At 38.6% G+C, this 263,529-nt stretch overlaps 18 protein-coding genes, 1 long non-coding RNA gene, 7 other non-coding genes and 1 pseudogene across 38 annotated transcripts; 15 read left to right on the forward strand and 12 right to left on the reverse strand.

Moving 5' to 3' along the window:
- Window positions 1-24,163: 24,163 nt before the first annotated feature.
- Window positions 24,164-35,810, forward strand: rab4a (RAB4a, member RAS oncogene family). The gene is made up of 8 exons (XM_017696589.2): window positions 24,164-24,302; window positions 25,996-26,076; window positions 26,171-26,285; window positions 27,745-27,807; window positions 27,909-28,063; window positions 28,668-28,763; window positions 28,847-28,991; window positions 35,129-35,810. The coding sequence occupies exons 1-7, from the start codon at window positions 24,287-24,289 to the stop codon at window positions 28,960-28,962; spliced, it is 642 nt and encodes a 213-aa protein (XP_017552078.1). The 5' UTR covers window positions 24,164-24,286; the 3' UTR covers window positions 28,963-28,991; window positions 35,129-35,810.
- A 2,439-nt stretch (window positions 35,811-38,249) lies between these two features.
- Window positions 38,250-42,689, reverse strand: ccsapb (centriole, cilia and spindle-associated protein b). Its single transcript, XM_017696591.2, has 4 exons — window positions 42,610-42,689; window positions 41,609-41,960; window positions 41,139-41,449; window positions 38,250-40,496 (listed from the first exon to the last, which is right to left on the reverse strand). Exons 2-4 carry the CDS (start codon window positions 41,940-41,942, stop codon window positions 40,317-40,319), a joined length of 825 nt encoding a protein of 274 aa, XP_017552080.1. The 5' UTR covers window positions 41,943-41,960; window positions 42,610-42,689; the 3' UTR covers window positions 38,250-40,316.
- On the forward strand, window positions 42,244-43,608 carry LOC119263478. Its single transcript, XR_005130302.1, has 2 exons — window positions 42,244-42,522; window positions 42,626-43,608. It is a non-coding gene; the product is annotated as an uncharacterized LOC119263478 (long non-coding RNA).
- acta1b (actin alpha 1, skeletal muscle b) lies at window positions 43,473-46,416 on the reverse strand. The gene is made up of 7 exons (XM_017696590.2): window positions 46,312-46,416; window positions 45,498-45,637; window positions 45,046-45,370; window positions 44,524-44,685; window positions 44,211-44,402; window positions 43,946-44,127; window positions 43,473-43,855 (listed from the first exon to the last, which is right to left on the reverse strand). The coding sequence occupies exons 2-7, from the start codon at window positions 45,624-45,626 to the stop codon at window positions 43,712-43,714; spliced, it is 1,134 nt and encodes a 377-aa protein (XP_017552079.1). The 5' UTR covers window positions 45,627-45,637; window positions 46,312-46,416; the 3' UTR covers window positions 43,473-43,711.
- Window positions 46,417-49,566: 3,150 nt separating this feature from the next.
- Window positions 49,567-59,490, reverse strand: abcb10 (ATP-binding cassette, sub-family B (MDR/TAP), member 10). Its single transcript, XM_017696600.2, has 13 exons — window positions 58,380-59,490; window positions 55,948-56,148; window positions 55,549-55,751; window positions 55,041-55,175; window positions 54,669-54,815; window positions 54,359-54,494; window positions 53,956-54,051; window positions 53,600-53,809; window positions 53,056-53,135; window positions 52,760-52,940; window positions 51,726-51,769; window positions 51,605-51,639; window positions 49,567-51,045 (listed from the first exon to the last, which is right to left on the reverse strand). Exons 1-13 carry the CDS (start codon window positions 58,801-58,803, stop codon window positions 50,790-50,792), a joined length of 2,148 nt encoding a protein of 715 aa, XP_017552089.1. The 5' UTR covers window positions 58,804-59,490; the 3' UTR covers window positions 49,567-50,789.
- Window positions 58,370-71,917, forward strand: urb2 (URB2 ribosome biogenesis homolog). 6 transcript variants are annotated; one of them, XM_037538580.1, is made up of 13 exons: window positions 58,370-58,451; window positions 59,710-59,795; window positions 59,917-60,005; window positions 61,022-61,422; window positions 62,392-62,536; window positions 62,808-62,984; window positions 63,535-66,811; window positions 66,900-67,060; window positions 67,558-67,668; window positions 67,910-68,152; window positions 68,814-68,910; window positions 70,014-70,147; window positions 71,110-71,917. In XM_037538580.1, exons 5-13 carry the CDS (start codon window positions 62,411-62,413, stop codon window positions 71,305-71,307), a joined length of 4,524 nt encoding a protein of 1,507 aa, XP_037394477.1. In that variant the 5' UTR covers window positions 58,370-58,451; window positions 59,710-59,795; window positions 59,917-60,005; window positions 61,022-61,422; window positions 62,392-62,410; the 3' UTR covers window positions 71,308-71,917. The 6 variants fall into 6 exon arrangements, with proteins under 6 accessions (XP_037394477.1, XP_037394479.1, XP_017552084.2 ...); XM_037538582.1 differs by having other exon boundaries at window positions 61,022-61,261; XM_037538581.1 differs by lacking the exon at window positions 58,370-58,451 and adding an exon at window positions 58,495-58,631.
- Window positions 71,918-72,895: 978 nt separating this feature from the next.
- On the forward strand, window positions 72,896-77,691 carry LOC108426765. 2 transcript variants are annotated; one of them, XM_017696486.2, is made up of 5 exons: window positions 72,896-72,978; window positions 74,851-75,142; window positions 75,713-75,815; window positions 75,993-76,288; window positions 76,439-77,691. In XM_017696486.2, the coding sequence occupies exons 2-5, from the start codon at window positions 74,906-74,908 to the stop codon at window positions 77,534-77,536; spliced, it is 1,734 nt and encodes a 577-aa protein (XP_017551975.1). In that variant the 5' UTR covers window positions 72,896-72,978; window positions 74,851-74,905; the 3' UTR covers window positions 77,537-77,691. The 2 variants fall into 2 exon arrangements, with proteins under 2 accessions (XP_017551975.1, XP_017551974.1); XM_017696485.2 differs by having other exon boundaries at window positions 74,851-75,157; window positions 76,439-77,677.
- Window positions 77,692-82,757: 5,066 nt separating this feature from the next.
- On the forward strand, window positions 82,758-93,746 carry zgc:66472 (uncharacterized protein LOC327494 homolog). The gene is made up of 7 exons (XM_017696601.2): window positions 82,758-82,853; window positions 86,946-87,267; window positions 89,200-89,299; window positions 89,422-90,651; window positions 90,836-90,903; window positions 91,949-91,992; window positions 92,244-93,746. The coding sequence occupies exons 2-7, from the start codon at window positions 86,947-86,949 to the stop codon at window positions 92,323-92,325; spliced, it is 1,845 nt and encodes a 614-aa protein (XP_017552090.1). The 5' UTR covers window positions 82,758-82,853; window position 86,946; the 3' UTR covers window positions 92,326-93,746.
- Window positions 93,747-95,047: 1,301 nt separating this feature from the next.
- On the forward strand, window positions 95,048-98,206 carry LOC108426766. Of its 3 annotated transcripts, none has more exons than XM_037538847.1 (4): window positions 95,048-96,093; window positions 97,070-97,417; window positions 97,506-97,565; window positions 97,775-98,206. In XM_037538847.1, the coding sequence occupies exons 2-4, from the start codon at window positions 97,114-97,116 to the stop codon at window positions 97,936-97,938; spliced, it is 528 nt and encodes a 175-aa protein (XP_037394744.1). In that variant the 5' UTR covers window positions 95,048-96,093; window positions 97,070-97,113; the 3' UTR covers window positions 97,939-98,206. The 3 variants fall into 3 exon arrangements, with proteins under 3 accessions (XP_037394744.1, XP_017551977.1, XP_037394745.1); XM_017696488.2 differs by lacking the exon at window positions 95,048-96,093 and adding an exon at window positions 96,115-96,513; XM_037538848.1 differs by lacking the exon at window positions 95,048-96,093 and adding an exon at window positions 96,115-96,513 and having other exon boundaries at window positions 97,177-97,417.
- A 2,247-nt stretch (window positions 98,207-100,453) lies between these two features.
- On the reverse strand, window positions 100,454-104,211 carry LOC108426767. 2 transcript variants are annotated; one of them, XM_037538253.1, is made up of 3 exons: window positions 104,104-104,211; window positions 101,551-101,725; window positions 100,454-101,386 (listed from the first exon to the last, which is right to left on the reverse strand). In XM_037538253.1, the coding sequence occupies exons 2-3, from the start codon at window positions 101,723-101,725 to the stop codon at window positions 100,542-100,544; spliced, it is 1,020 nt and encodes a 339-aa protein (XP_037394150.1). In that variant the 5' UTR covers window positions 104,104-104,211; the 3' UTR covers window positions 100,454-100,541. The 2 variants fall into 2 exon arrangements, 1 of the variants encoding a protein (XP_037394150.1); XR_001857800.1 differs by lacking the exon at window positions 101,551-101,725.
- A 456-nt stretch (window positions 104,212-104,667) lies between these two features.
- On the forward strand, window positions 104,668-104,739 carry trnae-cuc. Its single transcript has one exon. It is a non-coding gene; the product is annotated as a tRNA-Glu (tRNA).
- Window positions 104,740-105,221: 482 nt separating this feature from the next.
- Window positions 105,222-105,294, forward strand: trnak-cuu. The gene has a single exon. It is a non-coding gene; the product is annotated as a tRNA-Lys (tRNA).
- A 305-nt stretch (window positions 105,295-105,599) lies between these two features.
- On the reverse strand, window positions 105,600-105,672 carry trnak-uuu. The gene has a single exon. It is a non-coding gene; the product is annotated as a tRNA-Lys (tRNA).
- Window positions 105,673-106,277: 605 nt separating this feature from the next.
- trnat-ugu lies at window positions 106,278-106,350 on the reverse strand. Its single transcript has one exon. It is a non-coding gene; the product is annotated as a tRNA-Thr (tRNA).
- Window positions 106,351-110,777: 4,427 nt separating this feature from the next.
- Window positions 110,778-130,691, forward strand: dtx4b (deltex 4, E3 ubiquitin ligase b). Its single transcript, XM_017696603.2, has 9 exons — window positions 110,778-111,186; window positions 111,378-111,592; window positions 119,160-120,225; window positions 125,663-125,724; window positions 125,956-126,117; window positions 126,291-126,352; window positions 126,674-126,994; window positions 127,116-127,205; window positions 127,978-130,691. Coding segments are annotated over exons 1-9 (2,208 nt in total). The 5' UTR covers window positions 110,778-111,184; the 3' UTR covers window positions 128,206-130,691.
- A 105-nt stretch (window positions 130,692-130,796) lies between these two features.
- Window positions 130,797-130,869, forward strand: trnak-cuu. Its single transcript has one exon. It is a non-coding gene; the product is annotated as a tRNA-Lys (tRNA).
- Window positions 130,870-131,210: 341 nt separating this feature from the next.
- Window positions 131,211-131,282, forward strand: trnae-cuc. Its single transcript has one exon. It is a non-coding gene; the product is annotated as a tRNA-Glu (tRNA).
- Window positions 131,283-132,280: 998 nt separating this feature from the next.
- Window positions 132,281-132,369, reverse strand: trnay-gua. Its single transcript is given in 2 exon segments — window positions 132,281-132,316; window positions 132,333-132,369. It is a non-coding gene; the product is annotated as a tRNA-Tyr (tRNA).
- Window positions 132,370-133,039: 670 nt separating this feature from the next.
- Window positions 133,040-136,415, reverse strand: LOC119263510 (ladderlectin-like). The gene is made up of 9 exons (XM_037538860.1): window positions 136,381-136,415; window positions 135,434-135,499; window positions 134,973-135,020; window positions 134,842-134,883; window positions 134,377-134,421; window positions 134,164-134,255; window positions 133,678-133,803; window positions 133,268-133,367; window positions 133,040-133,175 (listed from the first exon to the last, which is right to left on the reverse strand). Exons 2-9 carry the CDS (start codon window positions 135,489-135,491, stop codon window positions 133,105-133,107), a joined length of 582 nt encoding a protein of 193 aa, XP_037394757.1. The 5' UTR covers window positions 135,492-135,499; window positions 136,381-136,415; the 3' UTR covers window positions 133,040-133,104.
- Window positions 136,416-139,952: 3,537 nt separating this feature from the next.
- Window positions 139,953-142,891, reverse strand: LOC119263470 (ladderlectin-like). Its single transcript, XM_037538461.1, has 8 exons — window positions 142,802-142,891; window positions 142,326-142,442; window positions 142,099-142,146; window positions 141,628-141,675; window positions 141,440-141,531; window positions 141,149-141,274; window positions 140,968-141,067; window positions 139,953-140,439 (listed from the first exon to the last, which is right to left on the reverse strand). Exons 2-8 carry the CDS (start codon window positions 142,384-142,386, stop codon window positions 140,372-140,374), a joined length of 543 nt encoding a protein of 180 aa, XP_037394358.1. The 5' UTR covers window positions 142,387-142,442; window positions 142,802-142,891; the 3' UTR covers window positions 139,953-140,371.
- A 6,414-nt stretch (window positions 142,892-149,305) lies between these two features.
- LOC108426747 (ladderlectin-like) lies at window positions 149,306-152,174 on the reverse strand. The gene is made up of 8 exons (XM_037538462.1): window positions 152,117-152,174; window positions 151,749-151,850; window positions 151,522-151,569; window positions 151,044-151,091; window positions 150,856-150,947; window positions 150,503-150,628; window positions 150,322-150,421; window positions 149,306-149,803 (listed from the first exon to the last, which is right to left on the reverse strand). Exons 2-8 carry the CDS (start codon window positions 151,807-151,809, stop codon window positions 149,736-149,738), a joined length of 543 nt encoding a protein of 180 aa, XP_037394359.1. The 5' UTR covers window positions 151,810-151,850; window positions 152,117-152,174; the 3' UTR covers window positions 149,306-149,735.
- A 2,590-nt stretch (window positions 152,175-154,764) lies between these two features.
- Window positions 154,765-159,551, forward strand: LOC119263500 (ladderlectin-like). The gene is made up of 8 exons (XM_037538668.1): window positions 154,765-154,801; window positions 156,610-156,663; window positions 158,027-158,074; window positions 158,466-158,513; window positions 158,610-158,701; window positions 158,875-159,000; window positions 159,082-159,181; window positions 159,461-159,551. The coding sequence occupies exons 1-8, from the start codon at window positions 154,765-154,767 to the stop codon at window positions 159,526-159,528; spliced, it is 573 nt and encodes a 190-aa protein (XP_037394565.1). The 3' UTR covers window positions 159,529-159,551.
- Window positions 159,552-160,013: 462 nt separating this feature from the next.
- On the reverse strand, window positions 160,014-185,727 carry frmd6 (FERM domain containing 6). Its single transcript, XM_017696604.2, has 14 exons — window positions 185,375-185,727; window positions 170,428-170,699; window positions 169,476-169,566; window positions 169,288-169,367; window positions 168,292-168,368; window positions 167,873-168,059; window positions 165,942-166,097; window positions 165,789-165,854; window positions 165,574-165,642; window positions 165,132-165,306; window positions 164,427-164,735; window positions 163,631-163,762; window positions 163,371-163,462; window positions 160,014-162,860 (listed from the first exon to the last, which is right to left on the reverse strand). Exons 2-14 carry the CDS (start codon window positions 170,524-170,526, stop codon window positions 162,564-162,566), a joined length of 1,830 nt encoding a protein of 609 aa, XP_017552093.1. The 5' UTR covers window positions 170,527-170,699; window positions 185,375-185,727; the 3' UTR covers window positions 160,014-162,563.
- A 33,432-nt stretch (window positions 185,728-219,159) lies between these two features.
- Window positions 219,160-220,512, forward strand: LOC108426837 (annotated as a pseudogene).
- An 8,461-nt stretch (window positions 220,513-228,973) lies between these two features.
- Window positions 228,974-234,313, forward strand: LOC108426836 (interferon-inducible GTPase 5-like). The gene is made up of 3 exons (XM_017696608.2): window positions 228,974-229,102; window positions 230,724-231,672; window positions 232,108-234,313. Exons 2-3 carry the CDS (start codon window positions 230,740-230,742, stop codon window positions 232,375-232,377), a joined length of 1,203 nt encoding a protein of 400 aa, XP_017552097.1. The 5' UTR covers window positions 228,974-229,102; window positions 230,724-230,739; the 3' UTR covers window positions 232,378-234,313.
- Window positions 234,314-234,812: 499 nt separating this feature from the next.
- Window positions 234,813-241,389, forward strand: LOC108426835 (interferon-inducible GTPase 5-like). Of its 4 annotated transcripts, none has more exons than XM_017696605.2 (4): window positions 234,813-234,961; window positions 236,130-236,257; window positions 239,589-240,159; window positions 240,319-241,389. In XM_017696605.2, exons 2-4 carry the CDS (start codon window positions 236,219-236,221, stop codon window positions 240,957-240,959), a joined length of 1,251 nt encoding a protein of 416 aa, XP_017552094.2. In that variant the 5' UTR covers window positions 234,813-234,961; window positions 236,130-236,218; the 3' UTR covers window positions 240,960-241,389. The 4 variants fall into 4 exon arrangements, with proteins under 4 accessions (XP_017552094.2, XP_017552096.2, XP_037394600.1 ...); XM_017696607.2 differs by having other exon boundaries at window positions 234,822-234,961; window positions 236,216-236,257; XM_037538703.1 differs by having other exon boundaries at window positions 234,823-234,961; window positions 236,141-236,257.
- A 102-nt stretch (window positions 241,390-241,491) lies between these two features.
- On the reverse strand, window positions 241,492-248,400 carry tmx1 (thioredoxin-related transmembrane protein 1). The gene is made up of 8 exons (XM_017696609.2): window positions 248,194-248,400; window positions 247,003-247,118; window positions 246,866-246,911; window positions 246,392-246,520; window positions 243,957-244,002; window positions 243,588-243,689; window positions 243,404-243,470; window positions 241,492-242,664 (listed from the first exon to the last, which is right to left on the reverse strand). The coding sequence occupies exons 1-8, from the start codon at window positions 248,385-248,387 to the stop codon at window positions 242,480-242,482; spliced, it is 885 nt and encodes a 294-aa protein (XP_017552098.1). The 5' UTR covers window positions 248,388-248,400; the 3' UTR covers window positions 241,492-242,479.
- Window positions 248,401-263,529: the final 15,129 nt, after the last annotated feature.

Raw genomic sequence — 263,529 nt, forward strand, 5'->3', positions numbered from 1 at the left:
TCTGCCTGTTACAAACATTTATCATCCATATAAAGTAGTTAGATACTTTGCTTTTGTGACATGAAGAACTCTGCACGCTTTGTAGCTGTGTTGAAGGTCGGTAGGCACGCACTAATTAGCCAGCTAGCATTAGCAAGCCAGACAGCTTTTCTGAAGTCTGTTATAGACCATATAATAACCATTACAAACCTTTTTTATGACCTATATAGCTAAGTATTTTGTTTTTGTGACATAAATAACTCTGTGCTGAATGTTAATAGGCATGAACTACGAAAAGGGGAGAGAGAAAGAGTGAGCGCTGGGCAAATTAGCTAGCTAGCCAGCCACCTAGTGTTAGCTTTTCAGGCATGGACGGAGATATCAACAGGTGTTATATATTGAGTAAAAAGGGATAATTTTAAGGCTAAAAATAGTTGTATTTGCATTGGCATTTAATTTCTGTCTTGTCTACCCTGCAATGTTTGTGTAGCAAAAGACATGATGAAGATTCCCATCATTGTGGTTGAGGGAACCAAAATCCTGGAGGGTTTGATGTTGCCAGATCCTGTGCTTTGCTGATGAGGGATAATACACGCATTTATATTGTTTCATTCTCAATAGAATCAAACAGAGACTTATATGTGTATTGTAACGAAATACAGTAGGCCAAATACTTCAGTGTCTTTCTTTTTTATGCTTTGAGTACAATGTGATGTGAAATCACTGTACAGAGTAAAAGTAGCCGTATTGTCTAATATTTGCTTTTTTTTTTACTTCATTCAGAAAGACTGACATTAGTGAGAAAGAAGCATGAGTTGGGTGAGAAAAGGTGCAGGGCAATGCAAGGAGCTAGTCAACAAACATTTAAATGAATCTTTAGCTATATTGGGCTACAGTTATATTTTTAAATAATTATAACTTTAATTATATAATTTATAATTACAGTTTTTACATGGATAACTTTATTTTTTGTATTCATTCAACTTAATATCTGTTAATGTTGACAATTACTAAGTTCATGTTACTTTAAAATGTTTTTTTCTATGACTGAAAAGCTAATCCACCAACTAGCAATGGCTTTGTAATCCTTTACAAACTAGTAGATTTCATTGACTTTGTTTCACATCTGTGTTTGAATCTCTTTAGAACATGACATTATGTGCTGAGACCTTCTATCCTGCTTCACGTTGCCAGACAGGTTCTATTTAAGTGACTGGTATTAATTATGCCTGGGTGTGGCTTTTGAAATTAAATGCATTAGTCAATTGAATTTGGTTAACCGATTGATTTTGTTGCTAAGGTGGCTGTGACTCTTTCACATAGGGCCAGGTAGAGCTGAACAGCATTTTTCCTTGAATAAACTAAATCATTGTTAAAAACAGCATTTTGTGTTTACTTGGGTCTTTGTCTAAAATGAAAAGTAGTTTGCTGATCCGAAACAATCAAGTGTGACAAACATACAAAAATAGAGGGAATTGTAAAGGGTCAAATACTTTTTCACTGTAGTTTATGCATGACCCCAGTGTCCTGATATTGTATGGTGTGTGTACAAGGAGGTGTTCTGAGTGAGACTGGCAACAGATCTCTTGTAATGGCCTTGGCAAAATGCCAGCCCTTTTAATCATCACTAATATAATTGGGTCCTGGCCTTTCAACTGTGTGGAACAGTGTCTACTTGAAACCATTAAAAGAAAAGAGCAAAGTGAACTCTCGCCTTTTGTTCACTTTATTTGACATCTCATCAAAAGAACTTTTCACCTTTTTATGTACTTTGTGCAATAATGCAACGTTTATGAGCAATTCTCTTTAATAACGAACTTCATCTAAGCTCTAATCCATCAAAACTGATTTAAAAAAAACCTTTTCATATGTTCATACATTTTTATAAGTTATCATGCATTTGAAGTTGAACTACAACTACAGGCTGGATGCTACTCCATGGGCAGGCCTTTACCTCTGTGTGAGTGTGTCTGGAACAAATTAAGCTAATAGAATTATTTGCACCCTGAGAGCTGATTTCTATGTGCTATAAACATTCGCTATACTGTGTCTGGAGATCCATTTGTAGAAAGGTTGGTTGTGTAACACATGTACAGTGTAGCTGCTCACACACATAACTACAGCACATAATGCAGGTCTCAGGCTAATGACAACATCTTGATGTGAATGTAGCAATATTAGCTATATAAATAAATACCTAATTATAAATACCTAAAATCTTTTTTGGCCATCATTGTAATTTGATGACCACTTTTAAAATATGAGATATGTTAGATTTTAATGTCATTAGGACTTAATGTTTTATGTAATATAGCTTTCTCAATCATTACAGAATCATCTACTGCTCTGTTAATCCTTCTGGAGACATCTAAAATATCTTAATCATTTACATTGTCCTATTATATAGCTTGTTAGTATATGTTGCTTGGGTATTAGTGGATCAGACACAGCAGTGCTGCTGGAGTTTTAAAACACTGTGTCCACTCACTGTCCGCTCTATTAGACACTCCTACCTTGTCAGTTCACCTTGCTCATCTGCTGTTGCACAGTTTGTGTTGGTCACCCTCTAGGCATTCATCAGTGGTCACAGGACGCTGTTTGCTTGATATTTTTAGTTGTTGGACTAATCTTAGTCCAGTAGTGATACTGAGGCATTTAAAAACTCCAGCCACTCTGCTGTGTTTGATCCATTCGTATAAGTGCAACACACCTCCACCAGGACAGTGTCACTGTAGTGCTGAGAATGATCCACCACCCAAATAAGACCTGCTCTGTAGAGGTCAGTTAGAGAGTTAGAGTCCATACCTTTGAAGAACAGGGTAAAGGGAGGCTAAACAGGCTTTTCCACTTTGATTTTGTGTGTGACTCCAAATCCAGGCCTCCATTGGTTAATAAATTTGATTTCCATTGATGATTTTTGTGATTTTGTTGTCAGCACATTCAACTTTGTACATAACAAAGTATTCAAAGTATTCAGAACAAAGTAAAGCAGTGAGCAGTGTGTGTGTGTGTGTGTGTGTGTCTGTGTATGTATATATATATATATATATATATATATACGCACACACATCTATATATATATATATATATATATATATATATATGTGTGTGTGTGTGTGTGTGTGTGTGTGTGTGTGTGTGTGTGTGTGTGTGTGTGTTGCTGTCCATAAAAAAAACACATAATAACTTACACTGCAAGTGAGTAAATTTCACTGAATGTAAATTTTAGAGTATTCAAATCTTTGGTCCATTCTTTCACACTATGTAAAAAACAGCTGTTGTGTTCAGGTTATTTAGAAAAATAAATGAAAAAATCAAGTGTGTTTATTTTTGGACAGCCATGATACAAGATATATACAAGTCCTCACATCCTGACACTGTATAAAAACAAACGTGTGTGTGTGTGTCTGAAGGAGTGTTTAAAGTTCAGACCAGACTGCCAAAGTAGGAAGAGCTGGTCTTAACAAACCATTTGCATCCAAACCCACAGCTGTTTGCAAATCTACCTCCAGTTTGTCGTATTGAGCGCTGGAAGCCTTTTGTAGAGCATGTTGATCTCTACTGACCTCTGCTTCTATTTGTGTTTCTGTCTTTGTTCAGCTACAGACAACAGATCCTAATTCAGAAAATTATCCCCCTGCTCACTTCCCCCATCACTTTCACTCATGCTAAACTACACTGCAGGTTGGGGCAAACCTCTTTCTGGAGAGGGGTCATAGATAGCAGCTGTAACTTCAGCACTTCTGCAGGTGTATCAGGTGTTTGTGAGACAAATCTGTTTTATATTGTAATTATAAATGATCAGGTTGAATAAAATAGCTTCTATTGTTCCTTCTATCTTTCCTTTGCTAAATGTGTTTGATTTGGTACACTTTGCTTTGCTTTATTCTATGAGTGAAATCTCTGCTCTCCCTCTGCTCATGGTTGGCTCAGCTCCAGGCAACTTCTGGCATCACTCCATACACTCTGTCTTGTTTTCAGCCATTCTTTGCTGACACAATGTGAAAGCAGCAAGTGTTTTTCTGGGAATGGTGATTCACTTTCCTCCACATGAGGCCTGACACACATTTTGGTGGGGCTTGCTTTACACTCATCATGACCCTTTATTAAGTTTAATGTTGTTTAACATCAAGTTTGTACAGTTTTTGTTGCTGAGATGACATTTACTGAAGAAGCACTGTTTGTGAATGATTAATCAAGTACATTATCTCTAGAATGTATACTTTCACGCTTGGAACAAAACTGTTTATTTTCAAAATGGTAACTTACAAGAGAAGAAAAAAACACCTCTTAATTTTTAATGGAAGTGAATATAATATTTTTTCCAAGTAATTTTGGACCACTTCTAATGGTCCATTCATTGTAACACAATGTAAAGGGCATAGAGGTTTCAAACTATGCAAAAAAAAAAAAAATCCAAAAATGTTGACACAAGTCACATCACTGCCAATATACACCAATGAGTCAAAACATTATGACCACTTACCGATGCAGTGAATAATAATTGATTTTCTCAAAACAGTGGAGCATGTAAAAGTCTGAGATATATTAGACCAAGCATGCCAAACTGGGGACTTTCTGGGCTGAAGTGCTGTGGAGATTAGCATTTATCCTCATTCAGTTCATGAAGGTCTTGTTACCTAGCTGAGGACGGACGGACGGACGGACGGACGGACAGCTAGATAGATCTTTATTGTCATCACAACCAGGCAGGGAGAAGACAAGCGCAGATAGATGCATGAGGATTTATTAAAAAGGGCAAAACCAAATCCAAAGTACTCAAAAATAGGCCAGGGTCTCAATGTTAAGTAAACAAGCAAAATACAAAACATACCAGAGTGGATGAACAGTCCAGGGTTTGAAGCCTAGCAGATCAATATCAGATGCAAGGCAATAATCATACACAGAGAACACACAATCATAACAAAAATGCTTTGAATAGTTGGGAAGTAACTGCAAACAATACACAGTGAGTAAAAAACGGAACAAAGGGGTATATATACTAGTGGAACCATGTGAAGGCGATCTAGAACTCAGGTGACTGAGACCTGGTTAGAGTCATGTGATCCTTGGGACGTGTGATACAAGAGTCCAGGGCATTACGGGAGTTTTAGTCTGTGGGCATGTTCTCAGCATCTGGCAGAAGTGCCAGAAACAACTTGTGTGACAATTGTCATTGTTTAAAAACAATAAAAACCATGTAGCAGCTCTAGAATTGACAGCAAGGACATAAATAAAAAAAGAAAAGAAAGATAAATAATCTGAACCCCTTCCTGGATTGGGGCCTTGTTTTGACGGAAGGGCTTGTGTGGTCTAGGGATCTTCAGAGCTAAGTTGTCGGGAGCAATATGCTCCTGGTAGGGTCTCCCAGGGCGAACAGGTCTGGAGTGAAGACCCAGAATGACGCGATCCAAAACCCCACCATGCACAACAGACACAGAAAATCATGTACCCTGTCCAGGAGAGGGTCACCGGGACCTATCCCTGGAGCCAGGCCTGGGGGTAGCATTCCTCAACAAGCACCTGGTGGCTGGCAGCCCATGTATCCCGGCTGGGTTCAGCCCGAAGAGGCAACATGGGGAGACCACCACCCGCAAGGTCCAGCTTGGGGGAGCGGTGCAGTGCCTTATAGGCAGTGGGAGATTGCAGGGAAGCCCTTGGTGGCCTGGGCCCCTGCAGCAGAAACTGGCTCTTGGTACGTGGAATGTAACCTCACTTGGGGGGAAGGAGCCAGAGCTCGTGCAGGAGGTTGAGATGTACCAACTAGATATAGTTGGGCTCACCTCCACTCACAGTGTTGGCTCTGGAACCAAACTCCTGAATAGGGGTTGGTCCCTCTCCTACTCAGGGGTTGCACAGGGTGAGAGGTGTGGGGATACTTACGAGTCTCTGGCTGGACACCCTGAAGTTGGATTTTGTCCCGGTGGACGAGAGGGTCACCTCAATGCAAATTAAAATTGCAGAGAGGAAAACTCTGACTGTTGTCTGTGCTTATGCACCAAACAACATGTCAGAGTATTCGGCCTTCTTGGAGCAAGTGGGCAGGGTTCTGGATAGAGTCCGGCCTACAGACTCCATAGTCTTACTGGGACCCTTCAATACTCACATTGGCAATGACTGGGAGACCTGGAGAGGCATGATTGGGAAGAACGGCCTGCCAGATCTAAACCCAAATGGTGAATTGTTATTGGACTTCTGTGCCAGGCATGGATTGTCCACAATGAACACCAAGTTCACACACAGGGATGTTCATAAGGGTACATGGTACCAGTGCTTCTTGGGTCAAAGGTCGATGATTGATTTTGTTGTCATTTCATCTGACTTGGGACCATATGTTCTGGTCACTTGGGTGAATAGAGGTGCTGAGCTGTCAACTGATCACCCTCTGGTGGTGAGTTGGATCAGATGGCAGGGAAGACTGATGGTCAGACCCAGTAGGTGCAAGCGAACAGTGAAAGTGTGCTGGGAGTGTTTGTTGGAGGCACCTGTTCAGAATGATTTCAACCTAAGAATCTCCTGGTGGACACCGGTGGTGAGGGAGGCCGTCAAGCTGCAGAAAGAGGCCTTTAGAGACTGGTTGGCCCGAAGGACTCGCAATTCAGCAGATAGGTACCGGCAGGCAAAAAAGGAGGCAGCCGGAACAGTGGCAGAAGCAAACTCCAGGGCATGGGAGGAGTTTGGTGAGGCCATGGAAAAAGATATTCGTTTGGCTTCAAGGAGGTTCTGGACAACTGCCCAGTGATGCAGGAGCAGTCAGGGTGGCTGCACCCAAGCTGTATTCAGCAAAGGTGGAGAAACTCTGACTTCAAATGAGGATATTGTCGGTTGGTGGAAGGAGCACTTTGAGGAACTCCTTAATCCAGGAGATATGCCTCCCTCACAGGAGTCAGGGCAGGAGGCTTCTGATATGTCAAGTTTCATTTCCCTGGTGGATGTCACTGAGGTAGTTGGTAAGCTCCTCAGTGGCAAGGCACCAGGGGTGGATGAGATTCATCCAGACATGCTTAAGGCTCTGGATACTGTGAGGCTGTTGTGGCTGACACGCTTCGGCAATATTGCTTGGACCTCAGGAACAGTCCTTGGACTGGCAGACCAGGGGTGGTGGTCCCCATTTTTAAAAAAGGGGGGACCAGAGGGTGTGTGCCAACTATCAGGGTATCACACTGCTCAGCTTCCCTGGGAAAGTCTATGCCAAGGTGCTGGAAAGGAGACTCCAACCGATAGTTGAACCTCAGATTGAGGAGGAATAATGTGGATTCCGTCCCGGCCGTAGAACAACGGACCAGCTTTTCTCCCTCTCACAGATTGTTGAGGGGGCATGGGAGTTTGCCAACCCAGTCTACATGTGTTTTGTAGACTTGGACAAGGCTTATGATCGTGTTGCCCAAGATATCTTGTTTCCTTCGTCCTAGGACCCGCTGGAGGGATTATATCTCCAAGTTGGCCTGGGAGTGGCTTGGGGTCCCCAGAAATGAGCTGGAGACCCTATCTGGACTAGCGACCCTATCTGGACTAGCAGTTAACGATGATGATGATGATAATCTGAACCTCACCCCTAATGGCAGTGGCCTCTTTCAGCAGGATACTGTGCTCTGCCACACATTGTACACATTGTTCACTAATGGTTTACTAAAGGAACATTCCCCAGATATGTTAATCCAATCCATTGAATTCATGGAATTCATGGAATTAACTAATTTTGTCATTGTAGCTTCTTTACATGGTCCACCTAGTATTGTAGACACATTCATCTACACTTTAGGAGAATGTCTCTGTACTCCTGGAGTGAGGGCTGTGTTTGTATACTCTGCATTAAGTTAGACTCTTTCTGTGTTAGTGTTGGACTCCGCCATGGTTGTGCCCTGTTTCCACTCCTGTTCGTGATATTCATGGACAGAGTGTCAGGGTGTAGCCGGGGTCAGGAGAGCATTATGTGTGGAGGCCGGATGGTGGCGTCTCTGCTATTTGCAGATGATGTTGTTCTTTTGGTTGAATCACATGGATGCCTCCAGCGGTCGCTGGAGTGGTTTGCAGTTAAGTGTGAAGCGGTTGGAATGCAGGTCAGCACCTCTAAGTCTGAGTCCATGGTCTTAGCCCAGAAAAGGATGGCATGCCCACTCCAGGTAAGGGGAAAGGACCTGCCCCAGGTGGAGGAGTTTATGTATCTTGAGGTCTTGTTCATGAGTGATGGGAAGAGGGATTGTGAGATTGGCTGCAGGCTGGGACAGGCGGCAGCAATAATGCGGTCACTGTACCAAACTGCAGCGGAGAAGAGGGAGCTGAGCTAAAAGGAGAAGCTCTCTGTTTACCGGTCGGTCTACATCCTGACCCTCACCTATGGTCATGAGCTGTGAGTAATGACCGTAAGAATGAGATCGCGAATACAAGCAGCAGAAATTAGCTTCGCAGGGTGGCAGACTACACTCTATTTGATAGAGTGAGGAGCTTGGTCATCCGGGAGGAGCTTAGAGTAGAGCCGCTACTCCTCCGCATTGAGAGGAGCCAGCTAAGGTAGTTCGGGCATCTGATCCGAATGCCCCCGGGATGCCTCCTGGGGTTGTACCAGGCACGGCCTACTGGGACAAGACCCCGGGGTCATCCTAGGACCCGCTGGAGGGATTATATCTTCAAATTGGCCTGGGAGTGGTTTGGGGTCCCCAGAAATGAGCTGGAGACCCTATCTGGACTAGCGACCCTATCTGGACTAGCAGTTAATGATGATGGTGATGATAATCTGAACCTCACCCCTAATGGCAGTGGCCTCTTTCAGCAGGATACTGTGCTCTGCCACACATTGTACACATTGTTCACTAATGGTTCACTAAAGGAACGTTCCCCAGATATATGAATGCAATCTGTGGCAGCTCCACTTCCCATATTACAGGATTTATTACAGAAATCAAAAGATCTGCTGCTAACATCTTGGTGAGAGATACTAAAGAGCATCTTCAGACATCTTATACATGCCTCAGTAGGTCACAGCTGTTTTGGTGGCACAATACCAACAGCATATTAGGCTCAGTGGTGTATTTGCTACTTGACTTGTATAGAGTAGGCCAAACTCATACTTGAGTAAATGTATTGTTATTTCACTTAAATAATGACAGAAACAAAAGTAAAAAAAATACTTTTAAATAACAGTTTGAGTGGAAGTAGAGTACTGCAGTAGAAATTCCATCCATCAGCATAGATTTTGAAGTGTTCTTTTTAAGCACATTTGGTCTAACATAAAAAGATAAACTTCAAATGTCAGGTGTGAGCATTCACAAAGTAGGACGGATATTTTCACCACTAGAACAGACTAAAATGCAAAAACACAATAAGTAACTAATGTTCATGACTAAAACAGAATTGAATAACAAGGAGATTACTTTCTTCATAAATACAGCAAAAGTGAATGTTTTTGATATGTTTTGATTGAATACTGAGGAAAGTATAAATCCATTAAACCTATACTTAAGTGCATGTGGTTGAGTAAATGTGAGTAATTACTACCCATCTCTGTTAGCTACTAGCTGGTTCCTGCGCTTTCTGGAAATGCCTTCTAAGATTATAATTAAATTTGGAAAATATGGAGCACTGTACAACTTTTACTCATTGAGTGAACTGACATGTGAGAATTTGTGCTGATGAATGCAGAAAATTAGAGTGCTGAACAGAGAGAGAGATGAGAGTCAGAATAGGCTGTGATCTTATCTTCTGCTGTCATGTCCTAGTCACTGAGCAACATGGTTTAAAACTTTGCTCATTAGAGCAACACTAGTTTTAATCTGATTTGTTTTCTCCTTTTTAGCCATATTGCAAGTTTGTCATCCTTTTCCAATTTACAGTACTTAAAAAACTGTACACTGGCAGATCATTCGTTGACATCATTGTTGATATGTTCAAAAGTAACTTTAAGGACAGCAGTCTTTTTAAATGAATTAATTTTGTCATTGTAGCTTCTTTACATGGTCCCCTAGTATTGTAGACACATTCATCTACACTTTAGGAGAATGACTTTGACTTATTAAACCACATGCTCTAGTGGTTGTGACTCAAAGGGCTCACATTGTTTAGGTAACAGACGCCTGGTGTATATTGTTAAATGTTTATTTGCTTGCTCAAAATGGTAGTATGTGACTAATTCTAAACCTATGTGTAAATCTACTTTTTGGATTTGTCTGGCAAGAGATTGCATTTTGTGATTGCAATACTTTAAAAAAAGTAAGTTAAAGTATACAGCTATAAAGCTATAACTCTCCTGTTATCTCCATCTGCCTCTCTCAGGAGGGCTGTGTGATGTCATGATGATGAAATGCAGGCTCTGGTCAACGTTAGGTCATGACTCCCCCTCAGCAAGCTAGAATTCTACAGCTTCTGCTGATACAGTGTTTGTTTGGCTTTTGGGCGTGGGGGCTTGTTTTATCATACGAAGATCAACACAGCTGAAGGTTTTGATCAGTACAGCTGCTGAACTAAGATGACTTTCAGTTACTACTAAGACACTTTTGCAACCATTACTATTAAAAACACCATGCATTACTGTAGATTTTGTATAATTTCCTGGGAATAATATGCTGCTATCTAGACAAGGTCATTGTTTATTAAGACCAGTTCCCTTTTTTTCGAGCATTTCAAAAGGACCAAATGTCTGTATAGGAAAGCTGCATTACTACATATGTCAACATTTAAAGCTTTGATTATCAATCAAATCATCCATCAATCAATGGAAAAAAACTTCTAATAGAACGCATAGCAATGGAAAAAATCTCAGCATCTCTCAAAAACAACTTCCATCAGCTTTTAGACCTACCTGTGCTGCCTCTACCCAAATGTTCCTGGTCTCTCTCTCTCTCTCACACACACACACACACACACACACACACACACACAAATAAATTTAAATGGCAGGTATAATAAATAGTTAAAGCTCATTTAATTCTCTGAGGTACAAATATAATAATTGTTTTTTGTTGTTTTTTCTCTTTTCCTTGTTTTCTATTTTTTGTTGTTGTTTTACATGTTCTGTATGTTTCTTTTATTTATTTATTTTTTTTTTTCTCCTCACTTTACCATTTTTTTTCCTACTTTATTCCCCCTTGTAATTTTTGTCTGCTTGTATGTTTGCAATTTGTTGTTTTCCCTCTACATGATGGCAGCATATACTAAAAGAATTTTGCTATACCAGTAATAAAGAAAAACTTGTCCTCCGAAGAGGGGTGCTGGTGGCGGGTTTTAAAAAAAAAAAACAAACAAAAAAACCCCACAACAACAACAAAATAAATAAATAAATAAAAGCTTTGATTATGCATCCATTTTCGAGAAGCAGCTCTCCTCAATCCATTAAGAGCACATTTCAGACAGCCCAAAACAAACTACTTTGGATTATATTAAATATCTTCCTGTGCGCTTTTGAATGCAAATAATTTCAGAAAACGTAATTTTCTTCCCAAGAAGGTCTCAAACCTCTCTTCAGCTCAGACACTACCAGAAACAAAAGCCAGTGTTGATACCTAGAATGAAAGATGAAGAATTATAACTTAACATAAGTGCAATACAATGCATAATACAATATAGTATGTGTTAAAACAATACTTTGCAAAGAGAGAAGGGTCTTCATTTTACATTACATTCTGCAAGGGATTCTGTTTGCTGTTTGGACAGCCAGTGGAAGTTAATTCCACTCATTCATTCTGCCATAGGGTAAGGAGGGGCTGGTCAATTTTTGGCTTTGCAGGCAAACAGGGTTTTAAATCTAGAGGTACAGGAAACCAGTGAAGGGAATGCAGGAGTGAGTGACATGAGTTAACTAAGGTAGATGAAAGACGAGCTGTGCTGCGTCATTCTGAATCAGTTGCAATGGCCCAATGGCCCAAATATGAAGACCAGATACGGGCAATGTGCAGTAGTCAAGCCTTGAGATGACAAGAGACTGAACAAGTACCTGGAGGCCTCCCCAGGGAGAAAGGGTAAAATCCTCTGGATATTGAGAATAAACCTGCATGACCTTAAACAAACCTGCATCTTAAATTATCTACCTACCTAATTTACTCTTAGTTAATATATATCTTAATCCAATGAGACAGGATTATGTTTTAACAAGTGTGTTTTCTAGTTATCACAGCTTTTGTACTGTGTGTCATGGAATTTGAATCCACCAGCTTTTTTCCACACTCCTCTCCTCTTATCCTATTTGTCACATGTTCTGTGGAATTGTGTTCCCTCGGTGTGGCCATGCCCAAATCCGGTATTTATACAGCATATTTTTGTGAGGGAAAGAGAGAGGCAGCTGTTATCTGCACTGATAATAGAGCTGTGACATAAGCAGAGAAGCCAGTATGGGGCCAGCAGTGTTGTGAAATGAAGAGCAGTCAGTTAAATTCAGAGTTGGCAGGAGTTCTGGAGGCTCACATTCATTGCACGGTTTGGATAAACTGCTAGTTGCAAATATTTTGGCAGAGTAGCTATAAATCTGCAGGAGGCTGTTGTATGACTTTCATGCTAGTAGTCTACTTGACATGCCACACACATTTCTCTCTCTCTCTCTCTCTCTCTCTCTCTCTCTCTCTTTCTTTCTTTCTCTCTCAATGACTCTAACTCTGCTCCCCTCTTTGCCTCTCTCTCTCTTTGTCTCTCTCTCTCTCCCTCTCTTTCTCTCTCACTGTCTCTCTTTTTCTCTGTCTGTATCCATGCCCCTCTATCTCTCTGACTTCATATCTGCCTGTCTCTATCTTTCTTTCTCTGTCTTTCTTTGCTGTCTCTCTCTCTGCAACCCCTTAGTTTCAAACAGATATAATATGAGATCTGAATATGAATAATATGATATGAATAATATTAACCTGCACAGACAAAACAACCTACTTTGTTTGACATTTTTGCTCACTATATGGCCCAAAGGCAACTTTCAGTCATTTCACTTTTAATATTTTATTTTCATTTTCAGATTTATTTTCTTTAATGTAGGATTGCTAACATACAAATTCTGATAAATTATATTCATCCTACTGCCAAAACTGTTGCTGAGGCAAGACAAAAACATCTAGGCTATCTGTAACTACAGTATGCTGAGAAACCTGTTATGCAATGCTTTGACATGCAGCCAGTGAGAATATGTGAGCATATGGAAATCTCAGCTAAAAGCCACCCAGGGCCACTGCATTAAATTTTCCACAAATCAATCTGACAGGCTGAGATCATCCCGTGTTTGGTTTAACTGCACATAATCAGTTGCATTCAACATTTATTTTACATATTTTTGATTATCTGTCTTTCTCAAGGAAAGCGCACCATGTTAATGTTTTTTTCTAAAAATCGTGAATTCTGCAGAGTACAAATTATACACTGATGTTTGGTAGGTGCATCAGCACCCTACATGGGTCATACAGGAACAATATAACACATGTGAAATAGAAATACAAGATGTGGAAAACATTTGCACTCAAGGGTCAAAGAAGTAGTCCTGTAATTTATATCATGTTCTCATGTGTAAATATTCCTTAAAAAAAAAGATTTATAATTGAACTTGTCCTGTAAATTCATGAATTTGCCAGCACAGATTTGGTTCCATCTTTAATGAATGTAGCAGAAAGAAAGTATGATGTAGACTAAACAAATCAAATCGCATTTGTGCACGCGTCTTTCCTTCAGCCTTCCTCTGACTGTGTGAGTCCAGAGAGCTGAAGATCAGTCAGCTGGGAGCAGGACGATGGAGCCAAGCACGTCCTCTGTGAGATAAGGAGCGTGTTTAAGTTTCCATAAGCCTTATCTGCTGGATCCTTTCCTCCTTCCTGTCGGTTCGTGCCTTCACAGAATTCATTTTTTGGTTAGGCCTAAAATGACATCTACTGTTTTCTTTTAAACATCAGCTCACACATCTCACACTGCTTGAAAAATCAGAGTCGGCTTGAAAAACACCATGACTTGCGTGGCAGGCTTGTTCAAGGCCTGTGGACCAGGCAGAACTGATTATTGGTATTCTACAACTCCTTTTATTTGCCAAAATGTGAAGACACTCTGTATGTTATTGATTACTGCTGTAATCAGAAAAATCAGGTACATTGTGTTACTGAACCAGGTTTGTAGGTGTAAAGTAATGAATATACTCTGTTGTGAAGAATCGTGTCACACAATAAAAAAAGAGTTCAATCATTCCTTTTTACAGATGAATAAACCTGTTGTGAGGAACGATGGTAAACAATTATAGCAAGAATTTAAAAATACTATTGCTTTTATTTGAAAATATTACAGTGGAATAAAATTGAATGTCTTAAAAGTTCAATGACATTCAATTTGCAAGTTCCTGAGTCTGTACTTATGCTGAGAAGAGCAATAATAAATATTTTTCATAAAAAGGAATAAAATAATGAGCTAAAAATATGTACAGGAACATGTTCAAATGACAGGTTTTGTTGATTTTCTAAGTTAGTATACACTCTACATGGAACCACTGGCTCAAGTGGGCTCAATAGGAGACTTGTCTGTGGAAGGAGAGCTGTAGTAGGAAAGCTGGATAGAATGAAAGGTGTGAGTGTGAGTAATCTCTAATCCTGTAAAATCCCTGTTGCCTCACAGGCAGTGTTTCCATCTCCCATACCACATGCTCTTTTGCTCCACTGGACACTTGCCACCTTATATTTAATTACAACTGACTGTGTTAGTCCATCACAGAAGCTCTGGGGGCTTTGTAACTGATTGGAACAGATTCATCTACCTTTTTTAACAGAGATGTCAAACATTCTTTGAGTGGAGTTTTCAGAGCTAATGACTATGATTTACAGAGACAGTTGTTGCTGTTTTTGTTCACTCATGTGCAGGCATTTTGAGTCACAAAGAAATTGAGAATTTTGATTGTTTTGGACAGTGTTTTTAGTTTCTGAAGACTTCATGCAACTTGCGAATAGGTTCACTGGTCCAGCTCAAACTAATTGTTTTAAAATGCATTTGAAGGTTTATTGTTTCTGGTCCCTCAAAACGTAAACTTCCTTTGTTGAGCAAAAACTGCTTCATAATGCTCCATAACCTAAAGCTAGCTCTGAAAAAGGAATCGAAGGATACAAACATCTGGATGCAAACATAACACAAAAAATGTTGTTTGCCTCCTGAATGATATGATAGGGCTTTTATTTTAATAAAATTAAGAATTATAACAGCATAGTAAGGATAGCAATATACAAATGGAGTAACATAGGTATGATCGTTTTGATATGGCACTGGTGGCAATGCAATGATGGCAGTGTAGAAATATAGCAATACAGCAAGGACTACTTTGCTATGGTAATGACACCAAAGTGTCTGATGCCAGAGTATTGGAGGTTCAAATCCCCAAAGTTACACACAGAAAAAATATTAAATAAGAGTGCTTTGTTGGTATTAATACTTCATTTTAATATTAAAATGGCTCATGGATCCATTTCTTGATAGTGATGGTTCTTTCTGACTTTCCACATGCTTCATTCTTTTAATTAAACACTGGATTACACCAACCCAAAGCATGCAGAATCAGTATTGTAAAAGAAGTCTACCCTATTTCTTTGCTGTGTGCTCTGTTGAAAAACAGTAGTTTATAATATAACACCTATACTGATACCATGCTCATTCACTACAAGCACTCATAAAAATTCATAGATACCAACACTCCTGTACTATCTGTGACGTAAACTGAGTATACACTGCCACTAATGAACAAAGACAGTGAAAGACACTCAACTTACACAGAGAAGTGTTACTGACTCTGTCACAGTCGCACACAAAGTTGTGGTTCACTTTAAACATTCCACCTTATATTCCTACCAGGAATAGACTGTATAATTTTAGCACGTTTTGAACACACAAAAACACAATCCCAGCCAGTTCCCCAGTACAGTTGGAGTCAGATAGGCCAGCTTAACGCTGACTTAAAAAGTCGACATTTGCTACCAAAGTCCATCTGTGCTGATGTTACTCTGTTTGACTGGACGAAATAGCAAGTTATAAATATTAATATAGTGATTTGTTTTATAATATAGGCTGCAGAGAGACTTTTGCCCTACTGTGTACATTACTGCATGCTTTTAGCTTCAGTGCAAAGTGTAAGCAGACTTTGCACTGACAGGGCTGTCTGTATAGCTTGTGTTTTCATACACCGTGAATACATAAATCATAGGCATTGTCTTGTCAAATGTACAATTTTTGATGCACAAAAATGATGCACCTCTATTTCTAATAGTGTAGCTACAATAATGTCCCTAACTTTTATTTTGTAGACAATCAATAACTCCACACACACACACACACACACACACACACACACATTTTCTAAGCCACTTCTCCCTCAGGGTCGTGGAGGGTGCTGTAGCCAATCCCAGCAGTCATCGGGCGGAAGGCAGGATATACCCTGGACAGGTTGCCAGTCCATGGCAGGGCTCAATAACTTCAATTCAGTAATAGTATTTGTGCTAATATAGTGATGCAAATGAATATGCTAAAGCTGTCACTGCACAATATGTCTAAGAATGATAAATGTGCAGCTATGATGTCCTCCCTTTGCATTGCATTCCATAATTAATCGGGTTAAAACCCATGCAATTTATTTCAGGGACCTGAGCACACAAAACAACAACAAACAGAAACACAAATACATTTAAAAAGTAACACGTTTTCCATATGACAGTGCAACTATGGAAATTTGAAATTTGTGAGTTCTTAATATCTCAAGGTTAAGGTCGAGGAATAAGCAATTTCTTCAATCCTTACCTCACTGCATTCTAGACTGCATGTAGAGTCATTACAAAGTATGCCCATGTGACAAGAATGTTGTGATGAACCATATATTTTTTAATGTATAGTACTGTGCGAAATGCACCCAAGACTCATTTTCAAAATCTATTTATTTGTGTAGTATGTGTTTATTTTTATTTATAGAATATTAATTAATAATGATCATGTATGTATGTATATATATATATATATATATATATATATATATATATATATATATATATATATATATTATCACCTCATTGGCTGCCTGTTAAATTCTGTATTGATTATAAAATTCTTTTATTGACGTATAAAGCCCTATATAGGCTCGCTCCTTAGAACCTGCAAGACGTTATTACGAGCCATCACGACTACTCAGATCCCAGTGTGCTGGCTTATTAATAATTCCTAGAATTCATAAGGCTGCAGCTGAGGGACGAGCTTTTTCTTATAAAGCCCCCAAACTCTGGAATGATCTTCCAGAAAATGTTCGGGGCTCAGACACAGTCTCAATCTTTAAAACTAGGCTGAAAACTCACTTGTTCCATTTAGCTTTTGGTAGTTAATTGTTCCCCCTTAGATAAAGGCAGCAGATCCAGGGGTCCATGGACACAGGGAATTATAGTAAACTGAGACACTGGTGCTGTCGTCCTGCTGCTCGCATGCGGTCACTCAGGTTTGTGGACTGTGGAGCGGAGGGATGCCAAACTATTTCAGAGTGCTCTCATGTCTGTGTGTCCTTCTGGTTCTCTCCTTTTAGGTAAGCTGTCATAGTCAGATCTGCTGGAGTCATTAGCCACACTCTGGAAATGTTCACATTCCCTGTTTTACATACAAACAGACAGAATAAAACTAAGTCCCTCTGTCTGCCTTTTTTCAGAGTATACGACTGTCCACATGTCTGGCCGGACACTGAAGGACAACTGACTGTCAAGCCCTCCTGCTACCCACTTCAGACCAGCTGCCGACGCCCCAGCTACCGCCACGTACCTTGGACTAGCTGCCCACCCTACACTGATGTTTTCATGGACTCCTAGCTATTACTACTACTAATACTACTGCTATTAATATTAGTAGTATAATCACTTGTAGGTAGTTTGACCAGAGGAGGATGGGTCCCGCCCCTGGTGAGCCTGGTTCCTCCCAAGGTTTCTTCCTCAGTTCTGAGGGAGTTTTTCCTTGCCACTGTCACCCCTGGCTTGCTCACCTGGGGTACTGTATTGTTACAGTACTGGTACAGTACTGTTCATATGTGTAATAATAATTGTGTGCAATAACTGAGAGGTACAATAATTTAGAACTGCTTTATACTAGATGTTTAATATTTATTATCACAGTCACCACCACTTTACTATATTCATAAGAACTTAAATCTTGTGTACAATATTGCAAATTTCTCTTTATCTTTGTTTTAAATTATTAAAGTGTTTACTCTTTTACACGAATGGTTGCAACTGTAACACCTGCAATTTCCCTCTGGGATCAATAAAGGATTCTGATTCTGATTTTACATTCTTGTTAAAACTTTGTCTTTTCTGGAATTCTGTGAAGCTGCTTTGTGACAACATCCATTGTAAAAAGTGCTGTACAAATAAATTTGATTTGATTTGATTTATATGTAGTTAAAAAGCAACTCCTGGTTTGACCAATCAGTGCTTCAGTAAATTGAGCTCATGATGTAATTGATTGTTGATTAACAAGTCTCTGTGGTGGCTGTGAAGGTGTCAAGGAAAAATACAGGCCCAAGAAATTCTTGTTACTTTTTATTGTTTTAATGTTTATTTGAATTATGAATATGACTTAATTCTAATGTATATTGTGATAAACTCACTGCTGAGGTAAATTGTATAAAATTTGCTTAGATGCCTAAAACTTTCACACAGTACTGTATTTACAGGCTTACTGTGTCACTCTGTCTATTTAAGAAAAGAGAGGAATGCTAACTCAGCAACTTTTTTCTATTACCAAGTGTTAGATGAGAGAAATCTTGTGATCTTTAGTATGCTGATGAAGATGATAAAATGGCTGCTGTGTATGTGAGAATCTTTTCAGCACAGAGACCTGCCATCAGAATAAGGTCCCCGTGGAGGCGTAGTGGGGTCATCACTGACACAATTGACTTCTGGATCTCCCTCTGACAGCTGCACTCACCCCATTAGCATTCAATCCACAGCCACTTGAATACTGCCACTTTTCTGGAGGGATGTGTATTCAGCTCGTGCATATTGTCACAGGCCGAGTCCATTTATCATGGTGTCTTTGGTCCTGAACAAGACCAGCCAGCAAGTTTAAAAGCACTGCCCTATTTGAGTGAAAGTGTGAGAGGCATGGGACCCAGAGAACATGCCTGGGCCAAAACAGATCTGACCTGGAGAACAGGGAGGTTTTCTTCAATATTAGACCAGTTCTTACTTTAGGCTTAAGTTACCAGGATAATTGAGACATGCTCATTCTCTTTGTAAAATACCCCAAGACACTATTTAAAAGGTGCATTCGCTCCATTGGAGGTTCATAAGGTGTGAGTAAAGCCCTCACGCTGGATTAGTTTTACCTGGGAATGTACTTTAATCTAAATTATTTTCATGTAGATCAGTGATTTTAATCCAGTGCCCTCAAAAATAGTAGTCCTGACAGTAATGGAATACCTGGTAATACAGAGAACCACACACTGTGTTATTTCTGTTACTGAAGGTGTCACCATTTCAATCTCAGCTAGCTTTGGCAATTTGGGGACATTACACAGATATTTCATCTGAACCAGCCAGTTAAACAAATTACTGTATTTATTTTCTTAAGCTTATTCTTTATTCATAGGAAAAAAAGACATTACAACCAATCTTGAACTAGGTTTTGACATAAGCATGTTTTAATGAATGCATGCATGAATAAATAATTTAATAGGTCGATCTAATAAGTGACTGATGTCTGTTCAATGCCTTGGTAAGTCCTCCTTCTCTTCAGATCCAGAGTTGAGCGTTTGAGGCTCAGCAGTGTTGGAGTTCCCATAGGACCCATGAATGCTCGCAGTGACCCACAGCAGACATGCAGAGAGATCGTGGCTCGCCTTTTGTGCATGTTTAGTGAACGCTGGAGTGATCAAAAAAGAGCCAAGTTCCTCCCCCTCTGTTCTTCTCTCTTGAAGCTTCCCTCCCTCACTCCTGTTGCTCTGCACACTGCCTCCCAGGCTGTCTGTCTCCAATAGTGATGGGCTGGGAACAATGGTGAACTCTGTGTACCATGAAGTGTTGTGGAGGCGATGTGGCCTGAAAGAAAGCTTTCAGCTTGGGCTTTATACACACTCTGAGGGTTACTCCCTGGCGTAAAAGAAATTCTGATGGCATGTATCAAGGGCAATACTTGTAACTAACATGACCCCATTTTGAAATAGCTTTACATACAACAAACAATTCTCAATTTTAAGAGTGCAAGAAACACATATAACATTTTAAATGTTCTGATAATGCATTAACATGCCATCTAAACTGACCAAAAATCTCTTTTGATCTGTATCATATATTTTCTGCATGATTATTAAATGAGTTCTGGCTCATGACTGGTTGACTGGTAAATTTATCAGACACAATTTCAAAGGCAGGCCTACCAATGGAATCAGTTAATATATTGCATGTCTTGCCACCCAGGCAGTGTATGAACAGAGTTTAATTGAGGCCAAATGTCAGAGCTGTCAGTGAAAGTTTATGTGTAACACTAACTGAAAATCTAGAAATACAGGGAATGTACAGAATGATGGAATCACCACAAGAAACATTTGCTTTCTTTGGACATTTCATGTGTTACACTTACCATTTAGTTGCATATATATATATATGCAACTAAATGGTAAGTGTATATATATATATATATATATATATACTACAATATTGTAACTACAGATAAAATACAAAAACAACCTGTTTGCCCCAGTAGCCTTAAAAAGTAGGCTACATACTGTGCATGTTGTTTGCTTACTTAGTGTACAAGTTTTTTTATACACTGTACACTGCCCCCCACCCTCCCTTTCCCTTCTGGACTATCTCTCTCTCTCAGCTCTGGCCTTTCCTGGCCTCAGCACAAGGACAGCATTCAGGGTGTTTGCTGCTGATGTTTGTCAATGGGCCTGTGAGCTGGGCTTCCAGTCTCTCTGAGCCAGCAGAGAGGAAACTGTCTATAGGATAAAGAAGCCTGCTGTGTTCGGAAGGGAGAGACACACTGTGGCACTGATTCTGCCTTTTGCAGGCCAGCCCAGAAGCCTGTACTGTTAACATACAGCCTCCCAAGGCCTCCATGCACTTTAAACTAACAAACCATATGTTGGTTAGAGCTTTTCAGAGCAGTGGAAAAGCTGGATGTTGTTCTCCTGTTGTTGCCATTACTTGCATAAGAAGGGCTTTTTATGGCCTATGTTAGGTCTCAGAATCAAACAACTTGCCAAAAGTGCTCTCATTAAATGAAGGCTGTTCACTTAAACTGCTACTGCTGTGAAAAGAGCATAATCCAAACGAGTGTGTCCAAATGAGTTTCCAAACATAATTTCCAGTTCTTTAAGTTGTTAAGAGTCTATTGCATTTCTGCACTCATTCCTATATGAGGAAAACTGTAAGTATCAGTATGCCTCTGTTTAGACATATCACAAGAAATAGGAAGAACATTTTAGACAACAGAATTTCATCTCCTGTTGTGACAGCCTTTGACATGTTTTTGTGTCCTGTTGCATGCCCCAATCTTAACCTGGCACAGATGCAAGCTCTTCTGGTTACTGGATTGAGCTGAAATAAAAAGAACTCTCAATTTTTAGAATAACATCCTGGTTCAGTCAATGTGATGACATTTTTAGATTGCAAGGACAGTTAACTTCCCTTCTTCCTGGTTACCATTGTGCTCGAGTGATAGCAAATCTCTCAAGTGAAGGCTGAAGCACCCCTGGGTTCATATATAAGCCCCTCACAATGGCAGAGGAAATTATATTTTTATTGCATGCATGCAAGTGTATCTAAGGTTTGTTGACTTTTGCTGTTTAGTTTGCTATAAAATTAAATAGTATCTGGCCTGCAAACAACAGCAACTGAGCAAATGAAGAAAAAAGGGCCCCAATCTAAAAGAACAAGAAGGTTTTGTCAGCCAAAGATGAGGTCAGTTGTTGCTAACTTCCAGCTACAGTGTGTAGTTTGAATGTGAATTAAGCTGAAGCAAAGATAATTCAATTCAATTAATTTGACACGCATTGATATATTACTTTGCCCTGTTTGGTCACTTGCTCATGACATTTTAGACTAAAATGCGTCAATGTCATCAACTCCTTCAGTCACTTAAACAAACCAATTGATTAAGTGCATGTTTATCTGAGAGTCTATGCTAAAGCAGGGATTCTTGATCCCAGTCCTGGGGACACCAAGCTCTTCACATCAATCTGTTGCTGCAATAATACACCTAATTAGCTAATTATCTAGCTTAGAACTCCTTTAACCATCAGAAGACATCTTGAACATACACTATGTCACACACCCAGTAAGGAAGGATACCAGCTAAACAGGAAATATCAGAAGAAAGGACAGTAATTTCTACACATCCTCAGGAGCTATATCTATATATAGGAGCTAACATATATATATATATATATATATATATATATATATATATATATATATATATATATGTGTGTGTGTGTGTGTGTGTGTGTGTATATATATATATATATATATATATATATATATATATATATATATATATATATATAAAGAAACACTAGCACTGGTGCACAGCCATCTGGAAAGCAATGTGGTGACTCATTCTATCAGAGGTCCTCTTGGGTGGGTGTTGACATCATTTCAGGGATTCTACAATGACTTCAAATGCCTCACTCTGATTGGCTTGAACTCATGACCGTTGGCTGTGGGATTGTGTTTTTAACCTCAGTGTGAGTTACTAAATTGCCAGTGAGTTCATCATTGGAAAGTGAGGGCATAAAAATATTATACAATGCACCCACACTGATTGTTAGCAGTTTACTCTGGCTTTGTCTCATATGCTCTTCATTACATATACATTTAATGACATCCAAAAGTCATTCATGGATGTGACAATGCCTAAAATTTATAGTAGGCAATTTACATCTACAATCTGCAATCAATTACTCTTAATTGCTGTTGTCTATAGCAAATCCTTTGAGGGAAAGAATCTTGATTTAATTAAAACATTTCAGGATCTTTTATTTTACTCAACAGTACTGTTGCATAATAACTTTAATGATCAAACACAAGAATAGCATCCAAGAGGAATACTGTAGTCACTGCACAATTACTATACAGAGAGGTGACAAAATGAGCAACTGCTCCTCAGGTGAGAACATCACTGCAGGATGTGACAGCAGGAACAGTTTGTCCACAACTACATAGAAAAAGGTATTATAGAAGGGTTGCAATGCATAAACCTCCCGTTTAAGAGACATGCACATTTGAGATTAGTGGTGCAGAAACCATTAGCAAAAGTTTACAGAGATGTGGAAAAAGCGGTATGGATGAATGAGTCATTCGTCACCATATTCTGGGCGAGTGCGTGTGTGATGAACACTGAGACACCCAATTTTGATTGGTGTCAATTTCTATTCTTCGAGGGGTCACTGCGAATCAATACAAAGTTATTTTGACTGATCACCTTTATCCTATGATGAAACATTTCTGATGGCTGCGATCTCATCCAAGATGACAATGAAGGGGTCACTGGAAGGGTCACTGAATGGTTTGATGAGCATGGAAATTCTTCAAAGTGACCAAATCTCAACTTGAAAGACCTATGGAACACTTCTGACATGATCAACAGCTTTCCGCCACCATCAAAACACCATCCCTCCAGCACAGTTCCAGAGAAGAATGTATGCTAATTTTAGGCTCATTAAAAGTGTCCTGGCAGCTCGTGGTGACCTAGCTCCATACTGAGAAACTTTGCAAACCTGGCTGCAAGAGTGTTGCGAGTTTTTTTTTTGACCAGTCCGTAATGAACTACTACCCCCATGTGGTCACAAATGTTTACGCTACTATTTTTCAGTAGGGCTCCAGGACCAGGTTTAGGAAACATTAAAAACTCACCTAGTTCATAAAAAACAGACTGACAGACAAACAAAACAACAAAAATATGTCTAAGCCTCCCCGTATATAAACAAATTTAATAAAGTTCAATTTAAAAAGGTGGTCATGAAAAAAAGATCATGTATAAATTTATAACCTGGAAAATATAAATCAATGGCCTATAATGCACACTTGAATGCCATCACTGTCCATGTCTTAATGTAATGTAACGTAATGTAAAACCAGTTACAGCCTATTTAGAAACAGCAAATATTAAAATTGGACTGTATATCGTTTTAATGAGTCTCGAATTTTAAATACCGCGTGGACCAGCCTTACAGGTTTTCGGTTGGTATTTCTTCAGTAGTGGCCTATGACTTTTACTCTGAAAATCTCTACAGGAAGTTCACAGCCTGGGAAGTCCGACAGGATGCGCGGATCCCTCTGAGGGATTTTCCTGCATTTAATATCCTCTCCGATTGAACTGACACACAAAATAACATATCTGAAATAACACAGCGCCTGCCATGTCTGAGACGTACGGTACGGAAGCTTATTCTGTGCATTTGTCTGTTGTCACGGATCTCGAAGCCAGGCTGTGTGGGTTTAGCAGGTGTTCAGTTCTCATCCGTCGCTGTAAGCAGGCTAATCGCTCAGATGTACCGTTAGCACTCAGGGCCGGAGGGAGGAGACGCGTACAAACACAGGCTGTTTACTGGGTGGATGGATGCGGAGTTTCACCAGCAGGCACCTCGAGCTTGGCGTGTTGATGTTAGGACAGGACAGGACAGGACCGATCTGTTTGTCCTGCTTATCGCTGGTTTGATACAAGAGGATTGTCTGCTGACTACTGATAACACTATTTTGTGTCATTCCACAATGCTGTATTCGGCTTAGTAGAAAAATACACTGACAATCTGTGCCCGACTTAAGCCAAATCTAGCCATATTTGATCGGATAGTGTTTATTTACTATTACTTTTTTGGGTTAATAAATATATCTAAAATGTCAGACTTGTATACCCTTTATATTGCATAGTCTGTGTGTTGTCCATTGTACTATAGAAACACTGCTATATTTGTTAAGCAGGGTACTGTGTTATTATCTTAGAATACTATTATACTGTGCTTTATTAGAGCAAACACCGCTTTGAACACTGTAGTTGGTGTAATTACTGCTTAGTTTGGGGGTTTTGTGGCTGTTTAAACTATTAGTAAGCTCAGTAGTTTGACTTGTTGGTTAAGTCACTTGTGTTAAAGCAATTTAAAAAGGGAAAAAGCTGAACTAAGCAGTGTGGTGGTCTTTCAGGGCTAGTTTTCCAGACGCAGGTTAAAATGCCAGGGAACGCAATGCAAAATATTAAAAATGTTTGTATGATTCTAATGATGAGCATTATATTAAACATCTGACAAAGTTTACATGAAAATCCAACATTTCTACTGCTTAAAAAACACTTCATCATAACTATTTGAGAATGGTCCTCATATTCTCATGACCACGCATGATTGCCACCCCCCAGTCCAACACCTCCAGCCTGCCTCACCACTGAAGCAGAACTAAACAAATCAGCGCAAAAAGGGAAAAAAAGAGCGAGGCTGCTCCGTACATTTTGGTGTTTTTCTATACTCACAACAAACCTGATTCAACTAATTGGCTAATTAACAACCCTGTGCTGAGTTGAAGTCTGGTGGGAGGAAAGTACTAAAATGTGCAGGGCAGGATACCCCCTGGACCAGGGTTGGGCAAACACTTTTGTAGACTACCCTCCTGTGTTTATGGCTCACAAACATATTATCCAGATGTGGCTGGTGAATGAACAAACAGATAGGTGGAGAGACAGATGAGCTGGCTTAATAGCACGATTATGCTTGCTAGGCTAGCTTTTCTCACCATTAGATTTCTCATGTTAAGTTTCTCTGGCTGAAGAGGTCATAAGGGAACATAGTTTTGTAACCACATAAAGCCACTTTAGCTTTGTGTTTGGTGATGGTGGTCCTGCTTAAGTAAGCACTGACCTAGACTAAAACTACCCAGTTTGCAAGGAAAGAGGATGTTTGCAAAATACACCAGCCACTTATTGGGAATTGAAAATTATTGTAAATTGTGTATAGTCTGTGTCTACAAAAACAACATTAATGTGCCCAAGAACCCAAGTTTCCCTTGATAGTTTAAGAGTAATCATTGAGCAAGCAATATGTTTATGTTAATGAGATGTTCTTATTTTTCTTGTCTTCAGATTTCCTGTTCAAGTTCCTAGTGATTGGGAATGCAGGAACTGGAAAATCATGTCTCCTTCACCAGTTCATAGAGAAGAAATGTATGTCCATCTAAAGTATATCTAAAAGCCAAAAAACATCATCACACTTGTTTACATGCATATCAAAAGACATTATTCTTTCCTGTTCCTGCAGTTAAAGATGACTCAAACCATACGATTGGTGTCGAGTTTGGCTCGAAGATCATCAATGTGGTTAACAAGTTTGTCAAACTTCAAATTTGGGACACAGCAGGACAGGAACGATTCAGGTGCGTTCAAAGAGGTCTGGGTGGAAGACAAACTAGGCCACTCAGCAATATGCAGCGTTACATAGGACCACTTGTACTTTGACATAACTTACTTTGATAAAATGGTTGTTGCTCAGGGTTTTAAAGAAGAAAAAAGGTTATTTGCATTTTAGTACAGTTAAGAACATGTAAGGTTGTAATATGAATGTATCATTCAGCCGTTGGTTTTGACTAGGAGAATGAGGCTCTGTTATTTATTCAGTTTAACATGAAGCTGTAGAATGTTTGATCACTGCTATGTTCATGTTGATACATGAAGGGACACTAGCAAAGTGCCATTATCTTGAACCAGACTTAGCAGTTATGTTGTGGTCCACTGGAGACACTTTAAAGAGCAGAATTCAAGAACAGCAGAAGAAAATAGCTTGCTTTCAAAATTACAGCTGCACAATATGCAGTTTGTAATCACTGGCTTTTGCAATACTGATATTGGAAAATGCTGCAATATGCTAACAGGCCTTTTAATAAATCACCCTGTTTAAAGTGTGTGCAGTTGGCATCCTGAATATCATTAGATCTTCCTCATGAGTTTCTGTGATGCGAATCTAAAATTAGCACATGTTCATTTAGACAAATCAGAACTCCTTTGGAACAATATGTTCTAGTCAGGGTCAAGAAAAATATAACTCTTTGGCAGTAATTCAGCCTGTCATATATGGAGAAAGAACAGATGTGCATATGATCCCATGAACAGCATAACCAATATCCTGACTTGAGTCTTTGAAATTTTATTGGGCATTCTGAAATTTTAAATTTCAGGCCTATCAGGGGGATGCTCGTAATCTTGGGGAATTGAAGACTGTTTGCTGAAAGGAATGAGCAAAAAGTTTAACCACAGTTCTGTAAAAAGCTATTTACGTCTTGCAGTACATCTCTCAAAGCTGTAACTGCCAACAGCAGCCTAACAGCAAAGTATTGATGTTATTAGATGGTGATCTGTCAATAATTTTTCCTTTATAAATTTCTCTTTTTCTGACTATGCATGTGAATACATTTTTGGTTTTTCGTTTTTGTTTCATTTTACATTTTTTTTTATTCATAATTATAAGTACAAGAGCAAAAGACTTGAAGTGGATTATGTGCATTGGAAGTATAAAGAATAACTAAAACAAAAGAGTTTGAATGCTTGTTTGCCCTCACTGTAAAAAATTGTTGGAAATGATACAGACTAGTTTTTAACCTTCTTAAAAATTAAAGATCAAATGTTGCGATGTATAAGGCACATCTTAATTACAATAAAAAACTAATATGGTGTTTTGTCCATATCGCAGTCTTAATGAATTCTGTCATAACATTAAATATATTAGTTGCATTATAACTTTTTCCCAATGTTATGAATAACTTCCAACGCTGTGTTTCAAAATAATTAACCAATGCAATGAGTATTTCTGTCCTATAATTAATTATTTTCTCTCATCAGATCTGTAACAAGAAGCTATTATAGAGGTGCAGCAGGAGCTCTACTTGTGTACGACATTACCAGGTATGTTATCAAAGTAAAGTAGTGTTGGAGTTAGATTACACCCCATACCTCTGCTATAATAAGTTTTTACTGCAATAGTTTAATCTATATGTCTTTATCAGCCGGGAGACGTACAATGCTCTGACCAACTGGCTGACAGATGCCAGGATGTTGGCCAGCCAGAACATTGTCATAATATTGTGCGGCAATAAGAAAGACCTGGACGCTGATCGTGAGGTCACTTTTCTGGAGGCATCCCGCTTCGCTCAAGAGAATGGTATGTCTGTCTGGCAAGAAACATGTATGTCCCTGTTTCCAGCACAGGGAGACAGCTTAATAAATCCATGTGTTTTCTGTAAGAGAGAATACTGGGCACTGTAAAATACAGTTCTCATTATATTTTCTTAATATTAATGTTAAAATGTAATTGAAACTATTAATGTTTATTAGGATGAAGTTTTTTGTGTATTCTGTGTTGCTACTATTACAATCATATACCTAAAATATTTAGAATTTTGAAACCCCCTTTTACTGTTTTAAAAGACAGGTGACATTTAAGGTTTTTACTGTGATTGTACCACAAGAGGCCACTGTAGACTTGAAATTAGACACAACCTTACTGAGTGGAACATTGCCAGAGATTCTCTTCTGGTCCAGATGTAAGTTGAGCCTAGTGACATACTGTAATCAATAGCAACATATATTAGTTCTTATGTACATCTACTGCTGTTGAATATACATCTATGAATATGTTTAATGACTAGCTGTAATTGTGTGCTAATGTATTAATGTAATGTAATGTCAGTCAAGACAGTAATGGACTAAACTGATAATAAATAATGAATAAAATGTTCTTGAACATAACTCTGCTGGCATTTCAGAACTCATGTTTCTGGAGACCAGTGCTTTAACAGGGGAAAATGTGGAGGAGGCGTTTGTTCAGTGTGCCCGCAAAATCCTCAACAAAATAGAATCAGGTACTACTGCAGAGTTTGAACTGTCTACAGAATGCACTGTGTTGTGATGTAGCATGTTGTGAAGGGTTTTTGCTGTTGGATAGGTGAGCTGGATCCGGAGCGGATGGGTTCAGGGATTCAGTATGGTGATGCAGCACTGCGGCAGCTACGCTCCCCAAGACGAGCTCAGGCTGAGAGTGTGCAGGAGTGTGGCTGTTAGCGCCAGCGCCGCTATAGCCAAACAGCCAGGTGAGAGAAGACTTTTTACTTTTGATTATTTGCAGAATCAAAAGTAAGGGGTATAATATCTGGCCTCAAGATGACCAAATTCATTCACAGTTCTCATCATTCCATGATGAAGCCTGAAATTTCACCTTCAGTATTTTTCTACAGTATAGTATGCTTTGCAAACTGTTTTTTAAAATGCATTAAGTACATAAATGTGACTGCAGGAGCTACATTATATGGCCAAAAATATGAGGACACCTGACTGTCAGACCTAAAAGAGCTTGTTGGACATCCCAATCAAAAATCATTGGCATTAATATAGTGTTGGCCCACTCTGTGTAGCTATGACTGCCTCCTTTCTACTGGAAAGGATTTCCACAAGATTCTGGGGTGTGTCTGTAGACATTTGTGTCCATGCAGTCAAAATAGTGTTTGTGAGGTCAAGCACTAATGTTGGACAAGAAGACTTGGCTCACAGTTGTTGTCCCAAGTCATCCCAAAAGTGTTCAGTAAGGTTGAGGTCAGAGCTCTGTGCAGGCCACTGGGATTTCAGACTAATGCTGCATCCTAAACCAAAAACTGCCATACTAATTAGTATGTAAAAATTAGTATGCCACCATTAGAAGCTAGTATAGTACATATAGTATAGTAGTATGTGGTTTTTGACACAGCTAATGTTGTTATGGACTTATCTTTGTGCCCAGTTGTGCTGGAACAGGAAAGGGCCTTCTACAAACTGTTGCCAAAGTTGGAAACATATAATTATCTAAAAAATCTTTGTATGCTATAACATTAACATTACCCTTCACTGGACCTAAGTGGCCCAAACCTTCAAAAACATCCCCATACCATTATTCCTACCCCAACCAATCTTTACTGTTGGCACTGTGCATTCTGGTGGATAGCGTTTTACTGGCATCCGTCAAAGCCAGATTCCTCCATCAGACTTCCAGATAGTGAAGTGTGATTCATCACTCCAGAGAACCCATTTGCACAGTTCCAGAGTCCAGTGGCAGCATGCTTTACACCACTCCAGCTGACTCTTGACATCCCACATTATAATCGTGTGCAACTTTTCAGCCAAGAAAACTTATTTCATGATACTCTTGATGCACAGTTCTTGTGCTGATGTTGCTTCCAGAGATAATTTAAGACTCTGTAGTAAGTAGTGCAACAGAAGATAGTGTGTCAAACTGCCTATGTGCTTCAGCACTTGGTGGCCACACTCTGTGAGTCTACCTGATCTACAGCTTTATGGTTGACATGTTGTTGCTTCTAAATGCTGCCATATCACAATAATAGTGCTTACCATTGACTGAGACAGATCTATTAGGGCAGAAATTTCACAAAATGCTTTGTGGAAAGGAAGGCATCCACCTTGACAGTACGTTGTTGAAAGTCACTGAGTTCTTCAGTTCAACCTTTTCTGCTGCCACTGTTTGTCTCTGGCGATTGCATAGCTATGTGCTTGATTTTATACACCTTTTGTCAATGGGTATAACAAACACCTGAACTCAATAATTAGAGGTGGTGTCCGCATATTTTTTGCCATATAATGTATTTGTATCAGGAATACAGACAATAAAAACAAAATCTATCAACCAGTCAATCAATCAGTCACCATTTTTGAATCCTCTGAGAACATTGAGAGTGACCCTCATTTACAATATTATCGAGTTAATAAAGTGAAAAGGGATTGATAATGAACATATCAAATATTAAAAATAAATTTAGAAAAACATTGGAAAAACATTGGCTGGTAAGTATAAAAAAATTAAACAATAATAAAATATGTTTAAAAACTGTAGTAAATGTAAAACAATAATTAAAGTTTCACTAAAATGCTAAAAATTAACTAACTTTTAACTAAAATTTAAAATTACTGAAATAATAAAATAATTATAATTAAAGCAAGAATAATAATAATAAATAAACAAACAATAATAAAATAAAATAGCTAAAACAATGAAAATAAGACAATAATAGTAAAAATCAGGTAAAGCAGTTGTAGGCAGAGTGGAGGTGGTTAGAAACTAGAAGTTTAAAATGACTGATTGACACCAGCGAGTCGAGCTTTAGTGTTTCCTGTAGTACCAGCTCACTTGTGCACTGTGACTGAAGACAGATTTTCCCAGTTTAGTAAAAACTTTCAGTACCTGGCATGTGACCCACCTGCTGGAGTGAATCTGATAATTACCATTATTTATAGATGTCAGTGAAGTAATATATGCTGGCATATGGCCAGAGAGTGTTTTATAAATAAAAATAAACCAATGTGTTTCCTGCCATGCTGCTAGTGAGAGCCAACCAACAGTTTGCAGTGATGAGTGTTATACAAATCTTTTTTTGTATTTTACATTTGCAACATACTTTATTGAATTATCATAATAAATTATAATAAAGTCTAACATTCCAAAATGTTTGCAGTTCACCTTCAGATTGAGGCAGTGCATTTTATATCCCTTGTACATTAAATGTGTACATTTGAGTAGAATTAGTTTGAACTGTTTTGTTACTGGTATGGTGTATGACAGCATCGTCCATTTATTAGCTGTTTTGTCTGAATTAAATGAGACAAAATATGAAAAACTGTCAGCCTGATGCATATGTATCAGGCATTTTGGACACATGTACTTTTATTACCTTCTCACTGTTTAGGTGGCAAAATCCACTACCTCTCCTGTGCTTTTAAATGTTAAAATGTTTAACATTTAAACTTTTAAAATGTTAAATTCTCTAAAAACAGCAAAATTGCATTCTAGCAAGAGCAGATTTGATGAGGGATGCTGTTATCCATATTGCTCTATACATTATAATCTGCATCTGAGGTCTAAGGTACTTACTTTAATAGTAGAGTTTAGATGATTGCAGGCTACGTTGTAATTGGTACAACCCCAATTCCAACTAAGTTAGGATGTTGTGTAAACCATAAATAAAAACAGAATACGATGATTTTCAAATCCTTTTCAACCTATATTCAATTGAATACACTAAAAAGACAAGATATTTAATGTTAAAACGGATAAACTTTATTGTTTTTTGCAAATATTCACTCATTTTGAATTTGATGCCTGCAACACGTTCCAAAGAAGTTGGGACAGGAGTAACAAAAGACTGGGAAAGTTGAGGAATGCTTCAAAAAACATCTGTTTGGAACATTCCACAGCTGAGCAGGTTAATTGGAAACAGTTGAGTATCATGATTGGGTATAAATGAGCATCCCTGAAAGGCTCAGTCGTTCACAAGCAAGGATGGGGTGAGGTTCACCACTTTGTGAACACCTGCATGAGCAAATAGTCCAACAGTTTAAGAACAAGGTTTCTCAACATGCAATTGCAAGGAATTTATGGATTTCATCATCACAGTCCATAATATCAAAAGATTCAGAGAATCTGGAGAAATCTCTACAAGTAAGCGGCAAGGCAGAAAACCAACACTGAATGCCTGTGACCTTTGATCCCTCAGGCAGCGCTGCATTAAAAACCGACATCATTCTGTAACGGATATTACCACATGGGCTCAGGAACACTTCAGAAAACCACTGTCAGTGAACGCAGTTTGTTGCTCCACCTACAAGTGCAAGTTAAAACTCTGCCATGCAAAGCGAAAGCCATATATCAACAACACCCAGAAACGCCACAGGCTTCTCTGGGCCCGAGCTCATCTGAGATGGACTGACGCAAAGTGGAAAAGTGTCCTGTGGTCTGACGAGTCAACATTTCATATTGCTTTTGGAAATCATGGACATCCGGGCCAAATAGGAAAGAACTGTCCGGATTGTTATCAGCGCAAAGTTCAAAAGTCAGCATCTCTGATGGTATGGGGGTGTGTTAGTGCCCATTGAAAATGTTTGGCACATTATGAAGTGCAAAATATGACAACGGAGACCCAGGACTGTTGAGCAACTGAAATTGTACATCAAGCAAGAATGTGAAAAAATTTCACCTACAAAGCTTCAACAGTTAGTGTCCTCAATTCCCAAATGCTTATTGAGCGTTATTAAAAGGAAACGTGATGTAACACAGTGGTAAACATGCTCCTGTCCCAACTTCTTTGGAACGTGTTGCAGGCATCAAATTCAAAATGAGTGAATATTTTCAAAAAACAATAAAGTTCATCCGTTTGAAGATTAATGTCTTGTCTTTGTAGTGTATTCAATTGAATATAGGTTGAAAAGTATTTGCAAATCATCGTATTCTGTTTTAATTTATGTTTTACACAACGTCCCAACTTCATTGGAATTGGGGTTGTAAATCCAGGATTCAGGACTGGAACTTCATACAATAATGAGGAAAATGTATTTTTTTTAAAAGTATGATATACTGTGTCCTTTCAGTTTATTTAGACTACATAGTGTACATTAAGTATTTTCATATTTTTGCAAAGCAGCAAAGCAATATGCACTACTTTGCCTGTACACCAAATAGCAAATGTATACTAAACATCATTTCTGGCTATGTGTTCACATCATCAGTAATGAGTAGGTCAATGATAGTCTCTTATTACATCACCTATAACTGCTAGTTCTGTGTAATGTCCCCTTCCTTTCCCTCTTGTCTGTAAAAGGATGTTTGTCGCAGCTCAACAGCATCTGTACTCTATTTGGCATGCTCTAGGAAGGAGGAGTCCTCTTTGATATTGGGGACTATTTTGGTCATTAACCAACCCCCTCCCCGAGCTCTGCTCAAGTTAGCTTCTGCGTGCGCAAGTGACGATGACACAGCAATGCCGAGCCATGCTAAGCATGTCCCCCTCCCAAACCCCCCCAAACAAGCACAGATACTCCCACAGGTTCACCCTCTTTCCTAACTAGAGAATGAGCAACTGCCTAAACTTGTTGCCACCCCCAGAACTTATCAGTTGGACTGCACACACATACAAAAAACATTGCAGGGCAGTAGTTATATTTAACTGCAGACACCCTGCGTCCTTCCCAGACCCTTAGCCAGGCAGGTTTCTAAGGACCCTTATTTGGCTACTTTGGATTGCTAACCAGAAATAGAGATCCAAGGTGGATCCAAGGTATCTGTGGAAGGAGAAGACTAATTAACAGGCAGCTACTCATGGACAACTTAATACTCCATACACAGATATGAATAAGAAGGTCTTAGTTAGGAATGGTGTGAATTTCTATTTCATTTTTTAAATTCTTTTCAAAATGCAGCTGTAGTGCAAAATATGAAATTGCATGCAAGACAAGACCTGAAATATCATCCCAAGTGATTAATACTATTTGCAACACTCGTTACAGCTCCGGGTTGAAATATTTTTCTTGTACTTGTTGAAGACGTGTGCAGCTCCAGTCACTGAGAGATGCAACCCTGTTTAGTGCTTTCTTTCCTTGAGTATGTGTGATTCAGCTCATGAAGGTTATGATAATTAGCCAATTAGGGCCATTACCCCACAAGACTGGGATTTGATACCCCTGCCAGTTGGGGCCCCTGTGTCATATAGAACCCTTTTATAGAAGTTCTATAACTGTAGACTCGATGCGTCTTAGGCCCTGGGTTCTCAAAGCCAGGAGTGCCCATCCTGTTCTAGGGATATCCAACCCTAAATGAACATATATAGAGCTAATTGAGGTCTTCAAAAACACAGACAGCAGTGAAAAATTTTTTGAACTTTGTGGAATTATCTGGATTTCTGCATGATTAGTTCAATATAAATAAATAAATATATTAAGGTTGTCTTACAGAACAACACCAAAAAAATGTCAAGTCAGATGTTTTAATCAGTCCAGAAGTGAGATGACCTACATTACCATAATATTAAAAATAACACCAATAAAACAAATGGCTTTAGAAGTTTGTTCAAATGCAAATCAAAAGAGAGGAATTAATGAGAAATATTACTAAAGCTCCTCAGACTGTGCAGCAAAAGGTTTTAAAGGCTTAGGGTGTATTCAGGCAGTTGGCTTAAAAATGCAAGATGATCAGCATTCACATTGAGGATAGCAGTCATTCAGCCAGTATTTAATGCTAGCATGAATAACGTGAATGGTAATGTTGGTTTTTGCGTGCATTCTTTAATTATTATGCTGGTGTGGTTCTTCAGTCATTGTTTTTATTTATTTTATTATTTTGATTTTTTTAATATCCTTGCACAAATCTTTGTTTGTTGATATGGTTCAAATGAATGTTCCACCATTTGGTCTTCAGGCAGGTTTTGTGAAGATAAGGAGGATATCAGTGGGGAATGGGGTGAAAAGCCCAAGAAAGTGGAGCAACTCTTCCCTCACCTTCCTTTTACTTCGGTTCAGACGTGGCAGAGATCCTGGGACGTCTCTGCGCTCCAGAAGTCTGGAAACCGTTAACTGCCCCCTGGGCCTAGGCAAAGATACCCGCTGTGTTCAATACCCTGAGGATGATGAAACTAGGCCCTTGCTGAAAGTTCTGCACTGAGCTATCCTAACCTTCTGTGTCCTATTCTACTCCCATTAACATATGTAGATCTTGTGTAGAGAAGAGCTTATCATCATTACCTTGGAGCATGTTTTATGGACTTCATTACCAGGACTTCAACGATTAGGTTTTATCAGATCGGGAGAAGGCCAGTGTTTACTTGGAGGGTCTCATCAGTGACATCTGTTACGTGCACTGGTTTTATCATGACACGATACATTTTTATTCATTTTTTCTCTCTTGCTCTGCAGATAAGTATTCCCTTTGGTCTGGTAGGGCAATATAATGGAATATACAATGTTTTATAAAAGAGATTGCTGTCTTTTGCAAGAATGCACTGTTCTTCTGTTCTGATGTTTTCGGTGCACAACATGTATAAGAGAAGTTATGTTGCTGTAAAAACCTGGAATGTCAAAATACAGTATATATAAACAAACATTATCTTCTCATATACATATATCATAATGAAGGAAGTTTAAAATGTAGATTGAAAAGTCACTAATACACAGAGTATTATCTTCCACAGCATATTTACATGCTGTTGTCCTGTTTGAAAATGTTCATTGGATTGACTTATACAAAGTGTTGTTAAACTAGTGTCTCATCTTCAAATGTAATAGATATAAATGTGCAGTCAACTACAGTGTTTTGGAAAATGTATGTTGAGTGCTACATTCTACTTATTCTTGGACCCTCACTTCAAACCTATCCAAAATTTTCATACATTTGACACATGACCATCATTTATTGATAAGATCCTATTATAAATTGATGTTATTTAACATATATAACAGTAAAAGTATCGAGGCTAAACAAATGACCCTTACACTGCGCTTTCTATAGCTTTTGTTTATTAAAAGCCTTGAACCATTGATTTCTCTCATCACATAAACAAGCTAAAGTAAAAAAAATCATCTTGTTTATGTTAAACATTACAGATCTTTTCTGGGGAACAGACTAAGAATTTGAATTGGGCATTAGTAACAGAAGGCATGTTTATTGCACTGGTGGCAGAAGCTCTTAATTTAAATGAATATTTTACTTAACCTAGGTTTGCTTCTGATTCATTTCCCAACGAGTTTGACTTAAGACATTAATAAAAATGCTAAGTTCCTTCTTACGGTGCTGATAAACAGAGGCAAAGATAGAAAGCTTAGTTCAGCAATGATATTCAAATAAATACTAGTATATCACATGTACACTATATTGCCAAAAGCATTTGCTTGTCTGCCTTCACACACATAGGAACTTGGATGACATCCCATTCTTAATCCATAGGGTTTAATATGATGTCAGCCCACCCTGTGCAGCTATAACAGCTTTGACTCTTCTTGGAAGGCTTTCCGCAAGGTTTAGGAGTATGTTTATGGGAATTTTTGACCATTCTTCCAGGAGCACATTTGATGTCAGACACTGACGTTGGACGAGAAGGCCTGGCTCGCAGTCTCTGCTCTAATTCATCCCAAAGGTGTTCTATCGGGTTCAGGTCAGGACTCTGTGCAGGCCAGTCAAGTTCTTCCACACCAAACTCGCTCATCCATGTCTTTATGGACCTTGCTTTGTGCACTGGTGGGCAGTCAGGTTGGAACAGTCCCCAAACTGTTCCCACAAAGTTGGGAGCATGAAATTTTCCAAAATCTCTTGGTCTGCTGAAGCATTAAGAGTTCCTTTTACTGGGACTAAGGGGCCAAGCCCAACTCCTGAAAAACAACCCCACACCATAATCCCCCCTCCACCAAACTTTACACTTGGCACAATGCAGTCAGACAAGTACCGTTTTCCTGGCAACTGCCAAACCCATACTCGTCCATCAGATTGCCAGACAGAGAAGCGTGATTCATCACTCCAGAGAATATGCCTCCACTGATCTAAAGTCCAGTGGTGACGCTTTACACCACTGCATTCAACACTTTGCATTGCACTTGGTGATGTAAGGCTTGGATACAGCTGTTCAGCCATGGAAACCCATTCCATGAAGCTCTCTTCACTGTTCTTGAGCTAATCTGAAGGCCACATGAAGTTTAGAGGTCTGTAGCGATTGACTCTGCAGAAAGTTGGCGACCTCTCCACACTATGCGCCTCAGCATCCACTGACCCCACTCTGTCATTTTACAGTTGCTGTCGTTCCCAATCGCTTCCACTTTATAATACCACTGTCATTTGACTGTGGAATATTTAGTAGTGAGGAAATTTCATGACTAGAAGCAATCTGCATGCGTAGGTGTTTACTTTTATACAGCTGTGGCCATGGAAGTGATTGGAACACCTGAATTCAATGATTTGGATGGGTGACTGAATACATTTGGCAATATAGTGTATATCCAAGAAGGAAAGTTTACATTAGAAGGTGAAAACATTCTTTTATTTTTGATGTAAGTTAATGTAAAAAGATTTATTCCAAGCAGTTTTGCAGCATTTCTATTGATAATTAGAATTTTCACACAATGTGAAGGGCAGCCGCTGTGTTCAAATGATGTAGAAAATAAAACACTGAAAAAATGTATATATATGTACAATATGTACATGTATATTTAATGCTTCTAAAGACTTACATGCAATTAAGGAGCTAAGAGAGACCAAGCAAGCTTCTCTGCTTCCCAGATTGAGACTATTTCTTGGTATCAGCACATCATAAAACTAAGGGACAAATGCTGTTCAGAACTAGGAGTTGATAATATTGTCTATAGATCTCAGAATAGCAGTATGTATCCAAGTACAAGCAGCACACATATGGAGCTAAAAGTCTTTTCTGTAAATTTATTATTATACCATGATGCAATATACAAAGATATTAGCATCATGTTGCTCATATTAAAAATCTGTTATAACAATAAGTAACAAAAATGACTAGCATCACATATGTACACAGTGTGGTAAAACTATAAAAAGTTTTATTAATACATTAAATAAGCACATTTTAATTGCATGTACATAACAGATGCCTGAGGCCTAGAAGCAATAAATTAATCCAAGTACACTGAGTAAAAACAACAGATAAATTTTTTTTATCTTCACAACTATTAGTCACACCCTTTAAAAATCACCATTTAAAATAGCTGTTGTGCTAAAATACTCTGGAAAGATCTAGAAATTTTCTCTGTGAAAGAAAAGAGTTTAAGAAGACTACATCACCACATCGGTCTGCAGTAGTAATGCAGGATCCAATTAACGCTAGTCTGCTGTTACTGTTACACATTCACAAATACTAACTCGCAAATCTCAAATATAGGCAACCATCCAAGCACTCAAGTCTTTTGTAAACACCCTTCTAACCAGCTTTCTTAACTCTTTACACAGACAGCGAGGTATACATCATCCTTGTACTTCAGTGGCTCAGGAGCAATATTATGGCTTCATTATCATCATCACCATAGAAAATTACTACTATACAAAAAATATATGCAGTATATAAACTGTCATCTAGGACAGAGTACAATTATTTGACATTTTGACTTTCAGTTTAGCATTTACATTTGTATGCGAAAGTTTTGGCGCCGCAGGTCAAATTACATTTTGTTGATTTTCTCAGTAAAAATGAGTTAACACATCCACCACAAAGAAAACACTTCTGCACATTTTAATGTACAGTTACTGATTACTTGCTGAATTTAAGATATTGACAAAACAAAACATAAAATGTGGTCTGTGTAACAGATATGGTATGTTTTTCTTCCATTATATTAAACTCAGCAAATAAATATTAATAAATAAATGCATTAAATGTCACATGTAAGTGTGTTCTCTCTATAGGAGTTCCCAAAATGTCATTTGTCTGGTTTATTCAAAACTTTGCTTACAACTAGATCACTTTTGAACCTGATTGTTTACCTAGAAACCTATAGAACCACATTGTTAAATGAGCTTTTCAAGTTTCATAGTCATGTTCTTTGAGCTACCTTAAATATTTCATCAGAGTTGCCATTCTTTGGCCAGATTTGAAAGCAACATCTAATATTTTACTGACAGGTGTATACTGACAGGATTCAAGGTGACAAGCTTGGCTAAATATTTTAGTGGGTGTCAGCTGTCATGACATATTTTAAACTGTAAGCAGCATCAAGCTTACATGGGTAAACATGTAAAAAGATCATAGTTCTCACAGGCTTGTTGGCTTCTGAGCTTCGGTTTCAAGTTAGGTTCGGGTGATAAGCACTGAAACAGCTCACTAGGCTGCAAGAAAAACCTCCAATGGCTGAAGCCAGAGAGGCCAAAACAGTAAAAATGACAATCTACTGATACAATGCACTGTTTGGCAGGATGTTCAGAACAGGAACAATACAGTCCTCTACACAAAAGATTAAAAAAAAAACCTCATGTGCAGGACATAACTGCATTGCATAACCTGGTGAATAGAATTCAGGCCATTTAAAGTTTATATTCTAAAAAAAAATAAAAAAAAATCGCCCTCTATGACGCATTTGTCACAGACCAAAGCTTCTGGGTTTGATATTCAGTTGAGCTAAATCAGCTGTATTAAAACTTTAAACTGTAATTTGGCCTGCAAATTAACCACCCCTGAAACAAACACTGTGCACCTTTTGTTGAAAAACAATACTATGCAATACATCTTCACATAAAATAACAGACACTGTTGATAAAGACAAGCAAACATTAGATCAATGAACTTATGGCAACTCGACCCAATTCAGATTAGCAGTACCCTGTGGATCACATGGAATGAATGGATAAGTGTAAACTTATGAACAACCTCAATAGACAAAGAACAAAACAATATATAATTTACCAGTGCAAATTTAAACCATACGCAATTCTTAGAAAACACAAAAACATTTACAGTCTAGATTCATTAAGCCACTTAGGAAGATGGCTGAGGTGGTCATACATTTTCCACTAGTGTCCATATGGAATGTTGCTGGAAGCCTGAGGTTTGCCAAGTCAGTCATTTCAGTTGATTTTCTTTTCATATAGTAATGTGTGTTTGATTTTACTGTGACCTAGCAGAGAAGCAGCGCATGTACTCCGTCAGCCAGGGATTGTAGTCTGGGATGATTTTGCTTTTGCTCATCTTCTCCAAGTCAGCAGACTTTGCCCTCCGTTTGTCATCTCTTTTCATATGCTTCTCCACCTCTCGTCTGTTTTTTGCTCGTAGTGCTGACTCATAGATCTAGGCAGAGGAACAGACAACTTGAACCAGCACATCTAATAAATCAATTTAAGTAAAAAAAAAATGTTCTCTTTGATATTTAACCCAGAGGACTCCAGGTACACCACTGAGAGTAAACACTAGACAGATACAAGGTAACACAATGTATTGCTGGCACTCCTTATTTTTGGAACATTTTAAAAGTGTAGAACCTAAACCTCACCCCATCATATTGAACGAAACTATTAACTGTGTAAATGGTTACACCTCTAACACATGGATGGACAGATAGATGGATCAGACAGATAGAGAGATGATACAGTGATACAGCAATGTCTCAATCTGATACATTATTTGATACAGCAAAAATGAAGAGTGCCCAAAAATCTGTCTTATGTTCATATGTTAAAGTTTCCATTTTTAGTTTATGCGTGCATTCAACATAATAAAAGTGCATTTTTTTTATATATATAATGTGCTACACACAAGTTAATATGTTGGACCCGGGCTAATACACGCCTGCAAATAGTGTACTATACTAACCCCTTTGTGAACTTGAATTGTTAATCATGATCAAATGATTTTCTATTGCAATACAGCTTTTTGTCCATAGAAGAACCCTTGAAGGCAGAATGCACACTCGCTGGTTGAGAAGCAGCTCACCTCCTTCGTTGAAGCAGCAGGACCCACATTATGAGTTTTTTTGGAGGCCACCTCTGCCTGTCTCTCTCCTGATCCATACATAGCAAAAGGGTGCCTGATTTCTTTGTCGGTGTCTTTGGTTGTTCCCATGTCTTTGGTTATTTGAGGCTTGGTTTTAGACTTGCTTGGCTTGTGTGACTGGCGGGGTTTGCTCTTGGTCTTGCCCTGGGCCCAGGTATCTGACTCTGGTTGGAACACAGAGGTGACAGGTGAAGCTTCTCTGCTTTTCTCTTCCTCCTTCTCCTGAACTTCAATATCTCCTGTGACGTGTTCTGTGACGGAGAAGAGATTTATTGAGTTCATAAATTTTATAGTCATAATACGGTTATTGTGATGAAGGTTAAACTTTGATGAGGCCCACTGCATTATTATAAAGCTACACCCTGTGGTAATTACAGTGTTAAAGAGTTAGAGTTTCACAAAGTGCCTACCTATAATAGGGGACTGTATGATCTCTCTGTCGTGCACTGGTTCAGGCTGGTCAGGAGCAGCTGCCTCTTGTGTTTCCTTCGCAGATCGAGGTGCTGGTGAAGTTTCCTCCTTCAACTGCAGTGGCTCAACTTTACTTTTGCTCAAAGGTGTAGATTTACCACTAGACTCAGTGTCACTTCCCCATTCCCCCCAAAACCAAGGGTTATGAGCTTGCTCCAGGAGTCGCCTGGATAGCCTGTACTTCACCAGGTCCTCATAACATTTTGCATACGTTTCCCATTTCGGATCCTTGAATTTCTTCATATATTCCGATCTTATCCGCTTTGTCACCATATTCCTCCACTCTTAACGCTGTAAAGGAAGATGGTTCAAAATCAGCCACTTTCCGGCAAGGCGACACGGCAACACATCATGTATATAAGGACGCTGTGTACACCAGCTCCTAGTGCTCGCCTGCGCCGTGTTGTTTTTTTTTCTGCCCAGCGCCTCCCGCCCCGACATTTAAATAAAAACACTTCTGAAGGCGAAGCGTTTTCCTGAGAGGAAGCCAATGGCTGACCAGCTTCTTCTACTCCTATGACACACCCCTTCACGGACCCGCCTGCTTAAGCTATGGCGCCTTTACTCTTTGAGTCACCCATTTAATCTAGTTAACTACAGGTCTAAACAACAAAGCAAAATACGACGCGATAATCCTATCAGCTTTTTATGGTTCAAACTGCAATAATCGAGGCATAGTCCGTGTGACTGGTACACATTAGCTTAAATAAGGCGTCGTCGTAGCTGGCTAGCCCCGTGTTTACAATGTTGTGGAGTTCGTTAATGAAGGATCCGTGAACAGCCTGTAGACGATAACGGCCTAAAATAACTATAGCAGTTTGTGTCAACAGTCCACGGATACAACAGGATATCGGTAAACGTATTTTTGATTAATCAACATAACCCCAGTTCATTCTAATGTGAAGGAAGTAGGAACCGCTAAAATAGGGCTTTTACTTACTGTTTTTGCTTGTCAGCGAAGACGAACTGAAGCAGGTGGTGTTTGTAGCCGTGCTGGTGGTGCTGCTGCTTTGGGCTGCTCGGGTTTGTCTCCGCCAGGTGGTGAAAGACGGGGTTGAATACAGCAAGAGGGTCGGGGAGTGAGTGGAGTGTAATATAAGTAATATATTATGTACATACAAATACTTTGTTTTTGGTCATGTCTAAAATGCTCGTCGTTTTCTGTTCTTTGGTCATATATCTTATCGTTCAGTTTTCTGCGTTTGGGGAGCCTTCAGCAAAAGTGGGAAAACACCTTTCAACCTAGTCGTTTTTCACCTTTTTTTTAAAAAAGAGAGATACAAACAATGGACTGACTCAAGCTTATCCCTGCTCTAAGCCTTGTAGGAACAGCTTTCACCGTTTCTCATATCCATATATTAAGGGAATCACTGAGTGTCATATGTCAGCTATGTCTGGCTCTGACATTCTTCTCGAGTCAAGCTGGAGTCAGCTTTCAAGGCAAAAGCCACACAAGTGTGAAGTGTGATAAAGATAGAAATGAACTCAGTAACATCTATTTCTGCCTCATGGACAGTCTTTGAGCACCAGATTGTTGTCAGTTTTATGGTTGGTGTAGCTGGGTGAGGTTTGGCCTGTTTAACTGAATTAGATGAACATTACTGGACACTTTTTAAATACACATTATTTCTATGAAATGAGGGGATAAATATGTGCTGAACACAGTTGTGATTTTGCTGCTTTTTTCTTTTTCGTGTTAAAATGCATGTCTAGTCAAAAACTGAAATATCAAGACATTCCCCCAAAAAACATATGCAGGGTGTGTTACGCAATTAAGGTATAAATGCACAAAGACACATCTCAAAAAATACCAAATGATGGAATTTAATAAATTAAAATGTATGTACATTTTACATTGTGTTGTTTGACGATGCACAATGATCTTCTTTTCTTGATTTTACCCATTCTGCACTGAAGCATATTCATTGCGTAACATGGGGTTACGACATAAATCTCCAATAGATCTGTCCCATATCAACACAGTGCTCCACTACTGTGTGATTCATGGCGAGCAGACGAAGATGATAACCATGGTAATGAATTTAGAAGCATTTGCGGTGGACAATGCTGGGTCCTGCCTCATCATACTCCTGCTTGGTGATCCACATCTGCTGGAAGGTGGACAGGGAGGCCAGGATAGAGCCACCGATCCACACAGAGTACTTACGCTCAGGTGGAGCAATGATCTAGGATAAGAAAGATAATGTGTTTCAGAGATCTGCATGTATTTAGGATGGGGATACATTAGAGCAAAGACTATTTATATAGTATATTACCTTGATCTTCATTGTGCTGGGAGCCAGGGCAGTGATTTCCTTCTGCATACGGTCAGCAATACCAGGGTACATGGTGGTACCACCGGACAAGACGTTGTTGGCATACAGGTCCTTCCTGATGTCAATGTCACACTTCATGATGCTGTTGTAGGCAGTCTCATGGATTCCAGCAGACTCCATACCTGTTCAGAAGAAGTGAAATGTCATCAGCTGATGTGACAAAAGTTGTGACATAATGTTATAGAGGGAGTGGATAACTACGCACCAATGAAGGAAGGCTGGAAGAGGGTCTCTGGGCAGCGGAAACGCTCGTTACCAATGGTGATGACCTGGCCATCAGGCAACTCGTAGCTCTTCTCCAGGGAGGAGGAGGAGGCAGCAGTGGCCATCTCGTTCTCAAAGTCCAGAGCCACATAGCACAGCTTCTCCTTGATGTCACGCACAATCTCACGCTCAGCTGTGACAGAGCATTGTATGAATTAGCAAAATGTGCAGATTACACAGAGACACCCCTTTTGAGGGGAGAAATTGGTCACAAATTAACAGTAATTTTCAGTTAATAGAATTATGCAGAGTACCGGTTGTGACGAAAGAGTAGCCACGCTCAGTCAGGATCTTCATGAGGTAGTCAGTCAGATCGCGACCAGCCAGATCCAGACGCATGATGGCATGGGGCAGAGCGTAACCCTCATAGATGGGCACATTGTGGGTGACACCATCACCGGAGTCCAGCACAATACCTGAAATGCAGCAAATGAAGGTATGAAATTAACCCATTCTGGTTTTGTACTTTGGCATAGAGTAGATTGTAAAGATTAGGGTGGATTCAGGTTTTGCGGGACATCAGGTAATATAGATCATGCATGTCATAGGCCTTCAATGATAATGCCATTCCTTTATTTGAATATTACTACAAAAATATTTTTATGTATTTTTAAATGTAATTAGTAACATTTCCACACTCATTTAATAATAACTTATTACACTATACTAGGATCAGCTAAACATCAAAGTGCCTCTTTTTATGTTCTATAATATCTGAATCCACCCTAAATTATTGCAGTAGTGCAGATTCTGTGCATTGGTGTTGTGTTCCTCACCAGTGGTACGGCCAGAGGCGTAGAGGGACAGCACAGCCTGGATGGCCACATACATGGCGGGGACGTTGAAGGTCTCAAACATGATCTGGGTCATCTTCTCACGATTGGCCTTGGGGTTCAGGGGAGCCTCAGTGAGCAGGGTGGGGTGCTCCTCGGGGGCCACGCGGAGCTCGTTGTAGAAGGTGTGGTGCCAGATCTTCTCCATATCGTCCCAGTTGGTGATGATGCCATGCTCAATGGGGTACTTCAGAGTCAGGATACCCCTCTTGCTCTGAGCTTCATCTCCTACATAGGAGTCTTTCTGACCCATACCCACCATGACACCCTGACAGAAAGAAAAGAGTGATTTAATATTAGATTACAGCTTTATTTGCTGTTGGCTAGACTTGATTATTACAAAAGCTGTCTAAAGAGTCACAGTGTCATGTTTTACAAGGTCATGGTAAACATACCTGATGACGGGGGCGACCAACAATGGAAGGGAAGACAGCCCTGGGGGCGTCATCACCGGCGAAGCCAGCCTTCACAAGGCCAGAGCCGTTGTCGCACACCAAGGCGGTAGTCTCCTCGTCGTCACACATATTGGTAGGTTCTAAGTGTCAACATAATGATAGATCATTGAGCGGGTTGGTTGAGGCACATACAGTACAGAACAAAACAAAGCATAACAGTTTTACACTGCATTTTTGAAGATCATTAGCGTACATTACGTTAATGTGCATATCTAAGATTAATCTGAGATTAATCAAAATTGAAATATTTGAGTTGAATAAAGCCAGTAAAATTGCTTGTTACCACACTAAGTATTTTTTAGTTTGAACTGACAAACCATTTTTATTAATCACAACGTCCTAAGGCATAGTGTGCATGGCTCTTATCCAGGTTGAATATAAGTTTGCTTTTTTCATATGTACAATGTAAAAAGGATATAAATATTTAACTGGCTTCTGTCTGAACACGACAAGGATGTTTATATTCGAACTTCTGAAAGTCTACACATGATGCATGGTGAAAACTACAATGTTTAAAATTTCAGTACACAATTCTGGTTGAAGCTTAAATATTAAGATCTATCTACAAAGAAAATGCTGTATGCTTTCCTTTCTCTCTTTTAAATCATTTGAATGAACCAGTTGAATCTATCATTTTGCCTATATGACTACAGTTAATTAGCTTAATTAGGTTAACTGCATTCGCATATATAAAACAAGCAAACATTATTTTTCAGTCAGTCAGTTCAGATCGGTTTTTTTCCATCTTCCTTACCTTTGGTGGTACCTTTCCTAGATGAAGCTCAGTGCAGAATGCAACCACTGCTGGTTCCAGCTACGAAGGACTCCCTCTCCAATGGGTCCTTTTATACCAACGATTTTATTACCCCCCATGCACACCATTGAAGACGTCGGTGTGTTCGGTTGGGTTTTTGCCCGGCCTGCACCCATATTAGGTTCTTGGACGGGACTTCGTAGAGTAGCTGCCTGCCTCCCTCTGTTACAAGTGCATTACTGTCCTAATAAGGCATCGTAGTCATGATTCGAAGCCAGGGCGCCCGAACCGTATATGGGGAGTAGTAGGATGCACATGGTGCTCCTTTACTACGATGGCATGCTGGATCTACTGCAAGTGGGCTGGAGCATTAGAATGGAAGCCTTTGGCTATGGATAGCAACAGATAGTCCAGGATTTATGAAAACTGCGGCTCAAAGTTCTCTCATCGTGGCCAGAATGAACGGGGTGCTACACCGAAACCTGCTACTTTTCTTATCTTTTCCCTTTTACGGCGCTGTTGAGGAAAGTTTTGCGACTTTTGTCTCGCTCGTCACATCGCAGGAGTTCGTTTTAAAGCGAGTATTGCAAATTAGTCACTAAGAAATAAAGTGCTGAGTTTTAGTGTTTATAAACGGGATTTTTCCCATTGCTTGTCCAATAGAGTGGGTTGGTGTGCATTAACGTTTTGTAGTTTTGTGTCTTATGAGTTGTATTTTCCAGAGGACATAAATCTCGTTTTTCTGCTTTCTCGTTTATTTCATGTCCACAACCGTTTGTGTGAGAGACCAAACTTGTCAGACATGTTAAGACTATTAAACCGCTGATGTTGAAGTTTATGCCTCTTGAAAGAAAAAAAAAGACTATATAGTATGTCATAATGTTAAAAAAAAGTTATGAAATGCCAAGTCATAGTTATGACAGAGTCATAATTATGAGACAGTAAGTCATTTGTGATTCTTAATCATAATCATGAAAAGGTAAGTCATAATTATGAGATTCTAAGTCTCAGTTGTGACACAGTAGTTCAAAAGTATGGGATTTAAAGTCAGATTAATTATGAGGCAATAAATCAATTGAGATTATGAGATGCTATATCATAATGATGAGATTCCAAGTCATAATTATAGAAACTTTCTCATTATTATGCCTTACAAATTGGCTATGTATTTTTTCCAGTGGTGAAATAGGCTTCCATGCCAAACGTCTTCACAGTAGAGGAAAAATATCACACACGTTCCTTGTATCAATTTCCTAGTACTGTGGCCTGCTTACACTGAATAATAGCCACTGTTCTGACTGAAGTTTAAAAATGAATGTATCTGCTGTTTTCTTTCTCATTTTGCAGTTATACCATTGAATGAATTGATGTTTTGACCATGTAAAGTCTGTGATAAACAACAGCAGTGATCATTTTAAACTCTGTGCTGTTTCTTTCAAAGTCAGTGATGTCAAGTATGAGTGAGTCTGTCTGATGTTCTCATGCAGGCTCACGCAGATTTCAGTGTAACTGAATACAATCTCAATTGTAATGTGATCTTCAAGCAAGATGATGGTGCCTTTTTTCAGTGTTTCTGCTTTACAATAAAAGTTTCAGCATATAACATTACTATTTAAGTCCAGTGTCACAGAAATGCTGTACCTGATTTCTAACTGTATGATTTTCAGTTAGCTTTGTTACTAATCGTCCAGTCAAACAGCCGGAGCAGAAACGACGAGCAGTGGCACATTAGTGTTTAACTAAAGACATATACTTTAATGTGCAGAGAATTGTAGCCACACTTCACTTTTTTGGAGAGAACACAGAAAACAAATAAGCTATCTATTCCACATGTTTCAAGTTTATAGTTAAAGGTACCGTTTGTAAAACTTAAAATAAATATTTGTATATAATAAAAATGTCTTTATGGTTGATTAATTCAGTGTCACACTGAAAATATAAGAGACACATGACAATATTAAATAGTTCTAGTCTAATGTTTTGTGCAGCCTCCCTTTTCCAGCATAACAGCAATGAGTCTTCTCCTTTAGCACTTATTGAAACTGGAGAATACAGAGCATGAGCTCTCCAGATCCTCCAGGGTCCTAAGTCCTCTCATTTGGACTCCCCTCTTTAGCTCACCCCACAGGTTTTCAGTAGGATTTAGGAGAGGGGACTGGCATGGGCTTGTCAAAAGTCGAGTCTGTAGTCATTGAACCAATTTTGTCTTGTTTTGGATATGTTTTGGGTGTATATTTTGGATCCATTCAGAAAACCTTTTGATCTGGCAAACTTTCTGAATAGTTGGCATGGCCCCCAAAACAGTACTATTTTATGCAAATATCTTATGATACTTGGAGAAATCTTTGCCTCTCTAACTGTCCTCCTCTTTACATGGGGGGAAATACACTTGCATCTGCCTCCAGGCAGATCCACTACAGCTCTGGTTGTTTACGAATTATTGCCCTAAGAGTGAACATGGCCTTTATCGGGCATGTCAATATTTTTTGTACAGGCACTGCTTGATTTATGATCTTCCTCATATCACCTAAGAGAATCTGCCGTCTATGTAATTTTTATGATCCAGTGAAATAGGAGATCATGGGTGACCATATGAGTCATATTTTGTTCATAAGAATTTCTAGGGGTCTCAATAATTGTGGAGTGGTTTTGTTAAAATCATTTTTGATGAGATTTTTCTCTTAAACTAAATTTACTTAAATATAAGGTTAGAGGTCTCTCATATGTTCAGTGTAAAACTGAAGTAAAGGACTACATAGACATTTTTAATTAACTTTTTAAAAAATCATCTTTACCAATTATGGAGCTGACCGTATGCAATAATTCCAGTCTGATAACATGGGTACATAATCAGCGTAGCTTTACACCTAAAAAATGGGAACTGAGGTAGCTGCTGCCATATAACTGAGCTGATGTCCCTCCACAGACCACTACAGCTACGCAGGTCACTTTTATTGGAGTCTATTTGCTTGTCAAGGCCAGACAGTCAGAGCAACTGCCACAGGCCGTGCGTCACCAAGGGAACTAAGCAGCTTAGTCGCTTGGCTAAACAGGAGAGCACTCTGAAGAGCCTTAATTTGGTAGGTTCTTTCTGCTTGGACTTTAATCTGGTCAGGAGATACAGTGTAATAAAATCACATCCCTTGGTCTTGGCAGAGACCTGAGAAAGTTTTTAATCAATATATGGAATCACTGAAAATGTAATGGCATGGAAATAGTCTATGTAAATAATGATTTAAGTAAGGAATTGTCATGTCATAGGATACATCATTTTAATTTAGAGACAGGTTAGACAGATAGGTCAGGGAAAAAAGTTACAAAATGAGTTACAGATAAGGTGACATGACTCATGCAAATCTTTTTAAAGGGCAACAGTGCCCTCTTTTGGTGGTAAGTGCTTGGTCAATTTCAACTGAATCCATTAAAGACTTGTTGATTGGGACGGAGAAAAGATAGTTGCCCATTCCTCTGGTTAAATTGATATGAAATGCTGTGAATAAAATCAAAACCTCAATGTCTATATAAGTAGTTTATTATATATAAACAATTCTGATAAATCATCACGCCAAACATTAAAATATTCCCAACGATAAAACACATTCTGATTGAGGAGTGAAAAAGCAACATATATGTTAAAAATTCTAATAGTGTATGCTTGTAAATACCAAGGTGACAATAATCATCTCTCAGTTTAAAATATACAAGTGATTTCCTGTTACAGCAGCGAGTGATTCTTCTTTAAACTACTTTAACATGAATACACAAGACAAAGCAGAAAGAATTTTGTTGCAATAACTGTGATTAGTGATTCACAGACTGAACTTTCATGTTAACATGATCAAATTATTTCTTGATGTTGTACAAAAGGAAGTTATGTGCTAAAGAACTACGTAGATTTATAGTGTCTAATAATGTACATTGATTAATGTTGTGGTGGAGAGTATGACTTTTTTTAAACACAATTTATGAGCTCATTAGGTTTGTCAACTGGAATATCAGAGGCAGGATCTCCATGTTATATAGTGCTACTGAACAGGAACCACAATAATAAACTTTCTTTCTGTCTTTCCCATATGTTCTCAGTTTTTATATACATTTTGTCTCTTATTAGCAAAAATACTGCACATCCATGTTGACATGTTTATGTGCATACTGTATTAGTACAAATTCTTATTATATGATGTTAAATATTCAATGACAGCTATTTAAACTGATATCACAGTAGCACCCTGTCTTTATCAATGATAATGTAAAAACTCTAGTTACATGTAAAGTGGCAGTGTTTTAAACTGGCTTACACATCAGTCCCTTTTAAATATAAAGTCTTTGTACTTCCCTTATATTGGTGAACATAGGCACTCAGACACAGAAGCAAATAGAATTCCAGCTGCAGCATCAACATCAGTTTGTTTTCAAGCTGTACTCCGGGGTTTATATATGTCTACTTCTATCAGTGCTTTCATAACATAAACTTTCTTCTACTTGGAGAGAGCCTCTCTCTGCTCAGATTGTGGAAAGGCCTGCTTCTCCATGAGTTTGCGGAAGAGGCCATCTTGGTTCGCAAGAAGCTGAGCATGTCGGCCACATTCCACCACACGACGCTGGTCCAGCACTGCCACAGCGTCTGCACTTTGGATGGTGGACAGCCGGTGGGCGATGATGAGCACGGTGCGGCCCTCCATCAGCCGATCGAGAGCCTCTTGCACCAGGAACTCATTCTCTGCATCCAAAGCACTGGGGTACAGTGGCAAAAAAGTAGACATCACTTGAAAAATTACAATATGGATGTGAGTTTTTGTACAAAAACAAAAGATCATGCTGCATTACAACCAAACATCCCACTCTTTTACAGCTGATTAACAATGAAACTACTATTTATAATTTAGTTAACATAGCTCTTGTAATATAGGAAAAATAAAAAACATGTTATAAACATCCAAACTTGCAGCTCTACTGCTTTGGCTTACAGTGCTGTTAAATGTTACCTCTACATTTTAAAATCAGTATTATATTATTTGAGAAACATAGTGATGGAAATATTGAGTATACAATAAATCTGATGTAAACAAAAGCAGTTCTACAAATATTTCATGGCAATAAAGAACTGTAACTTTACAGCATCAAAGTTGTGCCTTTTCCTCTCTATCCAATTTTCTATAAAGGTCATTTATAGAGATCACTGTAGATGCTAAAGCAAAGGTCCCACTCCTGATTGATGTCACAAAGGAGTGATTAATATAAACATGTCAAAATTTATAATTGTTAATTTATCTATTGCAAATCATTATCTTACCTCGTGGCTTCATCTAATAGGAGTATTTTTGGATCCTGTCAGAGACGAGAGATTATTTTAGTTTGTTGAATAGAAAGAAATGTGTTACGAAATATTTTGAGGGAGAAGCATAATAAACTACCTTCAGCAAAGCTCTTGCAATAGCAATTCTTTGTTTCTGTCCACCTGTAGTGCAATGACATTGTGAAGCTCGGTTTACATAAAGAGATTTAACTCTGCATCAAAACATTGCTGATATTGCAATGCAAAAACATGACCACTTGCACCTTATAGACATGACAATGCATCGTGAAGAACGGATATTCAATTAATTAAGCCATCTAAAGTCACTGCATTATTTGAGCACTGATGTTTTTGCTAACACCAACACCAATCAGCAGCCCACTCCTGCACATTTATTTCATGCGCCACAGTCCTCCATCCTGACAGCTCTAGTCTCATTAATACATTTTATCACTCATCATTGTCATTCAAATTTTCTCTAAACATCCAGTATCTCAAATCAAATTGAATCGTGGGCTGCTGTGTATTGTTCTCCTTCTGTACTAAACAAAGTAAAGCATCAGCAAGAGAGTGTTAATGTGAAGTACAGTAATTCCATCTCAACATGTACACGTTCAAAACAAAAGAGAGAAAATACAAACTTGAAATACTGTCACGCAAATGACGAACTAAAAAACTTAACACAGCAGAGACCTCACACACAGTGACTACAAACGTAGGTCTATATGTGGGAGGAAATGAGTGCAGAGAATAGGCTGCAGGTGTGTGTAATGATGGAGGCATGGAGCCAGGTACAAGCAAGAGCCAATATGAGCCATTCTGCACTGGGCAGGTTCAAATAGAGTCTCTCAGAGGGAGGACACATTGTAACAGGTTTAAAATGTATGCACATTTACATTCACTTAAAACTTTCATCTATTATATTTATTTCACTGTGAAAAATGAATAGTTAAAATTATAAGGCAACATACTTGACTGCTTTCCCCTGGTGCCCTAAAATTGAGTTAGCTCAAAAAATACATGAAAGAATAATGCCACATCATTTTAAATACAAGTGACTTTCAAATTTGAAAAAAGAGCGACATATTTTAAAATACAAAAATTACATTTAAGTGGGCTAAAGTTACATAAAGATATATTTATTTTTAGTACCTGAGAGTAGGACACCTTTCTCGCCAACCACAGTGTCGAAACCTTGAGGGAAACCACGAATGAAGCCATGTGCATTAGCTATCTGCGCTGCACGGATGATGTCCTGTGGTGTGACCCTACTGGGGTCTGTTGCCCCATAAGCAATGTTCTCAGCAATAGAGCAGGAGAAAAGTACAGGCTCCTACACAAAAAACACAATTTTAAACCAGAGTTCAGGTATAGATCTCATGTAATAATCTTAAGTAACAGTTTAAGTACTAAATTTCTTGCTCCAGGTGCTGGTGTGCTCTGCCTACCTGGCTTACTGTTCCAATATGACTGCGCAGCCAGTAAGGATTCAAATCTCGAATGTCATGACCGTCTACAGTTACCATGCCTAAAAGCAGAGTAAGGAATTAAATAGGGCTATGAGAGCAAAACTAAAGACATGGCACATTCTCATTATAATAAGGCATATTAAGGCTTTATAGCCACACTAGAGGAATAATCCAGCATTTTCAACTTTAATTTGCTGCATCTGGAGAATGACAGTTACGACCATAGACAAACTTTTTGACATGTTTCCCTGTACTTAGCAAAGCAAATGTATAATGGCTTCCGTTGTAAGTATGTTTGAATCAAAGTTTTTAGTACACATAGGGATATACGTCAAAATTATTGCCCATAATAATCCACCATATGAGACAAAAGCAGAGATTAGGATTAAAAAAAAAAAAAAAAAAAAAAACACTGGTTCATGTAATGTAGTGTTCATGTAATACTGAAATATATCTCCTAAATCTGATATTGTTTGTAAAACAACTACCAGAAGAAGAGATCCCAAAAAGATTCAGTCCTCACCTGAGTCTGGATCATAAAGGCGGAGCAGAAGGGACACCAGAGTAGATTTTCCTGAGCCACTGGGCCCCACCACAGCCATCACTGAGCCAGCTGGAACAGACAGGCTGAGGTCCTCAAAAATAGGAGCATCCTTTCTCGTTGGGTAAGCAAAGGACACATTATGGAATTCTAGAGCTCCTTTGAGGTGCTCTGGTTTTAATACGAGTCCCTCTGGAACATAAATGTGACATATAAGGGTATGCACTTCTTCCTGATGTATGACAAAAAGTAATGTTTTGGGAGCATTTGTGTCATACCGACACTGATAAAGATAAAATAATCTGAAAGAATATGATGTATGGAATTACGATATATACCATTGAGAGGAAATTCAGGCTTTCGTTCCACTAGCTCCCACAGACGAGTTCCAGCACCAAACCCCTTCATCAGCTCAGAGTAGAATGAGCTGAAGCCTTTCAATGAACAGTACACAAAGATCACTATTCTGTGGAACATCATAGTGTCAAATAGTACTAGCAATTTAACACATACACTGGATGATGAACTGTTATCCAATATTTTCACTCAGCTGAATTCACTGAGCATCATTAACCCCTTAAACTCTAATGTCCACACTTCAGTTCCTCACTCTGGTAACAACAGTCTTTACAAAGCAGTTTTATATTAGTTATTACATAAAACCATTATATAATAAACCTGGAGTTTATTATTTACTACTCAAACTACCATAACATATTTAGACTGTATATTTATCCTCACCAGCGATGCTGATGCCCACCCAAAAGGCATACATGAGAAAGGAGGTGAGCTCTCCTACAGTCATGTGCTCACTGGCCATCAGCAGCCCGCCCTTGTACAGAACACTCAGAACGATGATGTTTCCGCTCAGACCCGACTACACAGTTCAAATACACAGTTCAAAGACTTTTTTTAAAATCAGCTGTTCAAGTAATCAACAATTAAGAATATAGAACAGTTTGTTTAGATAATGTATAATAAAAAGTATTTTTTTACATTTCACATTTCTACCATAAAGTCCAAAGAAAAAAATACAAAACAACAAACATACAGCTCCAAAGAACCCAGCACGAAGCACAGCTTCTTTCTTAGCCAGGTGGAGGACGTGGTCAACCTTCCCTGCATACTTCTGCACCTCTGACAGCTCTTTGCCGAAAGCCCGAACTGTGCGCAAGTTACTGATCCTCTCCTCTGCCAGCTATCAAATACACAGTAAAGAGTAAAGATATAGTTAGTTATTTAATGCTTTAATTAGTCAACAGTGATCTGATGCATTCAAGCTGGTACAACACTCTGAAATCTTTATGGCTACATTAAAACTTTCTTCCAAAAACAGGCTTTGGTAGAGCTCACCTTTATGCTGCAGAAATAGTGCTTTAATTAATGCAGCTAAATTAAAAATACACAAAGAGCTGGCTCTAACCTGTGTAGCCTGTGCCAGAGAATCCTGTGTTCGTTTGGATATGGAGCGCAAATATCTTCCGTAGATAACAGCCAGGCCAGCCATAGGAGGCACAATCATTAGGACAAAAGTAGCCAGACTGGGAGACACATAGAACTGAAGAAAAGGAAAGTGAGAGCTGAAAAACTCTAATCATCTAAAACAGTCAGAAATCACCAAGAGCTTTTATCTCAATAGAGTTGTACTGCTTTAGTGGTATAATGTCAAGGTAGTTAATCTTTTCAAGCACAAATATAGAGTATTGTGGAATCCAGACACATGCTAAAGCACAGCATCAGTCATGTTCCAAATTACTTGTCCATCTTATTCAACCTTACCAAGATGAATAGCTACAAGAGCAAGCAGAAAACTTAAACACTACCTCATTTCAGAACAAACAGATTAAGTTTGAAATTAAGTTAATTATCATTAAATTAGTCTCAAATTCCAGTTGACAGTGTTAAGAGGCAGCAATTAGAATACTGCTCACCATCATGCTGACTCCAGCTGCAGCCTGGGCAACCGACCGAAGGCCATCAGACAAGTTGTCAGTGAGCGCATGTCCGACCAGAGCCGTATCGGCTGAAAGGCGGTTAATGAGCTCACCAGTGCGAGTTTTATCAAAGAATCCCACCTCCTGCCTCAAAATCGAGGAAAAAAGGGATTCACGTAAGTTTCTCACAATCTGCTGCCCTGTAAAAACCATCACAGACAAGACATCTTTAGATTCAAGTCAAACGTGAATGAATTCAAATCTCACTGAGTGACACAGGTTCATGTAAAAACAATACCCTGTTACACATTCTTCTTCAATGTGAAAATAAAAAGAAGCAAAATATCCTATAGAACTATTCTTCAGGTGACCGCATGGTCCATGTTGAACTCTCACCTGAAACTTGCATGAGGTAGACACGAACAGCATTTGCAGCACCTCCACACAGGAATATTCCTGCTAGCATGATACAAAGCGACGTCAGGGAGGAGCTGAAGTCTGCAGATGAGCTTGTGTAGATGGTGTCGATCACCTGACCCAGGAAAAACGGAGCAGACATGGTGACGGCACTGGAGACAACCAGGAAGCCCACCGCAGCTGTGAGGAGAGGTAGACAGCAGCACAAACTTGGGACACAATCCCATAACAATTTGGAAACATTGTGACACAGTCAGCTATGCGTTTGTGAATCTGACGATGTGAATTTATATATATATATATATATATATATATATATATATATATATATATATATATGTGTGTGTGTGTGTGTGTGTGTGTGTGTGTATATGATTATATATATATAATCATATACACACGTGTGTGTGTGTGTGTGTGTGTGTGTGTGTGTGATTATATATATATATATATATATATATATATATATATATATATATATCACACACACACACACACACACACACACACACACACACACACACACAGCTCAAAAAAATTAAGGGAACACTCAAATAACACATCCTAGATCTGAATGTATGAAATACTCATTGAATACTTTGTTCTGTACAAAGTTGAATGTGCTGACAACTAAATCACACAAAAATCAATGGAAATCAAATTTATTAACCAATGGAGGGCTGGATTTGGAGTCACACACAAAATTAAAGTGGAAAACACACTACAGGCTGATCCAACTTTGATGTAATGTCCTTAAAACAAGTCAAAATGAGGCTCAGTATTGTGTGTGGCCTCCACGTGCCTGTATGAGCTCCCTACAACGCCTGGACACGCTCCTGATGAGGTGGTGGATGGTCTCCTGAGGGATCTCCTCCCAGACCTGGACTAAAGCATCCGCAAACTCCTGGACAGTCTGTGGTGCAACGTGGCATTGGTGGATGGAGTGAGACATGATGTCCCAGATGTGCACAATCGGATTCAGGTCTGGGGAACGGGCGGGCCAGTCCATAGCTTCAATGCTTTCATCTTGCAGGAACTGCTGACACACTCCAGCCACATGAGGTCTAGCATTTTCCTGCATTAGGAGGAGCCCAGAGCCAACTGCACCAGCATATTGACTCACAAGGGGTCTGAGGATCTCATCTTGGTACCTAATGGCAGTCAGGCTACCTCTGGCGAGCACATGGAGGGCTGTGCGGCCCTCCAAAGAAATGCCTCCCCACACCCACTGCCCACTGACCCACTGCCAAACCGGTCATGCTGAAGGATGTTGCAGGCAGCAGATCACTCACCACAGCGTCTCCAGACTCTGTCATGTGTGTCACATGTGCTCAGTCTGAACTTGCTTTCATCTGTGAAGAGCACAGGGCGCCAGTGGCGAATTTGCCAATTCTGGTGTTCTCTGGCAAAAGCCAAGCGTCCTGCATGGTGTTGGGCTGTGAGCACAATCCCCATCTGTGGACGTAGGGTCCTCATACCATCCTCATGGAGTCGGTTTCTAACCATTTGTGCAGACACATGCACATTTGTGGCCTGCTGGAGATCATCTGGCAGTGCTCCTCCTGTTCCTCCTTGCACAAAGGCGGAGGTAGCGGTCCTGCTGCTGGGTTGTTGCCCTCCTACAGCCTCCTCCACGTCTCCTGGTGTACTGGCCTGTCTCCTGGTAGCGCCTCCAGCCTCTGGACACTACACTGACAGACACAGCAAACCTTCTTGCCACAGCTCGCATTGATGTGCCATCCTGGATGAGCTGCACTACCTGAGCCACTTGTGTGGGTTGTAGAGTCCGTCTCATGCTACCACGAGTGTGAAAGCACTACCAACATTCAAAAGTGACCAAAACATCAGCCAGAAAGCAGAAAGGTACTGAGAATTGGTCTGTGGTCCCCACCTGCAGAACCACTCCTTTACTGAGTGTGTCTTGCTGATTGCCAATAATTTCCACCTGTTGTCTATTCCATTTGCACAACAACATGTGAAATTGATTGTCAATCAGTGTTGCTAAGTGGACAGTTTGATTTCATAGAAGTTTGATTTACTTGGAGTTATATTGTGTTGTTTAAGTGTTCCCTTTATTTTTTGAGCAGTGTATATTTACATAAATCTAGTCATAATCATCTAATCAGAACAGAGGTTATTTACATGTACCAGTGTTAGACAAATCAACGACAGACTGGGTTCATACTGGTTTCATTCTAAATGTAATATTTAAATGAGAAACTGGGAAACTGTCAAGAAAATGAAAGAATTTTTGGTACATAAACCCAAAAAACGTCACAAGTGGACCTCAGGATAATATGGTATGTGGGTCCTTTAAGGCTGGCATAACATGTAACACACCTGAAATGACACTGAATGCAAAGCTAGAAACTGAGATAAAAATCTGTAATGAGTAAATAGCTGGGCGTTACCCGTCAGTCTCCAGCGTTCCGGCTGGGCAAGCTGCAACAATTTTTTGAGGTCATTTGAGGGTATCCGAGCAGGTATGTCGTTGGTCTTGATCTGACTTTCCTCGTTTCCCGCATGCTCTGCTCGCTTCGAGTCCGCTGAGGTGCTGTACAGAGCAACAGCCCGCATGGAGTGTGGCCAAACACCGCGGGGAACAAAACCCACTCCCAGGCGGATACACGCATGTTGGGACGGGACATTCCTCACGTACAGAGGTACAAAAGAGAGCCCACAGTGTTCAGCTCCCCGCTCTGAAACCGGCCTGTTCCGCGACCTTCTCAAAGTCCGACAAGGCAGCTGGTAAAGTCTTTCAGGACGGGAGCAGGAAATGCTCCACTTTTGTGATAGCAGTTTTCCTGCAGCGGTGAATCTTGTAATTCGCAGCATAATTAGTGCATAAAGTTACAGATAATATGGATAAAAAGTCGTCCTGCATTTGCAGATTAAGTTAGCTGTGATCCAGGTAACTTCATGAAGCCTGAAACATTATCACTCTCACTGCCATTATCAAATGCTATGAAAAAGAGCAGAAAGTACGAAACACGCGCCCTAATAAATATAACTAACAGTCGAGGTTAACAGCTATGACTAAACGCATCACTGAATTTACCAGTCAGAGTAACTCGCACTGCTGTTTTCAAATGCAGCTTCATTCAGCACTGCAGCAGCATTTCGGCTCCTGGTCTCTTCAGAAAACCCAAGCCCAATGTGGGCCAAGTTATTGTTCGTGTCCGACGGTTGTTGAACAGCATTATCTGTCAGTGACAGCTCCACACAGCCGTGTTTTAACTCGTTATCTCCTCTCCACCCAGGCCGGTCATCGGCAGCGCCCCACTGTCACCAAAACCTGACACATCCACCTTAACGTGCTCGCCCCTGCAGTTTACAACCAAGATGGACGTGATGCGTTTGCCAGCAAATCCTGTCAACAATAGCGTTAAAAAGCCTCAGCTCAAAAGCTGACCCCAGTGGATATCTTACAGCGTGAAGCACTGAAACTAACAGACACTGCACTACTGTAGTCCAATGGCTGCTCTCTAGACAGTAATAGCATAGCCGGTTTATGAGGAGCCTGCCCTCTTCCTATTCCGCCCCCCCCCCCGGTTTACCGCCAGATGGCGCCCGCGAGCGAGTCCCCAATGAATGGGGGTGGATGGAGCTAAACGGCTGAAAACGAAAAGCTAAAATAGCTTTTAATCTCTTGTCCTAAAATTTACTTTAATTTTAGAAAGTAAAAGGATATAGTTCACAAAAAGCAGGAAAATTTTCTTAAATGTTTCAATTTTTCTACAGCAAACAGGTTTTGGGCTGCAGATTGGTTGGCAAGCGGAGTAGCTCAGTGGCTGTTCATCCTCACTGACGTCATGAAAGTACACGAGGTGCCGTTTTAAACACTATAACTGGGAACGGAAAAGATTTTTTTTTATATATAAAAATTTTGATCATTTATAAATTTGCCCAAATGTTCCATTTAAACCCATTCATTTTTGTCTCTCTCAGGAGCGCCATCTAGTGTGTGAGAAACCCGGAAGTCATTACAGAGTGGTACCAGAGAACTTGTAGAGACAAACCAGATAATGTGCAGTGAGGTGAGCTGGCAGTCTGTGATGTTTGTTGAACACAGTAGATGAAGAGTGAATGGGTAAATATAGAGCATTGGTCATAGTTTGTAAGTGTTTAAACATTTTATATAGAAGAGTGCATTCATTTCCTGAGCACAGCACAGCATTAAACAATTTACTATCTCTGTTACACTTCTGAGTTCTTTTGAATTTCAAATACAGGACTATGTACATTCATGACGTCAACTCCACTCGCCAACCAATCAGCACTTTGTAGTAGTAATGCTAACCAATCAGCACTCAGTAACAGTAATGCTAACCAATCAGCGCTCAGTAACAGTAAAGCCATTCAATCAGCACTCAGTAACAGTAATGCTAACCAAACAGCACTCAGTAACAGTAAAGCCATTCAATCAGCACTCAGTAAGAGTAAAGCCATTCAATCAGCACTCAGTAACAGTAATGCTAACCAATCAGCACTCAGTAACAGTAATGCTAACCAATCAGCACTTAATAGCAGTAAAGCCATTCAATCAGCAGTCGGTAACAGTAATGCTAACCAATCAGCACTCAATAGCAGCAAAGCCATTCAATCAGCACTCAATAGCAGTAAAGCCATTCAATCAGCACACATTAGCAATAAAGCCATCCAATCAATACTCAGTAGCTGTGCAAAACCCATGTGCTGCAGAGAAAATCAGGTAATATACAGATAAACAAAAACACAAGTTTGTTTGTTTAGCCGTTTAGCCATTCATCCATCCATCCATCCATTTTCTAAGCCGCTTCTCCGTCAGGGTCGCGGTGTTTAGCCATTCATCCCCAACTCATTTAGGACTCGCTCGTGGGCGCCCTCTAGCATTTTGCAGTCATATCTCTTCTATACCAAGAGAAATGGGCCCCAAGTATTTCAGACATGTCCAAGATCACTCGATTCATCGATTCCAGCGGCATCGCGGATTCGTCGATCTCTATACCGTTATGTCATGTATATAGTGCTTGTATATGATATGTAGATCACTGAATCTTTGCCCCGTCTACAGACTTGGAACTTCATAATGAACTGATGTGAGCTTATAGATGCCGCCCTCTTGTGACACAGTTATGGCACTAATGAGTCCTGTCTCTCATCTGATTTACTGCAAAGATCAATACATCGACAGAGTTATGCCGAACAAGTTAAGTAAAGAGCACTTTCACACACAGAACATATGTGATGCAGAAACATTTCGGATGTCTGAAGTACATGAACCCTAAGACATGATTCAAATGAACACATAAAGGTATGTAAAGATCAAGGGACTACGACTAAATCGCGCAGTTCGAAAAAACGAGATAAAACAAGAATCTCTCCGTCGAATCGTCTATCGATTATTACTGCCTGTGAGGAAGTACAGGGGTCAGAGTTAACTCGCAACTCGAGGACCACGTGTGTGATGTGACTGTAAGTGTTTCGATAGAAATAAATAGCTGTTTGTGACTAACGATTTAACATGTATTCACAGAATAGCACCAATTCAGTGTTTGCTATCACTACAGTAAAAGCTAGCCAACGTTTTGGAGCCTCAAAACATAACAGATCTCAAGAATTATCCAGTTTAACCGAATTCATTTAGGAGTATTTATCCAGATAAAGCAGCAAACTGTTTGCATTTGTATTTTTGATTTATCTTGCAGTAGGTTAGATTGCCTGTGTGTATGCTATCGCACAGATTTTATTTAAACGTTTTTTTGAGCCCCAATATTGACAATCATGGTTAATGGAAACGATATTGCGACTGTGATTCGTAACTATGAACTATGAAGCAGTGACTGGTTATAAAAGTTATTGAAGGAGTTTGGATGGATTTGTGTCTGTTTGATCATTGTTTTGAATTGTATTGGAAAGAGTCCCTTCAGCACAGTCTTTTGCAGTCTCATTTTATGTGTTTGCAGTATTCAAACTACTTGGCTTCTTATATGTATGATGTGTGTACAAGACAATTTGTGCATTTTGTTTTACATATACATTTTTTAACCCATTTATGCCAGCAATATGTGTGTTTATGCCGGTATTAACATCATACAACATCAAATCTGTTGACGCTGTAGCCATTTTGCCATTACACCTAATTTATTTTATAGAAGGATTGATTAACCACAGTACTGGACAATAACTACAAATAACTGTGCCGTCATAATAAAGAAAGTAAATGTTTAATTGTTTCAATGAACACATTGGCATACATAAAATAGCTGCTTATTGTGTTCATTTTTATTTATTATAATATTATGTTGAATCAACACTTCATGCCCAGATAATAGATTTGTAAATGTTTTTTTTTTTTTTCTTTTCAGGTGCCTAGAACTTTTGCACTCTACTGTATTTGTATTCTCAGTAATGGTTTCTTTATGCTCCTCTTTTTCTCCTCAGCCACAAAGTGCTTTTGGACATGGCTGCCATATACACTGGTATTCATCAAAAGCTGAAAAGCTCTCAAACTCCGTGGTCAGATAAGCTGAAGCTTGCTCAGTTTGCATGGGCATCCAGTCAGTGCATTCTCCCAAATAAGGAGCAGGTTAATATTCCTCTTTCTGGTGCCATGTAATGTAATTGAAGTAATAGTCTTTCAAAAGATTTTAGTAATGCATTAGTGTGTTACATGTCTTTTGGTTCACTAGGCAAAGATTCAAGTCTTTCAAGGATTGTAACTGCACATACTTACTGTTATGTCCTTCAAAAACTGTGCAAAACACACCATACATGTATCACAGCTAGATGTACTGATGTATTCATAAGGAATACACTATACACATCTCTCAGATTGCCTTTCTCTTTTGTCTTTGCAGGTTTTGCTTGACTGGACCGTGCATGCTCTTTCTTGTTACTACAGTAAGAAAGTAAAGGTGCCGCTTGAAGTCGTGGAACGATTATGGACCTACTTGGATGATGTTCTTAACAGCAAGAAGCTTAGTAATGTCCTGAGCCAGGGAAAGAATATTACCCTGAATCCAGCAGTTTCTCAGGTAGCTCATAATCAACACATCACTTTATGCTTTGTAGATTTTTTAAAAATATTATTTCAAGAAGCAGCGTGTAAGATTTAGGGGGATCTGTTTGCAGAAATTGAATATTTTATACAGCACCATAGTTTCATTGTTGTATAATGACCTGTAACTATGAATCTTTGTGAATTTGTTAGCTGAGACTGAGCCCTGTAACAGCAGAAAACCTGATGTCCACTGTAGGTTCTACTACACGTTCAGAAAGTATGGGGTAGTGAGGGAGGGACATTCAGTTGCTTGCAGTCTCTTGCATGCTACTAAATATTATGCACTGCCCTTTTTTAGGTGTATGTGTTGCTTGTACATATTATGTCATTTTAATACATTTATAAACAAGTTAATATGGATAATTACTTAAATAATTATTTTGTCATCAGAACTATGTTTTGTCTGGACTAGTGGAATAGTTTTTAAATAAATCTGTAGGTAAATAATACATTTTACTTTAACCAAATTTCTGTTTAAATTTATATTTACTTAATGTTTTCTGTTTTTGTTTTGATTTCAATAGATAATCAATGAAAGGATCCTAGAAGGCACCACAGGGATGCTGTCCATTAGCCTGTCCACTGTTTTAAGCTGCTGCCATGGGATTTTGACCTCTCCTGTCCTCTCTGTGAGCTACACTGCCAGATATGATCTGCTCGTGGACCTGCTAGTGAGGATCTGTGGTTTGGCCTGCTTCCAGCTTAGCCAACATGAATCATCGGGGCCTCTTAGACTTAAGGTGTTTGAAGTTCTGTTTCTTGTTCTCAGTACCTACCTGACTGTACAAAAACAGCAGGGCAACACCAACAGGGTTTTTACCCAGGTCACTGAACACCTTTTACAACCACTTTGTCTGCTGAGACACTTGTTGACCACAAGGGCATGGGCTGAGGAAGATGACTTGAGTATCCGGCAGCATCTGAACAAAGACATTCGGTGTAAAGTGGACCTGATTCTTCAGTCAGCTCTTTTTTTCCATGATCGCCTACCATACTACAAAGAAGAAGTTCTGCCATCAGAACGAGGATCAGGTCCTAAAAAGGGATCTGCAAGCAATACATACGTCTGCCCTGTTGCAACAATTCTGTCGAAACTTGTCCATGGACATGGAGATGACAAAGAAGCTTTGTTTTATGCTGTCAGGTGCAATTCTCTCCAATTACTCTTTAAATTTGCTTTAGATTCATTTTGCAAGGAAGAAGAGAACAAGCTACTTTGCTTTCACATAATGACAAAGTTTGTTACTACCCTAGATTTTACAGAGGATCTGAGCATCAAGGAAACATTTAATACAGAAAACTGGAGCCTTGTTTTGCTTTCGCTAGAGAACATTTTGAACTCCTGCTTGGCGGGAGATATCTATAATGTAGCTGCAGACAGAATACATCACAAAGAGGTACAGTTACGTTACTATAGGAAAGTGGCACGGCTTTTGTTTAATAATGCACAGACAGACGTACCAGCCTGGTACCGCTGCCTGAAAACCCTGCTTGCATTGAACCACCAAATCCTGGAGCCTGATCTTGATGAGCTTATCTCATCGGCTTGGGTGGATGCAGACAACTTTGAGTTACGGGTGAAAAAAGCCCGTGAAACACTCATGTGTGCGGTCATTCAGACTTATGCTAAACTACGACAGCTGCCGAGACTCTTTGAGGAACTGCTAGTCGTAATCTGTCGACCAGCTGCTGATGAACTGAGGCAAGAGCTATTGCCTGAGGCTGTGCAGAAGAGTTTGAGTCAATGTCTTTTGGACAATCCTCCCAGCCAGAATCTTGAAATCTGCAGACTTATTCTGAAGAATATGCCAAATGTTAGGGAAATGAGAAACGAGTCTGCACTGAAGTTGTTCTTTCTGAGCATTCTCCTTCATGCAGTTATTTTTAATCTGAAGACCCTAGATGACAGCACCCCAGTCCCTACTGTCAGGCAAACTCAGAGTTTAATGGAGGAGATGTTCAAGTTTGTTAGGTCCCTATTACAGTACCTTGAGGGGGTTTTAATTGCAGACATTCCCTGGGGAGAGAAAATTCAAGAGACTGCTCTTCTTCTTACTCACACTTGGCATGAGGCTGATGCCCTCTTTCAAATTCACTGCAGTAAATACCAATCCCCAGCAGGTGCAAACCATGAGATGAGCCCTGTTTGTGATACAATAGAGAAAGTTTTGGCACAAACAGGTTCAGCAGGCGAGGTCAGTAGTGCTCTAAGTAGACTTCTGCAGAAGCTTCTAGCTCTCCAAAGGATGAAGAAACACTTGCTTGTTTCACCCAGTGCAGAAACAAAAAACATTCTTTGTGAAATTGCTCAGTATGTTGTAAATAGACAAGAACCTTTAATACATATGAGCAGTGACCAAACCTGGGATCTTCAGCTTTGCAGTGTGAATAGTGACACCTATTCTGTGGCCTACTGGTTTGTTGTAACCACCAATCTGCCTTTAATTGCCCCGTACCTCTCACAGGAAGATGCATCTTATATAGCAGACACAATGTTGAACTCCCTACTTCAGAGTGACTTCAGAAGCAGTTTGGAGAAGATGGATCAGTCAATCTTCCTGATTTCAAAACAGCTACTTGAGAGTATGGTTCTTTGTGAATTACCACAGTTACATTCAGCCGTGGTGACCTCTATAACAAAGAGGATTTTTGAGGTGCTCTGTGCTTCTGATGTACCCTCATTTTTAAAATCTTCAGCAGAATTTGGTGTTGAATCCGTAGACAAGGAGGAGCATATGGCTGATTTCTCACCTTCTTTGAGGAGACTGAAATCTATAGCCCGAGAAGTCATGAACTGTGTTGAAACTGGTGTTTCCATACTTGTATCTGAAGCACAAGTAAGTCATCTTCTGAAGTTAGTCAAGATCACAAGTGTCCTGAATCCACATGCAATGTCTCCTGAAGATTACCTAGAGCTTTTTCTGTGTTCATTCTTGATGAACATTTGTGTTCAGCGTGATGGAAATGAAGCACTGTCAGTACCCATCAGCCTCTCAGAAGAGCTCTTCAAACTCATGGCATTGCTGCTGATGAGGCAGAACTCTTATATAGTCCTCAAGGTTGTACATGGTAGTACACTGTTAGAGGCAGCCATGACCTCTGTTTCCTCATGTTTTAGTAAGGGCCTTTCATTTAGTGTGGACAACCCGGCCTGGTTTCCTTTTCTTCAGTCAGTCCAAGGCTTCATCCAGTGCCTAATCCAGCTCATAATCATCAAAAAGAATAGTACACGAATTAATCTTGAAAAGTTTGCAAATTTCATGATTGAGAGAGTTCCTCTAGATGGCACGTCTTCTGGTGATTCTGGAGAATACGAAGAGGCTCTGTATGTGCAACTTCATCTAGCAACAATGAGCACACTTTGTAAAGAATTGATACCAATCCTTGGAAAGACTAAGCAGCTGGATCAGACTGTCATTCCTTTGCTGGAGAAAATTGTCTCCATAATGGGGCCTGCCATCCAGGCTGTGTTGACTGGAAAGGCAGGCAGCATGCTCAGGCAGTCATTCTTTGTCGATGTGGTAACGGTGATGATTAAGAGTGAACTAGCAAAGGCTTCTCATCAGACTGAACACATTGTTGAAGGGAATGGAAAAGACAAAATCTCCCACATTGGATTTTACAAGAGCTTTGGCCAGCAGATCCTGAGGGAATTATGCCCAGCAGCTCGACCCATGGATTTTCTTAATTCATCCATCCATTATCTTTCAGCATTTTATTTGGCTGCAGAGGCAAATAAGGAGTTGGATCTTAAAGATCTCCGTTTTACGATTCTGCAGCATGTCCATACATTGTTATCAGGTAGGCATACATTTGAGGTGTTGTTGGTGAAATGGAATAAAGACTGTCAAATGGGTCACTTCACAAACATGTTATCCATTTATGTCAGGTGCGTGGATGTCTGTATCAGAAGTGAAGGAACTTGAGGCACCAGTTAAGGACATGCTTGCTCAGCTGATGGGCAGCTGTTCTAAAGAGCAGTTCCATTTGCTGTTTCTTTTGCTTCGGGATGGACTTGGTGCTTCAAAGGTTGGAGGAGGCTGCCATACAGTGAGTTTCCCTTTGTTTCATTAAATGTTAAATTATTAAATTTGAAGTATTTGAATTTGCATCTTAAAAAGTAATAAAGTTTTGTTCATTGTAATTATGTATGTTACCTGGATTGGTGTGTGTTACTTTAGAAGTGGGTGATATGGCAAACATGTAATATCACAATACTTAAAGAAATGTTCTCTATGCACAATATGTCACAGTTTTTTTGCCATATGATTAGTCTAACAGGCAAAGTAATGCAACATTTTAAAATAAAATCTATGAATCCAGTTATTAGTATTCAGAATTTCACATACTCCACTAAATCCAGTTAAACCCTTTGTAATGAAACATGACATTGGGAAGTTCTTTTTTAAGTACTCATGAAATGCACAGCATATTGTGACATAATTGATCATATTAACGATAAACGCTGCCATTGTTCCCAGACCTAGATTATGTTTGTTCCTCCTTTTTACTCATAGTTAAAATATGTCCTATATCACATTTTATAGGAAGTCCTTGCCAGTCTGACTCTAATAAAGCTGCTGGCCTGCTGTTCATTGCCAGACACCTGCTCAAAGGCATTCTGGCTTACAGTTCCACAAATCTTATCTTCTCTTGTTGTGAGTATTTCGTTCTATTTTAGTTGTGTATTCTTAATCATTTGATTCTGTCTATATACAGTAATTTAAATTAAAAAGCTAAAAGACTGCATTATGGTTGTGTATTTTCTACTGATGTTAATCTCCATGCTTTGCTGTTTTTGCCAGCTTTGGCTTTGGTACAGAAAAATACAATAAATGCCAGAATTTGGAATTTTAAAATCATGTTAACATTCAATATCAGTAAATGTCTCTATTTCAGTTTGTAATTAGAGAGTCTAGTGAAGTGGCTTCCCTCACCAGTGCCCTGACTGTGCCAGCAGTAGAAACCCTGACCACACTGCTTCGACAGGGGGAGTCTTGGCTCTCTAACCCACATCATGTTATCATTGGACTGGGAGCTCTCCATTTTGTTCCTCTGGACAGCCACTCCATGGATGACTACTATTCTGCCTTCCTGGCCATCCATGAAGCTCTGTTTGCCATCATCCTGTGCTACCCTAAGGTGAATGGTAACTGCAGTGTGGGCCTGAGTTCAGTGACAACATTTGTGTCGGTACATTTTGGGGAAATTGGGAAGTATTGAAGAATTTACTGAAGTTTAATGAAGAATTAGGAATGTACTAACCAGATGTTTGCTGCATTTAATGACAGACTTCACAATAGGATGACTTTTCTTTATGTGCCAATACTTGAAAACAGACAGTTTCCTCAGTGACGAATCTAATAAAAAGAAAATATCTAAAGAATAGCTATCAGTTTTGTTTTAACTTGATCTCTTTGCCTTTAACAAGGGAATATATGCCTGTTTTGGTATATTGGAAACGAAGATGAACTAGTGTCAATTGTAAATGCAGAGACTTTTCTTAGCAGCTAATGATTTTGGTAGCAACCACTTCACTGCTTGTTGAATGATTATTCATTCCAATAGCTAAAAAGCTGGGATCGGACCTTTATTTCCTAAATTAATAGCACTTTGAATTGTACCAGAACAAATGCAAAACCTTTTTGAATAGTGACTTTGTTGTCCAAAATTTTGGCTCAACGTATTTGGCCTCACTCAGATCTATAGGAGATTGTGTAATAGTTATATCAGGTTTATTCCTGTAGGAAATGTTTTTGACTGGATGTTCTTATATACGATTGTTTTTTTTTTGTTTTTGTAGGTAATGCTGAAGGCTGCTCCAACCTTCCTGAACTGTTTTTATCGTCTAGTGACCTCAATCATGCATGAGGGCAGGCAAAAGGGCGAGAAGGAGAGAGGTAGGCTGGAAACTTTGGAAAACCTTTAGTAACATATTCATTAACCCAGATTCATTGATACCTGTGACAGGACACAGCTTCCTCAGTGCAGTTAAATGCAGCAGAACCAGTTGGATAGGATGGTTTAATAAAGTAGTATTCACTGATTCACCTCAGCTGACATCATTTCAAAACCAAAAAACAGTTCAGACAAGCTCCTACAATTCAAAAGCCTCCACATTATCAGTGAACAGAATGGGGAGCAATGACGAGTTTTATTATGTACACAGTACATGGTCAATGACCCACTGTTGTCTATGTTGATTTTCGTCTTAACTTCCTTGACCTGATTTTCCAGCACAGCAGACGGAAAAAGAATCCAGTTGGCTCACATAATTGCACTGTGGTGCAGAATATTATACAGCTTGCTAAATGATTACTCGTTCAGCAAGCTGTATCATTTCACAGTAGGGTTGAACAGCGACTGTTCAGCCCAAGAGTGAAAAACTTGTTTAAAATTCACTTGCTAGTGAGGAAAGTGTGGTATTGTATGGGTTGTTTTGTGTTAATTATCAAATGCAGTGTATTAGCTGCAAGTGTCTGGTATTTGTATTTTTATGCTAATTTGACTTCTGTTTATTGTTATAAATGTCTTGATCAAGATCAGGATTTCATTTTTTTTTTTGAGCTCAGTGATCACTATAACCATTATTCTAAGAAATCTGTAGTATAGTTAAGACATTTTCAGCTGAGCTACAGTTTCTAATCTTACAATTCAAGAAGAAAACCTTAGTAGTAATGTTTCACTATAGTTGATTGCAGTAGATGATGTGTGGATTAAACAATAGAGCTAAGTAAAAGGAACTTTGAGCGTGACAACAATTGTTAAGCTCTGCTTAAGAAAGGGTGAAGCAGCAACTATGTAGCAATTATATAATAAATATTGACAATCGTAAAGGTTCAAAGATACTATGAGGTCTCTTTACAGTGGATGGGTTCATGCTGTTCAAATACTATTTTCATAGTAACACCTCTACATATTACTGGCTTACCTTTTATTTATTTATTTTTAATATAAAGTTGAATCCAGGTCTCATGTTAATTTTTGCCTGTTTCCACTACAGAGAAAGATTTTGGGACACTTCTGAAGTGTGCCATGCTAGTGGAGAGAATGTACACCCACATTGGCAACACAGCTGATGGATTCACAGTCTTGTCATCTTTCATTGTGGCTCAGTATGTCAGCGAACTTCAGCGGGTAAGATCTAGTGTACAGATAGAAAACCATTAAGTCTCTGTACTTGAGGTATTCACATGATTGATGTTTTGCAAAAGACTCCTGTTTACAAAGATACGTTTAGTGTGCTATTCAAATTGGCAAAAGCCCTTAGAGTTTTTTGTTTTGTTTTGTTTTTTAAAGAAGTGTAGAAGCAAGATCCAGACCCCCTGTAGTTACTGAATAAGAAGTCTTTGTGTGAAATAAACCTGGAATGTTAAGGGGTTAAAAAGGAATTCTATGTATGTAAATGGGGAGTTAAATGATTACGGTGAAAACAATGCCACTCAGAGCTGTTTGATGTAAAATGTGGCCAAGTCAGAACAGTTCAAAGCAGCAGTGATGGAAATCAGACGTCTGGAGGGGTTAATGTCTTTGATAGCTACTTCATAGAAAGTACTACAATGGCTACAAATGTTTTCTGATGCCTGAGACACTAAGCTTGTCACACGCTTCAAAACAGTGCTATGTTGTAGGCAACAAGAAGGTGATTAAAATAAATTTTTAAAAAAGTTGGATTTTGAAAACTTTTGAAAACTCAGTTTTGGAAAAAACAAGTTGGTATTACTAGTCAAACTAATACTATAAACATACCTACAAGAAGAATCTCTTACTATGACATTTTAGATGATATAATTTATGTATTCATTAGGAAATAGCTCCATCTACTGGTCCTTTTTTCTGCTGTTGCACAATGTTTAACAGCTTTAGAAATACTGCCAAGTTAAGAGGCATTAAAAGACCATGTTTCTTTCTCTCAAAGCCAGAACTTTGATGTACAAAGTTTACTCTCAGTGATGCTAAATTTCCTTCAGGATCAATAAAGTATCCATCTGTCTATTTATCTGTCTATCTGCCTATTTGTCTGTCTGTCTGTCCATCTATCTGACTGTATATCTATCCATCTAAGCTATAATAAGTACTTCTTTGTTTAATTTGTAAAGGTGACGCTCCAGCCAGAAATCAAGGCGCACCTGACAGAAGGCATCTACCATATCCTGGACAGCTGTGCCGAACAACATATAAAGTTCTTGAACAGAACACTGCAAATGGGTGTTAAGGAGGTATTCCGGGAGCTGTACAAAAACTATGTACACTACCACAAATCTCAAAGGCAAGGGGAAGAGAAGTATACTGCCTGAGAGTTCCCTGCTTACTGTTCTGCAAAAAATAAAAAGACCAAACAGATTTTTGTAATAAGTATCTTTTATATGTTTGTCATGACTGAACATATCATCATATTTTAAGTTGGAGCATTGTAGAATTGTTTAAGGAGTGTTTGCCATAGAGAGGAGATTTCAGTAGTTTTTCAGTAAAGTTATATATGACGGTAACAACCGAGGTGGCAGAAATAAAAGAACTCCAGGCACAAACTTAAAGGACGTTTTGCCTAAAATAAGTGCTGTGGTTCCTTGAATTTAAATAACGTGAATAAAGTGCATTAAATCATTTAGTGGCAGCAAATTTATGTGGTTATGTTTGAGTACATTTTTGTACATTAATGAACAGTTACTGTTTATTTGCTTAATTTAAAATATAAAAAAAACTACATAAAATATGGCCCATACAAAGGTTTTTGTGCATTTTATATGTACTTTGAACCAATATAAACTCACAAAAATAAATGAGTTGTACACCCAAATTTGCAGAACAATTCCCTATTTAAGTGTAATCTCTGTAGATTATTTTTTCTTATAATTTTGCAGATGTCTGTATACTTGTTTTATTTCTAACTAAACAACTGAACCTCAACCATCTCTGTGTGTTTTTGTATTACTGAGTTGTAGCCACAGTTTGCTGTTTGGCAAGTGGGTGAATCTAATGTATATACACACTGGGTTGCCAGTTTATTAGGTATGATGATGTATCTACACTCTTTGGTCATTATACCAGACAGACCTACCATCCATTTCCAGTTATAGGTGCGCAATAACTGACTGTGCCCTATCTATTGCTGCACAATTTATCAGCCCCCCTCCACCATTAGTAAACAGAGACCACCACAGGATCACCAGTGACCAGACATTATTTGAGTGGTGGCCCATTCTCAGCACAGCAGTGATAGCAGCATGGTATTGACCTGGTAGTGTGTGGGAGGGCTGGTATGGGTGTATTAGACACAGTAGTGTTGCTGCAGTTTTTTTACACATGGTATGCACTTACTTAGACACACCTTGTTGGTCCACCTTGTGTGACTGCTGATTTATTTACTTGGCAGGCAAACCAGATTGCATTTTAAAATAACATTTAAAAGTTAGTGTTTTGAAGTTCAAGTATATTTAAGTCAAGGAAAAAATCGCATTACTGAAAGTACTTTTAAGACACATCAGATGGTCTTAAACACCACTGTGTGGAAAAACACCATATTCCAAATTATTTAACAAAGATACCCATTTAACCCACAGAAACCAAAGGATTGATTTTGTTGATGTAATTTTGTTTGTGCCTTTTGAACTATTTTAGAAAACCATGGACAATAAAAAGTAACATATTTTTATATCTGTTTTGAGGTGGTATAGTGTTTGACTGGTTTTAGTGCTCTTTAGTCCCAATTAGATATAAATAGAGTAAACAAATGTTACAATTTTGCATCAGATTTTGTCCGATGATTGAACACTGCTAGACGACAAATAGTTTTATTAGTGAAAACTAATTTGGTTACAAACTTTTCCCTGCATGGAACCAAACACGCAGTGAGTGTTTCTATCCGGGTCCTTCAAGTCATGCAGCTCCGTCCCGTTGGAAAACGAGCCGGAGAGGACCGTAACAACAAGACGGAGTCAGTCACAGGAAAAAAACACATTGCGTTTAAGGTCAGTCATTTCGGACACTTGTCTGGTCATATACACCATAAGCAGTGTATCTGTGCGTACGTGTCCGTTGTGAAGCTGGTAACCGTGATCTGGAATGAATGAATAGCTGTTTTAACAAACCGCTGCCTTCTCTCCACTCGCTGACCACAGCGGTGGCTAGTAAACGTGGTACATGTAGTTAGGGAAATAAAGCACGTATGTGATGTAACATCAAGAGGTTACTCAGATATTTCTAACAGCTTGTATAGCTATCTATAACCGCTACTTTACAAATCCAGATCAACCCCCAATTTAATGCTAAGAACAACAGCTAAAATATACAGTAAATACAAATCTCGCCGTGGTCTCTCCGAGCCGGCTAACCGTAGAGGAATATCAATACCGAATTATCGATGCTTCCTATCCTGTCGTTTTCTTCGATTCTCACACGAAAATAGATATATAACCTATATATTAAAGTGCCTCCTTTTATAAACTGATTTGATGCTGAAGAGTGAATCTGATTTGGTTTCTCTAGAACGGAGCATTTCAAACCACTCTGTTTACATCTGATTAACTCTGTTTACATCTTAGGCTTTTTGAAAATTCGCTGCAGTTCCCTGTGTTATTGTGATGTTCCCTCATTAATTACTGTTTGAAGTACTTCTTTTGATGATTTGACATAATAGAGGTCCCATAAAAGAGGTCTGCACGTCCTGTTTTATGTTGATGTCCAGAAATAACTATTTGAAGCGCTCATGAAATAATTTACAGGGATTAGTTGGATATTCAGTGATTGCAAGTGAGGTTGGGAAAAAGAAACAAACAAAAAAAAACATATTATATTGTTTTTTTATTTACCCAACGTGCAATGTACAACCCCAATTCCAATTAAGTTGGGACATTGCGTAAAACATCAATTAAAACAGAATACGATGATTAGCAAATCCTTTTCGACCTATATTCAATTGAATACTCTACATGATATTTAATGTTCAAACGGATAAACTTTATTGTTTTTTGCAAATATTCACTCATTTTGAATGTGATGCCTGCAACACGTTCCAAAGAAGTTGGGACAGGGGCAACAAAAGGTTGAGGAATGCTCAGAAAACACCAGTTTGGAACATTCCACAAGAGAACAGGTTAATTGGAAACAGGTGAGTGTCATGATTGGGTATAAAGGGAGCATCCCTGAAAGGCTCAGCCGTTCACAAGCAAGCATGGGGTAAGGTTCACCACTTTCTGAGCAATTGTGTGAGCAAATAGTCCAAAAGTTTAAGAACATTTCACATGTGTAATTGCAAGGAATTTAGGGGTTTCATCATCTACAGTCCATAATATCATCAAAAGATTCAGAGAATCTGGAGAAATCTCTGCAAATAAGCAGCAAGGCAGAAAACCAACATTGAATGCCCGTGACCTTTGATCCCTCAGGCATTAAAAACCAACATCATTCTGTTTGAACATTAAATATCTTATCTTTGGGGTGTATTCAATTGAATATAGCTTGAAAAGTATTTGCAAATCATCGTATTCTGTTTTTATTTATGTTTTACACAATGTCCCAACTTCACTGGAATTGGGGTTGTATAATCAAGAATGTCAGAACATAATTAGCAGATATTGCATTTAAGGCAAAGCCTTAAAATTTAAATGTTGTAAATTTAAATGTTTTACATAAAAATGTCTGATTTTACTGTGGAAATGTTGGAGTGGGGATGACCTTTGGTATTGAAACGATGTGGTGTTGTCCATCCCTAGTAGAAATTTTAACAGTTCTCCAACAAAAATTAATTGAGTTGACTTCTATCAAACTCTGTGCTTACATTTATTATTATTTTTTGTTTTTATTTATTCCAGCATATAACTACATAACTTTCTGTTTTACAGAAAGTGGATATCCTCCTTTCTTCTCTGCATAGCTGTCTTGTATTTATCCAATACTATGGAGGTGGAGGACCCCATAACTGCCAAATTTCAGACTCTTGTTGAGTCCCTCATGGCAAAAACAACTTCAGAGATTGTGAAGGTTTTTGCTGAGGTGCTCTTGGAAATAAGGCTGGAGATTTCCCAAAGCTGGAGTGGAATTGATGAGCTTAAGCTGGAAGAGAGTGAGGAGCAGAACACAGAGGATGTTTTCAGAAGTGAAGCAACTGTCAACTTTAAAAGAGAAATGGAGGAGGTGCTTGTGTCAGATGTGAGATACAAAAACAAAATTGATTTATCTCTGTTTCGTAGTGGTAGCAGGGTTAGACAGACAATTGCTATCCCTTCTTTCATCTGTTCCTCTATTCACCTGTAATAATTGTACAGATTTTGATACAGAATGACAAATCATTGCCATTCTTCAATTCTTCTCTCCATTGTCTCGTAGAAACTAATTGATTTTAATTTGTCATTTTGGAACTAAATTCTTCAAATCCAATTGAAAAAAAATCATCCCAAAAAAGATGACAGTGTCACATCAATATGATACAAACAATGCCATCCCGATGTCTCTATTACATACAACCTATGAATTGCAACATTCCTCAAATCTGCAAACTAGACAGCTGCCTTGTGCTTACTTTCCATATATTTTGTGTGTGTAGGACATAATTGCTTACTATATTTTATCTTTTTTGTAATTTTAGTAATTAAAACCCAGAACTGGTGAAACAGCACTGAGTCTGCCTCAAGAGATGTACTTTTATAATATACATATGTTTTAGTGCAGTGTTGTTTGAACACTTATTTTTTTCCTTCCCTGCAGGATGTAGTGCAAATGCCTAAGGTAACCATCATTGAGAACACATGCATCACACAGAGCAGTGTGGTGGTCCATGAGTCAGAAACATCACAGACCACACCGTCTGGTAAAGCTTAAAGATTCAAGTGCCAATTGATGATGGCTTCACCATGCTTAATATTAATTAAAGCGTTTAATGTCATATTTTGATAACCCAAAATTGTGTTGTGAACATATATCTGCTCTTAAAGTTTCTGATTAATATTAAATATAAAAAATGTTTTATGCTTTCATATTTTTACAGATACATCTGACAATAACCAGTCTGTAAATAGTCCATCACAAACTCAAGTGGGCCAGGTTTCCCAGCCAGTAGTTAAACGTAAAAGAGGTCGTCCCGCTAAATCATCCAGAGTCACAGTGCATCAAAAATCAATGGTCGAAGTTGTATCAAAGTCTCCACTTCAAGCTATTTCTATGGTCAGTCCTTTGCAACCTTCTTGCAGCTCCTCCACCGTGGCCTCTGCCTCCTCCAACACAGAGGCTCTGGCTTTAAACACAGACTTTCTTGCTGCAGAAGATATCCAGGATGAGGAGACCGTAAGTGCCAAAATAAGACAATAAGGGCCAGTTTATGCAGTGTTGGACTCTGAATAAATCATGTGCCCAGTTTTTGTAGATTGTATAGACAATACAAATAGGTGTGAAATCAAAAGTTCTGTTAAATGACATTTATTTCCATTTGTATAGGCTGTTGATGAAAAGGGCATTCCTGGTTTTCACCATGTGGAAAGACTAGCTGAGTACCTAGTGGAACTGCGAAATCTGAGTACCATGACCCTGACAAATCAGCAAGCCAGCACAATCATTGACCTGTGGCAGAATCTGGACACCTGGGATAAGCAGCGGATAGTTTCTGTTGCTCAAAACCAGGGCAGGTTGTTGACTAGCCATTTCCAGTCAACAGAAAAAGAGACCACTTTCACACCAGGTTTGGAGAGCACAACAAAATGTGACCTAGGAGCAAGTGTCTCATCAGCACAGCGACCTGACTGTTGCCGCTTGTTAGAAGCCATTTTTGTCAGGCTATGTGATATCTACTTCAGTCCCCAGAAAAAATGTGAGGGAATGCTTACACAATGGACATTGATTCTTCAAGATTATACAAAGATCAGAGGGCTTGTATTGGAGAACAGTGCAGTAATGCAGGGTACATCTCTGCAGTTAGTAGATGTGAATCAGAACTCATTGATTCAGTGGCACAATCACCGCATAAAAGATCACGGTTTGACCGTGTTGCTTAAGGAGGACCATGCTCCATCACTGCCAGAACTTGAGGACCCACTTGTGCAGACCAGACTTCTTCCAGTAGAACCCACCCAACACCAGACATTGTCCCATGAATATATTCCTCCAGAAGGTTTAGCAGGACATCCCAGACTAAAGGGAAGGGATATAGGTGAACCACCAGCAATCAGGCCAAAGCTATCTACACAGAGGGAGCTGTATGAGCCAGCTCCAAAACCTGCACAATACTTGCAAGTGGTGCCACACATTTCAGTCAGGGCAGCACCAGTGTTGCAGGCATTGCATGTGCTCCAGCCAATGCCCACTTTTGTGTGTGCCCCACCTCAGAACACCATACAACAATGTGCTACGCAGGACCCTCCCCAGCCCCGCCAGAAACGTGCCTACAACAGAGTAGTGCAGGGAAACACCTGTAAAAAATGTGGCCAGTTTCGCTCAGCAGTCACTGGTCATAGCCAATACAAAGGGATTGTTTACTGCCCTCAAACTGAAACACTGGACAAAAAACAGTGGTTAGAAAAGATGAGAAAAAAAATGTAAATATTTTTTTTGTTTTGTTTCTTTGTCAGAGTAAATAGTAGGTTGTAAGTTATTTTAATATCTGCTATTTCTGCCTATTCACATGTTGTCATTTTGTATAAATGACAATAAAGCCTATGAAATCAGATATTTTGCTGGGTTCTTTTGTCAGTAGTTAGCCCACTTTATGATCAAACTTACACATCATAATACATGACATTAAAGAATACAAAGTCAACAGTCTTTCAGTTAAATTCATGTTTAAATTATCTTACATATGCACTGAGAATGAAGTTGCTATGTACAATGATAATTTGATGCTACCTTCATGACGACGCTAAACGGAGTCCAATATAGAATATGAAAATTCCTACCGGGAATATGAAAGCATTGTATATTAAAAGACACAAATATACATACACACAAGAAGAATATAATGTGCAGCACAGTCAGTAGGCAGAATTTATGTCCACCTACTTTGCACAGTCATTAGCCAATTTATTAGACACACCTACAATACAGGTGCACTTTGTAGTGAAGGGAATGAAAATTTGTCTCCTGATTGCTGTCTGATTGCCCCCCTCAAAAAAAACTTTAGGAATTGTATCGTTTTTATTCTTTTGTTTTCTGTAACTTTTGATGCTTGGAGGTTGATCCTTGAGAGGAGTGTTATGCTTCAGATAAAGGCCTCAGCATACCTCTTATGAAACTGAATTCTCGAGGGTTGTGAGAAGTTGAAAACGCCTTCGTGAACTTACAAGCTCGAATACTTTCTGCGGTTTTGTGTAGTTTGTTGTGGATGCTCCACGTGATGATAAGTTTCATGACTGCTGGAAAATCATTTTTTCACAGTTCTAACTGGCGACATTGGAGTTCAAAATACTGCCACCATTTAAGGTGGAATGGGGAAATTCAAACATGAAGCTGGTGAATAGAAAGCCAACTTCAGGCTTGTCCTCTTGTGAACCTAAATATAAGATAACCTGTATGTTTTGGTGCTTAGTACTAGTTAGTTTTACCAAATAACAGACTTAACGTATTACATTTAGGAGATATTCATTGTTTATGTAACAAATACGCGTTTCAGTGAAATATTTCTGTATCTACCAAAGCCAAAGTTCCTCAAAGTTGTCCATCTTTGTTTTATGACACACCTCTTTTTTTACTGAGCAATCACTCCGCGCGTTGTCTGTAGTTGTTAGTTCTTTCCGCAATTACGTCATATTGTTACCTGAAGCCAGGCGAAAGTCGTCTCTGTGAGATGTCTGCTGAGGCCTTAAGGACTTGCTTGTACCCATCCTCAGACTATCAAGAGACACTAGCCACGTTTACATGCGGTCAAATAATCTGTTAAAAATCAGATTAATTGCTAAATCAGAATACGTCAATGTATACATATAAATCGGAATAGACTACTCTGTCTGAGTCCATTCGGAATACGATTTCTATAAGGTTGAACGAGGTGGATGATCCTTCATAGCTAAAGTTTAGAACGTTTGGCGTGGCAGGAACAGAAACTGGTCTGCAGAAGAGATTAAGGTTTCGCATTAAACTTCAAAAGACAGTACACGTGAAGTACATTTTTCTGAGTCATAATTTCTGAGTCATTATGAGCCATAATTTCAAAGCCATTAAAAAACACAAGCACGCCAACTGTAAACTTGTCTCACTCTGACTGGACTCACGTGATGTTTACTGTCATGGTAATGTTTGCACTAAGTGGTTCTCTACCCATGTTGGTCATTTTGAATTCTGATTACGGAGATTTTCCATTGGATTGTTGAGTGCATATAAACACCTCTTAATTTTTTATCAGTCTTAATCTAATTTAATTCAATTGGATTGGCAAAAATATTTGCATGTAAACACAGCTGCTGTGGCACCAAGATCATGAAACTAGATGAAAGTAAATTTGTGGAGATTATTCAAGAATGCTTGCTTGCCCTGTAAGGAACTGGTGGCCTGTCCAGGGTGTTTCCAATTAGCGCTGGGATAGGTTTCCAGAATTTTTAAACAATGTCTGCACTTGCCAACCAGACACCTCTGACGCACAGAGCAGGCAATGCTTTGGACCTGATATTCACCAGACTACCTCCATGTTGGATGTGACAGTAACTTCCCTACATCGTTCTGATCACCACTTCCTATCTCTCATTCTCCCTCCTTGCTACTCCTGTCCACTCCACCCCTTCATGCTCCTCCTCTCGATGCAACCTGCACTCCACTCCTACCACATCTTTCGCTTCAATTATCCTGATCACCCTTCCCCATCCTGATTAATTTCCAGGGAAACTGGAAGCATCAGCATCTGATCCACGCAAGCTCTTCAGCATTTTCTCCTCTCTCCTCAACCCTACCTCTCCACCTCCACCCTCTTCTCTTACTCCAGAGGATTTTGTCACTTTCTCTGAGGAGTCAGTCCTTTCCCTCTGTTCCCACCCCTTCCACTAGACCTCATCCTCTTGTTCTCAATCCCTTAAACTGTTTTTCTTCTCTTTCCACAGATGCTGTCCTTCAACTGATCAAATCCAGTAACCCAACCACCAGACCTACTGGATTCCATCCCATCCGCATTGTTCCAGTCAAACTCCAAGGACATACTGCCCTTCATCACTTTTCTCATTAACAAGCCTTGACATCAGGTGAAGTTCATTCAACTTACAAGACTGCAAGAGTAATTTGCATCCTGAAGAAGCACACGCTTGACAGCTCTGATGTCAACAACTACAGATTGGTATCACTCCTTTCTTTCCTTTCAAAAATTCTTGAACATGCAATGTATAATTAACTGTCTCTCTTTCTCACACAGAACCAGTTCCAGGACCCCAACCAGTCTGGCATCAAAAAAGCGCATTCAACAGAAACTGCTGTTATAGAAGTGACCAAGAAGCTCCAGTCAGCAAGATCAGCCAAACTGTCATCTGTCCTGATTCTTCTTGACCTCTCAGCAGCTTTTGACACAGTCAACCATACAATCCTTCTGGATGTCCTCACCAACCTTGGAATCACTGGCTATGCGTGGAAGTGATTCAAGTGTGGTTGGTTAGTGTAGTGATTAACACCTCTGCCTTCTACGCTGTAGACCAGGGTTCAATCCCCCACCTGGGTAAATACCCTACACTATATCAATAAGAGTCATTGGGCAAGATTCCTAATACCACCTTCGCCTACTTGTGTAAAAATGATCAAATTGTAAGTCGCTCTGGATAAGAGTGTCAGCCAAATGCTGTAAATGTAAAAGTTTTATCTGGAGGATTGCTCTTATCAGGTAACATGAAGAGGGTCCACATCCTCTCCATGCAAGCTCTCCATGCAAGCTCTCCACTGGTGTCCCACAAGGCTTGTTGCTAGGTCCTCCTCTATTTTCTCTTTACACTAGCTCTCTTGGTGATGTAATATCATCTCCTGGCTTCTCTTATCACTATTATGCTGACACTCAACTAATGCTTTCTTTCTCACCCTCTGACACCCAGGTTTCCAGTCACATCTTGGCATGTCTGTCTGACATCTCTTCATGGATGGCAGCTCACCACCAAAAGCTCAATCCTAGCAAGACTGAGCTGCTATTCATCCCTGCAACTACAGGTCCTCATCATGATCTTGCAATCTCATTCGAGAATTCTCTGATTGTTCTGTCTGCAGAGGCAAAAAGTCTTGGTGTGATTCTGCATGACCAGTTATCATTCTTGACTCACATTGTGAACCTAACTTGGTCATTCAGATTTCTCCTGTACAACATCCAAAGGATCCAACACTTTCTCACTTGAGAGGCCATCCAGTTGCTAGTGCAGTCTCTTGTCCTCTTAAGGCTTGACTACTGCAACTTGCTCTTGGCTGGTCTTCCCATGCAGGCCATCAAGCCTCTGCGACTCATCTAGAATGCAGCAGCACGGCTCGTCTTCAGTCTCCCCAAGTTCAGCCACGTTACTCCACTACTGTGCTCCTTTCACTGGCTTCCTGTAGCTGCACGCATCAGATTTAAAAGCTTTGAGTACAGCTCGACTTGACCTGCCATCCTTCGAGGTGCGTGGAAGACAAGCATCAAAACTGTTCTCTGTACTTGCACCCAGGTGGTGGAACGAACTCCCACTGGCTTTCTGTACAGCAGTGTCTCGCTGTCTTCAAACGCAGACTAATCAGCCAATTGTGCCACATAACTGCAGTGCATTAAATCAGATTTAGGACCAGCAGCTTCAGGTAATGTTCACATCAACTATCAGAATGGTGCAAAAAAAATTGACCTCAGTGATTTTGACCATGGCATGATTGTTCGTGCCAGACAAGCTGGTTTGAGTCCTTCTATAACTGCTGATCCCCTAGGATTTTTACACACAACAGATTCTACAGTTTACTCAGAATAGCGCAATAAAGAAAAACAGAAAAAACATCCAGTAAGTGGCAGTTCTGCAGACGGAAATGCCTTGTTGAAGATCATGTCAGACCACTTCTGTCTTCCAAGAACAGAAAGATGAGGCTGCTGTGGGCATAGGCTCAGCAAAACTGGACAGATGAAGAATGGAAAAATGTAGGCTGGTCTGATGATTACTTTAGTCCATCACTCTAGAAAAAAGAAAATTATTAGAAAATAGCTTTATCATCTGTCCATAATGCATTGCCTCAGAACTATGTTTTTTCCATAGTTTTAGCTAACTGTAAACTGGTGTTTCCATTCTCAAGGTTTAGTAGTGGCTGCATATTGTTATGTACCCTTAGAGTTGTAAGCTTATGATAAATGCCTATATACTGGAAGTAGCTATTGGCCATCCACTGCTGTGGTCTGTGTTTTGGCTTTTTTTTTTTGTGGCTTCGGGACCACTTTTGCACGGTCATATTTTCAAGACAGGTATGAATATTTAAAAACACAAAGCATGCATGAAAAAGGCAGTTTAAGGGGAAATTTTATTCACAACATGGCTGAGAAGCGCCACTCTGTACCGTTAAATAAGAAGTAACTTTTCAGCTCCTAAAACTGTGATTGCTGATTTATTTACTTGACAGGCCAAATAAAACATAAATAAATGAGTATTATTTCTAGTACCTCGTGTGTATCGGTAGTCTTAACTTTTCCACACTTACATTTATAAACAGCGCTGTGAGAAAAATACCACTTTTTAAATCAAATATTATTTGTAAAATATTGCCACTCGAACTTTCATTAGTAACGACGGTTTGATCTACATTTACGCTGTTTTTTTTCGTGTATGGAACCGAACACGCAGCGAGTGTTTCTATCCGGCTCATTCACGGATCACACAGCTCTCTCCCGTTGGAGAATTCCCTCGTTGGAGTGATAACAAGGAAGAATCGGTCAGAGAAAACGCTATTTTTGCATTTTGGGGTAAGTCATTTGGGTCATTTGTTAGGTTTGGAGAAATTTGCATCATCATAAATACTGTTTGCATACATATTTGTTGTGTTAATCATAATCAGAGATCTGTGTTTGGAGATGAATCGGCTCCGTAGGTTCGCGGTTTACCAAACCTGCGGTTTTCCTCAACTCCCTGAACAGCTAGCCGGTAAATGGAGGGGAGAGGCAAGGAAACACGGAGTGTATTATAACGACATGACATTTACTAACTTCACAATTCTAACCGCTCTTTTATAAATTCTGCATCCTTCGTAGAGTCGTTTTTATTGCGCACAAGGTCAAAATAGACTCATAAATCGTGAGTTTGTTTTCGAGTATCTTTTATCTTAGCTGCGTGCATTTGTAGTTACCAACAGTAAACGCCTTTGTAGTTATATATTGATGATTTTTCCTCGTAACACAGTTTGGCATGACTGTTTTGAAGATACAGTGGAGCTGACATCTCTGACATTTCTCTAACAGAAAACAGTGATGAATAAATGAACAATTCACAGAATATCCACGTCTGGCATTTCTCTCTTCAGAGTGTATACCACAACATGGTATATATGAGACTATACTGAAAGCATGAAAACTAAGCACAAATATATGATATATTCGAGCATTGTTATGTACAAAGAGTGTAAGAAACGCCTGTGCAGTCTACACAAGACTCTTCTGTATCATTTATTGATTTTTTAACTGATTTTTTTAAAGTATCATTTAAGGAGATAGTTATACTGATAATTCTTACAGCATGAGCGATAAAACATAGCATTTAGGATAGGACCTCAGGTAGGACAAGGGCCAGTTTCCCAGATATAGTTTCGGCTTAGTCTTAGAGTGAATTGCCATGCCAACTGTGAACTAATTTTAGAAAGTTTTATTTTAGGCTTAGGCCTAATCTAGGTCTGGGGAAACTGTGTTTTCATGGGCTGTTGAGGAGCACTATATACATGTTAATGTGTTTCTCAAAACTTGGTGTGACTAAAGACTAGAGTGTGCTGATGTTGTACTGGCTTGGCTGTTGCCACTTCTCCAAAAAATAAAATCAAGATCTTAGATGGGAAATAATATGGATGAGCATCTTTTGTGAATTGATTTGCAGAGCATGAATTAGTGTAACTTACATAAACAGATTGTTTGCAAGTTGTTATGCATTTATTTTTGCAAATGGGCACATTAGTTCCAAGTATAATTCATCCCTCTAAAGCTCATATGTCAAAGTCAAGGCCTGCAGGCCAGATCCAGCCCACGAATTAATTATCTATGGCCCCCTGGATGATATTTAATTACTATTAGAACCAGCCCGCAGGCCACAGCCGCCCGCTGGTGTTTTGCACGCACCAACACTACATTCCCCACAATGCAACGGTAGCCCACGAAGTCACTGCAGCGTGCACAAGCGGCTTCATTATTCATCAGCAGTCAGAGCAGAGATCAACTTTCAGCTACCCCCCTCCTCAAAAATGGCTAAACGTAAGGTGGACGCTGAGAACAGGGGGTTTCAAGCCAGGTGGGAGGCAGAGTACATGTTCACGGAGGTAAAAGGCAAACCTGTGTGTCTTCTGTGTGGAGAAAGTTTGGCTGTAATGAAAGAATATAATCTAAGAAGGCACTATCAAACGTCTCAGAAACACACAGACAAAGACAAGAATATGGACATGGAACAAAGGCTACAGAAGGTGGAAGAATTAAAACAAGGCCTTAAGTCCGGGCAGGCTATGTTCACATATGCCAAATCACAAAGCGAGGCTGCTGTCAAGGCTACCTTTATTGTGGCAAAAGAGGTCGCAAAATCAGCCCGGCTCTTTACAGAAGGAGAATTTATCAAAAACTGTATGCTCTAAGTTTGTGACGCAGTGTGCCCAGACAAAAGTCAACTATTCTCAAATGTGAGCCTGAGCAGAAATACCGTTGCTGAACGTGTAGACCAGCTTTCCACCACCATAAAAGAACAGCTTGTGAGAAAGGGAAAAGATTTCATCGCATATTCTCTTGCTGTGGATGAGAGCATGGACACATCTGACATTGCCCAGCTGTCAATTTTCGTCCGTGGAGTAGACTCCAGCCTGAGCATAACAGAAGAGTTTTTGGCATTACATCCTATGCATGGCACAACTACAGGACAAGATCTGTATGAAGAGGTATTCAGATGTGTAAATGAGATGGGGCTGCCTTGGGAAAAACTCGTGGGATTAACCACAGACGGAGCACCCGCAATGTGTGGGCACAGGAGTGGATTGTTGGCAAGGATGCGGGAGGAAAACGTCACAGATGAGCTGACGGCTTATCACTGCATCATACGACCAGAGTTGTTGTGTGGCTAAGCCTTGAAAATGGAGCATGTAATGAGTACCATAACGTGAGCAGTTAATATCATCAGAGCCAAAGGTTTAAATCACCGCCAGTTCAAGGCATTTCTGTGCGAGTTAGATACAGAGTATGGTGATTTACCTTATCACACAGAGGTGCGATGGCTAAGCCAGGGAAAGGTGCTGCAAAGATGTCTCGAGCTGCGTGAGGAGATCTGTCTGTTCATGGAAAGCAAGGGGAAAGACACAACAGAGCTCCGAGATGAAACTTTCCTGTGTGAAATGGCGTTTCTCTGCAACATGACGAGCCATCTGAATGTGATGAATCTGCAGCTGCAGGGACGGGGATGTGTTATCTCTGATATGTACAGTACAGTGAAGGCCTTTAAAACCAAGCTGAGTCTGTAGGAGACGCAGATGCGGAAAGAAAACTTAGGCCACTTTTCCAGCTGCCAGACCATGAAAGAGAAGCTATCTACCGCTGTGTTCCCGAGTGCACAGTTTGCCGATAAACTCAACATACTTGCCGCCAACTTCCGACACCGATTTGCTGACTTTGAAGCCCAAAAAAGCAGGTTTGAACTGCTCAGCAATCCTTTTGCAGTTGATGTAGAAAGCGCACCACCAAATCTACAAATGGAGTTGATTGAGCTCCAGTGCAATGACACACTGAAGGACAAATATGAGAGTGGGTGCTGCTGAGTTTGCACGTTTCATCCCTGACACAATGCCCCAGTTGCGCATCCAAGCTGCTTGGACGCTCTCTATGTTTGGAAGCACATACCTGTGTGAACAACTGTTCTTTTTGATGAACCTAAACAAAACATCACACAGGAGCAGTCTTACTGATAATCACCTTCACTCAATCCTGAGGATTTCCTCAGCTCAGAGCCTAACCCTGAACATTGATGAACTTGTACAAAAGATGAGACACCACCAAGTATCAGGCTCAGCCTCAGACAAGTGAGCATCATAGAGCAGTAACGTATTTTCAGTTTTTAATTCAGTTAAATTGTTACATTTGTTTCTACAAGATGTGATTTTTCTTTGAAGGAAGTATTGTTTTGTCTGTGTGCCATAGATTTTTGTATTTTATTTTATTGTATTTTATTTATTTATATTTATTTTTCAGTTGAATGGACGCAGGGAAAATTGCAGATAAGAGCCATGAGAAAGAATACAACTGATTTGTTTTTTTTGTTTGTTTTTTTTCTTATTTTACTATTTGAAAGCAGTGATCGGTAGGATCATAGAGCAGCACAATAATGCATTTTCAGTTTATAATGCATGCACTTTTATTTATGCATTTATCTTGATATTAAGAAACATATATTGTTTTTAAAAACAATTTAACTTTTTGCTGTTTACCTGTTGAAAATGTTTTCCCTTGAAGTTACTGACAGAGCCATAACAAAATATTGCTTTATTCATTTAATGTACAGGACATGTGATTTTTCTTTGAAGGAAGTTCGTTTTTGTCTGTTGAAAATGTTTTCACTTGAAATTACTGACAGATCTATAAGAAAATATTGCTTTATTCATTTAATCATTAAATAATATACACTGTGTTAGGTCTTGGTTCAATAGGCTATGTGCAATCATTTCAATATGTTTTAATAAACATTGAACCAGTCCGGCCCTCGGCTTGTAGCAAATTTGTTTTTTGGCCCTCGGTGTATTTGACTTTGACATCCCTGCTCTAAAGTAAGTACATGTCCTGCTTTCTTCTGCTCTGTAACTGAGGTGTTTGTTTTTCTTCATCAAGCAGCATGGAGGCGGAGGACCCCATATCTGCCAAATTTCGGACTCTCATTGAGTCACTTATGGTGAAAACAACATCAGAGATTGTGAAGGTTTTTTCTGAAGTAGTCTTGGAGACTAGAGTGGAAATTTCCCGTAGCTGGAAAGAAATTGATGAGCTGAAGCAGAAGTTAGAAGTGAGTGAGGAGCAGAGGGCTGATGCTATTTTGAGAAGTGAAACAACTGTTGACTTCAAAGGAGAAACGGAGGAGGTATCCGTGTCACACGGGAGCCCTCAAATTGCTGTTTCAGATGCTAGTACTGTTTGCTCAGTGGACAGAGGAAGCGAGGTATGTTTTTTTTTTTTTTTTCTTTTTTTCTTTTATACACATTGCACTCTGTAAGTAATTAATGGGTTTAAGGTGTGGAATGTTAATTTCAGTTAGCAGGTATAAATGGCCCTGTTCACACCTGGCATTGACATACAAGTGTGAGGCAATCATAAGAGCACTGCACTATTGCACTATTACAGTTGTGAATGGGGTCTAATGTGTCTCTAATTGTAACATTTGCAGTGTGTTCTGATGTGTCCTAAACATCATAGAAGTACCATTAATCAACTGTCCATCATAACTAAAAATGTAATCCTTACAGGATTGGTTGGAAGTTACACCAACAGTTAAGTTTGTGACCGCCAACTGAGAGAGGATAGAGTGCTAGCTAGCTATGAGTTTCCTGCTCAAACACACGATTCAACTCACTGAGTCCCCATCCCCTGGATAAAAAGATTCCTTGTGGCTGGGGCACCAGTGAAACTTGTCACACAATGCAGTCACAAGTGACCATTAGAGGCACATTAAAATACATGGAAATGCCAGATATAAATGGCTATATGTCTGAACTGTCTGCTTATGATAGCATCATTCTAAACAAATGTCAATACAAGTTGTGACCGGTCTCTGTAGAAAGAATCGTATAGGAATTGCAGCTCTTTTTATACTGGTGCCTCAAATGAAGGCTGCAGATGTGGTAGGGGAGAAATACTTAGCACTGGTATTTAAACCTCCTTTTCATTGCTCACTCATGTCCACTCGAGATATGCCGACAAGTCACGGTTTACTGACATAAGTTTAATTCTTATGTAGTACACGTTTCTGGGCTGCATTTGAAGGTTCCTGCAAAACGGGACAGCCTTGAGTGACATAACGTATGAGAAAAGCAGCCTTCCTCAACTGCATCCTTGGCTGAGACATGGCTATTATCTCCCCCTCCTGCTTTTCAGGGGACCATAAGTAAATGGATGGTTGGATGCTCAGTTGATTCTTAGCCAGTTATCTGGTGTTGTGTCATTAGTTTACTTGTTTGGAGCTCATGTTGAGAATCAAAGCCAATAGATTGTTGATGCCAGTATCCCATTCACCCAGAATAAACTCTGAATTTTTTGTCAGCTCTTTTGTTCTTCTGTTGGCCTAGAATTCAGATTCAGAACAACTGAAATTGTGTCCCTGTCCAATCAATCTACTTAAAAAAACAAACAAATAATGGTGTATTAACACCTTCCCCTCACACTTTTATTTGCTGGTCAGTTTATTAAGTATACATCTACCTTCAGAAACACTGAACATATAAGTGCACCTTGTATGTTACTGAGTGTAGCTCATCTGTTCCTGTACAGTTTGTCCATTATATTATTTGGGTGGTGGACTATTATCAATAGAGCAAGGAAATCCCCAATAGTGGCATGCCACTATATGTTTTATGAGTGTATCAGGCACAGCAGTGTTGCGTTTTTCTTAAACACTATATACCTTTGTGTGCACTTACTCATCACTAGATACACCTTCCTTGTAGGCATACCTGGTATGTGTACAAACTTTTCCATGCATGATTTCTCCAACCTCATTAGTAGTTAGGTTTCTGGTCACAGGACCACTGGTTTTGAGATGTTTAAAAAAACACTGCTGTGACTGATGTGGTCATACCACTCTGGTAACAACATATTGTCACAATGTATGTGTGTGAAGTTATTTTAATGTTATTAAAGCAATGTGTGAAGCAACATAGCAGCTGCAGTTGCGGTATATTAAATATACATATTGTACGTTTTAGTGGGGTGGTTGGTGTTATTTGAAACCTTTTGTTTTTTCCAGTACTTAAAACTTGCTTTTGGACTGTAGTGACTGAGGTTTTAACCTCTTAATGTTAAAGTCCTCAGCCAAAATATGGTTCTTACAACCTTTTGATGAAACTGGAAGTAAAACCTTTTTCCTCCTCCCCTGCAGGATGTAGTGCAAATATCTAAGGATACCACTGTTGAGAACCCAGAGATCACAGAGAGCAGTGTGGTGGTTCATGAACCAACAACTTCACAGACAACACCAGGTAATAAAGCTTTAGAGACCATATTGCCTTAAAACTTAATCTAGATTTGAACTTGGAGTTATTCAAAATGTTGAGTATATCTTTTCAATGGTTAAAAGTAAACTTTTTTTTTTTTCCCCCAGATATATGTGATGTTAACCCATCTATAAACAGTCCAAACCACACCCAAGATATCCAAGTGTCCCAGACTGTAGTTAAACGTAAAAGAGGTCGGCCTGCTAAATCATCCAAAGTCACAGAACTTCAAAAGGCGGCACAAACTGAAGTGGTGTCAAAATTGCCACTCCAGGCTATTTCAGTGGTTGGCCCTCAGCTCCCCTCCTCTAGTACTGGCATAATAATACTCAGTAAGAACAGAGGTAAGAGGGGAGCAGTGGTGACAAGGAAAAAATACATCCAAAAAAGATTGGCCCACAAAAGTAGCATCACTGTTACACCCACACTCCGTGACAGACAGCTCCTTAACAGCCAGAGGCCTTGTTTGTGCTGCTTGTCAGACCAATGCTCAGAGCAAGCGAAGAGGCTAAAAAACAATCCCCAGGTTGTTCTACAATCATACTCCTGCAGGAAATGTGGGAATAAGTTTTATGAACGGATGCAATTCAAAGGCCACAAATGCTCCACTGTGCATGAGTGCAAGAGGTGTGGACAGACATTCAAAAGTCTGAGGAATCTTGCTGCACACAGCCGGAGTGTCCAGTCTTCAACCAAGCCATTCCCTTACTGCTGCTACCTTTGTGGTCATATGTTTGCTACCCAGTGTGGTTGGAATATGCACAAGAGGATTCATGCCCATTCTAATCTTGCTGAGAACCCTCTCCAAGACAACCCCAAGCCCCCTCAGCTTACACTGCCCAAAGAACTTAAGGCAAAGGTGCAGGTTCGCTTGGAGAGGATTTCAGATGCTCAGTTGGAAGCTGCCTTGTGCCCAAAAAACTCTTTATTGCAAGAAGAAAAATCCAGCCTGAGCTCCATGGCCATGGAGCCGAACCTGCCCTCGGCAGTGGAATCCCTTTCATCTAGCGTGGATACCAATGTGCCATCAGCAGACAGAATTATGAGTGCACTTGCGCCAAGCAGGGAATCTGGCTCTCAGACCATGACCACAGGTATCTTGGGTTCTAGATCAGGACCTGGGACAAATGAAAATGTGAAGCAGTCAGATGATAAGATGAGAGATTCTGTCATTCCAGCTGCCTCTGGTGAAATCCGGCCAACAAAAAAGGAGAGTTGCTCAAAATCCTTGACTGTACCTATTGTTGCCAGTGAGGAATGTAAAGAAGGATCTTCTGGTGGAAGTGATGAATTAACACAGGGATTAAATTCACTTTCAAGAAAGCGGAAAATGTCAGGTAAAGTTCTGACATCTAGTTTTTCAGCCAGTGATTTTCTTATGAAGTCTCTTTAAGGTTGATAAAAGGTTGATAGTAGCAGTGGGTAAATTATTATTTGTAATTATGTGGTCAAATTGTGATCCTTCACATTGTGTAAATTGTAATGTTACAAAGATCTTAATAGGATGACTTTTTTTTCCAGATTGCAATCATGATGTGTACAATGGAGTGTTTCCTGTTGAGAAAATTCTAAGATGGCGAAACACAAAGGTAGGTTCAAAGAACAGTAATTTAGATGATGGCCAAAAAAGAGATTTTTTTTTGTACGTAAAAAAAAGTATTGAAAATAAATGTACACCCACCAAGCACTTTATTAGGAACACTCTACTCATACTGGGTAGGGCCTGCCTTTGCTCTCAAAATGGCCTCAGTTCTTTTTGGCATGGATTCCACTAGATGTAGGAAACATTCCTTTCTGGTCCACGTTGACTTGCATAAATTGCATGAATGAGTAGGTGTATAGGTGTTCCTAATTAAGTGCTCAGTGAGTATACAACTAAATTCTTGGGGGGAAGAAATGTGACCGGGCATTGTATATGCACAGAGAACTATACATTATACAGTACTGTGCGGAAGTCAAAACTGCCATTAAGTCAAAGGTATTAATTTTTCAGTCTAAAAACCAATGAGTCTTCCAAACAAAACACGTTCACTGTCATTGTGTTCCCCTTCAAAGAGACACTAACATCGATGCAAGCAAACAATCAAACACATCTAACCTGGCTTGCACATTTCTTTTTCATGTGCATCTAAAATGGCTAAAAATTAGATTTTTGAGGATATTATATATAAAATAATCCACTTACATAAGCATGGCAAAAGAAAAAAGAGGAACTTAAAAATCTGGAGTTCAAAAATTATTCTTTATTATTATATAGAGAAAATGAGACTCCTAAAAGTAATCCAAGATCTAGTAGCCCACCAAAACTTTTGTGATCAGATAAATAGTACTGATGAGATAAAACTCAAGCACCACATCTACTTCAGACGGTAAAAAACCACATGTATTTCTGTCTATCCTTCCACTGTGAGAAGTCAACTATGCTATGGGTCTGAAAGGATGTGCTGCTGTATTAAAAAGGTGAAAGGGTGGTTTCTGACTTTTGAACAGTATTGTAGTTCAGAAGTAAAATACTATAATGTTACTATTCTAATGAATCTCTGTATCAAGTAGTATTAGAGTGCTCTTCAGATACTAAATTTAAAATTGTTGTTATGGGCTCATGTTTCACTTTCCTCTTCTCTCAATTTTAAGGGCCGAAATGAAGTCAGAGTTAAGTGGATGCCTTGCTCATTATGGTAAGCTGTTCTGTTCCACTCACCGTGAAACTGTGCCATGACCTACAATGCTAATAATGACTATGAGCTGTAAGGTTAAAATATAATTTGCATACAGTTGGCTTGCTCAGCCAGTAATATTTTGCATTTAACATATGGACTAATGAACAATTCTACAGGCCTGTTTGGTCTTGTGCCAGTCAGTTTATAGGACTGCTATTGTGTAGTATATTTGTGGTATTGTATGAGACATGTATAGTTTTGTCTTTCAGCGGCGCAAAATGGAAAAACACATGGGAGCCAGCTGAAAGTTTTACCTCTTACAAGGACAGCAGAAATGAAGATGCAAAATGAAAAATCTGAAACGCAAATAAACAGAATTAAAATTTCATTCTGAGTACAAACACTATAGTTAAATTTAAACATTGTGTTGTAATATATTTAAGGTTTCCAGTCACTCTAATGTTATCTGGATCCATATAAATGAAGCATCTCTGTAAAGTTACTCATTTCAATTTCTAATGAGCTGTATGTGTTTGGAGACATCAGCCATTGTGTTCTGGGAGATTTTATCTAAACACCATTACTGCGTGACTTATCTCAACATGCTGTGTCCTCTTAAAACAAAAAGAGTTCAAAACAGCCAAAAGGTGACAATTTAATGTCTGTTAAATTGTCCATTTTAAATTGTTCATTGGTTTGCTGCATCATAAAGGCAGTGGAAGGTTTGTCAGTTTGTTACATTTTGTTAAAGAATATCCTCTCAGAATTGCCACCTTACATTTCTGTCGGAGTAATGAAAAGTTTAGTTTCAGTTAATGAACGAATTCTGGATTATTTTAGTTACCTTTTGGAATGTTACAAACTACATAGTGTTGTGTGCTTTTTGGTGATCAGTGTCCATTGTTCAGAGACACACCATGCTTTCCTCCATATGAGAGCTAGGTATTCTTGCTTTATTTAAAATGTACAAAATTATATATATATATTGAGAAGTAAGTGGTCAAGTTGTGTGCAATTTGTCTCTAGAACCATTGTGGTTTCACTTTTTACTTTGAAGGCCTTAAGATGATTTTGTATCAGCTGATTAATGACTGACTTTTAAAACAAGTGTTTACATGATGTTGTTAGTGTGCACAACATGATCATAAGTTTAAAACACTTTCTGCAAGTTTTTTAGTCACTTTATGCAAATTACCTAAGCCAGTTCCATGCTGTGTTGCTTTAACAAAAACATTGCTGTTGAATCTGAGTTGCTGCAGAATATTACATGTGCAGTACGTAGATGTGAACTAAATTTTAAAAACTGCTTAATGTTCTACAGTTTAGTATCTCTTCATCTTGTGCAATTGTGCAGTTATAACCTGTAGCTCCAAAGAATGTTTTTTTTTTTAAACTATAAAATGGTTACCCTTTTATATGTAAGCTCTTTGTGTCTTTGTCTGTTTGAAATATTGCCCCAGGGATCTTCATTATTGTTGTCAGTGTGGTAACCTGATCACAGTGACTATATGTAATTTTAATGTGAATATTATCTTTTTTGCTCCTTTGTTATACTTCCTTATAATCAGCTAATGGTAGTGAATGAATTCCAAATATCTTACATTTCTAAGAAATTATTCACATCAGCACATCCAGGCACAACATATTTGTATAGTTAGCCACTACACGCAACAAATAGACTTGTCACAGTTACATAATTGCTTGATTGCAAATATTTGCAAGTAACGTAGCTTACAGAAGTCTGTATTTCAGTAAAGGGAAACAAATATTAAGACGCTTGTTTTTGTTGTTTTGACTTTGAACTCCATCAAGGTTCAATGGGACTGAAGTCAGAAACATTCACCTCTAGTTAAGTTGGCTTGAGAAAGCCAGCTTACTGTTCTTCGTAATCTTATTCTGTACTCAAAAAAACTAAATGCTACTCCTACAGTTTAGAGCCACAAAACTTGGATCAAAACAGGATCATAGGACCTATACCCTCGGAGTGTGCTTGTGCTTTTCTAAGCTATCCAACATATGGTTTTCGGTCAGCCTAATGCTCAGCAGTATCAGCACACAATGATCCATTTAAAGGAGGAACTGCTTTTAAGGTTGAATTGCACTTAGTAGGTAGCACAGAATTTTAAGGTGTAACATCTTTTAAAGTAGCACTGAGTTTACACTGACTGAAATTAAGGTGTAACTGCATTTATTATAGCGCTGAATTTAGGTTGGAACTTCAAATAACAGTACTCAATTTAAGGAGGCACATAATTTAAGGTGGAACTCTCTTTAAGGTAGCACTAAAATGAAGATAGCACAGAATTTAAGGTGGAACTTCAATTAACATTGCAATAAAAATAAGGTGGCACAGAATTTAAGGCAAATAAATATACTATACACACTAAACACAACACACACTTAACACACTGCATATACTCAACGCACAAACACAACACACAAACACACACTAAAAACCCCACACACAAACACACAACACGCTCTACACAGCCATCACCATGCACAATAAACACACAATACACTCTACACACACCACAAACACACCACACACAATAAACATACCACACATACTTAACACACACCACACATAAACACATCACACACAATAAACACACACTTAACACACCACACACACTAAACACCCCACACATCCAATACACCCCACACCAAACACCATACACACTTAACAAACCACACACACACACACACAACACAGCACATAGTCCACACCACACACACTCAACACACCCAACAGACAACACACACAATTAATACACACCACACACAATTAACACAGCACATACTCAACACACCCCACACCACACACACTTAACACACACAATAGACCACACACAATTAACAGGACACACTCAACAAACCCCACATCACACACAAATAACTCACCTCATAAACTCAACACACCACACACAATAAACACATAGCACACACTCAACACGCCACACACAATTAATATAACACATACAATTAACACAGCACACACTCAACACATCCCACACTACATGCAATAAACACACAGCATACACTCAACACGTCACACATACTTACACACCTTTTCTTGTTTTTATGTAATTAACTGGCTTTTTCAAGCCAACTTAAAGTTTGTTCACAAATTTTCCCTTTCTAGTCTTATTTTATGTTGCTGGTCACTATCTTGTTGTTCTCCCCAAATTCAGTTTCTTGGCTCAAGTCTCCTCTTATATGTCCTCTTTATGTTTCCTTTGATGACACATAATACCAGAATAACTTTTGCAGAGAAGCAGCCCCCTAATCATGATGCTCCCACCTTCATGCTGCACTGTAGTTATGGTGTTTTTCCAAAGAGTTCTATTTTTGTTATGTATGGCAAAAGTATAAAAACTTATAACTTAAACTTTTTATAACTTAAAACTTTTTTAGCAGTGTAGTATTGGGTGAGGTATATAAACAGAGATGACTGCAGCGCAGTTCATTATCGTTCACTGTGTAATTTGTTCCCTACTGCTTTCAGGACATAATGCGGTTCTTTCTGAGTGTCAGCTTCTCATTTACGTTCTTAACCTTCAAAAATATTGCGTGGTGCACCTGTGTAAAGGTCTTTGAATTTTCCATTCAAGTACAAAGTCACACAAAGAAGTTTCTGCTCTGCCCCAGTCAACTGTAAGTGACCAATTTGATCAATATAGGCCTTAATAATGGCTTAGAATGAATAAGTGAACTGTGAAAATGCAGTTATTTAAATGTCAATTAATCATCAGCTAGCATGATTGTGACCGATACAAATAATCATGCCCTGTTGAGGCATAACTTTGGTGTACTTTTGTTTAAAAATAATAATAAAACACACACACACACGTACACACTGATTTTAAGCATTTAAATGTACTGCTGATATCCAGAACTATAAATGTGTATGAAGAAGACTAATTAATGCTGTGGTGGGGTCTTGTTTTAATTCATACTGTTGGTACTTTTCGTTGTTTACTTGGAGATTTGGTTTGTGGTAACTGGTCTGGAAACACATGACTACAATAACAACAGACTTGTTGTAAATGTGTTGAGGAAGTCACATATAAGTGATCAAAAGTTGACCCACATCCGTTTACAGGCAGCTTCCTGTTGGTGAGTGCAGAATTTTGCCCCTTTGAGTAGTTATTTTATTTTATTTTTTTGGTTGTTTAATTGGTTGATTGTTTTTTAAAATGATGAAATACAAAACTAACTCTGTAACCTCACTGGATAATAAAGTAGTGATTAGTCATAGAGTTTTCAGCAAACCAGCCTAGTTTCTATCATTTTGTATTGAATGGGTTCCAAAGAATAGCAAATTTATTTGGTATGACTACAGGGAACACCTCATGTCTGTCTTCTTTAGAAATTTGTGAAGGCGTTTAAAGACGTGTAGGCTTTAGGTGTGAGTGGGCAGAGTAATGGAAAAACACAGTTTTACTTTCATTTACATCCGGCATGTTTGAAATTACTCTGAAAAGAAACAGATGCGGAAACACAGGATGCTGCGTTCTTTATTACTTTCATGTGCTGGTGAGTTTCATACCTTAAAATCATTTAAAAAGGCTTTGAGTTGTCTGGTTTACCTTGTTATGCTAAAATGTTATGGCAGTAAATAGTAAATTAAAGCAATATAACATTTCTTTTAAAACATTTTTTTTCTCTAAAAAAAATTATTTTGTAATGACAATAGTTTTATACAGAACCAGGAGCACTCAAAGACCATTTGCATGCGTAAAGGTTTCTTTGCATCATGTAATGATTTTTCAGATTGATCGTGAACGTGTTATATATGGTTCTATATAGAATCTTTTTAAAAGTGGTTTTATTTAGAACCAAAAAAAGACTCTTCTATGGTTATGATGTCAAACATGTAACAGAAGAACCCTTTTAAAAATGTTCTATACGGAACCATATACAACACATTCTCCACTAATCCGAAGAATCATCACACGATGCAAATAAACCTTCAAGCATGCAAATGGTTCTTTGAGTGTTAATGGTTCTATCAAGAATAATTTTCTTTACTAAAGAACCTTTGAAGAACCATTTTAAGAGTGTACTCTAACATAGGCATTTTTTTCTGTAGCAGTGGTCCTTGTTCTTCCATTGACAGCTTTGGGGGCAGTAGAAATGAAACCAGTTACACTTGGAGAAACTGTTGTACTGAAGTGTAACATTTCTTTACACCATGAGATCTTCTGGTTGAGAGTGAGCATGGAGGAAAGGCCAAGGCTTCTGATGGTTACAGGCCTGAAGAGTGATGGGAAATTGTCAGAAGTTTGGAATTACAATTCCACCCAGTTTACGGGTTGTCTGGTGGACAAGTCTTTTGGACTGAAGATTTCCCACGTCTTGAAAAGTGATCTTGCCTCGTACTACTGTGGAATTGCAGATGGCAAACGCATGGACTTTGAAGATGGAGTGCACATATTTGGTAACAGATTTTTGGTGTAACTTAAATTTAGTAGAGTGCCATGATCTGCAGATTTTTTTTATAGGATTTTATATGTGTCATCTTTCAGCTAAGCCTACTCACTCATCGAGAGAGATAACAGCTGAAAATATCTCTAACTATGAAAAAGGTAAGCTAAAACCCATGGCACTGCTCAGTTTCAGTCTTTGTAATGCTGTATGAATGCATTCACCTTTGACCACACTGATAATCATATAAAAAAAATTCTAAAGTTGAAAAATTCTTATCAGCATCTACAAAGCCATCAGTAACTCATCCTTTCTGATATCCATATAGTTGCATACTCTTAAGGTAACTGTTTTCCCTTGTTTTCCTCAGATGCAGTTCTTTCAGTGGCAGAAAAATGGCTCATCCCTTACCCAATATTTGCAGCAGTGTTGGGTTTTGGGCAGCTAGGATTGGTGCTAGCAGTTGCTGTGGTGCATGTGATAAGCTGGAAGAAAAACAGACTCAGTGAGGCATCTAAAAGGAAGCCCTTTTGAAAATCAATATCTTGCAATATTGTAATATCTGGTCAGTTTTAATAGTGAGGGTATTTGCCGAAAAACATACATAGTCCTGTCATCCTGCATTTTGTTGAAAGATAATAATTATCTTTAAGAATAATTAAAAATTACTTTGATGGCAAATGCTATGTCAGGACTTTTCTAAGCAACAAATATACTTTTTGTTGTGTGTTATATGAGGAAGAGGACCTATGAGTAGCCTATGGAGCCTTTTATATTTGGGAAAATAAAAATAAAAACTGGGCCTTGCTGATGTATATTTATTGTAGCAAAATGAAGTGTAAATCACTTTTGACACTATATCGTCTATTGTAAGAATAGAATAAGAGCTTATTGTGCAATGATGCATGGTGAATGAATGTATCCGAAAACATGTGTTCTTGAAAAGACTTGAGAAAAAAAAAAGTGAAAATATTTGCTCAGGGATATGTGTGTATATGTATATGTATACACACACATACACAACACAGCGTAAGAAGCAAGTTTTTGTTCTGGTGGCAATGATATGTAGTCAACGGAACCCTACTGAAAACCAGTTTGTTCTGAAGAGGGCTATCCAAAAAGGCTGCCCCTCTTTATGGCCACTTATGAAGGGTGGTCCTTCCAAGCTCTAAAAACAGAGGTGGCAATTGTGTTTCATTAAGTAAAAAATGAAATACAGAACACTACAACGTAAAAAACATGCACACATTCCTACGTGACTAAATAAGATAATGGTCTAACTTTGAATCAGAAACTTTCTTTGCAGGGCTGCCTTGCTGTTAATCTTTGCTCTAAAGCATTTAATGAGACAAGTAATGCAATTGCTCAGCGTTCTATTGACTTTTTTTCTTTCTTGATTAAAAGATTCATACAATAACCTAACTTATGACAACCAACCGCCAGGGGTGGGCTTACACATTAAATAAATCAATCAATGAATAATTCTAAAGTCCTTTTTGCATTCCTGTTTTTATTTTTATTAAAGAAGTGCCATATTCCTCACAGAGGAAATGTGTAAGGTTTGACTTCTAATCAGACCATCTTTTCTTATGTAAATGATATATACCTATAATGATTATGTATTGTACAAAAAGGAATACTTTATCTAATATTTTCATAGAAAATAACATCTGAAACATCCAGTGTAATACCGTATCCGGTCTTTCATCTTACAGTTTTCCACATCAACCCCGAAATACTTTAGTAGAAGTACATTGGTAAAACAGATGGTAATTGTTTTCTTTTAAAAACCACAAAAGGTGCCGGAATATTCATTAATAATTCTAAGTCTCTCTAAAACACGTTAACAGGCAGCGTTCGATTGACGATGCGCTCAGAAAAGCGCATTGTGACGTAATTTCTTGCCATGACGATGGTTTTGTCATATTAATAGAAACAGATCGCACTTTGGAATTCGTTGTACTGTTACCCGTTTTTCCTCTACAGGAGATACAATGCAACATCTTTTCCCAAGATATCAAAAATATAGCACAGTAACTGGTAAGTAAACGTGGTTTTAACGTTACTTAAAGCAGGACTGAGACAGACAATGAACTAGCTAGCTAACGTAGCACTGTTGCACTAAAACCTTGGCAAAGAAAATAATAATGGATTTACTATGAGTTGCTGTTTTGCTTAGTTTTACATAGAACATTACTAAGCTAACGTTACTGAAATGGCATGCTATCTGGCCAAAAACACCATTTAGGTACAGGTTCCCAAAACCAACCCTGAGAGGTTGCATCTGGTTCCGTCCTGAGAGCTCTCTGCTCCAACAACGTCCACCTAGAATGGGTTCATTAACTAGCTTTAGTTGAATCAGGTGTGCTGGAGTAGGAAAAGTGCAGGTGCCTCCTCGATTGTGAACCACTGAGCTAACTAGGTGACTAACATTAGTGACGAAGAAAGCCTGGATATAAAATACTTTTAACTCATTTGTTAGCTTTTGGATCAGATTCAGGAATTTGTAAAGCACAAAAACAGAAGGATATGTGGAGTGTTTTGCAGCTGACCAGTCGCAATTCTAACTCGTACAATGAACAGACTAAGTAACTGATTGTGTCTAAGCTGCAAATTCAACCCAATACCTGAGAAACAACCAAAATCTCAGTTGCATAAAAATCCAGCTCCTCTCACCGTGTTTCCATTGGTCCAGGCCTGAAGTCAGACCACGTCGTCTTAATAGGCTGCTTGCAGCATTCAGTAGTGTTTTTAGTGTTTAGTTTTTTATTTAAGACTTTGTATTTTACAGCATGAACCTGATTACTGTATACTTTTTATACGGTTTATTTAGATTGGCAGACTTTTCATCCACAAGTGTAAATACAGTAGCTATAACAGACAAACAAATACATATTTATTTTTCGTTTGCATGTACATTAATCTTTTAATTGGTAAAGGGTGCATAATACAGCAATTCAACAGGCAGTATTGAAGGGCGTGTAGCAGTAACAGTGCTGAGTAGAATGCGTAGGGGACAATAAAGCATGCAAGTCTAGATTATTAACTATTTAGAATTAATTATTTATTTATTAAGGACGACAAAGCACTGTTAACAAGGCATCAAGAAGGTTGATGTAACGCACTGGATTTTCAGATTAATTAGGGTATATTAAAATATAGTACACTGAATGCACGTGCTGAAAGGCTGGTGGCTGGTTGGTTGTTGCATCATGTTCTGTCTTGACTGTTTTTGTCAAAGTGGGTGGTTCTGTCTTGACAGCTGGTTCTGGAAAGCGGCTCTCTGGACAGATCTGGATTGTGTCTGGTTCTGTCTTGACAGCTGGTTCTGGAAAGTGGCTCTCTGGACAGATCTCGATTGTGTCTGCTTCTGTCTTGACAGCTGGTTCTGAAAAGTGGCTCTCTAGACAGATCTGGATTGTGTCTGGTTCTGTCTTGACAGCTGGTTCTGGAAGGTGGCTCTCTGGACAGATCTCGATTGTGTCTGGTTCTGTCTTGACAGCTGGTTCTGAAAAGTGGCTCTCTAGACAGATCTGGATTGTGTCTGGTTCTGTCTTGACAGCTGGTTCTGAAAAGTGGTTCTCTGGACAGATCTGGAAAGTGTCTGGTTCTGTCTTGACAGCTGGTTCTGAAAAGTGGCTCTCTAGACGGATCTGGATTGTGTCTGGTTCTGTCTTGACAGCTGGTTCTGAAAAGTGGTTCTCTGGACAGATCTGGATTGTGTCTGGTTCTGTCTTGACAGCTGGTTCTGAAAAGTGGTTCTCTGGACAGATCTGGAAAGTGTCTGCTTTTCTTTTAATGGCGGGATCAGTGATGGCACCTGGTTCTATCTTGATGGCTGGTTTTGTAATCAAGCATCGTTTTCTACATGCTGTCAAATGTTTTACTATTTGAACCCTCCTTATAATGGTCGTTGGACAATAGCAGCAGTGAAAATGTGCCTGGTTTCTGCAGTACAGATTGCATTTCACTATGTAGAACTCTGAAAGTGAAAGTATAAAAAAGGGTAAAAACAGAGCATGTAAGAAAATAATCTGCGAAGTATCTAAAAAAGTATATGAGTATAAAATGACATGTTATTGCCTAGATGTTCCCCGTGTATTAGCAGCATAATGAATGTATCAAAATAACAGACGAGTGAGTTACCTTCATGCTTAACTGCCAGGCTTAAATGATTACGGACATGGTATTGCACCTGGTGTTCCATGGCGGCACGGTAAACTCGAGGTTTACAAAATGGGCAGTGATATTTACTGCTGCAACACTTGCTGCATTTTTCTATGACAAGACTCTGCCCTCTCCTTAAAATTGTTACATGCATCTGTGGACAGTAAAAAATATGCAGTACACATTATTGTTACAGCTAGCTTCAATGTGGGGCCCAACAACGTACACAGTTTTATGCTTTCAGCTCATGTGATCCCTTATTAACAAGCTGGGTCAGGTCGTATTGGAGTAGAAAAAGAGAAAACGGTGCAGATCATGGGGTCCCAGAACTGGCTTTAGAACCCCTCTGATAACTGTGGGACATTCTGAAATGATTTACATAAGGAAAAAGCTTAAAGGGGACCTATTATGCTCATTTTCATTATTAATCATTTTTTGAGGTCTACTAGAATAGATTTACATGCTTCAGTGTTCCAAAAACACATTTTTCTCATATCATACATCTCTATTCACACTGTTAGATTGCCTGTGTTTTTAAGCCTTGCCTCTCAATTAGCTGAGTGTGCTCTGATTGGTCAGCTATCCCAAAACGAAGGTTGACCTAACACTAGATTTTCAGATTAACCAGGATACAGGATGTGAATACACATGTGCTGAGAGAAAGGCTGGTGGCTGGTTTGATGTTGCATCTGGTTTGGTCTTGACAGCTGGTTCTAGAAAGTTGCTTTCTGGAAAGATCTGAACTGCCAGAGAGGTTCTCCCAGTGAACAAATTCTTCCCAGCCTCCAGGATTGCTATGTGTTGTGTAAGGGAGTGCCAAGCTTATTAGTAGGTGGAAATGATCATCTACTAACAAGGAAAAAGGCTGAAATTCAAACAAGGCATTTGACACAGCTGAGAAAAGTGTTCTTTGTGGGAGAGAGTTACTCCTTCTGACAGTAGGACTTGTAGCCCAGATGTTGCTGTGCTGTCCCCTCTGATGTACATTGGTCTTATTTAATTTTGCAGACTCTTTACTTGCACAAAAAGCTATAAAACATACTTAAGGAGAGGGAAAAACCAGGAAAAGCATAATAGGTCCCTTTTAATTTACTAAAGCACTGATGTAGGAAAACTAAATTTCTTGCACATTTTACTGATGAACAAAATTTCAAAGTCAAAATGTAAGGCAGTGTTTATGACCAGTAAGATGTGAGAGAAAGTTGTTTTTTCACAAGTCACATCAAACTTTTTTCCATGTTAAGCATTTGAAGGGGAATTTCATAAGCTTTTCAAAATGTCTGCATAATTCAATCATTAAGATGTAAACAACAGCATTCACACTGCTTTGTCAGAAATAAAGGTTATGTGCAGGTAAATTCTTTGTTCATGAAGGTAAAAGCAATAGAAATATTTCCTCAAAGGTACAACAGTGGTTTTAAGGTCCAACTGTGAACCTTAAATATGTTTTTTCAGGGTGAAAAGTACATATTTGTATCTTTTCATAACCTAATATTTTAAAATAGAACAATAATATAAAAAGCCTGGAGATGAGACAGGTGTGTGGAGAATTCAGTGGATTATGGTACAGTTATGTTCCCTGACTAAAGGTACTGAGATTGTACCCTTGGGTGTACCACCCTAGTGACAAGAGGGGTACTGCCCCAGGGGCAGTTTCATACCTTTTTTTGAAAGTGTACAGAAACAGACTGGTTTTGGTGGTGATAGGAACCAGGGATTGAGACCTCTACAATGGAAATATAGCAATTTTATTTGCTATCCAATATGACCAGTTAACCGACAACTGTGAGTTTTTACATGGATTGTTGGTGATGATAAAATTGTGATAGATCTGAAAATGCAAGTCCCTTTGGGGTCTATTTTGGCTTACATAGCCCTGCATGTACCCCTCCACCTTGAATAGATTTTGAACAACAGCCTATGTTTTAGACCCGATATTTAGCTCAAAACGATAATAAAAATGTGTCCGAGGTCAGGCAGCGCAATCATAACCATTTTGAGTCATAGCATTGGGGCAGCTTTTAGAGGCATTTAAATGGTTCCCAACAACACTACTGTGAGCAACTGAACCAGAACGGCACATTGCACGTCAAACTACTCGGAATGTCAACAATTATGCAGAAAATCTGGGGGAAAACATTACAATTTCACTTGAAGAAATATATTTTACCCCTCTTTCTTTTCAAAGTGTGTTTTTTAGTTTTCACCCCTTTTACAGCAGCGACCCGTGTCAAATGCTTTTCATAGTAAAGTGAGGAACCACACTAACAACCCCGCCGGTCAGCAATCCTCCAGACCAAAACTAGAGTGACCGACTCTTCGCTTAAACATTATGTACAGTGAAATCTTCATGTGTTAGCCGTTAGTTCGACCTTTTTCAGAAGAGACCGAATCCGATTGGTGGTCTCTCGACAGACCAGGGAGCTCGTTTTTTGTAAAAGAAGTAGCCAGATACACGGCTTAGTCAGATAGACAGCTACAATACACAGTCCCACTTTCAAACCTCTCCAGCATCACAGAGAACAGACATACCCTTTTTGTGCACTGCCTTTCTCGTTGTTCCGTGGCAAAATTATAATACTAATGACAAAATTGGAGCGGCCTGAACAAAACGTGGAAATCGCCTTGTTGAGTCCAACTCACATGGCAATACAGACCAGTGAAAACACGACGCAGGAGGAGCTGGATTTGAATCAGACCCTACCCCCTGGACTTTTGTTTCTTTGTAATTTTCAGTTGGCTAGTTTTAAAACCGAAGCTTCAACAGATTGCTCAGTGACATCCACACCTGCAGCTCATTATTTCATCTGGGTATTGCTACTAACTTTACTGATTTGATTATTTTGAAATACCCGTTTAGTAAGCCGAACTGTGTGAAATATGACAATACTGAACAATGAATTGGTCTGATAAAGACCGTGTAGTTGCAGACGATGTCTATTACATAAGAACAAAACAGAGAACTGCTTATTTGCATAGTGTTGCTTTGTGAAACTCACCTGTAAGTGTTATTATAATTATCAAAGTTTGTAGAGGACAGTACAATAAAATACTACCTAGATTTCTCTGTTTCATAATGTTGGTAGGGAAACCAGGTCCCTGGTGGTCTAGTGGTTAGGATTCGGCGCTCTCACCGCCGCGGCCCGGGTTCGATTCCCGGTCAGGGAAGAAGTTGTTTTTCGGTCCCAAATCTAGCGGCTGTATTTGTATCATTACATGTTGTACTAAACCACAATTGCTGTCTCTAGTAGTTACTAATCGCTGGTATTCCTTACAATTAGTAGTTCAAACAAAATCTTACAGTTTTCCCTCTTGCTCCAAAAGTAGTTGTGTAGTTTCTGCTGCTGTGCTGACACTGTCATTTAAAAATCAGTAAACGTAATATATGTTGTACTAAATTACATGTTGTACTAAACCACAATTGCTGTCTCTAGTAGTTTATTAATCGCTGGTATTCCTTACAATTAGTAGTTCAAACAAAATTTTACAGTTTTCCCTCTTGCTCCAAAAGTAGTTGTGTAGTTACTGCTGCTGTGCTGACACAGTGTCATTTAAAAATCAATAAACTTAATACACTTATGGGAACAAAATTCAGACTTCAAGTCACAGTGGTTACACTTTTCCGACCTAGTCATATTGGGAAAGCAGCAGCCCGGCTAGCTCAGTCGGTAGAGCATGAGACTCTTAATCTCAGGGTCGTGGGTTCGAGCCCCACGTTGGGCGTAGACAACATGTTTTTTTTTTTTTTTGAAAGGCTGGATTCCATAGATCAATATAATTTGTAGTAGTGTAATAAATTCGACAGATCACTACAACAAATTGTGTCATTTACGCACTAAAACGAAACTGTTATACATTAGCGAACTAGCTAAGCATAAAAAAGGCTACATGATAAAATATAGCCTACTCTTTTTTGTGTGGCATAAGTGATCCAGAAATGGATTAAAGCGCTTGGTAGACTAAATAAATAAATATTGTACACTAAATTTTGTGTGGTTTCTATGACTGTAATAGGACAGAAAAAGTCACGCCCGAACAGGGACTTGAACCCTGGACCCTCAGATTAAAAGTCTGATGCTCTACCGACTGAGCTATCCGGGCTCTGACAATGTAATAAGAGGGGCAGGTTTAGAGGAAATCACGAAGACAGCGCGTTACATTCTGATGAACTATAAAACTATGAACACTGCCTTTCATACTACACTCACCAATCAGAGCTGTTGTTTTATTCATTATTATTACCATTGCACAAAGTTAACATTCTACTGCCATGTAAATAACACATCGCAACAGTTATTCAGTACAGTGTACATCTCCAACATGTTCATGTATATATCTACACACCTATAGTGAATCTATTTTTGCATATCTATAATAGTAATTTATTCTATATACTGTAATTTGTTGCACTATGTCTATTTATTACACACTTGCACAGTCTCTTTTTGCACTATTGCTACTATTTGCACTTCTGGTAGATGCTAACTGCATTTCGTTGCCATGTACTTGTACTGAGTAATGACAATAAAGTTGAATCTATCTAATCTATCTAGCTATTCTTTCTCAACGTCCCTTTCTCATGCCATTTTATTTATTTTTTTATTCTGCTGGTTACGTCGCTCTCAACACAGACTAAAGCATAATGCAGGAAGGAAATAAGACTGAGATGCTGTTCTAGCCGATAAATGAAGAAAATGATGGTGTTGAGGCCCCAGCGAGATTTGAACTCGCGACCCCTGGTTTACAAGACCAGTGCTCTAACCCCTGAGCTATGGAGCCCTACGGACAGCTGGTGCGCGTAATAGTGTTTTTATCCATACACTTTCTTGTGTATACTTTCTGGACTGCCAATACAACAAACAGTATATTAAAATTATTGTAGTGAGTAAAATCGTTCTACACGTGTAAGACATTCTGGGCTAAAAGATATACAACAGGGTTTGTCTTCAACTCTATCGCCTATACGGTAAAACACTTTTGTAATGCACTAGCGACATCTAATGGAATTAATGGTATAATTGCATCTGATTTACAGCCGGTTTTCTTTTAATTTTCTGGGCCTGACCTATAAGATGCCCTAAGCCTTACGGCCCTAGTTAGTTGTGCTATGTATAAATAAGTGCATTTGGGACAGATTTATGCGTCACACCGGCCACACAGGTACTACATTCAGAAAAATCATCTACCGTGGCTCAATATAGACAAGCATAATGCAAGTCAATGACAATGTCAGTTCATTTTTAATGTTTATTAGTGTTGGTCAAACAGCTGTTAACAAATCCCTCCTCTTTTGACTGGTCCTCATATGTATCTTAACAATGGAATTTTGGATAAAAGCCATATTGTTACATGCGGTCCTCACCGAAGGCCGACTTTTTTACAGACTGCTCATTTGTGCATGCATTATTGCATCTTGGGAGAATAACTTTAGTTTCCAACAGGAGGTACTTATATGTTCCAAGCAATTTTAGGCTAAACACTTTTATACATTTTTTTATAAATCGTGAATTGTTAGATGTGAACTGATGGTATGTTTCTGTAGGCTGTTTTTGGAAACTACCACACTAAATAGCAGGCTAAGCCCAAATGATGCATAGAAAATTACACACCAAAACATTAGCTTAGGTTATTTTAGTTTATTGTCATATTCAGTTTGAGATACTCAGTGTTTTTTTAAAGAATGTGACTATTTAAATAGTGGCCTGTTCAAAGTTATGTACAGCATGTTGCGAATCTGTGATATAACACAAACATTTTTATGGCAGGCACTGACACAGCATCAATTAATTGTTTGAAGGTAAAATAAATTATCATCTGAGATCTGTTAAATGATTGACAGCTGCTAAGGACCAAGTCCCGTTTTAGTGCAAAGGAAAGTTCTTAGTGCAAAACAGGTCAATAACATGATTGAGTATAAAATGAGCATCCCAGAAAAAAGGCTGAGTCTTTCAGAAGTAAATATGAGAAAGGCTTCACCGCCGTGAAAGACTGCATGGTCAAATAGTGCAATAATTCAAGAATAGCATTTCTCAACATAAAATAACAGAACTTTTGCATGGGCTCAGAAACACTTCTGAAAACCACGGTCTGTGAAAACAGGTTAGTGCTGCATCCACAGATGCTAATTAAAACTCTTAAATGCAAAAAATGAAAATTTATATAAACAGGATCCAGGAATGCTGCCACCTTAAAATGGACAGATGGGAAGTGGAGAAGTGTCCTGTGGTCTGACAAATCAACATTTGAAATTCTTTTTGGAAATCATGGACATTGTGTCATCTGGGTTAAAAACCACTCAGCTTGTTTCAGTGCACAATTCAAAAGTCAGTATTCATAATGGTAAAGGGGGACATTAGTACACATGGCATGGGTGACGTACACATCTGTGAAGACACAGTTAATGCTGAACGATAAATATATGTTTTGCAATATATGCTGCCATCCCGACAAAGTCTTTTTCAGAGAAGGTAGTCCAGACCTTCTAAATTCTAAAATGAAAAATATGACAAAGGAGACCCCAAAGTGATGAGCAGCTGAAACCCTATATTAAGCAAAGATGGGAAAACATTTCACTTTCAAAACTACAGCAACGGGTCTCCTCATTTCCCAAACTCTTACAGAGTATTGTTAAAAGAGGAGGTGATGAAACACAGTTGTAAACATGCCCCCATCCCAGCTTTTTTGGAACATGTTGGCATCAAATTAAAAATAGGCATATATTTAAAAAAAAAAACAATAACATTTCTCAGTTCTCAACATTTGCTTCTTTGTCTTTGCACTATTTTCAATTAAATAGGGCTTAAATGATTTGCACATCATTAAATTTAGTTTTTATTTATATTTGTGCCCCAACTTTTTTTGGAAAGGGTTGTATTTGAGGTGTTGCTGAAACCTGACTTTTTTATTTCCAATAACGTCTACATCATTCATTTGTTTATTTTCAAAATATTGACATAATTGCAATGAGCACAAACTGTTGTTTCTTTGAAAACATAGAAACACAGTTGAAAATCTCTTGGTCTGCTGAAGCATTGAAAGTTCCTTTCACTGGAACTAAGTGTACTTGAGCTAATCTGAGGGCCACGTGAAGTTTGGAGGCCTGTAGTGATTGACTACAGAAAGTTGGCAACCTCTGTGCACTATGTGCCTCAGCATCTGCTGACCCCACTCTGTCATTTTACGTGGCCTACCACTTCGTGGCTGAGTTGCTGTCATTCCCAATCGCTTCTACTTCGTTATAAAACCACTGACAGTTGACTGTGGAATATTTAGTAGCAAGGAAATTTCATGACTGGACTTGTTGCACAGGTGGCATCCTATCACGGTACCATGCTGGAATCCACTGAGCTCCTGAGAGCAACTCATACTTTCACAAATGTTTGTAGAAGCAGTCTGCCTGCCTAGGTACTTGGTTTTATACACCTGTGCCCATGGAAATGATTGGAACACCTGAATTCAATGATTTGGATGGGTGACTGAATACTTTTGGCAATATAGTGTATCTAAAGTAAAAATAGAGGTAACATACAGTTATCTTGCTTGCTTGGAATTCCAGGTGACTCTGCTCCATATGCTCTCATTACATGTCTTTTTAATTTTGTTCTCATAAAAATAAATACACTTAATTTTTCATCTAGACAGTACAAACAACTGAGCAGGTTCCCAACCCATGCCCTGCACTTTTTATTGTTTTCTGGCCCTAAAACACACCCACTTCAACTCATAAAGTTCTTGTTAAGGAATTGATTAATTGGATCAGCTGTGTTAGGAGCAGTGGGGCACTGAAATATGCAGGCCAGGAGTACCCCATGAACAGGGTTGGGAACCACTGAATTATTGAATTGATACTATAATCACAACTGATACTATCAATAAAGCCTGTTCCCCAGAGATATGTATCACAATTTTCAGACAAAAATGTAAGAGGTAGACCTGCAGCTTTGCAGCAATAAAATTAAAAGCTTTTTTTTTTTCAATAAAGTTTTTTTGTTCATAAGAATACAGTGGGGCAAAAAAGTATTTAGTCAGCCACTGATTGTGCAAGTTCTCCTACTTAGAAAGATGAGAGAGGTCTGTAATTTTCATCATAGGTACACTTCAACTATGAGAGACAAAATGAGAAAAAAAATCCAGGAAATCACATTGTAGGATTTTTAAAGAATTTATTTGTAAATTATGGTGGAAAATAACTTTAGAACAGTTTTCTAAACTGCTTTTAGTAAAGGCCTTTTGTCATCCTACAAATAAGCTAGGGTGTAATTTTAATGGAAAATAAGGAGGGTAGGTCCCCCTCCTGGGACTGAAACAGTAACCTGCTGGATTTCTCGTCGCAGAGTGAGTAAGACTGAGAGTGATTTTAAATGAACTTTATCACTCAACATGATCATTTCTTGTCTACAGTTTACACTAGACCCGTCCTCGTAGATCACTTGTTTTGTTTTAGTGGACGAAAAAGTAAATGAGACTTTAATTTGAACTGAGTTAGCATGTCTCATTCAGCAGTTTGGTTTCTTGGAAAAAATAACAGACCAACCAAACCTGTTTGTCATGTGTGAGAGAGAGAGAGAGTGTGAGAGAGAGAGAGTGTGTGTATGTGTGTGTGTGTGTGTGTGAGAGAGAGAGAGAGAGAGAGAGAGAGAGAGAGAGAGAGAGAGAGTGTGTGTGTGTGTGTGTGTAAGAGAGAGAGAGTGTGTGTGTGAGAGAGAGTGAGACAGAGAGAGAGTGTGTGTGTGAGATAGAGTGAGAGAGAGAATGTGTGTGTGTGTGTGTGTGTGTGTGAGAGAGAGAGAGAGAGAGAGAGTATGTGTCTGTGTGTGTGTGTGAGAGAGTGAGAGACAGAGAGAGAGAGAGAGAGAGAGAGAGTGAGACAGAGAGAGAGAGTGTGTGTGTGTGTGTGTGGGTGGGTGTGAGAGAGTGAGAGACAGAGAGAGAGAGTGTGTGTGTGTGAGAGAGAGAGAGAGTGAGAGACAGAGAGTGTGTGTGTGTGTGTGTGTGAGTGAGTGAGAGAGAGAGAGAGCGTGTGCGTGTGTGTGTGTGAGAGAGAGAGAGAGAGAGAGAGAGAGAGAGAGAGAGCGTGTGTGTGTGTGTGTGTGTGTGTGTAACAGGGAGGGAGGGAGAGAGAGAGAGAGAGAGAGAGTGTGTGTGTGTGTGTAACAGGGAGGGAGAGAGAGAGAGAGTGTGTGTGTGTGTGTGTATGGGAGTAACAGAATGAGAGCTCAGCCCCGGTTTATGTAAAGCCGCTCCTGTCAGTCGTTCTCTAGTCTGTAGTCCACGCTCAGCTCCAGTAACTGAAAGGCGTTTGGACTCGTGTTTTCCAGCAGTGCCTGCTGCTGTGAACAGCGCCGCGCTGTGAACTGTGAGGTCCGTGTCACACAGCGCTCTTCACTTACCGGAGCAAGCGTCTCGGCTGTGACAGGCAGAGAAAAGCCCAAACTGTGTGGATGTGAAAGAGGAGGCGACCACGAATGAGACGGATAAATGGTTCGCCTGTTGTTTCGTTTAATCGGCTTCTGACCCCCGAAAGGAGCTGCGCTGTGTCCAGCCATGGAAGTGGGACGGAGATTTCTGCCCAGATGCTGCTCTCTCTTGCCTTAGCGTCCCCAAAGCTGACTAAATGTGAGTGGACGAATGAGGGGGGTTGTTCGACATTATTTAGCCTTTTGTTTAACCGTAAACGGACGGTTTTTGACGCTGTGCAGTGATTTTAGTGAAGCTAAACGCTGCCCGTGTTTGTCCGCCTCCCATTTTCCGTAGCTGCAGTTGCTGAGAGCGGCTGTATCTGAAAGCAGTGTGTCTGTGTTTTTTAGGGACACGATGCTACTCGCCTCCGCCGCGGTGGTGTGGGAATGGCTGAACGAGCACGGGCGCTGGCGGCCCTACAGCCCAGCCGTGTCTCATCACATCGAGGCGGTGATACGAAGCGATCCCCGGGGCGGCAGCGTCGTACTAGGCCAAGTCGACAACCGCCTCTCGCCCTACATCATTGACTTGCACTCAATGCACCAGTTCAGACAGGACACAGGTAAGATGACCGCCTTTAAATTGCGTGTCCGCTCTATTCAGGGTTATGTACGATAGCTGGAAACACACACATCGTGGAAAATGTTTTTTCGGTGTTGTTAGCATGGAAAGCTTCCTTTGTCATTAACTGTCACTGTGTTGCAACAGTTCGGTTAAGTTGTCGTTCACACCCTTTCCAGTAAACTGACAGCCACACTGAGCTGACAGTAGTGCCTCACAGGAGTTGGTCCGGACTTGCAGTGATAGTTTGTCATTTTGAAGTGAGTAGGGGGGGGGGGGGGGGGGGGTGACACCACAAAACAGCTGGAAACCAGGCTTTTGCCTGGCCACATTCCTTTTATATTAGAACCAGTGATACCCGTGCAGCTGTTGAATTGTGTGGAAATGTTATGGGAATGACACACAAAGAGGAGAAAGGGATGAGAGAGGATGGAGCTGAACTAGAGACAGTATTTCAAAACATATATAAGCAGACAGTCTTCTTTAGAAGGCTAATCGCTGAAGCTACCCTTTTAAACCTAGTTCTTTACTTGTGACAGATGATCTCATGGGAGTTTTGCCCTGGGTTGGGATTGCGTGGAGGAATAGGCAGGCAGGCAGATAGACAGAGAAAGGGAGCTCTATCCAGGCTTAAATAAAGGTGGGGGTGGGGACTAAGAATATCTGGGAGTGAGGGGGACTCCAGTGTTTGGGAAAGGCACCCTCACCCACTCTCTTTGTTGAATTGGAGGAACAGATGTGAGTGGAGCCGAGAGCGTGGGACAGAATTCTCAGAGCAACTAGGAGCCAAGAACTCACCACGACGGAATGATTAGGCACAGTGTGCTTTCTAATTATGTGATCAGAGGACATGGGTTTCTAAAGACAAAGAGAGAGGTATAACCTTCCCTGGTGAAAGGAAAAATAATAATAGTATGTCCCTGAGTATTACAAATTGAACACCATTGTGCTTGATTGCTGAAGTGACCCAACCTAGAGACCGAAGACACCTTTTCTGCTTATTAAGTCTTCAAGGTGTCTCAGGGTAGTCTATGTTGGAAATAATAATCTATAATGGCTTTGCTATTATTGTAGTCAGTATCCACAAAGGCCCTTTATTGTTAACATTTTTTAGGCATCAGAGAGGCTCTGCTGTTTTTTTTTTCATACAGCAGTAGTAATAATCTGTAATTTGCTAACTGTTGGTATAGTATCCACAAAGAACATTGTGTCCTAGCGTCTTGTCAATTGTCCCATTCATGAAAATTGTTCAAATTAAATGTGCATTTAGATAAAAAGAAACCCCCCCCCCCCTTCTCTCTCACTCTTTTTCTCACTCTCCAAGTTTTGTGCATGCTCTGATGTGAGGTGTACTCAGATTACAGTGAAATCTTGCCTAACTTTGTGGTCCCTGTGAGATAAATGGATTTCCCCTTTTCTGCCAGTCATCAGTGATAAGTAAGCATTTCAACTAGTCATACTACCGTTTTTTTTGTGACATTGAATTAAGTGCATTATTATAAAGGTTTCAGTAACACTCAAAAGCAGTAACTCCCACTCAGTTTACCATGATTAGCTACAAACATTAAGTGTCCCTATTTTTCTCTTAGTAGTAATCAGATTAGAAACGTAATTATAATAATTTTCAGAGAAAGGCCTAACAAAACTCACACGCTCCAGTCATTCTGAAACTGAAACTTTGTGATTAAGACTGAATTTCTTTTGAGGAGGATGTTTTTTGTGTGTGTGTGTGGAGTCAGTGAGTTCTGACAGAAGAAGCATAGTCCAACTCAGTATTTGGCAGAGAGGTTAAAGACAGTCAGCTGTAGAATAACCCCCCATTCTTTCCAGCTGGTCCAACCTAGCAAGAGTCATTCCAAATGTCCACAAAACTTGAGAATACACACACACGCACACACACACACACACATACACACACAAATTAAACACTGAAGTTCCAAGAAAATGTCTCAAGCAGCAGGGCCCAGGGAGACCAACCACTTCCAAGCTAAAAAATGGTGCACAAAAGGCAAGGGGGGTGGGGGCTGCTATGTGCTCTGCAGGCGCTGAGGGAGAGAGCAGTTAGCGAAATAATGCGGAGAGAAAGACTGAGAAAGAAAACAGAGAGGAGCGGCTGTAAGTTTGTCTGTAGGATTGTGCAACTGTCTGTATAGAGTTTCAGCAGCCCCAGGCCCCTGGGTATCGTCACTCACCCCATGTTTTCCAGTGAAGGCTAGAGATTAATCATGTGCGCACACAGACATATCCATCCATGCGTGTGTGCACATGCGTACACAAGGCTGCATTGTGTTTTGGTCTGCCTAATGACTCTCATGTGATTAGGCTGTAGAGTTCAGAGAGAAGGTTTAGAGTTTTTTTGTTGTTGTGGTGTTTTTTTTTGTTTGTTTTTTTGTTTTTTTGTTTACTGAACTGTCCACCCCCTCTTCCCTGCAGGAAAGGCCTTAGTGTCATGTTTCTGTATATGTACGGTTTGACACAGTTTACTGACACAGTAAGATTGTTTAATCGAAAAGGGAAATGAAAAAAGAAATAATGAGCATTGGAGAAGTAAGTAAGTAAGTAAATTTGTGTTATTTTAAGGGCAGAAAGAGGCCTGTGAACACACATATTGACCTGATCCGTTTTGTAATTTTATGTTTAAACATTACAACAAAAATGGTTATGACGTCAACCAAATTGAACATGTGCGGAACTGTGTGTTTGCCATCTTCCAAAAGTTCTGTTTTAAAATGTTAAACAAATGTAGGCTGGAGCATAAATCACGACACATTTGTAATTTAGATTAGTTTTTATGGTATGTTGAGCATATTGGTTCTAGATATAATTACTACATAATGCCAAATTCCCCCTCCTTGCCTAATGATTCTCTGCTTTTTCACTTTTGAATTACTGCCTAAATAATTAAAGAGGAATTTTAGCAGATTTAGAAAATGTCAGTGTAATTTTCTCGTTAAGAAGTAAATAAAGTCATGTAGAATATTTAAAAAGAATAATAGTCCTTTCTAGTCCATTTTGGTGACCAGTTCTACAATGTGAGTGACAGGAACCGGTAATTGTGACGTACAACATAAATAAGGTGAAGCTTAGTTCTTACAGATATATGTGAAAGTTTGTGCACCCCTGGCCAAATTACATATTGTGTTGATTCATGAAAAGTCAGCTTTTAGTTTGTAATCTAAACTTTTTGAAAGTTGACTGGCTGAGGCCTGTTTCTTTAGTGATAAATAAAATGAAATAGGATGATTCTAATAATCAAAATAATAAAAAAGGCACGTGAGTTTTCTTTCTGTGTTGAAAACTTTATTATCAACATTTTCGTCATTATGTTTTAGAAGAAACGTACAGATCCTGCCCATGTTTTAGCAGATTTTTTATTTGTGGGAAGAAAGGAACCAAACTTGTCAGCTGTGTGGTGGAGATGTAGCGCTTAAGAGTTTAGATCAGTCTCAGGCTCAGGGATGCTCTCTTTTCTGCACATTCTCCTCCAGCATGTAACTGTTTCCAAAGCCATAAAAACTTTAATTACAATTCACAAAATTTAGTGCTTGAATAATAATAACAATAGAGGAGGGGTCCACAGTCAGTGTGAGGGAGGATCAAATCTGGGTTGGGGGGAGCAGGGGGTCATAGAAGCAAGGCGTTCTTAACAATTGAACAGATGGACAGTCTCTGTACACCTGCTTTAAGACTTTGTCTCTCCTCAGAGGTCCTGGGATCTTGAACCTAATGTCACACACTGTGATGTACTGTGACACTGACCGTTGGTACACACACATGCTGACACAAACTTGCATATATGGATGCATTTCCACACATGTTAGTACTGAGGATAAATTGATTGGCATGTGAAAGTGAACTTGACCATCTGTTGATATGGCTGCAATATGGAAAGGAGGAATTAGTACTGAAAAATGTTTCTGTGTAGGACTGGGAAAAGAACATCAGGCAGTTTTCACTATGCTGTGTTTGTCATAAGTCACTTACTACAGCTCACTGTATTACTGTAGACATTTCATGCATGAGCATGTAGTATGATTGCTGTATTAAATAATGGGAGAGGAATGGAACAGTAACAATGAAGTGTAATTTTACATGCTTAGTTGTATATGTATAGTTTGTTAAATGGAAAATGTAGGGTTGGAGACAATTCTGATAAAACACCAAATAGGTTGTCCATGCACTTCTGTTGTGTTTTTGCAGTTCTTTGGATTTCTTTTTTTTTTTTTGATTAAAGATAATAATTAAGAATTCAATGTTTTTAGCCTAATTTAAATTTAAAACAAACATAAATTGTTTTTATTCCAATTTTGCATTTTAAAGCTTAAACTTAAAGTGTAAAGGGACAGTTTCCCAGAGAGGGATTTGGCCTAGTCCTGGACTACACACCATTCTGAATTTAGATTCCCCACTGAAAGGAAAATGTAGTCCATTACCAAGCTTAAACCCTGCCTGGGAACCCTCCCCCAAATTACTGGTAGAATTGATCTTTTCAGTGAATAAAACGTAAACTTTAAATGCAATTACATTGTAATAACTAAACAGATTTAATGTTAATGTATAAAGTAATTATTACCCACTCTTCGGGAAAAGTATCTATTACAACCTTTTCAATTCATGGAAACACAGGCTTAAGAAATTGCAAGATTTTATTAAATATGCTTTTACTGTGTATTGTATTTAATTTAAAATTTGTAAAATAAAGTTACATTTACATTTTTGCCTTTTTTGTGTATCTTGGACAACAGGTTGATAACAAAACATTATAGCTGATTTTATAATTTTCTTATGAACGTAAATGATCGGTTCATTGGAGTTGATTGAAAATTGTAGTGGAACTGTCAGGAGTAGGATGTCAAACATCTGATAAACCGCCACATTGCATCCTGGCTTTTGATCAAGAGTAATACTTGCACACAGGTGTAAAAGTTCTGTTTACCCTCACAACTAATTTCTGTTGAAGGCCTTTGGACCACACCTCTTCCTACCTTCTATTTAATCACTCTTAGAACGCACCCTCTCCCCAGTGGCACTGACTCATGTGGAGCAAGAGAAAAGTCACTTGACTGCCAAGGGAATACTCTTGTCATTCTTCCTTTAATGAAAGAAAACACGATTATCCTCTTACACAAGGAAGAATGTGAACCTTGCTAGGAAAGGGCTTGGAGGAAGTGATTATATTGTAAGCTTGAAGGTGAAGGGATGAATTCGGAAATGTTTGAAAATTTAGCGCCAAGAAAAAGTGTCACATTGGAGAAAGTCCTCTGCTTTTGTTTGTCAACATTTTGCTACATTCAGGAACTCAATCTTTAGGAACAAAAGTATTCACTGAGAATGAAGTCTCCTCTTTCACTCTCTTGTCCCCCAGGTCCCAGTAATATCCACTGTTAGCTTTGGCATGTATCACCATTCACTGTCAGCACAAAGCAAATGTTGACCCTCTTAGGCCTATCTCCCATGCCTGTATGTCCCTCCACCCACTGCCCGGAGTCTGCGAATGTGTCCCTTTTCTCACTGCCTGGTTTTTGGCTGAATATCCTTGGCATACACTGCTTGTATTTAGTGGGTGAGATTTGGTTGGGTGCTGGTTTACCCCTCACTGCAGGACTCAACAGGCTCTCATAGGGGAAAAGGATCATATTTAATTGTGTTCAGGTGATTTGGTGTAAATTATAAATATTCATCAAACAGCACATGCCCATTGCGTCTAGAGTAAGCTGTTGTTAAAAATCTGAATTGCATTGTGTATTCTGCAATGTCAATACTCCCACAATGTTGTCTGTTGAATAGCAACTAAAACAGAGCTTATTGTATGCTCATATACAAAGACGCATGTGTTTGATCTATTGCGTATGCTCATGTACAAACAAGTGTTGACTTTCTGCACCACTGTGGACAAAAGCCTGCTCATTTTTATTTTTTTCTTGGAATGGATGAATTACTATCAAACCACTGTCAAACTAATGATCTAATGTTTTAATCATTTGTTGATTCTTTCATAGTTATTTCTTGTGTTTATTCAGTTAACTGTGGATATGTGCTAGGGCTGGGGGGTACAGACTTAAAACAATGGCATAGTTTCAAACTTAGATGACATCAGTGTGTGGTATGTTTGTTTTTCTTTTACAAAAAGACTTCTTCATGCAGACCACCCAGAATGGCAATACGACATTATAGAATGTCTTCTGTAATTTGGAATGTCAGTTTATACATACATATCAGACCGTAGATGATTTAAACAGAAACTGTACAGATGTTCTTAAATTAGTATTTTAATTAATAACTAGATGCGCATTTCCTGAAGGAGCTGCAAGGGTGCTTAAAAAGAGCTGCAAGTGTGTGTGTGTTTCTGTGTGTTTCTGTGTAGGTGAACAACAACTCCTTAGGTATGTGTGTGTGTGTGTGAGAGGGAGAGATGTATGTGTTTGAGGGGGAAGGGGGAGAGTCATTCAAATTAACTGTCACTCTGTTATTATGCAGCTCTTAGTGGAGAAGTCTTGTTTGAGTCTGATTTGCACCTTCTGAACAAACAGACATAATTCGGGAAATGTTTACTCTATCGCTTAACCAGATAGTTGGTGTGAGATAAGGCCCCTTGAGGATTATTTTGGTGTAATGTGGTGTGTATTGAGAAGAAAATGTCTGAATTATGACAAGTTAAACACAGAGAAAATCTTGAAATAAGCAGATTCTGATTTTGAGAAATTTACATGGGAGTGAATGGGGCAGTTTTCTGTGCCTAGTGCCAAACAAGTGCTCATAACTCTAAAGCTAACTGATAGAATGATGAGATATTTGGAGGTTTCAGAAAGGACAAGTTTCTCTACCATTTAAAATTGAAATGGTGAAAGTTTAAGGATTTTAAAGCAGATTCGCTGTGTGACAGCTGTATCTGTGAGACTGAGTGGCCTGCTGTGACATCATCGATATCAGTTAGAATTTGAAGTTCTGAACATTCCGCCATTCATTCTTATGGGAGGTTTTTAATCTTTAAACTTAATTTTATTAAAAACCACTAATCCGATCAACTCCAAAAATACATAGCACAAGTCACAGCGCCAAGACCTTCGAAACACAGAATGAATGGAGTCTGTACATTAAGAGGTTCGGGCTGTATTAATCACAGAAAAGTGTGGAAGAAGAATGAGAGAAAACAATAGAGTGTTTTTTCAAGCACTCTAATGAATTCATGGAAGAAAGTGTCTGCAACATAGATCTATTAGATTCACAAATTGAGCATGCCTCTTTACAAAAGCACGTTTTAATAAATGTAAAGTGAACTTTTTGTTCACTTTACATTTAATAAATGTAAAGTGGAATTTTTGTTTTAAGGAAAAAAGTTGTCTTAAGATGTTACATGAAAGCTACCCTATAGTTCTGTATACAAGTAACGCATTTTATACAGTTTAACAGCCATCTAGCTAGCTGGACTAGATATCATGTATGAGGCCTATTATGCATGAAGTGAAAATATATTTTCTGTTGCTGTTAAACTTGTCACTGCAGAAAATTCCAGTTAATTAGAACTCTGCTGTAGGAATATAGTCTAATCTCTCTGTGTCCTTCTACAGGTACATTAAGGCCTGTACGACGGAGTTTCTATGATCCAACTTCAGCACCAGGCCAAGGCTGGCTGTGGGAGTGGGAGAATGATGCGGGTTCTTGGACACCGTACGACATGGAGGTCTGCATCGCCCTGCAAGCGGCGAAGGACCGCCAGCAGCCCTGGTTGGACCTGGCACCACTTGGCTTCTGCTACCTCGTGGACTTCCAGAGCATGACTCAGGTCAATCGGCAAACACAGAGACGCCGCCGCATTCAGAGACGCTCTGACATAGCTTACCCACTGGTCTCTGGGCCACTGCCGAAAGCCTCCCAGGTTTGGGGAACTGGTGCTGGAGGGGCAGCTGGTGGAATGCCGTCAGGTGGAGGCTCAACAGGACTTCTGGGTGTAGGAGTGTCTGGTACTAGCTCAAGTGATAATGGGAGTGCAGTCTATCCTAGTGGAACCCTTTCAATGTCGTCTCTTGCCCCTCTTGGACAGCCATGTGCCTGCCAGCAGTGTATGCTTGTCTTAAGTGTGAAAGCAAATGCCTTGGCTTCACACACACTAGGGCGCAGACCTCCTCAAATGAAGCCCCCAAGTCCTAAATCCAGCCTAGGGACACTTCCCTCCTTGTCTAAGACTTCATCCATGTCTAATTCATATTCACAGACGCTGCCTCATGGGCTGTCCTTTAACCGCTCCCTCTCGCAAGAACGCAGGAATGCTGCTGCCTTTGCTCATTCGCTGTCCATGCTCACCTCGAATACTGCCACCCTTTCGCTGTCCACTGGTCGTCCACCTCCTCCACCTTTGCCCCCTCCTCCACCTCCTCCAGCATCCAGCCAACAGCCTTTAACTGTGCCAAACTGCTCCGCAGCATCTTCTCCATCAGTGCCAACTGCAACGCTTATCACCGTGGCATCGAGCACCACATCATGTTCACCCACACCGTCGCCTTCAGCAACAGTTCCGCCTCAGCGTTCCACGGCATGTGCCGCTCCTCTGCCTCCTCGTGCCAGTCTTGCAGGGCTGAGCCGGCCAGCTCTACAAAGAATTGCCATGGCACAGTCACGTGCACTCATTGCCTCTGGGTGAGAAGAAACAGCTACTAAAGTCATTACCCTGCACTCTGCTGTCCCTGGTGGATGGGAGGGTCAATGTGTGGTCAGTGTGTAGCTGTAGATATTAGTGGGCCAATGTACTGACATTGGGTCTTGACAGTTGACTGTAGCTGTTAAAGATTGCGTTTACTCGGCTTATGTTTTCCATTTATTTTTATTGAATCGAGATTATAGCTGAATTTGTGTTAAAATCACAGTTTGAAAGGGTGCAGTTTTCAAACTGAAAGAGCTGTAATTATAGTCATATTATACAGTATTTAATATTGTCTTTAAACATTTTAACTTAAAAAAAAGCCTTTAACCTAATAACAGTTGTGAAGTAGCATTCTGAATCACTACATTCAGCGTTCAGGTCTCAAGTCTGAGAAAGTGCACATGCTGGTCTTATTGGGGAAAATAAATAAATATAGGCTTGGGGTATAGTTTTTAGAGAAGAATACCATTTAAACCACAATCACAGTATTGGTAAGAAAAATCCACAAATCATTCAGCCCTACACAAGATTATTAACAAATTAGAGACTAGCTGAAAACAGCATGATATGGTGTCATGTTTCTTTTGTATCATCTTGTAATTTTTCCAAAATTTAAGAGTATAGCTTTTTTTGTTGTTGTGATAATGTATTAGTGTAGTTAAAGATAATGTAATAATTCCAAACAACTTAGGTTTTTAAGAAAAACAAGCGTCCCTTGAATAGGCGGGTGCTTTCTTTCTCAGTTAGTTTTAAATAAGAAGATATATGAAAATAACTTCTCTGTCATTTGGTTAGATTGCTTGAAGGGTTTCAAATGTAGGACAGCTTTTTGTCACCCTTTGCTGTTTTTAGATGAACCATAATGCTGCTTGTGAGCACGTTGTTGTTGTTGATTCTAGTACTGTTGGTTTAGGTCTTCTGTCATGTGTTTTTGGTTAGAGTTTAGGGAACTGAGATGTTCTCACTGGTTTTGTATGTTGTCCAGATGATTTTGGGTGGATCTATGTTCATTTTTAGTTGTTTAAAAGTGTTTCTGCAGCAAATTTGGGTGTGTATTGCTCAGCACATGTTGCACATTTGTGAATGTTTGAGTGTCTGTGAGTGCGTATAAGCTAGTGTGTGTGCATGTGTACGTGTGTGTACATTTATAATGTGTGTGGGGGCAGTGTGTTTCTCACAGTGCTAAATCATCCAACACAGCTCAGCTTGATGACCATCTGGGGACAGAACTGAGCGCATGAACAGTGGAGGAATGAGATGTGGAGGAATGGTGGAGGAAGAAAGAGTGGGAGCTACAAAAAAAGCAGGGAGACACTGAAAGGAAGAAAGTGGAGGGGGTCAGGGAGGGTCATTACCTCCCTCTGTTTCCCCTCCCCCCTCCTCTGTCACTCCTTCCCCCTCTTTTCCATCAACTTTCCAGGCTTCACCCCCCCACTCTACTGGCCATTGTATGCTCGTGCTTGGTTTCTATGGTAACCTTTGTTGGCATGGCAAAGCCTAGTCAGCATTAGCAACACAATGCTGCTTCACTGCAAATGTGTGTGTACGTGTGTATGGTGAGAAGGGACGAAGGGACAGAAAGACAAAAGGGCAGTCATTATACTGTCTGGAGGTATTGGCGTAAATTGGCCATGCTACAATTTGTGGAGTAGTGTATGAGTAGCCTTTCACAGATGCTGCTATCGTAACGTATGTCGGACTGGAAGACAACAATAAAGTTAAAACAACCCCAAAAAAAGGATCATTTTTATTAGCTTTTATTTTTTTAACCTGAACCTGCTGTAGGCTAAACAAACTGCAATAAAATGAAATGCAAATAGCACATTTCCAGTACATTTCATTAGCCATAATATGAATAACATTAATTGTAAATGTGTAGTTTGATTAGACCAACCAACAATATTTTAAATTAGCAAATGAATCAGAAAAAAATCTGTGGAATATTAAAATAATGTGAATCAAATTTAGTGCCACATTACAACTGAGAAGCTGGCTGTTTAACACAGTGAGTAATGCATAGTGTAAATAAGGTAAAGGTGTAGCAGTGACTTACTTGACTTACATTATTTGCATAATAAAACTCCAAGACAATTCAGCCAAAATATAAATAATAAATTGGCTGAGTGCATTGGTTTTTAGAAAATGAACGGTTAAAGAGATATAAGAACTTGAGAATGTGTTTTATTGAAACAACTTGCATAGCATTGAATTCAATAGCATCTCAAAATAAATGAAAGTGCAGAAATAGAACAGACATTCAATTCAGAATGTTTAAAAATCTCTGGTTTCAGAAAAACACACATCTGTCACTCCTAGTCAAGCATGCGGAAAAGTAAATAATGAGTGTTTAACAAGCGGCTGGTGAGATTTTTTTTAAATACTTGCTTTCTTTGTAAACGTAGCATATTCACATACGACAGCAAATTAACAACACCTGCATCAAACGGAAAAATAAGAGTAGGATGGTGTAAGCACAATTTTGATGATGGGGATTGCAGTGCTCCACCTGTTGAGGGAGCTGTGTAACTTTAGCTGATGCAGTCATGTCAGAGGATGGTGAAATAGCACGATGAGCATGACTGTTTTTTCTTTATATGCTACATTTCTGAATTACCTTTAACTAAATTGTCCACATACAAAGTTTAATAATGCTGATACTCTTGATACTCTCTGAACATCAGTATATAAATGAAAGGCACTGCACTTTCAGATTTCGTTGGATTTTGACCATCACCACAGCCTTCACCAGCTGAAAACACACATAAACACACACAGGAATATATCTAGTAAATTTGTGTAGTCTAACCCTTAATTGTATTAACTCATTTGCCAGAGAAACAAGAGTATGATTTCATTTGAATTGTTTTAATTTTAATTTCTTTTTTGGATTAAGCAGTTCATTTTTTGCTGCATGTTCTGCCAACATAAATGAGCAACCTACGAATACCTACAGCCCTTTCCTGCTTTCTTCACAGTCTGTGAAAGTGACTGTAGTCAAGCTTATAGTTTAGTGTCATTAGATTTGATTTAGTCAAAATGCACTATACAAAGGTCAGTTTTTTTAAAAAAGTTCAGACGAGAATTAGGCGGATTTAACCTACTAGTCAGAGGCTTTTGCACAAATGTCTGGAGTCCATGCCAGCTTGAGTGCATGCTGTCTTTAAAGCAAAACAGGGGCATACCAAATACTGAAATTCATGTTAACATTCAAGGACATTCAAAATTCTTTTTACTCAAATTTTTATGATGACGATCATTTGTAATGGAAAAAATTGAAAGGAATGCAAAATAGAAGGAAGCACACAGAAATCATGTACTCGTTCATCTACTGTTCAATCAGCCATTGTTTTACTCCTATCAGCTTATTACTTCACCTGAAAGTTTACCTGTTCATTCTTTCTCTCTTTCATTATACTCTTCTGTGGCTAACTCTGGCCTTTTTTCCATAGCCCTAATTAAATCGCTGGCTAATTTGGTATTATTGCATCTACTCATCACTATCTCTGTCATCACTGTGTGTCTGTTTGTGTATCTGTGTCTCAGTGGGGCAGCCAGCAAGTGTGTTAATGCTTCCCAGATTAGCAAGGGATCAAACGTGACTAAACAGTCTCCAGCGTCTGTCTCACCTCAAACCTGCCTTGTTACTCACACAGCAGTGCATTAGCTGTATATTAATACACTAGGTAATATGAATGATGAGATTACTCTGCCTCCTTCCTTTTTACAACAGCTGACATAGAAGGAGCACAGTTTCCCTGTAGCAAACACATCACTGCATTAGTTGTTTATTATTACACTGGTATCAATGATCAGATCAGTAAACCCTTCTGCCTCTTATTTTCACAATCAACATAAAGCATGCATGGAAGGATGGGAAGGGCCCAGTGCATATAGCCATATTAGGAATACTTAAGCCAGAAATGCTTGATAATACATGAAACCCAGGAGGCCAGTTGACGTTATACTAAATGCCTTTTATTCATTGTGGCAGCACTACAAAACTGAGTTGCTGGATCAGCAGTAACAAGCCATGCATAGCCTTTCAAAGATTCCAAAATAATTTATTGGAAAAAATATAAACAAGGAAGGTTTTAAAAGTACTTAAATAAAATAAAATCCACTACACAGCAAAAATGCATATAAATGGGTCTGTAAATCAGACTCTGTTCTTTACTCTAGGAGATGGTAGTAGGGGAATTTAAATAATAGCTTAGATTGAAATTTTATTTTTCCCCCTTCTCCTGCAAAATAATTTTTTCCGAGATGCAAGGTTTTGTTCTGACGGTGACAGTATGTTTCATTATCAAGCAAATTTCCAACTATCATTACTCATTCTTTTATAGTGGCAACTTTTAAGTTTTTTTAAATAAGAAATTATAACCCTTAGTACCCATCTATTTGCATCTTTAATAAAACAATAATTTTACAAGACCTAACGAGGTCTCTAACTGAGACTGTTTACTGGAAAAAATCTAGTTTCTCTTTTTCCGTAAAATAATTTTGTATCTCTCTTTATTTTTTTCCCTCAAGTATGTTAGAAAGCATCACAAATCAGCAGCACAACTTTGTTAAAAATGTCCTCTAAGAATTAAAAGTAGTGTGATATCTCAAAGGTGACTTCTGAACTACATTTGTGTGATTCTTGTTGAAATTCAAAAATACTGCTGAGAAGTTCTGTAGTTGGTTTGTAGAGTGTAAAGAATTCTATTTTGTCAAGATATGCTGTTCTTAATTCTCTGTAGATTATCATCTGTTCCTGTTGCATCACTTACATTACTGTATATGTAGAAATGTGTGTATTTGTCTGTGTGTATGTTGCTGGAGGCAGGTGTGTGTTTGCACAGGCTGTAGTCTCAGGAGCTTGTGACGTGCAGGTAATCTGTTGCAGATGTGACGCTTGTGTATTGTGAGGTCAGTCACCAGATGGAAATAGATTAGGTCTATAATGGATTAGGTCTATAAGAGAGCTGGAAGATGATCACAAGGCATTCAGATACTTGTGAGATAGCCGAGATACTGTCACACTGCTGCATAGATAGCGATCCGAGTATTGGAGAGACATTCATAATAGAGAAATATAATGAGAGAATGCGATTGCTGTGATTCAGACACAGGATAAAGAAGATACTACACAGAATACCTGCTGTGGAGATAAAGTCCTCTTTCTTTTTTCCTTCTAAATCTTCCTGTGAGCTTGGAAAAGGAATTCTGTTTTTTCTGTATATACAGATTTGTTCTAACCTGGTTTGGACTAAACTGAAATATGACTGTGCTTACTCATATTGAGTAAGTATTTGATTTCAAAAGGATGTGTTGTGATTGTGTGTGTGTGTGTGTGTGTGTGTAATACCATATGGTAGGTTAGCAACACATTAGCCTTCAATATAAAATGACACATAATGTGATTCAACATTGTTTTTCTTTTATTTTTAGAGTACCGACTGTACCTGTAAAGAACCTAACTGGCTCCAGCCCTGTTCATCCAGCATTAGCAGGTAATGATGAGTACAAACTGATATGATACAAACACAAAACAAAAACAAATATACACATACTATCTCTGTCTCATCTGACTCATATGTTTACTACTCACTCATAATAAATCTACAAAGGCCATCAGCTGCTCATTCAAAACCAGTGTTGCGTGCCCTCTATAAATGTCAGCGTAAAGGAAATTACATGTGTAAGTTTGTTCTAGTCAGACGTTAATCCTCTGTGCTCTGTAGGAATCACCGGTATTCTAATGAGCGCTGCAGCGCTGCCTGTGTGCTTGACTCGTCCTCCTAAACTGGTGCTGCACCCTCCTCCTGTCAGTAAGAGTGACATCAAACCCATCCCTGGCCTTGGACACTGCTGCCGCAAAACCACCAAAAAACAGGCTCGCAAGGGTGAGATTTGTTACACACATTTGTACCAGTTTATCCAACCAAACTGGTTCCAACTAAAGATAGCCTGTCTTTTGTCTATAATAGCACATTGCTATCTCATTTATCTTACACACAGATCTGAAGTGATTGTTTGCAAAAGCTGTGTAGGCTCAAATGAGTTTCTTTCATTCTAGGCAAGACTCCTGAAGACGTAGTGAAGAGGTACTTGCAGAAAGTCAGAAATCCACCTGAAGAGGTACATCATTGTTCTTAGCCTTACATCCTCGCTGTATACTTTTGTCACATTTATGGCTGTAAGCTAGAGGGGTGGGTTAAGGCCACATGGCTCACAACGTGCCAGACTACTCACCTGATAACCCTCAAGAAATAATATTAGCTTATTACATGTGAATTAATCTAAAAGAAAAAATACAGAAAATGTGTATATTAAAACCATATCATGTTAATTCCATTTATTGCATTCTATTAAATCTTTTCAACATTAATACAGTGTTTTGACTCGTAGTGTGTTTATACTATATGTTGTACAATTAATGTTAACATTGCTTCCTCTTAGGACTGCACTATCTGTATGGAGGCTCTGACCGGTCCCTCTGGGTATAAAGGTCCAGGCGTTGGTGGTGTGTCGCGTGCAGAGTCAGTAGGTCGACTGGCACAATGTGGCCATCAGTACCATCTGCAGTGCTTGGTTGCAATGTACAACAATGGCAACAAAGACGGCAGCCTACAGTGCCCCACGTGCAAGACCATCTATGGTGTGAAGACGGGCAACCAGCCACCCGGCAAGATGGAATACCATGTCATTCCCCATTCACTGCCAGGGCACCCTGACTGCAAAACGATCCGTATCATTTATAACATACCACCCGGCATACAGGTACAGCCTTGTCATGTACTGTTTGACGCAAACATACACAAAAGCTGTATTTATGATTTGCTTTCCTCCAGACCTCAGAGGGACTTGTGTGTACAGTTCTTTTTTGTTGTTGTTTTTTAAGAGCCCTGAGCACCCGAATCCAGGAAAGCCATTCACTGCAAGAGGATTTCCCCGTCACTGCTATCTTCCAGACAGTGAGAAAGGACGCAAGGTAGGCTCTTCATATGTCTCATAGGCACTATCATAGCATTTCTCAGCACCAGTCCTGAAACCTCCTGAGCTGAAAGTTGCTACTGTTATTGCTCTGATGGTTTTTTGCAACTTTTTCCCTGCAAGCTGGCTGTAGTGATGCATTTCTTCAAAATACTGCATCAACATTGGCTCCAGTACCAACATTGTTAAATGGCTCGTATATCAGTCAGGTGTGACCACATTAGATTTTTGTTTCTTGGTCATGGTCATGCTCACTTGTAGCAGTGCAGATTTATAAACCTTTCAGAAACCTATATATTAATTAAAAGGTTGAATGGTACTAAAATGAATTTTGGTGTATGGATGTCTGTTTCCACTATGGCATGTGCAATATAACAATATTTTGTAATATCTTGATTGATTAACTCTTGCTAACTCATGCCTTTCTCAGCATAGCGTTGTCAATACTTAAAGAACACTAAACTGCAGGCTTCTTTTTTTAAGTGTTTAATTGAACTTACTGCAGAATATGAAAAGTTAAATGAAAACACACTACTCATCCTCATTTTTAAAAAAAACTTTTTTATTTTTACATGAGGCACTACTGGTGCATTGACTAGGCCTAGGCCCTTAACAGAGCACTGGTACCAGATTGGCACTCCAGACATCAAATTCGGTGCATATTTTATTCTCACATAAACAGCAACAGCTAATCTAATCCCTGCATTCAGTAATAGTAGATTATGAGCACAGTCAAAAGGTGTGTTAATGTGTCTTCTTGTGTCTTGTAGGTGTTGAGGCTTTTGTTGGTAGCTTGGGACAGGCGACTAATTTTCTCAGTGGGCACCTCCAGCACCACTGGCGAGTCTGACACGGTTATCTGGAACGAAGTTCACCACAAGACTGAGTTTGGCTCCAACCTCACAGGCCATGGGTACCCTGACCCTGGCTACTTAGATAATGTGCTGGAAGAGCTTAAAGCCCAAGGCATCACAGAGGAGGATGGACAGCAGCTGTGAGGAGCGGAGAAAGGAGAAAAAGAGTCCAAACAAAAGGAGAAGGCTGGATTTGTGAGAATTGGACATAGAATGGAGAGACGAATGACTGGACAAACTTTTTTGTGTGTTGGGGGTGCTAATTTTGGAAGAGTAATTTCTGGGGCGTGTGTGTGAGTGAGTGTGTGTGTGAGTGTGTGTGTGAGTGAGTGAGTGTGTGAGTGAGTTAGTGACAGCAATGTTTTTACATCAGAGAAAAAGAAAGATCATATCCTAACTTGCATTTTGTTGTGTTGTGGGCCCAGTATTTTAGAAATATGCACATTAATGCATTAACTCCAGCTGAAGCTCTGTTCTTTTTTTAGTATCAATCCTAGACTGACACTTCATATACTGATATTCCAATGCTCCTGAAGATCTGGATATGTCTAGAATTATACCTGGAAGAGAATTAACTCAAGATCCCATATCTATTTACCGATAGATCTCTTTAGTGGTTCTGAATAATAGATTCTGGGGCTTTAGTGATGTAGCACTAATACCACTGCACTAATAAAGAAAACTGGGCTATAGTTGAAAGGTGGTGATAACTGAAAGATACATGAAATGAAGGAAGAGAAGGTGTATTGGCTGAAAGATTAGACTGGGAGGGGGAAGGAATGGTGGTAAGACAAAGAGAAGGAACTAAGAGAAAGAATGAATAAACGAAAGGCCAAAGGAAGTAGTTTTAACCTTAATTGCTGATACATTAGGTAGTTGTCTAGCTGAAGCTGTAATGAAAGACTGTGCCTAGTGTGTGTGTGTGTGTGTGTGTGTGTGTGTGTGTGTGTGTTTGTCTGTAGGAGAAAGAGCAAAAGAGTGAGATCCTTGATGAACCCACTTGTGCCCTCAAATGATTTGTGCTCTTTTCCTCAGAGACATTCCTTTTTATGGCCACTTATGATTGAGTGTTACATAAACAGCATCATGAGTACTTGCATTATAATTGCTATTATCATGTAATTCCATTCCATGTGTTAGATTTATCTACTCATTTTTTTATTGTATTTCTTTTTTTTGGTAAAAGTTGTGGATGTGTTATGGCTCAAAGAGCAAAGTAGTGAGACAGTTGAAGTACCCCTTCACAGAGTCGTAGACATTTACTAGTTTCTTAGGACAAAGATAATCTTTAGTCGGAAATTAAAAGCAATTGTTAACAGTTGTTCTTGATTAAAATGTCTTATACAGTCCAGGTTTACACTTATTCCCTGTATTCCTAATTTCTCCATATAAAATGTCAATGCCTCTTTGAGGTTTGACAGGCTGTTATAATTAAAACATGTCCTTGCTTTTCATAGGGGTAGAGTATTTTTTATGGTACAGCATGATTGAATTAATACATGAATGAATGAATAAGTACTGCTTGCTTTTTTTAAGGATCTGGATGAATAGTGTTGATCCAGCAGAAAGGTTGTAGTGTAAAAATTGTAAGATTGAACAGGTTATGAGGAAGTGATGGTAAGGGGAGCAACGGCAAAAATAAAACAAGTCACATAAAAATTTTATTTGCAGTAATTAAACAGATTTTGAACAAGTCTGTTGGGAAATTTAGCATGAGTATGGTCTGAGTGTTAACTCTGTTTGGTTTAAACAGTGACTGTTTACTTGAAAAATATTGTCCAGTGCTTTGTTGTGATGCAAGCTGTGTTGCGCTGCCCTCCATGCCTATCCTGTCTCCTGTCCAGTCTCTGTGTTTGGTCAGTAACTGACCTGTTTATGCTCCTCTTTCTGTGACCTAAATTGCGTGCCGGTGTGCAGGCATGTTTGTGTCTCTGTAAGGGTGAACACATGCATGTGTGAGTCCATGCATCAACTGTATGCATGCATTTGTACTTGGATTACATGTATGAGTGTGTGTGTGGTGTTTGGTGGCCTGATTTAAGGTACCATTTTGTTACTGCTCTGCACATTTTTCTTTCCTTATTTCAGTTCGTATTATAGACCATTAGTGCATGTTTTTTCTTTATTTCGTCCCATTCCATGTTAATTTCAATGTCACAGTTTTTTTAGTCATGTTGTACACATTACCCAAGTCATTTTCATGGTTTAGTTTAACTTACTACTTTGGTTATAGCGCTCACCTGCTTTGAATTGTACAGAAACTGTCTGTATTCTTGTCAGTGTATTTTTTTTCTTTGTGAGAAGGAATCTAAACGTAAACTTCGCTGAATGTCAAGTGTTTTCTCCTTAAACTCATTCAGAGAAAACCGAAAGCGATTCACTGCACTCATGTTTGGACGTTCTTATGAATGGACATTTCCCATTTTCTCAGCTCTTTTATAAAAGTCTATTTTCTGCACTGGAGGAGAACATTTGGTCCAAGTTACTCCCCTAGCTACAATGTTTGAGATGAATGCAGGATCAAATAACAATACATGTATATAGTAATGGAATACATGTAAATAACGTACTACAATACTGAGGTATGTTATTAAGTGATGAAAAATAAAGAATGAGTGATAGCTATCCGATTTATTTCGTGACATCTTTTGTAATAAAATTTTATCGAACGACAAGCTATGGTCAGTGTCAATAGATATCTTCATAGGGACTGGTTTAGAGCGCATACGTTATCTGCCCGGCTAGCTCAGTCGGTAGAGCATGAGACTCTTAATCTCAGGGTCGTGGGTTCGAGCCCCACGTTGGGCGTATAGCTTTTTCTGCGAGCAGATTGCGCCAAACGGTTTAATAATTTATCTGGGCAGGTTTTGTTGCTTTCTGAACACATGGTGGAAACAGACCTGAACTGGTCATGAAGGCAGCACACTCTGATGTACACTGAGTCCCATAATTGGTGACACTGATAAAGACTGGGGGGGAGATCCTGAAATAATGTCTGTGGATAATTTACACATTTCACTCTGTAAATAATGGCATTTTCCACTTGTCACAACAGCACAGCACAGCTACTAATGCAATCAATACCCTGGCTGAAGACCTGTATATGCCTATGGGTAGCAATAGTTACTTCAGTACTTCAGTGACAGTAATCCCTGGTGGTCTAGTGGTTAGGATTCGGCGCTCTCACCGCCGCGGCCCGGGTTCGATTCCCGGTCAGGGAACAACGCTTTTTTCGGATGTTCTTCAGTACACATTTTACAAAGCATTTTAGGCAGCCGCAGAAGCTCGTTACCAATATATTTCGAGCTGACCAGAGGTCGCACTAGCGGCATTACGAGGACATGTGGATCTCCACGTGCTGCGGAGCAAGTATATGCCCTGTCCCTATTAGCATTTAGCATACTAGGAGTGTACTAGGAGTCTCAGCTAACTGGTGGAATGGTCAAAGTCTAAATAAAGTCTAGAAGACTGAGCAACAACAACAAAAAAAAACAGATAGATGTACTTATGGAATTTTACCAAGAATAATACCAAGTGATCAATAAAGGGCACATCCAACCTGCCTCAAGAGCGGCCCCTGAACAGTTTCATGTAGCATAGTGATATCAGATTAATGCGTAGTAATTTTAGCTCACATGTAGCAACATTAGTACTATAGCTCTTTACAACCTCGTAATTCAGAGGATTCAGTGGTATTCATGAGAAAAATGTACACAGGACAAAACTAACTTGTCGTTAGTGATATCAATGCTATCCAAAGACAGTGTGCTTGGAAATAATGCTGTGATCTGTATACATCTGGATACATGCTCTGGTCTTTAAATAAACTCTTGTCAGATATTGATCCGAAAACAATTAAGTATTCTTTACCTGAAATCTGGCAGCTGAATTTGACACGAAGCTCGTAAATGCTTAAAAGTGATTATCTGCATTCAACAAATAATGAACTAGTACATTATTAGCTTGGAACCAGTGCTTTAAAAAGTATCGCTTAAAAAACGAGATCTATTCTGATGAGTAATGTACTTATAGTTCCAGATGTAAAGGTTGTGTAGAGAAAAGTTGTATTTATAGGTTAGTTTACGTCATGCACCATGTTGGTAGCCTTGTTTGTGGAACCTTGATTTAAAACTAGGCTGTGCAGGTAGGCGACGCAAGCAAAATACCTTAATTTTCTAAAAATTAGATTCACACAGCTCAAAATGTGAAAAAGTCATCCTCCTTCGAGCCGGATTCGAACCAGCGACCTAAGGATATCTGGTAATTCACCACTACAGTCCTCCGCTCTACCAACTGAGCTATCGAAGGGGGCGATGTCGAGACCTAACGGTCCAGTTCATGAAGGGCTTATTCACAGTCTGATGGTTTGAGAACGTTATACAGAAAACATAGATGTATGCAGTAATATTTGATTAAAGTGTTCTTTTCAATTGGGAAGGACTGAACTGATACAACATAAACCAGTTTACTCCGTGAGGCCGAGAAGAGTTTGCGCTATGAGATCAATACACATTGTTGTGCGTCCAACGTGCCACGTTTTTATTTCATTTCATTTCATTAAAGCAACACACATTATACACATTTAAAAGGGACAACCATTTAAAATAATTATCAATGGCTTGAAGGCAAAAATGTAATCGAATAATTGTCCAGGAAAAGAAGTAAATAATGCCAACGCATGTGGGCCAAATGTGTTAGATGGTTTAAACTAAGATGTCTTGACAGACGCAAACCTGTTTTAGGAGAACTGTTCTCGACACGGTCTGTTCTGTCTTTCCCCCTTTATGTGCTGAATGCTTGCTCTTTCTAAAGCATTATCAGCTCATAAATGTTCCTTACATAAACACATTGCAACAAATGATCACAGTTTTATACATTTTATATTTTTATTTTTCTTAACACATCAGTCAATCAAGTGTTCTCAGAACAAATGCAAAACTACACATACATTAGTACTTCTCACGTTGATATAAAATGAATCTATTTACAGTTATGGGTCAAATGATATTCCTTCATTTTGATGGAAATGTACATATCTGATCTTCAGCAGGTCGCAGGGGTCATAGAACAGAAAAACGCACAGCCACTTGCACAATTTGTGTTTGCCCAGCCAGCTGAAAAGAGAGAGAGAAACTTCAGAAAACACATTTCTGAATGAAAGCAGCCAGCAGTGTCAATGAGCTTTAAACTGGTTATTTAAAGTTACCGGTGGATCTCATGAAGGCACAGGGGTAGCTGGACACGCTGCTCAGTGACTGCCAGTTAGTGTAGAAGAATCCTGCCCTGTCAATCCACAGCCATGTGTTCTATATAAAGCACAATTCACACAGTCACTAGAGGACATCTTAATTCAGCTGTAATTCAACAGTAAATCTTCATTAAAGCATGTGCTATTGAAAACAATTAGACCAATGTGTGACAAGGTCAATAATTTTATTACAAAAACTAATGTTATAAATGATCTAATTATTGAAAAACATTTATTGTTTTTGTGCATTCTCAAACTGGACTCTAATAAGTGGTCATCTATCATATTTATGAGCAGTGCAGGCTTTAAATGTGAAAACTGCACAGGGAAAAGTCAAGCCAATTGCCATCATTGTGTAACCATATTACCTGAAAGTTGTAAGCACCAATCCAAGCGGATGATATACCAGAGATTGTAAGCAAACTCTGGAGGAAGTTATGTTCATCAGGATTCCTCACAGAAGCCAGACTAGCCTGGTTATTCACACAGTGGCTCTGAAGAGAAAGTACATGAATGAAATAAAGGGAAAAAAAAACAGATAACATGAAAATATTATGTGGAGTTGTTACATCTAACCTGTAATGTAAGCCAAATCAAGTTTTATTTGTTTTCTTGTGTTTTATTTCTTCACAACCACTTTTAATGTTTGTAAAGTTTATGTACAAGAGCCACTATTTCCAGCAAATCTTTATTGCTTAAATGTAATTGTTTTCTCCCATGTCTGCTGCAAACGGGCTGCAGTAACAGCATTACTTATCATTTCAAAATGAATGAGTAGGCTAAACTGTTGTAACAACCCCCAGTTATGATTCTGTTTGTAAAAGAAATTCTGGCAAGTGAAGGCAGATATTCACCTCAGCACTAAGCCATGTCATTGTTGTCCTCACAAACAGAAAACAGCGTGCTCCATGTCTAAACCAGCCAGGTGGACAGAACACTGCCCGATCTTTGCACAAAAAGACAAGATGCAACTCTGCTTTAACCATGGTGATTTGGATTTAACAGAAACTTTTAAAAATGCTTTAATCAAAATTAAACATTTTTATTGACTTGGTCAATGAAATTACCTGCAATAAAGTTCACTGGTCCACTCTCTTCGCTCTCATCATCAGCTGTACAGAGAAATTATCTTGATCTAAGGTTTCACACTTAAATGCTCTATATCTATATCTATAATGAGTTTTTGATAGGAATAACAGCTGATATTAAGGAAAACACATTTTTTATTTCTCTGAAGAAGGTGTTAATAATCATATTATAGCACTGATATTTCTGGTAGATATAAAGACCACTCCCAACAATGTATATCTTAAAAATAAACATTCAAATTTAGTATATAATACATTTTGCAACAAAACCCTTCATGTGCTTTTATATTAGTATGTAATGTAGATTGTTGTTAAAATGATGTCAAAGACTGCACAACAAGAAGTAATGTAGGTTGTCTTTGCAATGAACAACTGCAGTTTACTTAGTGGAATAATCCAATGCCATTTTGAACTATTGCATTTATTTGCAGAAGTATGACTGACCTGCAGCAACCAGCTCCTCCACACTCAGTTCACCAGCTTCCCCTGTAAAAATAAACCAAGAGAATGAACATTCTTTAAAATACTACTTTAACTTTTTTCATTAATTTAATTGAGCTTGTTTGTACACGTACCTCCCAGAGAGTGATCTTCCTCTTCATTATCAGCCTTTAGACTTTCTACTAAGAAATATCATTGTAAGGTCAGGACAGCCACGATGTACTTAACCCCTTAAAATCCCAGGCTTATTACATACTAAGGCTTATTATTCGGTAACTGCAGGGACATCAGTGTAAACTAGCTAAACTATTCTTAGGATATAGAAATGTGTAATAAAATGTTTTAAGGCCATTTAAAAGTTTAATCTCCACATCATGCATGTGTGAAAAATAATGTTGCTGTATAGTATAGAAATTATACAAAATTAGAGGTTTACCCATGAAATAGTGTGGTAATAGTCCAGGAGATTTGTTTTAGTAGACAAGTATATATCCCAAACTTGATGTTAATACAAACTTGATATTAATACAAGGTGCAACTGACCAGCCATTGTTTTCTGTACTACAAATACCATATTTTCTTATAAGTCTCTTACCTGTGGTCTGCAGAACAAAGGCAGCACACAGCAGCACAGATACAATCCAGATCTTCATGGTGATGACTGCACTAAAGGAAAATAGGGATGAGAAACAAAGTCATGTTTTCCCCAGAGTGATGCAGTATCAAACAGCTTTAGTTCAACAACCCTATTCCCTGCCTTTCTTTGTGATCTGAGCAGGTAAACACTTCATTAATGAATGTGAAACATAGCAGGTAGATGTACACTACTTTTATAAAAGTCTCCAGTACTGTGTATTTTAGCCCTCAATCCACATGAGACTTAAAGAGGAATTTAGATTTTTCAAAAATCATTTCTACTTAATTAACTGGTGGAGATGTATACAAAGATGCACTGAAAAGAAATTCTTCAGATTTTTTTATAGCGGTGGAGATAGGGACCAGGAATCTTTACAATTCAAACACAGACATTTATTGTTTATTGTTTATTGTATATTTATCCTAAATGACATTTGTTGTCTTCTAAGTTTTATATTCAGTGTTGATGATGATGAAGTGTAAATAGTGATGAATCTGAAAAGCTACATTTTCTCTGGGGACTTTTTTGACTTACAGAACCCTGCTTGTATTAATCCACCATAATGTGATTTGAAAAAAATGGCTTTAGGCCAAAATCTTATCTCAAAACAAAAGTGAAACAACGTCTCTGGTATGAGTAATTTTTTTCCTGTGATGCAGCTTTTAGAGCCATTTATTGCTCTGGAATTCTGGTTCCTCAAGACCAATTTGCACCCTTCTGACTCAGAAAGATTCTTTACAATAGAACATTTCACATCAAACCGCACTGAATGACTTTGTTCAAATTCTAACTTAAATTCTAATTTAGTTATGTGGAAGTTTTGAAAGATCAGTGTAATTCCTCTTTAATGTAGAATTAGAAAAAACAAATTTCTGTGTCAGTGAAGAAAAAGAAGAACTTCCTACCTGCAGGACTACTGGTCAGGTTGTATCTCTCTGGCAGGTTAAGTATAATCTGATGAGATGGCTTTTCAGTGTGCCTTAAATACCACACTGTCCCTATTTTACACTCTCTGTACCAGGAAACAGTCAACAATTATGCTTAGATAACAAGCAATATATATATATTACTTTTCTGTTTTATTGGCCATGTTATTAACTGGCCATGTGTTGCACACTGGCTGTCACTTGCACGTGAGGAGCAAAACGTGTGTGTATACAGTTTTGTTGTCTCAGGAAAAAAAAAATCTCCACAAAATTTTATTCTATCATTAGTTCTGTCTCTGCTAATGATTGCAAATCAGTTTTACTGCACTGTTCTGTTTTTTAACAAGAAGCATTCATTTTGTAACATATTGCTTTATAACGTTTCAGTTCTCAGTGTAGATGGACATATATTCTATTTAATGTATGTAGTGTGTTGTATTATTTCATTATTAATTTGTTGTATACACATGACTGAAATTATTTTAAATCACTCCTTATTTATTTGTATGATGACTTGCATCTAAATCAGCAGCCATGCACACTGAAGTGCTTTGTAAATACTGGAAGACATCAGTCACTCTGCCGCGTTCAGTTTATGACTTAAATGTCTGTTCTCTTTGTAGTTGAGACCTGTAATAAGGAAATTGATAAGCATTTTGTTTTTACACTTCACTCTGACTTGTGGAAACACCCTTAATGACTTCTCATCAATGATTAAATCAGCCTGTGCACCATCACATTTTCAGAAGACTGACTACATAGTTGTACGGGTGGGGGTTGACATGCCTACCACTTGCCATATGCAATACCAAGTTATTAGTACTTCATTTTAGTATTTATATTTTTTAAAGTAGAGAGATGAAACTAGGAGCTCCAATTTTGTTAACTTATTTTTCACTTTTTCACTGGTTAATACTTTTTATCTTTCATTTTGATACATCTACATTGATACATCATATTTGATACATCTAGAACTATCGGGTGTATAAATCTCACTTATGGTTGGAATGAAAATATTGTTTTTAGATATCTTATGTGATATTACACTAATCTAGGGGGCGGAAAGGTGTAGGGGGTGCTTTACAAGGGGGATGGTTTTTGTCATTTTCTTTGACTGGGTTGATGCCAGGCATTCCCTTGTACCCCTCTGCTCTTTTTATTATGTAATCTAAAAGTACCACGTAAAGTCAGTGATAACATCACAGAGGATATGGCATAATAAAATCTGCTGTTTAGTCAACAGACAAAGAAATACTGACTCACTGTGAACCTGTGCAAACATTAACATTTAGACAGTATAAATGCCCAGTTTAGACTAACAGCAACAGATCTGCAATCTAAAAGCTTTAATTCACAAATGATATTTTATACATTACATTATTTCGTTATTCTTCACTTTTAGGTTTATGCCTAAAGACTACTCTTAACTGCTCTTAATGTTTTAACCGGATTGACTAAAATAATCCAGCACTTTTTAACGCAAATGTTCAATGCAGATGAGTCAAATCTGCAGGAGATTTACCTAAAATGTCATTGTTGCTGTACTGGTCATCTTGTGAATCTGACATGTTCAAACTGAATGCTTTCTATCAATGCAGGTGATTGTCTGATACATTACAGTCATTACAGCAGCCCAGCCTGCATGACAGTGGTAGGTGACAGTGTGATGTGTGCCCCCTTATTTAATGAACAATTGAATGATAAATCAAAGTTAATGACCTCTATTTCCATCATAAAACAAAATAATATCTCTTTCACATCCACCTTTGTGCTTGTAGTCATCTTAAATAAAAGTTCTACATGATCACATCAAATTATTTTGAAGAAATGTGTTATATTTGCAATATCATTGCTGGAGAAAACACATGACAACTCAGTGTTTGATTAACTGGGGAAATGGGGAAAGATTTTTTTCTCAGAAAGAGAACAACAGTCATGTTTTTCACAGTTGTTGATTGTTAAATATCACTAGTACTAGTTTCCCTCAATCATGCTCACTTTAGATCTACTCTAAAGTGTAATCCATCTTATTAGGCAGCTGGCGGAACAGGATAAAGATGAGAAGTTAGTGCAGTGTGAGGACTGAGAACTGTAATTCTGAGTTCTGTATAAGTGGCAGAGCAAGCTAGGGGTGTTGAACAGAGAGCTGTCAGTCAAGCTGCTCATTTGCCACGCCCACATAGTTCTCAGGTGTGTCTGATCAGCGTTTTGTAAGCTGTGTTTTATTTTTTATTCCAGCTGTGCTGGATGTTTGATTAACATAACATTTTATGTATCATACAGACATTTGTACCATTCCACTCTGCAATGGATGTCTGCCTCACTGCATCAAGCTTTGGTTTAAACCCTGTATTCGGTCTGTAATATAGACTTTATGAGTAAACATGTACCACGTGTACCCATTGAATAATGTTCCAATGACCAATAAATGACCAATACTTGTCACCATACATCTCTCCTCTTGATGTAAACTTGGTGGTCCTAATAGTGGGTAAGGGATCCGTAAGCATTTCCAAACCAGTCACAAGGCTGACATCTCCTTCCCACACAAAACAGGTTCTGAGTCAGAGAAACTTAGCGAGTTTCTTTTTTCTTTTTTCATCCAGGCACTGTCACATGAAAGCTGGATAATGACTTCTGTGAGTTTAGGAGCTGGCTAGCCGGCCCACACAGTTCTCAGACTGCGTCTGGTCAGCGTTGTTAAGTCGTATTCCATGACATTAATGTCTTATATTTTTCATTCAGATTTTGCTGGATGTCTATTATAACACTCAGGTTTTAGGGTCGTGCAAACATTCTTGTTATTTTACTTTTTTTAATTTTTATTACTTTTACAAACATTTTTACTTTTCCACCTCCAAAAGTTCCACTCCAGACTAGGAGTTGGGGGCTGGGATGAAGTGAAAAATCCTGCTCAAAAAGCATATAATTGCCATCTAGCGTTCAGAGTGGGTATAACACCCTTACGTTTTCCGGAGAACACTAGGCCTCGTTCACTAGGCCTCATTCTTAAAACCCACTTATGCAGTTTTCACGAAGATTCCGTCAGTCACCAATGTTTTCTCATTTAGGATTTGTTCTTAGTTAAGAATAGAATCTACACATTCTCGGGGGCACAAAGGTGTGAACAGTTCTGCAGTTTAAGAACGCATCATGAATCTGACATAGACCTTTTCTTAGGACCTTTCTCAAGAGCAAGTGAGAAAAGAAAACATCTAGACAGATATTGATGAATAAGTGTGATTATCTTTAGATAAATATCCCCCAAAACCTCTCTTCAGAGAATTATATCAAGAAGACACATCAAGATAATTATCTCAATATATTATCATATATAATGTTTTTGTTTGCCATTGTCCAGAAAACCCATATCCTTTTGTCCAGATGTCCTTTTACAGGCAGCTCCTCTCACTTAACACAAGCTCACTCAGTCTTTAATGTTTACTGAAATGTGTCGCCCCCTCAGCTGATTTGGACGCTTTTTTTCTTTTTTTTCTTTTTGGCATCGCCCCAGTACTTCAAAAAGCAAAAGGCATGAAAGCTTTTAGGGGTTGAGTGCATACTGAAGAAATTTATTAAAAACAAAGACTACCCAGGTACACAGTATTAAAATACTGACAATAACACAGACATAGCCATAATTATCAATGCAGTTCAGAATTGCATAATATTGTTCTGCGTTAGTCCTGCGATGGACTGGTGACCTGTCCAGGGCGTATCCTGCCTTCCGCCCATTGACCGCTGGGATAGGCTCCATCACCCCCCCACGACCCTGAGGGAGAAGCGGCTTAGAAAATGTGTGTGTGTGTGTGTTCTGTGTTATCTGAGAAAGTACTTTAGATTGTTGTTGTACACCTTTAAATAACATTTAGGTTTTCTGTCATAGAAACATGGGAAGAAGCCATTGTTGAGTTCATTCTACCTCAGTAAAAAATTTAACGCTAAAAGTTTCATTTTTAGCGTAGGTTGTTTAGCACTGTGGGATCCTGACACAGAAAAATGTTAGTGTGGTTGCACAGTTCGTGTTTGCCCATCCAGCTGTAAAAAAAGAAAAAAAATATTTCCATTTAAAGTCTGATCACTGTTTCATACTTTACTGTATGACTTCCTGCTACAGTAGGTATTAGATATAATAGCCATAAATGTGATTAAGAGATCTCATTGATAAATAAGAATAAATAGGTCCAAAACAAGTTAGTAACATACAAGACTAGAACCTAGTCAGTATTGTCATATCCTTTAATGTTGTGGCAAGATTTTTTGACCAACTGTAGTAAAATGCATAAACAGTGGCAATAAAAAGTGACAATTTTCTTCACTATAGTAACACCATCACTTGGGACAACAAATTCTAAATGATATAATTTATAACTGTTTTTGCCTCACATAAAAGCAATAATACCATTATTAATATATAATACAGAAATAAAAAGTCAGAACTTTATTATGAAATCATTATAAAAATGAATTTTAAATGTTTTATTAATATCATAAGACCTCACATGTTTCAATAATGCAACTGAAGCAGGTAACTGCTGCTTTTACAGTTATAGTGAAGGTTCTTACCTTGTGTCTGCAGGTAAGCGCAGGGGTTGCTGGACACGCTGCTCAGTGACTGCCAGTTACTGTAGTAGAATCCTGCTCTGTCAATCCACATCCATGTGTTCTGGAGAGAAAAGACTGTGTTACACTAAAGCCAGTATTACAGCTGTATGTGCAGTTTAACATTAACTTCATAAATCATCACCTGGAAGTTGAATGCACCAATCCATGCAGATGTCTGACCTCCGAGGTCAGCCAGATTCTGCAGGAACTGATACTCAGCTGGACTCTGGACAGATGCTAGACTGCCCTGCTGACTGACACAGTGGTTCTAGAGAGAGAGAGAGATAGAGAGAGAGAGAACTCAGCTAAACTAAGTTAATAGATATTTGAACTTTTATTTTTCCCTCCAGTCAACTGTGTGGTGAAACTGACTCAGATGCAGATCTACCGTTGCACTCATGAAGGCTGGAACTGAGACTACAACACATATTACCTCTGCGTTGAGCCAGGACATCCGAGACTTGACCAGCAGAAAACAGCGGGAGCCGTGCCTGAACCAACCAGTAGGACACTGGACAAAAGTAGCTGTGAAAGACAGTATAATCATTGTTGAGCATCACTCATTGTTAGGAAACCGCAGGTTATCAGAGAACTTCGAAGGACAGAGTGATTTTTCATTACCTATATCTGCAACTTCAGCTGCGTCTCCAACTACAGGCTCAAATTCAGCTAAGAGAAAAGGGCAATGGTAAGAATGTGTGTAAGCATGTTCATTTAAACACAAAGTGATGTTAACAGCTCAGAGGTGAAAATATATCAATATGATTTATTAATTCTTATTCTATTTATCTATGTATTCTACCTATTATACTTAAAATGTACATATGTCTACTTTGTGTTTGTGCACATACACAGATATTATTCCTTAATCAAATAAAAATATGTGATAATGTTCTTATAAGAGCAATGCACATTAAAGACATTTTAAATGCTAAAGGGGCATCAGATTCTGAAGTAAAAATGCAATGTTCCATGATTGATATTTTAAAATCAAAATGAACACATTATCAAAATGTCAGACATAAAAAATAGGATAGACTGCTTGTATCGCCGTTGCTTGAAACATTAACATAGTAAAGTCCAGAAACAAACCTGGAGCAGGGTCCGGTTGCTGGTCATTAACAGGCTCAACAGCTTCATCTACATCAAGAAAACGAATAAATCAGTGTGTAAGCAATGCCGCTATGAGCTTCTTCAGTTGTAGCACTCATCCTTAGTTACAGACAAATGGGGCCACTACAATAAACAAAAGACGCTGAACATCCTGATGTATTTTATAAACATCCTATGAGTTGGTATAAATGTGAAGTGCTGCTCACCAGCTGGAGCTCCGTGACTAAAGCTGATACAAAAAAGACACAGCAGAACCAAAGTGTTCATGGTAATGGCAGTGATGATGATGATGATGATGATGATGATGACGAAGGCAGTCTTGTCTGACAGAGAAAAGAAAGAAAGATAAAGGTAAGTTGAGGTTATTGCACATTTAGCTACCTAAGTCATGCATAATTTACCACATAACAAGCAGAGCAACAGTGACTAAAACCTTTCTTAAATCTGCTACAGAGACTCCAGACTCTTCTTATTTGCACTGAATTTATAAGTGAATGTGATGTCAATTATATCATAAAGACTTTGCAATCTGGAGAACTGAAAAAAAGAGTTTGAGTAAATCAGGGTAAAGAATTTAAAGAGACAAAAGTGTCAGTGAAAAGAGAAAGGTTAATGTCACATATATACTATGTGAAAAACTTGAAACTTAAACTTGAAGAGAACAGAAATAATGAACACTGACCTGTGAATCAACCTGTGAGTCTCGCAGGTCTGTGCTGACAGTTTGAGACGTGCAGACTTTTATACTCTCTAAACCCCCATAATACCCAGAATACACTTTCACTTTTATTTTTTGGGTCATTTATCAGGTAAATCTGCTGACTAAAATGCTGAGTTTATCATATCATGCCCCACAGTATTATCACTGATTTCATTCACACAACCTGCTTGATTGTGACCATCATAAAAGTCTTTCTTAGACTTAAATTGGCACATATGTTCACAGTTTACTGAAAATGAGATGCTATCATTGATGAGAAGTAATAAAGATTTTCAGCTGTAAAACTGATGTTGTGAAAGTCTTTATCTATGTTTTTATTACTGAAGGACAACAGGCACATAAATCATAAGTAGAACACAACTGCAGAGTAACTGGAGTCTACACTGTATTTACAAACCATGTGTTAAAATAAGTGTAATCTTAAATAAATGTTATAAAAATCTATGTTTGGACCTGGCTTAACAAATCAGGAAAGTTAACCAGGTTATACATGTTACGTCTACAGTACGGTACGAAGAACATTCAGTAGCAAAGCACCCAGGAAAGGCCTAAACATTTGTTTAAGTACATAAAAAAAAAATCAAGGATTTTAGGTTTATCTGTAAAACTGAAAACTGAAAAGGCAGGAAAGAAATCAGTTTCTCCTGGATCAGTGGGTGTCCTTAGCGCCCAAATGTTTATTCATTGTTGTTAAAAGGAAAGGTGATGCAATACAGCAGTAAACATGCTTCTGTCCCAGGTATTTTGGAACATGTTGCAGGCATCATATTGCATTTAGTATATACGTACAGTATATATGTGATGGCAGTACCCAGGAATCCAGGAGGATAATCGGCTTAGATTGTGTGTGTGTGTGTGTGTGTGTGTTTGTGTGTGTTTGTGTGTGTATATTTCATCAAGAAAACATTAACTATTGTGTTTTTGTAATATTTTAATTTAATACAGCTTAAAAAGGGTTGACTAGCATTGCTTTCTCTTTTAATAGACATTTCACATATTCTCCCATCTTCTTTGGAACTGTTTTATTATACAGTGCACATGGATTTAGATAGTAAGTTCATTCATCATATCTCTCTACACATGAAGACTTTAAATGTTGTAAAACCTTATGTAAAAATCATTAATATCTTAGAATGAATGTGTACATTAACTACAGAATCTTCACACTATCATCTAACTGTTTAAATACATTTAAAGGATTATCACCACTGACAGAGGTTTTTTCACCTACAGTTACTGGAATGCACATAAATGTTGGCTGGTATTTATCAGATACCATTAGACCTGTTTTACAAACCATTAAACCCTGTTAAAAGTTATACCTCTATTAGTACATTAGCACAACATAATATACCATAAAACATGTTTAATGGCTTTCTGTGTTATCTACAAAGTCTGTTTGTAATTGTTACATAATCACAATCAGACTGTTTCCTAGTGCAAAGAGTGCAACAGATGGGAAATTGTGTTGTAGAAAGAACAGTGTGAACCTCACTCATCATATTACTCTCAACCCATGGAAGACATTTGATCCGTCATCTTGTGGGAAGAATTTGTCTGTCTTTCTCACTGACACTGAAATTAGTTTATTTTAACTAAACCCAGTGTTTGTCCTGGGCACGTTGATGTGCTACAAGTGACTCTTTTAAACATGATCAATATTTATTTATTGCATTACTATTAATACAATTATTATTAATAATAATTATTATTAATTATTATTGTTAAACTCTGAATGCTTGTGCTTTTTTAAAAATAAAGAATTTGAATGTCTGGGAACTTTTGTTGTTTGTGAGCAAATAGTTTGTAAATGCATAAGCATCATGTTTATAATCAATATACAGTGGAAAGCAAACATTTGCATGCTCCTTTGCCACTGTGTATTGTTAAGTGAGTAGAAGATTAACTTTTTTTTTGAACATTTTTTCAACATTTTAAGCAAGGTTAGTGTATTATTTTCATTTTGTACCATTGTAGAATAAAAAAGAGCACCATGCAAACATTACTGTTTTTAAGCAAGATTACTTTTTAATTTCCATCCATCCATCCATCCATCCATTGTCTAAACCACTTATCCTTCTCTGTTATGGAGGGTGATGGAGCCTATTCCAGTGTTCGTTGGGCAGAAGGCAGGAAACACCCTGGACAGGCTGTCAGTCCATCGCAGGGCAGACATATACATTCACACACACATTCATATCTAAGGCCAATTTAGCATCTCCAATTGGTCTGACTGTCTTTTGCCTGTTGGAGGAAACCCAAACAAACACAGGGAGAACACAGGGAGAAAACTCCACACAGAAAGGGCCTTGGTTGCATGGGTTGTGTATCGAACCCAGGGTCTTCTTGCTGTGAGGCATAACTTTAAATGTGTCCTAAAGTCTGAAAATCAGAATGTGTAACCTTAAGAATAGTGACTACCAAAACACTTATTCTGCAATTCAATGAACCTTTTTATGTTTTAATAAAAATATTATGATTTTTTTGTACAGCTGTTTAAAGCTGTGTTTGCTAGTCATTCTAGTTAGTGACAAAACAGTATGTTCAATTATTTGTTTGAATAAAATAAACAGTGTTTTTAACTCTGACTCTGAACCAAACCAGAATGATCCTTATACAAACTAAATTGAAAACTTTATTGCGACTAATGTATTTAAATGAGGTGAAGAATATTAATTCTAAAAAGAATAATAACCATTGAACCACGTGAAATTTGTTAAACCATGTGATGATTTTGCATATTGCTTAATTTTGCCAAGTCACTGACAAAACACATTTAAAATAGACAACTATTGGAGCACTATCAACAGTGACTTTGGAGCTCAGTTAAAATGAGTTAAAATTACTGTTTTCTGCATCATATGAAGTTTATCAAATCAAATATATCATCTTTTTTGACATGGTATCATGGAATAACCTTCCTGCTAATGTTCGGGAATCAGACACAGCCCCAATCTTCAAGTCTAGGCTAAAAACTTATTTGTACAGTCAAGCATTTGGTGACTAGTCTTCCCTGTCCGGTCTAGACCTACTGGAGTCTACACTGCTCTGTTTTAGTGTAATCTGTGGTCAGCCACTCTTTACAGTACTAACTCTGTTTTTTCTTCTCCTTTCTCTGCCGAGCTGATCAGCTGCCCATCCTGTGCGCCTGATGCTGTTGCCTCTACTGCCTTGATTGGTGCCGCTGCTCACCAGCCTTCTGGACCGGTTTGACCACCACTGAGCTTCTTGCTGTACAGCGCTGTGCAGTCCTCACCCTCAGATCTTTCTTTTCCCACTTTACTATAATACTTCATACTAATAATGTTTGCTATCCGGTGTCGACCATAGGAGGATGGGTTCCCCTTCTGAGTCTTGGTTCCTCTCAAGGTTTCTTCCTCTTTTAGGGAGTTTTTCCTTGCCACCGTCACCGCTGGCTTGCTCATGGGGGCTCGGACCCGGATTTTCTTTCTTCTTTTCTCTTCTCTCTGTAATAATGATTGTTCTGTAAAGCTGCTTTGTGACAACACCTGTTGTAAAAAGCGTTATATAAATAAATTTTGCTTGCTTGCTTGCTTGCATGGAAGTTTGGTGAATCTTGTTGCTGCACAGGTAAAAATTAGTGTATTTTTATTTTTTATAGATTTTATATAGTAGATCATTTTTGAGTTTTTTACCAACATACACAAACCTGTGGCCCACATCTGGCACAGCTATATCCTCTCTGCAGGGTAATTCAAAAAGATTTATGTGATTTCAAAGTACCATATTTTTAAAAATGTGAGGCACCTAGGAACCACACACCAGTTGAAAGAGGGGGTCATGGAGTTTCTGACTATCACCAGAAGATGGCTCCCTTCAATAAGCGAGGAAATGGAGACCCCTGAGCAGTAAACGTTTTGCGTTTTTCACTTCAATAAGAGTGAATTCATCATAACCGTGCAACATGATTTTCATCAGCAGTGAAGTTCCAACAGCTTAGAGTATTCGTCATTGGTTCCACAACACTGGATGATCTCTGAAATTGCACTGAAAGAGCTGTGAGTACAGTGACACCCAACATGCTCAATCGAGTATGGGATGAATTTGATTACGTTGATATTGTAAAACAATAAAATTACATAATAAATTGTATACTCAATTAAACCAGTACAGTTTACTGCATTGTTCTGTAATGATTTAATAAATAATTTTGAAATCAGATGAATCTTTTAGAATAACCCTGTATTTCTATTCTATCATAATTTTGTTTTTTTTTATGATCTATTATCTATTATCTTTTATTATCTTTTTATTATCATTATTTATCAATCTTCTGATTTTATAAAATGAGCATGTCACTAAATAACCCTCTGTTTTTATCTCAACAGTTTTGATTTTAGTGGTTGTGTGTACAAGCTTTTTGCTTACTGGCAAAAAAAGTTGCCAGATATTCAAATCCAATTTTATAAAAAGTCACAGGAAACAATTTGGGTCCAATAACTTCAGTTAGAATAAACTAATTTCGGTCTCAGTGAGAAAACACAGTATTTGTGCTCTAATGTGGTTTGTGAATACAGACAGAAATACAGCTTTAACTCCGTTTACTTTGCTATTGTGTTCTACTTATGACTTATGTGCCTCTTTTCTCTGTAGTTCATTCCAGTAATGAGAAAATGGATGAAGTCTTTCACAACATCAGTTTCACAGGTGAAAATCTTTATTATATCTCATAATCAATTATGTCAGGTTTTACATAATCACATTTTCAGTAAACTATGAACATACGTGCCAATTGTGTCTAAAGAAGACTTTTATGATGGTCACAATCTAGCAGGTTGTGTGAATGAAGATATCATGATATGATCAACTCTGCCAGCAGAGTCAGCAGATTTACCTGATCAATGACCCATTAAAGTGAAAGTGTATCCTGGGTGTTAAGGGGGGTTTAGAGAGTATAAAACTCTGCACCTCTCAAACTGTCAGCAAAGACCTGCAAGACTCACAGGTTGATTCACAGGTCTGCGTTCATTGTTTCTGTTCTCTTCAGGTTTAATTTGTAGTATCTGCTTTTAGTTTTTTCCAACTATATAATGTGAGGTCATCTTTTGTGACACTTTTGTGCCTTTAACCTTTAAAATCTCAGTATCATATATTAAGGTTTAATATTTTACAACACCAAGGAGTTCAATGCAAACTGTCTGATGTATTATTAGGTTATTAGGTTATAGAAGTGTGTAATGAGACTTCAAGGCCATCAGCAAGCCCTGACAATTTAAGGGGTAGAAGTCTTCAACCTGATTTACTCCAGCTCTTTTTTTAGTTCTCTTTCTGATACTAGGTTGCCAGAAAGTACCACATGTACCCATTGAATAATGTTCCAATGACCAATAAATGACCAATACTTGTCACCATACATCTCTCCTCTTGATGTAAACTTGGTGGTCCTAATAGTGGGTAAGGAATCCGTAAGCATTTCCAAACCAGTCACAAGGCTGACATCTCCTTCCCACACAAAACAGGTTCCGAGTCAGAGAAACTTAGCGAGTTTCTTTTTTCTTTTTTCATCCAGGCACTGTCACATGAAAGCTGGATAATGACTTCTGTGAGTTTAGGAGCTGGCTAGCCGGCCCACACAGTTCTCAGACTGCGTCTGGTCAGCGTTGTTAAGTCGTATTCCATGACATTAATGTCTTATATTTTTAATTCAGATTTTGCTGGATGTCTATTATAACACTCAGGTTTTAGGGTCGTGCAAACATTCTTGTTATTTTACTTTTTTTATTTTTATTACTTTTACAAACATTTTTACTTTTCCACAACCAAAAGTTCCACTCCAGACTAGGAGTTGGGGGCTGGGATGAAGTGAAAAATCCTGCTCAAAAAGCATATAATTGCCATCTAGCGTTCAGAGTGGGTATAACACCCTTACGTTTTCCGGAGAACACTAGGCCTCGTTCACTAGGCCTCATTCTTAAAACCCACTTATGCAGTTTTCACGAAGATTCCGTCAGTCACCAATGTTTTCTCATTTAGGATTTGTTCTTAGTTAAGAATAGAATCTACACATTCTCGGGGGCACAAAGGTGTGAACAGTTCTGCAGTTTAAGAACGCATCATGAATCTGACATAGACCTTTTCTTAGGACCTTTCTCAAGAGCAAGTGAGAGAAGAAAACATCTAGACAGATATTGATGAATAAGGGTCATTATCTTTAGATAAATATCCCCCAAAACCTCTCTTCAGAGAATTATATGAAGAAGACACATCAAGATAATTATCTCAATATATTATCATATATAATGTTTTTGTTTGCCATTGTCCAGAAAACCCATATCCTTTTGTCCAGCTGTCCTTTTTCAGGCAGCTCCTCTCACTTAACACAAGCTCACTCAGTCTTTAATGTTTACCGAAATGTGTCGCCCCCTCAGCTGATTTGGACGCTTTTTTTCTTTTTTTTCTTTTTGGCATCGCCCCAGTACTTCAAAAAGCAAAAGGCATGAAAGCTTTTAGGGGTTGAGTGCATACTGAAGAAATTTATTAAAAACAAAGACTACCCAGGTACACAGTATTAAAATACTGACAATAACATAGACATAGCCATAATTATCAATGCAGTTCAGAATTGCATAATATTGTTCTGTGTTAGTCCTGCGATGGACTGGTGACCTGTCCAGGGCGTATCATGCCTTCCGCCCAATGACCGCTGGGATAGGCTCCATCACCCCCCCACGACCCTGAGGGAGAAGCGGCTTAGAAAATGTGTGTGTGTGTGTGTGTGTGTGTTCTGTGTTATCTGAGAAAGTACTTTAGATTGTTGTTGTACACCTTTAAATAACATTTAGGTTTTCTGTCATAGAAACATGGGAAGAAGCCATTGTTGAGTTCATTCTACCTCAGTAAAAAATTTAACAGTTTCATTTTTAGCGTAGGTTGTTTAGCACTGTGGGATCCTGACACAGAAAAATGCTAGTGTGGTTGCGCAGTTCGTGTTTGCCCATCCAGCTGTAAAAAAAGGAAAAAAATATTTCCATTTAATACTTTCATACTTTACTGCATGACTTCCTGCTACAGTAGGTATTAGATATAATAGCCATAAATGTGATCAAGAGATCTCATTGATAAATAAGAATAAATAGGTCCAAAACAAGTTAGTAACATACAAGACTAGAACCTAGTCAGTATTGTCATATCCTTTAATGTTGTGCCAAGATGTTTTGACCAACTGTAGTAAAATGCATAAACAGTGGCAATAAAAAGTGACAATTTTCTTCACTATAGTAACACCATCACTTGGGACAACAAATTCTAAATGATATAATTTATAACTGTTTTCGCCTCACATAAAAGCAATAATACCATTATTGATATATAATACAGAAATAAAAAGTCAGAACTTTATTATGAAGTCATTATAAAAATGAATTTTAAATGTTTTATTAATATCATAAGACCTCACATGTTTCAATAATGCAACTGAAGCAGGTAACTGCTGCTTTTACAGTTATAGTGAAGGTTCTTACCTTGTGTCTGCAGGTAAGCGCAGGGGTTGCTGGACACGCTGCTCAGTGACTGCCAGTTACTGTAGTAGAATCCTGCTCTGTCAATCCACATCCATGTGCTCTGGAGAGAAAAGACTGTGTTACACTAAAGCCAGTATTACAGCTGTATGTGCAGTTTAACATTAACTTCATAAATCATCACCTGGAAGTTGAATGCACCAATCCAAGCAGATGTCTGGCCTCCGAGGTCAGCCAGACTCTGCAGGAACTGATACTCAGCTGGACTCTGGACAGAGGCTAGACTGCCCTGCTGACTGACACAGTGGTTCTAGAGAGAGAGAGAGAGAGAGAGAGAGAGAGAGAGAGAGAGAGAGAGAGAGAGAGAGAGAGAGAGAGAGAGAGAGAGAGAGAGAGAGAGAGAACTCAGCTAAACTAAGTTAATAGATATTTGAACTTTTATTTTTCCCTCCAGTCAACTGTGTGGTGAAACTGACTCAGATGCAGATCTACCGTTGCACTCATGAAGGCTGGAACTGAGACTACAACACATATTACCTCTGCGTTGAGCCAGGACATCCGAGACTTGACCAGCAGAAAACAGCGGGAGCCGTGCTTGAACCAACCAGTAGGACACTGGAAAAAAGTAGCTGTGAAAGACAATATAATCATTGTTGAGCATCACTCATTGTTAGGAAACCGTAGGTTATCAGAGAACTTCGAAGGACAGAGTGATTTTTCATTACCTATATCTGCAACTTCAGCTGCGTCTCCAACTACAGGCTCAAATTCAGCTAAGAGAAAAGGGCAATGGTAAGAATGTGTGTAAGCATGTTCATTTAAACACAAAGTGATGTTAACAGCTCAGAGGTGAAAATATATCAATATGATTTATTAATTCTTATTCTATTTATCTATGTATTCTACCTATTATACTTAAAATGCACACAGTACATATGTCTATTTTCTGTTTGTGCACATACACAGATATTATTCCTTAATCAAATAAAAATATGTGATAATGTTCTTATAAGAGCAATGCACATTAAAGACATTTTAAATGCTAAAGGGGCATCAGATTCTGAAGTAAAAATGCAGTGTTCCAAGATTGATATTTTAAAATCAAAATGAACACATTATCAAAATTTCAGACATAAAAAATAGGATAGACTGCTTGTATCACCGTTGCTTGAAACATTAACATAGTAAAGTCCAGAAACAAACCTGGAGCAGGGTCCGGTTGCTGGTCATTAATAGGCTCAACAGCTTCATCTACATCAAGAAAACGAATAAATCAGTGTGTAAGCAATGCCGCTATGAGCTTCTTCAGTTGTAGCACTCATCCTTAGTTACAGACAAATGGGGCCACTACAATAAACAAAAGACGCTGAACATCCTGATGTATTTTATAAACATCCTATGAGTTGGTATAAATGTGAAGTGCTGCTCACCAGCCGGAGCTCCGTGACTAAAGCTGATACAAAAAAGACACAGCAGAACCAAAGTGTTCATGGTGATGGCAGTGATGATGATGATGACGAAGGCAGTCTTGTCTGACAGAGAAAAGAAAGAAAGATAAAGGTAAGTTGAGGTTATTGCACATTTAGTTAGCTAAGTCATGCATAATTTACCACATAACAAGCAGAGCAACAGTGACTAAAACCTTTCTTAAATCTGCTACAGAGACTCCAGACTCTTCTTATTTGCACTGAATTTATAAGTGCAGACTTTGCAATCTGGAGAACTGAAAACTATGTGAAAATCTAAAAGCAGATACTACAACTTAAACTTGAAGAGAACAGAAATAATGAACACTGACCTGTGAATCAACCTGTGAGTCTCGCAGGTCTGTGCTGACAGTTTGAGACGTGCAGACTTTTATACTCTCTAAACCCCCATAATACCCAGGATACACTTTCACTTTAATGGGTCATTGATCAGGTAAATCTGCTGACTAAAATGCTGAGTTCATCATATCATGCCCCACAGTATTATCACTGATTTCATTCACACAACCTGCTTGATTGTGACCATCATAAAAGTCTTTCTTAGACTTAAATTGGCACATATGTTCACAGTTTACTGAAAATGAGATGTTATCATTGATGAGAAGTAATAAAGATTTTCAGCTGTAAAACTGATGGTGTGAAAGTCTTTATCTATGTTTTTATTACTGAAGGACAAAAGGCTCATAAATCATAAGTAGAACACAACTGCAGAGTCTACACTGTATTTACAAACCATGTGTTAAAATAAGTGTAATCTTAAATAAGTGTTATAATAATCTATGTTTGGACCTGGCTTAACAAATCAGGAAAGTTAACCAGGTTATACATGTTACCTCTACAGTATGGTACGATGAACATTCAGTAGCAAAGCACCCAGGAAAGGCCTAAACATTTGTTTAAGTACATAAAAAAAAAATCAAGGATTTTAGGTTCATCTGTAAAACTGAAAAGAGAGGAAAGAAATCAGTTTCTCCTGGATCAGATGGGTGTCCTTAGTGCCCAAATGTTTATTCATTGTTGTTAAAAGGAAAGGTGATGCAATACAGCAGTAAACATGCTTCTGTCCCAGGTATTTTGGAACATGTTGCAGGCATCATATTGAATTTAGTATATATGTACAGCCCTGTGATGGCAGTACCCAGGTAATCCAGGAGGATAATTGGCTTAGATTGTGTGTGTGTGTGTGTGTGTGTGTGTGTGTGTGTGTGTGTGTGTGTGTGTGTGTGTGTGTGTGTGTGTGTTTGTGTGTGTTTGTGTGTGTATATTTCATCAAGAAAACATTAACTATTGTGTTTTTGTAATATTTTAATTTAACACAGCTTAAAGAGGGTGCACTAGCATTGCTTTCTCTTTTAATAGACATTTCACATATTCTCCCATCTTCTTTGGAACTGTTTTATTATACAGTGCACATGGATTTAGATAGTAAGTGCATTCATCAAATCTCTCTACACATGAAAACTTTAAATGTTGTAAAACCTTAAGTAAAAATCATTAATATCTTATGATCATAAAATCATTAATTATTAATATCATTAACTACAGAATCTTCACACTATCATCTAACTGTTTAAATACATTTAAAGGATTATCACCACTGACAGAGGTTTTTTCACCTACAGTTACTGGAATGCACATAAATGTTGGCTGGTATTTATCAGATACCATTTGACCTGTTTTACAAACCATTAAACACTGTTAAAAGTTATACCCCTATTAGCAAATAATATACCATAAAACATGTTTTATGGCTTTCTGTGTTATCTACAAAGTCTGTTTGTAATTGTTACATAATCACAATCAGTGCTTTTTTTAAAAATAAAAAATTTGAATGTCTGGGAACTTTTGTTGTTTGTGAGCAAATAGTTTGTAAATGCATAAGCACCATGTTGATAATCAATATACAGTGGAAAGCAAACATTTGCATGCTCCTTTGCCACTGTGTATTGTTAAGTGAGTAGAAGATTAACTTTTTTTTTTGAACATTTTTTTCAACATTTTAAGCAAGGTTAGTGTATTATTTTCATTTTGTACCATTGTAGAATAAAAAAGAGCACCATGCAAACATTACTGTTTTTAAGCAAGATTACTTTTTAATTTCCATCCATCCATTGTCTAAACCACTTATCCTTCTCTGTTATGGAGGGTGATGGAGCCTATTCCAGTGTTCGTTGGGCAGAAGGCAGGAAACACCCTGGACAGGCTGTCAGTCCATCGCAGGGCAGACATATACATTCACACACACATTCATATCTAAGGCCAATTTAGCATCTCCAATTGGTCTGACTGTCTTTTGCCTGTTGGAGGAAACCCAAACAAACACAGGGAGAACACAGGGAGAAAACTCCACACAGAAAGGGCCTTGGTTGCATGGGTTGTGTATCGAACCCAGGGTCTTCTTGCTGTGAGGCATAACTTTAAATGTGTCCTAAAGTCTGAAAATCAGAATGTGTAACCTTAAGAATAGTGACTACCAAAACACTTATTCTGCAATTCAATGAACCTTTTTATGTTTTAATAAAAATATTATGATTTTTTTGTACAGCTGTTTAAAGCTGTGTTTGCTAGTCATTCTAGTTAGTGACAAAACAGTATGTTCAATTATTTGTTTGAATAAAATAAACAGTGTTTTTAACTCTGACTCTGAACCAAACCAGAATGATCCTTATACAAACTAAATTGAAAACTTTATTGCAACTAATGTATTTAAATGAGGTGAAGAATATTAATTCTAAAAAGAATAATAACCATTGAACCACGTGAAATTTGTTAAACCATGTGATGATTTTGCATATTGCTTAATTTTGCCAAGTCACTGACAAAACACATTTAAAATAAACAACTGTTGGAGCACTATCAACAGTGACTTTGGAGCTCAGTTAAAATGAGAAAAATTACTGTTTTCTACATCATATGAAGTTTATCAAATCAAATTTATCATCTTTTTTGACATGGTATCATGGCATGGAAGTTTGGTGAATCTTGTTGCTGCACAGGTAAAAATTAGTGTATTTTTATTTAGATAATTTTTGAGTTTTTTACCAACATACACAAACCTGTGGCCCACATCTGGCACAGCTATATCCTCTCTGCAGGGTAATTCATAAAGATTTATGTGATTTCCAAGTACCATATTTTTAAAAATGTGAGGCACCTAGGAACCACACACCAGTTGAAAGAGAGCGTCATGGAGTTTCTGACTATCACCAGAAGATGGCTCCCTTCAATAAGCGAGGAAATGGAGACCCCTGAGCAGAAAACGTTTTGCGTTTTTCACTTCAATAAGAGTGAATTCATCATAACCGTGCAACATGATTTTCATCAGCAGTGAAGTTCCAACAGCTTAGAGTATTCGTCATTGGTTCCACAACACTGGATGATCTCTGAAATTGCACTGAAAGAGCTGTGAGTACAGTGACACCCAACATGCTCAATCGAGTATGGGATGAATTTGACTACGTTGATATTGTAAAACAATAAAATTACATAATAAATTGTATACTCAATTAAACCAGTACAGTTTACTGCATTGTTCTGTAATGATTTAATAAATAATTTTGAAATCAGATGAATCTTTTAGAATCACCCTGTATTACTATTCTATCATAATTTTGGTTTTTTTATTATCTATTATCTATTATCTTTTATTATCTTTTCATTATCATTATTTAATTTATTTTTTATTATCATAATGTGTTTTTCATATTTGTTTTTAAATGCAGAAGATAGGAAAAAAGAAAAATCCTTCGTTAGGTGTTCTCATTTGTTCTAAATAAGCCTCTAATCAGAATCTTCTGATTTTATAAAATGAGCATGTCACTAAATAACCCTGTTTTTATCTCAACAGTTTTGATTTTAGTGGTTGTGTGTACAAGCTTTTTGCTTACTGGCAATTAAAGTTGCCAGATATTCAAATCCAATTTTATAAAAAGTCACAGGAAACAATTAGGGTCCAATAACTTCAGTTAGAATAAACTAATTTCAGTCTCAGTGAGAAAAATACCTATTGCTAGATGTCAGGTCAAAGAGTAATGTGATGAGTGAGGTTCACATTATTCTCTATATATTACAATATCCTGTCAGTTGCACTCTTTAAACTAGGAAACAGCCTGTTATTGATTAGGCAGAAATTACATCTAGGTTCTGCAGATAACACAAGATATAAAACTGTTTTATTGTTATATTACAAGAAGCTGTTATGTTAAGTGTTTATTGAGGTATCATTCTTAACAGTGGTCAACAGTTAATTAAACAGGTCAAGTTCTGCAGTTTAACTATCAGCCAAATGTATGTGGATTCCAGTAAGATATATAATGAACAGTTTAGTGCTTAATTCACACATTCATTCAAATATATAAATGACAGAAAGCACAGTTATTTTTATAATATTAAAATTCTCAGTATGCAGAGAAATATGCCTGTGTCTCCCTGCACTTTTTATGTTGCATTATTTAATCATTTTAAATGATGATGAACAGAATATAATGATGACTTTATATGTGCTATGAGAAACTTGTCTATACTTGAGTGAAACCAAAAAAAGATAATACATATTGCCTTTTACTATTTAATGAGAGCAATAAAAGGTAATGTTTCAATATAAAAGCACTAAAGCAACTGTTCATTTCCCCTGTACACACTAAAGGTAGTAGAGGTAACACATATAGCCTGCTTGGTTTTCCAGGTCCAAACACAGTATTTGTGCTCTTATGTGGTTTTTGAATACAGACAGAAATACAGCTTTAACTCCATTTACTTTGCTATTGTGTTCTACTTATGACTTCTGTGCCTCTTTTCTCTGTAGTTCATTCCAGTAATGAGAACATGGATGAATTCTTTCCCAACATCAGTTTCACAGGTGAAAATCTTTATTATGTCTCATAATCAATTATGTCAGGTTTTACATAATCACATTTTCAGTAAACTATGAACATACGTGCCAATTGTGTCTAAAGAAGACTTTTATGGTGGTCACAATCTAGCAAGTTGTGTGAATGAAGTCATGATATGATAAACTCTGCCAGCAGAGTCAGCAGATTTACCTGATCAATGACCCATTAAAGTGAAAGTGTATCCTGGGTGTTAAAGGGGGTTTAGAGAGTATAAAACTCTGCACCTCTCAAACTGTCAGCAAAGACCTGCAAGACTCACAGGTTGATTCACAGGTCTGCGTTCATTGTTTCTGTTCTCTTCAGGTATCTGCTTTTAGTTTTTTCCAACTATATAATGTGAGGTCATCTTTTGTGACACTTTTGTGTCTTTAACATTTAAAATATCAGTATCATATATTAAGGTTTAATATTTCACAACACCAAGGAGTTCAATGCAAACTGTCTGATGTATTATTAGGTTATTAGGTTATAGAAGTGTGTAATGAGACTTCAAGGCCATCAGCAAGCCCTGACAATTTAAGGGGTTGAAGTCTTTAACCTGATTTACTCCAGCTCTTTTTTCAGTTCTCTTTCTGATACTAGGTTGCAGAGTCATACAATATAACCTGTTTGACATCATTTTCACTGACAAATTCAGTGCAAATAAAAAGAATCTGGAGTCTCTGTAGCAGATTTATGAAAGGTTTTAGTCACTGTTGCTGTTTATGTTGTAAATTATGTATGACTGAGATAACTAAATGTGCAATAAGCTCAACTTACCTTTATCTTTCTTTCTTTTCTTTCTCAGACAAGACTGACTTCATCATCATCATCATCATCATCATCATCATCATCATCATCATCATCATCGCCATCACCATGAACACTTTGGTTCTGCTGTGTCTTTTTTGTATCAGCTTTAGTCACGGAGCTCTGGCTGATGAGCACCACTGCACATTTATACCAACTCATAGGATGTTTTTAAAATGTAACAACATGTCCCTCAAAGCCAAGCACAGAGAGTCACTGATCTAAAACACCTGATTCAAAGCACCAGTTAGTGATCACACACACACACACATTTTCTAAGCCGCTTCTCCCTCAGGGTCGCGGGGGGCTGCTTAAGCCTATCCCAGCGGTCATTGGGCAGAATACACCCCAGACAGGTTGCTGGTCCACCGCAGGGTGGTTAGTGATCAGCTGCAAGAAATTACAACATATATTGTTGTGGTCTCATACTCATTCATAATATTGTGACCCCAGTCGTCTGTAGCTAAGGACGAGTGCTATAAATGAATAAACTTATAGCAGTGTTGTTTATTCACTGATTTACTCTCTCCTTCGATGTAGATGAAGCTGTTAAGCCTGTTAATGACCAGCATCTGGACCCTGCTCCAGGTTTGTTTCTGTACTTCACTTGTTGGTGTGTCAAGCAACGATGACACAAGCTTTTAATTCTAAAATATAAAAGAGTGTTATACAGTGTTCATTTCACTTAATACATCATGTAAAATAAAATATTCAATTATAAAGTGAATGTTTAAATACTATTTTCAATTTAGCATGTATCAAATATTTGTGTTTAATTAAGGAATTACATGCAATGTATTTGGCCTGTAAATGTGCAGCAGAAACAAAAAGTAGATCTATGTGCTATGTGCATAGTAAGTAGAATAATAGATAAATAGTAATGTAATGCAAATATTATTGAAATATTTGACTCTGAGTTGTAAACATTGCTTTGTTTTTAAGTGAACAACACATGCTTATAACTGTACTTTTCTCTTAGCTGAATTTGAGCCTGTAGTTGGAGACGCAGCTGAAGTTGCAGATATAGGTAATGAAAAATGACTCTGTCCTTCAAAGTTCTCTGATAACCTGCGGTTTCCTAACAATGAGTGATGCTCAACAATGATTATACTGTCTTTCACAGCTACTTTTTTCCAGTGTCCTACTGGTTGGTTCAAGCACGGCTCCCGCTGTTTTCTGCTGGTCAAGTCTCGGATGTCCTGGCTCAACGCAGAGGTAATATGTGTTGTAGTCTCAGTTCCAGCCTTCATGAGTGCAATGGTAGATCTGCATCTGAGTCAGTTTCACCACACAGTTGACTGGAGGGAAAAATAAAAGTTCAAATATCTATTAATTTAGTTTAGCTGAGTTCTCTCTCTCTCTCTCTCTCTCTCTCTCTCTCTCTCTAGAACCACTGTGTCAGTCAGCAGGGCAGTCTAGCGTCTGTCCAGAGTCCAGCTGAGTATCAATTCCTGCAGAATCTGGCTGACCTCGGAGGTCAGACATCTGCTTGGATTGGTGCATTCAACTTCCAGGTGATGATTTATGAAGTTAATGTTAAACTGCACATACAGCTGTAATACTGGCTTTAGTGTAACACAGTCTTTTCTCTCCAGAACACATGGATGTGGAATGACAGAGCAGGATTCTACTACAGTAACTGGCAGTCACTGAGCAGCGTGTCCAGCAACCCCTGCGCTTACCTGCAGACACAAGGTAACAACCTTCACTATATCAACTGTAAAAGCAGCACTTTGATTTACTAGCTTGAGATGCATTATTGAAACGTGAAGTTTTATGCCGGTAATAATGGTGTTAAAATACATTTTTATGACTTCATAATAAAGTTTTTTTTCTTTATCATATATTTGTGTTCTAGACTTTTTTGTCTGTTAATTCATATTCATCAAATTGATCTCTTGATCATATTCGTATCTGTTATATTTAATAACTGCTGTAGACTTTTAATGCAAATCTTTTTTTCTCTTTTTATAGCTGGATGGGCAAACACAAAGTGTACAACCACAATGGCATTTTTCTGTGTCAGGATCACACAGTGCTAAACAACTATCACTAATAATCAAACTCTTAAATTATTTTTTGTAATTACTTAAAATCAAGAATGATTGCTTCCCATATGTTACTTTCACAGAAGACTTAAATGCTGTTTTTAGATGTACAACAACTGATGTATTTTCTCCTCAGATAACACAGAACAGTGTTATACAATTATGAACTGCATTGATAATTATGGTTGTTATATGTTTTACTGTCAATATTTGGTACATTGTACTTTGATAGTATTTTGTTTTTAATACATTTCTTCAGTATACACTGGAAAACCAAAAGCATTCATGTGTTTTGCCTTTCAGTAATGCTAGATAAGAAAAAAGTTGATGTATAGTTCAGGCTCCATTCACCTTTTAGCTTAACGCTTCATTAAGCAGACATTTATTCTGTGTTAACATATTTAAGGCAGTAAATATTAATGCATACAAAAATGCAATCAATAAGAGAATAAAGATAAAAAAGCACAAAAAGCAGCACATGAAAAATGAAGGTACCTTTTATTGCGTACATTTGAGGACATTAGTACCTGCAAGGCACGCACCAGACTTCATTACGGGAACATAAGCATTGATCAAAAGGGTTTACAAAACAAAAAACAGAAAAAAATATTAATTTGCTTTCTTTTTTACATGGGCATTTCCTTTCACAGAAAGGACTATAACTAACTGCCGACAAATGAAAAAGGGACAAGAACAGACGTGGGTGTTATCTGTAGGCAGAACCCCATTTCAGTCCATTTATACTTATATCACAAGCAAAAGTGATTTAAATCTCTGTGAGTGCAGAATGTTTTTTTTTATCCCAGCAGAAGAGAATGTCACAAATCTGAATACAATGTTAGGTATTTGATTTATCTGTCTTATTTATGAACTGAAGTTTTAATAACTGATTAAAATGTAGAAAACATACATTACTGAAATGTTTACAATATTGATTGCTGTGTTAAGTTTTGTGTCAAAGAGAGAAAGAGCGACAAATGTTCTATCACCCTGTGGTAATATAAAGCATGAACATGGGAAATAACTACACTAAGTTTGGTTGTACTGTTATTCAAAAGAATGTACAAGGACCTGAAATGGATACCCACATGCATGAGGGCATTTAAAAGTGCTGCTGAAGACCCCCCAAAAAAGAAAACATAACATAAAGGACACTTTTAAACGGGTCTTTGCTCTTTTTTACACGTGAAGAAGGGAGCATGTGTGTGTATGTAAAAATCAACATACTCCAGCTTCACTCTGACATTATTAGTGAGAGGATGATGTATTGCTCACAGGTTCAGCTGGAAAGTCTTCATTAGTTATTGATAGATTATTGAGAGGTTATTAGCTAATTTCATAGCGAGAATAAGCATATGCACACATACTCACACTCACACACACAGAAGGGAGAAATGGTTTCTAATACTGACTTCCATTCAGGAATAATACTGACATATGGCAGATCTAACAAAAATACATGGCTCTTACTCTTACAGCAACAATGCATGCATTATATCAGTTAAAATTCTCAATAAAACATTTTTAAGTTACAAGTTCCAGTTTGTAAAATAAAGAAATGTGATCAACAATTAGCAAAATGACAATGTAAAAGCTTATGGTCTTAATGATGAAAACACAGGAAAGGTTTGGTTTAGAGGCTTCTGAATGGGGGCTGCAATGTCTTGAAGAACCCCAGCTTCTCTTTTAATTCATGATCAAACAATTCCTCCCCAATGTGTAATACGTGCCTACTCAGACTTTTACACTCCAAGTCCACTTTGTCCCATTCACTGAGAGTTAGTCAAGTGCACTTTGAGTGCAAAAGTACGATAATAAAAAACTGCCTCTGTGCATGCATTTCATACAGCCAGTCCATCATTCTACCTGTAAAGACATCCACATCTGGCTCTCTCATTAGTTGTTTGCATATATATATATATATATATATATATATATATATATATATATATATATATATATATACACACACACACACACACACACACACACACACACACTACAACACTAATGGTGCTTTCATTCAAATTTGTCAGTTAGTTGCCTGTGAATTGTGAACACAAAGAAGTACACTTGACTTGTGATATGTGCCGACTGACACGTTTGAATCATGTAAACTCAAAGCATCAATTGTGTGTGGAAGATCTACAAAAGACTGAATTTTGATATTTTTGCATTTTTTTGTCTTGCACTGTTCTTTCCATTTATCATAATTCAGCTTAGAGAACATCAGAGCAGGAACTCCACCAAACTCTAAAGTTCTACCAGGACCCTCACTCAAAACTGTCTGTAGCAGTTTTGATTGATCTCCTCGGAGTCAGGGTAAATGTACTTGGTGCAAGAGTGAGGAGCTGAGAGAACAGTTTATGGGTCTCAGAATTTGCATAGTGTAAGAAAGGCACAGGTGGTTCAGATAGAGTGGCCAGCACCACATCATAACACACATTAGTACACACGCGCACACACTATTCCTGTCCTCAAAGATTTTTACGATATGGCTGTATACTCCTTTTCTTATTGAATACTGAGTGCTGCCTGTCTTTGGTTCATAGCTCATATGGTATGATCAAGTCTGTCAATAACACTTCCACTGAAACACTGGTACACACACACAGACACTAAAATAACCTTACACCTGAGTCTTAAAGACTCTTATATTGTCCTTCTAATCTCATAGTGGCAGATTCCTCAAATCACTCTGCACTTATAGTACAGAGATGTTAGTGTCAGTGTGGGTGTGCCTTAAGCACTGATTAATGTAATAAACATAAAATGGAATATCCGATTCTGATTAGCATGCAAAGACAGACAGACCAGCATACATACATGTATACACACACACACACACACACTCCCAGATAAGAGTTCACTCTTGCCTAAAGCAGCTGACTGGTGAGGCAGACTGGCGCAGTTTCCCTTTCACTTCCAAAGGCTGAAATCAGCAGCTCCATCACATTATTCTCCTTACACTCTCTCACACACACTAAAAGTCCTCTGTCTTTTTCTTTTGCTTTTACCATTCCTTCTCCTCACACTACAAACTCAGGCACCTCCTCTGTAGTGAGGTCCAGGGAGAAGTACTTGTTGGTTCTTTTGATGGGGAAAGGGTGCTGGTTGTCACGGACACCAGCACACTGTTCTGCAAGTCCCTGGTAGACACAGCCGACACCATCGCCAAGGTCTTCAGCACAGCCAAACGTGTAACTATGGGCAGTATCCTGACAGAGCTCCGCCCACTCCTGGCAATTCCTCTGGCACAGACGAACATCATCCAGAGACTGGCTGTGCCGATCTGTCGAGCTCTGAGACTTCCTGCCCGACACCGTCTACAAAACATACATTCATCCATTCAGAGTCCAGTAAAAACAGAATCTAAATGATTTATAACTGCTTAAACATCCACTTAACCACTTTGCTTAATGCTTACAACAATGAGACAGCACTAGCTCTCCTTTGTAGTACAATTCCAGACATAATGAGAATTAACAACAGAAAATACAGCTGTGAAATGGATAAGTAATAAAATTTTACATATGTAAAATACATATGTACATATGTGCCTTACGCATTTAATGAATCTTCACAGTTTCGCTAAATATTCTGCTGTTATATTGCATTCGCAGCTAATGTGCAAGTATGGTAGCAAAATTACGGTTTCACCCAAGTTCAATTTTTTAATCTGTTAACATTATTTTCCCTATGGCAAAATATCTGGTGATTAAAAATGTTTTGAATGTAACCAAAAGATGGTGTAGCTGACACATTTCCTACCCACTGAGAAAACTATTGTCGATTACAGTCATGGAACAATAAGTGAGTGAGTGTGAGAGTGTTACCTGAGGAAGGGATTCAATGCTTTGGCCTCTCATCTTCACCACAGTCTCAGAAGAGCTAGATGTTGATGAGCTCACTTCCTTCACAACTAAACCTGTGCGCACACCATTAAACATCATCATTAATTTATATGTTCAGTTTACAAAAGCTCATTACACACTGCTGTCATCAAGTTTATCAATCTTAAATGATCAGAACATTACACTGCATTGTGAAAAGTGAAGCAGTCTGTGTGTGTGCATGTGTGTGTGTGTGTTAGTACCCGAGTATCCATTTCTTTGTGCAGATGTTAGCATGTCCTCAGTGATATGAATGCAGAGGTCTTGACTGAGGTCCAGCGCTAACTCATGCAGCTCCTCATAGTCTTTAGGGTCATCAACCAACATCTCAATCTCTGCAGAAACACAAAACATGAACACATTTATCAATAACTGCACAAGATTTAAATCATCGTGCAGAATACACCGTTGTGGCCAATTTTTTTCCCTTTCTTATCTGATTACATCAGTGGCATCTAAACTCAGATCTGGATTTTGTAATGACTGGTAGTTAACTGAACAGTTATTCTAAATATTTGTCCTGACCCCTAGGCAGCACTCTGAAAACAAAGATAACAAAAAGGGATCTTTGGAAAGATGACATAAAAAATAATTTTTGTTCACTAAAGAATGTTTCAATGGATGATTCTTTAAAGATCCATTTTTGTGTGATGTGTAAGTGTGAAGATCCTTTAGTTTAAAGAACCTTCTCATAATGTAAGGATCATTTTATAAAGAGTTGTTCTTACTAGAACCTTTACATTATTTATATATTTTATTTCTTTTGATATGTAATTTTAATTTTTAAAACTAAAAGACAAGTCACGGTCTGTATAAGCAGACTCAGATCTTGAGTGATATGAACAGTATGATATGAACAGTAATATAACATATCTCTCACAATATGCACCCACTACTAAAGGGTCCCCACTCTCAAAATAGCTCACTTCAATTCCAGAAACTCCATTTTATTTTATAATTTTCTTTTTTAAACTTTAAGGGTGGTTGTAAGATGCATACCATCATCATCCAGGCCTCGCTCTTTGCCACTGCTCTCAATGCCGGATGTGTGTGTGCTGGCGTGGCTAGTATTGGAAGAGGAGTGTGTGCGTAACGGCCGGTGGGGTGTGTGTGCAGGGGTACGGAAGCTGTCTGTGTCAATGCCTGATGTGTGGGAGCTGCCGTGGCTGGTTGTGGAGTGTCGTGAGAAGCGTTTCTGGCGTGAGACGCTCCCCACACTGCTACCACTTGCACGAGAACGCTGCTCAAGCTGCTCCATGTCCAGCTCCAGAGCATCACTGATATATGACTCTCGATACTGCTTCTTCTCTGAAAACACACAGACATACTCTAATGTTTAAAGGTTTGGAATCATGTGTAATGTCAATGAATGTTATTTTATTTAATAATAACTTAATGAAAATATTATAAACCACATACTAGAAGGAATTTGGAATTTTTGTTTTTTGAAAAAAGAAAAAAAAAGCTAACTAATAGATACCACACTGTAATTTTGCATTTATAGTAAGCTCTAGTAAAAAGATCTATTTTTGATCACCACTTTAGAAAGCCATAGTATTCCGAACATTAATTTTATTATAATTTCGTTCTCAGTGGTTCTCAGCCATTAGAAAATCATCAACAGCTCTGTTCATCATTCTTATCATCATACGTTTTCTCCTATTCTGCACACAAACATGCAACAAGATGAACATGCTGTGTTACCTTCATTCTCCTCTAAGCGCCGGACCTGCTTAAGTACAGGCTGAAGATTCATATACAGGCGGTGGCTGTTGCTAAGCAACTGTAGGAGGTGGCGGGAACGCATAGGACAGCCGGTGTAGTAGATGAGCTTTCTGGCAGAGGGCAAGCCATCGGGCAGGATCTCAAACCTCTTCCCCTGAGAGAGTGAGCGAGACAGACAGAGTGAGAGAGAGAAAGAGAGAGAGAGAGCATGAACAGAGGATTAATAATAATAAGTAGTATAATAACATAGCACCACGACCCTATCTGGACTAAGCGGTTAATGATGATGATGATGATGATAACATAGCATTGTGTGTCACAGTTACTCTGTTAAAATGAATATGAAATTTCAATGTTCTAGTTTTTAAAAATTCTGTATAAAGGCAAAATCATTCTAAATCTTTGTGTGTGCGGTACTGACCACAAATACGAGTTTGCCCACGTTGGTCCAGGGAAAGTCATACAGGAGTTGCCTGACAGCTCCCACATTCTAAACCATGACAACAAAAATATAATCTGTCTGTCAACTCATTAATATTTTCTCAAGTTTCTAAAATAGAAACACTGGATTTTACCAAGTACAGAAACCCATTTAAATATGGAAAAAAATGCATATTGATTACAGCATAGACTCACCTGAAAGATCTGGATCCCACGCAGGGTAAGACCAAGAGTAAGAGATGCCTCCACTTCTTTCTTATCCTGTAGGGGAAAATTTCAGCAAGTTATTTTCAAAACTCTCTCTCTCGCTCACTAATATAAATACACACACAAGACTTCCCCTCTGACCTTGTAAAGGCGGTAGTAGTGGACAGTGACGTCATCCAGGAGTGCTGCTTCTTTGATGTACTTCAGCTGAGCTTCTGAAGCAGTCAGAGCAAACTGTTCTTTGTGCATATTGGGAATGTGACGCAAAATATATTCTCGCCCCCTCTTAGTGATCACCTAGAAAGAGAGAGGGAGATCGAGAGAAAGAGAGAAAGAGAGGGGTCACATGAAAAAGACCGTCCCAGTTTGCCACATTTCATCCGTGGTCTACAAGGACACCATGAACAAAGTGGGCCACTGTTGGAGTGATGAGCTGCTTCATAAGCGTTCACCCTCAGCACACAGCTCTATTGCTGTTATCAACCACCTGCATTTATAAGATACAAAATAGGAAGAAACCAAACTTAAAAAAAACAGCAAAACGTCAAAGAAAAGAAAATATTTTGAAGATGCTATAAAATAAAAAAGGGCAAAAAATGTACACTATTTTTTGGAACGAGGACCACAGTGAGATTTAGAGCAGATAATTAAAACTGCACTGAATGAGGAGCAGCAATAGGCCTCAACTACATTCCACTCACATCTTTTAAGTGCCTGAGGGAAACTGAAGCAGTGAGCATGAGCTGAAAAGTAACTAGTTTAAAAGAGTGGTCGAGGACAGACTACAAATTCAGTGTGTCATACCCATTTAATGCACATTAAAAGATATATATATATATATATATATATATATATATATATATATATATATATATATATAAAATATGTGTATACACATACACACACACACACATATATATATACATATATACACACACACACACATATATATATATATATATATATATATATATATATATATTTTTTTTTTTTTTAATCCCAAGCCCTACTGAATATTTATATATGCATTGTTATATTGCCTACATCAGGGCTCATTAGTTTCTCTTTTCTATTGCCGTTCACATATTGAACACAAATTATCTGGACAAAATTTTTTTTATTCAAACACATACATAAATGACAATATATGGTACATTTCGAACACAATTTGTTGCAGAGAGAAAATGTATTAACGCAGAAAATTAATTATTTTATTCACCCTCTGTATAATTTTTCCAAACTTTGTGGGTGACATGGATTCAACCAATCACTGTTGTCTCTGGTACTTGACCTGATGACTGGTTGTGATCCACGGCAGCAACCAGTATCTTTTTACAAACGTCAAAGGGCTTAGTTTGTCCCATTGCTGCATCTCAAAAAGCAGCTCAAACTGGGAGACAGACATCCAAGCTATGTTCAAAAGCGCTGTTTCAGCTCCTAAATGAAGGGGTGAAATTGTCCGTTCTCCTTTGGCTTTTCCAAAATGGAAAGTAGCCTGCCCGTTGTTACTGTTCGCCTGTTTTGTGAAGAGCAAAGGATATCTCTCTTGCTTGAAGACATTCTGCCTGTTGTTCTTTTCTTTCCACAGTGCAAATGGCATGGCTAAACTTTTTTTAAAAATCACATTGTGTCCAGTGTGTATAATTTTGAAGCAAAAAAAATAATGTCTGAATAGTTAACGTTTTCATGTTGTTTATTGTGTTCGCATTGGATGTGTTATAGTCTGAGTCAGCACATTCACTAATCCTGGTAATTAAGTAATGAGTTCAATCAAATGTGCTTGAGCAGGCAAATCATCAAACTGCGCTGGACTCTGGCCCTCCAGTATCAGAACTGAATATTTATGCACACAGCTGGGAACCAAAGCCAAATACTGTAGTGTAATATATTTGACTGTCTGTGCATAAGATATGAGATTCCAAATGCACTGAAGAGAAAGAGCACACCAATAAACTGCCTATGGAAAGAAGATCTATGAAGGTACTACCAGATGTCTAAAATGTATCACAGGACAAGTGAGGCATCTTGTAACAAAAGATTAGAAGGTATAAGGAGAATAGTACAGTGCTCACCCAGGAAGGGAAGTAGGCCTCTGGTTGAAAGTAGGACCCAAAGTGCTTGTTGCGTTTGAAATTTCCCAGGTCAGCCTGCAGAGCAAATGCAGCTAGCAGGAAATAAGCCTCCTCTCTCTGCACGCACTGGGACTGCAACACCTGCTTCCGCAAATGCCAATAGTAGTAATACCTCGCTGTACGATCACTGTGTAAGAGAGATAAAGAATTCAGATTTATGATGGAGTGGGAGCTTGCACTGGTAAAGCTACAATATCAAAAATATACTTAGGATTTAGTAAATAATCATATTACTGCTGTTATTTTAAAACATTTTTATATCCAGATTGGAGGTGGCAAAATCAGAGAATATAAAATACTATCAAAAACACTGTCGCCCCGTGTATATTTATGTGTATCTGTGTTACATGTTCTCTTACCTGATAAGCCTGCCATTCTCCACATAGTACTGAGCTCTGAAGTGTACAATCATCGGAGGTCCAAACTGATCAATTCCCTTTAATAGATTGCAAAAATTAATCAGGATACAAATTTATAGGCCATTATTATTTATATATTGTTACACATCTGGGAATAAACCAGATTTTAATTTGTTATTTGTCATGTTATGCTGTATTCTGTCACAGTCTCAGAAGTTTCAGAGAATTTATAATTTTATTACAATTATAGATAGTTTTCACATTTTTAATCAGCAATGTTTTCTCACTCCAAAACCCAGCAAACATTATGCAAATACATAGCATAAACATTGGAAATCCCTGTGGGATCGACCAATCCTAAAGGCTAGCCAGTCATTCTTATTTCTGTTGTTGAACAAAAAGGTCAAGAAAACATCTTTATTTAGCAAAAATGAATGCCAGAGAAAAGGAGTGAAACTGAGGCAAGCTATCTAGATAGCCTGGTATCTAACTGTTTTATTTCATATTAGAGGTGGGCAATATGACAAATTTATTATGTAAATATTTTTATTGCAATACATTTTTATTACCAAGGTTCACAATTTGCTTTTCTGAGCATATCGTAAGTATTACCAGTACTAAAAGAACACAGCATGTTTTATTAAAATGAGAACATAATTAGTCCTGCTTAACTGGACTTAGTTTAGAACAGTGTGTCAAATAAAAAACAATGGTTTTAAATGTGCTGTTGAATTGTGTCGGTGATTCAAAATATCTTAATATGTATAATGATCCATATCCAAAGTGCCTTATCACCCATCTCTACCTTACATCTGACAAGTCACTCCTGTCATTTGAGTAATCCATTCTCTCAATTTTAATGATGTTTTAAACACAGTTACTACAGTTATACAGCTGCATTAAGATATCTGGCTTTCTAGCAGTTAGCTATCTCGCTAATACTCAATTTTATATATGACATACAAATCTGCATGCATTGGACTGTGTGTGTGTTACCCTGCTCGCCTCTCGTTTCCACTCCTTTGGACAGTATTTTGACAATTTCTGTCCCAGTTCCATATAGATATGCTCATTGTCTGACAAGAACACAGATGGTTTACATTAAAATCCACACATACACATAAAAACAACAACTCAGAATACAAGACTCGTACAGAAACGTGCATGCACATAGCACTTCTTACTCTGAACAACAGTGAGGCCAAACAGGTGACAGTCCTTCAGTCTAAGCAGATCACACACCTGCACCAACAGTTCCTGACACAAAGTCTTCACCTGAGAGAGAGGAACAGCATCCAGTAGTCAATACTGGAAAACATCTCACCCTGTTATCAACATCAGTTTATAATAATCATTAGCATCTGCTAATAATAGTGTTGACCCATATGCAAACTATACAGGTTGCAGCAGGGGCGTCCAGACACTGACCATGCTTTCCACAAACTAATGATACCTGTGAATAAGCTACACTGGTTGTTTGGACATAGACGTGATCTCCTAATTCCACCCTACTATAATTCCTAAAACAGTATACTTGGTGTTCTGAGAAAGGCAAAAGCAGACCAATAATTTTGAATATATTTAGTAGCTGGATGTTTTCATTTGGAGTTTGTTATTAAGTTTTATTCAGTGATTCATAGATAGTTATCAGACCCCTTCATTAGAATTCACTAGGAGGGGTGAGCTTTCATAACATGAATAGGGTGTTCTACTGAGACCCTAGGTGGCTTCCACGAGAAATACAGTCCTTACTTGACATAAAAAATTGGTTATGGACATAAAAATCTCTCAAAACCTAATAATTTCAGTATAATTTCATGAAATCAATGAAAATGTGGCCAATCTGAGGTTTTCAATCAAGGAATGATTAAATTAAATGGTTTCTCATTAACAATCTTACATCTTTTAGAAAATTATCTGCAAGTTGTCTATTGGCTGCTACTGTAGATTGAAGAATAAAAGATTTTTAATCCTTGTCTTACGCTTTGTAGTAATACTGACATTAAAGATCATGTTAAACATTTACACTCACTGAAATATATTACACATTACGCTGCCAGCAGAAACATGTTAGGATGTGATTAGTCATTGCGTGTGTAAGAGAGTGTTCCTCGGCAGTGTGGCGGGTAAACTCACAGTGACGATGACATTAAGTGTGTCATCATTAGGGAGAAACACACACACACAACGGCGGTCCTGCATGGTCTTGTTGTTGTGGAACGTCAGTTTGTTCATTTTTGACCAACTTCCGCCTGAAAATCCTGCCCCTCTTCGGAGCTCCGCCCCAAGAGACGCCCACTCACTTACTCTCTCACTCCTGTATTGGTACCAATAAACTCATATACACAAACAGTTCTACTAGTACCAGCACACACACACTCACGCCAGTGTCACAACTGGTCAGCTCCCTGTAGAGAGAGAGAAACAGAGACAGAGAGAGAGAGAGAGAGAGAGAGAGAGAGAGAGAGAGAGAGAGAGAGAGAGAATTAAACAAAAGGAGAGATATCCATTTTCAAATGCATTCTAACAGACTAGACTAACAAACATTTCTACACACACACACACACACACACACACTCGTCCCGTTGCTCTGATCTCATCATCAAAGAATGTTTCGCTTGCTGGTGACAATCTGAACATCTGCCTGCACAGACACAAATCTCACTGACTTGTTCCCCTTCCACAAACACGCACATACACATAACAGTCCTTTATTTGAGCTTATATGAAGGAAAATATGTTAATGGCATTACCTCTTTCACAGGTTAGTCTTTCTTTCTACCTTCATATTTATTCAAAAAAGGCGATAGCATATCATCACTATCCAAAAAAAACAAAAACAAAATATTTCTCTATTTTTGTTGATCTTTATTGTTCTACAACATGTGAACATAGTAACATGATGAATGAACTGACAGAAATGCTCAAAAATTACTTGGACAAACACCTATTTACACTGACTCACATAAGAACTTAAGAATGCTTTTGCCTCCTCATGTAAAGTTGCTCTTTTTGAGACCCTTGGGGCTTTTTTGTCTGGATACAATATGTACTGCACTCTAGAAAATCACATGGAAAAGCGCATTAATTGGAGTGAGGAGTCTTCCTATATACAATGTTTCGATATCCTCTACACACTAGTATTCAGCTGGTAATCCGGAATATGTGTCCTTTTAGATCAGCGATGACTGATGACAGAAGCTTCTTTTTTTTTCCTACATGTTACTTATTGTCTAAGTCTTTTTCGGAAAATAGCTCACAGATCAGCCTATCCCACATTAAATTTTACGTCATCGTGTTCTATACACACACCAGCGTTTAAAAGGAGAATCACCATTGAAAAGTTTGCAATCACTGTTTTCATTATCAAATCTGAAATAAGGTAACAAATAAATACATAATTACAGTACATGATTTAACATTTGATATGTTGTGTTTTTTTTATTTGAAATATTAAAACATCAAAAAATTCGAAATATTAAAACAAATGTCGTCTGGTGTTTAGCATATAATATGTAAATTTGCATTCCATTTACCATGAAATTTTGACCCATTATTTGGGATAACTGACATTAGAAATAAAAGGATATACACAGTTTTGGGTTGACAGTGACAATATATTTATGTGTATTGTGTATATTTGCATCCATACAGTTACAATATGTTTTCATTGTGTCACTGTTTTTTATCTTTGTTGGAGCCAGCTCTCAGTGGGGTAAGTTGGATATTTGAATACAGTGCTATGGCCACACAGACACAGCTACAGAGTCAACTGACTGTGTTCTTATTTGGAGAGAAGGATTGCAGCTGCTGAATATACTAATTTAGGTCAACTATAGCCCACTCCATCTCTCTTATTTTCAAATTTTCATTTAATTTCAACCCTATTTCAAATATATCCACACCCATCATCTGTACCACCTCTGTAATAACACTCGGCTTAAATAGTTACAATTTAGTAACTGTAACAAGTTACAAAAACAGAGAGAGACAGAGAGAGGGAAAGAGAGAGAGACAGAGAGAGAGAAAGAGAGAGAGAGAGAGAGAGAGAGAGAGGCAGCCGTTCTAAAACTGAGTGAGCCTGAGTCACTTCCTACCATTCAGCCGTGCTGACAACGTGGCAGAACACGCACACATACACACACCCATCTCTCTACTGCTTTTTATGTACGTGTAGAAGCAAATCACACAGACACATTTAAAGAAGTTCATGTAAAATCATGTGTCTGTCAAACATCTATGTGACTGCAGTGCACTGTCATATGTTAGCGCATCAGTGGAATTACATTAGCAGCCCAGTAGGATGCTGCAGGTCAAGAGAAAGATACAGAGGAAGGAAACAACAAAAAAAAACAACAAAAACACAACACTTTATAAAATAAGAGAACATAAGATGGTGAAGGAGGAGTGGACAAAAAAGACGTGTGTGGATTTGTGAGAGACTGAGCGAGAGAAAGTGTGCTCGAGAGAGAAGAACTGCTGTAGTCAGGAGAATTCCAGTCTAACATCTGCTTCTCATTCCAACAATGGACGCCTTTGATTCTGGACACACCACACTTGCACACAGACACACACACTATATCTTCAAGAGAACACACTCGCTTGGATCGACATACAAAATCAAATATCATCAGCTGTCATGGATCCTGGAGGCACTGCATCATACTGCGTACACAAATGTCAACCCCTCCTCAGCAAATCTTCCGAAAATGTTTATCGAACGCAGCGACTGTGTACATTTTTAACAGCCAGATTTGATCACTCTGTTGATGATGGATATGGTCAGAGATAGCCACTCTAACAGATCTTAATGACAATGATTCGCATTCAGTTTACAATTGCATAAATCTAGGTATAAAGCTATACAGTAGCTGACAGAACAACACACTGCACAATAAATATGAGCTGCAAACTAAGAAAACACTTTCATCAGAATAACAACATACACACTGCATTTTACACATGCTCTGCAAATGCAGAAAACTTCAGAGAGGCTGCAAAGTCAGTCACAACGCAATGGAAACAATAGAAACGACACTCGAAGGGGTGGAGCCATCATATATAATACACATTCAAAAATAAATATAACTTCACTTTTATTTGTACTAGGGCTGCAACAACGAATCGATAAAATCGATAATAATCGATTATTAAAAGTGTTGGCAACGAATTTGATTATCGATTCGTTGTGTCGCACGATTTATGTTTCACTCGCCTTGTCATATTAGCTTACGTCACCTGCGGCGCTTCGTCAACGCAAAAAAAAAAAGAGCGAGTTGAACATAGCGAGGCGGAGCCGGAGCGGAGGCGGATTCTTTAAAATAAGTTTAACATTAAGTTAACATTTAACATATCTTTAACATATAAATAAATTCTACAAAGGAAACATGACCGACGCAGAGAAAAGGGAGATGGATGTGCAGCAGCATGGCAGTTGCAGTAGCACCTCCACCGATACTCCAGGTGCTGAATCAGGACCTCGTGCCACCCTATTGGATTCTCTCCTTGGTTCTGATGGTGAAGACGAGGACAGAGCAAACGAAGGGGACGATGTTCAAAACCAAGTGAGAAATGAAGTCCTCACATACTTTGGAGAAAGAAACATTGCCAAGGAACAAAATGCACTGCAGTGGTGGAAAGCTAACAGAGATAGATATCCTATATTGGCTAGGCTAGCCAAGTCCTATTTATGCATTCCTGGTACTTCAACACCGTCTGAGCGTCTGTTCTCTGCAGCAGGTAATATAGTTTCTAAAAAGAGAGCCAGCCTTAGCCAGGAGCATGTTGACATGCTAACATTTTTGCATTGCAATGCAAAGTTCCTAAAGAAAGGGAGTGAGTGAGTTTGTATCAGTGAGTTAGTTTGTATTTAGTGTTTGCATCAGAGATGCACTTATTTTTCTTTGTTTAATTTATTTTATAATAATTTATTAATAAATGTTATTTGATTTAATCTATTATTTAATTATTGTAAGCATTTATTTGTTCTGTTATTCAATGTTCTATTTCTGAATAAAGACATGGAAATGACCACCACCCTCCGATTCATCGATTAATCGAAAAACTAATCGCCCGATTCATCGATTATTGAAATAATCGTTACTTGCAGCCCTAATTTGTACACATCGCTAATATCACTGTCCTACAACACATCGGCTAAAAAACCAGGCCAGATAACCATGAATTTACTAGAACATGACTGGGCATAGGTGCAGTCATTTTGATTAAAGTGTTTTCTGTGTTTGCAGCATGTTGGCATGCATTTGGTCTTGTTTGCCACCATATCACATGTCTTTACAGCAGTGTCTTAAACAGCCTAACACTAAATTAATAATGTAAACTAACAAATGCCATCATCTGCCTCTCGTGATTCTTTATGAAACATGCCATACTGAGAAAAGGAGCTTTGAATGATTCAAATGTGTGGTTGCAGTTGTATTGATATATGTGCAACCACTTGAGTGCATTCAAACATCAGCGCAGGACGATTATTCATATGCAATTAATAAGCACAATACTTGCCTTGGTAATTAGCTAATCATGATAAGTACTGATTAATAAGACCCAACTTCTAGTACTCCTGCAAGACTGAAATCAAGAAGCTTAGAAATACTATTTTAGCAAATCAGCGGTCTAAAATCCCATGGTAATTTCCGGAGGCACTTTCCACGTCTGACCATCTCTGATATTTCTGCTGAGTTTTCCGTGAGCAAATTACAGGTGTTTCCTGCTTCAACATCTCCGTTTATAGCATGTACTAGTCACTGTATCTATCTAAAACCAGCTTGATCAACTATCAAAAAGTCATTTTCCTGATCCTGTGTATCTACTCTTAAAATATAATTAAAGGGGTTTTATTACTCTTCTTTTAATGAAACCTGCAGTTCAATATCCACAATATTCTCAGAAAACAATTCTGTGGCATAATCTCACATAATTTATCATGATAAAGATAAATACAGTCATATTGCCCACTACCTCTTCTGGGTGTTCAGTAATGAAGCCTTCCTGCCCAAACAAAATTATAGTTTAGATACACGAGCTTTATAATCAGCTAGCTAACATACAAGTCATCGATTGCAATGTACATTTACTTGCTGATGACACTATTCTGTACTGCCTGGCTGACTATACTGGTGTTGCAGTGGATAAACCACAGTATTCTTTTAATGCCTTACAACTGGCTTTTTACAATCATAAACTAGTCTTAAATGCTGAGAAAACTAAATGTATGCTGTTTTCCAGAGCCTCTAACACTGATTTGAACTGATTTTAAAATCACAATCCTGAAGAGATCTAACACTGAAAGAGTTAGTGAATAAAAATGCCTTGGCATATGATTAGATGAGAAATGTCATTTAAAATACTACATTAATGAGCATTAATGTAAACTGAGTAAAAACCTGGCTTCCTTTATCAATACAAAACATGTTTCCCAATGCATATACACAAAAAAACTGTTAAAGCAATGCTATTGTCTACTCTGGATTGTAGTGACGTGATATGCAGAAATGCATCTGCAACTACTGTCTTTAGACTCTGTATACCACTCTGCTTTAAGATGTCTGGTTACCCATACTATACCCATTACTGTAGGCTATATGAAAAGGTTAGCTGGTCATCTCTGGTTGTATGTCGGGAGACACACTGGCATCTTTTTATCTAACGCAGTAACTGGCCATATGTCACTGTACATCACAGAAATGCTCAGCGTAAATAATGTAATTTACCAGACCCATTTCAGCAACCGTATCATCCTTCAGGTGCCTAGAGCTTTTACTGAACTGGGAAAATGTACTTTTAGCTACAGTGCACTAGCGAACTATAACCCATTACAGGAAACTCTAAACCTTTGCTTGCTGATGTCACATGAACATTTAAAACATTTGGTCTCTAACCACCTTCACTCAGCCTGCAATCTGTCTATTCGTTAGTTTAGTTATTATATCATAAAATAATATATTAAATTAATATATAACTTTCAATACTAAGGTTATTTGTTTTCGTTGTTGATTTTTTATTATCAATTTTTACTTTTTTGTTACTTTTATTGTTTTTTGCATTCTTTTATTTATTTATTTTATTAACTGTTTTTACTATTTTATCCCTATATATGTTGCTTATTAAATGCTTAATTTTTGCAATTTTAATGGTTAATTCTGATTTGATTAATTTACTAAAGCTACTAGTAAATGTATTATTTTGTTGTTTTTTATTTTTTAGCATTTGATGTGTTCTCACAGTGAATTTTTTTCAGTCTCCAATTTCTGTTACACTTTTAAAGAGTTTAAATAAAGATTGGTTGATTTATTGATTGATTGATTGATTGAAGTAATCTATGGAATTAAGTGTCACTTCTTTCCATCCTACCATTGGCCTCATTAACCCCTTGCTTTCCTAGTTATACCTGCTTTGTCTCTGCCCCACACCCTTCAGATGTGTTCTCCTCTCATCTGACTCACAGACTCCCGTGTCTGTATGATCTGTCTGACATGTTAATTAACCAATTACAGAGTGTTTTAGCGCAATCTATCAAGGCAGTAGATGCAAAAAATGACAAAAACAAAAACAGACCTGCATGATACTAACTTACCAATTGAATGACTTTTGATGAAGGGATGCCTTGATTTTTTTCCCAATCTAGCAACTACATCTTGTTCCAGTGCGCACACTGCTGTCAAAGTGTGCACAACAATCAAACTGCTACTGGTCACTGGCTAACATAAGCTTGATAAACAAAAGTTTGTTTCTCACCCGACTGGTGGTGTGAACAGACAGTGATGTGGATAATCAAAGTGTAATGGACCATGTTCTGACAAACATGGCTATCACAACTTTTAGCATAAGGTAATCTAAACAGATTTGATTCCAAGTAAATTTGGAGCATTTTCTCTTGGTGCATCATGGAATTCTCACACACTATAAAGAACCACCATTGTGTTAAAAAGAAAAAAAAAATGGAGATTTATTTTGGACAGCAACGATATGACTGTGAAAGCCAACAACAGTGGAAAACAACTGCAGTCAGCTAAAACAATTGCAATAAGGTGATTGTGTAATAACTGTGACAGGCCTAGATTACTGGCACCCAACCTACAACCTTTTCACAGGACAGCGCTGCAGTGTTGCCTGCAGCGGGAACAGGAACGCAATACGGAATATAATTTTAGCAGAACTGCTTTCACCTTCTGCCTAGCAAGGATGCAGATAAAAGAGGTGAGTTTAGACTATGCGTCTAAAAAATGAAACTCACAGCAGAACGTCTCCTGTTCACATTCACATTCACACAGCTATATTAGAACCTCTGCCTCTCAGCACGGCATAAGCGTACTACACCCTACTAAACAAAAAGGCACCCTACACAAGTCCACAGAGGTCTGCCATTGTGTGCTAACTTTAGTAACTGGGTCTATACCTTCACTTCCTGTAATTTCTACATGTGCTTAATTACTGTGGGAGCCCAAAACCCCCCTATCTGTCCCTATCAGTGCTTTCAGTCTGTCACATCAGTGGAGAAACCTTCCTGATTGCAATCTCTCTTCCTCAGTAGTTTTCTTATAGCTGCACATTAACACACGCTGTCAGAGTTGTCCGAGAGCAACAAAGGAATTTCAAGTGGAAACCCTTGACTGATTCAAGTTGGATACTACAAAAATGTACATTTAGACAAGCATGCAGCTTTAAAGTGATGAACTTGAAATGGTAGCTAAGCATCGTTCAGCAAATGATAAGTCACATGTCCTCATTGTGTGGACTGGTTTCCAAATTCAATAAGACATTTCAGACATAATCAAGGGTTTCAGACTTAATCAAATTAAGAAATCCACAACTGGCCATTTATTGACTCTTGGTCTATGTTGGTCAACTGTTTCATTGCAGGATGATATTTTTTACAACATGGAAAATTCACCTGCAGTGTTTAGGTTTTTAATTATAGGCTAGGCTAAATAAACTTAGACAAAACCACAAAGTGACACCGAAGCAAACCAGTGCCAACATGGCAGAGCTACTTGGAGCATCTTGTTCTCCATTCTCACTGCTCTTCTGCTTCTAACATTAAAGTAACCGAGTAAGAACACGTGACTATGTACTAAGACATCTGGAATCCATGTGTTGGGTAGGAGAAAGGGAGCGAGAGAAAGAGAAAGAAGGGCACGGGAGGTAGAGAGGGAGAAGGAAAGAAGGAAATAACACGCACGCTGCACCAACACGTCCCAACATGCTTTGATAAAGCAAAGAGGCCAACAGTTACACACTCTGTGATTCACCTCCCAAACGGCCTAGCAGCCTTTTCACCATACAAATATAAACAGACTGTTTTAGCCATTCACAATACAAATCGTAGCCTATATGTATTAAACTGTTACACCCCTAAACACCCTGTGATTAAAGAAGAAAGCAGCAGCTTTGAGCTTTACACGTTTTCAAGGTCCTGTTAAATAAAACCCTCATGGTGCGAACTTCAGGTGCATCAAAACAGCATACATGTTACGGGATTGTGGGTTGCGATTATGACTATTTTAACTCAAAACAAGCACATAAAGGAACAAAGCTAACTCAGAAAGGCAGACACAAAAATGTTTATGCTTAATATGCTAAATCTTAATCACATGATTTCTTGGTGCTGGTCCTGCATTTATATGAAATGAAGAATTTGGTCTAACAAAGTCAAGTTGGTTTTTATTTTGTTTAACACACTTCTTTTTAAAACAAGGATACAGTGATGGAAACACGGCACAGAAAGTGCAGATTCTGTATGTTGGCAAGTATCACTATGGCCATCATGGGCACAGGACAAGGGCACGGCGAACATGGGCATGCATTCATTGTAACTTCTCTTGGGGCAGATTTTAACAAGTTAAAGGGACCATCAGAAAATTCTGAGAATGGATCACCGGCGAAATACTTGACCAGGTTAGCACACACAGGGCACTTCAATGTTAATTGAAGTTTAACGCTAATTTGGGTGAGCCTAAATAATAATTCTTTAGGATTTCATACATCTGAGATTAAGGGGTTAAGTGTTATGTTGCTGCATTCCAACGTCTTGTAAAAGTATGCAGGTATTAAGTATGCACTTTCTTTTTTTGTGAACAATTGTATTGTCTTTTGACTTATATGTCGGCATACATATAACATAAGAACACATAACATCTCCTTTCACTCCCCACCTCCCCCTCCCGGATGTGTTTCGGACAGTACATTTAAAAACATAGGTACACCTACATACGCATACACGCATCAGAACATAGCTTCATGAAAACAAAAGTGAGAAAATAAATAAGTAAGTAAATAAAAAAACATAGCAAGGGCCTAGTAAACATTGGAGCCACTGACTGGAGCACCTTCTTCCAAGCATTAATGGTTCTTGACTGAGCACCATGTACATGAGCAACTGAAAGCTCCAAAGAAATAATATCAAGTGCAGATTAAATCCATTGCCGTCGTGAGATGGACTGAGGAGGACTCCATCAATTGACCAACAGTTTCTTTGCAGCTGTCAAAGTACAGAGCAACAGTCATTTCTGCTGAACTGAAATATTAAGAGAATAAAAATCATTTAAAAGAAAAATAGATACTAAGCATGGAACATCACGGTCCAATAGAGCTGTAAGATTGGTGGCAACCTGATGCCAAAAATTAAGGATTTTTTATTTGCACTTTCAGTACTACACTGTAAATAATGGCTCATGAGTTTAACCTAAAAAATACTTTGTGTGGTAACAAGCAAATTAACTACTTTTTTCAACCTAAATAAATATACTGAATGAATGATTCTTTCAATCAAACTAATTTTCTAAGTTGAATAAAACGAGTTCAATTACTTGTTACTACATTAAGTAATTTCTTTACATTGAACTGATGAAGCATTTTTACAGTGTATATCTATAACTTTACTGCCAAAGAAGAGTCCTTCATGCTTGAACACGACTTCTGTATTAGTCGTGTGATACACTACACATACACATACTTTAAAGTATCTAACTAAAACTCTCTGTGTGCTAGACTGAAAAAATTGTTCAGGATTTGTGTCTAGTGGTTGTGCACAAATAAAACGTTAGTCAACACATTTGCTTTCTTTAAGTAAACTTGTTTTGTTAATAATTGTGCTCATGCTAAGCACTTTACTCATTTGCAAGTATTTGACTTATTTGAATCATGTAAATTCAAAGCACCTTTTTTCAAAGCAAGTTTTGCTAGTCAGTTATCTTCAGTTAACGCTCCAGCTCTGTCATTAACGTTTGCTATTTGCTTTCTTTCGAGTTATCCAACCTGAAATCTTAAAGTTGTTTTTTTATCAGTGCAGCAGGCAAACTGGACCACAGGAACACCCAGGTCTTCCTTTTTCTGTTGAAAGATTTTAAGGCTTCCTGTTTGGCCCATGTTTCAGACATGCCATCACAATTAGTAATAATGAATGCAACAAAACAAAACAAACTATAACAACAGTCTTAAACTGCACCAATTTTAAACCTACAGACAGAATTTCACTATGTGTAAATCTGTGTAGTTGTTGCCATTTTATTGTTCTGTGTTTTTCTTCCATGGTTGCAAAATTCCCAAATTTCCCCTTGGGATTAGTCAAGTACATCTCTGTATTTATTCAGCGCTCCTGACCAATCACACTGTGAGGCCACCAAGACTGAATTATTACTATTTTTAATTATTGTTCCCAGTGACCAGTGTAAGAGTTAATTCAACAGGAGGTCATTTACTGCTAAGACTGCTAAAAGTATCCAGGCACCCTGAACAGTTCCAGACTGAAACACAGACGTGCACGGCCAAGCGTCTGGCACCAGGCTAGGAAAAAATATATTTTTGCAAGGAGAAAACAGAGCTTGGTGGCAATATGTTACTTTGAACCAACAAGTTGAGTTGTAAAGGTCCATATGATTGTGATAACCACAGCTCCTAATGCACCATTCACTAAATCATCCGACCAGGATTAACCAGTTCTAGTTCTGGAGGGCCAAGCCAGCACACAGTTTACTGTTTTACACTGCTTAATTCTTCTATACAATACAAAATTGATCCCCAGAAGGGCAAACACTGTCTTATGAATAAAATATAGGCTCCAACTGTGCATCTTTAAGCTCTTAAATTCTTCAATATCTTTTTCTCCTTAGAACTACATACAACACATTTACAAGCATCACATTAGTTCCCAAATCATTCATAGTAATTACTAAATAGTAAATAGTAAACTAGCAGTTTAAGGGGTTAAACAACCTGATGTAGCAATAACATGTTGATTCTTTTTAACAGGCATTTGTCTGGCACTATTTCACTGCTAAGACTACTAAGTGTATCCTGTGTCACACCAGCAGTTGCATTGAAAAATGACGTTATCAGCTCAGGGACCACAGTGAGCCTTCACAAGATGTTATAAGTTATAAAGCTATAACAAATAAGAAGAGTTTGCATATGCATACAACTCAGGTTGCTTAATATCTGCCAAAACTGTAGATAATAAATGCCACTTTGCATCAGTCTCATTAAACATTCTACAATCAAGATTCATTAAGTGTCATTCTAAAAGTTTGTGTTACACAACTTGCTACATGTGTTACGTGTAAATTGACTGTTTTTGCATTAGGATTCATTTTAATCAAAACTGCAGGAGATAAAACCAGCCAGCATCAATTCTGCAACAGGGTGTAATGTTCTCAACAACAGCCTTCACAAAGCAGTTTGCTATGCTTCATTCGCGCTAAACACAGCCCATGTCAGGGTAAATCCACCCATCACCCCACACAAGCCACCTGATTGGTCCAATGTGTTTTCTTTTAAACACCAGTGACTCTAAGCTGCCTCGTCAGGTGAGACATAGTGATCAAACACACACACACACACACACACACGCACGCACGCACACACATGCACACACACACGTGTACACATGCAGGCTCCTCACACAAAAGAAGAACAGCTCAGCAAAGAAAAACATCCTGAGGCTGAAAAAAAGAAAGGAAGGGGAAAAAAAGAGGGAAGCAGGAGAAGGGTCGGGAATTGACCTGTTTCCTGGGAAGTCTTTTACACAGGTGCATATCAGAGTACACACATACACTGGAGCGCAATCCAACATTGTTGATCCAATCGCAAAGTAGAAGAGATACGTTACTCTAGCTTCACTTGAGGCAAAAAACGAGACCAAACCCACATGAGAAACACATGCAGACACACACACAGATTATCCTCAGGTAGTCAATTGTGCAATATATACTGTAACATGAAGGCCAAAGCACTGTCAAAAAAAGTGATGTTACTTCTTTCCTGGCATATAGCTTGTATGGTTTGTGTGACTAAACTAAAAAAGACAGGCTGCCTCACCACTGTTTCCTAAAAACATACATGCAGTAAAGATAAAGAAAAAGAGAGAATGAGAGGAAACTACAGAACTGATGAAAGTATGATGTACTAAGGCTAAGGCTGGCTGTAAGTGCTATATTCAGAGTACAGATTAAAAGTACTCCTGAGTATTGTTGTATTTTACTGGAAAATATTTTTTGGCTCAGGACTAAGGTCAATTCCATAAACAATAAAGGTCTGTACACGGTCCACACTTCAATTCTTCACTTTCACAATATTGTAAAACAATATCCTCAGCCAACATTTCAGTTCAGTTCCTAAACTGCGTTCATGATTTGGTATTCTCACAGAATTCTACACTAAATTCAAAAGAAGAAAAATAATGTCTGTAATTACGCTGTTACTCAACTTAATTATAGCACTAGAGCTGAGAGGCAGGAGAAGTGCTTGATTTAGGTGTTGACTGGGGCTGACTGTTTGCAAACTTTGATGTACAAACAATCTGTCTGCACTGGCACAATTAATAGAAAGTCCACTCTGCACAATGCACACCGTCACTGTTTCGCACAGCAATTTCACAATCTCATGATGCATAATTAATAAATCACAGTGGTTATGGTATAATAAGACTTGATTAATAACTGAATAATTAAGATCCAATAATCCTGGTAGAAAGTGGGCCACTGACCCTCGCGATATTGTGGTGCTAAACGGGCACTTGATGCACAAGAAGCTCAATTAGTACATGAAATCAAAATAAGCACTAAGTGCACCAGCCAAGGATTACTATTATCACCAAGAACTAATTCAGAATATTTACAACACAGTTTAAGCCTGGGGTGTAAAGTTTAATCCAGGATTTGCCACATTATCCTGAGTTGAGAATGTTGAGAAAATGATCCACAAAAATAAACCCAGAGTTCAGAGTTCAACAATGAACAAGGCCACTGCTTCCGTGGAAAAAAAGAAAAAACACATGCACCATCCTGAATCCAGGATGTTGATATGATGAGGACCTGAATGTTTACATCTAATAAATTAAGAGACCTGCTGTGAACACATCTCTTGATTTCAGTACAGTAGTTTCAGTAGTTAACAGACAGCCAAAAAAGGTCTTGTCTTAAAACAAAATGTCTTAAACACTTTAAAGGCTAACTCTTATAGGTTTTGAAGTGACAAGCAAGGATAAAATCTTAGAGGAGCAGCCATAGCCTCTAAACAGTCTAGAGCAGCTGCTCGTTGAGAATAGTGGTGAGCAGCAGTGTGCTACTATTACAGAGAGGAAATAGTGAACATTCCTCAGTCCTGGAGCCATTTGGCCACAGAGACAGAGCCTGGACCCAGAGAGACAGAGAGAGAGTGACAGAGAGAAGTCAAGTCAGCTTTATTGTCAATACTACAGTATGGACAGGCCATACAGTGTACTGAAATTGCGTTACTCTCAGACCCCATGATGTAGCAATAGCATTAAATAGACGGTAAACAGGAAAAGTGTGAATTTATATAGGCACTAATGAAAACACTAATCGTAAAAATAAACACTAATTGTAGAAAAATAGAATCATAAAAAAATTATATAAATATAAGAAGTCCTGAAATTAACACTAAAGTAACACAAGGCACACACAGATTAAGGTCTGTGGGTATAAATAGAGCAGATATAAACAGTAGTGCAGTAGACTGAGTTTATGGAGCAGTTACAGTGATGAGTGCGAGAAGGAGAGGCAGAGGGGGAAAGAAGGAAAGACAGAAAGAGAGAGAGAGAGAGAGAGAGAGAGAGAGAGAGAGAGAGAGAGAGAGAGAAGGATTGAGGGGAAAGAGTGGGGAGAGAACTTCATATTAAGAAACTTAGGACTATAGAATGAGAAGTTATGTTCTCTTATAGCATCGCTTAACATCACTCATTCTTAGACTCTAACCTTGTCTATTAATGTAGTTTAATAATGCCCAGTTAACATTAACGTTGCCCACTTAAATACGTTTTCTGTCCTACACACTAGTTTAACAATACCCAGTCCCTTAAGTAAACGTTATAAGATTAACAGTTTGTTGTTTTAGACCTTTAGTTATAGTCCCCATTTCTCCACGCACTGGCTCCTAATCACCAACACATACAAACACTAACACACACATCTGTTCTACACGTACACAGAGCGCCTGACGTTACACGGCGAACAGGGCTTTAGCAGTTGTATCGATGCTGATAACTGTATGGGACTGCGTGTATATCCAATGTGTGCAAAAATAACCGTGCGTAGCGAGAGCGAGTTAGAAGTGTGTCCCATTACCCTTCTGATTTTAATAAATAACAGCGTTTTCGTCCGCCTAAAGTCTTAAAGTGGAAACAGAGGTGCGCAGCTCTACGGAGCTGAGAGCCCCTCAGTGCAGAACACTACGTCTCGCCTTTCCAAAAGCAGACAGACTGGTTTCTTCAGGCATTCCCGAAGAAACCACCCAAATTTCGTTCGAGAAAAACGAAAAGAAAGCAGTCTTTAACTATTTAGTTTGGCGGCGTTCTCTTGGAGAAGCCGCGGTGAGGAGCGCCGTCTCCAAACGCAGCGGACCGCTGACATCAGCCTGACTGGGTCAAAGCGAGGCTGCAGAGCTCCCCCTGCTACAGCCGGAGACCAGAGTTTAGCGCGTCTCCACGCTGCCACGTTGAATGTTGGGGCTCTGAAGTGCTGAGGGCAGCCCCTCTCCCCCTCTACCCCGCAGAGGAGAGTCGAAGAGGAGACGGTAATCGCTGAAATACACACACGAGCCCTAAACTCACCCTTTCAATGCCAGGTCAGCTGATTCTGCCCGGAGAATTTAATCCAATACGAACTTAGTATTTCCCTTCAGTTCTTCGTCCAGCATCGGCTCTGGTGAGAACTGCAGCAGGTCCGGAGGGCTAACAACTCAAGCTAACATGTGGAAGAGGTGGGTGGACTGACCCAACCGCGCAGAGAGGGGCGGCGCGGATGTCGAAGTGAGTCCCAGGACGGGACCTCAGACCGCGCTGTGGCCGGAGGCGTTCAGAGAACAGGACTGTGTTGAAGATGGGCGTTGAGCGCCGGAGACATTAAAAGTGAGTCAGTACTCTGCAACCCCCCAAAAATTGGTAGCGTCCACGGCTGCTTGTCATGCCGTTCGTCCCAACTGTAGCAGTATGGGGGGGGGTGGGGGTTATGGCGCCAGCAGCGGGACCTCATTGCAGAAATCCAGGACTGAGAGGGCGTGACTCAGCTGGGATAGGCTCATTGCCCCATTTGCCGAATGGTAATGGACTGATGTAAAGTGGAGGGCGTATTTTGCCACAGCCTAATGAATCACTGCTGTATGTTAAGAATAGGCCGTAAAGGAATGCTTCATCAGAAAAATCAGTTACACAGTTTTCCTCTTATCCAAACGTAGTCGTTTAGCCAGGACGTGTTTAGTGTCCAAAGTTTGCTTTTTTAGTTTTGCACTAGAATTATAGGGCTAATGTAGGCTAGCTAAAACACAATGTCTTTCTGTATAGACTTCCATGTATAGACTTCAGCCTCATAGCTTCACTGCAAAATTACAGAGGGAGAGTCGAAGAACTAGAAACACTGCGGGGATTCTTGATTGATCAACTCCTTTCGGGCAAGGGAAAATTGTGTGAATCTGAATTTTGGTGAAGCATTCCTTCTAAACACTGCGTCTTGGAACACAATACAGGCTATTACATCATCACAGTAACTGAAGGCTCATCTTCATGCATTCTGCTGAGACCTGTGCTATTTCAGAAATATCAGTGTTAAAAGTTACTAAAGCAGAATAGAACAGAACAGAAAACTAGAAGCATAAATAAATAAATAAAACAAAGGGATACATAGGTAGATTGATAGAGAGAGAGAGAGAGAGAGAGAGAGAGAGAGAGAGAGAGAGAGAGAGAAAAAACAATACTGTTCTAGTGTAGTGCTAAACACTAGAGAAAAATATAAACAGTATTTATTTATGGTACTTTAGGTGTGTTTTGGGAGGACTTTGTTGAATGGTGGATCATGTTTCAAAAAAACCACTATGGCCTGCACAGTCCGGAGGCATCTTACTCTCTCTGTGTGTGTATGTGTGTTCATGCATCATTAGTTGCTAAGATTGTTCAGGGTCAAGGAGTTGGAGGTCACCGACTTCTCCAAAGGAAAAATATAAAAGGATGATGGTAAATATACAGGCCATGATTCATTTTGATTTATGATACTACATTCACAAATGGACATTCTTATCATATTTTGAACAAATGAAATAAAGAGTGAAGCTGTATCAGGGGTAGTCACACAATGTATTTTCACACTCTCTAAAGCATGCTTCTTTTCATTTTTGTCAATGGAGCAACAGCAGCTTGACGTAACCCCTTAAATCCAAGGCTTGTTACATACTAAGGCTTATTACTCAGTAATTACATTGACTTCAGCATGTAAACTGGCTGGGCTATTCTTAGATTTTAGAAGTGTGTAATAAAATGGACCCATTGTGAATTTTCCCGCTGTGGGACTAATAAAGGATTATGTAATCTTATTTAAGGGGTTAAAATCTCTTCTTTAGCCTGCATAGCATAGCAAACTTTTAGTTTATGTTGAAAATATATCAACTTATGTCCTGAGTGCCACAAAAAAGAATTATTCACAGTTGACCAATCTATATTAAGGATGCCTTCTCTAGTCACTCAGCCAACCAAAGCTTTTGGCTGTTTTGCAAATGCAATTAATTATATTCTTGTTTTTTTAGCATCTGCATTTTCTACCTGTTATTACATATGTCAGTTTCAAAAGGTTTATCTCTCGTCTTTCATATTTTCTCAATCCACCTTCTTGTGTTTGCCTGCTTGTCAATTAAATGTGTTAACCCGCCCCTTAAGAAGCATGTCCTGCTCTCCCCTGAGATGGCATAAATAATAAAATGTAGATTGTTTTCACATCTTCACCATCATTATAATGTATGACAATATCACAATGTCATGATACATTGTTACACTCTTATATATTAGTGCATCAGTATTGACTGATTATACCATAATCTTCATTTTAAAACTTTTTACATAAGTGTAAAGAGCTTGTAAACATGTATGGGACATTAGCTGGTCAGTGTGAGGAGCTGAACGTCCTAAAAAGTGTACACATTCAACAAAGCACAGCATGACAAAGTAAGGATAAGGCCTTGTATGTAAGAGATGATCAAATTACATGAGAAAAAAATGTGCCTATCTTTAATGTATTTATGTAAGCACTACGGCACAAGTTTCTATTGCAACTAGGAATAAAATCTAGCATCTTAGGATATTTGATTGTTCTATTCATGAAGTGTTCACGAAAAAGGCAGCTGACAATTGACAAACAATCAAATGTGAGTTACAAACTTTTGATATGACTTGGTTGAATCTCACAACATCTTCAAACTATTACACAATCACCCTGCACAAACAAGGCACTTTACACACATGCTGCTGTTCCAAATACAACAACACACATTATCACAAATGATTCTGAAAGCATGTGAACTCCATGCTATGGGATCAGATCCATTACACTGGTGCCAACATGAACAGAAGAACATCTGCTGATGCCTATCAGCCTCAGGGTCCCACTGGGAACAAAAGGGGGGGTCAAAGAGAGGTAAGTACACCAGAGGTCAGAGGCATCATCAAAGACTCACTCCCGTAAACTTCAAGAATTTGCTGATTCCCACCTTCACTAATGCACTGTACCCAAACACACATTCACACACACACACACACACACACACACACACACACACACACACACACACACACACACACACACACACACACACACACACACACAGAAACTCTGCTGCACCCAAACACACAGAGCTGTGCTGCTGTCCCCAACCACTTTCTGCAGGACAGATGGTGGAAGAGTAAGTGTACACCCTGAGGGAGGACAGCAGTGGAGGGGAGGGGTGCAAAAATTACTAATGAAAAATAAACAAACAGAATGAGATGATTCCAGGTCACAGCCCTGTGAGAGTGTATATATCTGCTTTGCACAGTAGCAGAGGAGTTCATTCACACACATGAGAAGAGAGACAGATGAGCAAACAAACACACACACAGCACACACTCACACTGGGCCTGTGTTTAGAGTGGAGGGGCATGGCCTATAAAACCAGAGATGCTGCTCACTTGCCAAAGCCTGCAGCTATTTCCAGCTCAGTCATCACGTGTGTGTTTGTTTACCTTGACCTCCTTCAGTTGTAGGCATGGATCAGTTTTACAAACTCTGATGCACCAAAGACAGGAATTATGATAAAATACATCTACACAGGTTTATTTTAATACAGCGTCAGGACACTGGGTCATGTTAACAATTTTATGGTTGCAGACTGAAAATACTGTAAGCTAGGCACCAAAATGTATTTTAAGATGCTTTATTTAAAGAGCTCATATCATGGAAAACAACATTTCCTTCACTTTTAAAAAAAAGGAGATGGAAATAATACATGAACGTTGTCAGTTTCAATACATACTATTCACTTCCAGTTCCACAAAGTCCATGTATGGGAATCAAGCGGCAAAAACAGACTGTTTTGAATTCATACTTTCTGTAATGTCACAAGAACTGACTCATTGACGTTGGTCCATTCATTCAGTCTACAGCAGTTTAGTCCTGCCCATTCATAATGAAGTTCTAGGGAGTGTTTGTCAGGTTTGAGTGCTTTTTAAAAGAGGCAGAATACAAGACAACCAGTCTAAATAGAGCCGGGTTATCTTATATCAGTCTTGAATTGCAGCTTTTTATTGTACATAAAACGCACAAATGTTATAAGAGAACCTCATGAAAAAAAATGATTACCAGAAAATGTAGGATATGAGCCCTTTAATATTTAAAGTTTGTTTGGGAACAACAAAAGTGGAGGGCATATTAATAAATAACATATTGTAAGTATCTATTCACAGTAATTCTGTGATATGTTACCTGCCTCCAGATTCGACTACCACTTTGCAATCACAATGTTAGTTTTATTACAACTTAATTCTTGACTTTTTTTAACATCTTGTTTATTATGGAATCACCTCTCTCTTCATCAATCATGTCTAAAATTTCTACTTCTTTTTTCTCTACAAATTACAAGCTTCCTAGGACTTATGAAGTTGTAGAGACTAGTACATCTCAAGAGAATTTTGCACATGACCTGCAACATGAGTGCTTTATATTAATAAAAAATATTTATAACATTTGAGTGATAGTGTATATGATGCCTAAATATTACAGGGATGCAATGATATAATATCATATAATATAAATATGATATAATATCTTAATAATTTCAGTGTCTGCAAATATTTGCTTTAAAAATGGAATCACGCAGACATTTAGATTTGGCTAATATTTCAGGCCAATATTTCAAAACAATATTTGATAATGCATTAATTGTAAGAGCAGAAAGTTTAGAAAACACTTGGTTACTGTACTAAAATATCTGCATTTTGTTCATTTTACTGCATTTGTAAGACTCTACAAATTACTGTTACATTACACTTTAATGCAAATCCAGGTCGATTTTTCCAAATTTCTATATAAGAATTACCTATATGTCCTAAAAGCACTGAACCTAACCCTAACCTTAGTGCCTTAATGAGTTCCAAACAGACAGAGAGAGAGAGAGAAAGTGAACGAGAGAGAGAGAGATGTTGAATTAGTGGCTCAGGGTTACACAGCTGCTGTTTAGAATTTCATGTTTCCGACACAAGAACTTCCAACAGTTATCAGCAATCCCAATTATCAGTAAGGCCAGCCAGATACAGACCTGAGAATCCACACAGCCACATGACCCACAGAGAGTAAGAGAGAGAGAGAGAGAGAGGGGGGGGGGGGGGGTGGGGGGGCGGGAGAGAGAGAGAGAGAGAGAGAGAGAGAGAGAGATGTCAGGGATGCATCTGTATCTATTAGGATGGCTGCAGTGTGCATGCGGACAACATGCTGAGCATATGGAACTGGTCTACCAGTCCAAGCTGTAATAAATATCTGTTTTTTATGAGTTGAGATAGGATGTCTGATTGTCAAATGATCACATTAATGTCCAGTCACTGTTAATCCTTGCTTGAGCAGTGTCATCCTTCCAGCCTCCCTTCATTCATATTATTAAAGTCTGAGTTGTTGACACATTTCAAGGCCTTTGTACACTTTTAGTGAAAGTGCTCTATATATCACAGAATATAAATTCTAACAATTACAGAACCCTTTTGGTGCTATATAGAACCATTTAAAATAGTTATATAAAGAGCTATATACAACAGGTATTTCATCACAGAGATAAAATAATGATGTGATAATAAAAAGAAGAAAAAAGATGAACCTGGTAGGAACAAACACAGGATAACTGTGTGGAGACTCATAAAAAAATTCTGAACTGAGAAGAGACTTAAGGATTCAGATGGCTGTCTGAGTTGGCATGGCTCTATATATAACTTTAACATTTTGTTGGGTGTTCATGAGGGTAGAGGTTAATGTATGAGGTTTGGGTAAAAAGAAAGAACTAAAGTAAATATTTGACTCCACTGCACTGGTGTGTGATTGTGTGAGTTTCGATGTGCAGTTCTTCAGAGTTCAAGGAGTGAGAGTTAAACTGAAACTTCACGTAAACATAACATTTTTAGGTAAATTTTAGGTATTTTAGGTTTCTATACTATGTATTATGCAGGTGTGTAGACAAATAAGAAAAGATGGGTTGAGACAGAGGGGCCAGAGAGAGATAGAGAAAGATAGAGAAAGATAGAGAGAGAACAGATGAGGCTGAGATTTTGATCATAAACACATTTACCTATGGGTAAAAGTTCACAGTATATAAATTTATGCTACAATTAAAAAAAATCCATACATCAACGAAAAAATTTACTGGCAAAAAAAAATAAGTTAACAGAAATTCTGCCTGAAATTATGCTAAATTGCAGTAAGGTGCCCTGTACTTATTGCAAGACATTTCTATCACTTCATATTCTAAGTAGAAATGTGGGTTTACTCATGCAGATTTATGAGGATTTAAGAACACTGGCACTTCTAAAGCCAGATATAAATCTGTACTGGACAAATGGACATATACATACACACTGCAGCCTCTGAGGAATGATGGTGGTGACTGAGGGTAATTTGCTCTCTGAAGCATGAAGAGCATCCCAACAAAGCTGAAGTCATATGACATCCTCCATATTAACTCTGCCTTTTACACACACACACACACACACACACACACACACACACACACACACACACACACACGCACACACACAAGCAAGAGTGTGTTTGTGAAAATGCTTTAAGCAGAATGGGAGTAGAAACATATTAACATCCAGTTTCACCTTATTTACATTACACTAGAAACAAAAATGTTTGTAGTATTCGTAGTAAAAAAAACTTACTGTTCTGTGAGATAAAAGGCAGGCTTATAAAATATCAGTGCAAAAACCAATCATCAGGCCAGTCACTATGAATGTACAGTATTATTACATATAATTACTATATTATTATGTTGCAAAATTACATTTACAAAATGTCACAATGTTATTAGTATATATGCATTCACTACAAAGATAATAAATTATAGACACCAACAATACCCAGCATGGTATTGGTTGAGTACCTTTGCTTATTAAAACATATATTTTGATAATGGTACACTGCAAATACACTTTACATTCTAGAATAAATGTTTATTCATGTAGAAATGCCTTTTCCTCATCATTGCTCTCGTGGCACACTATTAAATGAGTGAATATTTAAATTATTTTTAAAATTCCACTCACGTTTTGGTTTTATAGATGCAGTATAGTCTCAAGAATTCATACACACACACACACACACACACACACACATTTTTAGCCCTACAAAGTCTTCAGATTCTTTAGCCTATAAAACATATCCTTTAGTTACATCATCAGTCTGCACCACCAGATTCCCCAGGGGTCCACATTACATCACTTCTGTGTCTGCAGTAGAAACGTCTACCTCTCACTCCAGAGTACTCCTTGTTAACACACACACACACACACACACACACACACACACACACATACAGTGCAGATCTTGGCTCAGCTGCAGTGCTATACTTACTCTAATTGCAGAGTAGGAGCAGAAGGGTGGAGGTGAGTAACGCACCCAGCACTTAACGCACAGCCTAACACTCAGAGCGTAGAAGCCTGGAATGAAAGCAAGAAAGGAAGTATAGAAGAAAGAAAGAAAGACTGCACACAAATCACAGTCTTAAAGGTTTTATGTTTTGGATGGTATCCTGTATGCCAACATTAAACTGTGAGCCACCTTATTTTTTGACTTATGACAAGTACATGTTTTTTTTTTACAAAACAAATACTACAATGAAAAACATACAAAAAGAGAAAAAAAGTGGCTCTCCAGTTCAGAGTCAACATCACTGGAACCCATGCTGGAATCAAATAATATATTCTGGTTCCTTTCTCATAACCTCAAACCATTGACTCTCAGCCAGCTTCCTCCCTATCCCAGCCTTTCTCACTGCAAAAATCTACAATATGTCAGGAAAAGGTAAATTAAATTGAATCCACACACACATATACAGTGCTGCTTGAAAATTTGCAAGTCCTTTGTCATTTTGTGGATTTCTACATAAATGTAACCTACAGTGTGATCATATCATCATTTAAGTCATAACATTAGATAAAGAGAACCAAATAAAACAAATGACAAAATAGCTATATACTTTATCCATTTATTAAATGAACTGATCCAACATCATCATCATTGTTATTTTTCCCATGAGGTGCCATGTTGAATATACCTTGCTAAGCTAGAGTCTTCAGAGATGGGAGCTAGCCAAGTCAGCTGTTAAAGCAGCGCCCAGTGAACCCTGCAGGGTCAAATCAAACAATACTGGCACAGTTCAGGAAAAAGGTTGATTGGGACTTGCTATTATACATTACAGCTATGAACTAGATTATATGTTGAGGAAAAATTCTGCAGTCAGTCAGAGAAAATTGCCATTTGTCTCTCAGTCTGTCGCTGTTTTGCTGGTACATTTTAGCAAAGAGTTTAGAGTTATTTTAGAGCCAAATGCTTTTGCTTTTAGAGATATGGCACCACCCCACATCACAAAAAACATTTAACTTAATTGGAAATCTTGTTCTGGATTTTCAAGATTCAAGACTACTCTGAAATCAAGTGGAACAAACTACATTTACAAAGTCTGTTCTTCTAGGAAACAAGCTAACAAAACCTCAACAGTCAAGTCAAGTGTTCACCCAGTATTACACATTGGAGGTGTGTTTTAGCTCAGTAGAGTTAGATCTGTTAGCACTGTAAACTTGTCTAAGGGATTTAGAATTCTTTCTGCAGTTCAGGGACGGGATCAGATTTTCTTTACATAGCAGACACATTTAAGCCAGATAGAATGTTTGATAATTTTCTAAAAGGAACATCAGATATAAATGTTCTGTAGCTGAAAGTTTAAAGGGTTACTGTTTTTATCAGAATGCTGATATGAGCTGTTAAGCTTTCAAAAATGTTGTTTTAGGTCAGAGTGAGGCTGTGAAGATGCAACAAGACAAAGGAGGTGGGTCAAGGGGCGGAGTGTGCCATGGAAACTTCATACTAGAAATGCTAGAATCTAAAAGCAAATTCTTTTGCTCGGATCAGATTTCTGTTTGTATAAATGTGTGTGTGTGCGTGTGTGTGTGTGTGTGTGTGTGTGTGTGTGTGTGCGCAAACAGTTATACACATGTGGTTTTGACATTATAGGCAAGTCTCAACCCTTTTCTATCTTGAACATTATTGAACTGGTTATAACAAAGTCTAAATTCATAGCACAGAGAGGCGTTAACCTTTCCTCTGTATGTGTGTGTGTGTGTGTGTGTGTGTGTGTGTGTGTGTGTGTGTGTGTGTGTGTGTGTGAATGCATGTTGGATGCCCTGAGAGAAGTAGGTTGGATTCTTTTGAAAGACTGGACATGTCTGAACATGTATGCAGTCAACACTGGTTACTCTACAAATGACTAATCTCTTCCCCCTCTCTGAGCAGCTCAGGTAGAGGATGTTAAGTCATTTGTGTTTTTATAAAGCTGTACATTGCATTCACCTTTATCATTGTTTATCACTACATCACTTGAGTGCTGTGCTGTTTAAAATCCTAATGAGTGAACAAATTAAATCCACAGACCGGTGGAAAAATATCCTGTCTTGTTGTAAAATGTAAAAGTAGGCAGAATACAACCACACATTTCTCCACTACTAGGTGGCACATTTACCTGCATTTGCAAGGAACTAGCTATCTAATACATTTCTATAAATTATCCTAAGCAAAGATAAAGAGATGAATAGAGTTTTACAGTTTTGCAGATCTATTCAATTCAATTCAATTTAATTCAATTCAGTACCTCAGCACTGGTGGTTTTACAGTGTATAGTTAAGTGCAAGTAAGTACACTCATTTCTAGATTTGAATGTTTGGTTCTAGGAACATAACTGTTATAACCTTTACACTATGTGGAAGTTCTTTAAACTTAAAGTTCTTTGTGCTGATACACCTCATTTAAACATTGGTTTTTTAAAGTCACTAAAAAATAAATAAAATTAATTTAAAGAATTTTTAGGACCATTCACATTGTAATGTTCTCAACCCTGGTCCTGAAGCCCCTAGTCCTACACATTTAAATGTTTTCTGTTTCCTCAGTACACCCACTTCGACACAGCAAAGGAACGTTAGCTGTGGAGATGAAACAGGTGTAACGAGAACAGAAAAAACACTGAAATGAGCACAGAAAGGGGTCACCCAGAGCTATGAATGAAAACCACTTCTTTAAGGAACCAAAAGTGGTTCTTGGATGGCATTGTGCCAAGGAACCCTATATTCTGAAAAGTATAGAGGTAAGCGGAGGTGGAGTAGAGCTGGTAGAGTGGTTAATAAGATTACAGAGAGAGTTAAGATGGGATAGTTTCGCTGCTCATTCATAAGGGCCATATTGTTTTCCTCTACGGTGCTGGAAAGTTTGGGAATGTCTAGCCTTTTCTGCTTCTTAAAACCCTACATTATCACCACACCCAATCCCATTTCCTGTGTATGCCTCACGAGACATATAAACACACACATGCATACACACACACTCACACACTGCCTCTTTCTATTTTATGCCATTTTGAAAGAGCAGATTTGTAGTGACAAAACACCAGACAACTGTGGTAATCTCATTTACGAATCAATGTGATTAACAAGGCAACACCCATTGCTGCTGTCTCTGTTACTGCCTTGAGGTTTATGGTTTAAGTGAAATTAAACACACAAAAATACAATGTAGGTATTCTGTCTGCCTCTCACTCTCTCCCACACTGACCACACAGAAACAGCACTCACAGGAGATGTTTTTTTTGTGTATATTGAGCCAGCACAGAGTGTTTGGCAGGCAAGGCTGTACAAACCTGTGGCAGTGAGTGTGTGTTGTGTAAAGTTTGGGTTGTGTGTGTGTTGTGTAAAGTTGTGTGGGTTGTGTTTGGGCCTGGACTTCACCAGTTCCCAACAACAGGAACATCTGGTTCCATTTAGAGCTACACAGCCTGTCTCTCTGAACCAGTGAAATACACCCTCCCTCTGAGAGAGAGAGAGAGAGAGAGAGAGAGAGAAGATGATGAAGAAGAAGAGAGTGAAAGAGGGAAACAGAGAATGAAAGAGAGAATGAGAGAGAGTGAGAGAGAGAGGAAGGGAGGGGTGTGGGATGGAGTGGAGTTACATTTTTGTTGTTTATGAAACAGAGTTGAGCCAGAGAAAAGAAAAGTGAGGACGCCTTGCACGGCCAGACTGAATGCTTACTGTAAAAATGTACTGACTAAAAGTTTAGAATCCATATTTGTGGCACAAATTCTCCTTTTAATTCAGTTCACAGTGAATGTGAAATAATTTACATGAATTAAAATAATTCCTTGTGTTACACAGAAATATAATATATACAGAAATTCTTAATGCTAAATAGAAATATAATGTATAGATGGTCACTAATGGTAATGTTATACTTCTGCTATACTGTTTAAATTACATATATGTTCAATTTACACAACAGATTTGCACAAATGCATTTGCTGAAAGTTTAGAATTCATACTTGTGGCACAGTTTCCCCCTTTAATTCATTTAGCAATAAAGGAGGAATAATAAATTATTCATATAAATAAAAAAAAATAAATTTTCATGTTGCAATAAAACCTCGCACCTCAGAATACTTGAAAGGATTTCCTACTTTTTAAAATTTGTTTTTGTTTCAAGATTTTATTACTATTAATTTCTGTTGATCCGTTTGTTACGAAATGTTCACAAAATTTATAGAGCAGCTGTTTTTTTAATACTGTAAAAAGACAATAAAAATAAAAGAAAAAGATTTTAAAAGTGAAATGTAAAACACTTAGTGAACCAGCATATAATTTACATGAAATACAGACAGAAATGGATGGCACTGTATAGTTGTATACGCTGTGTATTGTACAGTACAAGATTCAGTAATGTCTCTATTATAATTACCCTTATATTTTAGAGGCTTTGTAAAATGCAGCCCGGATCCTTTATTGAAAAGCAGCTCCTGAGGGTTTCAGCAAAGAAGCCTTTGAGTTTGCATAGCAGAGACACAGTGTCACCCAATAACATGATAAGAAACATGGAGATAGATTATCAGATAGCACAGGCGAGAAGTAGGGACAGAGAGAGATAACATGCCAAGAAGAAAAACAGAGCAGAGAAGATAGCTAATGAGAATGGAGAGATTTAGAGAGGAAGAGAATAGAGAATGAGGGTGACAGGAAGTGTAAGACATCATCATAATTTCCTGTGTGTCCTGAGCAGTCTGCCTAAGAGAGCTCATGTCCAGGTCACTTCCTGTGTGTCAACATCACCATGGAGATGATAAAGACTCTATGTATGTCCTGTTGTGGGACATTGAAATGCTGGGATTTTGGAGGTTGCACAGGACTGTTTAACTGCTCCCCTGACAAAGCAAAATCACATCCAAATTCCTCCACCATAACAAAGTGAAGCTGTTGAAGGGGAAAAAAGAAGGGTTTGACCATTGTTAAAGTTGTTTGTGAAAGCATAAGGGACAAGAGCCAAGACTAAGGAACAAGAGCTGAAAGTCTGGATTGTTTTAGAGAATGAACAGGACATTGCATTATTCTCTGGTGCTTTTCAGAGCTCTCGCCTCAGCTCCGCCTGTTTACAGAGAATGAGAAATGAAAGAGAGAGATGGAGAAAGCAGTACCAGTGCAGTGCAGTGCTGGGATTAGAGTATACAACTCTCACTCTAATCCCAGACACAAACACACACACACACCTATACAGATACACAAACACCCACAGATACATACAAATTACTTAGTTTACACAATCTCCCATGTGTATTACCTGTCAAAGGTTTTGTTCCAAAATGCATTACAGATACTTTCATTTTCTTTTTTTCATGATAGTGGACATATATCAGTATATATGAAATATGGGTTTATATTATAACTAAATGGTTATGTTCCGGGCAGCACGGTGGCGTGGTGGGTAGCGCTGTCACCTCCCAGCAAGGAGGGCCTGGGTTCGATTCCCTGGCCGGGTGGCCGGGGTCCTCTCTGTGTGGAGTTTGCATGTTCTCCCTGTGTCTGCGTGGGTTTCCTCCCACAGTCCAAAGACATGCAGTCAGGCCAATTGGGTGTGCTAAATTGTCCCTAGGTGTGAGTGTGTGAGTGACTGTCTGTGTCTGTGTGTCTGCCCTGTGATGGACTGGCGACCTGTCCAGGGTGTATCCTGCCTTCCGCCCGAAGACTGCTGGGATAGGCTCCAGCTCCCCCCCGCGACCCTGACGGAGAAGCGGCTTAGAAAATGGATGGATGGATGGATGGATGGTTATGTTCTAGTTTAAAATCTAAAAATATAACATGAACAAAAATGCAGACTTACGTCTCTCTGCATTAAGCTTTGGCTGGGATGACTCCAAGTAGGTGCAAGGAATTACTTTATTAGATGAGGGGACATGAACAAACAAACAAAACACTGAACAAAATGGAAAGAAAAGGCAATAATTTATACACTATATGCAAGTATACTGGGCTAACAGCCATGAGGCTGGAACTTTTATGAATGGCTGACCTGGAGCTCTTGTACCCTAAGCTTTGCCCCAGCCTACACCAAACCCAACCCCAGAGTACAAAACTAACACACAGACAACACATACTGTACAATAATGTAAAAAACAAGTATATTCAAACATTACATGATCCCTCTAACAGTGTTTTCTCTTTCTTTACAGGACCTGCACAAGAATGGACCCCTCCTCCTTGCATTGGTGGATCCGTCTGACTGGGATAAGAGGAGCTCCTGTTCTCGCTGGCATCCCCTAAAGGACGCTCATCAAAGGAATACAGGTAATCCTGATGGTTGTACAACAAGTCTCTAGAGTGTTTCAGGGCTAGTGACGGGGTGTATAGCTCACCACATCACAATCTAATTCTGCTGTGGAGCCGCAACAAGGCAGTAGCAGATCCGCATGTGGCTCTAGAAAGTTGCTGACCCCATTATATCTGAAATGCTTCCAAATGAGTATACTACCTTTATGTAACATGGACACAATAACCTTAATGTTAACCTCAGCAACTAAAAATAAATGGTTTCTGCCTTTTCAGTTTTAAAATCTCAAACATGTTGCTTTTGTAACAAAAGCTCTTTATAAATCCAGGATCATTTTATTCATCCTTGCATTATGGGCTCCTCCTGAATTTCTGTTTTTTTCTAGCACAAACAAGCACACACATACTATACTATACACACATGCTCTCCAATTATTCTTGTAAGCTCAAGCACATTACACAGAGCTTAAAATAACACATTGACAATGTTAATAGCATTTATAAATATTCACATTCAATTCTAAGCAGAGACAGCTAAATTAAGACATATGCTACTGTGAGAGACATAGTTTACATTTAAACTGCACTGGTATTAATGATATGTGGCACATGCTAAATATGCCTTCAGCTTGTCCCCTACTCAGGCCAACTTTATTGCAAGTGTCACTTTGTTAAGTTCCATTCACATGCCCCTTCCAGAACAAATGGAATCTTTTTGTTTGTTTTTTGTTGGTTTTAAACAAATTAAATATTTTATAAACACTGCTATTATTGACCAGAAACATGTTTCTTGCATCATAAACCTGCAGTTATCTGAACAGGAAAAGCCTGTTGTAGCTATTGTAACTCTGGAACCAATGTTTACAAATTATGAAAGGTAATGTTTATGTATATGGCTGTCAGTATGCAATCTGTAGGTTATTTTTACTGAACTAAAATTCATGGCTCAAGCAGTAAGAAACCGGCTACTGTTTGATTCCTTTAGAACTGGAGGTTATGAAAGTGAGAGCCAGCAAGAGACGGCACTGATGCAAACTCCACATTTAGACTCTCAATCATTTTGGAGGCACAAAACAGTGGAGAGGGCGAGGACGAATAGAGACATGTTTATATGCCTATATCTGGGAGTCTGGTTGAACATGACTCATTGACTAGTAAAACAGTGATTAATTGTAAACTAGTCTGAGGAGAGGAATATCCAGCTAACCACAAGAAGCATTGTGGCATTTGCTCTAGCATCCAGTAAACTCAGTGTGATTTAAATGAGCTTTTTATTTAGCTAACAAGTGACTGAATACATAGCTGAACATATTCTGTCTCATAATGAATCTAAAATGTGTGTAATATATATTACCCCAAGCACTTTTAGCATGCAGCTTGGAATTGGTTTATTTTGGCCTGTGCTTCATGTAGATTCACACAATATTTCTTAGCCAATGAGGTCAGCTAAAATGTTATTGGAAACTAGAAGCATGATGGGAATCATAGGAGCCGGGCTAGTGTACTATTATACTTAAAATGTGTACTGAGCCTATATTTGGTCAGATTTGGTTTGGAGCTAAAAGCTACAAACTATAACATAATCACAGTGGCAAAAGACCAAGTACACACACCCACAGCAGTTAATACAAACATACTGCTAAAAGACTATATATAGCAGCAGCTAAAAACTACATACAATTACTGCCTCTCCCCACCTCTCCAAACTTCAGACCACTTCCTAGGGCCTCAATCTGTCTCTGCTGAGCCCTCTGGTCCTTTTGAAGTGTTTATTGTTATTTAGGTAACAGAACATGAGAAGAAATGCGTTATCATAAATGGCTTTATTTGATCGTATAGAGCACAGATCAACACAGCCGTGATGTTACTTGCTATGATACATGTCCTTCAGTGTTATATTGCTTTTACACAACAGTTGTGCAAAATAATGAAAATAGTAAAACAAGGTCCTGAACATTGTTTCAAATGTATACTCCTGTCAATTTCTCCTGTCAATAAGTCATCCCAACAGCTTAAAGCTGTTACTTAGCAACCGGTGGTCCCACAGAATGATGGTTAGAGAAAAATGCTGTTAACATATAACACACACAGTATGGTTTTCAACCAAACAGACCGTGTGGTTGGATTTAACTCTTGTTCAAGTTTAAGCAATGACCTGAGATCACTTATATTCTAACCCCTCAGAGCAAGAAGACATTATGACAATGGCACCATTGCATTAACTTGTGCTGCATAACGCTACACAAACAGAGGTCTATTACTGTGTTACTTGTTACCCTAACAGCTACAATAATAACACCTTAAAAGAGATCACGGTTGTACACATTAGTGCACTGCTGATAAATCTGTGTGTGTTTGTGTGTGTGTGTGTTTTGTTGGATTCCCCATGTGGCCTGAGGTTAGAGTATTTAGAGCTTTGAGAGGTGAAGGGTCATGGTTAGATGAATGAGAGCCAGACAAAACCACATTCCAGTGAGAACACTGAGACTCCAGCACCCACACACAACACACAGACAAGAAAGTTGTGTCTGTAGTGTTCACACAGAGAGACCACAGGGCTGCAGCGAAGAGAAAACATCAGAGGACTAGTGAAGGAGGGGGGGAGGGCGGTGGTTTTTGGGGATGAAAGATAGTGAGAAGAGGATGGCAGAATGAGTGAAGGAATGAAGAGACAGAAACGTGGAAAGAAACTTGCTTCTGATTATCTCAAAAGCACAAGGTCAAAATACAATTTATATAATAAAATATTTGTGTTTTTCATAGATGAGCACATACAGGAAAATAACTGATAAAAAACCTCTTGCTATATGTCTCTGTGACTCACTAATAATTACTAACTTGACAATAATGAATACCTAGACCGGTTATAATAGGTAATGCTGCAATACTAGGTTTAAATGCACTCTCATGAAGGAGAAAGAGAAGAAAGGCAGAAGAGGCTTAGAGATAAATGACATAAAAGAGATGAGGGTATTTGTGCTGTGTTCCTGCAGGCCTGTTGCCTTAAAGCCACCATTAAGCCAAAAATCTATGCACACAAGTTTCCTCTTACTCCAGGGGTAATCAAACAACCAAGATATGCTTTCAGTTGAGGCTATGAGGCTAATAAGTGTGGAAGTTTAAACTCCATAAATTAGCATCATGTGTATGTAAATCATCACAGACACTTCGCAATCCTTACAAAATGTGTTGAGTCATAAAATAACTTCAGAACTTCAGACACCATACATGTCTGGGTTGATGAACTACATTTAAGGTAAAACAAAAAAAAACGATTTCCATTGAACTATTGCTGTAAAGCAAGATTCTTAGCACACACACAGTAAGGTCCCTCCTGCAGTGCATTTATAGTGATTTGGCCTTATGTTGGGGGGAATCTTTGCAACATACTCATCATCACACTACAGAACCAGTACTGAATGACTTTGCTTTTACTTTGTTTTATCTTGTCTCTGCTTCACAAAGACTCTTAAAACCTCTTCAAAGTATCCCTCTCTCTACATTCAACCCTTTGCATCCTCTAAATGACCCTCAGAAGGCCTACACTCACCAAACCCCTCCCACCTGCATCACTTTCTCTACAGCTCCCAGCAGCATGTCTGTAAAAGGCCATGTATAATTATTCTGCTTCTCAGAGATGCTGTGCTGCAATTAACGCACTAATAACAGAGTGAGCACATGCCAAAATTAAAACCAAACATTTTAGATGGTGAAAAAATCCCTGCAAAGGACTTCCAACAAAAAATGATGGGCCTGGATGTTTTGTGTGAGCAATAAAAAAGACTCTTGTGGGAAAAAGTTAGAACAATACAGGAAAACCACGAACACTGGAATAAACATATCTCGCCCACAGATTCTCTCACACATACATACTCACGAAACACATAGCCTGTCAGTTCGCATTTTGTATGCTTTTCAGTGATGCAATTCAAAAAGAGCACTCAGCGTTGAGTGTTCACACGCACACATGCACACACACAAACAGAGAGAGAGAGAGAGAGAGACAAAGAGAGAGAGAGAGTTGACCAGAGGCTGCCTGCATTACCACTATTGTCCCAAGGTTATATAATCAATTACAGCATTTTGTGGTGAGCAGACATGTTCTCACCAAACTGCAAAAATTGCCATAAACCATAAGCATTTCTGCAGATTAGTGAGGACAAGACTTTAAATTTATTTCTACTATTTTAAACCCATTTTTATTGATGACCCATTAGAACCACAGCCAGTTCCAGCATATTAGCTCTTTTTTGAATCATATACAGTATTAGCACAACAAGGTGGAGTCCAGCTCTGAACCACTAATCCAAACCTTAAACCACATGGCACAGCTGATTACTGAACCTGAATTTCAACACAGGCACATCTCTGCACTGTCATGTTCCACTTTGAAAGAACACTCTCTCAGAGGAATTTAAGTGGATTTTTTTAAACATGTTGTGTCTTCCTGCGGCTTTGCTCAAGGCTGCCATTTAAGAGTAACCTTCCAGTTAAAGTTTTGAATTACGTCACATGATGTGCGTATTGCCACACGCAAAACACACAGTGCCTTGGCAATAGCTGGAATCAAACTGGTTTGACTGGTTTTGAATAAGTTGGTTCTAAAAGTGCTAAAGAGGCTTAAGCAATTTTAATTTGGCCATGTCATCCCTTTATGAATCATGCTGTTCATTATTCAGCAGAGAGGATGAGATATTGATTATCTTTATTGTTTTGTTTGAATACAACAACTTAAAAGCAACTTTAAAAAGAAGGATTCACTCTAATAAAAACAACAAAATTACTGTAATAGCACAATGATGTGGAGTTTACATTTCCAGCTACTTGACTTACTTTGTGAGTGTTATTATAAAAAATACAGTACATGGTACAGTACAGCTAACTGGTAACTCACCTTAGAGGTGCTGATGCTAGCTTTAATGGCACCAAAATGTTCTTTTTAGACAGACTCTTTTCTGGTTTGGTAGTGTAGTCTTTCTCACCTTAACTGACATCTTACATATTTCCTCTAGTGTCTTTGGTTTGAGAAATGGCTAACAATTCACCCTTTCCACCAACCTCTTGAATTTGGGCAACTTTTCAGATTTACACATATGCCACAGAATACTGTAAAGTTTTTTTTAAGTATTCCAAGCATAGTTACAGTTGCTAGGCTAAAAGGAAAACCTGGGTGAACTAATTTCCTACAGTACCACCCTGAGGCAGATCAGTGCTGCATATAGAACAATAAAATTACTGTAATATCACAATGATGTGGAATTTACATTTCCAGCTACTTGACTTGTGATTGTTATTTTAAAAAATACAGTACACGACATTCAAAATTATTATAAGAACATAATTCACAAAGCATTCATTCAGCCTAATAATGATACTTCATTTATTCAGCCTCATTGATATTGTTGGTTTTCACTGGCAGAACAAATCATGCTATGACTCACACACGATGTAACCGCTGAACATACATCCTTGATCTGACCACGCAGTTCATATGATCAAAGCAATGCAGAGTGCTATGATTGTTTGATTACCCAAATTGAGCCATATGTCTGGTGTGTGTGTGTGTGTGTGTGTATTCAGAATGTACTAACCTACCTCTAAGGTGAGGCACTGTAATTGGCTGAGAGCAGTTTGCAAATTACGTGACCAGTGTCAGTGAAGACTAATCTATCTCCATGCAGCATTTTGCTACATGCTACCATTTTAAAAGCCCAACTCAGTATTTTCCATTTTCATTCATGGTCTTTACCCGTGAGCAAGTATATGATTATCTGCATACTTTTGTGTCAGCGCAACATATCGTTAGCTTAGAATTATAAGGTTCTGTTTGCGTTCAGTGCAGTATTGAAAATCAAAGATTACACTTTCCAAAACAGCCTAAACATTACGTAATACAGTTACCTTTGATATCCCAACAAAGTTATTGCCATGAGTTTTGGCCACTGAACTTCAATATTGCAAGAATATCTGGAAATAGCCTTTTCTGGAATGGACCTAACATGGAGAGAACCTCTGAGAAATCTCATTATGTAGAGAATTATAAGGTGATCTGTGAACAAACCCAAACTAGAATGGAAACTTTATCTCACTGCTCAAGATTCAGACTCTCTTGTCATAAATACTCAAAATGTAGGTAAATATAAAATATATAATGTATTACATGAATTTTATTTTCAAATATTTGCACAGCTACCATGGGCCATAGTGCTGTCACCAGCACGTTAATTAAAGTACATCTACATGATAATTATAAAGAAATATCAAGAAATAAGCATCTGAGCAGGTTAACATCATAGTATAAATCTACTATACTACATTAGCATGAGAACACACAGGGACAGTGTAAATGTATAATACTATGTGCTCACCACGTAGAGACTCTTTCACAGTGCAAAATGTATGCTAAAATGAAAAGCAAATCCTGCACATCAATTGACTATTTTTACATGTAAAAAACAAACTGCTGAACTGGTGTCACAAATGAATCCACCTTGAAATGCACTCAACATGAATTCAGCATTTCATTTTTTTTATATAACTCTTAATGTAGTTCTATCAGTAAAGAAGTCAATTGATGCACAATCAATGTCACAGAGATTTTGTTTTTCATTCTGGCACACGATGTGCATATTACTATGGAAAAGCAGCCACGTGTGCACTGCATTTCACATTTTCTGACTGTAGTGATTGCATTTCAGTTTTGCATGAATTCCTCATGGTGTGACTGCAGTGTTTTTTTACAAGCAGGATGCACACCTTATATATCTGAAGACAGACCAACTGATGAAACAAGCAGAATTAGGTGTGCTATTTAATGCTAGAAATGAAAACCCACAGCCACTCCAGGCCTTTGTGGATAAGATTGGTGGGCCCTGTCCTAAAGTTCATGATATGTTGTGCACTGGGATTGGCAGAAATTACCTCTGAAGTTTTAACATCTTTCCCTACTGCCCCCTAGCCTTTCTTTTTGGAGCTACACTTCATGTGGTGTCATCTTAACACTGACTGCAGCTAATTACAGTAGACATGTTGCATATTCATAAACCATGAAATCAACTCACATCACTCTACTGCAGTGTGTTACTCGCTTTTGAGTACTTTGAATATTTGAGAATTATTGTTGTGATACACAACGGATGCAGTGTGCAAAATATTCCTCGGTATTTGGGGGTTTCATGTTGGCTGGCTACTCCAATGTTGGCTAACTGGTAACTCACCTTAGAGGTGCTGATGCTAGCTTTAATGGCACCAAAATGTTCTTTTCTGGTTTGGTAGTGTAGTCTTTCTCACCTTAACTGAGATCTTACACATTTCCTCTAGTGTCTTTGGTTTGAGAAATGGCTAACAATTCACCCTTTCCACAAACCTCTTGAATTTGGGCAACTTTTCAGATTTACATATATGCCACAGAATACTGTAAAGTTTTTTTTTAAGTATTCCAAGCATAGTTACAGTTGCTAGGCTAAAATGAAAACCTGGGTGAACTAATTTCCTACAGTACCACCCTGAGGCAGATCAGTGCTGCATATAGAATAATAAAGACAGAAGCTTGCTGATTGTGAAGTATGATAAATAATGAGCTTTACCTGAATTTGTTTCTCCCTAACAAAGAGCATAACCTCATAATACATTTATTTTGAGGGATCCCACAGTATTTTAAGACAATCAGAGACTAATTAGAGGGTACTGGACCCCACAGGACCCCTTGTATGTCACACCTCTCTGCAAAATTCCAAATAATAATACTAAACTGAAATGGCTCAGATTTCTTTGTGAGTCTTCAGTGATTTTTTTTTTCTTGCTTCTTTTTGCCTGTTGTCATCTTCTTCCACAACTTAGCTCAATCTGAAGTAATGAGAATGAAGCATGGCATATTCCAGAAAGATCATGAACTTTACTTTCAGGAAGATGTGGGAGCAGCATAGTTGCATATTGAAACCTACCTTTATATATAACTTTTAACCCAGCAAGAACAATGCTAATTTCTTCTAGCACATTTATGGAATTCACCATTACATGTTAGCATCAAGCTAATGGTGCTGTTTGTTCGTCTTTACACAGAAGGTTTCATACTTCTTATGGCAATTGTAGACTGACATTAGAAACTTGTAAGACTTCCATGTAACATTTACTTTATTTTTCAGTGTGCCCTTCAGTTTATCATTTACTCTTTAAAGCCTGCACTGATATGATTAAAAAAAAACATTCTTATGTATGATTTGTTCAATATGTTCATTAAACCTTTCACTTTTGTGATGAGTTCAGATATCCATAAATTGCATATCACATAACAAAGCTTATCTTGTGTTTTATCAGTGTTCTCTGCCAGCTCATTTATTGGTTGTGATGTATCTGTGCATTATTTGAAAATGAAGTGTCCTGTTGCATTTAACACAGGCTGTTAATCAAGACGTGGTCATGAATATGCAATTTGTTGAGGGTCTCAATGACACAGCAAAACTGAGAAAGTCAAAAAAGAAATATTCTAAGGAGGCCTGAGACTGTTCAGGCATCCAGCGAATGCCTTACGTAAAACACAATTACTATTCAACAGCTGCTCAGAGATCATCACTGAGTGCACAGCAATAAAGCTAAACAAAGACAATCAGTCTCCCTGTGTGCTTACTAGAAATTACACCATGCTGCATCCACACTTCTTTAATGGTAATAGTCACTGTGACAACAATCACACTGCTGTACAAGCAAAGTAAATTACAATTACCATCTATAAAATGACACTGCTTTGTGCTAATCTCAATGTGCCTGTATGTATCAAAGATCTCTATATGACTTCCTGCAGTCATGCTACTATCATCTCATGACTCATCAGAACAGCTAAACGTATGCCACATACACACACATAGAAACTCAATCTTCACCATCATGTCAACATAACACAGTGGCACTGGTTTGATTGTTAATCTTCTTGCACAATATTTTTAAAAATTAAAAACAGAGAATACATCCAATAAAAGACAATTGAAAAGTTCTTGTGCAAAGAAGAAAATGTTGAACTCCTTCAAAAAAAAAAAGCAAAAGGCTTTAGGACTAAATGAGTCACCCAAAACACCCAACAGCCAGCTGTCAGAGAGAGAGAGAGAGAGACAGAGAGGTAGTTAGATATCCAGTCATCCACGGGAAAACCTAGAAAACACACTAATGCCGCCTAGTGGACATTGCAAATGTTCCAATTGAATTGGCACTGTATTGTATTAAGTGTATTCTTACAAATCATGTCGTGTTTACAATCTTGACAGTAACCTTCAGAAAGTCACTACTGTAAACACTTTAAACAATAACTTCTCAGATAAATCTGTTGGGCTTCAGAACATTGTGCACTGACTTGAGCTCCTACAGGGAGCCTTTTAGGGTGAAATACACTGAAGCACTTGCACACATGCAAACTCCTCACACACAGCTATGAAATACTCACACATACACACACTACTTGCACACACCTACAAAACATTCACACATACACAAATACTACTTGTACAAGAGTGTGTAAATGATTACGCATAGTTTTCAGCAAGCCCAGAAGTCATTTCACTGTAACAGGAAGGCAGAATTTAAGAGCATGATAAGATAAGAGAATGCAAAGCAGCACAAAGGAAAACATTTTTCTGGAAAAAATCCTTTCAAACTCTTCTACAGTTGAACAAGTATCTGCTCTTTTTAGCCATTTCATCTTTAACCAGCTTTTTGGAATTGTTGGAGACTGGGAGGTTATTTTTATTTTTTCTGTACCACGTCCTACATTGTGTAGAATCAATACCAGATGACCTGCTAGACAGGCACTTCACTGTACTGGAGCACCATACAAGAACCGTTCATTCCCTCGTAACAGCTGAGCATGAGAGAGCCACAGGAGTCATTATATCAGAATCTAATTCTCCTTTAACAACAGTATGAAGGAAAAAAGACAGGAATTTTCTTACTTTAACAAGTCCTGATGGTCCAGTGTTCGGACAACTTACCTTACCTTCTAGAAATGTCCAAGCATATATTTATAGGTAGCGATCTTCATAAACCTATAGGTGAGTTATAGGTAATAGGTAAGTCAGGCTGTTTAAACTGATAGAGCATTTCTTTGTTCAACCTTTGTTCAACCTCAATTTCTAGACATTTTTTCTTTGTGCATGCTCTTATATTATAATACTGTACCTTCCTGTTTCAGTGAAATGACTTCCATACATGTTAAAAAATGTCACACACACATCAATGAGCTTGCAAGTGGATTCAACTTCTACAAGCTTTATCACCTTCTCTGGTGCAGTACCAAACACCGTATGGGATTTTACCTCAGTCAACTTCAACCTGCCATGGACACGCTCCTCACCACAATCATAACAATAAACCACAAATTATGCATTTCAGAAAGCATCGCATTGAGTAATGGTTCATTTGAACTACAAACATAGCACCCCTTACAGGTAATAATAACTGCTAGACTAAGTAATTATGTACATAGTAACTAATACACACACACACACACACACACACACACACACACACACACACACACACACACACATTATATAACATGTGCCATTAAAAAAGTTGAACCAGTGAACCAGAGCTTGAGTCTCAAAAGGACTGGAGCCTGACACATGTGGTCTGGCAAGACATGATCTACAACCTCATGGTTGTTCCCCTACTTGAATCAGGCGTGTTTAAGCTGGTAAATCATCAAACTGTGTTGGACACTGGCCCTCCAGGACCAGAGTTATGCACCCCTGAGTTAAAGTGTTTTTCTCACTCACACAAAAAATCCAAGACACAAATAATGACCCCAAAAACAATCCTGCCCGCTCTGTAACGAGGGCTGATTGAGTGCAGTTCTCCTAAAGGAGTATGAAGAGTTTGGGAACACCTGTTTAGTACTCAACAGAACTCTGTGTGTGTGCTCGTGTGTCTGTCTGTGTGGAAAGGGTGGAGACAGAGAAATGAAAGAGAGAGAGAAATGAAAGAGAGAGAGAGAGAGAGAGAGAGAGAGAGAGACCTGACTGGTTATTCAATTGCTGGGTCTAACATCACTACAGCAGTTCCCCAGAGAAACACTTGAGAACAGGGTGTCTGAGCAATAGGAAGCGATAAGAAGGAGCTCTGTGGAAAGAAATCAAGGTGAGTTTATCTCTGAAATGTCACATGTCAAAATTAGAGGAACAAAATACATTTGGTAAAATGTGAAAGCATAATGTCCAGACTGCTTTGTCATGGGGCGTATGAGATTAACATGTATAGGCAGAGCAGGTTACGTACTTGCACACTGACTACATTTCCCTGGACTAATACACACACAGTTGCACACAACCCATGCACAGATTTTTTTTTTGTTACTAAGCATTTTTATCAAAACATTATCAGAAATGCAAAAAAACATTAATCACTGATAAAAAATGTTGAAACTACTGGATCAGTTAAAAGGGAATTCCAATGATTTTTTTTTAATTCTGCAACTTTTTGAGATGAAGTAGCATACTGCCTCAAAACACTGTCCAGCCTCAAGCATTTTCATCTTGGCCCAAGTGGTTTAAAACATCAGGTCAAATTGCTGAGCCAGGGCAGAAAGGCCGGTTAACATCTTCAAGTTTAGCCCGCCAAATCAAACATGGTTTAAATAAGAGTTTTGCTGAACTGGAGATTGAGGATGCAGTTATCAGAGCCATTGCTCCTGGCACAGTTATTTAGAGGGGAAAGCTAATCTAACTCTACCTACACTCCATAGAATCCTCCGTTCTCACTACTAAAAAGAAGTGTAACAGAGTTGGATAAGCAATTAACGTCAGAGGTTCAAGGCATTAAAGAGACGCCTCAAGCTATCCTCATTCATGCTTTAGATATGAGGCAGTAGATTTTGTTCGCATGCCAGGAGTTTGAGTCAGGCCTGAAATATGAGCCAGGGTTAGTGCAGAACTTGTTTCTCCATACTGTTCTGACTGGTCTTCAGAATGACAATATTAAATGTGATCTTCAGCCCTACCTAGAACAGAGTGAAATTTCTGATGAAATTGCTTGAGAGACTAAACACTGCATGTGCCTATGAAGCAGACAGGAAGAACAAAAGGAAGATGATAACTCCACAGAGACTTGTTGCCGTACATTCTGCATGCTCAGACGTCACATATGTTGAAGACAAAGAAAAGGTAACTCAACCAAAGCCATGTAAGATATATCTCGAAGTACTTTCTGAGCTTAAAAAGGTGAAGTCAGGAATAGCTTTATTGAAAAAACTTGGGGCAGAAATGTCTCAGATTAAAGAGTCTATGCAACAACCTCTTTAGCCTCCTAAGATGCACTTAGCTCAGACAGAAGTGTTATGCTCTGACAGAAACCCAGACGCTAGCGGATAAGAGGTCAGACGATTTATTCGTCTACTTATCAACTAAGGTAACAAAAAGGGGCAAAACGCTAAAGAGTAGTCCAAAACTCCAAATAAGCAATCCAAGTAAGCAACAAAAGTACCAAAGAGGGAAAGGCAACAGACGTAGTCGAAAACACGAAATCAAACAGTCAAAATCACGATTAGACAACACGGAGAAACCGCTCAGTAGGTTTCAGAATGAAAACAATACCTCGCACTGACTGATCAGCCAGGCTTAAATACTCTGCTCTAATGATGTACAGGTGACATCAATCAAAAGTCTGGAAATTGTGAGCGCAGATAGGTGCGCGAGCCTGAGTCCGGAGTCACAGGATCTCCCAGGTTATTCTGGGAATTGTTCACTTGATGAGCTGAATGCGTGACAAGAAGGACCAAGTCAAAAACCACAAAATCTACCATAAGCATACTACCCCTCCATGTCAGACTGGAAAAAAGATGTGGTTCATCATCACACAGGGACAACCAGATGGCATCACTTCACAGGAGAGAGTGTTTAAAGTGTCAGGATTGTGGCGCCGAAACTGACTGCATGCACTGTTTTAAGTGATGAGCATTTTATGACAGGTGGCAGAGTTAAAGTGCAAAGACCAGACAGATATGCTCCTTTAAAGAGGAACCACCTCATGATGCCCCTAGAATGCCTGTCCTGTGGAGGAAAGGAAGACATGGTGAAATTAAGACAATATGCACAGTGCAGGAGAGTGTTATATTGTTCCAAGATATGTGAAGCCAATCATTGGGTGTTCATAAGCCACAATGTGCATTACCTTTCTGTATGACGATCCACACAAAGATTCAAAAGAGAAAGAAGGGAGTGGAAAAGGTTCCACTAATAGGCATTACATACCTGGTAGATTGCTATATGCTCCTTTGTGTACTTCTCTTCAGGATCAGTAGTCTGTTGGCCACAGAAAAAGAAAAAAAAATCAAGAAGCTAAAAAAAATGGACAAGGGCTATGTTTTACTCTCTCACTGCTATCATCAATGAGAGAGATACTAATGGAAACAAAATAACAGAGGCCTGTTCCTTTTGTTCAACTGCACTATAATAGCCACAACAAAGTAATAACTCATGTCCAATATTACATTTGCCCAAGAGATTCTGTAATGGACTACTGTGATCCAAATATAAAACCTGTGATGCAGCTACATTACTTTTTAATTAAGCTGAACGCTAAAAGTAGAACACGTACAATAGTATACATTCTTTTATTTTACCTTAAATCATGACTCAAAACTTCACATTCAGCAGAAAGACTTGAGCACTTGAACCTGAAACAAACAAATCAACAGACATAATTTTAAAAAATCCCTCACTGTTAACCACATATTTAAATGCAAACTTACAAATTAATTGAGCAGGAATTTACAAACAGCTCCCCGGTAGGCTGCCAATAGATGAAAATCATTGAGATTGTTAAGAGTCAGGGCATGTGTTACAGTATACTCTCGGTTTTTATGATCTTAGATGTTCAAAATACCAGGATGGCAGGTGCTTGCAGAGAAATCCAGTTTCGTTCTCAACAATTATACTTTCAATACTTTCAAAACTCAAGCAGTCCACCACACTGCCCTGCAGACATAATCATACGCTCTATATAATTTAAATGGACCCTGGAAGACAAGGACCCTTTATGATGATGTGGAAATGTCTTCTGTATTGCAGATCTCCATGCTATGTCTTAAAGAAATGGTATTAACAACTTTAACACTTTCAACCTGCAGAGGAACCTTGAGGAGCTGTGAACTGTCAAGACGGTATGTAACCATTAATTGATGTCTAGATGCAAGAGCCTGAAATTCCTGAAATTATGGGCGTCACTGACAACCTTCTTAAAGAAGCTATACTTAGCTTCAAATCTCATGATCCATAATTTATGGTCCAGATGTTGATAATGTAGTGATGTTTGGGACACAGGTGCACCTCAGGAAAGGTCTCAAGAAATAACTTGCGGTGGTCAGATATTTTACACTGCAAGTAATTCAAGGGTTTTTCTGAGAACTTTGAAGAAACTACAATCTAATATCTTTGAGATCCATGAGTATCTCCCAGGTTGGTTCATTTTCAAGCTTCCAATCATTAGAGGGAACAGCCTTAATAATGTCCAATTTTCATAGCCATTGCCCCTAATTGTTCCTTTCAAAAAACTAGTCTTGTGGATTTTGTGAGGTCTGTTGATTTTATCTGCGTATTTATAAGGAAATTATGTTATATGACCATTTACGGCATCCAGTCAAAAAAAGCCTTTCACTATGAGTTTTTTTTTAGACATAAAGCCAATTCAACAGGCACAGTCCCCTTTAAGAAATCATGTAAAATATCTGGTGGAAAACTGGTGATTGGGTGGAAATCTCAAGTGCTTGCTTATCACACATTCACTCTTAATACATTCAATATGGACTTTATCACTCTCCTGGAGCTTCTTTAATGCTACGTTATGCTGTGCTGGAGATCTCTGTTGAAAGTATGGGTAGGCTGAATCTTCTAAAGTCTCTCAACTAACTAAACAAAACCTTCAAAAAAATTTTTACAGAGAAACTCTCCTGGAAACCAGTGAGTCCATGTGCTCCAAGGTTGTCTGGACAAACGCAGAAAATGGTTCTTTTTACCTGACGATTCAGCAGCTCAACAAATGTTCCCTCCTTCTCTAGAACAGCAACATCTTTAAGCAAAGGTTCAAGAAATCTGTCAAACCCGTTTCACATCTTCAGTCTTGCCAAGAGCAGCTAATTGGATTGCCTGTAGGCCAGAAAGTAATTTTGCTGGTATGTTAAGTACTACCCAGTGTACAGCTGTGATATTATGTATTTTATTTGGACACTCCCAGTGGGTTGGAGATTTCAAAGTCATCAATATACAGTGCTAAGGCAAGGCCAGATTCCTCTATGAATAAAAGTTTGTGAGTTTTAAAATACTTTTTGTCAAAGTACAAACACTTATGGCACCTTGAGAGGTGACATCTCAATGGATCTGCTGTTTTAAAGGAACAAACACAATTACGATGGAAACAGGGCCAGTATGTACTGTGGAATCCTTGACATATCTTCAACAGAACATATGGGTATTGACTTGTAAATGAGCAGATTTTGCAGCACATCTATGGCATTCTATTTTCCTGAAAAACAAACAACAATAAGATTAAATAGTGCTGCTATTTCTCACAGGCTTTGATAAAGTTTGTAAATGCATTCAAAGCAAAAGAACCACATTTGGCAATACAGTAATTTATGTAATATTTATATTATATTATATACAGAAAGAAAATAATGGAACAACACATGGGATAATTCATTAAAACCAGTATATTGTAAAGGTGCACAATGAAGCAGAAACATTTTCAGTTTAAATGGCATTTTCTGACAGATGATGCCCAAGCAGCATTGTGATCGTGCAATGTTCATTTTCTCTGTCCTGCACCATTCGTAAGGGGTTAAGGCCTTTACACACCAAAGATAATTTATAACTACAATATATTTAGACAACAGCAACTTGTAAATGCAATTTTTCAGATGGTGAAAATGCAACATTATTTTATTTTACTTGCATTGTTAATTTTCACCAGTGGAAAAATCTCTGCCGTTGGCATGACAACAATCAAAATGACAGAGCAGCTTTATTCCAGTAAATATAACTTTCACAAATGCTAAAATGATGAGAATCAGAGCTGGTTTATGGGGAGCCTATTTCTCCTGTCATATCAAAAACATGACTGCAAATGCCACAGGATTCCATCAAGTGAGTTTAAAAAAAAAAAACTTACTTATATATTTATATTTTCAGGGCTCTGAGAAAATTGCACAATGAAATGGGTCATCAAGGAGTGGATCGAACAGTGTTACTAATCAGAGACAGGTTCTTCTGGCCTAATCTGCAAAAGGATGTTGAGCACTGTGTTTCCCATTCCTACACGTTTTTTAAAGCAGAAGTAGAATTAGAGCTCCTCTTACAAGCATTACTACTACTCAACCATTTGAACTGGTGTCTATCGACTTCCTTCATGTAGACAGATGTTCAGGTGGTTATGAATATATTTTAGCAGTGATCAACCATTTCACACACCTTGCGCAGGTGTACGCTATGACAAAAGCTGCCAAAGTTGTAGCTGACAAAATCTTTGGTGACTATGCATTGAAGTTTGGGTTTCCTATGCTCATACACCACGATCAGAGAGGGGAATTCGAAAATCAGCTGTTTGTACAACTAAAGAGAAATTGTGATGTGTTGGGATGACTCCCTATCACCCACAAGGGAATGGCCAAGTGGAGCACTTTAACAAGACCCTCTTCCAGATGTTGAAGACGCTGACGGAAAGAGAAAAGGCAAACTGGAAGGATTCATTGAACAAGCTTGTGAATGCTTACAATTGTACCTGCAGCAAAGTCACTGGGTTTTCTGCTTTTTATCTTCTCTATGCATGAGAGAATGCTATGAAGTCTGCCAAGACAGCTGAAAGAAAACATGATAAGAAAGTCAGGAGTTCTGTGTTGCAGGAGGGTGATTGTGTTCTTGTGAGAAATATGACACAGAGAGGTGGGACAGGTAAACTCTGAAACCAATGGGAAGAACGCATCCACAAAATTGCTTGCCAGTTGAATAAGGATCTCCCAATCTTTGAGGTTGTTCCAGAAAGCAGGATTAATCACAATTTAAAAATGTTCCAAATTTGACCCTAAAGAAAAACTTTTAATATTTAAAAAAACGGTGTGTTTTGTTACAGCTATATGAGTGGATAAAATACACTGAATCCTAAAGAATATATTACATTCAGTAATAGAATAACATTACTGAAAGCTGCAGTTTGAACAGTGTGTCACCCCTATTTGAGAGAGAGAGAGTTTGATTCTGATTGATTTTGATTTGCTTTTCTAGTGATCCTACTAGCAGTTATCTCGAAAAGTTTTCTTGGTCTTCCAGATCTCAGCTTGAACTCCACTTTTCCTGTTAACTACAGTTTCTTAATTACTGAGGAAGCAGCTACCTGAAAACACTTTTCTACCTTCTTAGTCTTCTCCTACTTTGTGGGCATCAATTATTTTAGTTTTCAAAGTGCTAGACAGCTGCTTAGAGGAGCCCATGGTTGCTGATTGTTGGGACAAGGTTTGAAGAGTCAGAGTATTTACAAAACTTTGAACTTTGCATTATCCCTCCTTTCATAACCATGACTTCAAACAAGCCATCACCCTAACAAGCTAATGAAGGTCTGATGCTTTGGTAAAAGTTATCTAAGAGCTTAAACCTCTTGGGGTACCCAAACTTTTGCATGGCACACATTTCCTTCAATCTAAAGTTGTACAAAACATAAATAATAAACTAGATTTGCTGAAATGTTGAAAAGAACATTTCATCTTTAACTTTATGCATTTTGGAGATCAGTTCATCTTCTAATCACTTAACTTTTCAAAGTGAAAGAATTTATTTTGTACCAGAGGTGCCCAAGCTTTTGCATGCCACTGTACAGATAAAACTGTTCTTACCTTCCAGTTGTCCATCTCTTCTTTTGTTGTCATATTGTGGGCATCCAGTTTTCTCTGCTCCTCTTTCAAGTTCTTCATTAATCAAGTATCTTCAAGTATCTCCCTAGTGACAATTCTGAATGAATTGCTGGAGATCCTTAGGCACCTTTTCTCGATCCTCTCCTCCACATATGTATCTCTCTCCATCTCCATGAAAGTGGATGTTGATAAATCACAATTAATTGCTTTTGTCTCAAATTTCACCCTAAAGAAATATTTGTATGTATTTTGTGCATTTTGTTACAGCTCAATGAGTGGATAAAAAATGCTGATTTCTAAAGTATATACAACGGCGTTGTGTAAAACATAAATAAAAACAGAATACGATGATTTGCAAATCCCTTTCAAGCTATTTTCAATTGAATACACTACAAAGACGAGATATTTAAAGTTCAAATGGATTAATTTAGTTGTTTTTTGCAAATATTCACTCATTTTGAATTTGATGCCTGCAACACGTTCCAAAGGAGTTGGGACAGGGGCATGTTTACCACTGTGTTACATCACCTTTCCTTTTAACAACACTCAATAAGCATTTGGGAACTGAGGACAATAATTGTTGAAGCTTTGTAGGTGGAATTCTTTCCCATTCTTGCTTGATGTACAACTTCAGTAGCTCAACAGTCCGGGGTCTCCATTGTCATATTTTGCGCTTCATAATGCGCCACACATTTTCAATGGGAGACAGGTCTGTACTGCAGGCAGGCCAGTCTAGTACCTGCACTCTTTTACTATGAAGCCACGCTGCTGTAACCCGTGCAGAATGTGGCTTGGCATTGTCTTGCTGAAATAAGCAGGGATGTCCCTGAAAAAGATGTTGCTTGGATGGCAGCATATGTTGCTCCAAAACCTGTATGTACCTTTCAGCATTAATGGTGCCTTCACAGATGTGCAAGTTACCCATGCCATGGGCACTAACACACCCCCATACCATCAGAGATGCTGGCTTTAGAACTTTGCGCTGATAACAATCCGGACAGTCCTTTTCCTCTTTGGCCCAGAGGACACAACGTCCATGATTTCCAAGAGCAATTTGAAATGTGGACTCGTCAGACAGCAGGATACTTTTCCACTTTGCATCAGTCCATCTCAGATGAGCTCGGGTCCAGAGAAACCGGCAGCGTTTCTGGGTGTTGTTGATATGTGGCTTTGGAGAAAGGGTCATGCTGAGAGTTTTCCTTGTTTCTAAGCAAAAGTCTTAACCTGACTAAACTACATATGACTGAATGACTTTAATCTGCTCAATAAAGAGCAAAGTTGTTTACCACATGGAGCCATTTAAGGGTGTGTCTTTACATAAATGAGCCTGGCAGAGCAGTGTAGGATTTATCATCTTTCATTGACTGCAGCTGTGCCTGTGTATGTTTGATAAATATACAGCTATAGAATGTGTTTTGCGCACATTTTGATAAATCAAACCTCAGGTCTGAGGATGGTGTTGACTAATTATGGAAAAAGTCATATCAAAAGTGATATTTTAACCAAAACATAGAATGGTGTGAAAAAAGGCTCTTCAGGTGAATAAAGCATTACACATTTATTGTAATCTGAATTTATTTGCGATGTGTAAATTTTAGTCCTCTCATCAACTCTTATAAAGGTCACATGGGATGAGTTTTTCAGATTATTTTTTATCATTTATTGATACAGAATCATACTATTTTATCATACTATTGATATACAGAATTCTTAATTTCTCCTCTACAGGCTGGTCCTTCTCCAGTTTCTGTGTGATCTGTCCATGTTGGTGTGCCTGATTTTCATAATAACAGTATCAGGCAGTGAATCTCTTGCATATCATTATTTATTTTTAAACTAGTATTTGCAACTTTTGTTGATAGGCATGTACAAGCATACTAATTATTGCAGTAGACTTTGAACTCAGAGCCATTGAGTAATCTGCAGAGCTGCAGTGGAACTTACAGTATTTACAGTACATCCAGTGAACTGAAGTTAATTAAACTCCATTTATTCATGGTCTAAAATCAAACTATAAATGTGGCCAGTGAGCGGTCTGACCACAAAGCAGAACAGATGACTTCACTAAAGGAATTTTTAAAATAAACACAAAAAATGAACTACAATGTTAATGAGTAAAGTGTAACGTAAACAGCAGATTAATTTTTAAACCTTAATGTAGTGTTGGGAGCATGATCTCCAGAGTTAATGGCACAAAGGAGAAATATTGAAACTTCTGGTTGATATGCTAGGTTTTATGTTACTTGCAGTTCATGTATTCACCGTTGCTTGAGATGTCCTAAATGACTTCACCTTGAATTTTATAAGTACAATGTGTTTTATTTTTTAGATGGATGATTTTATACATGAGGACTTTGATGTTATTACTGTTGAAGACATTGAAGAAACACTGGCCCATGAAGATCTTCCATCAGCTGTCAGCAAGATTAAGGATTATTTTGAACAGCAAGACTGTGGGGAGCTGACTACTGCTGTAATAAGAATGTCCAGCTCTGGAAAATCTACCTTCATCAACGCTTTTAGGGGAATGGGGGATGAGGAGGAGGGCTCTGCACAAACTGGTGTTGTAGAGACCACTAAGGTTCCCACACCTTACTTATATCCAAAATACCCAAATGTCAAATTTTGGGATCTCCCTGGCATTGGAACACCCAACTTCAAACTGATCGATATCTTAAACAGGTTGAATTTCAACGCTATGATTTTTTCATCATCATCACCTCAGATCACTTCAGAGAATGCCATGCCACTTTAGCAGCAGAGATAGTAAAAATGGACAAGAAGTTCTACTTTATTCACTCAAAGATTGACAGCAACATTTCAGCTGAGAAAAGAAAGAAGACATTCAATGAGCAAAAGACACTGGATGCTATCCGAAAAGACTGCATTGAAGGTTTACTTATCAACAACTCATGTATTATATCATTTTATTTTTGAAAAGTACAAGTAATAATAAGTAAGAAGCAATAATAAATACAATAATTTGAGTTATTTGTTGCTCTATTGTACATATATTGAATTATATACTGTATTACAATCCGTGTTTTAAAATGAACATTAGTTTTCATCCTAAGGTTTGGAAAAGACTGGTGTAGACTCTCCTGTGGTCTTCCTGATCTCATGCTTTGACCTTGCCCTCTATGATTTCAACCATCTTGAAGAGACCACATGGAGATGGAACTTCCCCAGCACATATGCTGATGCTGGCCTTTCCAAACATCACTCTGGAGATCAACGAGAGAAAGAAGAAAGCCCTGCAGAAAAATATATGGAAGCTGGCTCTGCTGTCTGCTGCTGTTGCAGCTGTTCCGATTCCTATAGCAAATGCAGCTCTTTCAGTCATTGTAGATGTGATGATTTTGGTGGTGGAACTTACAAAATACTACAATGCCTTCAGTGTTGATCCTGCCTCCTTGCAGAGGCTTGCTGACAGATCTAAGTCACTAGATGAGCTGAAAGCAGTAATGAAGTCTCCTTTGCATGTTAAGTTGCTGGCTGGTTGCAGTGTTGGTGGTTTAGAAGCAGCAGCAGAATTCTGGCTGGGTCTCATCCCTGTTGTGGAATCTCTGGTAGCAGGTTCACTTTCCTTTGCCACTGTGTATTTCACACTGAAAGTTGTCTTAATGGACTGGCTAAAGATGCACGCAATGTGCTCATGGCTGCTCTGCAACCTCCAGTTTGAAAACAAGGGAATGAGGAACGGTCATTTTTAGTTTTGCCTTGTGGTGCACACTGACTTTGTTTAATTCAGTGTGCACTACTGTTCTATTCATACCTGTGGGCTTTGTCATGTAGAGTTAAAGATTAAGACTTTATACTGGTGATGTGAGAGGTCAAAATTAATGGCAATTTAAAGGTGTTCAATTCTGTTCTGGAACAACACAAGTATTTCCTTTTTAAATTCTCTTAATTGTTCAGTCTAGTTTTATATTTGATGTTAGCGGACATATGTTTGCATGTGACTGAAGGGCAGTGCTGATAGGAGTACACAACACCAATGTTTCACAACCACTGACAAACCTATATTAACATTTATAAAGCTGCAGTTGTCATTAAACTGAGGTGAAAGACTGACAAATGCAGCCCTCATGAACACTGACAATTGCTGCTACTAGAAATTTGACAAAAATAGTCAGGAGACTAAAGCTTCAGCATTGACGTGAGTTTTTTTTCCCCACATACAGAGTATGGGTATAGCGAGGTCCATCAAGAGTCAATCAGCAATCAGAAGTCTAGTCTTATTCACGTGCATGCAGATGATCATGCGCGGGCACAGCTTGGTCATCAGTGTGTCACCAGTCTAGTCTGGTCAGCACTCCAGTCTGACAAGAAAATTTTGGATAGACCTTATATACGTTGAAAACTAAGGGTGAGGAAGGAGGAGGTAAAAGGAGATTGAGGAGGGATCATTAGGGGTTATAGAAGGAGAATATGAATAGAGATGGGGTAGAGATGGCGGGGGGGGGGTGATTGTGTACTAACCAGCAACATCCAACCAACAGCATCCTGTGGGCAAGAGTCTGTGACCACTAATGAAGCCCTAGAAGATGACTGGCACAAACTGTACAGCAGCATGAGCTGTCATCTCTGACTTTACATGTACAAGGTAGACCAACAAGTTCAGAATGTCTAATAGAGTGGACACAGTGTTCAAAAACACCAGCAACACTGCTGTGTCTGATCCATTCGTACCAGCGCAAGCAGAGCTGATTAAATAGACAATGCATGATAGAAACAAAGTGGCTGGTTGGTGTATGGAATTTATGGATGATAGATTTTTACGTATTTTTAAATGTACAATGTGTAAGATTTAGGGGAATATATTAGCCAAAACAGAGTATTTTATACAAAAAGTTTTCATTAGTGTATAATCGCCTGTAACTATGAACCATGTTTAGCTTAGAATGAGCACTTGATATCTACATAGGGAATGGGCTTTATCATCACACCTCCTGACCATTGACAGTCATCTTTCACTCACAAAAACCTGGGTTACATTTTCAAAAAAAAAAAAAAAAAGTATTCAGTCACCCATCCAAATCATTGAATTCAGGTGTTCCAATCACTTCCATGGCCACAGGTGTATAAAACCAAGCACCTAGGTATTCAAACTGCTTCTATAAACATTAGTGAAAGAATAGGTCGCTCTCAGGAGCTCAGTGTATTCCACTGTGGTTCTGTGATAGGATGCCCCCTGTGCAACAAGTCCAGTCATAAAATTTCCTTGCTACTAAATATTCCACAGTCAACTGTCAGTGGTATTCTAACAAAGTGGAAGCGATTGGGAACACAAAGTGGTCAGCCACATAAAATGACAGAGCGGGGTCAGCGGATGCTGAGTTGCATAGTGGTTACCAATTTTCTGCACAGTCATTTGCTACAGACCTCCAAACTTCATGTGGCCTTCAGATTAGCTCAAGAACAGCGTAGAGAGCTTCATGGAATGGGTTTTCATGGCCGAGCAGCTGCATCCAAGCCTTACATCACCAAGTGCAATGCAAAGTGTCAAATGCAGTGGTGTAAAGCTCCACCACTGGACTCTAGGGCAGTGGAGACGTGTTCTCTGAAGTGACGAATCACGCTTCTACGTCTGGCAATCTGATGGATGAGTCTGGGTTTGGCAGTCGCCAGGAGAACCGTACTTGTCTGACTGCATTGTGCCAAGTATAAAGTTTGGTGGAGGGGGGATTATGGTGTGGGGTTGTTTTTGAGGAGTCGGGCTGAGTCCCTTAGTTCTAGTGAAAGGAACTCTTAATGCTTCAGCAGGCCAAGAGATTTTGGATAATTTCATGCTCCCAACTTTGTGGGAACAGTTTGGGGATGGCCCTTTCCTGTTCCAACATGACTGTGCACCTGTGCACAAAGCAAGGTCCATAAAGACATGAATGAGCAAGTTTGGTGTGGAAGAACTTGACTGGCCTGCACAATCCTGACCTCAAGCCGATAGAACACCTTTGGGATAAATTAGAGCGGAGACTGTGAGCCAGGCCTTTTCGTCCGACATCAGTGTCTGACCTCACAAATGCGCTCCTGGATGAATGTCAGAAATTCCCATGAACACACTCCTAACCCCTGTGGAAAGCGGGTGGCACATTTTGCAGTAATGCACACACAATGAAAAATTTACAAGGATGTCAGCTTTTTTCATCGTCACTGAGAATCTCAGGAAGTAAGTCAAATTTGTGCAGGGCCTCATTTACGTCATCCCTTGTCATATACAGCAATGGTAGTGGTGCAACCTCTCCCTTGAAATCGGCTTTGTTTTCAGTGCACCACTTGTTTGCTTTTAAAATCTGTTGCCATGTTATGCTTCTGTAAAGAGAAAAAAACATATTCAAATGTTTGAAACTGTCCTATAACAGAAAAAAAAACAGAAAATCCCAAAGCCATTATTGTACTGAAACCCAATTTCACCAAATGTGGGCCTTGTGGCTTGTCTGTGTCAGTTGTCTGTACAACAGAAATAATTTTTTTTAAAATAAATAACAACAACTGGTCTGTGCAGGTAATGACTATTTTAATAAAAGAGTTAATAGCTTATGTGAAATAATAATGACTGAAAAATCATTATGAAATAGGTATAAATAAAAAAATTATACTTTTTCACATTCACTAACAAGCATTCTTCAGTACCAAGTTCACATTTTCAAGTCTCTCCTCAGCCTTCTGCAGAGACACATGGCTTAGCTAGCACAACAGTTATGCTGTGATCAGAATACTCTTCAGGTAACAAAACAATGCAAAACATCTATAGTAGTGCTAGCATGCTTACTGTACTTGCTTTTGTATTCAAATTAGTTCATTACTGTTGCTTAATACTATTACTTATCAGTTGATAATGTATATGTATAGATTTTTTTTTAAAAACTTACATCATATTATTATTTTTAAAAAGTACATCAGAAAAATATAACTGAACAGAATGGTATATCTTTATTGTATAGCAACAAAAGAAGTCAGAGAAATTATTGTGAACAAAATAACTACAAATATGACTACTATTTATAGATGTCAAAACCTGAGTGCAATCTCAGCTGAGATGGAAACTGTGGTTGTAATTACATACGATTGGTACAATAACACAATTTTCATTAAACCTAGGAATAGCAAATCGATATCCTGTTTACTCTCATGTTTTTTTTTCAGTACATCAATTTCATTACATGTATCAAGTGTATTCAGTTCAGTTTTCAGTTTGGGCTGTAGAAATACACAGATTTACTAATGGCTGAGACTTTTGAAAATTAACGTTTTTGGAAAGTATGTTCACAGAGCATAAACTACGTTCAAAACGAGAAGCGAGTATGGGATGAAGATGTGAATTTATCTTACACATTTATAAAAAGTTCATTTCACATTAAAAGTTTTAGTTTTGGGCAATGTTTTCTATACAACATAAACCATACTGTTTATGCTTATTTGCCATTTGTGAACTCAAATTTCATATCAGCATAAGGGACAAATAAATTAGAGGTGATTCTGATTGCTCAAGTCTTTCATGTACCCTTAAATGTAAACACAATGAATTTTAACATCACACCTGACCAAAGGGGTATGCTGCCAGGTAAAATTCCAACAAATCCACCAGCTCAGGGCAGAAGTTTGAATTTTCAGTACATGTTCCTTCATCAACTTCAATCTCTCATGTGCATGCTGAAAAATGATGGCCAACACATCTGCAAAAGGTAAGCTTTTCTTTACACCCAACTCAACTTGCTCATGTGATTCTCCTTCAGCACAAATGTCCACCTCACTAGTACCCAGCAAGTCTGTTGATTGGTTGTCAATGGCTTTCTTCAGAGCTCTTAAACCGTGCTTGCAATTATTTGTCTCCTTTTTTGCCATGAAAACACACAATTCTTCTGAAAAGAATCTTCATTTGGGTCAGTGAGGCTATATTTAACAGAAGACCAAAGGAGTAAAGGAACAGATCCTTTATTGATTTCTTTGCCTTAACCTTGGCGATCTTGACAGCCATGAGTTTCATCATGTGAGCAGAGCATACATGGATTACTGTGAAGTTGCACTGCTCTTTCTGCTGGCAAACTAAGAAGCACCTTTTTAAGTAATCTTGAATGTTGCATTTGTTAAAAACCTGTGTAACTGCAGGTATCGTGGCCCAACTAAAATCAATTTCCAACTTTTGTGGTTGCAGCTGAATCTTAAATCCATTGAAAAAATCTTTGCCCAAACAGGCTAGCCAGTGCTGGATTGTTGGAGTGCTCTGATCAGAGCTAAGCATCTCTGCAACCGGAAGAGTGGTTCTGGTTGTGGACTGTGTTGATATGCACAGTGCATAATACAGAATATTATGCTGGCAGTAACTTGGCTTTGATACAACTGTTCCAGTGGAATCTAGGTAAAGCAGGCAGGCCTTTGACTTTTGGAGGTCTCTCAAGAGATGGAGTTGTGCATTATCATACATATGTATTATGAAAGGACATAAACTGACATGTTGTAAACTGCTGTGCTTGGTGATTGCAGGAGGTTTTGAAGCATCTTATAAATTCTGTATTTGAAGTCCAGGTATTCATTGGGATTGCAGCAATTTTTTTTTCTCACTGGAAATTCTTTGAAGAATTGGAAGTGATGGGATATCTGTCATATTGCCATGAGATATTCTTCATCAGCATTTTCAACTATTTTCTTGGTGTGCAAATGCATTGATGTAAATAAACCAAGTTGTGCTTTTAACATCTCCCTGTCCTGATTTTTGCAGTGTCTCCGATGGAATTCCTCTAGAGAGTGTTGAATATTTCCTGTTACCTCTACCCTTACAGCTACTTCACTTTGGTTCTTCTGTGGCTTTTCAGTTATCAAAAGCTTGCAAGTAGTGCAGCCACTGAATTTGCACACTGCTCTTCCTTGCCAGTATGGACAATTTTTCTTTCAGGTAAATTTTTTTTCCACATGGTTATGCTTAAAGGCCAAAACACAAAAGTTATTAACCTCTGAAAAATTTCTAGCCATAATGTCTGTCCATTCACCCTTCAGAACCTGCCCTCCTCCTGGCTTTATTGTATCCCACTGTGATCTGGACAGGGCAACAGTAAAATATGAGGGACAGGTTGGTATGGTCTTTTTCAAGCTCACTTGTTCAGTGACAATTTTTTCTTCATCATCCTCCTCATCATTTTAACTTTCAGCAAGTGCAACTTCTTTTTTATCTAACTGAAATAATCGCTTTCTTGCATTTGTTTTAGCTGTGGCTGGTTTTCCCTTCACCTTTTGAGTACATTCTGGGCAGTACCATGGAGAAATCACACGGATGTCCTCTATGCTTTTATAACCCACACATATAGGGTGAAACCAGGCCTCACACTGCGCGTATGGCTCTTTCGGTTCATTAATTGTTTTACAAACAGAGAAAAGTTGCTCGTTATCATTAGCTGAAGTAGCTTGTTGAGCTTCACTTGGAATACTCTCCTCGGAATCAGCCTTTTTAACTAGACAGACTGCTGCCTTTGTTCTGGACTTTAAACGTCGCCTGTCCTCCTGCCACATTTGATAGAGCCATTTTCTAATGCGCAACTGGTTATTCCAAACATCGGTAGCAATTCTAGCCCACACAGAGTCAGGGTCTCTGTAGACTTCATGATCTAAGGCAATGAGATTTCTTTGAAACAGGCTGATCATTTTCTCCTCGGTTTCATTTTGATTTCTGAAAAATTTCCATGGCATGCTAAAGAGAACAAATATAAACTGTACTTGATAGCCGAGGCATCACCATCATCAAACTCCGTGCTCTGTTTGCGGTCTTTGATGCAGTTTTAAAGCGATTGTAATGTAACAAACAGTTAGCAATGACAAAGATAAACGGCTGTCAGATATTCTCAAATCAATGTTTTGTCTGGGGGGGGAAAACGATGTGTAGTAACGCTACAGAAAAAAACAAACAGCGACACCCTTTGGTTTCGATTTTTCACAGCATAGCTGTTGCGCATAGTATAAGTGCACATATATTAGTCTTGGGAGGTTTTCGGTCGTACCATAGTTTATTGTTTGAAAGGTTACATAGCCTACAAGTTGCGTTGTTATGGTGCGCATGGCATCAAAAGGCTGTTTTTTCGTGCTGGTGTAATTCACTTTGTACAAAAATTGTCTGCCAGATGATAAACTGTATAATATGAGTAAAAAACAGTAATTTGTAGTTTATGGCTCTGAAACAACTGAAAAGCAAAGAACTTGGTGCTAAATGGGTGCTAAAGCCTTATATGGCTTTTTTAAAAAGAAAGAAGAGTAAATATTTTATGAGTATAAAAGAAATACGAAAAAACAAAATTACCCTTATTAAAAGCATTGGTTTAGGATGATTTCTGTGATGTGGAGGAAGATTTTTGTGTGCTAGTATTATTATGTTTCTATTTTAAGAGAAAAAGTAAATAAAGTGAAAAGATAGTCAAAGACAGAGTTGGCTCTAGCTTATTATCAACAATGCCTTCAAAGTCCATCTCTTTTTTTTTTTCTTTTACTAATCTGCATAGATTAGTAGCTCAAGATACTAGCATTTTCTGGCCCATAGCCATTTGAACTAACAAAGCCTATATAGAATTTCAGCTTCCTATTTATTTTCCTGTGTGGAACATTTTTTTTCTTCTCTGGCTCTCAACGAGGGCGGTCGCACTTTCTCCCTCTCCTCTCCCTTATCTCTCCTGCTTCACTTCTACAATCATGTATAGTCTACTGTCTTTACTTGAGAGACTCTCTCTGTGCTGTTCTTCAAACTAAAAAAAATGGATTTGATCAAATGGTCTCTCAATGCACTTGACACCATCTTCTCGACGAGAAGTCTGGGTATGGGGGAACCAGCTTTTCCTGCCGGAACATTTGCAGCTGGCTACACAATGGACGTGTGGGAGAGGTAGCGAGTCGTGTGCCTGGCGGCTCTTTCCGTGAGGGATATTGAGGATGTCTACCTATTCGGAACCATGATTACAGGTGTTTTGCTGATTGGATTAGGCCTTGCCCTGGTTTATCGCGAGATTCGAGAAATGAGGACAGCTGTCCATGGCCCCTTAAAGCTGCCCAACGTGATTGGCGTGGTGGGCAGAGCTGTCAGCACTCAGACCGTGACTTTAAATTGCACAATGGAAAACATGACGGAGAAGCTGGCAGCTTTGCAAAGGAAAATGGATTGTTTGGGAGACCAAAACAGACTTGGTGAGTTGTTGTGAAAATGGGACTACTCGCCAGAATCCTTAATAACCCTGTTCTTTATCTGCTTTCAGCTCCCCGTACCAGCAATGGCATTGGCCACGGCCACTGCTGGAACAACAAATTCCTCCAGAAGAACACTGCAGCAAGATGCTCTTTTATCCCTCCTCCCATTTCCTCAGACTCCTGCTGATTGTTGACTCTGCCTGGGACCCAATCAAGGCTGTCTCCATGGCAATTTGCTGTGTTATCGCTATAACACCCTGTGGACTGAGGCACCTAGTCTGGGATGCCAGGTGAAGAGCATGTTTTCCCTACAGGGGGAGACTGGTTCTCTATATAGGATATGTAATTGTCCTGGCCCGAAGTCAGTAAGGCCTTCAGTATCCACCTGGAATTTCAGCATCCTATTCATTGTGTGTGCATTACTGCATAATGTGCCATGTTCCTGGTTATTTTAATGTATTAAATCAGCTTGCTTCAGGTTTTCCTTACAGAAACAGTGTTTTTTCTGTTTGTAATCTGTTTTTTTTCATGAATATACACCCCTCTGAAATGTCTTGTTTCGTGTCTATTTATTTCCTTTTATGCACATTTACTAATTGTGACATATTGCCAGGTACATCTGTGACTGAAGAAGAAGAAGAAAAACTGTCCAATTTAATCACATTAAATTTAGATTTGGATTAGCTTTCGGTCTAATTCATGAACTCACCCTTATGTTTACTTCAGTCTCATTCTGTAAACTTGCAATAAAAAAACCAAAAACATTGGAAAAGTATTGAAGGAACATCATATATTTACAGAATGAAATATTGTATTTCTTTATAGTCACAATCTTCATGTTCACAATGGTAAGATAAACACAGCGCACATTCCTAATTCCTTCGTTAGTATGTCTCCATCATTAGTCTCTCCGAGTCTGTTAAAATGGGAAACTGCGCAGCATATCGCGTTTGTGAACAAACCCTTTGTTCTGCCGTCATTCGCTAAAAGAGAAACCGCGAGTAAGTAACTAACTTCAGCCCGCGAGTAAGACGCTGCGAATAAGGAGGCAAACGAATCGGGAGCTGCGAATAAGCAACTAACTTCAGCCTCGTCATATTACTTGAATCAAGGTGAGTTTATGTCAGAAGTAGTTCTTCAGGAAGTGAAGTCACTTCACATTGTACACTGTCCTTTATGTTTGGTCCTCAGCAGGGCTGTCCAGCTCTCAGGCAGGTACCGAGTTACATTCACTCGGTTTCAGGAACGTCCTGAGGACTTCCAAATAGCAATACTTTGCTTCGCCTCAAGTGTGGGTTTACTTTATCGGTTCAGATTTAGTAACTGACATTTTTAGGGCCATATAGAGCTAGCAAGCTGTCACTGAGTCTAATCAACATAACACCAACGCTGTCAGGATCATTATTCAACCCTTAGAAATTCATATTGACGCAGTAAAACATTGTCAAAGCCATCCTGCTTTAGCGTTTTCAGCTTTCCTAAAACAAACAGCAAAACTTGCCATCACTTTTGTTATTCAGGTTTATTGGATAACGAGAAAATGCTTTAAAAAGAAATCTCAGCAGTCGAAAGTAGTTGCACACTCAAATGATCCGTCAGCTGGATTACTTGACATCTTTTCCTTGTGTAGCAAGAAATCAAGCTGTGTTTTAACCAGCTGTTACACAGGACTGTAACAGCAGGAGTATTTCTCCCCTAGATTTCAAAAACAGACACTCACATTTTTCAGCTCAATAAATGACCATTAAAGAGTGTATTATTGTCAGTGTCAGCTCCTGAACTCTTGGTGTCACACCAAAAAATTCCACAAAAGAAACATAGCATTAAAAATTGCTATATTGATCGACGATGTAAGCACTAAGAAGTTACTCTGCAGTTCTGCAGGAAATTCAATATTTAAGTAGTTTTTAAAATACAATTTCTACTTTTTTTTTAGCTACTTTTAAGTCTACCTGTTATTACATCACTGTAACATATAGATGCACAAAGAACTTTGCAGGTTTACAGTTAGCTGTAGCTCATCTGTTTCTGCACAAATGATCAGCTCCTCTCTACCCTCTCCATCAGTGGAATGGGATCACCATAAGACAGCAACATGGTAGTAGTGTGGTAGTGTGTGTGGTTCTGGTATAAGGGTATTAGGTGCAGCAGTGTTGCCAGCCAAAGTATCTGACCATCAACACGCTGTTAGTGTTGCAGATATGGTCTTAATCCACATTTTAATTAGGGCTGGGCAATATGACAATATGTATATATATGTTACCATGATTACTTGTATTAATTAATTTAGTTTAAAAAATCTCTATAACTCAGTGTATGTGTAACAATCCGATTGGTCGCTGGTCAGCTCATTTGAATAAAGTTTGACCAAAAGCACAATTTGCATAGTGTGACACACTATTTCACTATTAGAAATTATCCAAAAAAATTAAATGAGGAAAAAGCATATAATTTTGTATCTATGTAAACCGCTTGTATGCTGCTTAAAATTTCAGCACCCCAGCTAAAAACATCTGCCCATGTCCTTGTCTACCGATGTTGTTAATGCCAATGTGCATAAATTTTTATTTAGAAGCAGGAACTAGATTTGCCTGGATCAGCATCACAGAGATAATAACATTAATTTCTGTACAGTTACAAACGCAGTAAATGTAATAAAATGCAGACACTTTAGCAGAGCACTTTTATAATTGTTTTATGAACAAAGATTTCGGAATTTTTCCTCTGTTTCAGCTCTATTAGCACGACTATGGCCTCTCAGTTTGGAATAAGTGAGGCAGAGATGAATGAGATGAGCAGTGTCCTGCAGTCCTACAAAGCCACAGATGTTTTGGCTCAAGTGGAAGGCATGCTTGAGCAGATGACCTCTGTGACCTTGAACATTGCTGTTACTGGCGAGTCAGGTGCTGGCAAGTCTTCTTTCATTAATGCTTTCCGTGGGGTAGATGATGAAGGACCTGAAGCAGCAGAGACAGGTGTAACGGCAACCACCCAAGTAGCCCTAGCATATCCGCATCCAATGGCTCACAATGTTTTGCTGTGGGACCTGCCAGGGATTGGGACTACCTCTTTCCAGCCTGGAACCTATCTGGAGGATGTTGGTCTTCTAAAATATGACTTCTTCATCATTGTCACAGCCGACCGTTTTCAGGAGTACCATTATGCACTGGCTAAATGTATAATGCAAGCCCAGAAGAAGTTTTATTTCATTAGGAATAAAGTGGACAGAGATTTGGAAGCAAATGCCATGCGCAGGAGCCAGAAAGGTTTATCAGATGCTGATGTTTTGGACCACCTCCGTGCAAACTGCGAGAAGAACTTGACAATGTGTCAGGGGGGGAAGCCACGGGTCTTCCTGTTGTCCTGCTTTGATCCACAGAGGTATGACTTTCCTGTCCTGCAGATGACCTTGTTGGAGGAGTTGCAGGGCCACAAGCAGCACGCTCTCCTCCTGTCACTGCCCAACCTCAGCGCAACATTAATACAAAATAAGAAGAAGGCACTAGCTGGAGCTGTGTGGAAGAGAGCTATGGTGGCATGCTTGAGCAGTGTCGGTGTAGGCAACAGTCTATGTTCCATTATTCCCAAAGTGATGGACACACTGAAGTCTTATCAGCAGGCTTTTTGTCTGGATGCTGACTCTTTACATCGATTAGCCAGCATTACAGGCATATCATTTGAGGTACAGTAATTTGTATTATGTGTCATTTATTGTAACTTTACATTCACACTGAGGAATGTTAACAAATCATATTGCCTGTGGCAACTGCTGCCCAAACAAACACTGTCACCAATAGTTGTTATCTCAGCACTCAGAACTCTACTTAGTCACCATTTCAATACACTAATCTTTCAGGTATTCCTGATATGTGGCTGCACCTCCTAAGACTAATTGTGCATCAGGATCTTATAATTACACATAGAAGTTATCTAACTATATGATGTGTACTTCTAAGCTGTTGATCTCCACTGTCCACTTTCATGAACAGATGTTTCTGACAACTGGTGCTAAAATACATCACAGTACTATAATGTATTCACACCTTGTACATTAACTTGTATTGTGTTTCTAAATGGATTGTTGTGAATTAATTTCTATCTGCATCATTTTCTGCAGGAGCTTCAGAGGGAAGTGACCTCCACTTATGGCAAACAGTTGTCAGCAAATGCATTGGAAAGCACTCTCTCTCAAGCAGTCCCAGTACAGCAGGTCCTGGCAAAGCAGCTGGAAAGAAGGGTCCCAGTTCTGGGTACTGTTATTGCAGGTGGGGTTTCCTTTGTGGCCTGCTACTTCCTGCTGACTTCTGCCTTAAAGAATCTGAGTGAAGATGGAGAAAGGGTCATGCAGAGAATTCTCCTTGTTGCTGTTTCTAAACAGAAGGCTTAACCTGACTAGACTACATATGACTGAATGACTTTGATCTGCTCAATAAAGAGCAACACTTTTTTCTCTGAAAGTTTTAAATGGTGGGTATTCACAGACTTTGTCTTTTGTTTGTTTTATTTGTTTATTTGAATTTCTCTATTCACAAAAGGTCTGTGTGAAACCATTTTGCCAGTCCTGCAGGTTTGTCTTTACTGCACAGTTGTATGCTTTGCTGCTCAATCACACATGATTCAGCTCAAGACGGGCTAGATCAATGCAGGTACAGATGTAGTGCGTGACTGGATGGGAAACACTGATTTAATGTAAATATATGATCATTTGAACAATAGGCCTAATAACAAGTACTGTTTGGATGATTGTGAATGTAACCAAAGCTGTTTTGGTATCCAGGGGTCTCATTTATCGACCATGTTTACACATGTGTAAACCTCACTTTCGCATGTATCTTCACAGGCTTATAGCAAAGGCAAAGGAGAGTCATTGATTGTGAAGATAATATATATATCAGGCTTTTTTCCAAGTAATTTTGGGCTGTTTCTTTTTTTCCACGCTTCATGAAATTTATACACAATATAAAGGACAACAGCCATTTTCAAATTATGTCAAAAACTGAAGAACAAGAAAAATGGAGAAGTGAGGTTTTCACCCAACAACAGTGATATACTTCCTAGGCTAATGGAGATTTTTCAGTGGAAGTTGTTTACCACAAGCAGCTGTTTGGGGGTGTTTCTTTGTGTAAACAAGCCTGAAAAAGCAGTGTAAGATTAAATTTTTTTCCATTGACTGCAGCTGTATGTGTGCACATTGGATAAATATTGTCCACACTGGCTGTTCTTACACACATATATAGAACATGTTCTACGTATAAAAATGATTAAATGAAACCTCAGGTCTGAGGATGGCTTTGACTAATTATGTTAAATTTACTATCAGTAAAAGTGAAATTTTAACCAAGACGTAAGGAGGTGTTTATTTGCAATGTGTAAACTTTTGTGCTCTTATCTTTTATAAATCCTGTAAAGCTCACATGGGATGAGTTATTGCAGACTATTTATATCATTTACTTTGACTGCTGTATAGATGAGAGCACGTTTCTCGTATCATGCACATAAACAAATGAAGAAGTGAAAAAACTATATGGTCTGACTTGTTTAGTGTTTTGAATATAAGTGGATTATCTGTTACAGCACACAGTATACTGGAGGTAGATACATACACTTTAAACAAATCAGAGATTTGATTCTCAGAAAAAAATCAAGAAAGGATTTGCAATCAGTGGTGATTCATCTCTCAGTCTATTGATACAAACGGGTCAAGAAGTTTGGAGTCTCTGAGTGCAGACAACTCACCATGAAGGAAAGTTCTGCAATCTTGTCCCACTTGAACTAAGTGGCTTTGAAACAGTTTCAGTTTCCGTGTTTTTTTCTTCAGCAATAGCTTTCGGTTACAGTGGAAAAAGGTGGAGTTTCTCACGTCTCATGTCATGGAGCTTTTTTGTTTCGTTATAATGGTACTGTGGATCTGTCTTCTATTACTCATATTATTTAATCTTTTATTAGTATTATTGTTATAATTTTTTTAATCGACCGTTGATATCATAAGAAAATCCATAGCAAATCAAACAAAGCCTAAGGCAAGTATGTGAGTTGTGAATTGCAATAGCTACTGCATGAATGAATGTAGATCACAAGACAGTCTGGAATTAAAGACAGCAGCAGTGGATCAAAACTATAAAATTAAAGTGGAAATTTTTAGAACAATAAACCTACTGAGAAACACTTCTCACCTAAGAGGACATTCTCATTTAGGTCAAACATAATATGCACAATGAAGCAAAAACGTATGCATGTTTATATACAGTTAACATCAGTTTACCAAAGAATTAATCTCTTGTAAATGTGACATGTGATGGCTTCTGTAAGATTAATAAACTCATCAAATCAAATCAAATTGATTTGTATAGCTCTTTTTACAACTGATGTTGTCACAAAGCAGTTTCACAGAATTCCAGTAAAGACAAAGTTTTATGAATGTAAAACCTCCAGGTGAGCAAGCCAGGGGCGACAGTGGCAAGGAAAAGCTCCCTCAGAGCTGAGGAAGAAACCTTGGGAGGAACCAAGGCTCACAAGGGGGGACCCATCCTCCTCTGATCAAACCACCTACAAATTTATTATGCTACTAATAGTAGTATAAGTCGTATTAGTAGTAGTAATAGCTAAACCCACATTCTCTGTCAGCTACAGAAAGTTCCTCTTCTTACAGCACTCAGATGTGACTGCTCAGTGCATCAATACTGAGAGAGCGAGGGTTAAAGAAGCTGTGTGGTCTAACGTCTCTCTCTGTATTAATGCAGTATATCAGTGATGTGTTGAGCTGTGTCCGAAAGCAAACACAGACACGTCGACAGCTACTGAACACAACCCTTTCAGACAATACTGAAAAACGCCGCACAGGGAGGGGCGACGGAGCAGCTCTTAACTTTCTGTTTCAGTGACTCTAAGCGTTCTCTGCCCACAGAGCGATACTTTACTTTTTATTTCGACGTTTCTAAGACACACAGCGTTGTTCATCCTGCAGTGTGAAAGTGAGTAAATTATTAACGAGCTGTTTCTATTGCAGTGAATTTGGACTCGTGCTGAACTTGAGAAGAGGAAAAGTTTAACAGCAGGCAGAGGTTTGGATTTCTCCTCTGTGTCCGTGTAGGTGGGCAAGATATTCACAATAACAACATCAGACGCGACCCAATCGTGAATCTCTTGCTTGTCTTTCTTTATTTTTAAGGCAGTATTTGCAAATTCTGTAGGCATCTATGAGTATTTTAGTTGTATAACTTAAACTCATATCCAGAGGTAATCTAAACCAGTGTGTACAAGTTTAATTACTTTTGAATAATAAAATACAAAAACACTGAGTGGCTTTCAGAGCTGCAGTGGAACTTCCTGACCAGTGAGAGGTCTGACCACAAAGCAGAAGAGACGACTAATAACTGGTTGTGCCACCCTTGGCATTAATAACTGCAATTAAACGTTGTGGTGAGCAGTGGTGGACAGTAACTAAGTAAATGTAATTAGTTACTGTATTTAAGTAGTTTTTTCATGTATCTGTACTTAAGTATTTCCATTTTGGGCGACTTTTTACTTTCACTCCACTACATTTCAAAGTCAAAATTAGTTTCGGTTAGTTTATGTTTATGAACTGAGACCTACAGATCAATACAGTAAAGGAAAACGTATTTGTGATCCTGAGTGTAAAGCAAGTTTTTATTCAACTTGTAACTAATTTACAAAGTAATCTTAAACTGAAACTTTGCTTGTTTGTTAAAGTAAGTTAAGACCCACTCGGTTCTCCCTGATGGAAACTGTTTACCTTCAGTGTTTTGTGCTTATGATAATTTTAATAGACATCAGTGTCACTAATTAACTTTTACTTTTGATACTTAAGTACATTTGAAGGCAAATACTTTTGTACTTTTACTCAAGTGGAGGTCTAGAGTAAGGACTTCTACTTTTACTGGAGTAATATTTTATCTTGCATATCTCTACTTTAACTCAAGTACATGATTTGTGTACTTCGTCCACGTCTGGTGGTGAGTCTTTCACATCACTGTGGAGGAATTTTGGCCCACTCTTCTTTGCAGAATTCTTTTAATTCAGAGGGTTTTTAAACATGAACTGATTGTTTAAGTTGTCACAGCATCTCAATAGGATTCAATTCAAGACCTGGCCACACCAACTTTCTTTTTTTTTTTCAAGTTTCTTTTTAGCTATTCAGAGGTGGACTTGCTTGTGTGCTTTGCATCATTTTCCAGCTGCATAACTTAACTGTGCTTGAACTTCAGGCCATGGCCAGACAGGCGGACAATCTCCTTCAGAATTTTCAGGTAAGGAGCCAAATTAATAGTTCCATCATTTATGACATGTGTACCAAGTCCTACAGAAGTAAGGCAGCCCCAAACCATCACACTACCACACCATGTTTCAGTGTTGGTATGATGTTCTTATGGTGGAATGTGGTGTTAGCTTTGCACCAGATACATTTTCCAAAAAGTTCTACCTCATCATTCTGTGTACTCATCAGAGCACACAGAATATTGTGCTAGAAGCCTATGAGGTTATCTAGATGTTTTTGGCAAATGTAAGATAAGCTTTTGTGTTGTTTTTGGTCAGTGGTGGTTTGTACCTGGCAATTCTCCTTTGGATGCTATTTTTGCCCTGTGTCTTTCTTTTTGCAGAATTGTGTACATTAACCTTAATTGAGAAAAGTGAGGCCTGTAGTACATTAGATGTTTGTCTAGGTTCATTTGTGACCTCCTGGATGAGTCATCAAGGCACTCTTCGTCAAATGTTAGTAGGCTGGCCACTCATGGGAAGATTTACCACTGTTCCATGTTTTTTCCATTTGTGGATAATGGCTCTCACTGTGGTTCGCTGGAGTCTCAGATCCTTAGCAATGGCTTTGTAACCCTTTCCAGACTGATTTCGTTGACTTTGTTTCACATCTGTATTGGAATCTCAGTAGACTGTGGTAGACTGTCACGTGCTGCTTTTTGAAACCTTTAGCTTGCTTCAAGGTGGTCAAACAGGTTGTATTTCAGCGATGTTTAGATTCAACAAGTCTGGCAGTAATCATACCTGGGTGTGGCTAGTGAAACTGACCGTTCTAAAGCATTCAAGTGTGACAAATATGCAAAAATAGAAGAAATTTGGAAGGGGTAAGAACTTTTTCAAAGCACTGTAGTTACCCACCTTTGCTCATGACTGTCATGAACTGCTTCACACAAGGGGAAGGAGTCAAGTGCAAGTTTAATTCCAGGTTCAAAGTAGATAATAACAAGCAGTGGGTCAGAAATCCAGAAAAGCAGGCCACAGATAGCAGACAAATCCAAAGAGGGCAAATCCAAAAGAGTAGTCAGTAACAAAAAAAGTGCAAGGTCAAAATACCAGAAAACCGAATCAGAAATATAAACGCTCAGGATTCCAGATAAACCAAACAAGACTTCACAATAAACATGTGCAAATGCAGGGTATATATCGCTGCTGTCAGAAGAAAACTTTGTATCTCCAAAATAGTAACTTTACAGGAGAAGGAAAAACATACTTCACTTTCAATGTAAGTCAATGGAACCAGAATTTTTCCCATGTCATTTTGGGTAATTTCTTTTAGGCCATTCATCACAAAAATTTACAAACAATGTAAAGAGTAACAGATACTTTCAAATTATGTAAAAAACTGAAAAATGCCAAAAATGGAGATACTAGGTTTTCTTCTGACAGCAATGATATACAAAATGCCCAACATAAAAAGTCAAAGGATCAAGAGACCATCTAATTTTCTGGAGACAGCGACCTCCCGTGGTGGGGAGGAGAATGCCAGGTGGCAGATGTGACAATGGCAGTCCGCTGACTGCATCTACATGTCAAAATATGCTTAAAAAAGGAAATGTATTGATTTTACACCTCCTTATTCATTTGCATCTCTGTTCTACAGCACATTCACTAGCATTTTAATATGAACAAAAATGTTCAGTACATTACTGGAAATCTTGTTGTTGTTTATGTTCTCCAGCACACTGGGTTTGAAATAAAATAATGAGTTTGAGATTAAAGTCCAGAACAGAGCTTGAATTTGACAAAATCTACATCTACACACCCATTTTCAAAAATGATAGGACAACAGATCTTTTAAAGGTATTTAATTGAAAATATCAAATGAAGCGATTTAACATTTTACCTTATCAACTTTATCGATTTTTGTATACACGCTAATTCTAAAATTTATACCCGCAATACATTCCACTAAAAAAGTTGTGACTTTTCATCAGTAAACAGGTAAAAAATTACAGATGGTGCCATCATAATTGGGTATTAAAGGACCACGTACAAAAGATTCAGTCACCATAGTACAAAAGACTTTGTGAGTTTAAGAAAAATGTTTCTTAACACATGAATTTAATGATTTCACCATCTACAGTCCATAACATTATTAAAAGATTCAGAGAATCCAGAGAAATCTGTTTGTAATGGGCAAAGCCAAAAATCAATGCCCCATAATTCTTCAGACAGCACTGGATTAAAAACCCACATGTGTCTGTAATGAATATAACCACATAGGGTCAGGAATACCTCAGAAAACCCTGTTCAGTAAAAATATTTCAGCACTGCTACAAATGCAACATCCTGAAATAATGTCGACTTCTCTGGAGTAAAGCTCATGTGAGATGGACTCACGCAAAGAGGAAACGTGCTGTAGTCTGACGAGTCAACCTTTCAAATTGCTTTCAGAAGTAATAGACCTTGTTTTCTCTGGGACAAAAAGAAAAAGGACCACCCCCATTGTTATAAGTGCAAAAATCATACAAAGTCCAAAACAGACCAAAAGTAATTGGCCAAGTGTGTCATTGTGTAACTGGTTTACCTACAAGAAATATGGCAAAAACGTTTATTGCTACCTAGATTGGACTTTGCACTGCAGCAAAGCAGTGGTGAGCCCAGCAATAGTAGGATGGTAGTCAAGACCACTAATATCAAGTCTAAGACAAGTCTAAGACTATGACTAGTCAAGACCAAGTTAAAAGGGGGCAGATACCATGTTGATGACAAGATCAAATGCCAGTGAGATTGCATCTTCTTCAAAACCAAGACTTTACAAAGCAAATTTCTTGGTCTTCTTAAAATTGTTAGTGTGTCCCTACAGATTTACTTGGGACAGAATTAAAGTTTAGAGTTATTACTTTAATTTTGCTGTACTGTATAATAAATCTACTCAGATTTTAGCACTAAGCATTACAGCACTAAAAAAAAGCAATCAATACAGCAGAGGATGACAGCACTGGGTGAAGAATACTTTTAGTCATGAAGAAAAACACATTTTAGTATGCAGGCACAGATGGGACAAAGACTACCGTAAAGAAAAGAATACACCAGACTATTTATCACAAGATGCAAAGGCTTGAGCAGAGTTTTGTGAACAGACAGTACAAACATTAGATTGTGCCAGAGTGATAGAACACATGGAGAAAATGTACAAGATTCAAACTGAGAAGATTCAAAGCACACTGCATTTGGGTTGGGTTTAGTGTGTTTCCACTAACTAGTATGATCACTAAATTGACTAATTCAGTTAGCTAATGTATTCACGGTTGCATGAGATGTTCTATATGATTTGACTAGACGTTTCACACTAAAACAAGCAAAATGTGTTTTATTTTATAGATGGATGAGTTTACAGAGGAGGACTATGACATCATAACTGTTGATGAAATTAAAGAAACACTGACCCATGAAGATCTTCCATCAGTTGTCAGCAAGATTAAGGATTATTTTGAACAGCAAGACCGTGTGGAGCTGAACATTGCTGTGACTGGAGAGTCCGGCTCTGGAAAATCCACCTTCATCAATGCTTTTAGGGGAATGGGGGATGAGGAGGAGGGCTCTGCAGAAACTGGTGTTGTAGAGACGACTAAGTTTCCCACACCTCACCTACATCCAAAATACCCAAATGTCAAATTGTGGGATCTTCCTGGCATTGGAACACCCAACTTCAAAGCTAATCACTATCTTAAACAAGTTGAATTTCAACGGTATGATTTTTTCATCATCATCGCCTCAGATCGCTTCAGAGAATGCCACGCCACTTTAGCAGCAGAGATAGTAAAAATGGACAAGAAGTTCTACTTTATTCGCTCAAAGATTGACAGCAACATTTCTGCTGAGAAAAGAAAGAAGAAGAAAATATTCGATGAGCAAAATATACTGGATGCTATCAGAAAAGACTGCATTGAAGGTTTGCCTAACAACAACTCATGCATTATATCATCTTATCTATAAAATTATAACTAATAATGAGTAATTATAAGTTAAACAATGATAATTTTAGCTATTTGTTACTATGTTGCTATAATTGTACTATTATCAGTGTTTTAAACATTAGTTTTCATCCTAGGGCTGGAAAAGATTGGTGTAGACTCTCCTGTGGTCTTCCTGATCTCATGCTTTGACCTTGCCCTCTATGATTTCAACTATCTTGAAATGACCATGGAGACAGAACTTCCCCAGCACAAGAGACATATGCTGATGCTGGCCCTTCCAAACATCAGTCTGGAGATCAATGAGAGAAAGAAGAAAGCCCTGCAGAAAAATATATGGAAGCTAGCTCTGATGTCTGGTGCTGTTGCAGCTGTTCCGATTCCTATAGCAAATGCAGCTTTTTCAGTCATTGTAGATGTGATGATTTTGGTGGTAGAACTTAAAAAATACTACAATGCCTTCAGTGTTGATCCTGCCTCCTTGCAGAGGCTCGCTGACAGATCAGAAAGGTCAGTAGATGAGTTGAAAGCAGTAATGAAGTCTCCTTTGCATGCAGAAATAAACAAAGATCTGGTTATTAAATTGCTGGCTGGTTGCGCTGTTGGTGGTTTAGAAGCAGCAGCAGAATTCTGGCTGGGTCTCATCCCTGTTGTGGGATCTCTGGTAGCAGGTCCGCTTTCCTTTGCCACTGTGTATTTCACACTGAAGAGTTGTCTTAATGGGCTGGCTGAAGATGCCCGTAATGTGCTCATGGCTGCTCTGGAAACTCCGGTGTGAAAGCGTGTATTCTCTTTAAATTCTGTAAGGTAGCTTTAAAAACTTGTCTAATGTCCCCATAACATCATGGCGTAAGTAATGATCTGACTGGCTGCCAATACTGTGACAGATGGAGAATGTTAATCTAGAATTAATTTGATGAGATCGTAGATTCATGATTGTCCCAGTCAGAGTTCTGAGAATTGGCAGCATGTATAAATATCTAAAATATCTATAACGTATAACGTAAGAAAAAAAAAATATATAGAATATTATATTCTATAAAATGCCTTGCAGTTCTTTTAAGGTTTGTGTTTGTTTTGTGTGGAGGCTTATTGTACCGTGTTTTACAACCTTCAATCTGATTATTAAAGTTTACAACAGAAGATGCATCTCACGTGTGCACACACACACTATGTCATCCAAATAAAAAGAGATCATGTGAATGTGGTGTACAAGTGTGGCTATATTTGTGTTTAAATCTGTTGGAACTGTTCTTACAGTTTAAATAATTTATGCCTAACAATAAAAGATTCTGTATTACTTTGTTGGGTAAGCATCAAACTTCGCTTTATTTGGAAAAATCACACAATGAGAGCCTTCCTGTAGAACAACAGGCTAATGCCTGAGCTGAGCACCCTGCGCACAATGTTCTGATCAGAATGCTGAGATTTATACCTCACACAGCTGTAGTCTACTGCCCTGCAGCATCAAGTATTCCATGCTCCAGCGCGCCTAATCCAACCCCTTAAGATAATTATGAAGCCCTTTATGAACTGAAATAGGTGTGCTTGGACACAGAATAGATGAAGTGGTGCAGGGCAGTGGGTCCCTACCACTGGAGTTAAGAACCAAGGGTCTAATGGACCAGTGGGTCTCAACAAAGCCATCAGGCACTCACACATAAAATGCATACATATATACATAAAACCCAGCAAAATCACACTGACAAAAATGTCTGGAAAATGTTATCCTTTAAGAATAACTGATACAGCAACTACCAATTTCAGGTGAGCAGAACTGATTCAAAAATGTACCAGACTCAAAAGTAACTTAGTTAATAAAATAATACAAAAAGCACAAAAACAGCCTTGAATCCAAACAACACATGTAAAGCTTTACTGTGTTCGCTCACCCAGTGGTCCTCTAAACTCATGTCACACTCAACATTTATTCATTAGCAGATAGCAGTTAGTTTGCTGCAAGGTTAGATGGGCAGTACAAGCTAAAAGTTTCATTTCACAATCATAAATCTCAACACTCTCCATGTCCTGGCCCCTGCCTGTCTCTCTCTCTCTCTCTCTCTCTCTCCCTCCCTTCAGCCCTCCCTCCCTTCTGTCTTTCTCTCTTTCTCCATAGGAAAGGAAGGTGGAGCTGAGGAATGGAGGGGAGTGGTTTAGGATAAGCACATGGTGAGACAGCAATGACATCACCAGTGATGTCATCAGGAGGCCCGTGAGTGATGCCATGGTGGCTCGGGCGTGCGTTTTGTAGCAGTTTGGTCTGTGTGCTGTTGTAGTCCACAGTTGTTCTCCAGGCCTCTAGGTGTCCTCCTCCTCTCCTCCCACTGCTCTTCTCCTCACAGCATCCTCTGCTGCAGCTCCTCTCCGCCATTCCTCCTCTCTCCCACCATATTCATCTTCATCCTCCTCCTCTTCTTCTCCATCTGCCTCTTGCTCTTCCTCCAACTGCTGCAAAAGACGTGCCTGCTCCACGGCATGTTTCTCTACTCACACACAGGTACAGATACAAAAAACTGACCACACGGATGCCATGTGAAAATACATATTTATAAACACATTACACAATGTATAATATGGAGTTAAGTCATCAAGGAGCTTATTCTGACGCAGCCCAAACCTTAACTTTTTCTCTATAACTGTCATTATCATCAACACTTTGATTATCATACAATAATAGTAGAACTGTGATTAAATTAAAAAAATTTGCCACTCAGTAATGCTTAAAAAAATTGAAGTCAAAAGAGTCCTAATTGAAGAATCAGTGTGGCTATGCACAGAGGGAAAGAATTCAGATCGCGCCCTGCTGTTTATGTTCAAAATGTAAGTTAATAATGAATAGGAAGTGTTGTACATTATAGTAAAAGACAGACCTTCATTTTTGTCAGGGGGTGGGAAAACATTAAGCAGCACTGCACCTTTTGCTTTAGGTGGCGATGTAATGAAAACGTATTATGGTTCAATTACATTTATATATTTACAGATATAAAGCTCACCAAACGTTCTGCAGTCTTACTGTATTTAAAGCTAATGTGCGTGTTGGGTAGCAAAACTGACAGTTTCACCAAAGTTTTTTTTATCAGTTATTATCCATGGCAAAATGAATGCCAATTCACAAACCAACGTTTGCAGTAGGACCACACTTTTCTTTTCCCATAATAAGCTGCAAAATGACTTCACATGGGCAGATTGTCAGTAGTACTACAGAAAAAATAGCACACTCACTCTGATAGTAAGCTGGAGAAGAAAAGCGGCGAGATGGGAAAACAAAATCAGCAATGAACACCAGCACCTGAAAAAGAAATATAAAATGAAAGCAAGTCAAAGATAGTTACTAGTAGTACATGTGTACATGTATCTTGCTTTTCACTGTGTGTGTGTGTGTGTGTGTGTGTGTGTGTGTGTTTACCAGTCCTAGAGCAAGGCCAGAGAAAAGTGTTGCCAATGCAAAAATGACATAAGAGCCCCACACTGGAATCCCCACTTGCTCTGTAAGGTAGTTATGGCATTGCTGCAACAACACCACAATATTATTACAGTTCACCATCAAAATTCACACAGCAGTACAGACAAATCATAAGAACAGCTGAGAGCACAAGTCTGTCAAAAATGACATAATACACTAGAACTCAATCTAATATGGGACAGCATGCATAATTTTCTTGACATCAATACAGACTTAGGGAAACACATGGGAGCATTGTCCCTTAATAAACACCAATGTTATTTCAAATGTAATTCACCATAAAAATGTCTGACACAAGAAGAAAATTCTTACCCTTATAAACATGGAGAGCTTAAAGAGAGCAGACATCATATTCATCCTGAAACCAGAACATAAAATCATTCATGAATTCCCATGACTTTTCCATGATATAAAATTAAATTTCCATGCCAAACATTTAGCACAGTGCTGGGCAATATATTGCAGCACCTACACCTTACACCCACAGGAGCTTTTATGACACTCCATTCTAAATCCATAGGCATCAATAAGGAGTTGCTTCTCCTTTTGCAGCTATAACAGCTTCCACTATTCTGGGAAGCTTCCTACAAGATTTTGGAGTGCGTCTGTGGGAATTTTTGCCCATTCATTCAGAAGAGCATTTGTGAGATCCACCGCTGATGTTGGATGAGCCAGCCTGGCTTGCAATCTGTTTTAGTTCATCCCAAAGATGTTCGATGGGGTTGAGGTCAGGGCTCTGTGCAGGCCGGTCAAGTTTTTCCACACAAAACTCATTCAGTCATGCCTTTATGGACCTTGCTTTGCGCACTGGGGCTCAGTCATGCTTGAACACAAAAGGGTCTTCCCCAAACTGTTAGAAGCATACAATTGTCCAAAATGTCCTGTTTTAAATGGTTTAAATGGAATGACTGGGAGTAAAATCAAAATCTGACCCATGTCATTTTGCTCAACACATCAATGTTCCATAATTTTAGAGCCTATATATTTTGTTTTGTCTTCTCCAGCATCCCATACACTTATGTGCAAACACATTCATCGGTTTCATTTGTAAAGAGTGCTTTAGCACCTTATTATAACACTGAACAGAAACACATCGCACATGGGCACACACCAAAATTAGGCGGACAGCAAGACTCCATAGACGGCGTGCGAACATGAAGTGAACATGTTACTATTTACAGTAGCATTTCATTGCTGCAGTTTTCTCTGTGATACAGTTAAAGAAAGGTATCACACAAGCACCTGTAGAGGCAAACCTGCTCAGTAAATCTCCCTTCATATTAATTCACTTTGAACGCATTAAAAATATGTCAGAAATGACACAATCACAGCGCCTCTGACCCTGTGTGTGGTGCAGCACCTCCAAATTTTTTGTAACTTGGCACTCATCATCCATGGCTGTGGCTACCTGACTGGAACCAGAGACCTGATTTGTGCAGCAAAGGTAGGTAATTTCTGATGTTGTTTTACAACGTTCCTGCACATACGTAGTCTAGGTGTGAGAGGAAAATCAATTGTTAGATGCATCGTGATGCGGACATGGACGATTGTGAATCAATTAACAAATGTCAAAAATCTAAATTTTAATTGATAATGTAATGTTGACACACAAGGCAGAACTTCTCAAAGTGCAGCACCTGGACAGTCTGTGGTGGCACACTACGTTAAAAGCTATCATTTTGTCCTTTCAACAAAAATGTAACATTTTGAGTTTCCCATTGCAGATTTAACATATAAAACCAGCTGTAGTGATTATGAACGGCTATTTGTCTCCAAATGATCAACGTTCTCCCTCAGGGTCGCAGGGGCGTGCTGGGGCCTATCCCAGCAGTCATCGGGCGGAAGGCAGGATACAACCTGGACAGGTCGCCAGTCCATCGCAGGGCAGACAGACAGACACAGACAGTCACTCACACACTCACACCCAGGGGCCATTTGCTCCAAACAAGCACAGTGAATGAGAGCCTTCTGGTTCACTTGCCACATCACTTCCATTTGATTTATTAATAAAATATATTGGAAATAAACTCATTATGAATCATTTTTTCTTTAAAAGAGCAAATTGTCACACAGTGAGAAAACAGTAATCCCGTATAGAAAAAAAAGATGCATCAAGATGCATCGATAATCATTGCCTATATGCTCTTAGCATCATTAATTATTCATTCACTGTGACTCATTTTATTGACGTAAATAATGTGAGGCAAGCAAGTGCACTCATGCTGTATTTAAATGTAGCTGGTACATCTATACCAAAATGTCATAACATAATTATACATGACTCACTGAGCTAAACAGCCAGTGGCCTCTTACTTTTGATGTTGCACTTTATTTGATTCATGTTATTTAAATAAGAATACAATTTTCAATTATTCATTTAAAATAGCCCACTGAAAAGTAAAAAGTTATTTATGATGCATCTATGGCACATACAAGTACCAGAGATGTGCTAGTGGATTTCATCTTCATTTAGTCCACATAGCGAATGTCAGGTAAATAGATAAATAAATAAATGGCCAATGTTTTTGTGAAGAAATCAGAATCGGCTATAAAAAAACTATGAACAGTATGCTCCTAGAAAGAAGTGTGTGTGTGTGTCATCGTGCAGATCCATGCATGCTCAAAGCACCCACAATACCCCCCCACAATGGTGTAATTATAAGGCCACACATCCTGATATGAACCAAAAAGAAACCGATAACCTACACTAAGCCCACTAATGCACAGACATTAAAGTGGGCACTCACATGAAAGAGGAGGGACCAAACCATGAGGAAATTGGTTCAATGCTCTGCCATTTCTTCTCATCAATGAAGCTCAGGAAGTCATCTTTGGTGCGTGCACCCTGGTACCGCCGAAAAACTCCATCTTTACAGCTAGTACACACAGAAGGACAAAAGAAGATATCAGCATTAATAAAATCTTACACAGGGGCAGCATGTACACACACACACGGCTTTAATTCTCCAGACTGTGTGAGTCACTGCAGCATTAACCTCAGTGAGGTTATTAACAGCTCACAGACAGGAACTGAAACCAGAACCTACACACATACACCTGTGCTCTCATTGAAGCACATAAAAAGACAGTGCTATGCATGCTACATGCACTCAGCAATCAATTCTCAGTTCAAGACTTCAAGATTGTTCTGTATCTTGGCAACTGCTCTTCTTTCAGTTCTCCTTTTATTTAAGAAGTTGGCACATGTAGTGCAGACTCACTGGTAAATGGTCGGCAGTGCTGTTATAATGAATCTGCCGCTCAGTCCTGCAAAACGACAGAGAATTTACATAAGTTAATCTCTTTCACACACTCATACATTCACTACAAGCAGAAGATGCATTTAGGCAGAACATACCAGGCTGCTCTGTGACATCCACTTTAGCGATATTGACCCCCAAGTCCTCCCCCCACTCCGCAAACTCATTCCACACTGGCTGCAGCTGCTGGCAGGCTGGACACCAAGGAGCAAAACTGGAACGTGCACAAAAAAAGCACTAAACTTACAAACAACCGAGCAAAAGCATTTCAATACAAAACTGCATTTTGCTGCACTCCACTTTAAGTATTCCGTCTTAAGCGTTTTACATCAGCGTTGAGTACAATATGAAACAGATATTGTAGCCAAGTGGTTAAGTCAGGTTGTTACTATGGTATAAAGCCATTTCTATTTGCATGGTATAAAGTCATTTCTATAGGCATTTTCAGGCATAAAGGGGCGTTGTAGCCTAGAACTAAGATTAATAGGTTTTGTCATGTTATGTAATATTCATGAACGCAGCACTACATCCCTTAGCCTGATCGGTTTGGCAGAATTCATGATTTTGAGGAATGCTTTTTGTTTATCAATACAAATGTGATAGTCAGCGTCCTAGCAGCAATGATGGCTGGATTTCTTCTGCATGAGCCAGCTAGTGGGGTGAAAACATCTTTCAGACAGCCTTCCCCCAAAAAACCCACCTCAAACTTTTCTTCACTGTGTCAATAAAGCTAAATTATTACTATTTCACTTAGAAGCACAACACTCAGAATTTGAATGAAATCATGGAGAGAATAAATGTTTCTAATGTCGCTAGTTAATTCTCTCTCTCTCTCTCTCCCTCGCTCCCTCCCTCTCCCTCCCTCCCTCCCTCCAGAGGAACTAAACCCATATCCTCCAATACAAGCAACTCAAACTGCTCTCTCTGATGGGACGGCTACGAGGGGGCTTAACCCACAGGGTTTTTCATTTGGATTAGATTTAGTTCACAGATCTATTTAAAAATGCGTATTTTTGAAACCTGAGATGTTATAACGTTACCGTTAGATGTTCAGACAGGAAGAAGTACCAACACATTCATCTCATTTATCCTGACGGGTGTTACATCTCTCACCGTTCTGTATCTAACTGAAAAATCTGGACGTAAACATGTCGATAATAGGTGTCATGCTGTTAGCTGGCCCTAAAGTGACCCCCAGCCTGCTGATCTGTGGACACTGAGATGCTGTCAGTGCACCAGCGCCGGTTTGCTAACCGCTAGCGGTAACTAACTTGCCGAAGGAAACTCACAACTCGATCATCCACTCGCCCGCCAAAATCTCCTCCCAGTTTCCGTCTGTGATCACTTTCAGGTTTTCCCGCTTGGCCGACACAGGCAGCACCATCAAACACAACGCTACTAAAAGCGGACAAGGCTTGAAGAGGGAGTTTAAGTGCAGAACTGGACCTGTCCCTCGCTCTTCGCGCCTCACACGGGACGCCATGTTTACGCTAATTCTCAGAGCTAGTTTCCGCTCTGGTCGCTGACATCCGACTGTAAGTCACGTGACTGTGATTTTATAGGTTCAGCCAAACTAGAACTCGTGTAAGAACATATCTGGTGTAATATGGACAAACAGAGCGACGTTCCAAGATTATTAAATAGTTCATTTTAAAAATAAACAGCTAATTGTTATTTTTGCCGTTGCGTGCGCATCACAAATCGTTTGTTCAGTGTTCCACAGTAAACGCTAGGTGGCAGCATAACTTAGGGCCATCTGCCGTTTCCGAGGCTAATGTCCAGTTCTAGGGTTTGTTTGTGCAAAGGAATACTCAGCATGTCCAAACGTATCAGTACACCCCTTCTATTTTAAGTTGCACCCATTGCTGACACAAATAGCGTGTATATTCTCCATAGAATAGAACAGAATCCATTACCAAAATAATGGGACTCTAGAGCAGCTGCACATGAGCCTATGGTCAAGTATTGAACAGACGGGTATAAAGCCCCCCAGCACCGGGCAGCGGAACTGAATTTCTGGAGAGCTCCATCCAGTACCATTGTGAGTTGGAATAGTGTTTTCAATCCTGACCCTGCGGGGGAAAAAAGCATAGACCAGCATGCATTCCATGTTGATCTAAGCTGGTGTAGTGCTGGTCTGTTGCTGGTTTGGTTTTGGTCATGTTGGTTGACCATACCAGCATCCAAAATATAACATATGGTGGTTTTTGCTGGTGACCAGCCATGCTAGTCTATTCTGGTTCTTGTAGCAGGGGAACTAAGCATACATCAGTACCTGTCCTCACTTATGCTTTTATAGCTGAATGCAATCAGAATTTCACAGCAATGTTCCATCATCTAGTATAAAGCCTTTCCAAAGTAGTGGCTGTTACTGTAGCACACAGCACACATCGCCCCTGTGCTGCTGAGAAGCCGTTAGGCTAAATGAGCAGAAAGCAAGTGGTTTTGTCAATAGCCATGTATCTTTCAGCATAATGGTTTCTCCCTCGCTGTGTTAGTGTAGTCCTTTCTGTGGCGCAGCCCACGTAGTAAAGGTGGTTTCTGGATGAGTGTCTCCCTCTGGCAAATGTCCTCCTCCGTCCTCCTAAAAATAAACTCTGAGCAGCACTCTCAGTCTGCTCTCCTCTTTTTGGCTTGTTCTCCATTTACGCAGTAGAATAGACAATGCTGCTGAAGGCCACCGCTCCACACATGCTTCAGCAACATGAGAATGTCTTCAACATATCTCTTCTAATAAGCCTAATTAGGCTGTATCCTGGAATATCATACATTCTCGCTCTCTGCCTTGCTCAAGGGTGTAATGGCTGTATGAGAATGGTCATAGGGTGGACTCTTGAGCCTGCTGGCCTCTAGTGCTAAATAACAGTCCTAGTACGAATCTTTTCAAACCAATTTTCTTCGTGCGCCACTTAAAGCACTGATCTCAGGCATCAGGCAAAGTGTTTGTTACTATTTAATGTAACGATCCTCTGTTAACAGTTATATAGCGATAAAGATTGTTCTGTCATCTGCTGGATATTTCTTGTGCTCATGCAGTATCCAATAACCCTATTTACTAAAAGGGTGAAATCTCACCCTATCGGTAAATTGACAGGATGTTTATAACATTTTTCAAAATGGCTTTTGCTTTTAGGCCAAATATTCTCACCCAAAATAAACAAATAAATAAGTAAATAAAATGAAATAAAAAACTAATGTTTTATTAAGTAAATAGCCCTACAACAGAGTATCAAAATGTAAGACTTTACAACAAATTTTAATGACTATGAAAATGATAAGTAGTTAGATTTCATGGTACATACTGTGGCCTACGTTCTGCAGTGTCGTTTAATAAGTTTCTTTAAGCAAAAGAACGCAAGAGGGCACACGTTATCGCAAATAACTTCACGGTTGTGATTTGGTCACAGATCATCACAGCCATAATTTTATTCGCGATAACACACAACCATTGCTTTTATACATAGGTTTTTCCAAAATAAAGAAACAACATAAATTAAAGAGGCACTGAATTTCATGCTGTATATGCTTTATTACTGGCAATACCTTCCACCAAAAAGTAGTTCCACAACAAATGAGTTGTTGCTATGCAGTAACAGTTCCCTAGCTTGTTGAGCCCTGTGTGCGGTCCAAGATAACTGCTGATGCTATAAGGCCCACTTTTTGTGGTACAGATACAGCCAAAGAACTGTAGATATATCAAGTTCAGCTTAGCCTTTTCAGTTGTTGCCAAATTAACATGAAGGTCATTTTGGAACAGCCTGTAAAGCACTTTGTAGCCTATCTTCTTTACTGTTTAACATCTTGTTGCATTCTGTTTGTTTCTGGCCAATTCCAGTGTGTTCATTTTTCTGCCGTCACTGCAGTCGACAGTTTTCAAGGTAAAAGCAGATTCAGAATTTAATGTATGTCTGCATTCACATTTTTTCAGAATCTGGCCAAACAGGCTTCAGGTCATATGTTATCAAAAAGTCATCCATTTTGTCAATTTCTCGTTTTATATAAGCACAAATACAAAACAAGTAAGGTTTGTGTGCGCGAAACTTGTCATTTCTCTGCAACACATCACTCATAACTTGGCAATGTGTCATTAAAGTGATGCAGTGTTGGTGTGAAAAAGCTGTGCTGTTATCACAAATATCAGTGCAGTTAGAACATTTCTCAACCAATTAGGTTGTAAAGGTGGGACTAACTGTTGTATAATTGATGTTAAAAGGCAGATATTCTACAATCTTTTTGTATTTAATTTTTTCCCTTGAGGTCCATTTTTGTACTACCAAAATGGTTCTAATTAATTTTTACACAAACATTTTTAACCTCCCTTTATCCCATAGAATTAAACAGGTTTTTTTTGTCACTGTGCCTTTAAGACATATAAGATAAATGAGTTCTGTTCTGATTGCCTTCTCTGTGTTGCGCCTCATTCGGAGAAGGACTCAGAACAGAAACACTCCTTAGAACTTCAGTATCAATGGGTGGGACTAAACTGCTGTAGTCTAAATAGGGGGGTATATGTAAATAAGTTGTGACATCACAGAAACAGTGAATTCAAAATAGTTGTTTTTGCAGCTTACTTTCCACATACAGGCCTTTAATAGGGTTTACATTTTATTTCAAAATGAAAAGCCTATGTGGGCCTTTCAACTGCTTTCATTTTGTCTGTTTTCATTTTTGGCCCAGTGCGTCCTGTTTGTAGCCAAGAATTTTCATTTTGGTGCATTGCTAGTGAATTGTTTTGCTTTGCTGCTTCTTGAATGCATACGTGTTTTAATCTAAGTATTATTTATTTAGAAATAATTATTATTTAGCATTTTCTATGATCTGGTGCAAAGGCCTACCCTACATAGACACTGTAGTGCTCCTCTGAGTTTGAGTAGAGTGAGGCTGTTAGGTTGCACGCAACACCCATAAAGGAAGAAGGCAGTAAATCCTGTCTCATCGCATCTATTCACTTTATTTAGTGGAAGGCTTGTGCTTGAGACAAACACACACACACTCCCTCTTCCACAAATTACACTGTGTTTCTGTCTCTCCAGGCATTAGAGCAGAATCATACTACTGCTGGGATTCGTAGAGGTTATGAGTGTGTGTGTGTGTGTATTTTCTTGATAAGTTTACAACATAGAGAAAGACCTTGAGGGAATGAGGACAGAAAAGGAGAAAAGGGAGAAGAACACTACATGGAAGAAATAGTCCTCTATTTCTGTAGTGGATTACAGTATTAAAATTGAGGGTCACTGAAGTGGCACTGCTGCAGTGTAGTTTGAGGGTTTGTGGGGGAAGGGAGTGTCGCTTTATTGGTATGTGTATATATGTGTGTTTGTGTGTGTGTGTGTGTGTGTGTATGTGTGTGTGTGTGTGTGTTGCTGCAGTAGAAATCTGGATCATGAGGTCAGTGGGATTAGGAGCATTCCAAAATCTACTGAGACACATACACATATTGGCAAAAGTATTTAGTCACACATCCAAATCATTGAATGCAGGTGTTCCAGTCACTTCCATGGCCACATTTGTATAAAACCAAGCACCTAGGCATGCAGACTGCTTCTACAAACATTAGTGAAAAAATGGGTCACTCTCAGGAGCTCAGTGAATTCCAGCATGGCTCCATGATAGGATGCCACCTGTGCAGTCCAGTCGTGAAATTTCCTTGCTACTAAATACTCCACAGTCAACTGTCAGTGGTATTATAACAAAGTGGAAGAGATTGGGAATGACGGCAACTCAGCCACAAAGTGGTCGGCCACGTAAAATGACAGAGCGGGCTCAAGAACAGCATAGAGAGCTTCATAGAATGGGTTTCCATGACCAAGCAGCTGCATCCAAGCCTTACATCACCAAGTGCAATGCAAAGCGTCGAATGCAGTGGTGTAAAGCACCGCCATTGGACTCTAGAGCAGTGGAGACATGTTCTCTGGAGTGATGAATCACACTTATTCGTCTGTCAATCTGCTGGAAAAGTCTGGGTTTGGCAGTTGCCAGGAGAATGATACTTGTCTAACTGCATTTTGCCAAGTGTAAAGTTTGATGGAGGGGGGATTATGGTGTGGGATTGTTTTTCAGGAGTTGGGCTCGGCCTCTTAGTTCTAGTGAAAGGAACTCTTAATGCGTCAGCAGACCAAGAGATTTTGGACAATTTCATGCTTCCAACTTTGTGGGAACAGTTTGGGGATGACCCTTTGCTATTCCAATGTGACTGCTCACCATTGCACAAATCAAGGTCTATTAAGACATGGATGAACAAATTTGGTGTGGAAGAACTTGACTGGTCTGCACAGAGTCCTGACCTTAAGCTGATAGAACACCCTTGGGATGAATTAGAGTGGAGATTGTGAGCCAGCCACTGACCTCACAAATGCACTTCTGGAAAAATTCACATAAACAGAAGAGCTGAAGCTGTTATAGCTGCAAAAGCTGGGCCAACATCATATTAAACCCTATGGATTAAGAATGGGATGTCACTCTAGTTCATATATGTGTGAAGGCAGACAAGCAAATACCTGGCAATATAGTGTAGGTTTCCCCAGCGTGCACACACACACACACACACAGACACACACACACACACACACACACACACACACAGTGATCAGACTCTACTGATGTCATTAACAAGCCAGTGTCAGCACCGACCTTAACCAAGCGTGAGTGATAATGAGATCCTCTGAGGCTCTGTGTGTGAGTGTGTGTGTGTGTATATTAATGAGATCTGTAATGTGTTAATCACTTTTTTGTGTATGACAATAAAATGTGTTAATTTGTGTGTGTGTGTGTGTCCTCAGAGAAAGAAGCTGTTGCACTCCCCTGATTTATTGCTCTGGGTGGGATTGTGAAGACTTTATTCTGCAGAATATAGGGCAGCACATTTAGGCAAACTAAGCAAAGTAATGAAGTAACTGTACCATCAATTTGCTCTAGAAAAGGTCTCAGCACTTTTTTTGCTGCATTTATAACTGAATAATTATAATTTCAATACATTATTACCAGGAACGGACACTGTACAGAGCTCCATGCCAGAAATCTAACAGATCTCACACAATATCATGGTTAAGGTAGATAAATTCTTTACAACATTCACTTTATATGACATATTAACCCATTAAACACAGATGAGCCACCAGTGGGGTCCAGGCTCCCATTTCTCACTCCTGAAATAGAGCAACTCTTAACATTTTACATTGGTTTCCATGTAGTTACTGAATAGTAATCCTTTGAAGGTAGTAAGCCTGTTTATTTAAGAGGTTAATGTGGTACCTGTTTTGCACAGCAAAGTTCAAAGGAGCTAAATCCTATTTAACCCCTTGAACCCTAGGCTTATTATGCAGTTATTAATCTTAAAACATCATATTCAGTAACTACTACAAAGTGATTAAGAGGTTTATTTATTTAGGAGAATGAAGAACTGAGTGTTGTTCCACGTATGATCTTAGAGTTTAAAGGTCCTTACGTTTTGCAGTGTATCCTCCAGTTTCAGATTTTCTTTGTTTTTATTAAACAAAACTTGCTACAGAGAAGAGTCATAGAATCAGGGGTTGAGTTATTTATTCTGTGAGAGTAAAAAAGAAGAAAGACATGACAGCCTAAAACACTGTTGAGAATGTGTAAGAATGTTCTGTTTTTCCAGTATTTTAGTGGAGCCTAAATTGTCCAAGTAGATTACATGTGTCAGCTATCCATGATGCACAGTCATTATTCTGATGGCAGACAAGCTTTCTCTGACCTCTTGGTATGGCAGAGAATATCAGAAGACTTAGTGAATTGCAATAGCTGAAGCAAAAGATCTGATCATCAATATCTCACATCAGTTTTTGAACCAGAATTTGAGAATATGATTTTGGATTAGCCAAGTCTGAGGCATAAGTTTTCAACTAAAAATGTAATTTCAAGTTATGCTTTTTGAAAAGGTCTGTCACAGGGAATTGGAATGAGAAACCATAACTCATCTTCCTTTCAAACTGTGATGTATTTCTGAAGTATTTGTCACAGTACGATAGAGTTAGAGTCCCAGAGCTAGCTGACTGTTCGGTTTAATAATGGGGGTGGTGGGAGTGGCAGGTGATATTACTGATATTACATGATATTGCAGGTTAATATTAATTCTCCTACCTGGTGATGTATGATAATAATACCAAAATCAAAAATCAGTGTTGATGGAAACATATGATGATCAAGGCCAGTCACATGGCCGCAACTCAATGCATTTAGGCATGTAGAGGTGGTCAAGACAACTTGCTGAAGTGCAAACCGAGCATCAGAATGGGGAAGAAAGGTGATTTAAGTGACTTTGAACGTGGCATGTTTGTTGGTGCCAGACGGGCTGGTCTGAGTATTTCAGAAACTGCTGATCTACTGGGATTTTCATGCACAGCCATCTCTAGGGTTTACAGAGGATGGTCTGGAAAAGAGAAAATATGCAGAGAGCGGCACTCGTGTGGACGAAAATGCCTTGATGTGAGAGGTCAGAGGAGAATGGGCAGACTGGTTCCAGAACAGTAACTCAAATAACCAATCAAAATCTCTGAGGAATGTTTCCAACACCTTGTTGAAAGTATGCCATGAAGAATTAAGGCAGTTCTGAAGGCAAAAGGGGGGTCCAACCTTTTACTGTACCTAATAAAGTGGCCAGTGAGTGTATATGTATGTATATATACATATATACATGAATATCTGCATCTCTTCAAGCATGACCATATACGGACAGCTATGATATACAGAGAAAAAGCTTGCTGACGTAGACTGCACAGGATATGGGTAGGAGGAGAGAAAACGCAGGAACTATGAGACAGCTTGTATAGGAAGAAGTGGGCAGAGAAATCACTCACTCCCTCTAATCTCTCTCTCTCTCTCTCTTGCTCTCACACACACACATATATAGACACAGACACATCCACTGGTTATGCAAGATATTGTTTTCTTTGTCACACACTTTGTCACACACAAACACACAGGAGTTCTCCTGTAAATGCTGCATCTTTTAATTTGTGAGATTATGTGACGTTTTACGTAACTGCTGATGTAAACCATTTGAATAAATATTCAAACATCTGTAAGTAAATGGCAACCACATGCCGAGATTAAAGTGAGGGGGATCACCACCTCATGTTGATCTGCCATTTTAGCTGTTATTAAGAAATGCATGTTAAATTTAGAAACTGCAACCCTTCTCTTTTAACTGCTCCAACAGTTTAGCTCCTGTGCATACTTATATACACATACTGTCTTTATGAATAGAGATTGGGGACATACAGGTAAGGCTTCAGTTGTCAAGTTGTTTACTCTTCACTTATAATATGATTGACATGTGTCAAGTTCTAACGCTACCTGAATAGAAGCTTTGTGTATGGACAGTGTTTCTCAGCGCCCTTCCTAAGAAAAGCACTGCGCATGTCTAAAACACCTGATCTAGTTAATGAAAGGGTTTATAATTATCTACTGTGCTGAGTCAGTTGTGTGAGAACAAAGAGGGAAGTAATGTGTTTATAATGCCATGTTGTGGTGCGTATATTGAATACTGCACTAGTATATTCTGTACACTGCAAGTTACTCCTTAGGTCAGTATATTCCACTCAGCCAGCCACTCAGCCTCTCCTTGTTTTGACTTGTTGCTCCATTCCCTCGGCAGCTCAGAGCAAGTGCTGCCTCACTCAAGTACTAACACCTGGGTCTCCTTACCTGGTCATCAGTATGTATGAACTTCTGTATGAACTTCTTTCTCCCTCAGTTCCTCACATGGAATTGCACCTCCTCCATATGCCCTTAATCTGCCATCCTGTCAATGCCCATTGCTTGGTGTTCCTTTCCCTTGTATTCTGGTATTATATTAGCTCTCTTATATTGTATTAGTTTCTGTCATCACCTTATTCAGCAGCTAGCTAGCTTAGCTTATTTGTTCCTTTACTGTATTTCCTTTTAGTTTTAGTTTTGGTTTGTGCTTTGGTTCTTTCATTTATTGCAAATTATTATTTCATTAAAGTCCAAATTAAATGGGTTCCTATTGAGATTTTGTGCAAAATGGATTGTAAATGATTAATCATTGTTTTATTTAAAAACACATTAAAATAACATATTAACATGTTGTAATTATCTATTAATCAGTCAATTAGGTATTTATTATTAAAATATCTTAATACTGTTATAAAGCTGTTATACTTTTGAGCCCTTTTGAACTCCAGTTCCAGGACATTATAACTTTATAACTTTATAACTTTATAACTATATACTCTATAGAGTATGTATATATATATATATATATATATATATATATATATATATATATATATATATACTCTATAACTTTCCAAAATGAAATGTAGGTCTCACACAAATGTTTAGAAAGTTTAATTTAGCTATTTAGGTCTCTTCACTGGAGATGCTCTCCAGTATTTTCTAAGTAAAATTTTTGACAAAATGGGAGTGACCAGGCTCCCCTTCAGCTGGCTCTGATAGCTTTGACTGCATACTGGAATAACTGCATACTGGCATACTATGTTATCTAGGTATCTCTAGCATACTGGAGAAATTCATGTGGGTCACATACTGCATGCTACTACAATCAATGCGCAAGCACTATGTAGTTGGCTATTCCAAACACAGCCTTTGCACTGAATCAAGACTCCAGAAAAGAAACACTGATCTAAATCAAATCAAGGAATATAGTAGGAATATCTTCACACAAAAATCTAAGGAAAAATGTAAAAATATTACTTTTGCTTTCATCAGTAACCCCAAAACATTTTAACAGTGTGAAGTAGTTTTTTAGTGGGCTATGATCATGCATTTAATAGTGAATGCACAGTTGTTACTTGGCAGTACATATTTCTTCTTCTTCTTCTTCTAAAACATTTAAATTTTTATAAGTATGTTGTAAAGTATTTTATGCATTGGTCCTTTCCATGATATACTGCCCTATTAAAGTATAATAGTATACATTTTAATGTTTCATTTGACAAAAATAAATGAAATGATGATACACTTTCATTTTCCCATTACATATACCAGTTTTTAAATTGATTTTTTCATTTCTATCCAGTAACAAAGTGAATATAATTTGTTACTGTACTTGTGTATTTAAGTAGTTTTTTCCTGTATCTGTACTTTACTTAAGTATTTCCATTTTGAGCAACTTTTTACTTTCAATCCACTACATTTCAAAGTCAAATATTGTACTTTTTACTCCACCACATTATACGAAATCTGTCATTCCTTTTGGCTTATGTGTGTATAAAAACATAACAAAACAAATGATGAGAAGAAGAACACCATTCAGGGCACAGTGCATACTTTGTTTTGAGCTTGTTTTGACCTGTTGGTCATACCAACCCAGTGCAAGCACACAGTTCAGCATCAGTGTAGCAGCATAAAATTTTAGGAGAGTCTGTTCAACATAAATGATGGAATTAACCTAACTTTGTGTAAACAGACCACAATATAAAAATATGTACACATATGCAGTCATGACTGACGTGTCTTTTTTCTGGATTTATACAAACATTATTTCATTTTATAGTAAATTTGTTTGGGCTAGTTTATGTTTATGAACATGTGTTTAAAGCAAGTTTTATTAAACTTGTAACAAAATTGCATTAAGTTAATTAATCTTTTAGTACTTTTACTTTCAGCACTTCAGTATATTTGAAGGCAAATACTTTTACTCAAGCAGAGGTCTAAAGGGAGGACTTCTTCTTTTACTGGAGTAATATTTTACCTTGGGTATCTTTACTTTAACTCAGGTACATGATTTGTGTACTTCGTCCACCACTGTTTATGTAAAAGTATAGGCCTACCACAACCTTTAGTTTTGATCTCCTCCTCCTCCTCCACTGCAGAACTATCCTCACTCGCTGACTTTATTTACATTTACGGCATTTGGCAGGCGCTCTTTTCCAGAGCAACTTACAATTTTGATCATTTATACGCAGGTATGCGAAGGTGGTATGTGGAGTCTTGCCCAAGGACTCTTATTGGTATAGTGTATGGTGTTTGCCCAGGTGGGGATTGAACCCCAGCCTGCAGCACGGAAGGCAGAGATGCTACCCACTATGCTATACCAACTACTTTATCGCTCCCTGATGCCTGATTTCTTCATTATCACTGGAGTCTGAATCTAAAGAGCTTGCAGGAATTTCCTCTATCTCTCTCATCCTTTCTTTTATTCTTCATCTTTTGTCATAAAATAAGCCAACTGTGATGCCCTGCAGGAATATATATTTTGATGTCAGCATAGAAGAAGATGCAGGAAGCATTGCATGTCAAGTGAATGCTCTTTTATTGAATACAGCAACAGGGGAGAACCGCCGCTCAGCACTGTTGATATAAGGCAGAGTGCGGCAGGTGATCACATGGCCTGGACAACCACGACGTTAACGCTATCAGGCCACCATGCTGCTCCACTGGCCAGCTTCCTAACTGCTGCCTCTTTCCCTGTCCTCCAGCCAGGCTCTGTTAATGAGCCTTGTTAGATTGCTTCTTCCACCACACTTTACTGGGCTTGGACCTCTGTGCTGTCTGTCTTTCAGTTTGTGAAAACACTGCTCCTCTCTAGATTGCTAGGGTGTTCTATCCCACTTCTGACACCAATGTGGCATCAACATAGAAGAAGACACAGGAAACACAGTGCTTTGAATGTATGGTCTTTTACTGGAGCAGCTCCAAAGACACACCACTCAGTGTTGCTGAAACAGGGCAGAGTAGAGCCAGTCACCAACAGCCATACATCTAAATGCATTAATAAAATAATAGAACTTACTTTGAACTGTTGTGCCAAACCTAACAATGATTAAACTGGGCTCAATATCTGGTTTGAAGATCTTGTCTAGTGTCTACTGTGTTTTAATCCTGTCCTGGATGCTGGATTCTCTTTTGTCTAGAGAAAATTCTAGGCTTATTGTTCAGTTATTTATTTATTTATCTTAACACTTATTACTCAGTAACTACAATTGTGCTAAGTAACTACTATGAAACAAATCTGTAAGTTATGCATTAGAGTGAAGAATTGACATATGAGCTTACTGACCTTCTGTGTTTAAGAGGTTTTAAAAAAAAAGATAATTTCAGTGATCTGAGTTTTTAATGTATGTGTAATTTGTAGCACAAACTGTGTTATATTCAGAGATTTTTACTTTGTCCTCTTTAATTTATTAAAATCTACCTCTTAGTGCTTGGAATTCATGCCTGTGCACCTTTGACATGACAAAATGTACCAGTATGCAGAACTGAAGCTTTCACCGTATAAAAGAAGCATGATACTCCACCTACTTTTGGATGCACTGTGATAATTTCCAAGTGAGCATGTGCACGGAACAGAATTCAGATATCCTGAATATCCTGTCTTCTGTTTGGGTCTTCAGGTTTCTGAATGGCTGGTTCATGACTCCTCTGATTGTACCCATCAATCTTGTAGCTGGTCATCCTCTTCCTCTTTTTCCATCAGCTCCTCCAAGCACAACAGGCTTTTCCAATGAATCAGTTCTTCCTAGAATGTGTCCAAAACAAGATTTCTTCAATTTGGTTATGTAGGCTTTGAGTGAGAGGTGAGGTTTGATATGGTGTAGGATCATGTTCTTAACATACCAAAAAAAATTTGAGAACAGAATTGAGAAATCATTTCACTCATTTCAAAAGACAAGGTTGCTCTTTTTGTAAATCGCTGCTGTCGGAAGAAAACCTTGTATCTCCATTTTTGTCATTTTTCAGTTTTTGACATAATTTCAAAGGACCTGTTGTATAACCGTTACATTGTGTGTAAATTTCATGATGAATGGAGCCAAAGAATTGGCCCAAAATGACTTGGAAAGATGTCTGGTTCCACTGACTTGCATGTAAATTACAGTATGTTTTTTTCTTTCTCCTGTAAAGTTCCAATTTTGGAGATACAAGGTTTTCTTCCGACAACAGCGAAATGCTTAAAACTGAGATAGAACATAGAAACAGAACGTTTCACATATGAATGTGTGAATGCTGAAGACACTGTTTATTTCTCTCTCTCTCTCTCTCTCTCTCTTCCTCCCCCTCTCTGAAGAGGCCATTACTCTGCATGCTTTAGCGCTTTTATTGTCTTGAAGGGAGTGAAAGGCTGAAAAGAGAGAAAATCAGAAAGCATTCCATTAAACATTGACACACAATCTTTCCTGTGCCATGTAACAAACACACACCATCCTCCTTTGGGGAAGAAGTTTTGGCTCAAAGTGCTTGGCCCAGTTTACTATTGCTCTCATCCTCCTTTACCTACACTCATATTTCTCTGTGCGTTCATCGTGCATAGCTTTGTCAAAAGAGCTGAAGGACTTGTTTTGCAATTATTGTTCATTTACTCCATTTTCTGATGTAGAAATGGCTCGTCCCCCCTCCCAACTCTCTCTCTCTCTCTCTCTCTCTCTCTCTCTCTGTCTGTTAATTCCTCAGCAGCCCTGAGGATGAGGCTGTTTATTAGAGGAGTCAGAAATCAGGCCAAGGACTTCACACAAGACTTACAGAGAGACGGAAAGATTTACAGCCCTGGTCACACACCTTATATCATGTATGTGTGTGTGTGTGTTTGTGTGTGTGTGTGTGTGTGTGTGTGTGTGTGTCTCTGTGCGTGTATATGTGCATGTGGGAGAAAGAGAAAGTGAAAAAAGGAGGGAGCTGGGGAGAGGAGAGACAAAAGGAGGGAGAGAGGGAGAAGGAGAGAGTGAGAGGAAGGGAGGGAGAAAGAAAGAGAGACAGAGGGAGGGAGAAAGAGAAAAGGAAAGAGAGAGATGGTGAGAGAGAGAGGAGAGAGGGAGAGAGAGAAACAATATGTGTTTGTGTGTTTGTGTGCATGTGTATAGTGATGATAAATGAGTCTGTTCTCTTCGGATGTGAATTGAACTGGGTTGTATTCTGAATTATGAAACTCATAAAGGGATCAAAAATCAATTCCATGTAGACACACTGCAGTGTGTTCCACTTTTTCACTTTCATTCATTTTATGTGTTTGATTCTTCTACAGCAGAGGAGAGTTATCTAGTTTTGTTAGGCAACAGCACTAGTGGTTATTTGATTGACTAGCATGTAAGAACATCATATACAAACAATAAATCGAAACATCAACAAAATATCATGTTATATTCTATCTTTGAATTTACTGACAATACACAGCAATAGGAGTACCCAGGCAACACTGAGGCCTGTAAATTTGCATGTAGATCAATCAGTGAGAGCCCTAAAAGTGAATCTTGCAGTGCTATGGCTCTCTAGGGATCCTTCAGGGAAGGAGATGATAGAAGATTCTCAACTGAATAGTAGAGATGCTGGTGCGTATATTACATAGATTTTTTCTGTTAGAGCACATATAATTTATGGGTATGTTGGATTGTAACCTTTTCCAAAATGCACTTCTCTCCCTCCTATATATGGCGGCCTGTCCAGGCCTTCCGCCCGATGACCACTGGGATAGGCTCCAGCACCCCCCACACCCCCCCGCACATATGGTATATCCTGACTTGTCATAAGGATAAAAATTTGTTCAGTTCATTGTAACCTTTTCGAGTATTGAGTAAAATTATTTTTAAAGTAAAATTTTCTCCTGGCTATTTGCCTATTAGGCATGTCTTTCCCCTTAGGGTACCTCCATTTGGGTGTAAATTTATCTTCTGTATTTTACCAGAGAATCTGATATTTTCCACCACATAACATGGCCTATCTTGCCAGGAAGAGGCCATCTGACTGACATTCCAAATGACCAATCAGTTTCTGATTTTTCAGAGCAGTGTGTAGGTGGAGGTGATTGTAAAAGCCCTATGGATACTGTATCCTGCTCTGAAGGGCTTACTTTTTTGTCACAATGTCCAGTACAAGCAGCTGTTCTCTACTGCTGACTATAATTTAGCTAAGAAAACAAAACAAAAATGCTGCATGGAAGTGCATATATGGATGTGCAGATAGCCAACGATAACGCAACCGACCGAATTCTTTTAATTGCAGCCAGCTTTCTGTGCATAAGACGAAGTCAGCCGCTCAGACAGTGACCGCTTTTGCAAGTAATTATATGTTTACTACAGTATATCTTAGGGTAATTGTATCTTTATACAAGTTTTATTTGGCAACAAATCTGGTCTGTCTCATGTTTCTTTCATGATTATAAGGTAAGTCTTTGGCTTCAAACAACTTGCACCTTGAATAGTAGCACAAAAAACAACAAAATGGTAATAGATTTAGACCAACTCTGTTGAGATAAGTTGAAGGAACGTATTTAAAATAAGGTAAATCAACACTAGTGAAACTATTTTGACAAACTTGAATGAGTTGATATGATGTGTGGTAGCTGTTTAAGCTAATTGCCAATTGTAGGAAATCATATTGGATCAACAAAGTTGCCTTCTGACTTCCTCCAGTGAGCCATCCAAACAGAGTTCTTCCGGTTGTAGAATGTAATCATTATGCAGCATTGGCTTCATGTCATAAGCAGAATGCTACGGGCAATCAGCAGGCTACATGCAAACAAGATTGGATCATGAATATTTTTTATAACAGCCAGTTTTGCCACGTTTTGATAAAGTGATGACACTTGTCTGATTATATTATCCATAAAGTGTTGAAAGGAGACACTCATGAGAAGCCACAAGCACAGCCATGTTTGTTTACATGGTACATGTGGGTGCAGCTATGTT

Source organism: Pygocentrus nattereri, chromosome 5 (assembly GCF_015220715.1).
Source record: "Pygocentrus nattereri isolate fPygNat1 chromosome 5, fPygNat1.pri, whole genome shotgun sequence".
Taxonomy (NCBI): Eukaryota; Metazoa; Chordata; class Actinopteri; order Characiformes; family Serrasalmidae; genus Pygocentrus; species Pygocentrus nattereri.

Bases quoted from the DNA above. Each gene is read 5' to 3' on its own strand.
- rab4a (XM_017696589.2), top strand. The intron at 27,808-27,908 runs GTATGTTATCAA...TGTCTTTATCAG, and splicing joins CTTGTGTACGACATTACCAG to CCGGGAGACGTACAATGCTC. The intron at 28,764-28,846 runs GTACTACTGCAG...GCTGTTGGATAG, and splicing joins CCTCAACAAAATAGAATCAG to GTGAGCTGGATCCGGAGCGG.
- ccsapb (XM_017696591.2), bottom strand. From the start codon at position 41,942: ATGGTGACAAAGCGGATAAGATCGGAATATATGAAGAAATTCAAGGAT. The intron at 41,450-41,608 runs GTAGGCACTTTG...TCTCCGTCACAG, and splicing joins CATACAGTCCCCTATTATAG to AACACGTCACAGGAGATATT. The intron at 40,497-41,138 runs GTGAGCTGCTTC...TCCTCTGCCTAG, and splicing joins CTGCTGCTTCAACGAAGGAG to ATCTATGAGTCAGCACTACG.
- acta1b (XM_017696590.2), bottom strand. From the start codon at position 45,626: ATGTGTGACGACGAGGAGACTACCGCCTTGGTGTGCGACAACGGCTCT. The intron at 45,371-45,497 runs GTATGTTTACCA...TCTTTCTGTCAG, and splicing joins TTGGTCGCCCCCGTCATCAG to GGTGTCATGGTGGGTATGGG. The intron at 44,403-44,523 runs GTACTCTGCATA...GCTCTGTCACAG, and splicing joins CTACTCTTTCGTCACAACCG to CTGAGCGTGAGATTGTGCGT.
- urb2 (XM_017696594.2), top strand. From the start codon at position 58,600: ATGTTGGGACGGGACATTCCTCACGTACAGAG. The intron at 68,153-68,813 runs GTGAATGGTAAC...TTGTTTTTGTAG, and splicing joins TCATCCTGTGCTACCCTAAG to GTAATGCTGAAGGCTGCTCC. The intron at 70,148-71,109 runs GTAAGATCTAGT...TAATTTGTAAAG, and splicing joins ATGTCAGCGAACTTCAGCGG to GTGACGCTCCAGCCAGAAAT.
- abcb10 (XM_017696600.2), bottom strand. From the start codon at position 58,803: ATGCTGCGAATTACAAGATTCACCGCTGCAGGAAAACTGCTATCACAA. The intron at 56,149-58,379 runs GTAACGCCCAGC...CTCTCCTCACAG, and splicing joins GGAACGCTGGAGACTGACGG to CTGCGGTGGGCTTCCTGGTT. The intron at 55,176-55,548 runs GTGAGCAGTATT...CCTTTTCTTCAG, and splicing joins CAGCTGGAGTCAGCATGATG to TTCTATGTGTCTCCCAGTCT.
- LOC108426765 (XM_017696485.2), top strand. From the start codon at position 74,906: ATGGAGGTGGAGGACCCCATAACTGCCAAATTTCAGACTCTTGTTGAG. The intron at 75,816-75,992 runs GTAAAGCTTAAA...ATATTTTTACAG, and splicing joins ATCACAGACCACACCGTCTG to ATACATCTGACAATAACCAG. The intron at 76,289-76,438 runs GTAAGTGCCAAA...CCATTTGTATAG, and splicing joins ATATCCAGGATGAGGAGACC to GCTGTTGATGAAAAGGGCAT.
- zgc:66472 (XM_017696601.2), top strand. From the start codon at position 86,947: ATGGAGGCGGAGGACCCCATATCTGCCAAATTTCGGACTCTCATTGAG. The intron at 87,268-89,199 runs GTATGTTTTTTT...CCTCCCCTGCAG, and splicing joins CAGTGGACAGAGGAAGCGAG to GATGTAGTGCAAATATCTAA. The intron at 90,904-91,948 runs GTAGGTTCAAAG...CTCAATTTTAAG, and splicing joins TAAGATGGCGAAACACAAAG to GGCCGAAATGAAGTCAGAGT.
- LOC108426766 (XM_017696488.2), top strand. From the start codon at position 96,468: ATGCGGAAACACAGGATGCTGCGTTCTTTATTACTTTCATGTGCTG. The intron at 96,514-97,069 runs GTGAGTTTCATA...TTTTTTCTGTAG, and splicing joins TTTATTACTTTCATGTGCTG to CAGTGGTCCTTGTTCTTCCA. The intron at 97,566-97,774 runs GTAAGCTAAAAC...TGTTTTCCTCAG, and splicing joins TATCTCTAACTATGAAAAAG to ATGCAGTTCTTTCAGTGGCA.
- LOC108426767 (XM_037538253.1), bottom strand. From the start codon at position 101,725: ATGCATGTAACAATTTTAAGGAGAGGGCAGAGTCTTGTCATAGAAAAA. The intron at 101,387-101,550 runs GTAACTCACTCG...TTTCACTTTCAG, and splicing joins CCTGGCAGTTAAGCATGAAG to AGTTCTACATAGTGAAATGC.
- dtx4b (XM_017696603.2), top strand. The intron at 125,725-125,955 runs GTAATGATGAGT...TGTGCTCTGTAG, and splicing joins TGTTCATCCAGCATTAGCAG to GAATCACCGGTATTCTAATG. The intron at 126,995-127,115 runs GTACAGCCTTGT...TTGTTTTTTAAG, and splicing joins ACATACCACCCGGCATACAG to AGCCCTGAGCACCCGAATCC.
- LOC119263510 (XM_037538860.1), bottom strand. From the start codon at position 135,491: ATGAAGATCTGGATTGTATCTGTGCTGCTGTGTGCTGCCTTTGTTCTG. The intron at 134,884-134,972 runs GTACGTGTACAA...TTATTTTTACAG, and splicing joins GGAAGATCACTCTCTGGGAG to GGGAAGCTGGTGAACTGAGT. The intron at 133,368-133,677 runs GTAATATGGTTA...TGCTTTATATAG, and splicing joins TTGGTGCTTACAACTTTCAG to AACACATGGCTGTGGATTGA.
- LOC119263470 (XM_037538461.1), bottom strand. From the start codon at position 142,386: ATGAACACTTTGGTTCTGCTGTGTCTTTTTTGTATCAGCTTTAGTCAC. The intron at 142,147-142,325 runs GTGAGCAGCACT...TTCTTGATGTAG, and splicing joins TAGTCACGGAGCTCCAGCTG to ATGAAGCTGTTGAGCCTGTT. The intron at 140,440-140,967 runs GTAAGAACCTTC...CTTTTTTTACAG, and splicing joins CGCTTACCTGCAGACACAAG to CTGGATGGGCAAACACGAAC.
- LOC108426747 (XM_037538462.1), bottom strand. From the start codon at position 151,809: ATGAACACTTTGGTTCTGCTGTGTCTTTTTTGTATCAGCTTTAGTCAC. The intron at 151,570-151,748 runs GTGAGCAGCACT...TTCTTGATGTAG, and splicing joins TAGTCACGGAGCTCCGGCTG to ATGAAGCTGTTGAGCCTATT. The intron at 150,948-151,043 runs GTAATGAAAAAT...TGTCTTTCACAG, and splicing joins AGCTGAAGTTGCAGATATAG to CTACTTTTTTCCAGTGTCCT.
- LOC119263500 (XM_037538668.1), top strand. From the start codon at position 154,765: ATGGCATGGAAGTTTGGTGAATCTTGTTGCTGCACAG. The intron at 156,664-158,026 runs GTGAAAATCTTT...CCTTCGATGTAG, and splicing joins TCCCAACATCAGTTTCACAG to ATGAAGCTGTTAAGCCTGTT. The intron at 158,702-158,874 runs GTAATATGTGTT...CTCTCTCTCTAG, and splicing joins TGTCCTGGCTCAACGCAGAG to AACCACTGTGTCAGTCAGCA.
- frmd6 (XM_017696604.2), bottom strand. From the start codon at position 170,526: ATGAACAAACTGACGTTCCACAACAACAAGACCATGCAGGACCGCCGT. The intron at 169,567-170,427 runs GTGAGTTTACCC...CCTCTCTCTCAG, and splicing joins CACTTAATGTCATCGTCACT to GTGAAGACTTTGTGTCAGGA. The intron at 162,861-163,370 runs GTAACACTCTCA...TATGTTTTGTAG, and splicing joins GCATTGAATCCCTTCCTCAG to ACGGTGTCGGGCAGGAAGTC.
- LOC108426836 (XM_017696608.2), top strand. From the start codon at position 230,740: ATGGCCTCTCAGTTTGGAATAAGTGAGGCAGAGATGAATGAGATGAGC. The intron at 231,673-232,107 runs GTACAGTAATTT...CATTTTCTGCAG, and splicing joins TTACAGGCATATCATTTGAG to GAGCTTCAGAGGGAAGTGAC.
- LOC108426835 (XM_017696605.2), top strand. From the start codon at position 236,219: ATGGCCAGACAGGCGGACAATCTCCTTCAGAATTTTCAG. The intron at 236,258-239,588 runs GTAAGGAGCCAA...TTTATTTTATAG, and splicing joins ATCTCCTTCAGAATTTTCAG to ATGGATGAGTTTACAGAGGA. The intron at 240,160-240,318 runs GTTTGCCTAACA...TTTTCATCCTAG, and splicing joins CAGAAAAGACTGCATTGAAG to GGCTGGAAAAGATTGGTGTA.
- tmx1 (XM_017696609.2), bottom strand. From the start codon at position 248,387: ATGGCGTCCCGTGTGAGGCGCGAAGAGCGAGGGACAGGTCCAGTTCTG. The intron at 246,912-247,002 runs GTATGTTCTGCC...GTCGTTTTGCAG, and splicing joins GGATGTCACAGAGCAGCCTG to GACTGAGCGGCAGATTCATT. The intron at 246,521-246,865 runs GTGAGTCTGCAC...TGTGTGTACTAG, and splicing joins GCACTGCCGACCATTTACCA to CTGTAAAGATGGAGTTTTTC.